General features: G+C 37.8%; 10 protein-coding genes and 1 pseudogene across 52 annotated transcripts; 10 read left to right on the forward strand and 1 right to left on the reverse strand.

The window, feature by feature from the left end:
- Nucleotides 1–1842: 1842 nt before the first annotated feature.
- On the forward strand, nucleotides 1843–6389 carry LOC132127621 (protocadherin-10). The gene is made up of 4 exons (XM_059539572.1): nucleotides 1843–4524; nucleotides 5467–5528; nucleotides 5635–5747; nucleotides 5848–6389. Exons 1-4 carry the CDS (start codon nucleotides 2056–2058, stop codon nucleotides 6105–6107), a joined length of 2904 nt encoding a protein of 967 aa, XP_059395555.1. The 5' UTR covers nucleotides 1843–2055; the 3' UTR covers nucleotides 6108–6389.
- Nucleotides 6390–6939: 550 nt separating this feature from the next.
- LOC132127666 (protocadherin alpha-C2) lies at nucleotides 6940–12684 on the forward strand. Its single transcript, XM_059539649.1, has 2 exons — nucleotides 6940–9574; nucleotides 11205–12684. Exons 1-2 carry the CDS (start codon nucleotides 7163–7165, stop codon nucleotides 11226–11228), a joined length of 2436 nt encoding a protein of 811 aa, XP_059395632.1. The 5' UTR covers nucleotides 6940–7162; the 3' UTR covers nucleotides 11229–12684.
- Nucleotides 12685–22428: 9744 nt separating this feature from the next.
- Nucleotides 22429–24910, forward strand: LOC132126979 (protocadherin alpha-8-like). Its single transcript, XM_059538599.1, has one exon. It carries the CDS (start codon nucleotides 22526–22528, stop codon nucleotides 24908–24910), a length of 2385 nt encoding a protein of 794 aa, XP_059394582.1. The 5' UTR covers nucleotides 22429–22525.
- A 1329-nt stretch (nucleotides 24911–26239) lies between these two features.
- On the forward strand, nucleotides 26240–28630 carry LOC132126981 (protocadherin alpha-3-like). Its single transcript, XM_059538600.1, has one exon. It carries the CDS (start codon nucleotides 26240–26242, stop codon nucleotides 28628–28630), a length of 2391 nt encoding a protein of 796 aa, XP_059394583.1.
- A 744-nt stretch (nucleotides 28631–29374) lies between these two features.
- Nucleotides 29375–179222, forward strand: LOC132127880 (protocadherin alpha-C2-like). Of its 42 annotated transcripts, none has more exons than XM_059540132.1 (5): nucleotides 29377–31725; nucleotides 49619–49745; nucleotides 64779–64837; nucleotides 69914–70002; nucleotides 76208–78175. In XM_059540132.1, the coding sequence occupies exons 1-5, from the start codon at nucleotides 29570–29572 to the stop codon at nucleotides 76516–76518; spliced, it is 2742 nt and encodes a 913-aa protein (XP_059396115.1). In that variant the 5' UTR covers nucleotides 29377–29569; the 3' UTR covers nucleotides 76519–78175. The 42 variants fall into 42 exon arrangements, with proteins under 42 accessions (XP_059396102.1, XP_059396115.1, XP_059396106.1 ...); XM_059540118.1 differs by lacking the exons at nucleotides 29377–31725; nucleotides 49619–49745; nucleotides 64779–64837; nucleotides 69914–70002; nucleotides 76208–78175 and adding exons at nucleotides 32680–35199; nucleotides 173191–173249; nucleotides 174116–174169; nucleotides 175747–175865; nucleotides 177351–179222; XM_059540113.1 differs by lacking the exons at nucleotides 29377–31725; nucleotides 49619–49745; nucleotides 64779–64837; nucleotides 69914–70002; nucleotides 76208–78175 and adding exons at nucleotides 36917–39382; nucleotides 173191–173249; nucleotides 174116–174169; nucleotides 175747–175865; nucleotides 177351–179222.
- Nucleotides 94953–97571, forward strand: LOC132126945 (protocadherin beta-7-like; annotated as a pseudogene).
- LOC132127693 (protocadherin gamma-A11-like) lies at nucleotides 126787–129559 on the forward strand. Its single transcript, XM_059539680.1, has one exon. The coding sequence runs from the start codon at nucleotides 126908–126910 to the stop codon at nucleotides 129296–129298; it is 2391 nt and encodes a 796-aa protein (XP_059395663.1). The 5' UTR covers nucleotides 126787–126907; the 3' UTR covers nucleotides 129299–129559.
- LOC132126946 (protocadherin gamma-C5-like) lies at nucleotides 149201–151849 on the forward strand. The gene has a single exon (XM_059538575.1). The coding sequence runs from the start codon at nucleotides 149315–149317 to the stop codon at nucleotides 151847–151849; it is 2535 nt and encodes an 844-aa protein (XP_059394558.1). The 5' UTR covers nucleotides 149201–149314.
- Nucleotides 179223–203382: 24160 nt separating the features above from the next.
- On the forward strand, nucleotides 203383–204797 carry cbln17 (cerebellin 17). Its single transcript, XM_059539421.1, has 5 exons — nucleotides 203383–203608; nucleotides 203732–203773; nucleotides 203994–204056; nucleotides 204217–204345; nucleotides 204451–204797. Exons 1-5 carry the CDS (start codon nucleotides 203419–203421, stop codon nucleotides 204735–204737), a joined length of 711 nt encoding a protein of 236 aa, XP_059395404.1. The 5' UTR covers nucleotides 203383–203418; the 3' UTR covers nucleotides 204738–204797.
- A 1286-nt stretch (nucleotides 204798–206083) lies between these two features.
- On the forward strand, nucleotides 206084–219875 carry LOC132127665 (uncharacterized). 2 transcript variants are annotated; one of them, XM_059539648.1, is made up of 4 exons: nucleotides 206084–206817; nucleotides 209504–212335; nucleotides 212606–212680; nucleotides 219731–219875. In XM_059539648.1, the coding sequence occupies exons 2-4, from the start codon at nucleotides 209568–209570 to the stop codon at nucleotides 219771–219773; spliced, it is 2886 nt and encodes a 961-aa protein (XP_059395631.1). In that variant the 5' UTR covers nucleotides 206084–206817; nucleotides 209504–209567; the 3' UTR covers nucleotides 219774–219875. The 2 variants fall into 2 exon arrangements, with proteins under 2 accessions (XP_059395631.1, XP_059395630.1); XM_059539647.1 differs by lacking the exon at nucleotides 219731–219875 and adding an exon at nucleotides 215127–216259 and having other exon boundaries at nucleotides 206087–206817.
- A 24428-nt stretch (nucleotides 219876–244303) lies between these two features.
- Nucleotides 244304–265914, reverse strand: LOC132127282 (protein mono-ADP-ribosyltransferase PARP14-like). Its single transcript, XM_059539080.1, has 10 exons — nucleotides 265858–265914; nucleotides 247166–247554; nucleotides 246908–247057; nucleotides 246714–246776; nucleotides 246429–246611; nucleotides 246080–246271; nucleotides 245416–245976; nucleotides 245195–245328; nucleotides 244887–245061; nucleotides 244304–244803 (listed from the first exon to the last, which is right to left on the reverse strand). Exons 1-10 carry the CDS (start codon nucleotides 265872–265874, stop codon nucleotides 244517–244519), a joined length of 2151 nt encoding a protein of 716 aa, XP_059395063.1. The 5' UTR covers nucleotides 265875–265914; the 3' UTR covers nucleotides 244304–244516.
- Between the last annotated feature and the right edge of the window lie 22444 nt (nucleotides 265915–288358).

The following is a 288358-nucleotide window of genomic DNA, read 5'->3' on the forward strand; positions in this document are numbered from 1 at the left end:
TATATATATATATATATATATATATATATATATATATATATATATATATATATATATATATATATATATTATTCAAATAAAATATAATCAAATAAACACAACCTTGATGAGCATAAGAAAACGTGTCTCAATTAAAGTTAAATATTTTATTATTATTATTCAAATTTTTTACCGGTAGTATAAGTTATTGACTATTTAATTTATAATATCTATAAATATCAATTTATTTTATTTTCAAACTCGATTCCGAAGCCTCGGACTATTTAGATTATAAACAGCAGCACGATTGTGTAGCCTAATGCTGTTGTAGGTCAATCCGCTTTTATGGAGTTCACCTTAGGCTAATGTAGGCTGCAGACTAATTCAAAATCATTAAACCACTCTGGTAAAATCAATTCAGAGATTGAAGGAAAATGAGCCTTTAATTAGCGCCAGTCTAATGTCTGGACCACATGACACCCTGAAGTTATTTGGGGTGTTTACATTTTAAAAATATACATTTCATCCATATACTCAGGTGTACTATCTCACAGTATAAATTTTAAATAAGCAAAAAGTCCCAGTATTCACAATTTGTGTTTTATATGTTCTCAGAGTCGTATTTAGTAACGTATTCTGCATCTGCAATCTCCTAAACAGGGTGCAGCGAAGGGGGGTTGGGGAGGGGTGTCCGAGATCCCTGTTTCAATTTTGATCACCCTCCTGATAAGTACATTGTATGCAGTTTATGTGAGTTTTTTTTTTTTTTTTTTTACTAATATTTTGTTTCAAAAAGTTTTAAATAATGTAGTTGAGCAGAAAACTAAAATGTAATGTAATAAATTCACACTCCTATAAACAATAAACTAGAAGAACAACAGTTTACACCACTCCACATTCGTGTCCTCTTTTTTGCCATTAATGAGAGTAAATGTGTTTGTTCGGTGGGTCAATATAAGTTGTTTTATTTCCGACTCGGCTCTATGCCATTTAGTATGCACTTAAGGTAATGGACAGCAGGAGAATATCCTGGGAACCCTGTAGTCTGCTGTTCAGTCAATCGCGAGAGGCTGGATTATGCCTCACAAAACCTTTTAATACCACTGTTCACTAATGATCCGGACCCGCGGCCCTTTAATCCCCACTACATTAATTAAAAAGAGCACGAGCCCTTGGAAGATCATGCCATCTGCTGCAGTTTCATTCCATAGACAGATTGTGTTTGTTGCTTATTTAAAACAGAATTTCTTTACTTGTCAAGGAAAGCCTCAGGAATGAGAAGGGGGAGGAAGGTTGCAGAAATTTCATAGGGAAGAAGCTAGAGATCTTTTAAAGATTAGTCTGAATATTAATGGGATAGAACTGAGTTGACATGGTTTGTTGGCCCATCTTTCCTCATTTGTACTCATTTGTTCATTTCATACATTTTTGACTGAGGTTTTTAGCATTTAAACGTGGAGAACTTTGAGTTTAACCGGATTAAGTAGTCAATGTTTAATTAATGGTAAATTACAGAATTAATCATAAAAACGAGATCTTTCAGAAACCATTAAATTATAATGTAACTGTTTAATAATGTAGTTATGGTTAACAAGAGAATGGGAATTCTTAGTAATTACTTTTTGTTTAATATAAGCAATTACTATATATAACAATAAATAATTTTACAATTGAAAATGTTATGCATTGAAAAGGAAGGCACAATAAAGTATATATATATATATATATATATATATATATATATATATATATATATATATATATATATATATATATACTGTTATGAGGCACCTTTCCTCTCAAACACGCAGGTCCCATTCCACCTCCACCCCTTCTGGCTCTCTCATCCAAACACACTCACACTCTCTCACTCTTGCTCAAGTGCCACTGGCCAAAAGCGCGCGCTCTTGTGCTGAAGTACGAGGTTCACTTCAATATCATTAGCGTGCTCATTCTCTCTCGAAATGTTGCTGTGCGTTTGGGTGGGCTTTTGTCCACCATTTTAAAACTTTAATTGTTAGTGTTTTGTTTGGTCGTTCATTTGAAGGCACACATTAAAAAGGAGCCTATATTTCAATGGAGCTGTGGATGCGGACATGGCAGGTATCCTGCCTGGCGCTCATGATGTTGGATGTAGTTCTAGCACAGATTCGTTACACGATCCCAGAGGAACTAGAGCACGGGGCTTTTGTTGGAAATATTGCGGAGGATCTGGGACTAGACACCGGCAAACTCTCAATCCGACGATTTAGAATAGTCTCAGGGGCGAAACGGCAATATTTGGAGGTGAATTTAGAAAATGGAGTTTTATTTGTCAATGAAAGAATTGATCGAGAAGAGTTGTGCGAACAAAATCCATATTGTTCATTCCATCTCCAAGTTGTAATCGAAAACCCATTAGAATTGTATAGAGTGGAAGCTGAAATACTAGATGTCAACGACAACTCTCCGGTTTTTCCATGGAGTGAATTTAACCTGGATATCTCCGAATCGGCCGCTCCTGGTTCGCGCTTCCCACTGGAAAGCGCGCAGGACCTGGACGTCGGTGACAACTCTCTGCGCTCGTATCTGCTGAGCGTAAACGAACACTTTGTCATGGATGTCCAGACGCGCAGCGATGGCAGTAAATTCGCAGAACTGATCCTCGAAAGTCCGCTGGACCGAGAGCAGCAGAAGACTCACCTGATGGTTCTTACAGCGGTGGACGGAGGCTCGCCAGAAAGATCGGGCACTGCGCAGATAAACATAACGGTGCTGGATGCCAACGACAACGCGCCTGTGTTCGATCAGAACTTTTATAAAGTGAGGCTGGCTGAAAACGCGCCGAGAGGCACAGTCGTTATAAAACTAAACGCAACTGATCTAGATGAAGGCCCAAATGGAGAAATCACGTACTCTTTTAGCGGTCACGCTCCAATGAGAGTGCGCGAGCTGTTCAGCGTGGATCCCCGCACTGGAGAAATCAAAGTAAAAGGACTTATAGACTATGAAAAGGCACGGATGCATGAAATTTACGTACAAGCCAAGGACAAGGGACCGTCAGCGGTAGCGGTGCACTGCAAAGGTATGGTTAACATCATAGACGTCAACGACAATCTTCCAGAAGTGATTCTTACATCAGTATCCACGCCGGTTCAAGAAGACGCGCCACCTGGCACAGTGATTGCAGTCATTAGCGTAATGGATAAAGATTCTGGAGAAAACGGAAATGTTGATTGTGAAATTCCTCATCACGTTCCCTTTCAGCTACATTCCTCTTTTAAAAACTATTACACGTTAGTTACGTGTGATTTTCTGGACAGAGAATCGATTTCAGAGTACAACATCACTCTCACGGCGCGTGATATGGGCTCACCGCCGCTTTTTACAAGGAAAACAATTTTAGTGCAAGTGTCTGACATCAACGATAACGCGCCGCGTTTTAAACAGCCCTCCTACACGGTCTACCTGACCGAAAACAACGCGCCTGGAGCCTCGATTTGCACCATCACCGCTCAAGACGCAGACGTGGATCAGAATTCCTACTTATCCTACTCTATTCTCGAAAACGACATCCATGGAATGCCGGTGTCCACCTACGTGTCCATCAACTCAGATAACGGCAACATTTACGCACTACGCTCTTTTGACCACGAGCAGCTCAGAAACTTTCAGATCGTGGTTCAAGCCGAAGATGTTGGTTTTCCGCCTCTCCGCGCGAACGTAACAGTCAATTTGTTTGTTTTGGACCAGAACGACAACCCTCCAGTCGTTGTATCCCCGTTGGCCGAGAATGACACCGCAGCGGTTGTAGTTGTCCCCAGATATGCTGATGCCGGGTACCTAGTGGCTAAAATCACCGCCATGGACGCGGACGCCGGGCAAAACTCGCGTCTCTTTTATGAAGTCCTCCAAGCTACAGATATCAGTTTGTTCAGTGTTGCTCTGTACACCGGAGAGATCAGGACAATTCGCCGCCTGATGGACAACGACCCCAGGAGGCAGAGGCTGGTGGTTTTGGTCAAGGACAACGGTCAGCCGCCGCTCTCGGCCACGGCCTCCATCATGTTGTCAGTTGTTGACAGCGTGCCAGAATCTTTGCCTGATTTTGGTGACCTCTCGCTCAGCCCCCAGTACCGGTCAAACCTCACGCTGTATTTAATCGTGTCTCTGGGCGCAGTTTCATTCACGTTTCTCGTGGCTATTATTGTCCTGGCTACAATAAAGGGATTGAAGGACAGGCACTCGTGCTGTGGATGTTATTCTAAGGACCCCGCCACTGACGTCGTTAAAAAGTCTAACTTGAACATTCACATATCACCAGGATCAAAGGGACCCACGCAATGCGTGGAAGTAAACGGAAACAACCCAATAGGTCAAAACTACTGCTATAAAATGTGTCTGACTCCAGAGTCATCTAGAAGTGACTTCATGTTCCTCAAGCCTTGTAGCCCCACGGGGACATCTTCCCGAAACAATATAAAAGAAATAGAAAACAAAACTTTGACCTGGAGTCCAGCCAGCCACAGTCTTGGTACCAGGAATGGAACGACTTCTCCAAATGAAGTAAGCGATCAACAAAAATGATCTCAAGTTTGTCCACTAGATGGAGACTTCAGACACTTGTTGTATTTTAATCACCCCAGGAATAATACAATGTAAATAATGGCATGTAAATTGTAATGTAATTGTAATGTTGGGTATACAACAGCATGTATACATAAGATACAGTACATAGCAATTATGTTTTAAATACATTTATCAATAATTATTGATGTAATTAAAATGATTTCTCTACCTTTGAGCTATACGCTGTATTCATTGTTATAGGCTATTTAAAATATATTAGACAAAATATCTTAATACCTATTATATCACATTTAATATAATAATGTCAAATTCTAATGACCAATAATAAGCTAATGATAATATAATTTATGTAATTAATAATAACAGTACTATTTTGATAGTATTATTCAGAACAGCAGTGACATTAATTATTAATCAAATATAATTGCTTGTTTCATTATGTTATTCTATATAATAATGTAATAATATAATATAATATAATATAATATAATATAATATAATATAATGGTCCAAAATAATAAATTAGTAATAATATAGAAATATAATAATAATAATAATAATAATAATACATTTAATAAAACTATATTTTTGTATTAATTTGCTAAACAGCAGTGCGTTTTCTACCTTTAAGCTATACTTTTTTTTATGTGAACTAGACCTTAAAATTCTTAAAGCATAGTTCATAAATAAATTATAAAATAAACAAAATGCATTTTTGTCATTGCTCCAGATTGTAGGTGTACTGCAACAAGGTGATGAATTAGTAAAGTCACTTAATGCTTGAGCGACTGTTTCTGATGTATTCTGAGTTTATTTTTCTCTTCTTGGCATTGTGTTTTAAGTACATTTTTTAACCTCTGAAGTGTAAGTGGAGTAAATATTTTAACTCTTGTTTTTTTTTTTTTTTTTCCTTTGCAGCTCAAACAGGGAAACAAAGACCAAACCCTGACCAAGAACCAGCTCAATTATACATATAAAAGGTGATTAAAGTTATAGCTGATTATATCGCTCTCTCTGTCCACCTTCCCCCTCACTCTCTCTCATATGAACAAAGCATCTGACGTGTCCATGTTTTTGTTTTTCTAGCCATACTCCAATAAACACAGGTAGGACACTGCAGCGCAGGCTGATTCAGGACTCAGACTACTATGCTTACACATCTGTCCCGCAGTACTGGACCTGGGGAAATCACATGCATGGTAAAGTCATTATATTTGTCTTGCCTAAGAAGACCAGCTTCATATTTGTTTTGCCTGAATTGTTTATCCAACCATTTTTTTTCTTTGTCATTTAAAACAGACTATAAGACCTCATCTAAGGGTGGAGGTTTTCCAAATCATTCATGGACACGTTACAATCAACAGGATTCAATTCAACCCCCACCAGACTATCAACATAATGTTTACATTCCCGGAACACCATCGACACTCTGTACGCTCAAACTGGCAAACAATGGAGACATTGAAGTCTGCAACTCATTCTCAACTTTTGGCAAGAAGAAAAAGCCAAACAATAACAATCAAGAAGATGCAGTAATAACCAATGATTTTTTCAAATGATTTTTCCAGTTTCACCTGTAGGTTACTCCATGTGTATAGTGGTGTATATTTTAGTTATGTACTATGTTATTTGGCAACAACAGTACTTAAAAGTACTCTGATAATCGTTTAATTTTATTTATTTTTATTAATTTTTTTTTTTTTTTGCATTTTTTTTTCAGTTATCTACAGTGTTTATGAAAGCAATAAGATGGTTGCTTTAATTGTAATCACCCATATAAGAATATAAGTTATATTTTCCTGTTTTATATCCCTCTCGTTACCAAAATGTACAGAATAAAGAATATTTAATGTAACTATTTGGTCTGTCTTCTTGTTTAAGAAAAGAAGAAGAAGGTTTTCCAATGCAGAGGTTCTTGCTGTACCAAAATGACATCTCTTGTGTCACTGCGTCTCGTTACACTTTTTGCAACATATACCAATGACAGAAAAAAGTAAAGTTACAAAAAACAAAAAACAAACAAACAAATAAACAAACAAACAAAAATTAGGAGAGCAAAAATGTGTGTGTGTGTATATGTGTGTGGATCTGTCCGTGGTGCTGAACTTTCATCTTGTTGAATGACGCCCAAAAATGTGTCGAGAAAAAATGTAATAAAAGTATTTTAAATGTCAATACATTTATTTGTTACTTTCAACATTTGCCAAACTATATATAAAAAAAATAAACTTTCAATAAGGACATTTATAAAGAGTCTCGGTATTTCGCAACAAAGTCAAAAGTCATTTAACATTTAGAGCAGAAATACAATTCTTTCACAAATAACCCATTTTTTTTCTAAAATATATTTTTATGCAAACATTTATTTTCATGGGCGCCGCACTACTGATATTCACTTTAAGGGGAGGATGCGAGAACAGCTATGCTTGGCTTTCTGTTGGACGGAGGCAGAGAGAGCAGCACTGAAGCTGAATCTGATCAGCGGGCGGAATCCACGGCACGGCGCTATGGCGATGCTCTGCTGGATGTTTTCAAGAATCCAAACACCTGCTAACCTAGATTCGTTTTGGAAAACACTGCTATATTTATTGTGAACGACAGTGAAATCATTGACATGCGCTCTGCAATGGATCCGTGGAGGAGAAGGCAGCTCGGTTTTGTCGTCCTCTCCGCGATTTGGAGTCTCGCCTCGGCTGTAACAAGATACTCCATCCCTGAAGAAATTCCAGTGGGCACAGTGATAGCAAATATCGCCACGGATTTGGGCCTTGACGCTCACAGTCTGTTGGAACGAAAGGTAAAGCTGGATTATATCCATAGCAAGAAATACCTCGAAATAAACGAAAACACAGGAGAACTGTTTATCGCTGAGAAAATTGACCGGGAGTATTTATGCCCGGCCAAAACATCATCGTTTTGCTTCCTCAAGATGGACGTGATAATCGAGAGTCCAATACGCATATTTAATATCGAATTAGAAATTATGGACATCAATGACAACGCGCCTCAGTTCAGAAGGGAGAGGATACCGCTCGATATTTCAGAATCGACAACACCCGGGGAGAGATTTTCTTTAACAAACGCGGTGGATGCAGATGTTGGAGAAAACTCAATCGAGACCTATTATCTGAGTGAAAGCGACAGGTTTACTATTGAAATCCAGTCTGGAAGTGACGGGACTAAATACGTCGACTTGGTGCTAAAAGCGAGTTTAGACAGAGAAAAACAAGCCGTTCATAGGCTAACCCTCACCGCCGTGGACGGAGGCGTACCTGCGCGCTCAGGTACGGCCAGCATTATCATCCAAGTGCTGGATACCAACGACAACGCCCCTCAGTTTGATCGACAAGTGTACTCGGTTGACCTCATTGAAAATGCACCAATCGGGACACTGATTATGCAGCTGAATGCAACCGATTTCGATGAGGGTGTCAACGCGGAGGTCATATACTCCTTTACTTTATACACATCCGAGAAAACACAAGAAAAGTTCTCCTTGGATCCCAACAGTGGAGAAATAAGAGTAAAAGCCATGATCGACTTTGAAGAAGTGAAGAGCTTTGAGATGTACGTTGAAGCCAAGGACAAGGGTGTGAATCCACTTTCTGGTCAGTGTAAAATTTTGGTGTTCATCACCGATCTAAATGATAACCATCCTGAGATTACAATAAATTCTTTTAAGAGTTCGATTAAAGAAAATGACCCTGTAGGAACAGTGATCGCTGTTATCAGTGTGAGTGACAGGGACTCTGGAGATAATGGCAAGGTTGTTCTTTCCATCCACAATGCTGAGATATTACCATTTGCTCTTAATAGGTCGTCTGAAGACTTTTTTGAGTTAATAGTCATAGAATCGCTTGACCGTGAGCTCAAAAACAGTTATGATATCACACTTTATGTAACCGACAGAGGAACCCCTCCTTTGACTGATAACGAAACAATCAGTCTTACAATTCAAGATGTCAATGATAATGCCCCAACATTCCCTCAATCCTTCTATACCATTCAATTCATGGAAAACAATGAGCCTGGGGCGTTGCTCGCCTCCTTAACGGCCCATGACCCAGACTTGCATGAAAACCAGTATATTGTTTACTTCATCATAGAAAAGGAGATCGCCAACACCTCAGTGTCCATGCTGTTTTCCATCAATCCCGAGAATGGCGACCTCTATGCGTTACGCATGTTTGACTATGAAAGAGAGAAGGAGTTTCTGTTTCACATTGAAGCTAGAGATTCAGGAGTTCCTCCACTTAGCAGTAACATGACCGTACACATCATCATCCTGGACCAAAACGACAACACACCGCTCATAGTTTCTCCATGGCGTCCACAAGGTGCTGCTATAGAAGAAGTAATCCTGAGGTCAAGTGATAAAGGATCCCTGGTCACCAAGGTCATTGCGTTGGATGCAGACTCCATGCAGAACTCTCGAATAACGTATCAGTTCCTCCAGATCACAGACACCACGCTATTCAGCCTTGACCAGTACAACGGCGAGATAAGAACCAATCGCATGTTCAGCTACAGAGACCCCAGACATCAGCGCCTGGTCATCATAGCCAGAGACAACGGAGATCCTCCTCGCTCCGCCACAGTGACCATCAAGATATCCACAGTGGAGCAAGTGTTCACACAGTTTACCGAAACCACAGAGGTGCCTATTGAATACGACCTGTTCACCGATCTCAACCTGTATTTACTGATCGGTTTGGGGTCGGTGTTATTTCTTCTGCTCATAACAATCCTAGTGATCATCGTGCTGAAATGTCAAGAACCCAAACCCTCACAAGCGGCTCCTCAGGGTAGGAACAGCATCATCAGCCAGAGGAACTCTTCCACCATTGCTGACTCTACTCTCATCTCTAGTGATGCCTACTGGTACAGTCTGTTTCTGGCAGAGACTAGAAAAGGGAAGGTGGTGGTGCGGCAGCCCCTTCCAGACGGGGGAGGGTTCATTGTGTCAAGCATCCCAGGAAGTGCTGCACTGACTGAGACCAGTGCTTCAAGGTCTTCCACTTTACAGGTACTGTAAATTCACTTAGACTTGTATGTACTCGTATGCATATACATTGACTGCAAAAAATGCTCCAAAATGTATTGTGTGTAATTGCATTACATAACCAAACATAAATAAACAGCTCAAGAACACCTTTTAAGCAGAACATTTAACAAAAATAGGTTTATTTGGTTTTAAATAAACAAGGTTTTGCAGCATTGATGTGATATGAGTGATAGGATGATTCTTTTTCTGATATGAAATAATTAAAGTAAAATAATGGTAATGTAAAGTAAAAGTGGTCTCAAATCAGTCTTAGAGTGCTTCCTGTGCTGTCTCGAAATAAATTAACTTATTAATATATATATATATATATATATATATATATATATATATATATATATATATATATATATATATATAGAGTACAGACCAAAAGTTTGGACACACCTTCTCATTCAAAGAGTTTTCTTTATTTTCATGACTATGAAAATTGTAGATTCACACTGAAGGCATCAAAACTATGAATTAACACATGTGGAATTATATATGGAATTATATACATAACAAAAAAGTGTGAAACAACTGAAAATATGTCATATTCTAGGTTCTTCAAAGTAGCCACCTTTTGCTTTGATTACTGCTTTGCACACTCTTGGCATTCTCTTGATGAGCTTCAAGAGGTAGTCACCTGAAATGGTCTTCCAACAGTCTTGAAGGAGTTCCCCGAGAGATGCTTAGCACTTGTTGGCCCTTTTGCCTTCTGTCTGCGGTCCAGCTCACCCCTAAACCATCTCGATTGGGTTCAGGTCCGATGACTGTGGAGGCCAGGTCATCTGGCGCAGCACCCCATCACTCTCCTTCTTGGTCAAATAGCCCTTGATGCCTTCAGTGTGACTCTACAATTTTCATAGTCATGAAAATAAAGAAAACTCTTTGAATGAGAAGGTGTGTCCAAACTTTTGGTCTGTTATATATATATTTGGTCTATATATATATAAATAAGTTAATTTATTTAGAGACATAATAAGACATAATAAGAAATAAAATACTGCTGCAAAGTTCTTCACTAAATAAAATACTCTGTCTCAAACCAATATCATATAATAAAATATAATGAAAAATATAAATAAATAACTATGATTACAGTGCAGCATTACCAATCCCAGCTTGTAGGCCTGCTTCACCAGAACCGTGCCGTGCCTGCTGCTGTAGGTGACAGGGAGACCGCTGACAGACCAGGCTCTTGTCTTCATGATAACAATATCTATACTACATGTTGAGCATAAATATAAAGCCTACCGCACCTGAGATGCGCTTCTCACGCAGGCAGTCTGCAAGCTCTAACCTGTTAACATGGGAGCCGAATTCAAAACGGACACGCCACGCAGCTGAATGTATAAGAATGTATAAGAATACCCAGTAATGCTATTATTTTTTCAATCTATTTTTTTAACTGATAAATTGATATTCCATTTTTTGATGGATAAGTAGGATAGCAAACTATTTAAACATTAATCTATTTAAAAGCCATAGAGCTCTAACTGTGTAGAGCATGGCACTAGCAATGGCAAAGTCATAGGTCATAAACTGATAAAATGCAAAATGTCAACATTTATGTGCTTGTTTGATAAATGATGTTTCCGTCTATCAACAGGAGTCAAGCAGTGATTTACCGTGATCTGGACATTCTGACTGATGGATTACAACCTTCCACACCAGGCTCACTCTCCGTGAGAGACAGATTGATCTTCTGTTTTAAGTTTTTTTTTTTTCAGGGTTTCATTCGATTTAAGACTGTGAAGAATCAAAGTTTTCAAACACCTCTGTGTGTAGCTTCAAGAGAGCATTTTAATATTCTTTTACATTTTGTATTAATTTATAATATTAATAATTTTACTTATAGTTTACTTATTTCCATGCTCATGCAATTCTTGTGTCAGACTAGGCATAAAGAAACACAACTCAGATTATTCAGTCACTTTTATTGAGTTATTTTGACCATCACTTGTTCTCCAGCTTCCTGTTCTTTGTATTGCCTTTTTGGCTAATAGAAGAATTAACTTTTAATTGTCTTTCAAGACCAATATTGGGTCAGAGAGAGACATTCAGTGCGGCTTTGTGGCGATTTAAGGCAGGGTCTAACAACTGTATATCAGCCACTTGTAACCACATTGAGCATGACTTTGCATGGCTAATACAAAGAAGATTGACTTTTTGTATCTAAAAGACTTTTAAATAGACTCTACTACAGAGCAAAGACAGAAGTGAAACTTCAGGACTCCAAGAACAACTGGACTTTCACCTGTCTGGTTCCAGTAAGATACGAACTACAAAACAGCTGGTAAAGAGATGAAAAGAGGGTCAAGACTGTTAAATGGTTCTGGTATTAATGATGCTCTGTTTTTACATTGTTAAAACATGCTGATGAGAAAGCTGTGATCAGATGAGCACAATCTAATGAGCCAGACATTGTCTATACCTCAAAACACTTGGTTTGCCAGCTATGTGGTGCACATGACCCATGTTTATTTTTATCCTGTCTACCAAATACCATAAACGGCCTAAAACATTAAAAAGCATTAAAAAAGTACATTATTTGAAATCCTAGACAAATGCTACAAAGAGTAATAATCACATGAATGACACTTTACAAAAACAAGTTTTACATGTTTACATATTTAGTTAACTACATTAGTTAACATAAACTAACATTTCTAAAACATTTATTAATCTTAGTTAATGTTATTTGCAACATATACTAATTCAATATTATAATAATAAGGAGCACCTAAAGAGACATGGTGATGGAATAAAATTGGGTGTGAGTACATTTTATTTTATTTTATTACATTTTTGCCTTCTCTCACAAAACTTTTGCATTCACTCAAGAAACGTTGCATTCCCTCACAAAACTTTTGCAATCTGAGAACGCAAACATCTTTGCGGGACGGGAGCTAAAGTTTTGTGAGGGAATGCAAATATATTTTTAAAGAATGATTACAAATGTTTTTGCGAGGGAACACAGTAAAAAATAAAATAAAATCAATAAATAATAATATATATATATATTTTTTTTTCACTCCAAATTTTTTTTCCACCACCAAGTTTCTTTAGGGGCTCCGTAAAATCTAAAGTTGTATCTGTTTTAACATATATTATATTGTAATATTATATTAATATTACTGTAGTATAGTAATATTATAGACTTGAGCTAGCATGAACTAGCAATGAACAGTTGAATTTTTATGAACATGTTAAAGGGATACTCAACCCCATAATTAAAAGTTTGTCAGTAATCACTTACCCCCATGCCATTCCATACCCGTAAAAGCTTAATTCGGAAGCTTTGAGACTGTCCCATAGACTGCCAAGTTACATTGTCAAGGTCCAGAAAAATAGTAAATCTGCCATCAGTGGTTCAGCTGTAACATTACGAAGTGATGAGAATACTGTTTGTAAGTGAAGAAAACAAAAATAACGACTTTATTCAACAATTCCTTTGTCAGCAGTCTCCTCTGTGTCTCTCCACATCACCATATGCTGCCTATGCTCTTTTGTATCAGCCGCACCACAAGGATGCGCTGTTTCTACGTGTATTTATCTTTGATTTTAAAGAAAATCCTTGTGCATCCTTGTGGCACGGCTGATACAGAAGAGCAAAAGTATGTCTTGCATACTTTTCTGGACCTTGACAGTGTAACTTACTTGGCGGTTTATTGACAGTCAGAAGCCTCCCGGTTTTCCTCCAAAACATCTTAAATCATGTTCCGAAGATGAACAAAGCTTTTACGGGTTTGGAAAGAGATGGGGGTAAGGGATTAAGGACAAAATTTTCAATTTGGGGTGGAGTATCCCTTTAACATGTTTTATGTTAACAATGAATAAATACAAAAGAAAATGTCTTTGCTCATTCTTAGTTAATGTTAGCCATGGCATTAATTAATTTTAATTAATGTGACCTTACAGTAAAGTGTTACCATCACATCAGTGTGGCATCTGCCATAAGGTGCAAAAACAACAAAAAGGTTTTAAATATTTATTAATCTACCTTTTTGCAGATATATGTGCTAGAATAATAATCTTGCCACATTGACAACAAAATAAACCTATAGACCTTTTTTGTACAAGAATCAACAATGTACTATCAAATTGTTATTCAGTGTCATTTCTGGCCTTGTTTACATAAGTTTTTAAGGTTTATATCGTTTCATATTATGAAATTGTGATAAAAACGCTTGTTAATGAATTTAATGCTGCTTCTATGACAGTGCAATGTTTTAAGCATTTATTATTTGTAGTGATATATTCAACAATTTCATTATATAATTTTTTAGATCTGCTTGTGTCATGACAGAAATCAAAACTATATTCCTTTCCTTGTATTAAAACAATGTTTCAGCTTCTGCAGTGAGTGGGAAGGTGGAAAGGAATGGCGATAGAGCAGGAAGAAGTGGTGTAGGAGGAACAAGGAGAAAGAGAGAGATAAAACTCACTTGAAACATGTGATTTGTATTTAGATTGACACATCCAGTTACCAGGACACAGAATGATACTACAAGTTGCCATTAGGATTGACAGCCATGTAATGGTGACAGCTCAAATTGGAGTACCTGGCAGCAGATTTGAAAAATTTAGAGATAAATGATACAAGTATAAAAATGCTGTGCCTTTAGCGGTTTGCTTTAGGACAGAGAAAAGTGTGCCTGAAAAGCAAAAACAAAAAACAAAATTGACGTTCAGTATGTTAATGCTATAAGTATATAGGTCACAATTGAATCTCATTTCAGTATTTGTATTTCTGTTGCCTTACTTGCGAAATGTCCTTATGCAAACAGTACACAATGCCTTTGTATCCTTGCTGGATTTTATGATTTGCTTTTTGCTTGTAAATTCTGCAATGTGAATAAAGGCTTTTACAGTATATTTCTGGGGTGTTCGTATTGTGAGAGTGTGTTAGAATATATGATCATATAATGACAAAACACACCGCTTCATTGGTGTTGACCTAGGCAGCACTGTCTCCATAGAAACAGTTGCCATGACAACACCTCCATCTCTTCAGATTTTGAGAAGCACATCTTTTTTAACCTCCCCATCACATACTGTCCAACTGCCTATTTATTCTATCTTACTTTATCTTTTTCTTTTAGAAACACACATGTATATTAACACACAAATGAGAACTGTAATAATCCAATAGATATTGCATCAAATTTCTAATTGAAGGGATAGTGATAAAATATACAAAATGTTCTTAAAATATATTAAAATGATTAAAATACCCAGTAAGCCATCTATTTATAATATGTTTTTAGGTGTGCTTCTACAATTTGCCTGTGTGTATTTATTACAGTTACAGTTCAAGTATATATACACATTATGAATTCTGATATGGTGTTAAATGAACAGGAGGGAATTCTGTTGATGCTGTGTAATGCATGCATTTGTGCTATACTTATTTCTGCCACTAGTAGGGGATCTTTAGCACGCATAGCCTGACAGTGCTGTTTGCAGTTCTGTATCACATCTGACCACAAGCACGCTAGCTGGTCTGTGGCTTCTGTAACACGTAAATTCACTTCCTAAAAGTAACAGACATTAAATTCAGTATTCTTTGCTATTGTTTTTCTTTGTGAATAATATAATACCACATTAATCTCCAAAACATCATAAAAATGCCATTTAGAGTTAAACCAAAATACATTAGAAATTTTCTTTCAGAGTGGACTGTCCAAAAACAGCAGAACCACATCCAACATTTGTTAAATATTATTTCCATCTCATGATTATCAGTTCAATGTTATATTGTCTTAATCTCTTGTCTTTTATACAATATGTACCAGTGCTGGACTGACTGTAAAACTTTCTAAACTATTTATTTTTCACAGAATGATATTTTACAAATTAGTTTGAAGCATGTAACAGCTAATACCAAGTGTCTGTCCTCCTGCACACAAAATACATGTTTTGCTGATATTACTTAAACAAATGTATTATGTATTTTACTTGAAATCTCTTATTTAACTTATTTTTCTTTTTCTGCTTGGGTGAGTTCATCACTTCAAATATTTAATGTGAAAAATGTGCATTACAAAGTACTTAAACTTAATTTTGCATTACAAAGTACTTAAACTTTTAAACATACAAAAGCAAAGCATTAAAAGACACATTACATATACAATATGTCATGGTGTTTCAGAGACAATTTCCTGTTTAAAAAAAATAAAATAAATAAAAACCTTTGCTAAATGCATGTACATTCCATGCAATGAGTTTAAAAATTGTAAAAAAAGGTTTTTGAAATCATCAGACCACTTTAACCTGAACAGCAGATCAGATTTACATTTTCATTGTTGCTCTCTGTGTGATTTTGTGATATCATACTGATTGTGAGAATTTTATTGGATGATAATAAACAATATATGGCTTCTTATAAGTCAATGAGGTACTACTGATTATATTGGATTGAACCTATTTATGTAGCTACTGAGTTTTTTTATTCTCAGATAGTAACTGTTTTATCTCTTCCATGAGGGTGGCAATCTTAATTTCTTATTGGGTTCCATTATTTTTGTTATATATAATTTAGGGCTGGTAAGCAAGTTTTTGATCTAAATAATTACATGATGTGGTGTTTAATTAATCAAATTAATCACACATCAAATTTGGTTAAATTACTCCCAAAAGATAATTTAAAGTTTTTGTGTAAAACATCAAACAGGCATTACAAGAAGTAGGTTCAGAAAGAAATATTTTGTTTGATAAAATGTATTACATATAGCTTTCTCTTTTGGACTATGTGAGTAAATCATTACAGAATTGTCATTTTTGGTTGGGTGAACTATAACTTTAGTAATTTATTTTCTTAATTTTATTATTATTACTATTAAAATATATATAAAAAAATGAATGAAATGATACTCTAAATAATAAACTGAAACTGCCAGTAGGTGATGGTAAATGTCTAAATGATTTTAGACTAAGTCATCGAATCATTTATTCATTAATTTGATTCTCCAAATGGCTAAATCATTCAGGAGTGGAGTAAATGATTCTTTATGAATGGTTCATTGAATCATTAGGCTTGTTCAACTTGAAGCGTTCATCACCATAAGACCAACCGGTGTGTGACAACAAAGTGCCGCAAAAGCTTAGAGAGCAGATTCCTTGTGCTTTGAATTGCTCTCGCATTATTTTGATGTCATACACCATTCAGTCTGTGCAGCTCCACTTTAAAGCCAATGCATATTCCAATGGTTCAACGCTGCAAATGGTTCATCAAATTCGTTCAAAACGTGGATTAATAATACAATGCCGCTATGGGTTGCTCGGAGATGATCAGTTCTGCTTTGTCTTTATCTTCTGGTTGGCAAAATTTTGCAAATCATATAATTAGAATATCATCAAAAAAAATTTGATAAAAAAGTTTATTTCACTAATTCCATTCAAAAAGTGAAACTTGTATATTATATTAATTAATTACACACAGACTGTTATATTTCAAATGTTTATTTCTTTTAATTTTGATAATTATAACTGACAACTAAGGAAAATCCCAAATTCAGTATCTCAGAAAATTAGAATATTGTGAAAAGGTTCAATATTGAAGACACCTGGTGACACACTCTAATCAGCTAATTAACTCAGAACACCTGCAAAGGCCTTTAAATGGTCTCACAGTCTAGTTCTGTAGGCTACACTATCATGGGGAAGACTGCTCACTTGACAGTTGTCCAAAATACAACCATAGACACCTTGCATAAGGAGGGCAAGACACAAAAGGTCATTGCAAAAGAGGCTGGCTGTTCACAGAACTCTGTCTCCAAGCACATTAATAGAGAGGTGAAGGGAAGGAAAATATGTGGTAGAAAAAAAAGTGTACAAGCAATAGGGATAAACAAACCCTGGAGAGGATTTTGAAACAAAACCCATTCAAAAATGTGGGGGAGATTCACAAAGAGTGGACTGCAGCTGGAGTCAGTGTTTCAAGAACCACTACGCACAGACATATGCAAGACATGGATTTCAGCTGTCGCATTCATGTTGGTCCACTGTGTTTTCTGAGGTCCAAGGTCAACGCAGCCGTATACCAGGAAGTTTTAGAGCACTTCATGCTTCCTGCTGCTAACCAACTTTATGGAGATGCTGATTTCATTTTCCAATAGGCTTAGTTGTCATCAAAATTAAAAGAAATAAACATTTGAAATATATCAGTCTGTGTGTAATGAATGAATATAATATACAAGTTTCACTTTTTAAATGGAATTAGTGAAATAAATCAACTTTTTGATGATATTCTAATTATATGACCAGCACCTGTAAAATAACACAATATTAACTTCTTAATGAACTGTTATATAAGATGAGTATCACATTTGCACTCTGATATTGCACTTAGCCTACTTCTTGTGTGATATTTCTTAACTATGTGGGCGTTTTGCCCCATATCTTGCATTTTAGGGACATTTTCTAGGCCCCATTACGCAGTAAGCTGTTGCCCTGCCTCATATTAGTCATCAATCGACTGTATGAAATGGCAGATGATCCACATAGGTCTGGGGCAGGGCAAGTGTGTCAAATGCATTAATAATTTTAACGCATTATTTTCCATAATTAATTATTAGAAATTACGCGTTAAATTACCAGCCCTAATTTATTTATTTATATATTATCAGTTAGTACCTAGTCTCTTTTTGTAACTGGTTTATCTCTTTCATGATGTATACTTTTTTTGGCACTCATCTCTTAAGTTTTTGATCACAATTTGACATTGGTGATTCTCTTTGCTGAGCTGGACGCTTAGCACTATGATGACAGTCAACAGAACACACAACAGCACTGAACACACTGCAGCTGCTCCGAACATTCTGCTCCTCACACTTCCTAAAAATGACAGACATGAGCAAAATTTTTCAAAATCTTTGTTTACAACTCTGAAAATGTCTCTCGGTGTTCGTATTTCTTAACATAATGAGATGAGTCTGTACCTGCGTTTTGATGTATTCGCAGTCTTTTTGTATCTGAGTCCTCACCAATTGTTCTGCGATCATCATTAATTATAACGTCTACATTAGCATAGATCGCCACCTCCTCTTCATCTTCTCTGTCCATCTCTTGTGCTTCAGTGGAGATCATGTTGTACTCTCAGATCTATCTGATGCATACAAATGATAAATGTTGTTTCACTGTGGGTGTCGTCATGTGAAATGCAGAACTTTGTGCTATTCTACTTTTTCATGTTCTGGAAGAAGTAGTTGAGGTCAAAGTGTCAACTAAAAGCACATGCAACATCAAGTCTGCTATCACTGCATGTTTTTACATCTATTTTTTTCATTGTTGTAGTCAAATTTAAATTCTAAAAAAGTGTCAAAGTGTTGTGACCAAGTAAAATGCACTATCCTTTTTTTTTTATCTGTAACTGTCAAAAAATCCTTTCAAAGCCACCACATTATTTATTTTCTTGAGCTTTATTAATTAATTAAACTTATGATTCACATTTGATTTGACTTGGGAGAGCCAGAGCCCTGGCCCCCATTATGTACACCTTCTACAGAAGCACCATCGAGAGCATTCTGACGAGCTGCATCACTGTGTGGTATGGCGCCTGCAACACGTCCTGCCGAAAGACTCTGCAACGCATAGTGAGAGCAGCTGAGAAGATCATTGGTGTCTCTCTCCCCTCCCTCCAGGATATTTATGGAACCCGTCTCACCCGCAAAGCCCTCTGCATCACAGGTGATCCCACTCACCCATCATACAGCTTCTTCAGTCTGCTACCATCAGGGAGGAGACTGCGGAGTCTCCAGGCCAGGACCAGCAGACTGAAGGAGAGCTTCATCCACCAGGCTGTCAGGAAGCTGAACTCCCTCCCAAACTTGCCCCCCCCTCCCCTCTTCTGCCCCAGGCACCGCTGAACTATGACCCCCCCCCCCCCCCCCACACACACACTATCTATATGATGGCATGCACTAGTCACTTTGTGCTGCATTGGTCTGCTCACTACCTCATTCAGCATGAAACCGACGTCATTCCACTACCTCATCAGTCAGTTAAATAAAATAACTGCTCTTGAGCCCTTTGTCACTTGTCACTTTAATCAGACTTAATAAGGTAATTTTAATAAGGGATTTTTTTTGCACTAAAAATCTTTTATCTGCACTGTTGTTCACTTCATTGATTTGCACTATATCTGTCATTTGCCTTCCGCTGCTTTATTTAACTTTATTTTTAATTTTATTATATGAGAGTAACGCAATTTCGATTCTCTGTATGTATGTACTGTACATGTGGAAATTGACAATTGAACTTGAACTTGACTTTTCAGTTATTGTTAACATACTGTCCATTACCACAAGTATGTTTTATTAAATGTAATGAATTTAACACCGTAAATAGTAATAAGCTGTAAGTTGTCTTAAGTTCCCTGCATGCATGTTTGCTTATTTTACTTATGCTGTTGTTTTTGCTAGATTTTATTACCAGTTGTTTTTCATTTTAATAAGATTACTTTCTTTTTCTGAGAGTGCATATTTCACTTAATACATATTATAGAATGTCTACTACAAGTAATTTCTGTGTAAATATGAAATTGATTAAAATATTAATTGATGGCATATCATTTGTTTAGGTCAGACACTATTATTAATAGACTTTTATAAAATAACATTACAAAGCAAGAACAAAAAGTTCTGTTTAAGTGTTTTTTTTTTACATTTTAGCCATGTAATGAAACCATATGAATGTGTGAAGTCCAAGATCATGCAACATCCACATGTTAAGTAGAAGAAAGATTTAGAGAAGTTTTGCAACACTAAAAACATCAATAATGCAAGTAATACAATGTTTTGAACAACAGCTGAACAAATAAAATGTATGGAAATACATGAATAAGGATGCCCTCAATGTCAAGCATATGATTTAGCATTGTTTTAAAGGGTTAGTTCGCCCAATTAGCAAAACTATGCCATTAATAACTTACCCTCATGCCGTTCCAAACCCTTAAGACCTCCGTTTATCTTTGGAACACAGTTTAAGATATTTTAGATTTAGTCCGAGAGCTCTCAGTCCCTCCATTGAAACGGTGTGTACGGTATACTGTCCATGTCCAGAAAGGTAAGAAAAACATCATCAAAGTAGTCCATGTGACATCAGAGGGTCAGTTAGAATATTTTGAAGCATCGAAAATACATTTTGGTCCAAAAATAGCAAAAACGACGACTTTATTCAGCATTGTCTTCTCTTCCGTGTCTGTTGTGAGAGATAGTTCAAAATAAAGCTGTTTGTCATATCCGGTTCGCGGAAGAATCATTCGATGTAACCGGATCTTTTTCAACCAGTTGGCTCGGCTCGGTGTTCATCTTAGTTCTCTCTTCACATCAGTTCAGTCAGTGTACTGTTTGAGTACATGAATTACTCCGGGATATTGGTTTGTTTTAACTCAGAGGGAGTGTCAGCCACATTAAAAAAGTTAACAGCTTAAGTCATTTGTGGATGAATGCGTATTGGAGACTCGAACCGTTTAAAACGATTCAGTTAGATTTGGTGAACTGGTTCAAAAAGATCTGGTTACATTGAATGATTCGTTCGCGAACCGGATATGACAAACTGCTTTGTTTTGAACTCTCTCTCACAACAGACATGGAAGAGAAGACAATGTTGAATAAAGTCGTAGTTTTTGCTATTTTTTGACCAAAATGTATTTTCGATGCTTTAAAAAAATATTCTAACTGACTCCCTGATGTCACATGGACTACTTTGATGATGTTTTTCTTACCTTTCTGGACATGGACAGTATACCGTTCACACTCTGTTTCAATGGAGGGACTGAGAGCTCTCGGACTAAATCAAAAATATCTTAAACTGTGTTCCGAAGATAAATGGAGGTCTTACTGGTTTGGATCGACATGAGGGTGGATTATTAATGATATAATTTTGCATACGAAAAATGCATACGATTAATGCATACGAAAAATTCTGCAGGTCTTTTAAACGTGTAATGCCAGTATCTTTTTGGCAGTGTCATACATCTCAATGGCACTAGTGGGGGATATTTAGCAAACTTAAAAGGATAAACTGAGTTGACTCAAAGCTGCAAATTCAGTCATGTCGTTCCTCCTATATGACATTGTTTCTTCTGTTGTACAGAAAAATATATTTTGGAGAATGCTTTTATTATTATTTTATTTTGTATAAAATATTTGTAAGTGGGGTGCAATGTTGTTTAGATTTTTTTTTTTTTTTACTTTGCATTATAGTGATGATAGTCAGATGTATACTGTTTTCCCCTTCTGGAAAAAAACTATATTATTAACGAAATACAGTTTATTTTAAACCTTAAATTTCAAATTATATAAAAATTGTACTAATGTTGAAATAGCCTAAACAATCAGTCCACCACTTTGATGTTTGGGGTAGTAATCGAGAAAGAAAAAAATAATTATAATGTATTATTAGAACAGTCAAAGCCTTATGATAGATGAACTATTTAGAAAAATGCATATACAAATATATATATTTATTTAAATACATTTTAGAATACATATTGTTCATGTTCATACATTTTGAACACATTTTGTAATGTTATTTTTATGACTTATTATAAAATATACAAAAGGGCCCAACTATATATGTCAGGGAAAAGAAAATGATTCAGAGCTGTTCAAAATATATTTATATAAATATATATGTTGTGGATTTTTTTTTTTTTTTTGTGCCATTAATACACATGTTCCGAGACAGAATGCAAACTCTTGTTTCCCTGTACAGTATGACCATACGGTGGCACTATCCACTAACAAATTAAATAAAGTCGTGTTTTGGTGGAGCTCCACCTTACACACAAGCACTGAAGACCTTCATGTTGGGAATAAATTTTGTCTGCTGGAGAAGGAGACTGAAGACCGCAAGGATTTTCTTCTCTTTGGATAAACCTTCACCAAATCGCTGTTTGTGAACAACTACTTAATCACTGAAACGATGGCATCGTTCAAACAAGCTACGTTTGTATGGATTCTCCTTATATTCTTGCTTTCCTATCTAGCAGGGACTGTGATGTCGCGGCAGATTGTTTATACATTGTCCGAGGAGGTGAGTCCGGGAACATTTGTTGGAAATCTAGCCAAGGATTTAAATCTAAAAGTGGATGATTTAGAAGCGCGCGGGCTGAGGATTGTTTCAATTTCAACAAAAAATAATTTTGCCGTGAATTTAAAATCTGGCGTTCTCTATGTGAAGGAAACAATGGACAGAGAACAGCTGTGCCCCAATACTCACACTTGCACAGTAAGCCTTGAGGCCATTGTTAATAATCCATTGAATGTTTACAGAATAGAAGTAAAAATATCGGATATCAACGACAACTCCCCTTATTTTGCTGAAAAAGCTCAATATATCCAAATTTCTGAGCTAACATTACCGGGAACCAAATTTCCATTACTGAGCGCAGAAGATCCAGATGTGGGAAGCAACTCAGTTACCATCTATAAAGTGTCAAACAATCCGTTTTTTGGCCTAGAAGTGAATACAGATGCAGAAAGTGGTCCTTCTCCAGAGCTGGTGCTGCAAAAAGCGTTGGATAGAGAGAGACAGTCTACGATCCAACTGGTTTTAACTGCTGTAGATGGAGGAAAACCTTCAAAATCTGGCACTACAAATGTTATTGTTACTGTTTTAGATATAAATGACAACGCACCGGTATTTTCCAAGACTATGTACAAAGCTCAAGTCTTAGAAAACGCGCCTATTGGTACTACAATACTAAAACTTAATGCCACTGATCCTGATGACGGTCTCAACGGTGAAGTTGTGTATAAATTTAAACAAGGCCAAAAAGGAATATCAGATAAGTTCGCGATCAACAACACCACGGGTGAAATAACAGTTACTGGCACTTTGGATTATGAGGACATCAATGCGTACGAGATCCGCGTGGAGGCGTGGGACCGAGGCCAGAGTCCGCTTGCATCTCATTGCAAAGTCATCGTGGAGATACTTGACATCAACGATAACGCACCTGACATTACACTCTCTTCGCTGCTGGATAATGTAAGTGAAGATGCAAAACAAGACACTGTAATAGCCTTTATCACGGTCCAAGATAAAGATGGGGGTAAAAATGGAAAAGTCCATTGTTCCATTCCCCTGAACTCTCCTTTTATATTACAGACTACACAGGGGAAATACTTCTCGCTTGTTTTAAGCGGGACTCTTGACAGAGAAGAAACTGCAAAGTATAATATTTCAGTTACGGCTACAGACGAAGGAACCCCACCTCTTTCAAAAACCACAGTTATAGCAATTCATATTTCTGATGTGAATGACAACGCACCTCGATTTCAAGATTCTGTTATTGATGTTTACGTGAAAGAAAATAGTCCAGCTGGTGGTCAGATAGCGATTGTTTCTGCCCAAGATTATGACTATGGAGAGAACGCTCAGGTAACTTATTCCTTACTTGATAGTCCCAGTGTCCCGTTATCGACAGCAATCAGCATAAACTCTGTGACTGGTGAGATATACAGTATGCAGACTTTCAACTATGAGCAGGTAAAAACCTTACACTTTCAAGTCATGGCAACAGACTCTGGTGTTCCTCCTCTGAGCAGTAATGCGACTGTAAATCTGTTTATTCTGGATGAGAACGACAACAGTCCAGTTATTTTACCGCCTTATTCTGAACCTGGATCAGTTAATAGTGAGAACATTCCCTACTCTGCTGAAGCGGGATACTTTGTAGCAAAGATCAGAGCTGTTGATGCTGACTCTGGATATAACGCACTTCTGTCTTATCATCTAACTGAACCCAAAGGAACGAATCTCTTCCGCATTGGAAGCAGCACTGGAGAAATAAAGACTAAGAGACGAATGAGTGACAATGACTTAAAAACTCACCCACTTCTCATCACAGTGTCTGATAATGGAGAGCCATCACTCTCAGCGACTATGTCCATGGATGTTGTAGTTGTTGAGAGTCTGGATGACATAAAGACATTATTCAGAGAAGTTCCCGTTAAAGAGGAGAGTTTTTCAGATCTGAATCTGTATCTGCTCATCGCTATTGTCTCAGTATCAGTCATCTTTTTACTGAGTCTGATGGGTTTGATAGCAGCTAAATGCTACAGGACAGACAGCAGTTTCAGCAGATACAGCGCTCCAGTGATCAGCACACATCCAGACGGAAGCTGGTCCTTCTCTAAATCCACTCAACAGTACGATGTGTGTTTTAGTTCAGACACAATAAAGAGTGATGTAGTCGTTTTCCCCTCGCCGTTTCCGCCAGCAGACGCAGAACTGATCAGCATTAATGGAGAAGATACTTTTACGCGCACACAGACTCTTCCTACCTCAGAAAAGGTAAGATAATGGTGATTTCTCTTTATGTAATATTATTTATTTGAAACAAATTTGCAAGCTTTAAGAAGTGGTTGTTTAGCTGTCGGTACATTTAATTTTCGTTATTTGTTCATAACTTTGTGTCTTTCATGTTATTACAAAACGGCAACTACTCCTTTCATTAGGGGACAATAAAAAGATAGATATAGCTACGTAGGCTCTGTCTCATTATTTGTTTGTGGTGTTTTTGTTATACTTTTAAGATATTTTTACATTCGAAACCAATCCGGTTGCATTTTTTTCAAATGGAATATCATGATGTGCTGAGAAGTTGCCACTAATGATGGAGGATCGTTTTATTATTTTTCAATAGTGTACAAAAAAAAAAAATATATATATCTCTGCTTTATAGTATTTTCATTTTCTATTTATTTTGCAACTCATATTTCATATTAATTGTAAGTATAAATAGAGTTTAAAACCATGATTTGTGGGCGCACAAATTTCATAACTGAGAGGCTGAAAATCTTTGAGAAACGCAATCACCAATATATATATATACATATATATATATATATATATATATATATATGTGTGTGTGTGTGTGTGTGTGTGTGTGTGTGTGCACTAAATGGAATGATATTTATTTCACTCATTGATTTAAACGATTGCAAATAATGTTACGTTCTCGGTGTCACGTTTATTTTATATTAGGCTATGTTTTAAAGTTTTATTTGCTTTTATTTCAACGTAAAATTGTAGCAGGATGGAGCACAAAATGTGGGCCGACCTTTGCGTTATTTATTTACTCTATTTATTATTGTTGTTTATTAAGCCTGCTCCCAACCTTATCACTTATTGTTGTTGCAATTCAAATATTTTTTCTAAAGCAGAGTTCCTGTTTGAATTTCAGAACTTCTCCCTGGACAGCGACAGTTGTTTTAATTGTGTATGTCTTCTCTACAACTATATTTTTTATCATTGCATTTTGATTTGTTAACGATTTAGACATGAACTAACTGAGTTAAGGTTTACTGCTTTACGGATTTGCAGATTGTGCGTTTAAAAAATACACTTTATAGAGTTTCTATGTCTTTTTACTTGAAGCTTTTACTGGCGCAACTTTAATAGTGCACTGTTATGCCCTTAGAAACCACCTGGAGCCGCTGTTAACCGTGACAATTTTGCAAGACCAAAATTACTGGCTTATTTGAATGCCTCCTCCTTTCCAAAGCACCGATCTTAACCTTCTCAAATCAGCGATGTCTTCTGCGGTCGTGTAGTGAACCTTGTTCGAGCTGGTTTAGTTTGTTTCGGTTCAGTGTTAAATCTTGAATTGTTGATTTTTTATTAGCAACGATGAATCAATATGTTGGATCTATGTGGACTGCGATTCTGCTGTCTTATTGTTGGACATTATCTTCCGGTCAGATTGCATATTCTGTCTCAGAGGAAGTGAATGTGGGAACCGTTGTCGGGAATATAGCAAAAGATCTTCACATCAGTGTGCAGGAACTGGAACCTCGCATGTTTCAGATTGTATATGGAACCAACAAAAGGTATTTTGGGGTGAATTTAAAGACTGGGGCCCTGTTTGTGAATAATCAAATTGATCGAGAATCGCTCTGTCCTACTGATCAGAAATGCACGATGCTTTTAGAAGCAATTGCCCATAATCCATTGAGCCTGTATAGAATAGAAATACATATAATTGACATCAATGATTACGCTCCATCGTTTCCAATAAGCAGTCAGATACTGAATATAACGGAAGTCTCGTCTCCTGGAGAGAAATTTTCTCTTCCTTTGGCTGAAGATCCAGACTCGGGCAACAATGCGATTAAAACCTACAAGCTTAGTCCCAACGAGCACTTTTCTCTGGATGTGCAGAACATCGAACAGAGTATCACTGTCGAACTGGTTCTGGTTACAGCTTTAGATCGAGAAAAACAGCCTGTCATTCATTTAACACTGACTGCTGTTGATGGAGGGAAACCTGCAATGTCTGGAACATTAGAAATAAGCGTTAATGTTTTGGATTTTAACGACAACTCCCCAGTTTTTAGCAGATCTCTTTACAAAGTGAAAGTGAACGAAAATATTGCTCTGGGATCCCAAATCATCTCCCTTTCCGCTTCGGATTTAGATGAGGGAATAAACAGTGATATAGCATTTTCTATTGTTAAGCAAGTAACTAGCAAAGCATCTGATTTATTTTCAATTTACCCCGATAGCGGACTTATAACAGTTAAAGGTAATATAGATTATGAAGAAAATGCTGCTGTGGAATTGAGGGTGGAGGCCAAAGATAAAGGCCACCCTCCTAAGAGTTCACAATGTAAGGTGTTAGTTGAAGTAGTTGATATGAATGACAATCCACCCGAGCTGATGGTGACTTATTTGGCAAGTACTATTAAAGAGGATTCAAAAGTCGGAACAGCTGTGGCTCTTATTACAATCTCTGATAAAGACGGAGGTAAAAATGGTATAGTGGATTGCAGTATTATAGGTCAGGTGCCGTTTAAGATCGAGTCCTCGTATAAAAACTACTATTCTTTAGTTGTAGATGGGCCACTGGACAGAGAAGAAATTGCTAATTATAATATCACAATAATAGCTTCAGACGAAGGGATTCCTTCACTCTCAAGTACCAGTGTTATCACCGTTCATATATCTGATGTGAATGACAACGCGCCACTCTTTCCAGAAGATATAAAAAATGTATATTTAAAGGAAAACAGTCCAGCAGGTGCCATTATAGCGACAGTGACTGCTCAGGATCCAGATATCAACGAGAATGCTGATATTTTGTATATTATAATTAGCAGAGACAAAACTGTCATTCCATTGGTCTCTATTATTGGCATACATAGTGAGAGCGGAGACTTGTACAGCAAACAACCATTTAACTATGAAGACATTAAGTCATTTCAGTTTGTCGTTCAGGCCACAGACTCAGGTGTTCCATCACTAAGCAGTAACTTAACAGTAATTGTGTTTATTCTGGATGAGAATGACAACAGTCCAGTTATTTTACCCCCTTATTCTGAACCTGGATCAGTTAATAGTGAGAACATTCCCTACTCTGCTGAAGCGGGATACTTTGTAGCCAAGATCAGAGCTGTTGATGCTGACTCTGGATATAACGCACTTCTGTCTTATCATCTAACTGAACCCAAAGGAACGAATCTCTTCCGCATTGGAAGCAGCACTGGAGAAATAAAGACTAAGAGACGAATGAGTGACAATGACTTAAAAACTCACCCACTTCTCATCACAGTGTCTGATAATGGAGAGCCATCACTCTCAGCGACTATGTCCATGGATGTTGTGGTTGTTGAGAGTCTGGATGACATAAAGACATCATTCAGAGACGTTCCCGTTAAAGAGGAGAGTTTTTCAGACCTGAATCTGTATCTGCTCATCGCTATTGTCTCAGTATCAGTCATCTTTTTACTGAGTCTGATGGGTTTGATAGCAGCTAAATGCTACAGGACAGACAGCAGTTTCAGCAGATACAGCGCTCCAGTGATCAGCACACATCCAGACGGAAGCTGGTCCTTCTCTAAATCCACACAACAGTACGATGTGTGTTTCAGTTCAGACACAATAAAGAGTGATGCAGTCGTTTTCCCCTCGCCGTTTCCTCCAGCAGACGCAGAACTGATCAGCATTAATGGAGAAGATACTTTTACGAGCACGCAAACCCTTCCGAGCACTGAGAAGGTAAGAAATTACTTGCTTCTGTAGTGCCCTCTGCTTCTACTGCACCTGACTTGTAAAATTAAAATTTGAGAGACGATTAATCAGATTTTAAGTCCTTTCAACTGTATTTATTTTTTTTTTAGCTCAGATGTTTATAAAATAAATTAAATATTATGAACTAGGCTAATAAATTACATTTTATTTTAAGTATTAAAAAAGTACGCTTACCCAAATAAAAATAATAATACGGGCAGTATTAACAAAGTCGAAATATTGCTTTGATTTTTCACTACATGTTTAAATTAAACCTTTCAGTCTTTCAAGTTATTTCGACATCTCGTGGCTCTGGGGTATTTTTATCACAGCTTTGTTTTCATCTTGAAGTTTGATTTGCCTATACTGCGTTTCTAATTTCTCTTTGACTCGGCTTCTGTATACTCAGTGTATTTTTTCTTTTTATGTAGTAACAATTATCTTTCGAAATCATACTGCTATTTTTTTTCGTTGCTTAAGTGTAGTATTTTGTATTTAAAGAACGAAATCACGTCAGTACCACGGACAGCGATTGTAACGCATTTTCCTTCTCAATTAACATATTTCTGTAAATAGCACATTTTGTTTTGTTCATTTATTTATTATTATTTAATGTTGCTGACTGGTAATGATTGAGTCGACACGAGTGTTATTTACTGTGTGAGGATGGTGATACCTTTAGTTTACTCTTTGAGAAAAAAATATATGAAGTAACATCATTGTCTCTTCACTTTTACAACACGTGGTGGCACTGCAGACCGTGACTTTGAGAGTTATCTGAGCTCCTCCTTTACAGCATGAGAACAAGAGGAAATGCGTTGAAGGCGTGTAAATAACCAAGGTTTACAGCAGCTAATGCGTCGTGATGTCGGGTCGTGTCTAGAGAGGTCTGTTTGGTTGTTTTAATTCGCTTTTACGGTAAATAATCGCAGGACATTCTGCTGCACAATCATGGATGTTACAGAACCTTACTACTTCTGCATCGTTTTATTTCTGTCTTTATGGAAATCGTCGCTTGGTCAGATTGTCTATTCCGTCTCCGAGGAGGTAAATAAGGGAACTGTGATCGGGAATATAGCAAAAGACCTGAAGATCAGTGCTCAGGAACTAGAATCACGCACGTTTCAGATTATGCCTGGATCAAATGCAAAGTATTTTGATGTAAATGTGAAAACGGGCTCGCTGTTTGTCATAGACCGGATTGATCGTGAGGAGCTGTGTGGCAACAATCAGAAATGTGCGTTGAATTTAGAGGCTCTTGCTCAAAATCCTCACAGACTTTACCGGCTTGAAATTATAGTCGTGGATGTGAATGACAATACTCCCTTTTTTCCAGAAGGCACGTATGTTGTCAATGTTACAGAGAATGCAAACGAAGGAGACAGATTTCCTCTTCCAATTGCAAAAGATTCAGATATCGGCAGTAATTCTCTGAAAGAATACAAACTCGGCTCAAATGGATATTTTTCCTTAGATGTTAATACCGGGCAACAGAGTATATCCGCTGAATTAGTGCTACAGAAAGCTTTAGACAGAGAAAAACAAGCTGTTATTCACATAATACTCACCGCTATTGACGGAGGAAAACCTCCTAAATCTGGAACAGTGAGTATTGTTGTTAATATCATGGATGTAAATGATAATAAACCTATTTTCAGCAAACCTTTGTACAAAGTTAAGGTGAAAGAAAACACACAAATTGGAACCAAAATAATTTCTGTTTTTGCCAGTGATTTGGATGAGGGCATCAGCAGTGAAATTCAATATTCATTTATTGGTCATGGAAATACCGATGAACTGAACAGATTTACAATAAATTCTAACTCAGGCGAGATTGTTGTTCAAGGTCATATTGATTACGAGGAACATCCTGCAATTGAACTGCGCGTTCAGGCGAGAGACAAAGGCGTTCCTCCTAAAAGTACACACTGTAAAGTTTTAATAGAAGTTGTAGATGAGAATGACAACATGCCAGAGATAGTGACGACTCCTCTGTTGGAAAGTGTGAAAGAAGATGCAAAATCAGGAACTGCAGTTGCTTTAGTCACAGTGTCTGATAAAGATGGAGGTAAAAATGGCATTGTACATTGTGCTCTGAAAGGCTCTTTTCCTTTCAAACTGGAGACGTCATATAACAATCATTATTCTCTAGTGGTAGATGGACCTCTGGACAGAGAGAGTGTTTCTCTGTATAAAATCACAATTACAGCTGCAGATGAAGGAACTCCGTCTCTTTCCAGCAGTGCTGTTATAACTGTACATATCTCTGATGTTAATGACAATGCTCCACATTTCCCCGCGCCCTTTATTAACGCTTTTCTAAGTGAGAATGGTCAAGCTGGAGGTCTTGTGACAAAAGTGTCAGCTGATGATTCAGACACTGGTGAAAACGCAGAAATTTCATATTCACTGTTAGACAGTTCCAGCTCCAGTGTTCCTATAACAACACTGATAAATATAAACTCTTTAAGTGGAGAAATATTCAGTTTACATTCATTTAATCACGAAGAAACAAAAAGATTCCAGTTTCAAGTTATGGCAACAGACTCTGGTGTTCCTCCTCTGAGCAGTAACGCGACTGTAAATGTGTTTATTCTGGATGAGAATGACAACAGTCCAGTTATTTTGCCGCCTTATTCTGAACCTGGATCAGTTAATGGTGAGAACATTCCCTACTCTGCTGAAGCGGGATACTTTGTAGCCAAGATCAGAGCTGTTGATGCTGACTCTGGATATAACGCACTTCTGTCTTATCATCTAACTGAACCCAAAGGAACGAATCTCTTCCGCATTGGAAGCAGCACTGGAGAAATAAAGACTAAGAGACGAATGAGTGACAATGACTTAAAAACTCACCCACTTCTCATCACAGTGTCTGATAATGGAGAGCCATCTCTCTCAGTGACTATGTCCATGGATGTTGTAGTTGTTGAGAGTCTGGATGACATAAAGACATCATTCAGAGAAGTTCCTGTTAAAGAGGAGAGTTTTTCAGATCTGAATCTGTATCTGCTTATCGCTATTGTCTCAGTATCAGTCATCTTTTTACTGAGTCTGTTGGGATTGATAGCAGCTAAATGCTACAGGACAGACGGCAGTTTCAGCAGGTACAGCGCTCCAGTGATCAGCACACATCCAGACGGAAGCTGGTCCTTCTCTAAATCCACTCAACAGTACGATGTGTGTTTTAGTTCAGACACAATAAAGAGTGATGTAGTGGTTTTCCCCTCGCCGTTTCCTCCAGCAGACGCAGAACTGATCAGCATTAATGGAGAAGATACTTTTACGCGCATGCAAACTCTTCCGACCACTGGGAAGGTAAGAAATTGTATATTAGCTCACTTATACTGACTTACAAAAGTAATTTTTTTTAACAACGTTTATTTTAGGTGTTTAAAAATAAGACTTTATGCACACCCAAACTGATGTTAAAAAGTAAAATACGGGATGCTGTTGATAAAGTTGAAATAGTAATATTTCCACGGATTTTTTACATTCTGTGAGTTATTCCAGCATCTCGTTACTCTTGGGGCATTTATATTCGTATCATTGTGCAGCTTTGAGATTTAATGACATAATTATTTGCTTGTACTGCGTTTCTATTTTAACGGTGACTTTGGTTTTGTACACTACAAGACAGAGTATATTTTTTATTTATTTTGAATTTAAATTTAGTTTTGTATTTTATGTATTCATTTTTGCATGTTGAAACAATTACCTTTTGATAACATATTGCTGTTTGTTGATTTTTGTTTGATTCTTAGCTTAACAAGCCTGTTTTGTATTTAAAGAACAAAATAACTTTAGCACCACGGACAGTGTCATTGATGTCGTATATTCCTTCTCAACATATTCTATTCTATCCTGTATACAATTTTTATTTTTTGTGTCGTTATGATTTGTAGATATGAAGGCTTAGATTTGACTTAATATAGAACGTGATAAGTTTAGTTCACTCTTTGAGAAAAAAATATATGAAGTAACATCATTGTCTCTTCACTTTTACAACACGTGGTGGCACTGCAGACCGTGACTTTGAGAGTTATCTGAGCTCCTCCTTTACAGCATGAGAACAAGAGGAAATGCGTTGAAGGCGTGTAAATAACCAAGGTTTACAGCAGCTAATGCGTCGTGATGTCGGGTCGTGTCTAGAGAGGTCTGTTTGGTTGTTTTAATTCGCTTTTACGGTAAATAATCGCAGGACATTCTGCTGCACAATCATGGATGTTACAGAACCTTACTACTTCTGCATCGTTTTATTTCTGTCTTTATGGAAATCGTCGCTTGGTCAGATTGTCTATTCCGTCTCCGAAGAGGTAAATAAGGGAACTGTGATCGGGAATATAGCAAAAGACCTGAAGATCAGTGCTCAGGAACTAGAATCACGCACGTTTCAGATTATGCCTGGATCAAATGCAAAGTATTTTGATGTAAATGTGAAAACGGGCTCGCTGTTTGTCAAAGACCGGATTGATCGTGAGGAGCTGTGTGGCAACAATCAGAAATGTGCGTTGAATTTAGAGGCTCTTGCTCAAAATCCTCACAGACTTTATCAGCTTGAAATTACAATTCTGGATGTAAATGACAATGCTCCATTTTTCCCGGAAAGCAGCTATATTCTCAATGTTACAGAGAATGCAAATGAAGGAGACAGATTTCCTCTTCCGACTGCAAAAGACTTCGATGTTGGCAGTAATTCTCTGAAAGAATACAAACTTAGTTCAAATGCATACTTTTCTGTAGATATTCATAGCGGACAACAGAGTATATCTGCTGAATTAGTGCTACAAAAAGCTTTAGACAGAGAGAAACAAGCTGTTACTCACTTAATACTCACCGCTATTGACGGAGGAAAACCTCCTAAATCTGGAACACTGAATGTTGTTGTTGACGTCTTGGATGTAAACGATAATAAACCTATTTTCAGCAAACCTTTGTATAAAGTTAAAGTGAAGGAAAACACAGCTAGTGGAACCAAACTAGTGTCTGTTTCAGCCAGTGATTTGGATGAGGGTATTAACAGTGAAATTCAGTATTCGTTTCATGAAAATACGTATGAAAGTAACCTGTTTAGTATAAATTTTAATTCTGGGGAAATTGTTGTTCAAGGTCAAATTGATTACGACAAACACCCTGCATTTGAACTGCGTGTTCAGGCTAGAGATAAAGGCAGTCCTCCTAAAAGTACACACTGTAAAGTTTTAATAGAAGTTGTAGATGAGAATGACAACGTGCCAGAGATAGTGACGACTCCTCTGTTGGAAAGTGTGAAAGAAGATGCAAAATCAGGAACTGCAGTTGCTGTAATTAAAGTCTCTGATAAAGATGGAGGTAAAAACGGCTTTGTGCATTGCGCACTGAAAGGCTCATTTCCTTTCAAACTGGAGACGTCATATAACAATCATTATTCTCTAGTGGTAGATGGACCTCTGGACAGAGAGAGTGTTTCTCTGTATAACATCACAATTACAGCTGCAGATGAAGGAACTCCGTCTCTTTCCAGCAACTCTGTTATAACTGTACATATCTCTGATGTTAATGACAATGCTCCACATTTCCCCGCGCCCGTTATTAACGCTTTTCTAAGTGAGAATGGTCAAGCTGGAGGTCTTGTGACAAAAATGTCAGCTGATGATTCAGACACTGGTGAAAACGCAGAACTTTCATATTCACTGTTAGACAGTTCCAGCGCCAATGTTCCTATAACAACACTGATAAATATAAACTCTTTAAGTGGAGAAATATTCAGTTTACATTCATTTAATCACGAAGAAACAAAAAGATTTAAGTTTCAAGTTATGGCAACCGACTCTGGTGTTCCTCCTCTGAGCAGTAACGCGACTGTAAATGTGTTTATTCTGGATGAGAATGACAACAGTCCAGTTATTTTGCCGCCTTATTCTGAACCTGGATCAGTTAATGGTGAGAACATTCCCTACTCTGCTGAAGCGGGATACTTTGTAGCCAAGATCAGAGCTGTTGATGCTGACTCTGGATATAACGCACTTCTGTCTTATCATCTAACTGAACCCAAAGGAACGAATCTCTTCCGCATTGGAAGCAGCACTGGAGAAATAAAGACTAAGAGACGAATGAGTGACAATGACTTAAAAACTCACCCACTTCTCATCACAGTGTCTGATAATGGAGAGCCATCACTCTCAGCGACTATGTCCATGGATGTTGTGGTTGTTGAGAGTCTGGATGACATAAAGACATCATTAAGAGAAGTTCCTGTTAAAGAGGAGAGTTTTTCAGATCTGAATCTGTATCTGCTCATCGCTATTGTCTCAGTATCAGTCATCTTTTTACTGAGTCTGATGGGTTTGATAGCAGCTAAATGCTACAGGAAAGACAGCAGTTTCAGCAGGTACAGCGCTCCAGTGATCAGCACACATCCAGACGGAAGCTGGTCCTTCTCTAAATCCACTCAACAGTACGATGTGTGTTTTAGTTCAGACACAATAAAGAGTGATGTAGTCGTTTTCCCCTCGCCGTTTCCTCCAGCAGACGCAGAACTGATCAGCATTAATGGAGAAGATACTTTTACGCGCACGCAAACCCTTCCGAGCACCGAGAAGGTAAGAAATTGTCACTTGCTTCTGTAGTGCATTTCACTTTTACTTTTACCCAAGATTTGTAAAATTAACAATTGAGAAACAATTAATTAGATTAGAAGCCCATTTAACTACATTTTCTGTAATTTTTTTAGTTTTTCAAAATATAAACAAAATTACTTGCAGGCTACAAGTAACAAGCACAAGATAAGTAAAATACTGGACGCTATTGACAAAGCCGAAATTTTTCGCTAGTTGTTAAGATAATACTTTTTAGTTGTGCAGGTTATTTCAGCCTCTCGTGTCTCTGGCGTATTTTTATTCGTATCACTGTGCAGTTTTGACTTGGCTTTTGTACACTAAGTGTATATATTTCTTTCTTTCTTTCTTTCTATGTTGTAACATTACCTTGTGATATCATGCTGTTGTTTATTTCATTTTTATTTTTTCTTAACTATAGTATTTTGTAAATCACTTCAGTACCACGGACAGCGAAAGTGACGTATTTCCCCTCTCATATAATATATTTTCTTAAATAAAATTTTTTTATTATTATTTTTTTTTAGTTAATTCGTTTATTTATTATTATTATTTGTTGTTGACTTTTACTTTTTGAGTAACTATTAACTCTTCCTACTGGGAAGGTAAGATCGTTGGAAATTAATTGTTGAATAATTTTCGAGGTGAATTATTGTTCTCGACTGTTCGAAATTATTTCTAACAGTTGCCATGATAGGGGGTTTGGTATTTACCACGTGGTTGTCTTGCTTTCAATTATCCTATTTTAAATTTGTTCTGATTCATTTTAATTTTAATTGAGGCTATTTTATGGTTTTTGAATAACGTAATTTGATCAATTCAACCCGGTATCACGAGAAATCTTATAGGCCCATAAAGTATGTTGCAAATAAGTTGTAGTTTTTTAGAATTTGCAAAATGTGATTCTAAGGAAAACGTGTAATTTGTAATAAAAAGTAAGCTTCACGCCTAACCACATCCCTCAGTGTGGCTTAAGTATGCTGCAAATGTCGCCAATTTGCCAAAAAAACCTGCAATAGTTGCATATTTTTACCCTGATCTCACGGCAATTGTTACACATTTTAAGAGGTGGCTAAATCGTATGAATTTATAAGAGTGACCTACACCTAAACCCGCCCCTAAACCTACCTGTCACTGGGGTCTAGACAAATAGTGAGATAGCGTTGGAATGTTCATGAGCCTGCGTTAAATTAATCGGGTCCTGTCTGGGGGATGTTTTGAAATGCTTTTCACATTTAAATGCATTATATTAAACACTGTGTTTAGAATGAATGTAGCCTAAATATAATAATAATAATAATAATAATAATAATAATAATAATAATAATAATAATAATAATAATAATAATACAACATTACGAAACAGTACCTCTGTAGGATGTGTCAAGTCTTAGTCGGTTTGCTTCCCGTCTTATTGCATTATTCATGTCTTGATGCTGCTATAAGCCTAAATAAAAATACTCGGTTGTGTATTTTTGCTTTGCTTTTCTGCACTGGATTACTTTTAATATTAATATGGTTGTTGTGTCACTGCTGTTTCTCACTTTAACGTTTTTGTAAATATATTTTTTTCAAGTAGGTTATGGCATAGCTTCAGCACATGGTGTCACTACAGACCGTACGATAAAGGTTCAGTCTTTACTCTGAAGTCTCTCTCTCTCTCTCTTAGAATCTTGGTATTAGTGTATCTGCAGTTGAGACATGATGGTCTCTATTTCGTCTCGTATTTTCTGAATGCAAAAAGAACTATTAGATTATCTCGCGTTTACATTTTTGCCTGTCCACAAGCCGGAAGCAAATGACCATCATGGGCTTTTTGGAATATTTCAAGTGTGGATTGATATTTTTCCTTTTTATGTTGGATTCTGCGTTTGCTCAGATCGTCTATTCCGTACCGGAAGAGGTAAATAAGGGGACAGTTGTTGGGAATATAGCGAGAGACTTGAACTTAAATGTTCATGAACTGGAATCTCGTATGTTTGAGATTGTGACTGGATCAAATAAGAAGTATTTTGATGTTAATCTGAAAACTGGCGCTCTGTTTGTTAATGAAAGAATTGACCGCGAAGAGTTATGTTTGTCTAATCAGAAATGCTCTTTGAATATAGAGGCCCTTGCTAAAAATCCTCATCATCTTTACAGAGTGGAGATTAAGATCTTGGATATAAACGACAATGCGCCACATTTTCCTGTTAACGAATTTACTGTGAATATTAGTGAAAACGCAAGCCCTGGAGAGAGATTTCCTCTCCCTGTAGCCGAGGACTCTGATGTTGGCAGTAATTCGCTGAAAGAGTACAGATTGAGTCCGAATGAACACTTCACTCTAGATACACAGAGTGAAGACCAGAGTGTGTCTGCTGAGTTAGTGCTGAACAAAGCTTTAGATCGAGAGAAGCAAGCGACAATTAAGTTAGTTCTCACTGGAATAGATGGAGGAAAGCCACCTAAATCGGGGACGGTAAATATTTGTATAACCATAATGGATAATAATGATAATAATCCAGTGTTTAGTCAACCTCTTTACAAAGTCAAACTAAAGGAAAATGTTGCTGGTGGAACAAAAGTTTTATCTGTATTTGCCTCTGATTTAGATGAAGGCATAAACAGTGAAATTCTGTATTCATTTGTTGGTCATGGCAAGAGAAAAGACCTATTTACCATTATCCCTGAGACTGGAGATATTGTTGTAAAAGGGCAAATTGATTACGAAGAGAATCCTGCCATTGAGTTACGAGTTCAAGCGAAAGATAAAGGCAGCCCACCAAAGAGCACTCATTGTAAAGTTTTAATAGAAATTATGGATGAAAACGATAATGCACCAGAGATAAATGTTACTCCACTGCTGGAAATTGTTAAAGAAGACACAAAGTCAGGAACTGCAGTTGCTTTAGTCATGGTGTCTGATAAAGATGGAGGTAAAAATGGCATTGTACACTGTGCTCTGAAAGGCTCGTTTCCTTTCAAACTGGAGACGTCATATAACAATCATTATTCTCTAGTGGTAGATGGACCTCTGGACAGAGAGAGTGTTTCTCTGTATAACATCACAATTACAGCTGCAGATGAAGGAACTCCGTCTCTTTCCAGCAGTGCTGTTATAACTGTACATATCTCTGATGCTAATGACAATGCTCCACATTTCCCCGCGCCCGTTATTAACGCTTTTCTAAGTGAGAATGGTCAAGCTGGAGGTCTTGTGACAAAAGTGTCGGCTGATGATTCAGACACTGGTGAAAACGCAGAACTTTCATATTCACTGTTAGACAGTTCCAGCTCCAGTGTTCCTATAACAACACTGATAAATATAAACTCTTTAAGTGGAGAAATATTCAGTTTACAGTCATTTAATCACGAAGAAACAAAAAGATTCCAGTTTCATGTCATGGCAACAGACTCTGGTGTTCCTCCTTTGAGCAGTAACGCGACTGTAAATGTTTTTATTCTGGATGAGAATGACAACAGTCCAGTTATTTTGCCGCCTTATTCTGAACCTGGATCAGTTAATAGTGAGAACATTCCCTACTCTGCTGAAGCGGGATACTTTGTAGCCAAGATCAGAGCTGTTGATGCTGACTCTGGATACAACGCACTTCTGTCTTATCATCTAACTGAACCCAAAGGAACGAATCTCTTCCGCATTGGAAGCAGCACTGGAGAAATAAAGACTAAGAGACGAATGAGTGACAATGACTTAAAAACTCACCCACTTCTCATCACAGTGTCTGATAATGGAGAGCCATCACTCTCAGCGACTATGTCCATGGATGTTGTGGTTGTTGAGAGTCTGGATGACATAAAGACATCATTCAGAGACGTTCCCGTTAAAGAGGAGAGTTTTTCAGATCTGAATCTGTATCTGCTCATCGCTATTGTCTCAGTATCAGTCATCTTTTTACTGAGTCTGATGGGTTTGATAGCAGCTAAATGCTACAGGACAGACAGCAGTTTCAGCAGGTACAGCGCTCCAGTGATCAGCACACATCCAGACGGAAGCTGGTCCTTCTCTAAATCCACACAACAGTACGATGTGTGTTTCAGTTCAGACACAGTAAAGAGTGATGTAGTCGTTTTCCCCTCGCCTTTTCCGCCAGCAGAAGCGGAGTTGATCAGCATTAATGGAGAAGATACTTTTACGCGCACGCAAACTATTCCGAGCACTGGGAAGGTAAGACATGTTAAACAATTTTGCTGAATGATAAATTTTTCGAGCTGAATTATTGTTCTGAATTTTACTTTTCGCAGTTATTTCCAATAGTTGCTAAGTAATCGCTTTGCTATTAACAAATTTGCTTTTTTATTTTCACTTCACGTATTTTTATTTATTTATTGTTTTAATTTTGGTTTTGATAAAACTTGTTTTTTTCTTCTTCTTTGTTCTTGTGTCTTGTGACATTCGAATTACGGACAATCATTAATCTAACCTGTTATCATGAGAAAATATAGGCCTAATGATATCGCAAACAAGTTGCAATTTATTGTGATTCGAATGAAAACGTGTAAATTGTTATATAAAGTAAACATGAAGCTGCACCCTAAACACAACCGTCATTGGGGTGTAAGTAGGTTGTACAAATGTGGGCAATTTTTAAAACCTAAAACAGTCATGAATTTTCAAGAGACTGTGTTGGATTAATTTGGTTCTTTCTGGTGGATGTCTTAATCGTGTTTTTATGTTTTAGTGCTTCAAAATTAACACTTTGTATTTAAAATAAATGCAATCGAAATAATATGCAAAACAGAAAATCCTCTACTCTGTGTCAAGAAGAAGCACAGGTAATTAAAATGCAAAATGAAAGGCCGAAAACTAATATCAATCTCTATTATTATTATTATTATTATTATTATTATTATTATTATTATTATTATTATTATTATTATTAAAATTTACAGTCCTGAATGATCGGTCCAAATACCGTTCCAGTCTTCCGTACGCGTCCACCCCCCCTCCCACCTCCCTTAGGCCTATTCAATTTTAAAACCTTTGACCTATTCACAGTTTTACTGTGCAGCTTTTAAGCGGATAATTATTTTGTAATAACAAGTTTATGTTATGAACTGATAATCGACCACTGATTTCTACAGAGTTTGCATTTATCTTACTATGCGTAATGTCCTTCTTTTGGACGACTTTGCCGTTTTACTGGATTATCCATGTGTTGATGTTGCTAAGTAATATTATATTGTGGTGTATTTTTGCTTCGCTTTTGTACTGGATTACTTTGAATATTACTGTTGCTGTCGTGTCATCCGAATACATTGTTATTTCTTACTTTAAATCTATTGCAAGCTGAGTTTTTTCTAGTAGGTTATGGCATAGTTTTAGCACATGGTGTCACTACAGACCGTCAGATAATGGTTTAGCCTTTACTCTGTAGCCTCTCTCTCTCCCTCTCTCTCAGAATCTTGGTGTTAGTGTGTCTGCATTTCAGACATGATGGTTTCTATTTCGTCTCGTGCTTCCTGAATGCAAAAGAGAAATACTCGTGTTCACCTTTTTTTCTGTCTTCATGCCACTTGTGAATGACCATCATGGATTTTAAGGGATATTTCAAATGTGGATTTATATTTTTCCTTTTTTTGTTGGACTCTGCGTTTGCTCAGATCGTCTATTCCGTACCGGAAGAGGTAAATAAGGGGACAGTTGTTGGGAATATAGCGAGAGACTTTAACTTAAATGTTCATGAACTGGAATCTCGTATGTTTGAGATTGTGACTGGATCAAATAAGAAGTATTTTGATGTTAATCTGAAAACTGGCGCTCTGTTTGTTAATGAAAGAATTGACCGCGAAGAGTTATGTTTGTCTAATCAGAAATGCTCTTTGAATATAGAGGCCCTTGCTAAAAATCCTCATCATCTTTACAGAGTGGAGATTAAGATCTTGGATATAAACGACAATGCGCCACATTTTCCTGTTAACGAATTTACTGTGAATATTACCGAAAACGCAAGCTCTGGAGAGAGATTTCCTCTCCCTGTAGCCGAGGACTCTGATGTTGGCAGTAATTCGCTGAAAGAGTACAGACTGAGTCCGAATGAACACTTCAGTCTAGATACACAGAGTGAAGACCAGAGTGTGTCTGCTGAGTTAGTGCTGAACAAAGCTTTAGATCGAGAGAAGCAAGCGACAATTAAGTTAGTTCTCACTGGAATAGATGGAGGAAAGCCACCTAAATCGGGAACATTAAATATTTTTATAAACGTCATGGATGTCAATGACAATAATCCAGTGTTTAGTCAACCTCTTTACAAAGTCAAATTGAGGGAAAATGTTGCTACTGGTACTACAATTTTATCCGTGTTTGCTTCTGATTTGGATGAAGGATTAAACCGCGAAATTCAGTACTCGATTGTTGATCATATGAAAAAGCAAGACCTATTTACCATTATCCCTGAGACTGGAGATATTGTAGTAAAAGGAAAAATAGATTACGGGGAAAATCCAGCGATTGAGTTACGAGTGCAAGCGAAAGATAAAGGCAGCCCCCCGAGAAGCACACAATGTAAAATTTTAATAGAAGTTGTCGATGAAAATGACAATGCGCCAGAAATAACTGTGACGTCACTTCTGGAGAGTGTGAAAGAAGGCACAAAATCAGGAACTGCAGTTGCTTTAGTCACAGTGTCTGATAAAGATGGAGGTAAAAATGGCATTGTACACTGTGCTCTGAAAGGGTTGTTTCCTTTCAAACTAGAGACGTCATATAACAATCATTATTCTCTAGTGGTAGATGGACCTCTGGACAGAGAGAGTGTTTCTCTGTATAACATCACAATTACAGCTGCAGATGAAGGAACTCCGTCTCTTTCCAGCAGTGCTGTTATAACTGTACATATCTCTGATGTTAATGACAATGCTCCACATTTCCCCGCGCCCGTTATTAACGCTTTTCTAAGTGAGAATGGTCAAGCTGGAGGTCTTGTGACAAAAGTGTCAGCTGATGATTCAGACACTGGTGAAAACGCAGAACTTTCATATTTACTGTTAGACAGTTCCAGTTCCAGTGTTCCTATAACAACACTGATAAATATAAACTCTTTAAGTGGAGAAATATTCAGTTTACAGTCATTTAATCACGAAGAAACAAAAAGATTCCAGTTTCAAGTCATGGCAACAGACTCTGGTATTCCTCCTCTGAGCAGTAACGCGACTGTAAATGTGTTTATTCTGGATGAGAATGACAACAGTCCAGTTATTTTACAGCCTTATTCTGAACCTGGATCAGTTAATGGTGAGAACATTCCCTACTCTGCAGAAGCGGGATACTTTGTAGCCAAGATCAGAGCTGTTGATGCTGACTCTGGATATAACGCACTTCTGTCTTATCATCTAACTGAACCCAAAGGAACGAATCTCTTCCGCATTGGAAGCAGCACTGGAGAAATAAAGACTAAGAGACGAATGAGTGACAATGACTTAAAAACTCACCCACTTCTCATCACAGTGTCTGATAATGGAGAGCCATCACTCTCAGCGACTATGTCCATGGATGTTGTAGTTGTTGAGAGTCTGGATGACATAAAGACATCATTCAGAGAAGTTCCTGTTAAAGAGGAGAGTTTTTCAGATCTGAATCTGTATCTGCTCATCGCTATTGCCTCAGTATCAGTCATCTTTTTACTGAGTCTGATGGGTTTGATAGCAGCTAAATGCTACAGGACAGACAGCAGTTTCAGCAGGTACAGCGCTCCAGTGATCAGCACACATCCAGACGGAAGCTGGTCCTTCTCTAAATCCACACAACAGTACGATGTGTGTTTCAGTTCAGACACAATAAAGAGTGATGTAGTCGTTTTCCCTTCATCGTTTCCGCCAGCAGAAGCGGAGTTGATCAGCATTAATGGAGAAGATACTTTTACACGAACTCAAACTCTTCCGAGCACTGAGAAGGTAAGAAGATTTTGGAACCCTAGTTTTGTTAAAAAAAACAAAAAAGTTCGATTTAAATTCTTTGGAAATTTATGTAAATATTTTTAGTTATTTATTTACAAATTTATTGTTAGAGTAGTTGATGCATTGGATTTTCGCTTATTTTAATTAATTTCGCTGAACGACATTCCATTGCCTTTGTCGTCGTTGCTTTTATTAAGTGACAGAAGAAAAAGACAAGTATAAATAAATGGTAGTAGACAAATGCAATAAAATGCGCTTTATGAATAACAAAGACAATATAGAAGTCTTATAGTGTTTTCCTATAACAGTTTTCAGCACCATGGACAATGAACATTTCATCCTCGCTTTTCTTTCCGTACATTTTGGTCATCTCGGTTAGATGTTGATACATTTATTTTGTACCAATTCTACAACCAACAGAATGTATTCCCTCTTTAACAAGTGCTGAGGATATTTACAGACGTAAGTGTGTTGATTGCATTTATAAATTGCAATTAACAAATTCCATTCTTTTAAAGCATATATTTATAGGGTGGAAAATTGCTATTTAAATAAAATATCTTCAGTAATTATGCAGTTAAAACGCCCAGTGTCGCTGCAGACCACGAATCCGAAGCACTACTTTTATTAAAATGAGGCCCCTCCCTTACATTGGAAGAGCAACTACATATGCAGGCTATACTGTCATGTGGAAACGATAAGGCATTATACAGGCTTCAGAGACTAATGTTCTGTCAGCAACAAGACAATAAATAAAATAAAATAAAACTACCTTTTTTAAACAGATTAATATTTGAGGCTTCGAGGAAACAGTTATGGATATCTTAAGATATTTGTGCGTCATAACAGCTCTGCATTTTTGTTTATGGCGATCTTCATGCGGCAAGATTATCTATTCGGTCTCGGAGGAAGTAAATAAGGGAACTGTTGTTGGAAATATAGCAAAGGATCTCAAGATCAGTGTTCAGGAGCTGGAATCTCGTATCTTGCAGCTTGTGTCTGGATCCAACAGGAAATATTTTGATGTGAATTTAAAAACGGGAGCGTTGTTTGTGAATGAAAGAATTGACCGGGAGGAGTTATGCTTCGCTCTTCAGCAGTGTGCTCTTAATGTGGAGGCTGTTGTTCAAAATCCTCATAGTCTTTATCGAATTGAAATTAATGTTCTGGATGTTAATGATATTGCTCCATATTTTGTGGACAGCGTTATAACGATAAACATTACAGAGGATGTTTTTCCGGGGGAGAGATTTCATCTTCCTGTAGCTGAAGATAACGACATTGGCATTAATGCACTGAAAGACTACAAACTGAGCAAGAATGAACACTTTTCTATTGACGTGCAAACTGAAGAGCAGAGTGTTTCTGCTGAATTGGTGCTCCAAAAACCTTTAGATCGTGAAAAACAATCGGTAATTCCTCTTGTAGTGACAGCGGTTGATGGAGGAAAACCTGCAAAGTCTGGCACATTAAGTGTAATAGTTAATGTAATTGATATAAACGACAACAAGCCTGTCTTCAGCAAACCATTGTACAAGATAAAGGTGAGAGAAAATGTTTCTGTTGGTACAAGAATCATCTCTTTGACTGCTACTGATTTGGATGAGGGCACCAACAGTGACATTATTTACTCAATAGCTGAACATGGAAACATAAAAAAGCAAAGTCTATTCACTGTGGTTCCTGAAACTGGGGACATTGTTGTGAATGGTCAAATAGACCATGAGATAAATGCTGCAATTGAATTGCGAGTTCAGGCGAGAGATGAAGGCAGCCCACCAAAGAGCACACAATGTAAAGTTTTAATTGAAATTATGGATGAAAATGATAATGCACCAGAGATAATTGTGACGACTCTTTTGGGAAGTCTGAAAGAAGACACAAAGTCAGGAACCGCAGTTGCTTTAGTCACGGTGTCCGATAAAGATGGAGGTAAAAATGGCATTGTACACTGTGCACTGAAAGGCTCCTTTCCTTTCAAACTGCAGATGTCATATAACAATCATTATTCTCTAGTGGTAGATGGACCTCTGGACAGAGAGAGTGTTTCTCTGTATAACATCACAATTACAGCTGCAGATGAAGGAACTCCGTCTCTTTCCAGCAGTGCTGTTATAACTGTACATATCTCTGATGTTAATGACAATGCTCCACATTTCCCCACGCCCGTTATTAACGCTTTTCTTAGTGAGAATGGTCAAGCTGGAGGTCTTGTGACAAAAGTGTCAGCTGATGATTCAGACACTGGTGAAAACGCAGAACTTTCATATTCACTGTTAGACAGTTCCAGCTCCAGTGTTCCTATAACAACACTGATAAATATAAACTGTTTAAGTGGAGAAATATTCAGTTTGCAATCATTTAATTACGAAGAAACAAACAGATTTCAGTTTCAAGTTATGGCAACAGACTCTGGTGTTCCTCCTCTGAGCAGTAACGCGACTGTAAATGTGTTTATTCTGGATGAGAATGACAACAGTCCAGTTATTTTACAGCCTTATTCTGAACCTGGATCAGTTAATAGTGAGAACATTCCCTACTCTGCAGAAGCGGGATACTTTGTAGCCAAGATCAGAGCTGTTGATGCTGACTCTGGATATAACGCACTTCTGTCTTATCATCTAACTGAACCCAAAGGAACGAATCTCTTCCGCATTGGAAGCAGCACTGGAGAAATAAAGACTAAGAGACGAATGAGTGACAATGACTTAAAAACTCACCCACTTGTCATCACAGTGTCTGATAATGGAGAGCCATCACTCTCAGCGACTATGTCCATGGATGTTGTAGTTGTTGAGAGTCTGGATGACATAAAGACATCATTCAGAGAAGTTCCTGTTAAAGAGGAGAGTTTTTCAGATCTGAATCTGTATCTGCTCATCGCTATTGTCTCAGTATCAGTCATCTTTTTACTGAGTCTTGTGGGTTTAATAGCAGCTAAATGCTACAGGACAGACATCAGTTTCAGCAGGTACAGCGCTCCAGTGATCAGCACACATCCAGACGGAAGCTGGTCCTTCTCTAAATCCACACAACAGTACGATGTGTGTTTCAGTTCAGACACAATAAAGAGTGATGTAGTCGTGTTTCCTTCGACCTTTCCACTGCCAGATGCAGAACTATTCAGCATTAATGAAGGAGACACTTTTGATAGGACTCAAACACTTCCAAGCACTACCAAGGTAAGATAAAACTTAAATTTCACAGTTCAAAAACATCAAGTGAACTTTTTGTAGCTTAGTAAAGTTTTACTACCTTATCAAGCAAATATGTGATTTTAGTACATGAAGCAATTCAGCTTCACATTTAATTCCAAATGCCATAATTTGTGTAGGGCTTTGTGGCCTCTTATTTTTCAGTTGAATAGGCAAATGTGCTTTTTCACATGAATGTGTACAGTACACACAGTCTGTTGGTTTTCTGCTTGCATATCTGTCTCTGCTGAATCTTGTGGTCTTTTAGCAGAACTTTAACATCTGTATATTAATTATGGGAATTTCTATAATTTTTCACGACACAGGAGGCTTGTCTCACTTATTACTTATACAGTTTTATAAAGAGTATGGCTTGTAATTTCTTTCTTTATTTATTTGATTAAAATCAAGCAAATATACTTTTTCAATAAAAAAATGTTTTCAACGTTTAGCAAAATAATTTCAAAGGATTCTGGGTACACGTTAAGTGTGTTGCAAATGTATTCAGAGGATCCAGTTTCATAATACGAGAAAAAAAAAAAAAAAAAAAAAAAAAACGGTTTCTCATGTTTTCTATAACATGAACAGTTCGCCCGAATGTTTTAATAACTAATACAGTACTCACACAAAATAATTAACTGTATGCTGTTCTGACTTACTATATTCTGAACTCCTTCGCGTTTGTTGTGCTTCTGTGTAGATATAGGTATAGATTATTCAGACTACTGCAGACTAGCAAAGCTCCTTTGGTGTTATCCTAATTTACAATACGTGTTTTTTTTTCTTTAGTTATGTTTTATGTTTATGTGGTTTCGCCACACAGAACCGCACGTTCTCCGCGTGGTGTCATTGTAGACCGCTTGACTTTAACAATTTCCATATACCGTCTAAACTCCACCTACGATTTCGCTGAGTGACGTGCAATAACCGAGCGTCACGGTCTGGATGCTTTTCGTGGCGTGTTTCCGTGAGTCTCATTCTTCATTGTGTCTACAGAGTTTGATGTTCTTTTGATCACCTTTGTATTGTTTTAAACACGTTGGCATCTCAAACGGAAGCATGGCAAACAGGAAGGACATAAGGTTCCCACATATTACTCTCCTCTGGCTCGTGATGTGTGTTTCAGTGCCAGTGGATGCTCAGATTGTCTACTCCGTGTCCGAGGAAGTAAATATCGGAACTGTCTTCGGAAATTTGGTGAAGGACATGAATTTAAACGTCCAGGATTTGGAATCGCGCGCATTTCAGCTTGTATTCGGCACGAGGACGAGGTATTTTGATGTGAATCTGAAATCTGGCGTCTTGTACGTTGCTGAAAGAATTGACCGCGAGCAACTGTGTCCTAATACTCCATCCTGTTCCTTAAATTTTGAGGCGATAGTAAACCATCCTCTCAGTCTGAGTAGAGTGATAGTTAATGTTAATGATGTGAATGACAATTCTCCTGCATTCCCTGTTGAAACTCAAATTTTGAATATCTCTGAATCAGTGCAGCCAGGAGCTACATTTTCCTTGATCAGTGCAGTGGATGAAGACGTAGGGACTTTCTCTATTAAAAGCTACAAACTGAGTCCTAATGAACATTTCTCATTAGAAGTAAACCAGGGTGGTGAACATGGGATGGCTGCAGAGCTAATCCTCCGAAAAGCTTTAGATAGAGAGAAAGAACCCGTAATTAGACTAATATTGACTTCTTTTGATGGAGGGAAGCCATCCAGGTCGGGCACATTGCAAATAATTGTCAATGTTTTAGATATTAATGATAATGCTCCAGTGTTTAGCAGTTCTCTTTATAAAGTCCATGTGACAGAAAACACACCAAAAGGAACTAAGATTATCAAACTCAATGCCACTGACATGGATGAAGGTCCAAATGGGGAGGTAACATATTTATTTAGCAGTCATGGTCAGGAAAAAAATCTTGATGTATTTGCAATCAGCCCTGATTCAGGGGAGCTCAAGGTAAAAGGAAATATAGATTTTGAGGACAAAGCTTTTTATGAACTTAGAATAGAGGCCCATGATAAGGGGCTTTCCCCGATGACGGTTAATTGTAAAGTACTAATTGAAGTCATAGATGTTAATGACAATGCACCAGAAATAGTAATGACGTCCCTGCTGTCTTCTTTAAGGGAAGATGCAAAAACTGGCACTGCTGTGGCTCTGGTCACAGTTTCCGATAAGGATGGTGGACTGAATGGGAAAGTGAGTTGTAAGCTACTGGGAAATGTACCTTTCAAACTTGAGTCTTCCTACAATAATTATTACTCTGTCGTTTTGGAAGGCCAGCTTGACAGAGAAAACATCTCAAAGTATAATGTAACCCTTGTAGCTGTCGATGAAGGAACCCCACCACTTTCCAGCAGCACTGTTATAACTGTACATATCTCTGATGTTAATGACAATGCTCCACATTTCCCCGCGCCCGTTATTAACGCTTTTCTAAGTGAGAATGGTCAAGCTGGAGGTCTTGTGACAAAAGTGTCAGCTGATGATTCAGACACTGGTGAAAACGCAGAACTTTCATATTCACTGTTAGACAGTTCCAGCTCCAGTGTTCCTATAACAACACTGATAAATATAAACTCTTTAAGTGGAGAAATATTCAGTTTACAGTCATTTAATCATGAAGAAACAAAAAGATTTCAGTTTCATGTCATGGCAACAGACTCTGGTGTTCCTCCTCTGAGCAGTAATATGACTGTAAATGTGTTTATTCTGGATGAGAATGACAACAGTCCAGTCATTTTACAGCCTTATTCTGAACCTGGATCAGTTAATAGTGAGAACATTCCCTACTCTGCTGAAGCGGGATACTTTGTAGCCAAGATCAGAGCTGTTGATGCTGACTCTGGATATAACGCACTTCTGTCTTATCATCTAACTGAACCCAAAGGAACGAATCTCTTCCGCATTGGAAGCAGCACTGGAGAAATAAAGACTAAGAGACGAATGAGTGACAATGACTTAAAAACTCACCCACTTCTCATCACAGTGTCTGATAATGGAGAGCCATCACTCTCAGCGACTATGTCCATAGATGTTGTGGTTGTTGAGAGTCTGGATGACATAAATACATCATTCAGAGAAGTTCCTGTTAAAGAGGAGAGTTTTTCAGATCTGAATCTGTATCTGCTCATCGCTATTATCTCAGTAACAATTATTTTTTTACTAAGTCTTGTCGGTTTGATAGCAGTTAAATGCTACAGGACAGACAGCAGTTTTAGCAGGTACAGTGCTCCAGTGATCAGCACACATCCAGACGGAAGCTGGTCCTACTCCAAATCGACACAACAATATGACGTTTGTTTTAGTTCAGACACAATGAAGAGTGACATGGTGGTTTTCCCTTCGCCATTTTCACCTGCAGAGGCTGAACTGATCAGCATTCATGGAGAAGATACTTTTACACGAACCCAAACTCTTCCTACCACTGGGAAGGTGAGCATTATTTAAGACCTTAGTTTATAAAGTCACTGAAATGACACTAATATGGACTATTTGCATATTCACTGTATGCATGCTTTTTTAATAGTGGAATATTAGCACATATTTAGTTTATAGAAAAATGTAGAAGTGAAGCAAAACATCATTCACTTTTCTAGCTTGATATTATGCTGAAAATGTGGTACATTCACATGTGATGCAACTTGCAGCACAAAGCCTGTGTTTACACTGGGTTTACCCAAAAATAAATGATTTCAATTTCCTTAATTTAAAATAAAAAAGCAGTCAACTTTAAAAAAAAATAACATTCTTTCTATCACATTTATGATTGGAGTTTTTCTGTGTCAATCACTACCACAATTGGGATGCCTCAAGCTTGTACATTGTGCAGTTTCAGAACCAGCAGTGCTGGACAGCGCCACCTCACTGCAATACAAGCTCATCAAGAGCTTAGTAGCACTGCTCTCATATTGCGCTCAATATTTAATGATTTGATTATTAATTAATCAAAGAAATCTGTTTTAATTATAACTCTTTAATGAAGTTAAATTGCAGTTGCAGATTGAAGCAGGTTGCAACAGCTATTCCCCAGTCTTCAAAGAGAATTTAAATGATGTTTAATAAGCTTCATTATTCTACTGCTTAGAATACTGATTTGAGTTGAGGTTTTATTTAAAGGTTTTTGAATAACTTTATTTTTGTTACTGAGTTCTGCATGTGAGAAAAGTTACTAAATGCTCTAGTTTTACACTTCTCACACTTTTTTTCTGCATGTTCAGTGATGCTGCTAATGTATGGATAAAAGCGTAAATGCATAAATGTAAATATGTATGTTTATTGTGAGTCTTGAAATGATCTCAGACTTATACTCCATGTTCCTAGTAGCTTTGTCTAATAGTCATGCCTCTTGAGTCTTTTTCCCCGAGTCCTTGACAGAGGACAGGGATCAGGGCCTGTGTAAATTTCTGTGCAATTGGGTCAGTACTGGGTTCCGCTTTGCCTTTCTGGTTGAGGGAGATAGATGGATTAGAAGTCTGCGGGTCTCTGGACTGCTGGAGTGCTGCAGTCCCACCTGAATTATATTGAAGTCTCTCAATGCATTAATGAGAGGGACATGCTGCTGACTTTGTGAGAAAACCACACAGCAGATTTCATGCTGTGTAAAGAAACTGATCCTCATTTCCCTGTACTGTGCAACCCAGTTCATGTTATTGTGCGTTTTTTATTTGCTGTTTAATTAATATGTTTATCATCACTTATGATGAAATTAGATATGATTGGTCTATACAGCTTTGAACAATATCTTATGGTTCTTGTTCTTTCAAGGTCTCATTCTCTCTCTTTATCCCTCTTCTGAACTTGAAAGATGGAATGATTCCACTAGTGGCACAATGGCATTTTACTTCCCACCCTTGCGAATCTTCACATGAGTGAGACTGCACTACTGACGTTTCTGTTTATTTTGACAGACATTATTCTTTGTAGAGTTATAAACTTGACATTTAGGCTTTTGGTTTCTTGTAACAGAAATGTATAGTTTTACAGACTTCTTTAATAATTAGTAATTGCTGTTTATTAAGTGTGTCCATAACATATTTCAGCATGTGCAGGATGCATTTGCAAATGTAGGGGTAAAAGCAAAATGTAAAATTATTAGTACTTATTACTACTAACTAGAATGGCCCACTATCTGGGGTAAGAAGCCCTTTTACAGAATATATAAATTACTTTTCATGTCATTCTTATTAATACTTAAATGTTTCAATATTGTAAAATACAAAATCAACTATTCCATTTCAAATTCTATTTTGTCAGTTCAGTTGAACAATTCAGTAACCAAGGACAGCTAAATCAGATTAGAAGAGATTAATCTGAAAGGTAAATTTATTCTTGATTTAAATACAGGCATATACATATTTACATCTATTTCATTATTGCAAAACTGTGAATGCATATTGAATGATTTCACTTAATTAGCCTATAGGTTTAAATGAAAATAGAAAGTATCTGAAATGTATATATAATTTAAGGAAATACTGAATAATAAATTACAATATGTATTTCATTTAATAATAATAATAATAATAATAATGAAATAGCAACAACATGCACATCATGTGCCCACTAACCACTCATTAACAAATAGACAAAAAAATAAAAAAAATCAACATAACACAATGTCATATATTATTTGCATTTATTCATTTAGCTGACGCTTTTATCCAAAGCGACTTACAATTGCTATATATGTCAGAGGTCACACACCTCTGGAGCAACTAGAGGTTAAGTGTCTTGCTCAGGGACACATTGGTGTCACACAGTGGATTTGAACCCAGGTCACTCACACCAAAGGCATGCGTCTTATCCACTGCGCCAAGACCACCCCCATTATAATACATAAAAAATAACCACAATTAACCTCAAAACTCAAAAATGTTTATATTTAGATGAAATATAAAAAACATTTTAGTAGTTATATGCATCATAAGTGTTAAGATTAGATTTTGTATCATATGCATTTTTTATGTTGTGTGTACATTTTTGGTAAAAATATGCTGTGCTCATTTATAGATATACATCTACATGCAAATCAAGATTTAACAGTATCACCTCTTATTTCTCAGTCTGTGTGCATGAATGTCACCTGCTTTTTTCTTCTGCATATCACGTGTATTATTCATCTCGAGTCACATGGATTATGCTTCAGTTATTCACAGCTGGCTGAAGCAGTAATGTCATATGTTGTTTATGGGCAAACCTCAAGTATATTTGCAGAATGTAAAGTTACGAGGTTAACACAGGAAAGTAAATGAGCCTTTTTCTGCTCTTGTATGCTATTCATTAGAATATATGCTTGGCAGAATCATGGATTTGAGTCAGTGCTTCAGCATTGTGAGAGACAGTGAGTCATAGTACAGACTGTGGGTAAATACAGACACTATCATCGCTTCAGTGTTATTTATTGTGAGCTAAACGGCTAAGCCTGTTGTCAGCACGCTGCAAGGCATGAAATGCATGTCAGCTGGCTTCTGTTTCATCAGACAGAATGACCTGAACATTTTGTTAAGGTCACTGTTGGATTTCTGCAGAGGTGCAGAGCACAACAAACAGATTGCATGAATGACGAATGTTTCACAACATCCCCATTTATCTCCGCAGGTTCTCTAAATTCCCGAAAGCTCAAATTTGAGATAATGTGCATCTGCATAATTTTTTGTTTACAAGGTTATCAACACAGATTATGCAGAATCTCTTTTCCTAAAAATATCAGAGCATACAAATAATGAGTTTTGTAGCTTTATAGCGATTATTATTATTCAATAATTATATATATATATATATATATATATATATATATATATATATATATATATATATATATATATATTATATATTCAATAATCAAATATTCAATTTCATTGTCATTATTGTACAGAAGCAAATGCATTTAGAAAGCAATTTAAAAGCAAGTTGATGGTGCTATAACATATATCATTGGTTTAAATCATCATTTATTTGCTCTTTTGCATGTGCATGCTGGTTAACATATCCATTCTGTTCAGATATCTCTCTCTGGGTGTTGGGTCTGGCAACAGAAAGAACAGTTGATGGTTCCCTGCAGTGTATTAGTGAGAGGAAGGGTGGGTCATCTCTGCAGAGGGCTGCAGGTGGCAGAATGAGTCAAGCTGAACAGAATGCAGAGAGAGAGAGAGAGAGAGAGAGAGAGAGAGAGAGGCTGTGGATGGTTTGCTAGTGCCCTCTGTTGGCTGCAGTGCTGGCAATGGCTTTCAGGGATGTGTGAGATCCCTACTATGAAGTGTTTATTTCATACCTCAGCCAGTAGGGGACTTACACCATCATTCTGAACCATGCTCTGCCCACAATCATTTCAGCAAACCCTCTTTCTCTATTTTTTACTGTCACTTTGTGTTACACACAACACGCCTTCTGCTCCCATGATGTTTTGCCTCTCATTTCTTTGAGGGCATGCAGTCCTATTATATTTCTATTTCTCTCTGTCTCCTCACATACACTTTCTAGCACTGTGTTTTAAAATGATTTTAGGAACCAAATTCTAGGAACTACACAAGTGTCTTGTGCTATACTGATTAAAGCAAATTAAAGGCAATACATATTCTTATAAATAGAGTCCTAAACAGAATACGCACCCTGATTTTGACATGTTTTATCATATTAAATGTTCCTATATCTAATATCTAAAGAGTTATATAAAATCAGATCCCTAAAACAAGAAACATTTACTTTAGAAACAACATTAAAGATATTAAGATTCGCTTTCATAGATTGTAACTTAAGTGTATTTTGATTTTGTATCTGTCTACTGGCATATAGTTTTATTTTTAACTTGTTTGTACTTAATCCGAATGTGACCAGTAGGTAAAACATACTTTTTGGGGTGAGTTTAATTTTTTTTAACAAATTAATTGGCCTACTTTTATTCTAGAAGGATACATCGAAGTGATCAGAAGTGATAGTAAAGACATTTATAATTGTTCTGTTTCAGATTAAGGCTGTTCTTCTGAACTTTCTAATCTTGAAAAAAGTAGCATTGTTAAAAACAATCAACACAGCTGCTTTCAACATTGATAAATCAACATATAATGATTTCTGAAAGATCATGTGACACTGAAGACTGAAGATATAATAATGACTGCTGAAAATTCAGCATTGCCATTGCAGGAATAAATTACTTTATAAAATATATTTAAACAGAAAATAGTTATTTTAAATGGTAATTAATTATACAATCACAATGTTACTGTTTTTACTTTTTAAATAAGTGCAGCCTTGGTGAGCATAAGACACTTACATTAAACATTAAAATATATTCCAAACCTCAAATTTTGAACAGTAGTGGATTTTATCTGAGAAATATATCTATATTTTATAATATACAATATATAATCTGTACATCTATTCAATATAGATTATTACTTGTCAGGTAATTAATCTTGTTTGAGGATTTTTAGAAATTTGTATTAAAAACAAGCCATAGAGACAAATGAAATCCCATTACAATATTTTATTATTATATCATGACCTACATCACCAACACCAAATATAGGCCACAACTTGCAGAGCAGAGAGAAAGAATGAGAGGAGAAGACATGCATGTAAAGGAGTGGGAAAAGAGAGAGAACGTGAATGACAGAGGATGAGAGGTTTTTAGTGCACACTGCGGTGGGTGATGTGACTCTGGATGCCCTTGCTGAGGGCACTGTTAGTGCAGGCTGTCTGTGCAGTGTCTCTCAGATGGGTGCATCTCTTTTAAAATCTGGCACACTTATGTAAGTAGGGTCAGGGGAGGAGGAGAACCACTTGTAACGGGTTTCTGTCCTGCCAAAGGTCAACATTCACAAGTCAAAGCTCAAGATACTAATATCTTTTAACAGTCTGATTTGCTAAATGTTGTCATTTAAGGATACAGGGAGAAGGTCTAGATCTATATTTAGCGTTTTTAAAAAGTTTTTTCTAAGGAGAGCCATTTAATCTGTCTTAATCTTAATCTGTCTCCCTAGTGCAGTTTGATAGTAAATAAATTATAGAAATATGTGAGAATGTTAATTTTAGGCTGTTATATTCAATTTTGAGGTTGTCAATTGGCTGTCTTATACATAGTGCTTTCTCTGTTATTCACAACTCACCACACTCAGTTCCCCAAAGCTACATCTCACTTATGTAAATGTCAAGACAGTCTTGTTATTACAGACTGACTGTGAAAGTACATGCACATGAAGAATGATAGGCCTGGTTAAGCTTTTAAATTTCAGAAGTACAGACCTAATAGAACAAGGACTTATAAGACCAAGCCTGTAAAACCTTTGTTAAAAGACTTGATTATGAGACGTTGTTAATTTGTCTCTGCAGTAAAGTTTCATACTGACATACATGTTTGTGTATTATTCAAGTTATTATTATTAGTTGCACAGTAAAAATCAGTTTGTATTTTGCAAATATGTCTTGATAATGTATCAGCAAATCGGTGTCAAAAACTAATGTGCATTGTGTGTGGGTTCAGGAATGACTGCAGGTGGGATCAGAAACTAAATCTGGATTGTAGATGTCTGAAAGTCAAAAAAGTATTTGGGTATCTGACCCACTTGCTTACAGTGTTTTGTGTGGTAAGATATCTGTTATCACTCACAGTGGTTTCCAAAAAGATCCAAACAAAGACACTATGAAAACAATGCACAAGCTTACTGTTTCACCCATACTGCATTTTCTGCCCAGGGAAAAAAGGGTAAACATTAACTGAAAATATGTATATATTTAGAAAATAAGTCAGTTATTTCTATCTTTTGTTGTAGTGTGTCAGAAGGAAATAACAGTTTAAATGTCCAAACATTAATTTTTTTTGCCATTAATTGTAATAATCCAGTAAGATTTTTGTTTGCACAAGGAGTCTGACAGCAGCCAGTGCTCCACACAGAGATCTGATTTCCTTATCATCCAGTTTGTCTGGAATGACATGAAGAAACTGAGATAGGCTAAATGCAGAAGAACTGTGGCAACGTCTCCAAGATGCTTCAAGAAATCTACCTGCAAAGCTACAGTACTGTTAAAAGTTATAGGCACTTGTGTAAAAATGCTGTAAAATGAGGATGCTGTAAAAAATAATGTCATAGATTTTCTTTATCTGTAAACTTCTATTAACTGAATTAAATCAACATTTGATGCAACCATCCTTTTCATTTAAATCGGCTCTTGCCCTAGGTGAACTTGCAAATAGGAAAGTTTCTTGAAGCATGTTGCCACAGTTATTCTGCATTTAGTCTGTCTCAGTTGCTTCTGTTTCTTCATGTCATTCAAGACAGACTGGATGATGAGATCGGATCTCTGTGTGGAGCACTGGCTGTTGACTCCTTTTAAAAAACAAAAATCTCACTGGATCATTACAATTAATAGCAAAATTAATGTTTGGAAATGTAAACTGATATTTCCTACTGACACCCTACAGAAAAAATAAATAAATAAATAAAATAACTGACTTAAAATGGTGGAAATATAGTGTTAATAAGTGCTAATAATTTTGGCCACCACTGTGTGTGTGTGTGTGTATTAGTGATCCCATATCAATACAAATTCAGCCTACAATGTCTGGCATAGAACAAAGATATTTAATTGCCACCTGCTGTTCTGTGTTCTAGCGACCCCACAGGCTACTGCAAAAAAAGTTACAGTTCCTATTGTAATGAACTTTGACCTATGAATGGCCCATTTTATTCTTAAATATGTTTCACAAAATATCTAGTTAACATTAAAACATCAAAATCTAATACGATTTTTCTACAGTAATAAAAAAAAAAAAAAAAAAAAGGCTGAATTCTGATCTGATTTAAGAGTTAACCTACCGCTTTATATGGTGATGACATGAGGCGACTCTAATGCGACGGGTTTACGCTGACAGTCTGCCCTGGCTTTGTTTATGTCATCGGTTTCAGAGTGATACGCTCCCTCATGTGGTGCATTTTGACGGATGCACAGAGATCACGCCCCAGGCGCGCACGCCCTGATGACCTGGTCTGTCTGAAGTCAAAGCCACAGATGGAGAGAGAGGCGGAGAGAGAATTGCGCATTCTGGAGCAATGATAATTATAGATTATACTGAATATAGCCATTCTGTGACCAATAAAAATAAACATATTCTGTATTTCAGAACATTAGCAAAATTTTATTACATTTTTCTTTCAGAAACATTAAAACGCTTGGTAATTTAGTAATAATTTTGATTGCCATTATTTGGGCTGAAAACGATAATCATGTTTGAGAAGTCGCAGCTCTGTAAAAAATTGTGCTGTTAAATAACAACAATTTACTGGCAGCAGGTTTGCCAGTAAGGTACTGTTTATTTACAGCTGTCAACCATTAATTTACAACTCTTAATTTTTACAGTGATTTTACCATAATTATACCATGTTAATTAACTCTGCTTCGATTGTTTCAAACAGCTTGAGTTTAAAAGCTAGCATTCATACGATGTTAGTACTGTGAACGTATTTCATCTGAATCCACTGAGAAGGAGCAAACACTTAATGTGTAATAGTAAAGTAACTAAAAACATGACTCAAACAGTTGCAGTTCATTGTTCGCTAAAGCACACATGCATGTGCAGAAGTACTTAACACAGAGATCATCACTGTATCAGCAACGCCACATTTACTCTTTTTAAATAAAGCAGCAGAATATCAGCGGTTGTGGCTCATCATTGACTGAAGCACAGGCTCTATACTCTCCAGTACAATGGTGAACCACAAAACTACATTAAACTAACAGATCTCTCTTGTGCAAAAGCTCATTAATATAGTTGAGTTCAGTATTTACACTCCTTATCAGTGTATGACTTTGCATAGCTTTTTTTCTATTTCAGTTAAATTAACTTTTTTCATTTAGTAAATCTGGTTCTTATCTGGTATATTGCTGTTTTTCCTTGACTAAACAACCATGCTGCCAGTAAGTAACTGCTTTTCTACAGATTGTTACAGTAAATTAATTACAGTTTATTACTGTTAAATTATGTTTCTTGCTGTTGTTTTTCTTCATCTTACATCTTTAACCCTTTAAATCCCACAACAAAATCATCGGTTTTAAATGAACTTTAAATTATCTTAAATAATCTAACATAATACTAAAACTGGAAATAAAAAAATAAATAAAAAAGCTGAACATGTGCATGTGCATAACTGAATGAAACAGTGCTACAGCCTGGGACATTACTATATATATATATATATATATATATATATATATATATATATATATATATATATATAGAACAGGTAACAATATTAATTGACAAGGCATGATATTTGAGGTAGATTTTATGCAAATGTAGGGACGTGCAAAGTATGCTGTTGGGTTTCAAGTGTTTGTAATTCAGTTATTTATAGGGGTGTGTATGTGTAAATATAGTTGTTAGTTCAGTTCAGTTCACATGGAGCTGAGAAGTCTGATGACTTGAGGGAAGAAAGTCAAGTGTCAGGAGGCCAACTAAAGCAAACACTGATCTCCACAATGGTAATGTCAAACAAAACAATAAAACATCATCATCTAAATCGCTGTAACTCTCAATAAGTTCTTCTGTAGATGTCTGACAGAAGTAAAGTCTGTAATGCGTGGTAAGTACAGAAGGTAAGTAATGCGTGAAGCTGGTAAAGCTGTTTGTTGAGTTGTTTAAATCTTCAGTTTATTTCTTCTAAGGCTGTGGCTGGAGTCAGTTGAAGTTCTTGTGTGTGTCTTGTTTCTCTTTGTGTCAATGATTCTGCTGGTTAAAAGCAGCAGTTCATCAGTATCTGAATTCACTCATCAGTTTGGCCATTTTTTTTTTTTTACATTGATTTTTGACAGTGTGTCAAAACAGTGAGATTCTACAGATCGTCAGGTGTAGATTTACTTGACAGCAAACTAAGTATTGTTTAACCAAAACAAAATACAATGAATTAATTAATAATTAAATAATAATAATAATAACTAACTAAATAAAAGATGATTTTTACTTTTGCTTTAGCATTTTTACAATATTAGACAGTACAAATACGTTTTGCTTTTAAATAAAATTGTGTTTGCTACATGGCAAGGTATCCAATTAACAGCTTTTTACTTAAGACTTTTACTATAGATTTTTTAGCATTTTTGTTTCTAATGGGTCCACAGCCAGGTATACAGCAGAATCCAATCTCTTACAGAAAATCACTTGGAATGCATTTAATTTTGAGTGTTTTTCCTCATCCGTGACTCTCCAAAAGTGATGAACCAAAGCTTAAAACGCACTGGCCTAGTTCATGGAAAGATAATGCATCCCAAATGCTCGCTTTCTAATTAACGTGTAGCTTTTTTTCCTCTCCAAATTTAATGACATTAACAAATATAGCTGTTGCTTTTTAGCTGCTTCCATCAAGCTGTTATATTTTCTTACAAGGTTTCGAATATCAGAATGCATTATATTTGAGAAGGCATCCCCTCCCCCGGTGTGCCGCACCAACACCATCGAACTGAGCTATGAAGAAGTGGAGGAAAAGGAATACGAATGGGAGGGGTGGCTTGAAACTGAGAGAGAAAGAGAGAGAGAGAGTGCGCGCAGCACCAGTGGCAAGGAAACACACCCGTCAGCTGCGCGCAGAGAGAGAGAGAGAGAGAGAGAGAGAGAAAGGATAAGCGCGGACAAAGGAAACATGGACGCATCAGAGAAGTATCCGTGCGCGTTTAGAATGGAACTAACAATTAGGCCATTGTGCAAATAAATGTAAAACCTTTAATGCTGAAGTGGGAGGCAAGATATTGCAAGCTGACAAGGCGGAGTGCTGTTTTTAATCCGTCTGCGGATCATATGATCTTGCGATGGCTGTTGCAGGGATATGTGATTGCCTAGACAAAAAAGTGCCTCTTTCTGTTTTACTATTATTATTATTTTGTGGCCTTGCTCTCGGACAAATACGATATTCCGTGCCAGAGGAATCGGAGAGTGGAACGATTGTAGGTGATATTGCACAGGATTTGGGTTTGGATGCTCGAAAGCTCTCCACCCGAAAGATTAAGGTAAACTCTGACAGCGGCAAAAGGTACGTGGACCATAAGAATGGAAAATTATTGGTAAACGAGAGAATTGACAGAGAGACATTGTGTGATACAAGCGCAGCGTGTGTTTTGAATCTAGAGGTTCTTCTTGAGGACCCAGATGAAGACCATAATGTCGAGGTGGAGATAACAGACGTGAATGATAATACGCCGCAGTTTCCCAGAGACGAGTATCAATTGGAGATCACAGAGTCGGCTTTGCCGGGCTCTCGTTTTCCGATCGAACACGCGCAAGATCCGGACATCGGTACCAATTCGGTTCGATTTTACCGGCTCAGCCCAAACGAGCATTTTGCTCTCGATTCCAACAAGCCTTCGTTGAATACTAAGCACATCGAGCTCGTTCTCAAAAAGCCCTTGGATCGCGAGCTCGCCCCTTACCATCAGTTAATCCTGACAGCGACAGACGGTGGCACACCAGCAAGAACAGGTACCGCGAAAATTAACGTTCGCGTCCTGGATTCGAATGACAACAACCCCATTTTTGACAGCTCGGTATATAAAGTCAAACTGTTTGAAAATTCGCAAAAAGACACTTTGGTTATCAAACTGAATGCCACAGACCAAGATGAAGGAACAAACGGGGAGGTGCTTTATTCATTCAGCAGTTACACCCCAGACAGGGTCAGGCAGATGTTCAGCATGGACACCAACACTGGAGAAATTAGAGTCAAGAGCAATGTGGACTACGAGGACACTAATTCATACGAAATGTACATCCAGGCCATGGACAAAGGCCCAGCTCCAGTAGCAGCCCATTGCAAAGTGGTGGTGGAGGTCGTGGATGTCAATGACAACATTCCAGAGATAGTGCTCTCTTCATTGTCCAGTCCAGTGCGTGAAGATGCTCGTGCAGATACCATAGTGGCCCTGATCAGTGTGACTGACCGGGACTCTGGTCCTAACAAACAGGTTACCCTTGAAATTCAACCCGGTCTTCCTTTCAAAATCAAGTCGTTAAGAAATTACTACACCTTGGTAACCTCTGCCTTTCTTGACCGTGAGACCACAGCAGCCTATAATGTCACCTTCAGCGCTACCGATGCTGGCAACCCTGCCCTTTCATCTCAGAAGACCATTCAGGTGGATGTTGCAGATGTGAATGACAACCCTCCACGCTTTGAGCAGACCTCCTACACTGTGTATGTCATGGAGAACAATGCACCTGGAGCCTCGCTCTGCACTGTCAAAGCTCAGGATGCCGATGTCAATGAAAATGCTCGCATCACCTACACAGTCCTAAATGACAACAATCACGGGATCCCAGTCACCTCATATGTGTCGATTAAAGCGGACACAGGTGTTGCATATGCCCTTCGCTCCTTTGACTATGAGTTATTACGGGAGTTTCACTTCCAGGTTAAAGCTCAGGATGGCGGTATCCCACCACTCAGCCGTGTAGCCACTGTCTACATCTACGTAATGGATCAAAACGACCATGCACCCGAGATTCTGAGTCCTCCAGCCAATGGCACACGCTTAACAGAGACGGTTCAGAAAAATGCAGATCCAGGAAGTTTGATCACAAAGGTAGTGGCCTATGATGCAGATGCAGGACAGAACGCATGGGTCGTCTATCTGCTGGACCAGGCCAGCGATCTGGATCTCTTTAAAGTTCATGAACACACAGGAGAAATTCGTACAACGCGGCACGTCCTTGAAGACAACTCCACCTCTTTCAGTCTTACTGTACTAGTAAGGGACCATGGCGAACCACCTCTGTCATCCACCGCTACAATCAACATTGCTGTTATGGAGGTGCCACTAAAAGTCACGCCTGACCCCAAGCGAATTATCCGCCCTCACAGCTCTCTCTTGTTTTCCAATGTGACTTTGTACCTCATTGTAGCCTTGAGCGCCACCACCTTTGTGTTCTTGGTGACAGTGGTTGTGCTAGCTATTGTGCGCTGCCATGCCTACTGCACCCAGCCCGGGTCCTGTTCGCCCTGCTGCGTGTCCCAGAAGGCCCAAGCGGAAGGTGGCTCAGGAGGGGGCGGTGGAGGTGGTGGCGGCTCTCAACCCAATAACAATGTGGTGCTTAGACGAGACCTCAAGGTTGAACCTCATTATATTGAGGTCCGGGGTAATGGCTCTCTGACCAAAACCTATTGCTACAAGACCTGTCTGACTGCTACATCGGGCAGCGACACGTTCATGTTCTACAACACGGGCCGACCCATTAGTGGCACCTGGGGCTCTGAGCGCTTTTTTACAGGAGGGAGTGGATTTGTTCGCAGGCTTAGTATGCCAGATGCAGCACTACAGGTGTGTCTCATTAGAAAGTATGTATCCGTAAAAATAAAAAAACTGGGGGGAGAAAACTATCACATTTATAGTAAAATAAATAAATAAAACATGATGCCAGTGTTTGGGGTTTTACATAAATTCTAAATAACAGTAAATGTTAAATAAATAAATAAATAAATGCTAAAAATAATTATTATTTAAATAAAATATAATGTGATGCATCACACAGGAATTTCTAAGAATGTTTATTTATTGATTTTACCATACATTTAGTCATTCTTTTTGAGTTATTTTGTAGATTTAAACCACAAATTATATGGTAAATAACTTCTTTTTTTCTTACAAAAATGATTCATTTTACAATATTAAACCAGGAAATTATGTATGTTAAAGCAAATTTCACCATTTATATGCAGCACAAGTTCTGTCTAAATTGAAATAAAACTAGATATACCGGAAACCATAATTGATCTTTGGCTCAGTGCTACTCTGGTTTCCAGTATGTTTTAGTGTAAAAGGTAATTTGGTCAGACCAAGAGTTGCAATAAAGCTCTGTGCCCAATGTGTCAGTAGCTTCTGACCTTTTCATCTCCTGTTGTACTGTGTGGTTATCTAGTGCAGCTTTAAAGTGCTTTGCTTCAACCTGCATTAGTGTCAAACATCAAGACTTTCTAGAGTGGCACATTGCATTTATGATGATTTAGGCATTTGCTCCCATATCTGTAGCTGTCATCACATTTTTAGGATTATTTCCTTCCTCCCACTCCCATGTCACTGTCTATACTCTACAATTGTATTTGAATTTGAACATTATTTACTGTACACTAAATTACACTGATGTATACACATATGTTTTGGGTGCCACATCGATCATTTTGGGATAAAATGCCTCAAAGTGCGTTTGTGCAGATAGGATACACTTTAGTATATCGCATGTGCAGTGCACTGCTGTCATGGATGCTCAATTGATGTATTTTTGTTAGTGTAATTGGCGTGAATTCATGTTCACTCTGTCAGCCAAGGATTCGTGAAATGTTTTTTAATTAGCCAGAACATGATCCAAAGGCTGTGCAGCCTTGATCTCTGGCTCACGGTAGAAGATGTTGCAGATGGTTTAAAAAAGACAAAAATTGTCTAAAAATGTCTGTAGTACGAGAATAACTTAAGTTTGCAGAGATGCTCTTGACAGCCTCAGATGTGTTGTGAGAGGCACTGCAGCACATTCGACACTGCAGAGGATTTAGGAGCAGAGGCCGTCTGTCCAAGATAAGAGAGCAGGCAATGAAATTAACCTCCAGCCTTTGATTCTCAAGCCCTGCAAATTGCATTGTGTGAGCGAAGCGAAGTCTCTTTGCACGCACCCCCCCCCACCCCCCGAAATCACCTGATTAAAGAATGTTATTTGCTCAAATTATCTGGGCCATTCACTAGTGCCTCATTCCATCACATATCACACAAGTTTTTTTCCAACCTATATAATTATTCACTGAGAATTGCTGGAGGAACAGACGACCATCTTATGTTTAAGGTGAATGGTCATCTTGTGACCACTGCTCAGATTGAGTTGCTTTGGTTGAGAGCAGAAAATGCTCAAGTATCATATTACATGAGGTCAGCTGGTATCCCAGGATGCTATCATTCCCGTACCATGGGGACTGAGGAGATGGATGCTGGGAGAAGAGAAAGATGTTTAGGGACTTGATGTTGAGCAGAAAGGGCGAAGTCATTTAAAAATGTGTGATAATGGCTAAAGTGATGCACAGATATAAACATTTTTATGGTTTAAATACTGAAAAAATACTGACAAAAATACTGAAAAAATACTGATAGATTAAAATCTCTAATATCAATCATTAATCATATGGTACCATATATCGTGCATCCCTTGTAATGTTGTGTATGTTATTAGGTGAATGTCAAGTGTCCTTCATGTGCTTTATTATGAAGAACACTCTCTGCACACATACAAGTTTTATACCAGAGAGTCATGGGCCATGGCATAGTGCCAATAATCGTCCCTGTAGTTCTGGTCTCCTTTAGCTGTGGTTCATATTAAAATGCAAGACAGAAACACACACACAGAACAGCATGATTTATTGATGAGAATGTATCTAACCCTTTTCTGTCCTTCCACCCTATCTTTCCCTCTATCTCTCCTCATCTTTCTCTCTTTCTCTCCTTCTCCAGCCCAAAGGACCAAATGCTGACTGGCGTTACTCTGCATCGTTGAGGGCAGGAGTGCAGAGGTAAGCACTTTTGCTGTTAATAATGTCCTGAAAGCGTTACAGTCCTCTCTGAAGGAATATGGAAAACATCTATTCTCTGTTTGCTGTAGCTAAATAAGAATTAAATATTAAGTGTTTGTTCTGATCTTGAGTTTGGTAGCTGAGTGTAAAAGCTCTTTAAATCATGTCCATCTCTAATTTCCTCATTTCCTGACGGGTAATAATCAAATCTTGACCCTCAATGTCATTATGCAGGAAACCAAGGAAATCTTGTTTGAACTTAATCAAATAGAAGGGAGAGCAGAAGCTAAAAAGCATCCTCAAAATATGATACAGTACATAAAATGTTTCAAAAATTTTTCATTAAACAAAGAATCACTATTTCACTCATAATAAATAAATAGTACACTTTTACAGTAAGGTTCAGTTTGTAAAATTAGATATTGCTTCTGGTACCATAAATTAGCAATGAAAACAATTTTAGAATTTAATAATTTCATAATTTAGGTTAATGATTGTTTTTCTTTATGTATAAAGATACTAATGTTAATTATTTTTAATAAATAAATATTTAGTTTTATTTTTATAGTTATTTTTATTTTAGTATTATTAATGTACTACCATGGTAGTTATTCATATTTTGAATTGCCTTTTATTTTTATATTTTCAGTTTTCATTTCATTTCATTTCATTTTTTAATTAATTAATATAATATAATTAATATGGTTTTAATAATTAGATTAGTTTAAAATATTAATGTTTCTATTTAGCTTTATTATTATTATTATTATTATTATTATTATTATTTTACTTAGGGCGGCAGTGGCTCAGTGGTTCATGTAGGTTGTCTACAAACCGGAAGGTTTGTGGTTCGATCCCCGGCTCCACCTGACCAAGTGTCGAGGTGTCCTTGAGCAAGACACCTAACCCCAGCTGCTCCCGACGAGCTGGATGGCGCCTTGAATGGCAGACACCGCAGTCGGTGTGTGAATGTGTGTGTGAATGGGTGAATGTGAGGCAAATTGTAAAGCGCTTTGGATGGCCATGTGGTCTGTTGAAAGCGCTATATAAATGCAGTCCATTTACCATTTTAAATATTTACAAATAATATAAATTATTTACAAGTACTTACATTTTTTTTTAGTAGCCAAAGCATCATTTATAATTATTGTTTATGTTTTACAGTTTATGTTTTATTTAATATTTAACCTGTATTTTATTTCAGCTTTATTTTAATTAATGAAAACAATTTTAATAGTTAGAATTTTAGTTAACTGTAACAACACTGGTTTATACAACTAACTGTACAAACAGTATTGTTAATATTGTTCAGTTCATAAAGTCTGATGCACTATAAATGTATTTTTATGGTATTAACCGATTTTAACCTTACTCTGTCATCCAATATATTTCCCCCTACATATTTATTGAATGCAAAGTTAATTTAGGAAGCAGTGCAAATCAGAAACATATCAGATTTAATTCCTCAACCACATGAAATCATAGTATAATGGGTATACTAATTTGTCTCTGTATATATTTTCTGTTGAACAATTTTAACAAAAGAGGATGAAATAAGAAGTTACAAGGAGCCAGTTAGCAAAACTGTAGCAGTAATAGAGTCCCATCCAAACACCAGAACCATGACCAACAGGAGCTCTCTGACTTCTTCCTGACCTCTTGTCTCTTTCTCTGTGGACCAGCAGTGCTCTTTTTGTCTTCATCACACACAAACACAAGCTTTGAAGCGTTTGCTAAGGGCCTTTCCCTGGCATAGTGTCTCTGCAGTCTGATCTTGAATATGTAGGTCATCAGCATTCTCTACAGCAGATGCCCAGTCCTTCACAACCAAGCATAAAGGACAAGCTAGAAGATGAGCTGATTGTGTGAGCTTACCCACAGCCGATAAGCAGAAAAAATTCAAATCTCAAGGGGGGGTATTTCGATGCACAAATACTGACAAAATGAGTCATCTCTGAAATGCAAAATATTTATTTTGCAAATAAACTCTTAACTCCTAACTCTTTACACACATACACAGACTTACATCTGGAGAAAACAAGGCCCCCTCCTCTAACCACCACAAACATACAGTTTCCAAAGGGTGAATGGCTGTCTGTGTTATGTTATAATGTTGTGCTACCCTGTGGGCTCATCTCCGGGGATGGTTTTTATGTGGTTTTCTGTGTCTGAAGGCTGGTGCAAAAATGGGCACAGGGGACATTATACACAGGGGACAAATTAGATGGAATTTCACTGAGCCACTTAGAGCACCATATTAACATAATACAAATTTGCATGCAAAAAAAAAAAATACATTTAGATATGCACCAGTATTAAAATCAATGTCAATTCTGTCTGATAAGATGATTTCATGGCCGATAACCGATAAATTGCATATATTAAAATTCTATTTGGTTTTGTGTAAATAAATAAAAAATAAAACACTAAAATTAAAATCTAATGATTTTAAATGTTAATTTGGTGAAAGGTTAATTTAGATCTTACAACATTATAGTGTACAGAATATTCATTTTGATATTTTGAGACATTTTGAGATTTGCTACATTGTTATTAAATTATTTGTGTTTTTAAATTGAGCATAAGTTGAAGGTAAAAGTGATATTATGGTGATATTGATATATATTTAAATAGAAAAAAGTGAGCATCGGAGTATCGGCTGATACCAATAAATCAAAGAGTTTTAATATTCTGCATTATATTGGAAGAATTAAATTAATCAAACGTAACAGTAAACACATTAATCATTTTACAAAATATTTATATTTTCAAATAAATACATTCTGTTGTTAAGAAGAAATGTTTCTTAGGCATCAAATTTGTATATCAGAATGATTTATAAAAGATCATGTGACAATGAAAGACTGGAGTAATGGCTTATAAATAACCAGCTTTGCTATCACAAAAATAATTACATTTATAATAATATTATATAATAATACAAATAGAAAACAGTTATTTTAAATTCTAATAATACTTTTTACAATATTACATTTTATCTTTCTGTTTTTCTGATAAAATAAACAAAACCTTGGGGGTGAGCATTTATTATGTTTTTATTATTATTATTATTATTATTATTATTATTAAATCTTAGATTTATATGATGTATTCATAACTTTTTACTGACCATCAATGAACCACAAATTAAGATGAATAATTCCTGAATTGCTCAACTCTCTGTCATACTTTCTTTTCATTTTAACCTTCTCCAAACACCTCCAGTACCCAAACCTCCCCTCCAGTGGTTTTAAATCCACACCCCTCAATTGACAAGCCTCTCCTTAGGCAGGAAAGTTACTGATTCACTGTGCCACAAGGCATGGGTGCATTTCAGCTTTAAGGGAATTAGAAAGGACCGTCATGTTAACACACACACACTGGTTGAGAGTTATGGGCACACCCTGTGCTGCATTGCAGATGCCCTGCTATACCCACTTCCATTCTGCTCCTCATGTCTGTACATTGATAATGGATGTAAAGGAGTGCTGTGGCAAAATTCATAGTCCAGCTCTTTATGTGGGTGCTTGTCTGATGGTGGTTTCCATGGTGATAAACACACCAATCCATGCTGAGAGCCAAAGTCTGTCGCTGGAAAGTATATGTAGGAAATGAAATGTCCCTTTAATGTAATGCATTTTAATGCATACTCGCAGCTCTAGGGTGCAGCGTGGTATTTGTTGAAATTTTAAGTACATACTACATCTTCAACTGTCTACCACAAATTCCCAGGCTTATGTTATGCATGGCCTGCTGACAGTCTGAGAGAGAGAAATGGAGAGAGGAATGGAGGGAAGATTAAGATGGTAAAGAAACTGAACAATGTATTAGTGGAAATCAGATTATGAAATTGCCCTTTGCAAGAGTAGAGAGGCGCTGAAATGGTAATATATTTCCATACAATCCACATATTTTTCTTCTTTCATGAACACTTTCACTTTTATATCATCTTTCTTTTCACATTTCTTTTGTGTTTCTTCATCATTCCTACACTGTAGAAAATCCAATTCATAGGGCCCTATTTTAACGATGTAAACGCAAAGTATAAAGTGCACAGCGCAGGTGCACTTAGGGCGTGTCCAAATCCACTTTTGTTATTTTGACGACGGAAAAATGGTTGGCGCGCTATATATATATATAAATCTTATGCATTGCAATCCTTTAATTTTTGGCATTTTTGTGTGCTGCGGTGCATCCCTGTGTTTAATAAGCAATGTAAACGTATACTCTTTAAATAACAAAGAAAAAACATTGCGCCAGACTTTAGACCAGGTTTTAGTTGGTCTATGGCACAGTCTATTTTCAGCTCCTTATAATAGCAATGCGCCAGCAATGTGCCTGAACACACATCTTTTTTAGACCAGCACGCCCATGGGCACAAAAATGAGTGCAAATGCATTTGCTAATTAAACGACGTGGCGCTGGACGGGAAAATGCGAACAGCGCCGGACTGAAACTAGCAAACACACTTGCGCTGCACCTTGCGTCGCATTGCGCCAGGTATATTATAGAGCTCATTATATTTATTTTTATTTATATATTTATTTAATATATATATATATATATATATATATATATATATATATATATATATATATATATATATATATATATATATATATATATATATTTTAATATACTTAAAAAGAGGTCATTTTTGTATCCTCTTGTGCATCTTCCTGCCTTCTTTCCTGTATATATTTAAAAACTCTATCAATGTGCTTTCCAGTCAACATGTCTGAAGGAGTTAAAATATCATGACACCATTATGACAACTCACAGGCCGCACACACATCACCTCACGCACAGCACATTAGATCACAGATAGTCTAGCACACGCTGTAACATGTACCTTCACTATCACGCTCACCTTCAGACCAAAGCTTAAATAAATGCATGCAAACACAGCAGCTCTTGACACATTTTGACATTTTTACAAATCATTTTTACTGAGCATTTTCTCAGTGTATTTTTAATACCACTCAAAAAAATTATAATAAAAATAAATAAATAATAATAATACTGGATGTGATTTTTTTTCAAGAATAATGATATGCTAATTGTTTTATTTTTTAGCTCTGTGCATATGGAGGAGGCATCAGCTGTGATGCAGGGAGCGCAAGGCATGCTGGTCCAGAACTGGCCCACAGTCTCCAGTGCAGCAGGTGAGGTCACATCTTAAAGACATCCGCAGTGTAATTACATTTTAATCATCCGAAACCAACAACTCAATCATCTTCTCGTAAAACTTCATGATCTTGCTAATCTAGTAATTTTCTCTTGCAAATTATCATGTCCATCAACCTATTACATCTGTTTTAATTAATATGCATACGGTGATTCTAATACATATGGTGATTCTGGATTTCTTGTAATGAATCTTAGGAAGAAATCAAGACCGACTGAAACTTTTTGACCCAGATTGAAGCTGATTCAAAGTGACATGGATTCATGCATGTTTAAAACAACCTGTTTAAAGCAGGTTATGTTTATTCATCCAAAAATATCAGCTCTTCCTCTCTCTCTGTCCTCTTCTTGTTCTTTTACAGTCTTGCGTGCCCTGAAAGATCCTCAATCCAAGTACAAGATGTACTTTGCGTTGTCTCTTTGTGTTGCAAAACTGTTCTCTAGATCCAAAATGACAGGGAACAAGTCTGCAAATCTGGCTTGAGCTTTCCCATTAATTTTTTCAGACTTTCTGCAACTAGCAATCCAGGCAATGATTTTCTGTGGTCAATGGTGTGTCATTTTTATAGAGTTACTGGCATATTTTCCTTCTCTTCTTCCGTAAGTCCATTCTTTATTAACATGTACTGATGTATCAAGGCCAGTCCTTTCTTGAAATAATTCAATTTGTAATTTAGTGGTGTCCCTCTAAAGCCTCATTTCAGCACATAATTAGGCAACATAACCATTAGTTGACACAATAAACCAAATATGCTTATTTTGGGTAAGCGCACAATGGCCAAGCACACAGTTTCTCGAGTAACAACCATATTTAAATATAGGAGTGAAACTGCATTTAAATAATGGGAGTGAAGTATGCAGTGATTGAGACCAATATTCTGGCATCTGGCATTTGGTATCTGTTATTTTTGACCAAAGTTATATTACAGCGACTAAAGACTCATTACATTAAGTGATTTTTAACTAAACAACTGTCAGCAGAGCCATCACAAATTTTTTATATTAATTTTTTGTGATGTCTATGGGCTTGTCTTGGCCCATAAAGAAATCCAGTTTATGAAGGTAATAAAGTAGGCAAGTGCAGGTAGAGATATTTTGGTATGTGGCAATTTGGTATATTTCCAAGATGGAGCATTTGGATTTTTTTATGGGTTGTTTCTTATTTGCTTACCTAGTTCCGTGTGATTTATTGTGCCATGCATACAGATGAGCAGCACAACTGATTTGCATTTAAATATCTCATTAACAACTAGTTAATAATATATTCCCCTACAACAATGGTGTAAAATGTTGGCAGTGTACACGCTGCTTAACAAGCATAGTATAATGCATTGCTGTAGAAACAAACTGTTTCCTGAACATGGTCGCATTTCTGTGGTTTGAACAATGTTGGTTAAACAATATAGGACAGTTGTTAAAGGGATAGTTCACCTAAAAATGTATATTCTGTAATTAATTTCTCACCTTCATGTCATTCTAAACCCGTAAGACCATCGTTCATCTTTGGAACACAAATTAAGATATTTTTATGAAATCTGAGAGCTGACCCTGTAGAGACAGCAATGTAATTGAAACGTTTATGTCGCTGTTTTATGTACAGCTTGCATCTTCTTTTGCTTGTAAACAAAGTGCAGCACATCCGGGTTCTACATCAGCAGCACCACACGCATGCATGGTATTACTATTGTGAATGTATTCTTGTAGATTCAAAAAGTATTCTTGTAGCTTCATGACATTATGGTTGAACCTCTGATGTCACATAGACTATTTTAACAGTGTCCTTAATATATAGATAACATATATAGATTGTACTGCATGTTAGCTTGCTTATTGTGCATAATTTGTTTAAGACCACATGACATACTAAGAAGAATCTATGCTTTTAACCACAGTTCCAACCACACAGGTGTGCAATACTGTATGTGAATGTTTGTTTCAAATATGGTTTTGGGAAACACTGAATCATTGATCTATGATGGTAATGGCAGAACTTAAGACAATAGCTGTGTAACAATTCTTTTGGGAAATACACTCCAGTATAATTTATGTAAATGCTTTTGTCACTACCTGATTTTTTTTAGGAGTTAATTCAGTTGTAGGAGGCAGTAAAGTAACTGTGTGTGTATAGAACAGGATTAAGCATTAAAAGGTAAATTGACAACCCAATTTACCTCTTGTGTGTACATGCCCATTGTGCTCAAATTGCATCTTTCATTTACTCTGCTGAAGTTCAGAACCGAAGTATCTAAATATTGTGATGCACGAGGCCTGTTTGGGGTTATTGAATTTGCATTACTGAGATATGCTTCTCCCCAAAGATCAGCCAGATAGACAGAGGACGATCAATCTAATGTGCCATTAGAGGAATGAAGCAAGAGTGGTGGGTCTCCTGGGTGGTGGATGGTGGAGATATTGACAAGCTGATAGAGCAGAGCTGAACTGGAATGACGGCAGACAGTGGATAGAATTAGTGGGACAGATCAAGAGAGGCACTGAGCAAAAAAAAGAGGAGAGGAGAAAGATAAATCCATTGATTCTTTATTAGCAACCTGCAGAGAGGTGAAGCAGAAGGACGAACTACACACCGCAAATCTGATAGACTTTTGAAACCCAGTCTAGTTGTCCAACTAAATAGTGTTTATTAGCAGGCTAATGTTGTGTTCACTAATGTTGAGTTATTGAGGCAACATAGGTGTTTTGTGTAAGCGCTGGTTTAGTGCTTGCAAATTACAACGCGATCGAGGTAATGGGAACTGGAGGAACGGAAAAGAGACCATGCAGGAAAGTGAGACACAGATGAATATGAGAGATATATGAGGATACTAAACTGAGAGTCATTTAAAAGATAAAGCATGTGGCATGCAGAGAGATGGCGAGCAATAGGGGAGGAAAGGGATGATAGAATGAGAGTGATGCTGGAAGAGACGAGGTGGGATGCGGGGGCTGGAGATGCACAGAGGTTCGGGATTGGCAGACCCCTCCGGTGGTCTTGTTGCTAGGAAACACTGTGTGACTGGTTGCCAAGCAACAACAACGAATCTTAGATACTGCAGCAGGAGCAGCTGGGAGTGGGCGAGTGGGGGTGGGGAGGAGGTTTCCATGGCAACCAGCCGTACTCAAAATGGAAGAATGAGCAAGGTGTGGAAGGGGAGAGGAATGGAGAGGTAGAAACATCACAGAAAACAAAAAAAAGGACTGGAGGCCTGAAAGGACCAGAAATAGCACAAAAAGTAGCACATATGCATCTAATACATGAATGAATATTAGATCAAGTATTTGTCTTTAAATGCACACATTTATCTGGCTGCACTGATATAGCAATACAATATGTAATGCTGCTCTGTATTGTTGCTGTTATTATTATTATTATTAACATTTTACTAAAAATATGAGAACAGATCAGGATTTTCAGACAGTTTGAGGATCGAGTTATGGGGGTTTAGTCATAAGCTCTTTTTATTACTTTTCACAGGTTAAATTTATTGTAAAGCCTACCAACAAACTCTAAAACAAAACAAAAAATATGCTTATTGTGCATAATTTGTTTGATTCTGGCAAAGTAAAATCATCAACTAAAATATATCACAATCTTGACTGAATATCAAGACAGCATATATGTGTAAGGGTCAGTGACATGACAATCAATCACCCCCCACCCCCTGAAATCAATTAAAAAGTACATAAAAATCTAATTTGTATATACAATGACTTGGAAACATCTCCTCTATGATAAGAATTATTTTATCATAAATTAAAAAAATAATTTTAATTTCTGGAATAAAATTAATTTGGCATAAGATTGATATAACTATCCTGAGAAACAAAGAAAAGAAAAGTTAATAGTTGAAAAATGTTAGCAGAATTGAAGTCATCTGAAGAAATCAACAATTAGAATGATTCAGGAACTAAAAAAGTATTATTATTTACTTTTATTTTTAGAGACATTAAATCGAAAGTTCTTAAAAATGGTATGACTTTTTTGAACCATGTGAGAAAAATTCATACAAAAGTATAATAATTTATTAAAAAATACATTTAAAAATGCACTTCAAACTCATAGATACGTTCTGTGATAAACATGTTTTAAATTTTTAGAATAAAATACATTTTGAATAAAGTCAGTGTCAATGTGACAAATATCCTGGTATCATACTAAAAAGAGCTTTATTAAATGAATACAATTCTTAAAAAGAAAACCAAAACTTTTTTGGCATAATCTTTTATTTTATTTCTTTGCGGATTTTTATTTTATTTTATTATGTTTATTTTATTATTTTAAGAAAACTGCTTCGCTGCTCAATAACAGTTGAAAAACACTTGCAGAATCAAAATGTTGATGCATCAATCAAAGGTGCAACCAACAAATGAAATTATGAAGAAGAAAAAATATGTTAGTACTTATTTATTTGTATTTATAAATTCATAAAATTAAAAGTTATTCAAATAATTGTAGGCTACTATTTCTAAACGTATATGAAATCAACATTGATACATAAAGTACATTTTTCAAGCACATTTAAAAACTTTTTTTTTCTTTTTAAATGTGGACACTTTTGTCACTGACCTGTACAACAAAGAGAGAAATGCTATGAAAGTCAGTTTTAGACTGTTGCTTCCATCCCCACTCTGCTGATCTTCTCTTTAGTCTCATGAGGACAAAAACTAGTCTGCTCAGTTGACCTGCTCTGACATGAAACTTAACACACAGACACACACATGCACTGATATTGCTGCCATAATGAAAGCCACAGGGAGATGGAGTGAGGTGTGACTAACACAGGAACACATGAGTTACTCTCTCAGTAGAGATCTGACCACTCTGAAAGTAAATGCTACCATTCTAAACCACAATTTCTGACCTTCTGAGACAAATGTGATCTGTCAAGCCCAAGGGGCGGCACACAGTGAGTGCTTCTGTGTATGTGTGCATGTAAAAACTCCCTCATTGACTCTTTTCTGTACCATCTGTGTACCATTACTGTTCTGTATGGATGGAGAGGTATATTTTTAGGATGTTAAAGATTATACATAATAGATCAGTAGACACATTAAAAAAGAGCAGATTGCACATTAATGGCAGGATTTGACGTGTCTAAATTTAGACATGTGACGGAAACTGAGCAGGAGAAGGATTCCTAATTTAGTCTAGTTGCTCCGCATACACAGAGACGCACAATTCACCCGTGCAGATTCATTTAAGCCGAGGAAAGAATAACATAATGGATAATCCCTGCTAGGTTTTGCATTTATTGAAATAAGTCATAGTAAACGTACAGATCAAAAACAGAATTGCATTTCAGGGGCATGGTGAGATCTAAATAAAACACAGAAATGAAAGTAGGTCATAGAGTTAACTGGTGTGGCAAAGAGCCCTGTTTCTGTAGGGAAAGTAGTACATAAGTCTCTCATTCCAGACTCAGCTCTCTTTCCCTGTTGGGGTAGTACACTTTCAAACATGAACATTGTATGAAAGTGCACTCCAGAGTGATCCAGTGTCCCTCTTTGTTTGTATTACTTGTAGGTTTAGATCAGCGTTAAATAAAGAAAACCAACGTGCTTATATTATATTATATTATATTATATTATATTATATTATATTATATTATATTATATTATATTATATTATATTATATTATATTATATTATATTATATTATATTATATTATATTATATTATATTATATTATATTATATTATATTATATTATAAAACACATGTGCAAAGTAATCAAGTGTTTTTTTTTTTTTACTTTTAAATGCAGAGACTCTTGTTATGTTGTGTAACCGTCAAGTTAAAAGGAGTAACATTCAATAATTCATTCATTCATGCATTTATTTATTTATGTAATAAATTATTAATAATAAATATATTATTCATAAACAGTTTTTGGAGAGTCACACCATATTTCATTTTACAACCGCAATTAACCCTGCCAAACTTTTTCATTTCAAGACTTTCATTCTTTAATAAGATTATTTTTTTGTTATAATATCAGGACAAGTTGCATCACTCTGACATTTCTGTCTCTCCAAACATATCAAAAATTAATTCTACTACTAGAAATTTAGGGCTTTTATTTTTGGTTTTAAACCTGATTTTTGATCCATTAGGCAACGCAATATCTTGTTTTGTATGAGGAAAGTAATGATGACACATTCTAATCGTTGTAATTTTTCTCACTCAGATGGGGAGGGAGAGGGACAGCTGTCCCCTCCTGTTGGAGCTGGAGTCAACAGTAACAGCTGGAGCTTCCGCTACGGTGCAGGCCCTGGCTACGGTCCTCCACAAGTCCTGAAGCCGGGAGAGATCCCCCCTGAAGCCTTCATTATTCCCGGCTCTCCTGCCATCATCTCCATTCGGCAGGACCCAGGTGCCGTTGATGATAAGGGCGAGTTCATCACCTTCGGAAAGAAAGAGGAGTCTAAGAAGAAGAAAAAGAAGAAGAAGGAAAAGAAGGACAAGAAGGATAAAGGAAAAGATGATGGCGAGGAGTAACAAAGAACGTCCCACTACAGTATTACAGCTATCAGCTTATGTTTGTGGCAAATGCTGACAGAAAGAGAAAACCAAAAATACTGAAAATGTAAAGAGAGAAGTTCCTTCTACATACATTATTTAGCAACTCCAGTTAAATAAAGAAGATAAATTACAAATTAACCCTGTGAACCAGTGACTCTGATTGGCTATTTTTCTAGTTCTAGCTGAAATGAATCAGCGATGTCCAAGAAAGAACTCTAGTCTGCAAAATGCAAACCAAGCCCAGTCGCACCTTGTAAATTACATTTTCAACCATAATGAGGGAAGTCCCTCTCCTCTTTTAAAAGGATCAAATGAATCCAGTTAAACTGTATATGAACTCATGCCATAACAAGAGTTTTCTCTAACTCCATCCCTGCCTTCCTCCCTCAACGTCACAAGGGGAAGAAACAACCACCCCTGGCTCTGTCTCACTCCTTGATCTGCTGGAAACAAAACTTTGTAAAAGAAAAAAAGACCACTTTATCAGAAAGACCAGTATCTGATTTCTAGAGCAGATAAAAAATGCCCACAGAGCTGGGAATGTAGCAGCGAAATCACTTGCTTTACACTCACAAAAACGTCCTAGAACAGGCCACAGAGATCTCTAATGCTTCTGTCCTGCTCCCAAAGTATTGCTGAAATCTCAAATGATGCTTTACTTAGTATATTTTCTAAGAGCAAGTCAATCTAATCTTATGCACACACATGATTTGTATAAATACAAATCACAAATTGATGTGCATTTGTGCTCTCTAATGCATAACACACTATCAACAGGCTGTCCACATGCTGTACACCTAAAATCACCACAGGACTGAAGCACTGCAGCCTCTCAATAGTCTGTAAAATAGTAGAATGGATGCTTGTGGCTTCATTTCAAAACACACCCACTTCCTTTGCTGCTGTTTTGAATGTTTGATAGATGTCATCCCACTTCCTGACAGCTTTATGTCTTAGTCTAGCTACATGCCCTTAGCTATTGCTTGTAACTTTTGCATTTCCAATGTTGCCATCCCTCCTTTATCTGATGTGCATTGCTGGCCTCATGTCAGTACTGCCCCCTGGTGGCTCGTATTGTACAATGTGACAAGAAAGAGCAGAAGATCAAGTTAATATTATTGTCACTTCTTCTGCTGGAAACATAAGCACAGGTACTGGCCCCTACATGCATACACACACACTCAAGACACACCAGTGATATGCTCTCACAGCAGTTGAACCACCATGGACTATGCAGCAATGATTATGGGCATGTTTAACTAACTACAGCATATGGTGCTTTCTAGGGCAAAAATAGAAGTTGAGTGGAGATTAGACTGAGAAGACCACAGTGGTGGGCAGTACAGAGTTTTTCTACTGTATATATCAATAATGAGATATAGCTTCATGACAGTTCCATAGTTGTTGATTAAAATTGTGTATATAATGGGAATGTTTTCTTAACATTCAGACATCATGCTTAAATTTTCTGTTTTTAAGAGGGAGCACATCTCTCCTTTCTTTCCCTTCTAAGTCTGTAGAGATACTGTTCAGTAAAGGAGAGATGTTCGTGCTGCTATGAGACACACACAAAACATAATCACAAAAAGATAATCACAAAACACACACACACACACACACACACACACACACACACACACACACACACACACACACACACACACACACACACACACACACACACACACACTCTCTCACTTTCAGTCTCTTTCAGGTGTGGTTCAGTGCTGTCAGATCACCAAGTGACTGTATTGCATGTTAAACGCAATTAAAACAGAAATTATATATAGATATAAAAGAACAGATATGTTTTTCATAATTATAATTTGTTTTTCTCATTTATGATCAAACTGGAGATGTGTTTCATCTCTGCTGAAGTATGTAGACATTAATCAAATTATTCATACACAAAAATATACTGATTACATACATGCATAGAGCATAAAAAGAAGACACCGAAAAGATGTCGGCTCTGTGGCGATCAACGTTAACATTAACATTTTAGCTATATGTAATGCTGTAGTGTTTTGATCTAAATTGCTTTTCTTTTTTTTTTCTTTTTTTACAACCTTATGATTTTTGCAACTTGAAAGGATCAATCCTTCGTTTTGTGCTAGGCTTTGAAATCAATGACACTGTAATGTGAGCCAGTTCATACTTCCCTATGATATAAACCTCTCCCTTCAAAAAAAAAGAAAAAAAAAAGAAAAAAAAAAACTCAAAAATGATAAAACAGGAAATAAAAAGGTCTATGTATTCTGCTTGTGTGTAGTAATTATATATCAATTCATACAGTGCCTAAGTGGCACTATGCTTTTGACTTTGACAGTGCAAATCTGTTGGATGAATTTTTTTTTTTTTTTTTTTTGTACGCCTGCTCATCAGTGTAATGGTGTTTATTATTTTATATTACTTTATGAAATCTGGTAATGTGTTTTGTTTATAAATCACAAATAAAGTTTTCTTTCATAAGTATTGGAGATTTATATGTGGTTTATATTTTGCCTGTCTATATTGTTAGCAAACAGCATTGGTTTAAATAATAGTCTATATTAAATATTTGTTCATCTTTTGCACTAAAAATAACATTACACCACATGCATTTATCGGATGTGCTAACCTAACACTTTTTACCAGCTGGATATTTGTCATTAAACTAGTTCACAGCTTACAGTGGCAGGCTATGTGGTAACTTGAATAAGCTTTCTATTGCAAGATTTTTTAGTGACTATTCAAAGAAGGTGGACCTGAAAGTTTCACCTTCACAAATAATAAATATTCTGAAACAAACCGACGCTATTGTTCTCCAAGGAATGAAATACAAGGATTAAATTAAGTTCCCGTGCTTGGGGTAATTATTTGAAGTAACGCAAGTTTGAACGGCTGAACTTTGAATGTATAATAATGTATGCATTGAAACTGCCTCTTTCGGATCTTTTCTCCAACATTCTGACGTATTATTTACGTTTGGTGAACACATACACAAAGGCGAGACACCGAACTTGGAAAATTTCTATTTAAATGTACATTAGATGTTATGCAGGATACCAGATATGTGCAGTTCAAAATCAGGACAACAATGGAAGCAGTCAAAATCAACAAAAGAGCAATGATATACAAGTGCGAAAACAAGTCTCAGTTAGCTTAATGCAATACACGTAGCAAGGTCTTTTAAATCATATAATATATCAAAAGTAAACGAAAAAAATATAAAAATAAAATTAAAAGGTAGAATAGGAAAAGCTAGTATTAGAGGCCTTTTTTTTAATTAATTTTGTTAATTGTTTACTAAATAAAAAAAGAAAACACATAGAATACAAAAATATAAGATAGTGTTAGTTTATATTTCTGTTTCTATTTTAGGCTTAGCCAGTCTAGCATTGGCTAAACTGTCACTTTCTCTCTCTTGACTATGTATACTCTATTTAAAGAAAAAAAAAAAATCATATATATATATATATATATAATATTATATATATATATATATATATATATAAAGAATATAAAATATAAAATTCATTTTTTTTCTCAGTATGCTGAATACCTTTCCAACTCGAATTTCATTCAACGGACATTTTAGCCTGTATCTGAAGTATCTATTTCAGCTGCTTTGTTCCGCGACTGTACGGAGTGCGCTGTCCATGGTGCTGAAAACATGCGCCAGTTTGTGGCGTGTGTAGCTGACATGATCTACACCTATGCACTAAAAAATAAATAAATAATAATAATAATAATTAACAAATTACTCTTTTTCCATATAAATACTTACAAACGTTTGGAATTAAAACAAAGACCATAATGTCATATTAGTATGCCTACTGTTGGTTTATGTGGTTTATCCGCAGTGTGAACAAAAGCCCAAGTTAATATTTAGTGTTTTAGGGTTTTGTATTAATCAGGTCTTCTTTTTAGGAAAGAATACTATTTCAGAGTTATATGTGACATACCAGGTAAGAAAACAATTGTGGATTTAAACCTCCATTACTAAATAAATAAATAAATAAATAAATAAATAAATAAATAAATAAATAAATAAATAAATAAATAAATAGTGGCATCTGCTCACCATGACATAAACCTCACAGACTAAACCTAAACTCAATTCAACCACACAGCGTCGCTGTTGACTAGCACTGCTGTTTTAGGGCATAAGCACACACCCATTGGTGCGGGTATCTTTCTGTTAACATTTGTGCGCACGACGACGACATAAGTCGGTTGTTTGTGAAGAGCTTTTCAAAACAACGTTTTACTTTATTACACCATAATATGGCGAAAATGTCTAAACTGCGTTTTGCCAAATGGCGATTATGGATAACATCGCTTCTCTTTTGCATTGCCGCTGCTGATGTTCGTTATTCTGTACCGGAGGAAACAAAGACAAAATATGTTATTGGAAGTCTAAGTAAGGACCTCAATTTGGATTCCGATCGCTTGACGTTTCGCAAAGCCCGTTTGGATTACCAAGGGGATAAAAGATATTGTGAAGTAGACGTAGGTTCTGGAAATCTTTTTGTTTCAGAAAGGATCGACCGAGAGATGCTGTGCGGAACGACCTCCCCCTGCCTCATGCACTTTGAATTTATTCTTGAGAATCCTTTAGAGATTCATAACGTTGTTTTGGAGGTTCAGGATATCAATGACAACCCCCCTGTTTTCCCCAAAGATTCAATTAAGCTAGAGATAAGCGAAGCAGCACCTATCGGACGTAAATTACAAATAGCTTGTGCACGCGATTTGGATGTTGGAATAAATTCAGTCCAGACCTATATTCTTAGTCAAAACAAATATTTTGTTCTTGATTCAAAATCAAATAAAGACAGGTATGTGGACATAGTTTTGAAAAACAGTCTGGATAGAGAGACAAAAGGAGAGCATTCCTTAATATTGTCTGCGGTGGATGGGGGAAATCCTCCTAAATCTGGAACTGTTGTTATCGAAGTGTTCGTGATAGATGTAAATGACAATGCACCAGTATTTTCGCAGCCTTTGTACGAAACTCGTTTATCCGAAAATGCAGCACTCGGAACGTCTGTCATTACAATTGCTGCGATCGATGTGGACCAGGGCGCAAATGGACAAATAACATATTATATCAATCACCTATCTGACAACACAAAAGAATTGTTTAAAATTGACGAAAATTATGGAGAAATATCCGTAATTGGACAGATGGACCACGAAAAGTCCTCATTGTACGAGATGGAAGTGCAGGCGGAGGACGGTGGAGGTCAGACAGGCCACTGTAAAGTTGTAATTGAAATAGATGACATAAATGACAACGCGCCTGTTATATCAGTAAAGTCTCTGAAAAGCCAAATCCCAGAAAATATCCCACCCGGTTCAGAGGTCGCTGTAATAAATGTAAAGGACCAAGATTCCGGTGAAAACAGCCGGGTTAGTTGTTCCATTTCTTCAAGTCTGCCATTTCAACTTCAGCCGTACATCAAGTCTTATTTTATTATCACTACATCTCGTTCACTTGATCGGGAGCAAATCGAAAATTATAATGTAACAATAACAGCAACGGATGGAGGTACACCCCCCTTATTCTCGAATCTAACTCTGAACATACAAGTTTCAGACATCAACGACAACTCCCCTATATTTGAGTTACAGACATATGCTGTTTATATAAGTGAAAATAACAAACCAGGTACTTCTGTTTGCTCTGTCAGTGCAAATGACCCAGACTGGAGACAGAACGGGACTGTACTGTACTCTCTGGTTCCCAGTGAAGTCAGTGGGGTCCCAGTGTCCTCATTTCTATCTATTAATGGAGATACAGGGGTGATTCATGCTGTAAGATCATTTGACTATGAGCAGTTTTGAAACTTCACTGTCAAAGTTGTTGCCAGAGACAATGGATCTCCATCGCTCAGCAGTAACGTGACTGTGACAATCTTCTTAACAGATGAGAATGATAACTCTCCACAGATATTATACCCTGTTCCTGATGGAAAGTCTTTAATGACTGAAATGATCCCTAAAGTGACTCTCTCAGGCTCTTTGGTGTCCAAGGTGATCGCTGTAGACGCTGACTCTGGACAGAATGCATGGCTGTCCTATCAGATTGTCAAATCTACTGATCCTGGACTTTTCTCCATTGGTCTCCACAGTGGAGAGATCAAAACACAACGAGACATTTCTAAATCTGACAATATGAAGCAGAACCTTGTTATTTCAGTGAAGGATAACGGACAGATCTCTCTGTCTACCACCTGTGCTGTAAATTTACTAATTTCTGACAACCTTTCTGAAGTTCCTGAACTTAAAGATATGACTTATGAGGACAACAGCGCTAAATTAACATCTTACTTGATCATTGCATTAGTTTCTGTGTCCACCTTCTTCCTGACGTTCATCATATACTGATCGTGGCAGTGAAGTTTTGTCACAGGAGAAAGCCCAGACTGTTGTTTGATGGAGCAGTTGCTATTCCCAGTGCCTATCTCCCTCCCAACTATGCAGAGGTGAATGAAGCAGGAACTCTCCGCAGCTCTTACAATTATGATACGTATCTAACCACAGGCTCGCGCACCAGTGACTTTAAGTTTGTGAGTTCGTATAATGAAAACACGCTTCCTGCTGGTGGGACTCTGAAAAAGCAACACAATATTCAATTTGGCTCTAGCATGATAACACTTGACATTAAAGGAAATGAAGATGAGGTAAGAGAAGTTAACTTCTTCTGGACTCTCTTTAATTACTTGATTTCCTGGTGTTTCATTGATGATAATGATGATGATTATGATGATTATATCAGGCACTTCTTTTTAAAGTGGTTCTTGTTTAAATCCTATGGGTGAATCTCACAGTTCATTACAAATATCTGTGTTATATCCAGTCGTGTAAATGGCCAAAATTTACTGGGGGGACTCTAGCTTGGAAGGTGGGTGGGGGTTGGAATTGTAATTTTAGATGACCTTTTGGATGTATTTAATTATAAAACACTTTATAATCTATAATAACATTAAACTTATTTCATATTTTCTCCAAACCTTCTTGGATATTAAGACAGGCACCTGCAGTTCTGGCCAAATTAAAGATACATTGTGTGTGACTGCACTTTTTAATGTAAGCATCAATGATAACTGATTGTGTTTAATTAAAAAAAAAAAAAAAAAAAAAAAAAAAAATTAGTTAAATGATAGAATGATTTGATAAAAATCTGAATGATTAGTGATGATCCCATTTAGCTAAGCCCTCAAAACACTTCTTATTTACTGGTACAGTATTGCCTGATCTGTAGATTACATTTAACAGTTTACACTTTGCATAAACATTTGCAATTAGTTTTTAAAAGGAAACATTATCTTAAGGACTCCATGCTTGCATACATTTTCAAGAGCACTTGTTTTCCTACTCGACATCTTAAAGTTTTCTACTTTATTATTTTATTTTTTTGTTACCTTTGTAATGCCTTTAACTTTATTAAATGTATGCTATATTTTGTGCCAAAAAAGATGTATAAACTTTTATTTTTTTAAATTTTAACTTTTTAAAATTTTAATGAAACAATAAATTCAATTAAAATAATAAGATACAATCAGGAGGAATAAATTACTAATCAAATTAAATCAGCATCAACAAGTCATCTTTGCATGGCACAGAAGAGCACAAATGTGGCATAACAGACTTTCTCATTGCACTAATGAATTTTGAACCAGATACATAAGCTTATTTTCATGGTAGTTCTTTCTTTCTTTCTTTCTTTCTTTCTTTCTTTCTTTCTTTCTTTCTTTCTTTCTTTTTTAATTAGTTGTTATAGTCTTTCACAGAGTTATAGTCTTTTTTTTATCATATTATCCACTATTTTGTCTAAAGCCTCATAAGAGTTTTGCATTTATTTAATCTTTTTTTTTATGACAGTTCCTTTGTCTTTTTATATATTGTATTGTTGTTTATTTATTTAGTTGCACATCATTTAGGTTAAAACATGGAGTAGGTATGGTTGAAGTACCTAAAGACATTCATCTTATGTTAAAAACTAATTTTCTGATTTATTTAAGGTAAATTCAGAATTACTTATGTGTTTTTTCGCCGAGTCTGTCTATGAGGTCATTCGTTTACAGAACCGCAGGTCAGGACAGCACCAGTACTGACTGTTGTAATGTGGCTCTGAAAACGTGTCCTTTTTCACTTACTTTCCAGTTTAACTTCTTCTGAAGTAAATAGTTATTTTCACAATAATAAGATTTGAAATACTTCATACTTGAACGTCAATATGTGATGTGTTTTCATTAAATGGACCAGATTATGTAGGACGTGAGTTTTTCATTTTATAAATTTGAGTACTTCCTACACACTATTAAAGGGACTTCAATATTGCGTTCATCAATTCTGGTTAAAAAAAAAAAAAAAAAAAAAACACTAAAGTCTATTTTTTCACTATTTTTATTTTTTATTTGTTTGTTATACATTTATTGTTTATTTGTGAATAATTGCGGTCTTCAAACGGGTTTAGTTATGTGGCATTGGTTAAACTGTGCGTTTGAGATCTGTCAGATTGAACGGTTTCTTGTGATTTTCTGTTGTAGTTTTATCCTGAAAACAAAATTTGCTCTTTTGGAAGTTCTATCGCAGATTTTCTGAAAGTTCTAGATTAATTATTACTTTGAGGCCGAAATTAGCTACACTGTGAATACGCTAAAACGTAAAAAAAAAAAAAGAAAAAAAAAAAACACTTTGTTGAATCTTAAATTAGGATGATGAGGATTCCATTTAAAGTTGCGTTAGTATTTTCTCGTTTAATGTCTTCTCGCTGAAGTTATCCCATTTCAGAACCACAACCAAGGACACCACCAGAACTCTATGTTATTGTTTTGCTGGAAAAGTGTAACCTTTTATAATTTCTTTCCTGTATTATTTTTATGTAAATTGTCATTTTACAATAATAGGCGTTGGCAAACATCAAACTCTACTTGGTTAACTTTATATTTTCGATAAATACATAACTGATGCAATGACCCCAAAATACTGACAGTGTCGCTATTCACCAAGACTGATAAATCTCTCCTTCCACACTTAATGTATGCAGTTTGAGCTCTGTCTGTTAGAATAAACGTCGCAAAAAATGGAATCACCGTCCGTCGATGCTGATAGAATTATTGGATTATAATCCGTTTAAGAGTCATTTACTGTTGAGCATTTACATCATCAACGATTCAAAATGGAACACAGTTTAGTTTCAGTTTATTCCTTTGCGTTTTTCGTGGTTATTTTCTTTCATTTTAGAACCGTCTGTGCTGATCTGAGCTACAGTATTCCGGAAGAAACGAAGCGCCAGTATATAATTGGAAATATAACCAAGGATCTGAGGATGGATGTTAAACAATTGTCTGCTCGTAAGACTCGGGTAGAAACGGAGGACAGCAGCAAACGGTACTGTGATGTCAATCTGAATACTGGTGATTTAATCGTGACAGAGACAATAGACCGAGAGGAGCTTTGTGGATCTCGAATGTCTTGCATTCTCAGTTATGAGCTTGTCCTGGAAAACCCTCTTGAGGTTCACCGTATAATTCTACAAATTGAAGATATAAATGACAACACACCACGATTTGCAAGAAAACGTATTGACTTAGAAATCAGAGAGTCCGTAGACAAAGGCCAGCGATTCCGTTTGGACGAGGCGCATGACACGGATATTGGACAAAATGCTATTAACAGCTATTCACTGGAGATAAATAAACATTTTGTTTTGAATGTTCATGATACTGCAGATGGAGGAAAATACGCTGAACTCGTGCTGGAAAAGGAGTTGGATCGTGAGCAGCAGAAGGAGATAGATATGATACTCACAGCCACTGATGGTGGTTCACCGCAGAGGTCTGGCACAGCTGTCATACACATCACTGTTCTCGATGCTAATGATAATGTGCCAGTGTTTAGTGAGTCTGTTTATAAAGTCACTGTGGCTGAAAATACACCTTCAGGAACAGAGATAATCAAAGTGAGCGCCACTGATGCTGATGAAGGTCCAAACGGGGAAGTGACCTATGAATTTAGCAGAATATCAGACAAAACTTATAAATTATTTTCTATTGATAAGACAACGGGACAAATTGTGGTGACTGGAGAAATTGATTATGAAAAAGACAAAATGTATGAAATGGGAATTCAAGCTAAAGATGCACTGGGATTGGCATCAACTGCTAAAATTATAATAGATATAACTGATGTTAATGATAATTCACCAAGGATCATCCTCAAATCTTTAAATAATCCAGTACCTGAAAACTGTGAGCCAGGCACTGAGTTGGGAATTATTAATGTTCAAGACAAAGACTCCGAAGAAAATCGGCAGATTCGTTGCTCTGTTCAGCAAAATGTTCCTTTCAAACTGAAACCATCTGTTAAAAACTATTTCTCTCTAGTAACTACAAAAGCTCTAGACCGAGAGAGAGAATCTGATTATAACATTACCATCACAGCCACAGATGGGGGATCTCCACCACTATCCACCTCCATGATAATTAATTTATTTGTATCAGATGTGAATGACAATCCTCCTGTGTTTGAACAGCAGTCCTACAGCACTTATATAAGTGAAAATAACAAAGCAGGTACTTCTGTTTGTTCTGTTAGTGCAAATGACCCAGACTGGAGACAGAACGGGACTGTACTGTACTCTCTGGCTCCCAGTGAAGTCAATGGGGTCCCAGTGTCCTCCTTTCTATCTATTAATGGAGATACAGGGGTGATTCATGCTGTAAAATCATTTGACTATGAGCAGTTCAGAAACTTCACTGTCAAAGTTGTTGCCAGAGACAATGGATCTCCATCGCTCAGCAGTAACGTGACTGTGAAAGTCTTCATAACAGATGAGAATGATAACTCTCCACAGATATTATACCCTGTTCCTGATGGAAAGTCTTTAATGACTGAAATGATCCCTAAAGTGACTCTCTCAGGCTCTCTGGTGTCCAAGGTGATCGCTGTAGATGCTGACTCTGGACAGAATGCATGGCTGTCCTATCAGATTGTCAAATCTACTGATCCTGGACTTTTCTCCATTGGTCTCCATAGTGGAGAGATCAAAACACAACGAGACATTTCTGAATCTGACAATATGAAGCAGAACCTTGTTATTTCAGTGAAGGATAACGGACAGATCTCTCTGTCTACAACCTGTGCTGTAAATTTACTAATTTCTGACAACCTTTCTGAAGTTCCTGAACTTAAAGATATGACTTATGAGGACAACAGTGCTAAATTAACAACTTATTTGATCATTGCATTAGTTTCTGTGTCCACCTTCTTCCTGACGTTCATCATACTGATCGTGGCAGTGAAGTTTTGTCACAGGAGAAAGCCCAGACTGTTGTTTGATGGAGCAGTTGCTGTTCCCAGTGCCTATCTCCCTCCCAACTATGCAGAGGTGGATGGAGCAGGAACTCTCCGCAGCTCTTACAATTATGACGCATATCTAACCACAGGCTCGCGCACCAGTGACTTTAAGTTTTTGAGCTCATATAATGAAAACACGCTTCCTGCTGGTGGGACTCTGAAAAAGGAGCACAATTTTCAATTTGGCTCGAGCATGATAACAATTGACTTTACAGGAAATGAAGACGAGGTAAGAGAAGTTTAACTCCTCTTGCCTATTGAACTATTGTATTTCTAGATACTAGTGTCTCCGTTGATACACATAATAATAATAATAATAATATCAACCACTTCTTTCAAGAGCGATTTTTTTTAATGCTGAGCTGCGCTTTACAAGAACTTCACAGTTCATTACAAATTTCTGTATTTTATTGCTATCAGCTCTCTTAATTTCCTGCATTTCATTCAAGATATCTATAAATTACTATCGCCAAATCTATACAGAAAACTATTTAAATAGACCAGCATGAGTCTTTGGCTAGCTTTAATCCCATGATTACGTAAATTTAATGCCACAACGCTATTAGTATCAGGTATGACGGCATATTACATTGCAGTGATGAATTTTGGAAAAGATACATATTATTATTATTATTATTTTTTTAGGTTGATAGTAGCCAACGGTGCAAACCATATTATTAAAACCTAGGAGTAGTTAATACAAAGACATTTTTTTTTATTTTTAAAACCTGTTTGTCTCACTTATTTTGAGTAAATTCTGAATTTCTCAAGTGTTTTTCGGCTAATGTGTCCGTGAAGTCATTCGGTTTCAGAACCACAGGTCTAGACAGCACCAGCACTGACTGCTGCTGTAGCTCTGAAAACGGGACCTATGTCACTTACTTCCCAATGTAATTTCTTCTAAAGTAAATAATCGTTACAAAATAGCAAAAAAAAAAAAAAAAAAAAAAGTTTGAACTACCTCACACTTGAAGGCAATCAATGTCTTTAGTGTTTTCATTAAATGTAATTTTATTAATAAGATTCGGGAGGAGCGCGTCAGATACTTAGCCTAATCAACACAGGTGGACCATAATCAAGTAATCAATCCCATAGTATAAATATCGCTGACTTACCTCTATCCATTGACGGTTTATCAGCATCCCTCCTCCACCCCATCTCCTCACTTCAAGTTCACTTTATAAATAGACGGGGAAGGGGGGGGGGGGGGGTACTCTAGGTACTCTAGGTACTCTAGGTACTCTAGGTTCGGGCCATTCCCGAGCTCGGAGCCCTTCCCCGGACAGCACGCCAAATACGCATTCCATACCTCAGCTAATTATATGTAAGCGTGAACTATTGAAATGGACAATATTATGTAGTACGCGTTTTTTTTATCTCATAAATGTGCGTTCTCCCTGCCTTCCTGTACAACGTTAACAGTATTTAACTTTGCCTTCGTCAATTGTGATTAAACATACGAAAGTCTATTTTTGATTAATTTCTCTGCTGTTTTTTTTTTTTTTTTGGCATGTTTATAAAGGAAATTGTGGTCTTTAAAAATGTTTAGAAAAGATAATGTGGCCCCGGCTATGTTGTGTATTTGAGCTCTGTTAGTTTTAGCATTTTCTTGCAATTTTCTGTTACTGTTTTATCCTAAAGACAAACTTAGCTTTTTTTTTTTTTTTGTAAGTTTTAACATAGATGGCCTTAAAGTGTTAGAACAATTATCACTTTGAGGTCGATAGTACAGTATACAACGTTAAAACTTGTTTTAAGCGCTGAATAGGATGATAAGCATTCATTTCTTATAGAGCGGATTTACTGTTTTATTCAACATGCATTTAAAGTAACGTTATTTTCTCGTTGAATGTCTCTGAGGTCATCCAAGTTTCAGAACCACAAGCATGGACAGCACCAGGACTGTCTGTTCTTCTTAACCTCTGAATGTATGACAATTTTCAATTCCTTTCCCATATTTATGTTTATTAAATTTATATTTTACAATAATACACCCTGACAAACATCAAATTTCACTTGGTTAATCCCTGCTGTATTTTCAACAAATAAATGACAGATGCAATGACCCCAAAATACTCAGAGTGTCGCTATTCACCAAAACTATGCTGCGTCTCTCCTCCCACACGTAATATATTTGTGAGATCTGTCTGTTAGAATAAACGAAGCATAAAATGGAGTAAACGTCCGTCGATCCTGAGAGAATTATTGGAATATCATCCGTCAAAGGATCGTTTGTTAGTCAATTGCAACGTCCGGTCTTCAGAAATGGAACACAAATTGTTTGCAGTTCATTTCTTTGCGTTTTTCGTGGCTTTTCTTCTGTTTCCCTTGAAAGCCGTCTGTTCAGATCTGAGCTACAGCATTCCGGAAGAAACGAAGCGCCAGTATGTGATTGGAAATATAGCCAAGGATCTCGGGATGGACGCGAAACAATTGTCTGCTCGTAAGTCTCGGATAGACACGGAGGACAGCAGCAAACGGTACTGTGATGTTAATCTGAATACTGGTGACTTAATCGTTGCAGAGACAATAGACCGAGAGGAGCTTTGTGGATCTCGAATGTCCTGCATTCTCAGTTATGAGCTCGTCCTGGAAAACCCTCTTGAAGTTCACCGTATAATTCTGCAAATTCAGGATATAAATGACAACGCACCACGATTTCCAAATGACCGTTTTAATTTCGAAATCGGAGAATCAGCATATAAAGGTCAGCGACTCCGTTTGCATGAGGCACATGATTCAGATATTGGGTTTAATGCAGTCAATAGCTATTTACTGGAGAGAAACGACCATTTTGTTTTGAATGTTCATGATACTGTAGATGGAGGAAAATACGCTGAACTCGTGCTGGAAAAGGAGTTGGATCGTGAACAGCAGAAGGAGATAGATATGATACTCACAGCCACTGATGGTGGTTCACCGCAGAGGTCTGGCACTGCTGTCATACACATCACTGTTCTCGATGCTAATGATAATGTGCCAGTGTTTAGTGAGTCTGTTTATAAAGTCACTGTGGCTGAAAATACACCTTCAGGAACAGAGATAATCAAAGTGAGCGCCACTGATGCTGATGAAGGTCCAAACGGGGAAGTGACCTATGAATTTAGCAGAATGTCAGATAAAACTGCTAAATTATTTTTTATTAACAAGGCAACAGGACAAATTGTGGTGATCGGAGAAATTGATTATGAAAGTGAAAGAAACTATGAAATAGGAATTCATGCTCAAGATGCCTCTGGATTAGCATCAACAGCAAAAGTTATCATAGATATAACTGATGTTAATGATAATCCACCTAGAATCATCCTTAAATCTTTTAATAATCCAGTACCTGAAAACTCTGAGCCAGGCACTGAGTTGGGAATTATTAATGTTCAAGACAAAGATTCAGGAGAAAATCGGCAGATTCGTTGCTCTGTTCAGCAAAATGTTCCTTTCAAACTGAACCCATCTGTTAAAAACTATTTCTCTTTGGTTACTACAAAAGCTCTAGACCGAGAGAAAAAATCTGATTATAACATTACCATCACAGCCACAGATGGGGGATCTCCACCACTATCCACCTCCATGATAATTAATTTATTTGTCTCAGATGTGAATGACAATCCTCCTGTGTTTGAACAGCAGTCCTACAGCACTTATATAAGTGAAAATAACAAAGCAGGCACTTCTGTTTGTTCTGTCAGTGCAAATGACCCAGACTGGAGACAGAACGGGACTGTACTGTACTCTCTTGCTCCCAGTGAAGTCAATGGGGTCCCAGTGTCCTCCTTTCTATCTATTAATGGAGATACAGGGGTGATTCATGCTGTAAGATCATTTGACTATGAGCAGTTCAGAAACTTCACTGTCAAAGTTGTTGCCAGAGACAATGGATCTCCATCGCTCAGCAGTAACGTGACTGTGAAAGTCTTTATAACAGATGAGAATGATAACTCTCCACAGATATTATACCCTGTTCCTGATGGAAAGTCTTTAATGACTGAAATGATCCCTAAAGTGACTCTCTCAGGCTCTCTGGTGTCCAAGGTGATCGCTGTAGATGCTGACTCTGGACAGAATGCATGGCTGTCCTATCAGATTGTCAAATCTACTGATCCTGGACTTTTCTCCATTGGTCTCCATAGTGGAGAGATCAAAACACAACGAGACATTTCTGAATCTGACAATATGAAGCAGAACCTTGTTATTTCAGTGAAGGATAACGGACTGATCTCTCTGTCTACAACCTGTGCTGTAAATTTACTAAATTCTGACAACCTTTCTGAAGTTCCTGAACAAAAAGATATTACTTATCAGAACAACAACTCTAAACTGACGTCATATTTGATCATTGCATTAGTTTCTGTGTCCACCTTCTTCCTGACGTTCATCATACTGGTCGTGGCAGTGAAGTTTTGTCACAGGAGAAAGCCCAGACTGTTGTTTGATGGAGCAGTTGCTGTTCCTAGTGCCTATCTCCCTCCCAACTATGCAGAGGTGGATGGAGCAGGAACTCTCTGCAGCTCTTACAATTATGACGCGTATCTAACCACAGGCTCGCGCACCAGTGACTTTAAGTTTGTGAGCTCATATAATGAAAACACGCTTCCTGCTGGTGGGACTCTAAAAAAGGAGCGCAGTTTTCATTTTGGCTCGAGCATGATAACACTTGACGTTACAGGAAATGAAGATGAGGTGAGAAAGCTTTGACTCTGCACTCTCTTAAGTTACCATTTCCGTATAGAATGTTTTATTTAATTTATAGCCATTATTATTAATAATGTCAGCTACTTGCTTCAGTGGTACTTGTTTAAAGTGTCTGGGTGGTTGTTCATACGAACCTTACACTTCATCATCATCATCATCATCATCATCATCATCATTTTATTATTTTATTTTATTTTATTTTTATATTTATTTTTATACTTCCTGACTTTCATGTGAAGTGAGTAATGGGAGTTAATGTTGGAGCAACTTCCATTACACTGTAAACAATTAGCGACAATTTCGATCTATGAACGCAATAATAAGCATTTTCAAAAACTGGGTACAATGAGGTGACATGTGCATTAACAAATTGATTTCGATATACCATGAATGACCCCCAAAGTTCTATAATTTTTGCCACAATATCAGGCTCGTGTTACATATCGCTGTAGTAATATATGTACAGTATAATAAAATGTACTTTCCCTTAAAGGGTCATATGATGCGATTTTAATTTTTCCTTACTCTCTGGAGTGTTAAACTCTTGGTTCATAAAGAAGGTCTGTAAAGTTGCAAAGACTAAAGTCTCAAATCCAAAGAGATATTCTTTATAAAAGTTAAGAGTCAACCACGCCCTCATAAAACTAAAGTCACTATGTGGGATGATTTGCATAACCTCGCCCAAATGTTCATGCAAAGAAAGAAGGTGACTTTTATTCTTATATTCTTATTTTGTGGAGACGCTGTGTGTTTTGTTGCAAAGGTGAAACTACTTTGTTTGGCCATTCAAAAGAGAACACAACTAGAAATCAGTGGTTAATTTGTATCTAAAACACTGTTACAGAACAGTTCAACCGAAATATTCAGATACGTGCAGCTACGGAGGACGAGGAATGTTTTCTGGAAGAGTAGCCTATAATGCCACTGTTTGTTTCTATAAAGTGGGGCAATTCCAACTTTGTAATGAGAGTCTGGGCTTCTGGCTCACAGCCTGTAAGTACCTTTACATGTTTAAAGAATTTGCCACTGACGATACAAACTCCAGTTTTAAGCAATGTAGAGTAGCACATGATGTTTGTCGTTTCTCAGATCACAAATGCAGACATGGGTTTTATGTTAACACAGTGCGATATGCAACGCGTAAAAAGACAGTATAAGTCATCATTATTATTAATTATGTACACACTGAATGCAACAAATGCCTGTTTGTGAGGGGTTTCTTTGGTTTTGTCTCGTTGCTCCGGGACACACAGCATCACAGTATGTGAGGGGCATAACATTTCCGTTACACGTTTGAGGAATTGGGCCAATAAAGGCACTAGATAGCTGGCCAATTAGCTTTCCAGAACGATGAGCTTTGTAAAAACCGACGCATTTCAGAAAGACGGGGCATAAAGGATCAGCAATAATGTACAGTACGTACAAAATGTTTTTTGTTGTTGTCTTTTTTTTTTACCTTAAACCGCATTAACACATTGCAAATACAAAAAATTATGTTCCAGCAACGTCATATGACCCCTTTAAATAGAATATGGACGAAAAAACCACAGCTGGTGCAGTTCAACTGACAGATAATAAATATTTGTATTGCAGCCTTATGATTTAAAATGGTTTGTTTCAGTCTTTTTGAGTGTAACGTGCCCAAACCTGAAGTATCTCTCATAATTTTAAACGCAATATGTTCACTATTAGAAAAAGTTGAATAGTGAAAAGGTATTTAAATGGCCCAGAATAGGACTTTGGCTAGTTTTTAGTCTCGTAAATTTCCATGATTTTGGCACACTATTATTTATTTCTAGTATGATGGAATGAAAATTTGCGTTGATAAATTTGGCACATAATATATAGGTTTATTGTTGAGGTAATACTCTGTCATTTGTCCCCCTTTTCTTTATTATTGTTACATGTTAAATGTTTATTATTGTTAAATGTCACTAAAGTCTTTAGTTGCTATAGTTATAATATCCACTACTTTTCTAAACCATTGCAGAGTTGTTATTTTAATCTATTTTATCATCACTAACAGTTCGGGAGATATAATTTTCTTCTTCATTTTTTTTTTATTTATTTATTGGTTGAAGTTGAGAGTTTTTTCCATTTTAAGTTTGATTTATATATATAATCAGATTTACTTCAGCATTTTCTTACCTTCTCTGTCTGTAAGGTTTGTTCAGTTTCAGCACCACAGGCATGGACAGCGCAAGTTCTGACTGTTGTACTGAGGCTCTAAGAATGTTACCCTTTTCAGTTAATCTCTAATATAATTTCTTCTGAAATACACAATTATTTTTCAATGCAAATCTCTTAAATGCTTCACATTTTAACTTATGCCCGAAGTATTTAAAAAAAATACTCAAATAATGCAATGACCCAAAAATACTCGGAGTGTCACTATTCACCAAGACTGCTGTATATCTCCACCCACACCTAATATATGTAATATGAGTTCTGTCTTCAAGAATACACGCCGAACAAAATAGAGTAACCGTCCGTCGACGCTGATATAATTATTAAATTATCATCTAGTCATTAACTGATGAGAAATTGCCACATTAGCTCTTCAAAAATGGAATACAGATTCTTTTCAGTTTCTTTTTTGTCGATTTTCGTGGCTTTCCTTCTTTATCCTTGGAAAACCATCTGTTCAGACCTGAGCTACAATATTCCGGAAGAAACGAAGCGCCATTATGTGATTGGAAATATAGCCAAGGATCTCAGAATGAATGTGAAAAAATTGTCTGCTCGTAAATCTCGGATAGACACGGAGGACAGCAGCAAACGGTACTGTGATGTTAATCTGAATACTGGTGACTTAATCGTGACAGAGAAAATAGACCGAGAGGAGCTTTGTGGATCACAAAGTCCCTGCATTCTCAGTTAAGAGCTCGTCCTGGAAAACCCACCCTCTTGAAGTTCACCGTATAATTCTGCAAATTGATGATATAAATGACAACGCACCACGATTTTCCAATGAACGCATTGTCTTTGAAATTACAGAATCAGCAATTAATAGCCAGCGATTCCGTTTGCACGAGGCTCATGATTCAGATATTGGTCGCAACGCTGTTAATGGCTATTCAATAGAGAAAGATCAACATTTTATATTGTCTGTACATGGTACTGCAGATGGAGGAAAATACGCTGAACTCGTGTTGGATCGTGAGCAGCAGAAGGAGATAGATATGATACTCACAGCCACTGATGGTGGTTCGCCGCAGAGGTCTGGCACTGCTGTCATACACATCACTGTTCTCGATGCTAATGATAATGTGCCAGTGTTTATTGAGTCTGTTTATAAAGTCACTGTAGCTGAAAATACACCTTCAGGAACAGAACTAATCAAAGTGAGCACCACTGATGCTGATGAAGGTCCAAACGGGGAAGTGACCTATGATTTTAGCAGAATATTAGATAAAGCAGTACAATTATTTTCAATTGATAAGACAACGGGACAAATTGTGTTGACTGGAGTAATCGATTATGAAAAAGTCAAAAAGTACGAAATAGGAATTTATGCTCAAGATGCCTTGGGCTGTCATCAACTGCTAAAATTATAATAGATATAACAGATGTTAATGATAATCCACCTAGAATCATCCTTAAATCTTTTAATAATCCAGTACCTGAAAACTCTGAGCCAGGCACTGAGTTGGGAATTATTAATGTTCAAGACAAAGATTCAGGAGAAAATCGGCAGATCCGTTGCTCTATTCAGCAAAATGTTCCTTTCAAACTGAACCCATCTGTTAAAAACTATTTCTCTTTGGTTACTACAAAAGCTCTAGACCGAGAGAAAGAATCTGATTATAACATTACCATCACAGCCACAGATGGGGGATCTCCACCACTATCCACCTCCATGATAATTAATTTATTTGTCTCAGATGTGAATGACAATCCTCCTGTGTTTGAACAGCAGTCCTACAGCACTTATATAAGTGAAAATAACAAAGCAGGCACTTCTGTTTGTTCTGTCAGTGCAAATGACCCAGATTTGTAGACCGAATGGGACTGTACTGTACTCTCTGGCTCCAAGTGAAGTCAATGGGGTCCCAGTGTCCTCCTTTCTATCTATTAATGGAGATACAGGGGTGATTCATGCTGTAAGATCATTTGACTATGAGCAGTTCAGAAACTTCACTGTCAAAGTTGTTGCCAGAGACAATGGATCTCCATCGCTCAGCAGTAACGTGACTGTGAAAGTCTTCATAACAGATGATAATGATAACTCTACACAGATATTATACCCTGTTCCTGATGGAAAGTCTTTAATGACTGAAATGATCCCTAAAGTGACTCTCTCAGGCTCTCTGGTGTCCAAGGTGATCGCTGTAGACGCTGACTCTGGACAGAATGCATGGCTGTCCTATCAGATTGTCAAATCTACTGATCCTGGACTTTTCTCCATTGGTCTCCATAGTGGAGAGATCAAAACACAACGAGACATTTCTGAATCTGACAATATGAAGCAGTACCTCATTATTTCAGTGAAGGATAACGGACAGATCTCTCTGTCTACCACCTGTGCTGTAAATTTACTAATTTCTGACAACCTTTCTGAAGTTCCTGAACTTAAAGATATGACTTATAAGGACAACAGTGCTAAATTAACATCCTACTTGATCATTGCATTAGTTTCTGTGTCCACCTTTTTCCTGATGTTCATCATACTGATCGTGGCAGTGAAGTTTTGTCACAGGAGAAAGCCCAGACTGTTGTTTGATGGAGCAGTTGCTGTTCCTAGTGCCTATCTCCCTCCCAACTATGCAGAGGTGGATGGAGCAGGAACTCTCCGCAGCTCTTACAATTATGACGCATATCTAACCACAGGCTCGCGCACCAGTGACTTTAAGTTTATCAAGTCTTACAATGAAAACACAATTCCTTTTTCTCAGACTTTGTGTTGTGATGAAAAAACAACAAACACATGTAGCTACACCAGTGGCGAAGGACTCAGCTACCCCACTCTGGGTAATTTGGAAATTTGATTAGTGTTGGCATTTTTTTTTATTCCACTACTTTTTAATTGTCAGAAAGTATTTCCAAAAACATTTGTAAATATTTCCAAAAATTGTTTTAAGTATTTGTTCCATGTTATTTAGTAGCAATTAATGTGCTATTTTACTGTGGGTTTTTGATATTTCTAACTTTTCTTCTAAAAACTAAGCTTTCAAAAACAAACTGTCACACAAGCAAGTACTTGCCCATTAAAAAACAACAACATGAACAATTGGGGTGAAAAAAGCTTGACAAAAAATGACAAACTGACACAGGCAAATAAATACATAAATACATATAAATACACATATATTATTATTTATTTGCCTTTTTTAGTCTTTTTAATGCCTTAAAGATTTGTTTGTTCTCATTTTTGTGTTTCATGTTCTCCTCTGTGAATTGGACATTCTTCTAAAGGTAAGAAAAAATATCGTATTTGCTCTAAATTAACTGGTATGCTTGCTTGTGATGTACATCTAAATCATTAATTTTCTAATAGAGACTGAAAATGCTTTATAATTGTTTAACCAGGCACAAAGCACAACTTCTTGATGTTATTCAAACAAGAATTGAACGAGACATGTTTGATAATATAGCTACTTTAACATGGTAAAACTGTAAAGGTGTTGGCTGGTTTATTCGATGATGATGCTAGCTGAACAAAACAAAGACTTAACATTTATTTATTTAGCAAATGATTTCATCCAAATCATCTTATATGAAATGAAATGAAGATATTCCTCATTCCTCATAATAAGACAATAACATAAAGAAATATGCAAATAATTACTAGGCTTGAGTGAGGAGGGAAAAATAAGTGAAAGCAAAGTTTTTATTAATTAAAAAATAATAAAAATAATAATTTAAAAAATGATAATTTAAAAATGATTACAGTTAGTATGTCAAGAGGACATGTCAAGTGCTAAAGACTAGTTTTTAGACTTTTCTTGAAAATAGTTCTTAAAGCTTTACTTTTTTCTGTCGTTGGAGCTATTTTTGTGAGAGCGTGAGAATCGAACATTGTTTTCTGGATTAAATTCGTTGGATGGTGTTGAAGACCCCCCCCCCCCCCTTTTTTTTCATGTTGCCTGCTAACGTTACTAATTAGTCAACTTGTGATTCATGTGTATATAAACAACGGAGGTCTATATGTTTACTGATATTACTATTAGTTGAACTGAACTGATTTGCACTTTGGCTGGTAACAGCAGCATTAAGTCTGTTAGTCTTGTATTTGTGACTTTGAAGCTCTAGGGCATTGCTGTTTATTAACATCTGAGTAGAGCATAGTCCACCCCTTACTGATGCCTTTGTATGCTGGACATGTGCAGTATTCTTTGATTAAAATAACACAAATAGCATACGTTATTTTATATTTAGGATTATAATGTTCATTCATACTTGCTCACAACTTTGCTACCTCAATATGAAAGTGAAAGTGACGTGACATACAGCCAAGTATGGTGACCCATACTCGGAATTCGTGCTCTCTACTTTTAACCCATCCAAAGTGCGCACACACACACACACACACACACTGTGAACACACACCCGGAGAGCAGTTGGGGGTTCAGTGCCTTGCTCAAGGGCACCTAAGTCGTGGTATTGAAGGTGGAGAGAGAACTGTACATGCACTCCCCCCACCTACAATTCCTGCAGGCCTTTCGATTTCGAGTCCTACTCTGTAACCATTAGGCCACACATATTCCCAAATATGCTTCCTCATATTTGGTGGTGAACTTTCGAGACATTTACCTGATGAAAGTCATAATTGAAGTAGAAATGTGTGTGTGTTTGATGCATGAAAACAATGATCATTAGTTCTCACGTCAGGCACACACGTTTGAGCTTCTGTTTACCATATTTAATGTGCATAAGATAAAATAAAAATATAATGTACTTTTCAAGGTGAAATACAGTTGTAAGTAGTAAAAAGTATTGTTTTTTTCTTCAGAAATGTAAAAGTTGTCAGTTTAAATTGTACTTGAGTAAAGTACAAATCCCCCAAAATAATACTTTAGTACAGTAATCAAGTAAAATTACTCAAGTATTTTACATCTCTGCTGATTGTTAATGAACCTGATGCTGACTGGGGTCCCAATGCCCAATTGTCCTACTTCCTGAAGGATGAAGACATGCGTGGTGCACCATTAAGTTCTCTCGTATCTGTAGATTCACTTATAGGCAGTATTCATGCAGTTAAATCATTTGATTTTGAACAGTTAAAATTGTTTGCTTTTAACATGACAGCTCGAGATGGAGGATCCCCACCAATGAGCTCTGAAGTGACAATAACTATCAATATTCAAGATCAGAATGATAACGCTCCTCAGGTTCTGTATCCAGTACAGACTGGTGCTTCTGTGGTGGCTGAGATTATGCCTTGTGCTGCAGATGTTGGATATCTGGTCACTAAAGTGGTGACTGTTGATGTGGACTCTGGACAGAATACCTGGCTCTCCTATAAACTACAGAAAGCTACAGACAGAGCACTGTTTGAAGTGGGTTTACAGAATGGAGAAATTAGACCTTTTATTTAGTTCTCACACTGGCTGCTGTTTCTTTCTTCTCACATGCGTGGTTGTCATAATATCAGTCAAGATCTACAGATGGAGAATCTCGCTTCTTATATCAGTCCAATCTGAGGACAGACACAGGAGTCACTGGAACTCTGCAGCACGGGTATAATTATGAAGTGTGCATGATGACTGACTCGAGGAAGAGTGACTAAGTTTTCTACACTGGGTGGGCAGAATGTTTTAGTGGTTGACCCGAGTTTCACTGAGATGATGCAGCTCACAATGAAGGAAAATAACATGCATGAAATACAAGCTACAAGAAATGGTAATATCCCAGCATGAATGGATTAATAGACACATTAAAAATAATAGTAATATTAATAATTGCCTCAATGTCTTTATCACCATAAATCTTCGCTTGTTCCACTTACCTGTTGATGTTATTCAAACTTGAAGTACAGAAGACTTATTCGATAGTGTCGTTTTTTTAATTATAAATATATGATTAACCATGGTAAAATATACAGAACTGACTGGCTGATTTAGTTGCTGTGATATTATTGTGAATACTGCTGACCAAAATAAATAAATACATAAACACAGCAAATTTGAAAGTGTTAAAGTAACACTCACAGTGAGAAAATTAACACTTTTTCGGGGTTTATATAGGTCCACACTAAATAGAGTTAAACTAACACTTTAAACAGTGTTACTTTTTTTTACACTTGCATAGAGTAAAAACAACACTGTAAGTGTTCAACATTAACACCATTAGTGTTTTCCCTCCCCCTCATTTACACCAAGTTAGTGTTGAAACTACACTATTGGTGTCAATAATCTTAACACCAAGAGACTTATTTCCACACTAATGCAGTGTTCATACAAACCCTGATTAAGGAAATTAAAAGCAATCTGTAATCGACTAAAAATCACTGTGCATTTAAGAAAAAAACAGTCAACACGCTGTATCAATTTGAAATTTTATTTTTAACGCAGATGTAACAAATACACCAACACAAAAGAAGCTGCAATATATTCACCATCATCTGGCCATATAGACACTGCAGATCAAAAGGAGTGTAGAACTTCAAGCTGTTGACACTTTTGAGACCAGGGCTTCCACGTAGGACAGGTTGAAGACTAGTTCAAAGGCACTCATGGAGCTGGTTCCAACGCAAAGGAATGAGGCGCTTGTCCACAACGACGCAAGTGGTCTCCTCCCCTCAATCCTTGACTGGTGGCCCTCCCTCCCACTTGGATGGCCTTCAATGCTCGTGCAGGACTGATAAAGAAATTAATTAAATAAAACCAGAAAAAACAAAACAAATGTGAAACGATAAATGCTCAATAAAACACCTATATAACACACCTTAACCCAATACGTGCAAAAAAAACCAGTTGATATCACGCTTTGTATTACAGCGAAATACGTCATTAATTTCCTCACCACCCCCCACAATTTTTTTTTTAATTACATTTGCTGATACACCCTCAGCCAAACCAAGCTATGTGACTGACTGACTTCATTTGAACAGTCGTACAAGCACATCCGAGAGCTGTAGGTCAATATAATGAAAGTGAACATATAGAATCAGTTAGTCCAAAAGGAACATTTAGACAGATTATACCAGTGTCTAGAAAATACGTGCAGAGGGGTGAATCCCAAGGACCATATGATTAAAAAAAAAAAACACTGCATTTAAACATTTACAATGACTTTGCACCAGTATTGTTAGTTTTAACTTATGGAAATGAAGTCTGTCTACAGCCTGTTGGACTGATCTTGGTCTTCCTCCCTGGAGCAGGAGATGCACCTGCAGCTGGACAGATGACATGTCACTGTTGGATGTTTCAGCAAAGTCCTGATTTATCTAATGACAAACCATATTACAAGATTTCTAAGGTGACTTCATCTTTTACCACCAAAATGGATAGTCAAACTTAGTAATTATGCCACAAGAAAGGAGCACAAAACTTCATGTCCAACTAGATTGTGTTACAAGTACATCAACAAAAGATTCTTGCATAGCCCTTTGTTGAAAACGGGTCTCTCAGGCTAGGACAGAGAGAAATAATGGCAGGTGGGGATCCTCCTTCAATATAAAAAGAAAAAAAAAATACAGTTAATGCTAAACTTAATATTGTTTTCTACACCAAGTGCCACAGCTGTGTGTATTTCTTGCATCTGTACATTTTAGTCTTACCCATGAATTTCTGTCATGTGACTGACTACATTAACAAGCTGACATCTGGTGCTTTACAATAGGGTTTCATTAGTTAGCATGGACTAAGAATGCACAATGCTTCTACAGCATTTAATAATCATATTTAATGTTCATCTCAACATTTCCTTCTACATTATAAAAATCAAAAGTTGTATCTGTTAACATGAATGCACTATGAATTAAAATGAACAAAGTTACTTTTATTAATGAATACTAAATTTAGTAATTGTTAGTTTGCACATTAATGTTAATGAATTAAACCTCATTGTAACGAATTTACATATACAATCCCTATATCTCAAGCATAGTTCCTATATGACTAAATACAATTCTAGGCAGTAGCACAAGATTCTTCGCTTACCTTCAGTGAGAAAGTCTTGGAAAGTGCCATCGCTGTGCAGTTTTAATAATTTCTTCACTCCTTGATGAACATGACGAAAACTGTTGGTCAAGAAAAATGCAAATTATGACGTTGTTAATGTTAAAGAAAATTCACCGAGCCGCTCGCCAGAAGCCCCATTTGTCACCCCACAAATCTAACATTAAAGTGAAATTGCAGCAAATTAATTGTAAACTAATGCATCTACTATTACAGATGAAGCGCGCGCACGTCAAACACGTGTTTCATTTAATTAGATAATTCTTATTAGTTCATAGTCATATGCTGGCAGTTCAGCAAAACGCGACTTGCTTTATTATCTGATGATTTATCTCTGCTGCCTTTTACCTTGCAGACGAGAGTAACCGCAATATATTTAAATTCCTCGGACTATCCGAAGCTGTGCGTTCAAGGTCCACGTAAAAAAATAAAAAAAAAAATAAACCCGCGCTGCTCACTTAAACAGCCAGAGATTATTTGTGGAACAATGCACAGTTATAATAAGATATTGGAGACAAAAATTCATTGCAATGACTTTTGGCAACACAAACGTGAGCCCTAAGGAGAATATGGATGCTGCATTAATTTAACTCATTAAATGGTTACACAAATGACAGAAAATACGTAAATAATAATCTTCCCCAGATTCTAAAATAAGAACACTTACGTTTAAAACTGCTAACTAACAAACATTGCCATTCTTACCTCAGTTTGCTAGCTAAGTGGTGCAGCTAAATGGCCTCGAAATTCCGTCAGTAGTCTGTCGCGTTATCTGAAAGTAAATAATGTTAGCACTCTGGCAATGTTGAGAAACGTACTAATATTATTCGGAATGGTGAGAAACATACACAAAACACGAAAATTGGTCAGTTTAAATGGTTATAAAATATTATTCCTGTTTGAACACTGTTTTCTCCTCGTGATCGTTCGCCATTAAATCAAAAAGGAAATAGTGTGCAAGGACCGGAAATTGGATCAACTCATCACCAGTGTCAGTTATGTCAACTCGCTGTAATTACACTGACTCCGACCACTGATTTACACTGCAAGTGTTAATGCCATTCAAATCAACACCAGAATCAACACTTTTTAACTCTGAAAAATTAACATCATGTTATGTGTTAGATGTGTCTAACCAAGTCAAGTCCAAGTCCAAAAGTTTCGAGTCCAAGTCAAGACCGAGTCCAAATGAGCGAAAAAAGGATCCTCTTCAAGACCACATACTTAATTACTGATAATGTATGTGATGCGAGAGACAGCATATCTCCTATTCTAAGAAAATAATTTTACATTATTATTTGTAATGATCAAAAAGCATGTGCAAAGTAACAACTCTCTAGGACAGGGGTCTCCAAACTAAATCCTGGAGGGCCAATGTCCTGAAAAGTTTAGCTCCAACTGGCCTTAACACACCTATCTGGAAGTTTCTAGTGTGTCTAGTTAGAGCTTGATTAGTTGGTTCAAGTGTGTTGGTTGGAGCTAAACTCTAAAGGACACTGGCCCTCGAGTTTGGAGCTGTAGGGTCAAATTATTTTTATGTACTTTATTTACATTTTATTTACTTTATAATGCTGCCGTTGCTGACATTATGTCTGTGGTCGAAAATTAAAATGACTGATGCCTTGGCGCAGCGCGCGCACACACACACACACACAAAGCTCGCATGCGCGTGGTTAAGGCTAGAAAGGATACGTTTGGCTCTACTGGGCATGCACACATACAGCGACATTTTGGTCATAGGCCTTCTGTAGGGCTTGCAAAGACTAGTGGCGTTGTCGGAAACAATCGACTACTACAGCATGCATTAACCATATTGCATACAAAGTGTTTGCAAGTACGACGTGAATTTTAGGATTACAATATCGCGTGGAGCTGTTACTTTCTATGACCTTATCTATTTTGCATGTAAAAATAAAATATGTAATGTAATAGTAATTAGGGTTGTGCCTGAAGCCGAATACCTTATTCAGAATGGCACGGATAATGGCTTCAAAAACGAATAACGGACTAGGAATAATTCTGCCTGAATACTCGGCTGAAGCTGGCACAGTCTGGTGTTTGCTAGATAGCAGTTGAGTCATGGGATCAACGCAATATTATACAGACCTCTAAAGTCACAAGTGTGAAGTGAATGAATGTAAATTTTATTAATGAAAAAAGCGCAAATCAAACACCGCATTGCTGTTGCCTCTCCGTGCATCTATCAGAAATCAGAGCTTTGCAAGAGTAATTTCACCTATAATAAAACATCATACATGTTTTATTATTTTATATATTTAAAAGGCAATGATTTAAAGCTTAGGCTACGATATGATACGAATGAATGGAATAAGCTCAGCGCGCTCACCAATCAAACAGCTGCGCTGCAAACCAAAGTTCTCTCTTAAGAATAGGCTAATAATCAGCTTAGATACAGATAAATTTTGTACTTGTCCTACATGTTTGCATCTTTATCTTTTGCTGGTTTGCGTGGCATGTACGCATTTGTTTAGTGAAGTTCACTAAACATTATACTAGCTTAAAGAGTTCTGCGTAATGAAAATGTGCACATTGAACTAATTCAGTCGCGTTCAAATGATCACTAAACGTTTGTCATGACATATCTTTGCTTGCATGATAAATATTATTTTAGAAATTATCAATTATTTTAATTTAACACGACATACTTGTTCAGTGATAACTACGAAAAAAAAGGATAAAAAGTCATAACGGTCTTATAAAGTAACTGTACGACGTTGTATCCGAATCCAGATACTAAAAATGTTGTGATTGTGACAGATGCAAATACTGGCTGTTACATGGAAATATAAGTATGTAATGTCATAATTATAAAGTTTTTTACGTAATTGTTGCATAAGGCTATACATTAATAAGCGTTTATATATATATATATATATATATATATATATATATATATATATATATATATATATATATATATTAAAACTATTTAATGTGTTTTCATTTACAATAGCATGAACCACGAGTAGTCGAGTAACTCAAGTATTTTCAGAATCGGGTGGTATTTTTTTATATAAAAAAAATCGACTAGTAGAAATTGCAACCTCTATATTTTAGAACATTAATTAGTATTTCTTTATTGTAAATGTTAGTTTAATATCTAGGTGTATACGTACATAAAACACAGTCTAACAAGTTTTATTAAGAAAATTAAATTAGACACTTCTAAACTTTTCAGAACGCTGCAAGTGCACCGCTGCTCATGCATATCCTTTCTCGTAACAAAATTGAAAGCTAAGCCAAGATGGAGAAACAGCTGATCATAGCTGTACAAGGATAGCCATTTTTAAAATGATTTATCAGCAGAGCTACTGCAAGGGATTTTTATTGCTGGAAATCCATTTATCCTTCCTGAAACTTTCGCGTCTTCATGGAGAGCAAGTCATGGTTGCCTAGCAGAAGCAGACGCCACTGAAGGGCAAGCGTAGGGTTCAGGCTACAGAGTGTTTTGGAAAAAAAAAGAGAAAGCAGCAAGCCTAGCGTTTTCCACACGTTTTCAGTTGCCACAGTTTTGCTGGATTCGGTCGAGACCAACGAGAACATTTGTAAAGTCCAATGGCCAAGTCCGAGACAAGTCCGAGTACAAACACAACGAGTCCGAGACAAGTCCTAGACGATAGAAACATGTCTCGAGTCCGAACTCGAGTTCAAGACCGGACTCGAGTACTACAGCCCTACTGAGAAAAAGGCAAATTTTCCGGGTGCTGTTCATGGTGCTGAAATGGTTCACGGTATCCTCTTTTTGTCTGTTACCGATTAAAACAGCCTGTCTCACATAAGGCAGTTTCTTCTACTTTTCTCCTTCTTCTTCTTGTGGTATTGATGTCATAATTTTGGCTTGTAATAGTCGTGTTTAAGGCTGTTGGCCTTGTATTTGCGTCTTTAAAGCTCTGAGTGCCGCTGTTGATTAACATCTGAGAAGAGCGCTACTTTCTTCAGTAGTCTGTATTACCAGTCACTTACTGATGTGTCTGTACGTTGGACAAATGCAGCGGGTTTTTTTTCGATGGAAAGGAAATGGATGCTTTTTTGCGGATTTAGGATTTTAATGGCTTTTCTTACTTGTTCCCACTTCATTTGATGAAACAGCTTCTCAGGATGATTTTCTTAAGGTTATTGAGAAATTTACACAATCAATGGATGGTTTCCGCACATTCAAAATGGCAGTTTGTGTTGTTCATTCTCTGCGTTTACGGAGTGGATGTCGTATATTGCAATGCGAGATATTCCATCCCGGAGGAAATGCCAGAGGGATCATTCGTTGGAAACATCGCCAAGGATCTGGGGATAGAGATAAGTAGACTCATATCTGGAAAAGCTCGCGTTGTAACAAAGGGCGGACGACAGTATGTCGATCTGAGCAGAGACAAAGGGACTCTAGTAGTTAAAGAAAGGATAGATCGGGAGGAGCTCTGTAAACAGATGACGCCTTGCAGCTTCAGCTTTGATCTTATTGTTGAAAACCCTATCCAGCTCCATCGAGTCACAGTTGAGGTGCATGATATAAACGATAATGCTCCGTTATTTCCGAAAGAAAATGTTAATTTGAACATTACCGAAAATGCGGTTTTAGGAGCTCGCTTTCCTTTAGACAGCGCTATAGATACAGATGTAGGTCTAAATGGTATACAGAGCTATAAACTACATCCAACTGATAATTTTAAACTGGAGGTGCATAGTCAGACCGATGGCAACAAATACATTGAGATGGTTTTACAACGAGAACTAGACCGAGAGGAGCGCGATGAGATTCAATTGGTTCTTGTGGCAACTGATGGTGGATCACCTCAGAAATCAGGCACTGTAAAAATCTACGTTACTGTTCTGGATGCCAATGATAATGCCCCAGTGTGTAAACAGTCAGTATTTAAAACTGAAGTTAGAGAAAATGCACCTACTGGTACTATCATAGGGACCATTAGTGCTGCTGATGCTGACGAAGGTTTAAATGGCCATGTTTCCTATTCCTTTGCTGTTGCAAACAAAGAAGCAAGTGAGCTTTTTGGGATAAACTCAGATACAGGTGAGATTAGACTTCTTAATAATGTAGATTATGAATCTCAAAATAGATTTCAATTAAATATTAATGCGAGGGATAAAGGAGGCCTGTCGGATACTTGTAAAATTGTTATAGATGTAATTGATGAAAATGACAACTCTCCAACCATACAGCTGATGTCGTTCTCAAACACTCTTCCTGAAAATTCCCCAGTGAGAACAACCGTAGCCGTCATTAACCTAGAGGATGCAGATTCTGGAAAAAATGGCCTTGTTCAATGCTCAATAAATAAAAATATACCTTTTAAAATTGAGTCATCCCTAGCGGAATATTACACTTTGGTTACTGATGATATGCTGGATCGAGAAAGTCTTGCTGAATATAATGTGACAATTTTGGTATCAGACCAAGGAAGTCCTCCGCGACACGCAAACAAAACACTTAATGTAAAAATATCAGATGTCAATGACAATCCTCCAAAATTCGAGTTTGAGGAATATAAAACATTTGTCAGTGAAAATAATTTTCCTGGTCTCACTATACTGACTGTTAAAGCAAATGATGCTGACTGGGGTCCAAATGCGCAATTGACCTACTTCCTGAAAGATGAAGACATGCGTGGTGCACCAATAAGTTCTCTCGTATCCGTAGATTCGCTTACAGGCAGTATTCATGCAGTTAAATCATTTGATTTTGAACAGTTAAAATCGTTTGCTTTTAACGTGACAGCTCGAGATGGAGGATCCCCGCCAATGAGCTCTGAAGTGACAATAACTATCAATATTCAAGATCAGAATGACAACGCTCCTCAGGTTCTGTATCCAGTACAGACTGGTGCTTCTGTGGTGGCTGAGATTGTGCCTCGTGCAGCAGATGTTGGATATCTGGTCACTAAAGTGGTGGCTGTTGATGTGGACTCTGGACAGAATGCCTGGCTCTCCTATAAACTGCAGAAAGCTACAGACAGAGCGCTTTTTGAAGTGGGTTTACAGAATGGAGAAATAAGAACTGTGCGACAAGTGACTGATAAAGATGCTGTCAAACAAAAACTGACTGTTGTTGTGGAGGATAACGGACAGCCTTCTCGCTCAGCTGTGGTTTCCATTAACGTGGCTGTGGCTGACAGCTTTCCTGAAGCGCTGTCAGAGTTCACAGACTTTACACATGAAAAACACTATGACGAGAATCTGACCTTTTATTTAGTTCTCGCACTGGCTGCTGTTTCTTTCTTATTTATCACATGCGTGATTGTCATAATATCAGTAAAGGTCTACAGATGGAGACAATCTCGCTTCTTATATCAGTCCAATCTGCCTGTTATTCCTTACTATCCACCGCATTACGCAGACACAGGAGTCACCGGAACTCTGCCGCACGGTTATAATTATGAAGTGTGCATGACGACTGACTCGAGGAAGAGTGACTGTAAGTTTTCTACACTGGGTGGACAGAATGTTTTAATGGTGGACCAGAGTTTTGCTGAGACGATGCAGCGCGCAATAAAGGAAAATCATTTTTTAGAAGATTCCGCCGAGTGTCCTGAAATGGTAAGATCACCTGTTATTTAAAAATAAAATTTAAATTTAAAATTGAATATATTCATTGTGATATGGAAATTACATTCGGTAAATTTTGTGTAGTAATATCGGATAACCTTTTGCATTATGCCTGTATAAAATTAGTATACAATAAGATATTTTTTTCAGTATCTGAAGTTAATAGTTTTTATCATTTATTAAATGTGAATATTATTAAATCACTTTTGTTCATAACGCGTTATTCATAAATTTTAGAAACAATATTACATCTGAAAAACATAAAACTGTTATAATAAACGCTATAAAATAGTAATCATTCTGAGTTCATGATTCCTAAAAAACCATTAACTAATGTTAAGGAATTTGGCCTTACCGTAAAATGTTACCTTAAGTCGTGATTCGTTTTAATGTCTGTTATGTCCATAAAACGTGTGATCTGTCGCACTGCATTAATTCACTCTTGCACAATACCTTGATTTAAAGTGATTTAGAATTTATTTTAACTAACAAAGAAATAATGTTTTTTTTTTCTTATATTTCTGTAGTAAAATATACAGTTAAATTAAAAATATACGAGACACGTGGAATGTTGTTTGATATATAGTTGTTCAGTATTGTTCATTTTTGTTATTGTCGAGGTCTATTGACTGAATTTAATTCTACTTCTTAGACATTTCAAAGCTTCTGTTAGTGTCGTTTCTCGTTCTAAACTCTAAGGGCCGCTGTTGATTTGTAGAAACGCATGTAGGCGATCGCCTGTGGTTGGTGGAGCTGTGCTGATGCTGGTAGGAGATTGTGGAGGAGACTAAAGAGAGTCGATGAAGGGAGACAGTCACTGGCTGATAACAAACAAACTAGATGTATTTGTGGATATTTTGAATGTGGAACATCATCTACAGTTTGTAATTTGAATACGTCACTTATAAAACATGTTTGTGATTAGATCATGTAGAATGATTAATTGTTACAAATCGCAAGGACAGTCACTGGATCGTGTTTTCTTATGGAGGGTGTTTTTCATCATGGCTGCTTGTTCGATCTCAAATATAAATGCACAGATTCGTTACTCCGTTCCAGAGGAAATGAAGAAAGGGTCGCTGATTGGGAATATAGCTCATGATCTTGGTCTGGATGTTCAAAGACTGCCCCAGCCGCCACATGACCGACCTTCAACGTTGAAATATGGTTGAAATAAGGTCAGTTGTTGTTTTAACGCTGAAACAACGTTGATACAACGTTTAAAGCTGAACGGTTGAAAAACAGTCTGCCCATGACCAACTTTCAACGTTGAAATATGTTTGAAATAAGGTCAGTTGTTGTTTTAACGCTGAAACAACGTTGATACATTAGTGAATCAACGTTACGATATCAACGTTGATCCAATTTGCAAAATCGAAAGGTAATTCAACGTTGATTCAACCATGGTACCAACGTTGTTTCAACCTTCAATCAACGTTGAAATGCCGGCTGGGGCGCTCGGGTCGAGCTCGTATCGTGTCTGGCGACAGCACGGAGTACATAGAGCTGAAATCAGACAATGGGATTTTGGTTGTAAAGGAGAGAATTGACCGAGAGCTGCTTTGCGCTGAAACCACTCCGTGCAGCTTCACGTTTGAAATAATACTTGATTTTCCAATGGAACTGCATCAGGTTACGGTGGAAATACTGGATGTAAACGATCATTCGCCAAGATTTACTAAAGATGAAATTAACCTTGAAATAAGTGAATCAGCCACGCCTGGAGCTATTTTTTTACTGGGAGGCGCAGATGATCCTGATGTGGGTATAAACGCACTACAAAAGTATATTATGTCACCTAATGATTATTTTATCCTGAAACAACACTCACGTCCCGATGGAATCAAATATGCTGAAATGGTGCTTCAGAAGCCTCTAGACAGAGAGCAACATCCACGAATATCTCTCATTCTCACAGCAATCGACGGAGGAAACGCTCAGAGATCTGGTAATATGAAAATAGATGTGAATGTACTAGATGCTAATGACAACGCACCAGTATTTAACCAATCAGTTTACAGGGCAACCGTTGAAGAGAATTCACCTAAAGGAACTTATATTATAACTGTTAATGCTAGTGATGCAGACAGTGGCACAAATAGTTTGGTTTCATACAGTTTTGCTAATTTTAAAGGGAACATAAACGGCGTTTTTAAAATCAACGAAAAAACTGGTGCTATAACACTAAGTGGGGTACTTGATTATGAAAAAGCAAAGAAATACGAAATTGATATCGAAGCAAAAGACCAAGGCGGTTTGGGAAACTCTGCAAAAGTCATAGTCGATTTAATTGATGTAAATGATAATGCACCAGTTATCAGTGTTATGTCATTTTCGAGACCTGTCTCCGAAGACGCAATTGTTGGAACAACTATTGCCATTGTCAGTGTGAAAGATGTAGATGCGGGAGACAATGGTCACGTTGTCTGTACAACTGATATAAATACTCAATTTAAACTACAGTCTTCACTACGGAATTATTACACTTTAGTCACTGATGCTGCTTTAGATCGTGAACGTGTGGCAGAATATAATATCACTATCACAGCTGCAGATTCGGGGTCACCTGCGCTTTCTAGTCAGAAAACTTTAAATCTGAAAGTATTAGATGTATTAGAGTGTTTACACTACATATGTTGCTGAAAACAATCAACCTGGTTTGTCCATATTTACTCTGAGTGCTCAAGATGATGACTGGAACCAGAACGCTGGTATTTCTTATCTTCTAGATGAGACTACAGTGGGAGGATCCCCTGTTTCCTCTTTTATATCACTAAATGCTGACAGTGGAGTGGTTCACGCGCTGCGCGGTTTTGACTACGAGCAAATGAAAAATGTTCGTGTTTGTGTGAAAGCGCAAGACGGAGGCTCTCCGCCCCTCAGCACTAATGTGACTTTGGACATTATAATCCAAGATCAGAATGACAACGCTCCTCAAGTTCTGTATCCAGTACAGATTGGTGCTTCTGTGGTGGCTGAGATTGTGCCTCTTGCTGCAGATGTTGGATATCTGGTCACTAAAGTGGTGGCTGTTGATGTGGATTTTGGACAGAATGCCTGGCTCTCCTATAAACTACAGAAAGCTACAGATAAAGCGCTTTTTGAAGTGGGTTTACAGAATGGAGAAATAAGAACTGTGCGACAAGTGACTGATAAAGATGCTGTCAAACAAAAACTAACTGTTATTGTGGAGGATAACGGACAGTCCTCTCGCTCAGCTGTGGTCTCCATTAACGTGGCTGTAGCTGACAGCTTTCCTGAAGCGCTGTCAGAGTTCACAGACATTACGCATGGAAAACAGTATGACGACTTGACCTTTTATTTAGTTCTCGCACTGGCTGCTGTTTCTTTTTTATTTATCACATGTGTGGTTGTCATAATATCAGTAAAGGTCTACAGATGGAGACAATCTCGCTTCTTATATCAGTCCAATCTGCCTGTTATTCCGTACTATCCACCGCATTACGCAGACACAGGAGTCACTGGAACTCTGCCGCACGGTTATAATTATGAAGTGTGCATGACGACTGACTCGAGGAAGAGTGACTGTAAGTTTTCTACACTGGGTGGGCAGAATTTTTTAATGGTGGATCCGCGTTTCACTGAGACGATGCAGCGCGCAATGAAGGAAAAAAACCTCTTAGAAGATGCAGAATGGTCTGAAATGGTAAGACCATCTAAAATATTGTTAATATAATATAATATAATATAATATAATATAATATAATATAATATAATATAATATAATATAATATAATATAATATAATATAATATAATACATTTGATTTCAAATTAAATAGTTAGGTTATGGTAAGCTTATAAGACCTTAATTGTAATTTTTGACGGAAAAACAAGAAACAAGTCTTAAAAATAGGGATTTTATATATATATATATATATATATATATGATTCGCATTCTTATCAGTTTGGTATGATTATTTGTGCATGATTTAATGATTTGGTCTGGGGTGTTTTTTTTTTTTTACAACTTTGAATTGTTATTGTGTCAACGCACAGAACTGCACTTCAGGGCTGAACTATTTTTAAGTATTTGCAAATGTTATTCATCTTCATCAACTCTATGGGCCGCTGTTGGTTAGCACAAATGTAGTCTACATGAACACTTACTCTTGATTCGTCACTGGCTGCGGTTGGTGAAGCTCTGATGATGCAGACTATTGCGACGGAGATCAAAGTGCGTCGATGAAGAAGAGAGTTACTGACAAATAGCAGATGAACAAAATTAATTTATTTTTTGCTATTGAACAACATCCGCTGTGTAATTGGAATGCTTAAAATGCAAATAATTACATTAAGTGCAATGCTTGTATACCAAAGGCAAATGCACACATTGGATCGTGTTTTCTTATGGAGGGTGTTTTTCATCATGGCTGCTTGTTCGATCTCAAATATAAACGCACAGATTCGTTACTCCGTTCCAGAGGAAAGGAAGAGAGGGTCGCTGATTGGGAATATAGCTCATGATTTTGGCCTGGATGTTCAAAGACTGCGCTCGGGTCGAGCTCGTATCGTGTCTGGCGACAGCACTGAGTACGTAGAGCTGAAATCAGACAAAGGGATTTTGGTTGTAAAGGAGAGAATTGACCGAGAGCTGCTTTGCGCTGAAACCACTCCGTGCAGCTTCACATTTGAAATAATACTTGATTTTCCAGTGGAACTGCATCATGTTACGGTGGAAATACTGGATGTAAACGATCATTCGCCAAGATTTCCTAAAGATGAAATTAATCTTGAAATAAGTGAATCGGCCGCTCCCGGAGCTCTTTTTTTACTGGGCAGCGCAGATGATCCTGATGTAGGTGTGAATGCTCTTCAAAATTATATTATGTCAGGTAATGATTATTTTATTTTGAAACAACACTCGAGCCCCGATGGAGTTAAATATGCTGAAATGGTGCTTCAGAAGCCTCTAGACAGAGAGCAACATCCACGAATATCTCTCATTCTAACGGCGGTAGACGGAGGAAACCCTCAGAGATCTGGTAACATGAAAATAGATGTGAATGTACTAGATGCTAATGACAACGCACCAGTATTTAACCAGTCTGTTTATAGAGCAACAATAGCAGAAAATTCAGCTAAAGGAACTCACATTACTACAGTTAATGCTAGTGATGCAGACAGTGGGACAAACAGTTTGATTGCATTTAGTTTCGCTAATTTTAAGGGGAATGTAAACGATGTTTTTAAAATTGATGAAAAAACTGGTGTTATTACGTTAAATGGTGTACTTGATTATGAAAAAGCAAAGAAATACGAATTTGGCGTCGAGGCCAAAGATCGGGGCGGTTTAGGAAATTCTGCCAAAGTCATAGTTGATTTAACTGATGTAAATGACAATGCGCCAACAATCAGTGTTATGACATTTTTTTCCCCAGTCAGTGAGGATGCACCTACGGGCACCACTATTGCTATTTTCAGCGTGAAAGATGTAGATGCGGGAGACAATGGTCACGTTGTCTGTACAACTGATATAAATACTCCATTTAAACTACAGTCTTCACTGCGGAATTATTACACTTTAGTCACTGATGCTGCTTTAGATCGTGAACGTGTGGCAGAATATAATATCACTATCACAGCTGCAGATTCGGGGTCACCTGCACTTTCTAGTCAGAAAACTTTAAATCTGAAAGTATCAGATGTTAATGACAATCCTCCCATGTTTCAAAAGAGTGTTTACACTACATATGTTACTGAAAACAATCAACCTGGTTTGTCCATATTTACTCTAAGTGCTCAAGATGATGACTGGAACCAGAACGCTCGTATTTCGTATCTTCTAAATGAGACAACAGTGGGAGGATCCCCTGTTTCCTCTTTTATATCAGTAAATGCTGACAGTGGAGTGGTTCACGCGCTGCGCGGTTTTGACTACGAGCAAATGAAAAATGTTCGTGTTTGTGTGAAAGCGCAAGACGGAGGCTCTCCGCCCCTCAGCACTAATGTGACTTTGGACATTATAATCCAAGATCAGAATGACAACGCTCCTCAGGTTCTGTATCCAGTACAGACTGGTGCTTCTGTGGTGGCTGAGATTGTGCCTCTTGCTGCAGATGTTGGATATCTGGTCACTAAAGTGGTGGCTGTTGATGTGGACTCTGGACAGAATGCCTGGCTCTCCTATAAACTGCAGAAAGCTAAAGATAAAGCGCTGTTTGAAGTGGGTTTACAGAATGGAGAAATAAGAACTGTGCGACAAGTGACTGATAAAGATGCTGTCAAACAAAAACTGACTGTTGTTGTGGAGGATAACGGACAGCCCTCTCGCTCAACTGTGGTCTCCATTAACGTGGCTGTGGCTGACAGCTTTCCTGAAGTGCTGTCAGAGTTCACAGACTTTACACATGAAAAACAATTGGACGACTATCTGACTTTTTATTTAGTTCTTGCATTGGCTGCTGTTTCTTTCTTATTTATAACATGCGTGGTTGTGATAATATCAGTAAAGATCTACAGATGGAGACAATCGCGCTTCTTATATCAGTCCAATCTGCCTGTTATTCCGTACTATCCACCGCATTACACAGACACAGGAGTCACCGGAACTCTGCCGCACGGTTATAATTATGAAGTGTGCATGACGACTGACTCGAGGAAGAGTGACTCTAAGTTTTCTACACTCGGTGGACAGAAAGTTTTAGTGGTGGATTCGCGTTTCACTGAGACGATGCAGCGCGCAATGACGGAAGAAAACGGTCTTTCAGAATTGGTAAGCCGACACATTATATATTTTTCTTCAAAATTGCTTGTAGTCTCTGGGTTCTGTGATTATGTATTTCGTGGCATACTTTAATACGAATAATAATACTAATTATTATTATTATTATTATTATTATTATTATTATTATTATTATTATTATTATTTCTACTTTTGTGGTAATGCTGTGATACTGCAACAACATTTCAGCACCACTCACCGGACAGCGCCAAATAGTTTTTTTTTTACCTACTTTGTAGTTCAGTAAAATCCCAACTTCACTTTTCAATGCTTTATTTATTTATTTGTTTTTGTTTGTTGATATTTTAAAACATTTATACACACACACACACACACACACACACATACACACTTTTGTAGCATTTTCAAATTGACTTACAATTTATTTCACTAATAATATACTAGTAATTCATTGCGAATTAAAAGATGTTGATGGTTTTATTTTATTTCTATTTTTTTTTAATGAACGAGGCACCTGGTTAAGATTTTTTGCAAGGTTTACCGAACTTTTAGTTTGACAGATAATTTGCGTCCTGCTCTGATAAGTTCGAAACAAGCTATTGCAATTCTTAGTTAAGGCTCGTAGGGCCGCTGTTGATCAACACAACACAACGCAGTCCATATGTCAGACCTACCCACAAAATCCAGTGATGTCAGAGAACAGCATAATAAAGCCTGATGTCTCGAAACAATTACTTTGTTGGATGTACTGCAGATATATATCCTGATCTTATTGTAGTTTTCTTGTCGGGGCCGGGGTTTCACGTGTAACATCCTTATTTTGTAATAAATCCGTCTGATCTTAAGGATCTAAAGAAGGACGGGAAATGGCCAGCTTTGTAATGTGGCACGCTGCAGCGGTTTTAATGATCCTGTTTCGATACTCGGTGAGAGGGCAGATCAGCTATTCCATTCCAGAAGAAATGCCAAAAGGGTCGATCATTGGAAATATTTCCCAAGGCTTGGGTTTGGATTTAAAAAGACTGACGTCAGGGAAGGCGCGCATATTTGCTGGAGACAACAACGAATTCGTCGGATTGAATAAAGAGAAGGGGCTACTTCTCACTGAGGAGAAAATAGACCGCGAGGCTCTTTGTGCTAAAACGACTCCATGTGCTTTACACCTTCAGCTGATTTTGGAAGATCCAATGGAATGGTATGATGTCACAGTGGAAATCATCGACATAAATGATAATGATCCGAGTTTTTCTAAAAGTGAGATTACATTTGAAATAAGCGAGTCTGCTGTAATCGGAGCCAGATTCATGTTGGAAAATGCGATCGATCTGGATGTCGGATCTAACAGTCAATTGAGTTATTCACTGAAACCGACAGATAATTTTGTATTAAGTTTGCAAAGTCAAACGGATGGCGACAGAAACATGGAGATGGTGCTGCAAAAGGCTCTAGACCGTGAAAACAAAGAGCAGTTGTCCTTGTTGTTAACGGCAGTAGATGGAGGTGAGCCTCAGCTGACCAGCACTGTGCGGATACACGTAACTGTGCTAGATATTAATGACAATCCTCCTGTGTTCAATCAAAGAGTGTACAAAGCCACTATTCCTGAAAATACACCTAAAAACACTGTTATCACGTCCGTCAGCGCTTCTGATGCTGATGAAGGTTCGAATGCAATTATAACTTACTACATGTCAAGCACTGGAGATGTAAATGATTTATTCATGGTTGATGCACGAAGCGGGAAAATAATCTTAAAAGGCTCAGCTGACTTTGAAAAGGCAAGTCTTTATCAACTTAACATGCAAGCACGTGACCAAGGAGGACTGTCTGATTCATGTAAAGTTATAATTGATCTCACTGATATAAACGATAACAAACCAGCAATAAGTATTGTTTCTATGTCAAACTCAATATCAGAGGAGTCTAGACCTAGCACTGTTGTTGCAATGCTAAATGTAAATGATCTTGACTCTGGGTTGAATGGCCAGGTTCACTGCTACATTAATGATAATATTCCATTTGCTATTGCGTCTTCCAGCAGTTTCTTTAGCTTGCAAACAGAGCAGGAACTGGATAGAGAGAGAGAAGCTCAGTACAATATCAGTGTAATATGTACTGATGAGGGAGTACCAGCGCTCTCCAGCAGTGTCTCTCTCCGTGTACAAATATCAGATGTGAATGACAATGCTCCTGTCTTTGAGAAAAGTCACTATGAGGCATGTGTGCTGGAGAATAACACACCTGGTCTCTCTACATTTAGAGTTAAAGCCAGTGATGCTGACTGGAACCAGAATGCCCGTGTTTCTTATATTCTAGAAGACAGCACTGTTAACGGAGTCTCTGTCTCATCGTATGTGTCAGTTCATCCTGACAGCGGACTGATTACAGCTGTGCGCTCTTTCGACTATGAACAACTCAAAGATTTCCACTTTCAGGTAAAAGCACAAGATGGAGGCTCTCCTCCGCTCAGCAGTAACGTGACAGTGAAAATAATTATTCAAGATCAGAATGACAACGCTCCTCAGGTTCTGTATCCAGTACAGACTGGTGCTTCTGTGGTGGCTGAGATTGTGCCTCGTGCTGCAGATGTTGGATATCTGGTCACTAAAGTGGTGGCTGTTGATGTGGACTCTGGACAGAATGCCTGGCTCTCCTATAAACTACAGAAAGCTACAGACAGAGCGCTGTTTGAAGTGGGTTTACAGAATGGAGAAATAAGAACTGTGCGACAAGTGACTGATAAAGATGCTGTCAAACAAAAACTGACTGTTGTTGTGGAGGATAACGGACAGCCCTCTCGCTCAGCTATGGTCTCCATTAACGTGGCTGTGGCTGACAGATTTCCTGAAGTGTTGTCAGAGTTCACAGACTTTACACATGAAAAACACTATGACGAGAATCTGACCTTTTATTTAGTTCTTGCATTGGCTGCTGTTTCTTTCTTATTTATCACATGCGTGATTGTCATAATATCAGTAAAGGTCTACAGATGGAGACAATCTCGCTTCTTATATCAGTCTAATCTGCCTGTTATTCCGTACTATCCACCGCATTACGCAGACACAGGAGTCACCGGAACTCTGCCACACGGTTATAATTATGAAGTGTGCATGACGACTGACTCGAGGAAGAGGGACTGCAAGTTTTCTACACTGGGTGGGAAGAATTTCTTAATGGTGGAGCCGAGTTTCGCTGAAACTATGAGTCACACAATCAAGAAAAATAGTTCATTTGACGATCTCCGGTCTACAGAACCGGTAAGAAAGTTTCGGAACAATTATTCTTTATTTACTTTTAACTGAATAAGGTATCGTAGCACCTATCAAGTTGACTATAAACACACAAATGTATAAAAACACTTGAACACTGAAATTATCTGGAAGTCTAAATGTTAATATTATTCAGCTTTATATACAATATTAACTAATACTTGTTATATTTATAACATACTCAGCATAGATGCACAGACTTGTTTTTTCCCCTGTGGTGTATATTAAAACAACAGCAACTATAACAAACAAACAAACAAACAAATAAATAAATGAAAGCTGCATTCCTAAACTTTATACAAATGGGATATTAGCAGAAGTTAAAACGTGAAAAAAAGCTATAGTTTAAATTCATATGGATTTGCTACAAATTAGCTAAATAAATAAATAAATAAATGAATAAGCAAGCTACAGATTCACTCAAGACTGTGGTGGAGTCCCTCATTCTAATATTTCACCAAAAGTTTCCATATGTTGGAAGCACATTTCTTTGTGTTTATTACTTGATGTGTTGCACACACTGCTCCGGCTGTGTGTTCACGGTGTGTTCACTTCTCACTGCTGTGTGAGTGCACTTGGATGGGCAACCATACTTGGCAAATTTCACGACTTTGACTTTTGCTTACTGCTGGATTCAGTAATCTGGGACTGTATTGAACAGTAGACTAGAAGGTTGCACAGTTGCCATGGGTGCTGTTATAGCTATATGTTCATTTGAAAAGGGACTGGAAAACTCGTGTATAATTGTTTTGGTGTGCATGGCAACTGACTCGAGTATGAATGACTGTACTTATCATATAAAGCCTTAACTTTCTGAAACGGCTGACAAACAAAAACCGTAAAATATCGTAATTGAAACAAGGAAAAATCTGTAAAATATATATTTTTTGAACATTATTTCAATTAAGGTGTTTAACTTTAATGTTACGGTTTTTTTTTTGCTACCAGTCATTTACCATTTTTTTTACGATTTCTTATTTATTTATTATTATTGTTATTTTGTTTTTATTTTTTTTTTACTGTGTATGACCACACATTTTATTCATGTAAAATGATGGAATTGTGTTCTGATTCCTACCTAAATGTATGCCAGGATAGAGTGTGTCTTTTTCTATGTACTCATTCTTTGGAATGACTTGGTTGTGAACAAATACCTAAATATTATGCATTGCCTTAAACGTAGGGGGAAAAATGATAAACAACATTGTGATATTTTTGATGCAGGTCTACATGTAGACAACATGTTAACAGTTGTTAAAAAGAATCATTCGAAAGAATTACAATTATCATTAAATAATCATAAAAACGCAATGGCACATTGAAACCGTTCAGCACCACTTGTGCTGAACAGCGCCTAGCTGGATGAACGTCTACTACTAAGGAGGGTTATGGGCTTATAAATCTAATTGTCACCTACAAAATTACTTATTCCATGAGTGATTATTTTCACATTAAACCTGATTATTAGTCTTTTTTTTCAATCACGAAATTGTCCTGGAAAACAGATATGACAATTAACATATAATAATAACTGGTTGTCTGTATGTATAACACTGACATGCATTTCCTTACTTACACTCAGAGGGCATCTGTTCATCGACACACAGCGGCGATTCCGTTTATTTCACAGACCCTTTCCTAGTTTCACACAGTTTCATGGAGTAAAAGACAATACAACAGTCACATTACATTATTTTCATACACTACACTTCTATTCATCGCTCGTCGTCGTGTATGGACTTAATGTCTACATTTGAAATACCATGTATTTAGAGGATACGGACTGATTTTTGTATTTTTGAAGCGTCTGTGCAGTTGAGACAATGCCTGGCACTGATGCAATGGCACGGCATTCGGTGATGTTTTTGACTCTTCTGATTCAAACTGCACGAGGACAGGTCAGTTACTCCATCCCAGAAGAAATGTCAAAAGGATCGACGGTAGGAAATATTGCTCAGGATTTGGGCTTGGATTTACAACGATTAAAGTCAGGAAAAGCGCAAATATTTACCAGAGACAGCACGGAATACATCGAGCTGAACAGAAACAGTGGATTGCTGCTTATCAGAGAGAAAATGGATCGCAAATCTCTTTGTGCAAAAACAACTCCGTGCGCGGTGCATCTTCAAACGATTTTAGAAAACCCGATGGAATTATACACGATTACAATAGAAATCACGGATATTAATGACAACGCTCCCACTTTCCAGAAAAAGGATTTCAGATTTGAGATCAGCGAATCGGCGGCTGCGGGTGCTGGTTTTATGGCAGAGCTTTCGATCCAGATGTAGGAACAAATGTTCTATGAACTTAATATTCAGGCAAAAGATCAAGGAGGACTATCTAACACATGCAAAGTCATTATCGATGTTCTTGACATTAATGATAATTCGCATAGTATTCAAATTCTGTCTAATTCCCATTCCATACCTGAAGGCTGTAAGACTGGTACTATTGTTGCAATGCAAAATGTTGATGATCTTGATTCAGGTGTAAATGGTCAGGTTCAGTGCATCATAATAGAGAATATTCCCTTTGCCATAACTTCTCAGTCTAGTAGCTTCTTCAGCTTGCAAACAGAGCAGGAACTAGACAGAGAGAGAGAAGCTGATTACAATATCATTGTAATATGTACTGATGAGGGAGTGCCAGCGCTCTCCAGCAGTGTCTCTCTCCATGTGCAAATGTCAGATGTGAATGACAATGCCCCTGTCTTTGAGAAAAGTAACTATGAGGCGTGTGTGCTGAAAAATAACACACCTGGTCTATCTATTGTCACGGGGTAAAGAATCACTCGACAAGGTTTTGTGAATGTAAAGCCCCGGAGGGTGGATTTATTCAAGGTGCAAAGTGCCTGGTGAAGTGAGGTGAGCCGCTTCATGATGGCTGGTGCTTCCCATGCGTTCCTGTGCTTTTCGGTGCAAACCCAAAGCGAAAGTGGGTGTCCAGACGTGCTCCAAGGTGAGTGGGCTGTCGGTCACTCGCTGCTTTCTGAGGAGAAACGAGAGAAGGATTAGACCAGCGTTTCATTCGGCTCAAGACCGTCTTGTGAGTGCAGCGTGTGCTGCTTAAAAGTCCTGGAGCGCTAGGAACCAGCGAGTCACCCTGGTGTTGGTGTCCTTGGCGCGGGCCATCCACTGTAGGGGTGCGTGGTCGGTTACCAGGTTGAACTTGCAGCCTAGGAGGTAGTATCGGAGCTCCAGGACTGCCCATTTGATGGCCAGGGCTTCCCTCTCCACGGCAGCATACTTCCTCTCGGCCGGGGACAGCTTCCTGCTGATGTAGATGATCGGATGCTCCTCACCTTCCTGAACTTGGGAGAGGACTGCTCCCATACCCGTGTTGGAGGCATCCGTCTGCAGCAGGAAGGGGCAGCTAAAGTCCAGGGTGCGGAGCACAGGCGAGGACGTGAGTGCCGCTTTGACCTGGGCGAAGGCCTCTTCCGCCGACGGAGTCCAGCATACTTTTTCCGGCTGCCCCTTCCTGGTCAGGTCTGTCAGAGGGGCGGCTAAAGAGGAGAAGTTGGTGATAAAACATCAGTAGTAACCTGCCAACCCCAAGAAGGCACGTACCTGGGTTTTCGTCCGGGGCCTCGGGGCGGAGTGAACAGCCTCTACCTTCTTCTCCTGCGGCCGGATGAGGCCTCGGCCAACTTGGAAGCCCAGGTACTTGGCCTCAGAGAGGGCTAGGTGGCATTTTCGGGGGTTGGCGGTGAGCCCAGCCCGCTGGAGCTCCGAGAGCACCCTCCGCAGACGTTCCAGATGTTCCTCCCATGCCTCGGAGTGGACCACCACGTCGTCCAGGTAAGCGGCTGCGTAGGCCTGATGGGGCCGCAGGATGATGTCCATCATCCTTTGGAACGTCGCGGGGGCCCCGTGCAAGCCGAAGGGAAGGGTCCGGTACTGCCAGTGGGGGATGAGAAAACCGTCTTCGGTTTCGCAGCTTCCGAGAGTGGCACCTGCCAGTAACCCTTAGTGAGGTCCAGGGTGCTCATGTACTGGGCCCTTCCCTGGCGGTCCAGTGGCTCGTCGACCCGAGGCATGGGGTACCCGTTGTAGTGGCGCTGTTGGGCCTGCTGAGCCTTGCAGAGGTGTTCCCGGACTAATGCATCACTCGGTCGATCCGCTCCCTCATCTGTCGGACGTGCTCGATGACGGGGGGCTGCGATGAGGGGCAGGCTGCTGCTTCCACGCTTCCCTGGCCACGTCAAGGAGCCCCCGTGGTTGACGCCCGAACAGGAGCTCGAAGGGGGTGAAACCAGTTGAGGCCTGAGGGACTTCGCGGATCCCGAAGAGGACGTAGGGAATCATGAGGTCCCAATCCCGCTTGTCCTCCGCCGCCACACGTCTGAGCATTTGTTTGAGGGTCTGGTTGAATCTCTTTACGAGTCCGTCCGTCTGCGGGTGGTAGATTGTGGTCCTCAACTGTTTCACCCGCAGCAGCCTGCAGAGATCCGCCATCAGCCGGGACATGAACGGAGTTCCCTGGTCAGTCAGGATCTCGGTGGGGAGGCCGACTCGGCTGGCCAGCAGAAACAGCGCCTGGGCGATGGACTTCGCCATGGCCTTCCGCAGGGGGACTGCTTCTGGGTAGTGGGTGGCGTAGTCGACGATCACCAGGATATGCTCATGTCTGCGGGTAGACTTTGTGGGGCAACGGCCCCACTATGTCCATTCCAATCCGCTCGAAGGGCACCTCGATGATAGGCAGAGGGATGAGGGGGGGAGGGGTCTGAGGCAACATGGCCTGGAAGGTTGGGCAGGCTTGGCAGAAGCCCTTCACTTCGGCCTCCAGGCCCGGCCAGTGGAAGCGGTCGCGGATGCGTTGGGTGGTATTGGCTGCCCCGAGGTGACCTGCCATAGGATGGGAATGGGCCAGTTCCAGGACAGTTTCGGTCTTGGACCGGGGTACCACCACCAACTTCTTCTCCTCCTCCCTCCGTTGGGCGACACAGTACAACAGGCCGTTCGATGACAAAATGTGGGAGAGGGTGGGGCAGTGGGAGGACGTCCTTCCCGTCGACGACTCGCACCTGAGTCCAACAGTGCTTGAGTCGGTCGTCCTCCCGCTGTTCCTTGGCGAAAGAGCCCCCTCCAGCGGCCTGTTGGAACACATCATAGAACAGATTAGCGGTTTGGGAGGGGGACTCACCTTGTCTCCCACTCTTCCTCGTCACACTATATTTACAGTTAAAGCCGGTGATGCTGATTGCAACCAGAATGCCCGTGTTTCTTATATTCTAGAAGACAGCACTGTTAATGGAGTCTCTGTCTCATCGTATGTGTCAGTTCATCCTGACAGCGGACTGATTACAGCTGTGCGCTCTTTCGACTATGAACAACTCAAAGATTTCCACTTCTAGGTAAAAGCAGAAGATGGAGGCTCTCCTCCGCTCAGCAGTAACGTGACAGTGAAAATAACTATTCAAGATCAGAATGACAATGCTCCTCAGGTTCTGTGGTGGCTGAGATTGTGCCTCGTGCTGCAGATGTTGGATATCTGGTCACTAAAGTGGTGGCTGTTGATGTGGACTCTGGACAGAATTCCTGGCTCTCCTATAAACTACAGAAAACTAAAGACAGAGTGCTGTTTGAAGTGGGTTTACAGAATGGAGAGAGTGACTGATAAAGATGCGGTCAAACAAAAACTGACTGTTGTTGTGGAGGATAACGGACAGCTCTCTCGCTCAGCTGTGGTCTCCATTAACGTGGCTGTGGCTGACAGCTTTCCTGAAGTGCTGTCAGAGTTCACAGACTTTACGCATGAAAAACAGTATGACGACAACCTGACCTTTTATTTAATTCTCGCACTGGCTGCTGTTTCTTTCTTATTTATCACATGTGTGGTTGTGATAATATCAGTAAAGGTCTACAGATGGAGACAATCGCGCTTCTTATATCAGTCCAATCTGCCTGTTATTCCGTACTATCCACCGCATTACGCAGACACAGGAGTCACTGGAACTTTGTCGCATGGGTATAATTATGAAGTGTGCATGACGACTGACTCGAGGAAGAGTGACTGTAAGTTTTCTTTACTGGGTGGGAAGAATGTCTTAGTAGTGGACCCGAGTTTTGCTGAGACGATGCAGCGCACGAATCGGTAAGAAAGGTCACGTTAGACATATTATAATTATTATTATTAATTTGCGGAAAAGACAAATAGTATGGCTGCTCAAGTAGACCATAAATAAATGGGCTTGAAGAACTGAACTATTACGTGTTCACGTCTTGTTTTAGGTCGTGAATAAACAAATACCTATAGGCTATAACTTTTTTTCTTAATTTTAATATGTGCATCTCGAACTTTTGCAGAAGTCACACTGTTTTCCTTATGTTGCTTATAAGTGTTGGTTCGAGTTATTAAGGATCGTATCATACAATTTACCAGAGAACTGTAAAGTTCGGCATTGGTGCCTGTAAAGATTATATGTTTGTTCGAAAAGGATATTAAACTCTTAAGTGTACATGACGGTCACACAGTTTGTTCTTGCAAATTGTTTCATGTGTTGTAAGACTCAGATGATTCACTTCTTTTTTCCTCTTCCCTCAGGCAATCCATCTTATGAACAGCTGATAATAACTGTGGAACACGCCACACTATTTATATTTATTTACACTACACTTATTTATCTAACATACATACTTAGCGTACACTTAAATTTTTTGCACATAATATACATGTACATACATAAATGCTCATTGTAATATACCTGCCATACATTGTCAATTTGTATATTGTCATTCCTTACCCACCTATTTGTATTTTTTTTGTATTTTTTATTCCTATTGTGTTTTTTGTTCTGTCGCTGTTATGTTGCACTGCGGAGCTTCTGTCACGAAAACAAATTCCTCGTATGTGTGAACATACCTGGCAATAAAGCTCATTCTGATTCTGATTCTCTTCTATGTAGTCGAAATGGCGTTATTAGTAGACCAGTGAGTCACAGTAAGATTGCATTGAGTTAAGCGCAATATTTTGTTGTAGGCTGCTTGAAATAAACAAATAAATAAGTAGCTAAATAAAAAGAAGATGTGAATTATTGGGAAATACGGAATTATTTTGGTACAATGTAGAGGCATTTTGACACCTTTCAGCACCACTTTTGTTGAACAGCGCCTCATGTGAAGTTTTCTCCCACTATTAAACAGAGGACTGTGATCTTCATTTTGTTCTTTGATTAGAAGTATTATACTTTTGCTAAAATGCCTTCAGGTTTATTCTTCACTCTTGCCGTTCTAGTTCCAATATATTCATTTATTTTTATCATCGCGGAATTCAGATGACTTGTTTTAAATTAGAGATAAAAGAAACAGTACATGCCGTTGCTAAAATTCTCTTTAGGCATAAATATATAATCCTGCTTTGTAATTCATGATTTACACTCAGAGGGCCGCTGTTCGTTGACAAATGGAGGATAAACTGTGTATTTTACAGATCCACCCCAGCATCACATAATATGAGAGAGAAAGAAAAGCTACCGTCTCAGATATTATTTTCTTGCACGGATTCACATCTGATATTTAGAAAAATCGTTGTCGAGTACATCCATAATTTAAGTCAATACAATTTTTTTTTTCATTTTATAGGCTTAAAGGATATAGCCTACTGATAAATTGTTGTTTCTTATTCGATCTTCGGTGAGATTAAGACAATGCCTGATGCAATGATAATACGCTGGGTGCTGTTTTTGACTCTTCTGGTTCAAATAGCGCGAGGACAAGTCAGTTACTCGATTCCTGAAGAAATGGAAAAAGGATCGATGGTGGGAAACATTGCGCAGGATTTGGGCTTGGATTTGCAACGATTAAAGTCAGGAAAAGCGAGAATTTATTCAAGAGACAGTACGGAATACATCGAACTGAACAGAAACACTGGATCCCTGCTTATAAGAGAGAAAATGGACCGCGAGTCTCTTTGTGCAAAAACGACTCCATGTGCAGTGCATCTTCAAATGATTTTGGACAACCCGATGGAATTCTACACGATTACAATAGAAATCACGGATATCAATGATAACGCTCCAAGTTTCCAGAGAAATGAATTTAGGTTTGAGATCAGCGAATCGGCGGCTGCGGGTGCTGGTTTTATGCTCGGCAGAGCTTTCGATCCAGATGTAGGAACAAATGCTCTACAGAGCTACTCGCTGAAACCGACTGATAAATTTCGGCTTGAACTGCACAATCAGGCAGATGGTAGTAAAAATGTCGAGATGATTTTACAAAACCCACTTGACAGAGAAACGCAAAGCTCATTTACTTTGTTGTTAGAAGCGTTTGATGGAGGCAATCCTGTGCTCTCTGGAACCGTTCAGATACACATCACTGTGTTAGATATTAATGATAATGCTCCTGTTTTTATGCAAAAGGTATATAAAACCACAATATCAGAAAACGCACCGAAAGGTACTATATTAACAGTGGTGAGCGCGTCTGATGCAGACGAAGGATCCAACAGTGTAGTGACGTACTACATATCTGACACAGTGGAGAAAAATGTGGCTGAAATATTCTTAATCAATGAAAAAAGTGGTGAACTAATTTTAAATGGTCAGATTGACTATGAAAAGGTGAGTCATTATGAAATTAATACCCAGGCAAAAGATCAAGGAGGACTATCTAATGCATGCAAAGTCATTGTCGATGTTCTGGACATTAATGACAATTCGCCTAGTATTAATATTGTGTCTAGTTCCCATTCAATATCTGAGGGATCAAAGTCTGGTACTGTTGTTTCAGTCCTAAATGTTGATGATCTTGATTCAGGTGTAAATGGCCAGGTTCAGTGCGTCTTAAATGAAGACATTCCCTTTTCTATTACTTCTCCATCTAGCAATTTCTTCAGCTTGCAAACAGAGCAAGAACTGGACAGAGAGAGAGAAGCTGATTACAATATCATTGTAATATGTACTGATGAGGGAGTGCCAGCGCTCTCCAGCAGTGTCTCTCTCCGTGTGCAAATATCAGATGTGAATGACAATGCTCCTATTTTTGAGAAAAGTAACTATGAGGCGTGCGTGCTGGAGAATAACACACCTGGTCTCTCTACATTTAGAGTTAAAGCCAGTGATGCTGATTGGAAGCAGAATGCCCGTGTTTCTTATATTCTAGAAGACAGCACTGTTAATGGAGTCTCTGTCTCATCGTATGTGTCAGTTCATCCTGACAGCGGACTGATTACAGCTGTGCGCTCTTTCGACTATGAACAACTCAAAGATTTCCACTTCTGGGTAAAAGCAGAAGATGGAGGCTCTCCTCCACTCAGCAGTAACGTGACAGTGAAAATAATTATTCAAGATCAGAATGACAACGCTCCTCAGGTTCTGTATCCAGTACAGACCGGTGCTTCTGTGGTGGCTGAGATTGTGCCTCGTGCTGCAGATGTTGGATATCTGGTCACTAAAGTGGTGGCTGTTGATGTGGACTCTGGACAGAATGCCTGGCTCTCCTATAAACTACAGAAAGCTACAGACAGATTGCTGTTTGAAGTGGATTTACAGAATGGAGAAATAAGAACTGTGCGACAAGTGACTGATAAAGATGCTGTCAAACAAAAACTGACTGTTGTTGTGGAGGATAACGGACAGCCCTCTCGCTCAGCTGTGGTCTCCATTAACATGGCTGTAGCTGACAGCTTTCCTGAAGTGCTGTCAGAGTTCACAGATTATACGCATGAAAAACAGTATGACGACACTTTGACTTTTTATTTAATCTTGGCTCTCGCAGTGGTCTCCCTGCTCTTTATGGTCTCAGTTATATCAATCATTTCAGTGAAAATCTACAGATGGAGGCAGAACAAGCTATTTTATAAATCTGGGGCAAATCTACCTGTAATTCCATATTATCCTCCAGTCTACACAGACGGCACATTACAGCATGTGTATAATTATGAAATGTGTGGAACCACTGATTCAAGGATGAGTGACATGAAGTTTGTCAGGCCCTACAGTCAGAACACACTGGTGAGCCAGAGTCGTATGGGAACAGTTCAGAGAGAAAAGAAGGAGCAGGAGGTTGATAATCTGACTTTAGAGGTGATACCTTAACTGATGTTTTAATATCATCTCATCAGGCTTCATTTAATAAGAGCCAAGGAAGTATTGTAATACTTTTTGCTTTAATGTTTATAACTCAAACTTTTATGTAATTTCCCCAGCTTTTTTGACTACTGCTTAAAACCGTTTTGAAATCTTTGTCTTCTCCCTAAAAAACTGGCCATAATTGGAAAAACAAAATTGAACAAATGCATACTACAGAATAAAAATAAATAACAGACACAGTGCGTTGCTCACTCTCACAGTTGTTTAATGAAGGGCTACACTGTGTCGTTTTGTGCAGTCTTTGTAAGTCTAGTAGAAGTCCACTGGAAATGTATTTCTTTTTATTAATTTAAATTTTAGTTGAATATTTTGATGAGATATTATATATAAAATTAGAAAATCTGTTGAATTAGTTATGTTCTGTTAATTCTTCAGATTTTTAACCCAATGTTACAGATGCGGCTCTAACCTCAGGAAGATGAAGGTCTTGTATGATAGTGAAATCACCCCTGTATATAATTTAAGGGATAGTTCACTTAGAAATGGAAATTATGTCATTATTTAGGCTACTTACCCCAATGTAGTTTCCGAATTTATATGACTTACTTTTGTGGAATTTAAAAGAAAATATTTTGAGACATGACTCTTTTTTTTTTTCTTTTAATGCTTTTTTCCCCCATATATATATATATATATATATATATATATATATAGTTAAACTAACAGTGTTACAACCCTGTACTACAACAGTACCCTGTTTGAGGTTTTGAGGTTCTCAGATTTATGAAGCATGTGTCACAATTCTCTTTGCCTTCTCACACTTTGATCTTTGGGCGAAGCTGTTGCGTAATGGTTAGAGATTCAGATTCCTAATCCAAAAGGTTGCAAGTTTGAGTCTTGCGCCAGCAGGAATCGTAGGTGGAGGGGAATGAATGTGTAGTGCTCTCTCTCCCACCTTCAGTACTATTTACTGAGGTGTCCTTGAGCAAGGCACCGAACCCCCAACTGCTCCCCAGGTGCCGCAGCATAAATGTCTGCCCACTGCTCCGGGTGTGTGTTCACGGTGTGTGTGCATTTTGGATGGGTTAAATGCAGAGCATGAACAAGTATGGGTCACCATAATTGGCTGTATGTCATGTCACTTTCACTTTAAGATGTGGCATGTTATCAGAATGCATAACCTCATATATGGTTTTCTTTAACTCTTTTTAAATTTTAAGTTCTTGATAGTTTTTTTCTTTCTTTCTTTTTCTTTCTTTTCTTTTTTCTTTTCTTTTCATAAAGTGACCATTCCGTAGTACTCTGTTTGGACTCTAAGTGCCGCTGTTCAACATATTAAGCAAGTGTATTTTTATCCCTGCCCTTAACAAAACCCAAAGCAATGGCATAATCTCACACATCATAAACTGCAAACCTTGGGGTGCTACATAACAGATATCCAAATAACGTTCACCTTCTTTGGTTTCTTTAATCCACACGAAGACGCAATTTGTTGGAACCATATAATTCATTGCACATTTTGCTTTGAATTCTTCCGCGCAGTCTTTGTTTTTCAAAAATGGAGTCGGGAGGAAAAGGCTGGCATTATGGGTCGTTATTTTTCTATACAGCGTGTGCGTTGGCTTTATTTCCCCCTCGCGTGACCGGTCAGATTCGTTATTCTATACCTGAGGAAATGCCAGTGGGCTCGTTTGTTGGAAATATTGCCTCAGATCTCGGGCTTGAGCCGAAGAGACTGATTTCAGGAAAAGCGCGTGTTTTCACTACGGACAGCAGTGTGTACATTGGTCTCGACAAGGAGAATGGGCATCTGGTTGTTAAAAACAAAATAGACAGAGAAGATCTATGCGGAGACATATCTGCCTGTAGTGTGAGTTTTGATGTCATTTTAGAAAATCCAATGGAGCTTTATCGAGTTACTGTTGATATACTGGACATAAATGACAACAGTCCAGTTTTTCCGAAAACTACAATTGACCAAGAAATCAGCGAATTGGCGGTTTTAGGTGCGCGATTTCCATTAGAGAGCGCAATAGATCCAGACGTGGGAGTGAACACGCTACAGAAATATACTCTTCAACCCACCGATCATTTTAAGCTTAATGTTCAGAATGGTGATGACGGTAGTAAAAACGTCAAGATGGTTCTTCATTCTCCTCTTGATAGAGAAATGAAGCAGCGCCATAATCTGATTCTTACGGCTTTTGATGGTGGAAAACCACAAAGGTCCTCAACTGTGCAGATTAATATCATTGTTCTAGATGTCAATGACAACGCTCCCGTGTTGACTCAGTCGTCTTATAAAACATCAATTGTTGAAAATGCTCCTAAAGGCACAATCGTAACGAAAGTCAGTGCTACGGATGCTGACGAGTCTAGTCACGGCATTCAGTACTATTTTGAGCACGCGTCATCTACGGTGAAAGCTTTGTTCTCCATCGATGCGGATTCTGGGGAGGTTAAAGTCATGGGTGATATAGATTTTGAAAAACACAAGCAGTTTAAAATCAATGTCAAAACTAAAGATCACGGAGGTTTGACTGACTCGAGTGAGATAATAATTGACGTTATTGACGTAAACGATAACACGCCTAAAATTACAATAATGTCTTTATCCAGTGCAGTATCTGAAGGCGCAGCACCTGGAACTGTTATAGCAATGATAAATGTTCAGGATCTGGATTCAGGTGACAACAGTAAGATTACATGTTCAATTGATTTAAATTCTCCATTTAAAATCGTATCCTCGTTAACTAATTATTACAACCTGATGACAGACTCAGAACTAGACAGGGAACAAACAGGGGAGTATAATATCACTATAACTGCTATAGATGGGGGAAACCCACCTCTTTCAAGTAAAGACATTTTGCACCTAAAGATATCTGATGTGAATGATCACGCACCTCAGTTTGAGCAGGAATCATATAATGCCTTTATAGCTGAAAATAACCCTCCATCTACAACTATTCTGACTGTTAAAGCAATCGACATGGACTGGGGGCAAAATGCAAAGATTTCATATATTCTTATTGATAGAGATTTGAATGGAGCACCTCTGGGATCATACATCTCTATAAATTCAGAGAGTGGAGTGATATATTCAGAGAAATCATTTGATTACGAACAACTTAAATCATTCAAAATGCAAGTCAAAGCGCAAGATGGGGGCTCACCCCCTTTATCAAACAACGTGACTGTAAACATAATTATTCAAGATCAGAATGACAACGCTCCTCAGGTTCTGTATCCAGTACAGACCGGTGCTTCTGTGGTGGCTGAGATTGTGCCTCGTGCTGCAGATGTTGGATATCTGGTCACTAAAGTGGTGGCTGTTGATGTGGACTCTGGACAGAATGCCTGGCTCTCCTATAAACTACAGAAAGCTACAGACAGAGCGCTGTTTGAAGTGGATTTACAGAATGGAGAAATAAGAACTGTGCGACAAGTGACTGATAAAGATGCTGTCAAACAAAAACTGACTGTTGTTGTGAAGGATAACGGACAGCCCTCTCGCTCAGCTGTGGTTTCCATTAACGTGGCTGTAGCTGACAGCTTTCCTGAAGTGCTGTCAGAGTTCACAGACTTTACGCATGAAAAACAATATAATGACAATTTGACTTTTTATTTAATCTTGGCTCTCACAGTGGTCTCCCTGCTCTTCATAGTCTCAATTATTTCAATCATTTCAGTAAAAATCCACAGATGGAGGCAGAATAAGCTATTTTATAAGTCAGGGGCAAATCTACCTGCAATTCCATATTATCCTCCAGTCTACACAGATGGCACATTGCAGCATGTGTATAATTATGAAATGTGTGGAACCACTGATTCAAGGATGAGTGACATGAAGTTTGTCAGGCCCTACAGTCAGAACACACTGGTGAGCCAGAGTCGTATGGGAACAGTTCAGAGAGAAAAGAAGGAGCAGGAGGTTGATAATCTGACTTTAGAGGTGAGAGTTTCATAAGTGAAGCTTGAAGTGCATGCTGTACTCTACTTTTTTTTTTTTTAAGACAAACAGCAAGTAATTTACTGACATTTACTTTTCAAGTCATGAGGCTGATATTGTTGTGTTTTGTTTTGTGAAACTAGACTGTTAGTTCAGTTTCTCAAATGCGTCACAATATTAGTGCACAATCAACTCTATTCCACCCACAAACACCCACACACACTCTGCTACTCATTGTTGACACATTTTATCTTTCCCAGGCTTTCATGGAGAGATTATGTGACATTTATTTAAATATACAGCAAAACATGCAATACAATTTTATTGCAATGCAAAACATAAAAAACAACAACAACAAAAAAAAGGTTTTGTGTGGCCCCTTTAATACAAAATTGAATACTACATTAAAAAGGAGTTACACTACTGTGAGATTTTGACAGGTAATTCCGTTATGTAGTTGTCCAGGCTTTAGCTGGATTTGCCATAATGATAGCTTCATTGATTGCTGTTTTTATACTTTTCCCTGTTCAAGGGATTCCATGGAGCTGCAGTTTTGGATCAGTATGCCAGGGCTCTGTAATACTGCAAATATTCCTCTGCTGTTGAAGCTATTTTTGTGTTGTGATTTCTGCATGTTTAAAACATTGAGGTGCTAAAAGGCATTGATTTATTTTATTTTTTGCCACATTTATCAGTTTTGAACATGTGTTACATTATCTGAAACACAATCAGAATTACTCATTAGGCCATAGTACTGTCCATAGTCTGTATCAGAGACAGGCATATTTCTGCCATCAACTGTTTTTCATACTTATGATAGCCTGATATTAAATTACGAAAACCCAGTTTTGGTGGACTTTTTAATGCAAACCTTGTTATTAGAAGAGTGTGAAGCTGAATGAAGTGTATAAAATGAGGATATCAAATACTCAATGTACTGCTTGGATTTTCTTTCCGTCTCTGTCAATCAAGTCTCTCTGTCCCTGAATGCTGAATAGAAATCTTGCACAGTGAGCTCATGTGTTATACTTAGAAATACTTGTCGCATACTGCCACAAACTGTCTTTATATGGGGGGAGAAAAAAGAGAAATAACATACCCTTGCTCCTATCCAAGCCTAAACAGCTACTTATCTCCTATGGAAAGTAAAGAACTGAATGGGCTATTCCTCTGAAGATTTCTGCTTTGTTGACAGAACCATAACAATAAAAAATTTAAATCATCCCCCCCTTAATCCTCATAAAGATTCATGATAAGCATCATAGGGTGATTTTACTGATATTACTGCTGCTTAAGGTGTGGGCTCTGGATCTTACAGAAGCTGGGAGTGGCTTATCTGCAGTGAGTGTGCAGCCAGATATATGAAACACCATCCAACATCAAATTTATGTCTCAGCTGAAGCATTAATCCGGTCTATAAGGTCCACTGCCCAGTTTTCATAAATATTAAATTTATATTGAAAAAAGAAAAACAATCCCTTGTTGTGTCGTTTACTATATATACTATATTTTTTACTATATAGTATATTTTTTTTACTATAAAACAAATGTTTCCAGTTTAGTTGCAGAAAAATGTAAACTGTAAAACACATTCATATAGTACAATGCATCATTTTGTTTACATTCAATCAATTTAAATTTTAGCTTGAATGATTTCAAAATGGGGGGATATCAAGTTAGAAGTGCAAGATCAATGTGAGTAAATCTCAAGACAGCACTTGAGATCTGTGTTGGTGTTTGTGAGAATTCTGATTCGCAGCCAATGGAAAGGAGGGGCCTTTTCTCTCTGCAGTGAGATTCTTTGTCCTGCTTTTGCCTCCTCAAAGCTGCTTGTGCCTGTATGTGCCTACACACGAGCTGCACACAGTGATACTGTCAATAAGTCAAAAATGTAATATTTTTATTTTTAAATTTAAGTACACACATATTTGCAAGTCCTTACATATATTATATAAAGGTTTATATGCAATGCTTATCCCTCTTATTTTCTTTTCTTTTACATGCTTGCATCTGTTTATTCGGACGGCTTGAACACAACCCACACTTTCTCCTCTAACACACATATTACTCCCTTCACAACATGCGTTTCTATGACAACAGACTGAGCCAGACCATTCATTTTTTTCTTTGGGGAGTGAGGGCTTGTTGTTTGTGTGTAAGGGTGTACTCTTGAAGCCAAAGAGTCAGTACACAACCCTTTCTGGCTCTCCCATACTCCCTCTTGTGCTCAGTAGAAGTGTTTACCATTGTAAGTGTCATCATTATCAAAATAGTTTTTTTATTTTATTTATTTATTTTTATTTACTTACTTACTTACTTAATACATATTGCACAATTACCATTGGTGAAAGGATTGATTTTAGCATTTGTTGTGATTGCATACTGCTTATCCTCTTCTCCTTTAGAAGCAGAGATGATAAAACATCTATCCCACCCACAAATAATTATGATAAAACATACAAACAATTTGTACGCTAAAAGTGCTAACCATTTTTTTGTCTCTTTTTTTTCTCTTTTGTCTGCTACATTCCACCTCTTCACCTGGCTTTCACCAACAAAGGTAAGAACAAATTCCCTTTTCTGTTAAAAATGTGTTAATGCCTCTGAAATGCAATGATTAGTACATATGAACAGAGTCAGTGTTTTCTTATAAGATTTTAATTGGAGGAAGCAAATGTGTTGTTTGTGCAGCTAATGAAAATCCCTGAAATTGTGATAAAATATTTAAGACAAAAAGGATGTATTATGATTTTTAGTTGTTAAAAATTAAATAAATATTGTGACATATTTTCATTTATTACTACTGCCCCATTATCAATAGAGTCTGTCATGGGGCCTTATGCACAGGATGGGGGGGGGGGGGGTATCTATGATAGGTGAAAGACTTCTGCCTTTATATTTACTGTATTTTGAATTACACTGTCAGTTAAAAGTAAATCAAGAGTAATAATATGACTATCACATTCATTGAAAGGGGGCTTTTAGCCTTGTCATACCCAAATGTGTTTGCCTAATATGTTTGCCAGATGTGTATTGCCATTTTGATTCCAAATCCAACACATGAACAACACTCATAGTACAAAGTCTAATGTCACACAGTGGCATACTGTCATTGCAAAAAACGCAATAATAGAGGAAAAATATTTTTGTAAGTTTACTTTATAACAAAAAAAAAACAAAAAAAAAAAACAAAAAAACGGGTAAGTAAACCCGTTTCAGTAAATTTCACTATTTCACTATTTCACTATTTCAGTAAATCAGTTTCTTCTGATGTTCCCAACCAACGTAAAATATTTTTCAGTGGACCTCATGCTTACATGTAAGTATTTTGCGAAGAAAGAAAGACAAACAGCATGGAAATAGTGGTTACTTTGTCTAAGCTTGCAAGTGCAGCTGCAGGAATAGCCCGCCTGTGTGGCGCTGTCCACTCAAGTGGTGCTGAAACGCTCGCTTCACTCTAGGCTGCTTGCGGTCTCCCCCTGCTCATGGTTGAGTCCTTTTTTGCAAGAGGATCATGCAGTCTTGTACGGATAAAGAGCATTTTAACCACTAATATGAATGATAATGTAATGCTTTTACTTTTAAAGACGATAGATATAACAAAACGTTAATATTTCTAAAAATTGCAGTTGATCTTTGCGCTTTCATCAATAACTTCCACACACAGCAATGCCTGCTCAAACGTCGGTTCTGCTGCACTTCTCTGTGACGCCACATGACGGCACACGCTCATATTCTTTTTAAAGCAGCTCTGTTTTAGATAATAGAAGAGCACACACAATAGACACACGCGATAGAGGATAGTAGAAGGTAATAATCATCATCATAGATAAAAACTATATATGTATTAATAAAAATACTTCTACTACTACTACTACTATTAATACTACTACTACTACTACTACTACTACTACTACTAATAATAATAATACTAATAATAATAATAATAATAATTATTATTATTATTATTATTATTATTGTTGTTATTAATATTTTAATATCTTATTTTTAGATAAGGAGTGGCTATGAATCACTCTAAATCACTTTTGATTTGCCCTACTCGTACTAGCCCTTTAAGATATTTTAAGAATTGGATTGGTTGAAGATAAATGTACAGTCGACCAATGAGGTACATACTTAGACAAAGAGATCCACTCCCTCCCACTGCTGTGGCATCTTTCGGAGCTCTGCAGTGAACGCATGAAATACTCATTTTATCTAAAGGAGCTCATACACTAAATAGGAATATGCAATCAATGTACTTTCTGGGATTATGTCATTTTGAATATTTTGAAATCTTGAGAAAACTTGGATAAAAAAAAAAAAACTTGGAGCCGGAGATGATGGAATGTCTATTCGTTTTGAGGAGAATTTGGTGGTGCTGTGTCTTTATTCTTCCTTGGAGTACAATAGAGGCGCAGATTCGATACACAATTCCAGAAGAGCTAAGAGAAGGATCTGTGGTCGGAAATATCGCCAAAGACCTCGGTTTGGATGTATCTAAGATTATAGATCGTAAACTGCAAATAGCAACTGAGACTGGTAAGCAGTATTTCGCCGTGGATGTGGAAAAGGGTGATCTTATTGTGAATGAGAGAATTGATAGAGAGGGTTTATGTGGATACAATGTCCCGTGTGTTTTGCCTCTTCAAGCCGTTTTAGAGAATCCTCTGCAGATGCATCGGATTGTGATTGAAGTACAAGATATTAATGACAACACGCCCAATTTTAAATCTAATGAGCGTATACTAAATATCCCCGAATCCGTTAATTCAGGAGCAAAATTTCTCTTAGAGAGCGCTATTGACTCAGATGTACAGTCCAATTCTTTAAAATCATACAGTCTGAGCGTTAATGATAATTTTGGTTTAAACGTTAAAACTCAAGATGGGGTCAAAATTCCAGAATTAGTACTGAAGCAACCTCTTGACCGAGAAAAACAGGCTGTCCATAAACTAATATTGACAGCAGCTGACGGAGGAAATCCAGTGCTCACGGGCACATGTGAGATCACTGTTGTGGTGTTGGATAATAATGATAACGGTCCTGAATTTGAAAAAGCTTTTTATGAGACTTGTGTTGATGAAAACGAATCGATTCATAAAGAAATTCTGAGAGTCAAGGCTATAGATTTGGATGAAGGGTTAAATGGAGAGATAGAATATTTCTTTGCAGACCAGACATCAGATACAGCGTTATTTAATATTAATCAACAAACTGGTATCATCACAGTTAAAGGACTGTTGGATCATGAAAAAGCAAGCCTACATAAATTTGATATAATTGCAAAGGACAAAGGAAATCCTCGAATGGAGGGCCACTGCAGTGTAAAGATAAAGGTTAATGATGTAAATGATAACGCACCTGACATAATTATTACTTCCCTCTCAAGTCCGATTCCTGAGAACTCCTCAAATGGTACTGTCGTTTCTTTGATTAGTACAAAAGATGCAGATTTAGGAGAGAACGGTAAAGTTAAACTTACATTGACCCCCGGAACACCCTTTAGATTAAACCCTACAGTTTCCAATCACTACGCACTGCTTACCAACGGTCCTTTAGACAGAGAGACTTATTCTGAATATAAAATTGAACTGAAAGCAGTTGATACCGGTTCACCACCGCTATCTAATGGAAAAACCGTCAAAATCGGGATCTCAGACGTAAATGACAATCCTCCAATGTTCGCTGAGAAATCTTACACGGTTTACGCTAAAGAAAACAGTGCTCATGGTTCAATATTGTGCTCAGTCTCCGCCCATGACCCAGACTTAGGCGAAAATGCCAAAATCTCCTACTCCATTTTGGACTCGAAGGTTAAGGACGTTCCTGTATCTTCTTATATCTATATAAACTCAGAAAACGGAAGTATATTTAGTATGCAGTCATTTGACTACGAGAAAATCAAACTGTTTCAGATCGTCATTCAAGCTAAAGATCATGGCTTTCCATCTCTGAGCAGCAACGCAACTGTTCATGTGTTTATTTCGGACCAGAACGATAACGCACCTGCTGTCATTTACCCGTCTACATCCATGGGGTCTGTCTCTCATCAGAGGATGCCCCGTTCTGCTAAAGCAGGACATCTCGTTACTAAGGTAACAGCAGTGGACGCGGACTCCGGTCATAACGCCTGGCTATTCTACAGGCTCGCGGAGGCCACGGACGCGTTTCTGTTCAGTGTCAATTTACATACGGGAGAGGTGAGGACTAAACGCGCTGTTTCAGAGCACGACGACTCCTCTCAGAGACTGCTGATAGAAATAAAGGATAATGGAGAACCGATCCAGTCAACCACAGTCACAGTGGATATACTGATAGAGGACGGCTTTCATGAGCCCATCTCAGACTATCGTTTGAAAACTACAGAAGACAACAAGAAAACTGGTAAAATCACTTTGTATTTGATCATATCTTTGGGCACGGTGTCGGTTTTGTGTCTATTGACATTTTTCACGTTGATTGTAAAATGCGTTAAAAACAATATTGGCAGTTCAAGTTGCTGCGTCAGCCGAACTGATTCTGGATACAAGAACCCCAACAGAAACCTGCAGATCCAGCTCAACACTGACGGGCCCATTAAGTATGTGGAGGTTCTGGGAGGAGACATGATGTCTCAGAGTCAGTCCTTTGGCTCCTATCTCTCTCCAATGTCAGAATTCAGTGATCTCACCCTCGTTAAACCCAGCAGCACCACAAACTTTACAGACACATTAAACGTGCTTGACGCGTCATTACCAGACAGCGCGTGGACGTTCGAGAGCCAACAGGTGAGTGTGTGAGATTTTAGTATTTTTTTTATATATTATATTGCATAATCATCTTATTTTGAATATTACAGTTGGCACTACTATTGTCATACGTAGATGACATAATTTACTCTATCCACATTACAACTTTCATAATCAATAAAAGTAACACTAAATTTACATTAAAATTGCTAGAGCGTTGCAGTGTCAATTTCATTGATGAAAATGCAATGTTTTCACGCACGTGCACACATAGACATGAAAGGGGGCTTGAGCACCTGCCCTTTTTATTCCTGGAGAGAAAGTGCCCCTTTTTTCTGGGATGCTTTTTTTTTATTTTTGAAAAATAATATATATTTCTGTTTGCACACATGCAGCTTCCCTGTCAAACAAATATATTTATTGAAATATAGTATCTAAATATCAGGTCAGGAGTTCTGAAGCGCTCCCTCTCCCTCTCCCCCGATTGTTAAACCCGATTGTATTGCTTCCGCTAAAGAAAATAGTCCGCTCCGTCTCTACCTAGAATCCTGTGAGTCCATAGCAACGCTCTGTTTTTCATGGCAACGGTCTGTTATACTCCGCACAGCGGTCTGTTGGTTATAACAGACCGCATTCTACATTGGAATTCAACCAAGCCATGTAATAAAATAAGTAAATAAAATAAGCATATATCACCACCAGGTGATATGCTTTAGTTATTTTGTTTATCCTATTTACCTGCATTCCCCTGTCAATTAGATGCAAATGTGCGCATTTTAACTAGTTGACGCCTAATTTGCATACAGAACGTCCCCAGTTATTGACTTACATCAAGAGTCTTTCCCCCTGAAATTTAGAAATCTAAATTGGTGAATTTAGAAGAAATCTATAGATGCAAACAGATGGAGGATACACTCTAAAAATGTAGTAAATCTGAGTAACTGCATCTGGTACATTAATAAATAAAACTGAGTAGAAATAAGTTAACATTAAACTTTAAAAATAACAATATTTATAAATTAACTTTTTAAGTAATTTAACTTTTTTTATTTCCTCGAAACCTTTATAAAATAGTATTCCATACCACCACAAATACATACATGACATTGGCTTTTATTGAATTTTTACTCAATTATTTTGGTAAGTTTAATTTGAAAGTGTTATGTATTCTGATAACACCAAAATAATTAAAACGATGTAGTGCCTTGTGCAAAAATAAACAAATTATTAGTAAAACACGCCCCTCTGTTTGATGCAGTTATTTAGGTTATTCTAAATATGAAGAGTTCAGATGAAAAATCCTCTAAGTGCCATCTGAAATTTCCTTCAATAATGATAATTTTTTATCAAGCTTGTATGTTTATGTTCACTTATTTCACATTACTGGCAATGAAAATTACCTATTAATTGTCATTTAAGTTAAATTACTGAACTTACATACGAGCTTGAAAAAAAAGCTCATAAGAAAATTTCAGATGGCACTTAGAGGCTTTTGCATCTGTTTGAGGAAGATAAAATTAATTAACTTTTTAAATTATTTTTTTTTTAAAGGAAGTCAGAGTTGCGTTAATATATATATATATATATATACTTTTTTGTTTAAAAAAAAAAAAAAAAACTAATTATGAGAAGTGCCCTTTATTTCACTTGAGCCCCTGCCGCTCAAAATGTCTGTGCACGTCCCTGAATGTTTTGATAATGGAAGCTGGTAATAAAACATTCGTACCGATCTCTACACTGATAATTGATACTTTAATGAATGGATACACTCTTCATTTTGTCATTTGATCTGAATATATTCGTATAGAATAGTTGTGAGATTTAGTCAGTCGAAACAGAATAATTGATCTAAATTGTCTCAGGAAAATAGTGATTAGTGTTGTGTTGAATATCGTATTTTGTGTACATTTGTTAATGTAAGGTTTGTGGGCACATTAATGTTTTTAGAATTTGTGGAGTAAAAATATCGTTTTTATTCATAAGTAGAAATAAATAAACATGTATCTTGATTGTTGAAAAACAATGATTGTTTCATTGTACAGTGAGCTATGAAACAACTGTATATATTCTGCATAGGTGTTGAGCTTGGCTGTGCTCTGCCTCTTTAAGACTGATTCATGTTGTGACTGGAGAGGGCTCGTCCAATAACAGGACCGCACTGCACAAAGGGATCCACTCCCTCCACCCCGCCATAATGATGAGAACCATTACGCACAGACCTAAGACAAAATGCACTGCACTCGCTGCAATGTATTAAACAACGGAATATAATACGCACTTCTATACATTTTAAAATGTTAAGTTATTTCCATGAAGGCTCTTAGTCGTAAAATGAATCTCGGGATATTGAAATTAGCAATCATTTGTCGTGTTTGGAAATGAGGACTCAAATACAAAGGAGATTTTTGCTCTGGCGGGCGCTGTGGCCGTTGTGTTTCGCTGTTTTGTGGAGAGATACAGAGGCGCAGCTTCGTCTTACAATACCGGAGGAGCTGAAGGAGGGATCTGTTGTTGGAAATGTAGCTAAAGATCTCGGTTTGGATGTATCTGAGATATCTAATCGTAAATTACGGATAACGTCTGAGTCTGGTAAGCAATATTTCAGCTTGAATTTGCGGAACGGCGAGTTGCTTGTGAATGAAGTAATAGACAGAGAAACCCTGTGCGGACAAAGCGCGAGTTGTGTGTTGCCAGTACAAGTCATAATCGAGGATCCACTCCAGTTTTATCGTGTCGAGGTGGCCATACAAGATATTAACGACAACTCTCCAATATTCTTATCGGAAATAAACACAATTGAGGTGCCAGAGTTAACATTAATTGGAGCAAGATTTCGTTTGGAACCTGCTCAGGATCCTGACGCTGGAACGAACTCCTTGCGCTCATATGCGCTTAATAAAAATGAACATTTCGCTATGAACATTAAAACCGATAGTGATGGAACAAAAGTACCAGAAATAGTTTTAGAGAAAGCTGTCGACAGAGAAAAACAGTCTGTACACCATCTCATTTTGACAGGTATTGATGGGGGCGATCCAGCGAGGTCAGGAACCACACAGATTTCTGTCAACATTATTGATGCGAATGATAATGCTCCCGTATTTGAACACGAGATATATGAGGTTAAAGTGATGGAGAGCACAGCCCCGGGTACAATGATACTTACTGTAAAAGCTGTTGACTTGGATGATGGTATGAACGGTGAGGTTGAGTATTCATTTGCGGCACATACACCTGAAATTTTTCAAAATTTGTTTGCTATTAATCCTGTGACAGGTGAGTTAGTCGTTTTCAAGCAACTTGATTATGAAACCAGCACCTCATATAAAATTGACATTCGTGCTAGAGACAAAGGCTCATTTGCAATGGAGGGACATTGTAGAATCCAAGTGACTGTTTTAGACGTGAATGATAATGCACCTGAGATCATCATCACCTCCTCACCAAAACCTGTGCGAGAAGATGCGACCGCTGGGACTATGGTAGCCTTAATAAATGTTAAAGATTTGGATTCAGGCGTAAATGGAAACGTATCACTTAGCATGTCACCGGGCACTCCTTTTAAATTGAAGCCAACGTTTTCAAACCATTACACGCTGGTGACAGATTCACAATTAGACCGAGAAGAGTTTCCTAGATATGACATTAAGCTCATAGCATCAGACGCTGGATCACCTCCACTGATATCTAGCAAACTCATTACAGTTAGTATACTAGATGTCAATGATAACCCTCCTGTGTTTTCTGAACGTGCATACTCGGTTTATATAAAAGAAAACACCGCTCCGGGATCAATTTTATCATCTGTAACAGCGTCAGATCGAGATACGGGAGAAAATGCCAAAATTGTCTATTCAGTTCTCGATACTAATACTCAAGGCGTACCGGTCTCTTCATATGTTTATATAAACTCTGAAAATGGTAGCATATTTAGCATGCACTCATTCGATTATGAGAAAATGAAGGTGTTTCACATCATCGTGATTGCTAAAGATCATGGCTCTCCATCTCTGAGCAGCAATGCAACTGTTCACGTGTTTATTTCGGACCAGAACGATAATGCACCTGTTGTCATTTACCCGTCTACATCCATGGGGTCTGTCTCTCATCAGAGGATGTCCAGTTCTGCTAAAGCAGGACATCTCGTTACTAAGGTAACAGCAGTGGACGCGGACTCGGGTCATAACGCCTGGCTGTTCTACAGGCTCGCGGAGGCCACAGACGCGTCTCTGTTCAGTGTCAATTTACATACGGGAGAGGTGAGGACTAAACGCGTTGTTTCAGAGCACGACGACTCCTCTCAGAGACTGCTAATAGAAATAAAGGATAATGGAGAACCGATCCAGTCCACCACAGTCACCGTGGATTTACTAATAGAGGAAGGCGTTCATGAGCCCATCTCGGATCATAGTATGAAAACTACAGAAAACAACAACAAGAAAAGCGGCAAAATCACTTTGTACTTGATAATATCTTTGGGCACCGTGTCACTTTTGTCTGTGTTGACATTATTTACGTTGATTGTGAAATGCGTACGAAGCAGCATCGGAAGATCTGGTTGCTGTATCAGGAGGACAAACTCTGATTACAAAAACCCAAACAGAAACCTGCAGATCCAGCTCAACACTGACGGGCCCATTAAGTATGTGGAGGTTCTGGGAGGAGACATGATGTCTCAGAGTCAGTCCTTTGGCTCCTATCTCTCTCCAATGTCAGAATTCAGTGATCTCACCCTCGTTAAACCCAGCAGCACCACAAACTTTACAGACACACTAAACGTGCTTGATGCGTCATTACCAGACAGCGCGTGGACGTTCGAGAGCCAACAGGTGAGCGCGTGATATATATACTGTCTACTGTCATATATATTTTTATTAATGTGACATGATGTGCAAACACGAATTATTCTAACCACTTTACCACTTACAAATTCACAAACATATTTTCACCATACACTGAAAAAAATCTGTGACATTTACTGTAAAATACCGGCAGCTGTGGTTGCCAGAACTTCACCGTTGAAAATATAGCAATATTTTAGGTTTTACAGACTTAACTTAAATAAACAATAAAAAAGTATTTGATTAACTGATGCAATGTTAATAAACCAGCATATTAAAATACTAATATCTGTTTTGAACCATTGTAATACTAATAACCACCAAAAACAGGTGGTGAAGAGAAATCAAAGCTCATCACAAACGGCTCTCCCACAATCTGAGAAGGGATATATATATATATATATATATATATATATATATATATATATATATATATATATATAAGTGTAAAAAAAACTAATAAGAAACCTGTTATTTCAGCGAAAAAAACTAAATATGAAGTGTCATGCAGGTAATTCTGGGAGTGTCAATTTACATTTTTTCACTGTAAATTATCCAATCACTTTTTATTTTTTCACTTCCAAAAACTGTGATTTTAACAGTATTTTACTGTAAAATTACATTATATGCAATCACAGTTATTCACCGTTTATAGTATGGAAACTTACTGATAACCAATTAGCAGGTTTTTACTGTAGCATTTTTAAAGTCTTTTACTGTTAAAATCACAATCATTTTTTACAGTGTAGTTCTTTTTAAATGGATCTTAATATTTGGAATTAATACTTTAACACTTACTTAATAATATAATAAAACTTAAAAGCGATATTAATGTATTACATATTTGAGCGTCCATATGCTTCTATGCAGCATCTCCATACTGTTTTTTTTTTTTTTTTAAGAATACTGATTTTAGTTTTGCAGTATAGTCTTCATTTGAGTAATTGTGGAGGAAAATAGTTGTTTCAGTGCAGTATGACCCATAAAATAACTGTATTTATTCTGCATGGATTTTGAGTTTGGCTGTGCTCTGCCTCTTTAAGACCGATTCATGTTGTGACTGGAGAGAGCTCGTCCAATAATGGGACCATATTGCACAAAGGGATCCACTCCCTCCCCCAACATAATACTGAATACCATTACGCACAGACCTGAGACAAAAAGCACTGCACTCGCTGCAATGCATTTAGGCACGGAAATTAATCTAGGATTCTATACATTTTAAAAAATTACGCTATATTTGTAAAGGCTTAAAGTCGTAAAATGAATGTCAGAATACTGGAATCAACTATTATTGATCGTGTGTGGAAATGAGGACTCAACTACAAAGAAGGATTTTGCCCTGGACGGCGCTGTGGCTGTTGTGTTTCGCTGTTTTGTGGAGAGATACAGAGGCGCAGCTTCGTTATACAATTCCGGAGGAGCTTAAGGAGGGATCTGTTGTTGGAAATGTAGCGAAAGATCTCGGTTTGGATTTATCTGAAATATCTAATCGTAAATTACGGATAGCATCTGAGTCTGGTAAGCAACATTTTAGTCTAAATTTGCGTAACGGCGAGCTGCTTGTGAGTGATATTATAGACAGAGAAACCCTGTGCGGACAAAGCGCGAGTTGTGTGTTGCCAGTGCAAGTCATAATCGAGGATCCACTCCAGTTTTATCGTGTCGAGGTGGAAATACAAGATATTAACGACAACTCTCCGAGTTTCCTTTCAGACACAAATAATATTGATATATCAGAGACCACGTTAAGCGGAGCTAGATTTCATTTAGAGCCTGCGCACGACGCAGATGTAGGGTCAAACTCTTTGCGCACGTATGCTTTAAATAAAAATGAATATTTTGTCTTACATGTTAAAAATGACAATGACGGAACGAAAGTCCCAGAAATAGTTTTGCAGAAAGCACTTGATAGGGAAAAACAGTCTATACACCATCTGATTTTGACAGGTATCGATGGAGGTAATCCAGCAAGATCTGGCACTACTCAGATTACTGTTAAAGTGTTAGATGCAAATGACAATGCTCCGACATTTGAACAAGATTTATATGGTCTTAAAGTGACGGAGAACTCTGCTCCAGGTACAGTCATTCAGAGACTAAATGCAATTGACTTAGACGATGGAGTAAATAGCGAAATAGAGTATTCGTTAGGATCTCTTACACCAGAAGCAATAAAGCAGTTATTTTCCATTGACTCAGATACTGGCGAATTAACCATATCAAAGAGTCTTGACTATGAAATGAGCTCCATGTATAAATTCGACATACGCGCCAGGGACAAAGGAGCGCCTGTAATGGAGGGACATTGTAGAGTTCAGGTGAATGTTTTAGATGTGAATGATAATGCACCTGAGATAACTATTACATCTTCACCCAAACCTGTGCCAGAAAATGCGCCCGCTGGGACTATGGTAGCGTTAATAAATGTTAAAGATTTAGATTCGGGGGTGAACGGAAATGTAACGCTTGATATTACACCTGTTACCCCATTTAAATTAAAGCCATCATTTTCAAATCATTATGCACTAGTAACAGATTCACAATTAGATAGAGAAAAGTTTCCTAAATATGACATTGAGCTAAAAGCTTCAGACGCTGGATCACCTCCACTGATATCTAGCAAACTCATTACAGTTAATATACTAGACGTCAATGATAACCCTCCTGTTTTTTCTGAACATGTTTACTCAGTTTATATTAAAGAAAAAACCGCTCCGGGAACAATTTTAGCATCAGTAACAGCATCAGATCTAGACACAGGAGAAAATGCCAAAATTGTCTATTCAGTTCTCGATACTAATACTCAAGGCGTACCGGTCTCTTCATATGTTTATATAAACTCTGAAAATGGTAGCATATTTAGCATGCACTCATTCGATTATGAGAAAATGAAGGTCTTTCACATCATCGTGATTGCAAAAGATCATGGCTTTCCATCTCTGAGCAGCAACGCAACTGTTCATGTGTTTATTTCGGACCAGAACGATAACGCACCTGTTGTCATTTACCCGTCCACATCCATGGGGTCTGTCTCTCATCAGAGGATGCCCCGTTCTGCTAAAGCAGGACATCTCGTTACTAAGGTAACAGCAGTGGACGCAGACTCGGGTCATAACGCCTGGCTATTCTACAGGCTCGCGGAGGCCACGGACGCGTCTCTGTTCAGTGTCAATTTACATACGGGAGAGGTGAGGACTAAACGCGCTGTTTCAGAGCACGACGACTCCTCTCAGAGACTGCTGATAGAAATAAAGGATAATGGAGAACCGATCCAGTCCACCACAGTCACAGTGGATTTACTAATAGAGGAAGGCGTTCATGAGCCCATCTCGGATTATAGTATGAAAACTACAGAAAACAACATCAAGAAAAGCGGGAAAATAACATTATATTTGATCATTTCGTTGGGAACAGTGTCACTTTTATCTATTTTGACATTGTTCACGTTGATTGTGAAATGCGTAAGAAGCAGCATCGGAAGTTCAAGCTGCTGTGTCAGGCGAACCGATTCTGAATACAAGAACCCCAACAGAAACCTGCAGATTCAGCTCAACACTGACGGGCCCATTAAGTATGTGGAGGTTCTGGGAGGAGACATGATGTCTCAGAGTCAGTCCTTTGGCTCCTATCTCTCTCCAATGTCAGAATTCAGTGATCTCACCCTCGTTAAACCCAGCAGCACCACAAACTTTACAGACACACTAAACGTGCTTGACGCGTCGTTACCAGACAGCGCGTGGACGTTCGAGAGCCAACAGGTGAGACTTTTATATTCAGAGCTGTCATTTATATCTAAATACAAATATTTAAATCGCACGATGTTTTGCGACTTCACATGCATATTTATACATTTATCATTCTACAGATATAAGGAAAGGCAGCTTTGTGTTTTTGAGCGTGCGTGTCTTTATTTGGGCTAAAGGGTAATGAAAACAGATCATTGAGCAAGGTTCAGCACCACAACTGTGGACAGCGACACGATGGAAACGTTAATTGTTTGCTCAAATAGAATGCAATTTACTTACTAAAGAGTTGTTGAGATTTGAGATTTTTATTGGTCGATAGTGACCGCAGCTAGTACATTTTAAGATAATGATTTATTTTGCCCTTTTTTCAGATTTTAAAGTACCATTTTGTGGATACATGACTATATTTTCTACTGAAAAGGAGTAACATATGCTTTTTTATGTTAAAAAGACATGTATGCACGCCCACATACTGTGTGTGTGTCATACATACAGAACTAACATCTTACAACATTTTCAACAAAAAGGTGCATGTTCGCCTTTAAAAGAGACTCATTCCTCTATTGGGCAGCAGCGCACTGAGCTCAGCGCCAATGAGGTGCGAGACTATGCAAAGGGATCTACTCCCTCCCTCGTCAGGAAAGGGCTACAATGAGTGATAGTAGCTGTAGAGAAGGAGAATAGACTCGCGGTTATGATGCTGATCACCACAAAACCAACCCCTCGATCCAAACGGATTTGCGATTTTAATGAAAAAAGAAAAAACAGGTTTTTGTCTGGATATATGCGAAGCACTCATTGATGGAAACGTTCAAATTACTGTGGAAATGAGACCCATTCGAGTGTGGAAACAGGCAGCGCTTTGGCTGTTTGTTTTCTCTCTATTACGGAATACAGTTGGAGCTCAAATTCGATACACTATACCAGAGGAACTAAAAGAAGGTTCTGTTGTTGGAAACATAGCAAGGGACATTGGTCTAGACATTTCTGACATCGCCAATCGTAAGTTACGGATAGCCTCTGATTCTAGTACGCAGTATTTCAGTGTGGATACAAGGAACGGTGAGCTGATAGTCAATTGTAGAATAGATAGAGAGGTGCTCTGTGGACAAAGCGCCAGTTGTCTGATGCCATTACAACTGGTTATAGAGAATCCACTGCAGTTATATCGTGTTAATATAGAAATACAAGATATAAATGACAATGCACCGAATTTTCACACAAAAGACAGCATTTTGAAAATAGCTGAATCAGTAGCGTTGGGCGCTAAGTTCCCATTTGAAAGTGCCGAGGATTTAGATGTCGGTAGCAACAGTCTGAAATCCTACGCTTTGAGTAATAACGCCTTTTTCCGTTTAAATGTGAAAACTCTTGAAGATGGTAAGAAAGTACCAGAACTGATAGTTGATAGACCACTCGATCGAGAGAAACAATTTGTACATAAGCTCATTTTAACAGCATTAGACGGTGGCGATCCTGTAAAATCAGGAACTATTATGATACAAGTAATTGTTCAAGATACTAATGACAATGAGCCGAAATTTGAACAATCGCAATATAAAGCATATGTGCAGGAGGGTACGACATTTGGTTCAAGTGTCTTAACCGTGAAAGCCACTGATTTAGATGAAGGTCTAAACGGCGAAATACAGTATTTTTTCGGTGCACGTACACCAGATAACGTGAGGAAATCTTTTAATATCAATTCTGAAACCGGAGAAATCACAGTGATTGGAAAACTTGATTACGAATTAACAAAATTATACACGTTTGATGTCTGCGCTAAAGACAAAGGAAGCCCAGAGCAGGAGGGCCATTCTTCAGTGATGCTGCACGTCATTGATGAGAATGACAATATTCCTGAAATTATTTTGACATCTTTACCAAGCCCTGTGTCAGAGAATGCAACAGTCGGTACAGTCGTAGCTTTAATCAACGTTAAAGATTTGGACTCGGGTGATAATGGCAAAGTAAATCTTACCATCTCCACTCGTTTTCCTTTTAAACTAAAACCAGCATTTGACAATCACTATTCTTTGGTGACTAGCTCACTTTTGGACCGTGAAGCTAATTCAGAATATGACATAAAATTAGTAGCTTCAGATTCTGGTGGACCATCTTTAAAATCTACGAAAACTGTAAATGTAAAAATACTTGATGTGAATGACAACCCTCCAGTATTCTCACAGCCCTCGTATACAGTGTACATAAAGGAAAATAGCCCGCCAGGTGCTTCATTGTTTTCTGTATCTGCATCTGATATTGACCAAGACAAAAACGCAATACTGAGTTATTCAATCCTCGATTTAACTTCAAATCAATTTCCAGCATCATCTTATTTTTATATAAACTCTGAAAACGGAACTATTTACACCATGAGCTCTTTTGATTATGAAAAAACGAAACTGTTCAGCATTGCAGTGCAGGCTAAAGATCATGGCTCTCCGCCCCTGAGTAGCAATGCAACTGTTCATGTGTTTATTTTGGACCATAACGATAATGCACCTGCTGTCGTTTACCCGTCCACATCCATGGGGTCTGTCTCTCATCAGAGGATGCCCCGTTCTGCTAAAGCAGGACATCTCGTTACTAAGGTAACAGCAGTGGACGCGGACTCGGGTCATAACGCCTGGCTGTTCTACAGGCTCGCGGAGGCCACGGACGCGTCTCTGTTCAGTGTCAATTTACATACGGGAGAGGTGAGGACTAAACGCGCTGTTTCAGAGCACGACGACTCCTCTCAGAGACTGCTGATAGAAATAAAGGATAATGGAGAACCGATCCAGTCCACCACAGTCACAGTGGATATACTGATAGAGGACGGCTTTCATGAGCCAATCTCAGACTATAGAGAGAAAACGATCGAGCCCAATAAGAAAACTGGAAAAATTACATTATATCTGATCATCTCTTTAGCTTCAGTGTCATTGTTGTGTCTATTGACGTTTTTCATCTTACTGGTGAAATGTGCCCGAGGCAGTAGAAGCTGCTGTATCAGGAGGACAAACTCTGAATACAAGAACCCCAACAGAAACCTGCAGATCCAGCTCAACACTGACGGGCCCATTAAGTATGTGGAGGTTCTGGGAGGAGACATGATGTCTCAGAGTCAGTCCTTTGGCTCCTATCTCTCTCCAATGTCAGAATTCAGTGATCTCACCCTCGTTAAACCCAGCAGCACCACAAACTTTACAGACACATTAAACGTGCTTGACGCGTCGTTACCAGACAGCGCGTGGACGTTTGAGAGCCAACAGGTGAGAAACAGAATAATGCTTCATTAACACAGCATAAATAAACATTTTTGTGTGTTTTTCGTTTCTTTTAGAAACAAAAACATAATTTAAGATACACGCGTTATGGTGGGCATGCTTGGAAATGTGTGTGTGTGTGTGTGCGCGCGCGCGCGCGCGCGTTTTTTTATTTAATTTTTTGTCTGCTTTTTCCCCACACCATATTTATAATTTCGAAACGAACTCCCTTTGGACTGGACAGCTCCCGTAACGATGTGACGTTATCATGGGCGCCGTATAGGGGGGAAAAGTTAGGACAATTCCAGGGGGCCCAACAAATAGGTAAAAACTAATTTAAAATTTTGATTATATTATACACTATATAAACCATCATCTTTGAGTATATTTCAAATAATAATAAAATGAATGATTTTGGTAATAAAACTTAAATATCACCATTGGCCAAATAATAAAACATTCATATTGACCGACCACCCCCCTGTATCTGCATGAAATGGTTTGGTCCTGCCTTAGCGCACTCATCAGTGACGGTGTTTAGTTAGTTGCAGACAGTCAATAATGCACGGCGCGCTAGCAGTGATGATTTCGTTAACGAAGACAGCGACGAAATATATTCGTTGACGAACATATTTTATGTGACTAAGATTAGACGTTGATGAGCAAAAAATAAGTGGGGGGGCCGTTTGTATATCTAGTCAGTACAACAGCCGCAGTGGATGGATAGACTAATAAAACGCGAACTAGCGACCTGAAACAATGGCCTCAGCACCCGAAGTGGCAGGGATTAGGTGACCAGACGTCCCGTTTTTCCCGGGAGTCAAAATTCGTTGTCGATTAACTTAAAGTTAGTGAAGGCGGGATAGGCGGAATCACGCTGATAAAAGTGCTCTCTGTCGCGCGCGCGCTCCACTCCCTCAGTTCTCAGAGCTCAAATACACACACAGCAGTCCAAATGTTTATCGTGTAGACTAGAGTATCTCACGTAAATACAGTAGGTTATGGATTAAGTGAACGTGAACAGGTGTGTGAAAACTGAACGTGTGTCAGTATTTAATGCATGCCTTCCGTCTTAAAAGGACAGCATTCCAAATCAAATACCTATGTCATTAATTTTAACCAACAAAATATGTTAAATAAATGTATACATATTAAATAAAACCTACAGCATCTGAAAAATGAGTTTAATTTGTATCTCTATTGTATTTGTCTTATTGTGCTTCTTTAATATATATATATATATATATATATATATATATATATATATATATATATATATATATATATATTCGCTATTGTACAAGTTGCTCCTTTTTCACTTCTGTTAAATGGATAGTTCACCCAAAAATGAAAATTGTCATAATTTATTCAAGATTTTTTCAAATGTATTCCTTGATTCAAATTTCTCATAAATTTAATTGATTTGGTCTAAAGAGAGAACAATTAATGATTAGTTTAATTTGAAAACTACATATAAATTAGCTACCACTGTGTTAATGACTTAGCATCATTCCAGGGACTCCATGTAGGCATAAGTGCCTTTCATCCTGTTACAACTTGATGAACCACTGAAACGATTTTGGAAACATTATTTTAAGGTAAAAAAATGTTACATAGTGTTTATTTTAAGGACATTTTTATGGTGGCTTTTAATCTTGCATCAAATAGTGAACTGCATCTGTATGCAGACTTGCATTAACAAATCACCAGCAGTAAATATTACTAGTACTAGTACTGAACTACAAGCAGCAAGACAGTTGCAAGCCTTTGATTAGAGTTTTGTAAAATTTTGATGGGACAGTTAGATCCTAGAGATGTGGTGACAACAGCTGCGCAGAGGGGGCCCAATTATATTTTTTGGTCATGGGGCCCAAAATTCCTGACAGCGCCCCTGGACGTTATACAGTTTAGGGTGCGATTTTGGTTTTCTTAGGCATTGTTTGGCTGGTAAACAAACAAACAAATAAATAAATAACATCAATAATAATAATAATAATAATACGAATAAAAACGTTTTTAATTGGAAACTGTATTTCCTCGTCACAGAAATGTAGATCAAAACGGTTAATGCCAAAAGTTTACATAACGTGTGTATACATACATACACACACACATACATACATATATATATATATATATATATATATATATATATATATATATATATATATATATATATATATATATATATATATATATATATATATATATATATATGTGTGTGTGTGTTCTAATAATTCCCTTACTGAGAAAATAAATTACACTTGCTCATATACCTGTAATGCTCAAATCCTACCTTGTTACTTTAAGGTTGTTTTGCATGCAGAAGCTTTTTTCCCGTCTAAGCTGACGGGAAATAAATCTCAGACTAACATAGTTTAGAGCAAATTTGTCCATTGGATGCTGTAACACAGGCAACAGAGGGCTGGTTATGCCTTCAAGAACAGCAACACATCTATTGGATGAGTGAGCGTTGAGCTCTGTACCAATCCTGCTTCAGACGTACAAAGGGATCTACTCCCTCCCCCAGCCAGAGAAGGAGTACAATGATGAGAGCTGTAGAGCGAGAGGAAACGTAAACGCTTTATGAGGCTGATCACCACAACGAGAATGGGCTGGGTACACGTTTATTTGATATTGGAAAATAACATTCGGTTTTTATGAGGATGTAAAAAGAAGATTTGTAAATGGGAATAACAAACGCAGCAGAGAAATGAGGCACAGGAAGATCGGAGGGTGGAAATGGGCAGCGCTTTTGCTGTTCGCTTTCTCTCTATTGTGGAATACAACTGGAGCTCAGATTCGCTACACAATTCCTGAAGAGTTAAAGGAAGGATCTATCGTTGGGAATATCGCGAAGGATCTTGGTTTTGACATTTCAGATATTGCCGAGCGTAAGTTACGAATAGCATCTGAGTCGAATAGACAGTATTTTAGTGTAGATTCAGAGAAGGGTGATCTGGTAGTTAATGGCAGAATAGACAGAGAGACGCTCTGTGGACAAAGCGCCAGTTGTCTAATGCCAGTGCAGATCGTTATTGAGAATCCGTTACAGTTACATAAAGTTGAGATAGATATACAAGATATAAATGACAATGCGCCAGGCTTCCACAGTAAAGAGGGAATATTAAATATTTCTGAATTAACTGCTCCAGGCGCACGTTTTACCCTTGAAAGTGCCGAGGACCTCGATGTTGGAACTAACAGCCTGAAGTCATATTCATTAAGCAATAACATTTTTTTCCGTCTAAATATAAAAACTAGCAAAAATGGTGTCCAAATACCAGAACTAGTTCTCGATAAACCTCTAGACAGGGAGAAACAGGCAATGCACCACCTAATACTGACAGCTCTAGATGGCGGTAATCCAGCAAAATCTGGAACGTCTGTATTGCAAATATCTGTTCAGGATTTTAATGACAACGAACCAAAATTTGAAGTAGCTGCATATAAATCATCTGTTCTAGAAAGCGCCGTTGTTGGTTCAAGTGTTCTCAAAATAAAGGCAACAGATTTGGATGACGGTCTTAATGGTAAAATACAGTATTTATTTGGTGCACACACCCCCGAACTTGTAAGGAACGTTTTTAGGGTGAACGCTGAAACCGGTGAAATAACAGTATACGGAAAGCTAGATTATGAGGCTAAAAAGTCATATACGTTTGATGTGTGTGCTAAAGACAAAGGGAATCCAGAGCTCGAGGGACAGTCGTCGGTTCAAATAGATATCATAGATGAGAATGACAATCCTCCAGAGATTATACTGACATCGTTACCTAGCCCTGTGCCTGAAAATGCAACGGTGGGAACTGTGGTGGCTTTGATTAACGTCAAAGATTTGGACTCCGGTAATAATGGCAAAATCGAGTTAACTGTCTCTCCAGATGTTCCCTTTAAACTGAAGCCATCTTTTGATAACCACTATTCGTTGATAACTGGCTCATTATTAAACTGTGAGGTTCATTCTGAATATAATGTAGAAATACTGGCCATGGACTCCGGTGTCCCACCCTTAAAAACTATGAAGACGGTAAATGTTAAAATACTTGACGTGAATGACAACCCTCCAGTGTTCTCACAATCCTCATATAGCGTTTACATAAACGAGAATAATCTGGCAGGTGTTTCGTTGTTTTCTGTATCTGCGACTGATATTGACAGAGACAAAAATGCCATACTCACTTATTCAGTTCTGGATTTAAGTTCGAATCAATTTCCAGCATCATCTTATTTTTATATCAACTCTGAGAATGGTACCATTTACAGCATGAGCACATTTGATTATGAGAAAACTAAACTATTCAGTATTGTAGTGCAGGCTAAAGATCATGGCTCTCCATCTCTGATCAGCAACGCCACAGTTCATGTGTTTATTTCGGACCAGAACGATAATGCACCTGCTGTCATTTACCCGTCCACATCCATGGGGTCTGTCTCTCATCAGAGGATGCCCCGTTCTGCTAAAGCAGGACATCTCGTTACTAAGGTAACAGCAGTGGACGCGGACTCGGGTCATAACGCCTGGCTGTTCTACAGGCTCGCGGAGGCCACGGACGCATCTCTGTTCAGTGTCAATTTACATACGGGAGAGGTGAGGACTAAACGCGCTGTTTCAGAGCACGACGACTCCTCTCAGAGACTGCTGATAGAAATAAAGGATAATGGAGAACCGATCCAGTCAACCACAGTCACAGTCGATATACTGATAGAGGACGGCTTTCATGAGCCCATCTCAGACTATAGTGAGAAAACTATCGAGCCCAACAAGAAAACTGGCAAAATTACATTATATCTGATCATCTCTTTAGCTTCAGTGTCATTGTTGTGTCTATTGACGTTTTTCATCTTACTGGTGAAATGTGCACGAGGCAGTAGAAGCTGCTGTATCAGGAGGACAAACTCTGAATACAAGAACCCCAACAGAAACCTGCAGATCCAGCTCAACACTGACGGGCCCATTAAGTATGTGGAGGTTCTGGGAGGAGACATGATGTCTCAGAGTCAGTCCTTTGGCTCCTATCTCTCTCCAATGTCAGAATTCAGTGATCTCACCCTCGTTAAACCCAGCAGCACCACAAACTTTACAGACACACTAAATGTGCTTGACGCGTCATTACCAGACAGCGCGTGGACATTCGAGAGCCAACAGGTGAGAAACAGAATCATAATTTAGTATCACTGTTCGCATCAGTATTGAGATTAGGGTTGATATATTGTTGAAACTTGGTATTGCGTCTTAAAGCCACGCTAATACAGCACTCGTTTCTAAGTGTGTCTGTATGTATGTATGTATGTGTGTATGTGTGTGTGTGTGTTTGTGTGTGTGTGTTTGTGTATGGAAATATGTGTTTGTGTATGAAATATTTTTGTAATAATTCATTGGCCCAGAGTCAATTATTCCGCTTATACTACGGTTACTACACCTCAAGACATCTATCAGATGATATATTTAAAGGAATTCTTCCGGTTTTTGTACTGAAATCGCTATGGGCTAGCATATCTACTACTGTGAGTAGGATAATTTCTTCCGCATTCCATCCAATGTCATTTTAAGACTGGAAATGGAGGCTTGAGGCGTTGATGTCATTCTAATGCAGTTATTAATGAAGTTATTAGCAAGAGAGCGAGAGTGACAGAGACAAAAAGAAAGAGAAAGAAAGATTTGATTTTTAAACAAAGCTTTATTTACCATTAACCAAATCACACATTATTCTATGAATTCACATCATAATTTGTTAGAGAAAAAAAAAATTCATTTAAAAACAAAAACATAACTCATCATCATCAATTTTACACAGACCTTTCCGACTACACCATTTCATTTTAAAAGTACAAAGATCACACATAGCTTTGTAAAATCTGAAATCAATCAAAATTCTTACTTTAAGTAACGATTTAAAAACAAAAACAACAACAACAACATTCTCTATTTTGTTTTTCCTACTCATGTATATTGCCAACTTTGCTTGTCCCAAAATAAAATTCAACAATTGAAAAACAACTCGCTTTTTTTGATCATATTTAAAACCAAAAATAAAAGTTTCAGGATAAAAACACTCTTTAAACTTATTACACATTCTTTCTACCATCTCAAACAAAGGTCCAAGTCTGATACATTGCATGAAAGCATGAAACACAGTCTCTTTTTTTAAACAAAAAGGACAACCAGAGTTATTCTTTGGATCTAAAACTGAAATAAAATTAATTATAATTATTTATATATATAATTATTAATTAAAATTTCCTCCAACATCAATTTTTCTTCGTCCGTAAACACTTCTTTCAATTTATTCAGATAACGAGAAACTGAACGAACAGATCGAATTCCAAGCTTTTCAGTAAATGTTTCTACATTCTGAAAAACAGGCCCAGTTAAACACAATAAATGTTTTAAAACATAAACTCCTGAGTCTTGTAAACTCCTACTAAATCCTGGTAGGAAATTAGGTGCAGAAAAATTTATCTTGCCTTAAGTATAAGGGGTTCATTCAGTAACCAAAAAATTGAGAGAAAATTTTCAGTCCTTTGAATGTGAAAAAGACTCCAGATCGTAAAAAGATGTTGATAAAAAAACGGCATTTTCGAGAGATCCAAACACTGAGGGTTCATTAGGAAAAGAGATAAGTCCATTCCGATGTTTCCAACAGTCTTAAGTAGGGCACAACTGATTGCCCTCCAACTCACATTCATCGGTCCATCAAGAAGTCTTTGTAAAATATGCAGCCAGAAAGCTGCAATCCTGCTCTGTAAGTGAATCAAACCCTGGCCTCCTTCTTCCTTAGGTAGAAATAAAATACTCTGTGGAATCCAGTGAAGTTTGTCCCGAATTTCAGCTATTAGCTTCACAGGAGGATCAATACAAACCAATCTGTGGCATAAAAGAGAGGCAACCAAATTATTTACAATAAGATCCCCCTTTTTCGGAAGGAGAGTAACTACTGCCCTTCGGCAACTCAACGGCAGCCCACCCTTCAGCAAACTGTTGTTGAATACCTCTAGCAGGTCAGCTCCTAAATCCGACCAGAAAACCTTCAGAAAGTCCACTGGAAGCCCATCTATACCTGGAGCTTTCCCAGACTCCATCTCATGGAGTGACTTATACAGCTCTCCCAGGGTTAGGCTACATTCCAGTTCTTCACTGGACTCCTCTGAGATATTTGGTAAATCCTCTAGAAAAGGAGATTTTCCTTTATTTTCCGGCTTAAGTTCACTTTTGTACTGGGATTGATAAAAACTCGTTGCTACATCACGAATCTGTCTGGGATTATATAACAAGTTTTCATCCTCAGAAAGTAGGGCATGAATTAAACGTTTCTGCCCATTTTTCTTCTCATGACCAAAGAAATACTTGGAAGGTGCATCCATCTGATCAATGTTTAAAAAATTTGCACGAATTAAAGCACCTTGTGCCTTAAACTCTAATAGTTCTTTAAGTTCATTTTTTTTCCTAAAACAAGTTTCCAAAATATTACTATCACCCGAGGACTGATACAACTTTTGTAAATCTATTAATTGTTTTTCACGAAACTCTACAGAACTATTAAATTCTTTTGTAACATTTCGAGTATATTGTTGTGTCAATTGCTTTATCTGTACCTTTCCATAATCCCACCATTGCTCTAAGGATTTACAAGACATTTTCGTTTCTTTAAAATATTTCCCAAAAAATTTTAAAGATTCTATAAATAATTTATCATTTAAAAGACTTGTGTTAAAATGCCAATAAGCACTTTTAGATTTTACTGAATTTAAAATAAACTTACAACTTACCATACTATGATCAGTAAAAGACAAAGGTGTGATAAAGCATTTAAATAAATTCATGTTTAAATACATAAAATCTATCTAATCTTGCCAGTGATATATAATTATCACGCATGTGGGCCCATTTGTATTGTTTTTCATTACCATTTTTCATTCTCCAAATGTCACATAAATCATATTTCTCAATCAGATGAATTAACCTCTTACATGAGGCCATATGTGGTTCAACATGATTTCTGTCCATATCCAACTCAGTACAATTAAAACCACCGCCCAAAAAGAGAAAATCTTCAGAACTGCAATCTTTTAGTGTTCCACAAAGAGTATCCAAAAAAAGCAATCTTTCTATTGGTGCCGTTGGAATATAAACACAAATAAAAACACAATTTTCATAAGAAGCTCTAACTTTTAACAGTCTGCCTTTTACAACTTCAACTACATCATACGAAGTTGGTTTACAATTTTTATTAAATAAAACTCTAGCCACTCTACCACTTATATTTGAATTATGACTTAGAACAGATAATCCACTAAATTCTTTCATCCAGTCAACCTCATTCTCCACACTACTATGAGTTTCCTGTAAAAAAGTTGTCAATATTTTTCTGTTCAATTTCCTCAAAAATGTGTGCTCTTTTTTCACATTTTTTGCCCCATTAACATTCATAGATGCAATATGAATTTCATTCATAATGAAGGCAAAGAAAGAGAAAAAAAAGCAATGAGCCTGTGCTCCAACAAAAAACGACCATATAGGTCGTTTGTGCAAGCATTTATTACGACCTATATTTACGTTTTAAAGTTAAGCGCCCTCTAGCGGGCGTAAAAAATAATGACAGTATCGCTTTGTGTCTGTCGTCATCGATTGACGTATAACGTCATTACCAATCAAAATGCACGTTTATTTAAATGCAATGTGTGGGTGTTTTACACCGATCTCACAGTATTTCCTACATATTTTACTAGGTGGCTTATTCGTTCGAATGACCACACCTAACCCCACCCCTAAACCTAACCCTAAATTATGATTTATTGAGCATATACATTTTCGTGCACATCCGTTCCCTGCGATCGAACCCATGATAGCATGATTACATATCAAGGTATAACGCAACAATCTACTAACCGAGCTACACGAAACGCAAACCAGAGGGCAAATAAAAGAATACAAAACATTAATATGAAAACGACTTTTGCCGATAGGGGTGCAATTGTAGTATACGCTCTGATGGGTCGTATTTCAGGGATTTGGACAAACGACCTATACAAGCGTATTGGTTAGAGGACAGGTAGTTCTTTATTGGTAAATGAATCACTAGCCATCCACATCTTTGCCCGGTCCACAAATTGTTTTAAATCAGGAAAATATTCTTGCACTTTTACACCTCTTTTATTTTTTGTTGACCTGAGAAACAATTTAATGTCCTCAAGATCATAACTCCGTATATTAAATTCACCCTGAGAAAAAACCTCACTGCATTAAGACGAATCACTGTCACTTTCCGTATCTTGAATATCCTCATCACGTAGTTCAGTTGTCTTACTGATTTTTACATCTAGCACTTTATTTTTCATTTTTCTTTTTTCCGGTGTCTTAAAGGAAAACTGCTCTTGTTCTGGTGTCAACTGTGCTTCTTCAGCCATTACACTGATTTGAAAACCTTCACTATTTGCTTTTTTGCTTTCTGAAGGATAAACCACCCTATCAGAAACACTTAAAACACTACTTGTGGGTAAATTCTTAGGAATTGGATCCGCTTGCTCAATCTGAGATGGAGCTATTTCAGCCTAAATTTTATGGAATAAAATCACTGTCAAAAGTAATCGTACGTAATTCAAAACATTTGTGTGTAACAAAAGGTGGTACATTAGAAATAATTAACTTTTTCGCTGGCATAGAAAGTGGTAGAACTGAAATAAATTCCCCATCAATGACAATTCCCTGCTCAACCAACTCATTTGCCTTGTCTACACTATCTAGGAAAACTACCGTCGCATTGTTCATTCTATACGCGGACAAAACGCTAGAATGTCCAACTAACTCTCCAATGGCCAAACAACATGCCTCAATGCTCACAGCTCTCGCAACCTTAATTCCGTGGCGTCTCGTGAGTGTATTCAACACCTGTGTTTGTTGGGCCGCCATGCCTCCGACTGACGGACAGCACACGACCCTCCAAATAACTAAAACAAATAACAAATAACAAAACAGACAACAAAAATAAGAAATAAGCAGAAAAAGAGAGAAAACGATTTCCACTCACACCACCTGCTCTGCACCACGCGCCCACACCCTCGCTCAAACAGTCACACCGGAAGTGTGTGTGTGTGTGTGTGTGTGTGTGTGAGAGAGAGAGAGAGAGAGAGAGAGAGAGAGAGAGAGAGATTGTGTGAATTAGGCTACCTCTGTGTGACCCTCAAAAGTGTTCTTCGTCTCTAAACAGCGCTGTCTCCTCGCTAGTGGGAAATGTCATGTGTAGCCTTTAAGTTGCTAAATTGTATGGGCTAACTGATAAAATTGCCAAGGCAGTGCTGACAACACCTTTTTGTGCAAACTGCGTGACAGTTATTACAGTTAACTATGCTAAGTGATATGGAACTGTAATACACAAAAGAGAGCAGCCTGGAACGTTCGCCGTGCGTTTACTTGAAAATAATTGCACGCCTCAGAACGTTCGTCAGCCAATCAGATTAAACGGCCCCGTAGTGTGTGTGTGTGTGTATATATATATATATATATATATATATATATATATATATATATATAAAAACTAAAATAAATAAATAAATAATGCTGGACTAAATGGCTACAGGGCAAAAGTATAAATAGGCTACTACATGCCGATTGGCCCCGTTTTAAGTTAAACTTACTTAAAACTTAAGTTTTTAAATATGCATTTTTATTATTATATAAAAAACAGACTTATTATATGCTTTTGTGTTATTGTTATTAATAATAATAATTCCTATTCTGGATATTCGTGATAATATAATTCCTTTTTTCTTTTCTTTTTTTTTTCTATTTATGCGGTTGGGTCAAATGAGAACACAGAAAAATAATATTCGCGATGGTCGCCCATGTATGGCTATCTGCTATATTTATTTATTTATTTTCTGTAAACACAAAAATGTAACAAATGTCCATTAGTTACTTTTTTTCAATTAGGTTATTAAAACAACCAGATAAATTAAACTTGCCCATTCTTTATGCTCACAAAAATGTTCAAACCTTGTTAGGCTACTTTAAAGACATTTTGCTTACAAAAATATTTGCCCGTGTAATAATCTATAAGCATGGGTTTGAAATATTTCGGAACAAATAATTCTCCACTAGATGCCGTAACAATCACAACAGAGTGCTGGTTATACCTTTAAGAAACAGCAAAGCATCGATTGGATGAGAGAGCCTTGATCTTAGAACCAATCCTGCTTCAGACGTACAAAGGGATCTACTCCCTCCCCCAGCCAGAGGAGGAGTACTACAATGATGAGAGCTGTAGAGCGAGAGGAAACATGAACGCTTTATGAGGCTGATCACCACAACGAGAATGGGCTGGGTAGTTCATTTTAAAATGAAGAATATCATTCTGTTTTCTCTGGATATGCATTGACGATTTGTTGATGGGAATGTCAAGTGCAACAGAGAAATGAGACACAGGAAGATCGGAGGGTGGAAATGGGCAGCGCTTTTGCTGTTCGCTTTCTCTCTATTGTGGAATACAACTGGAGCTCAGATTCGCTACACAATTCCTGAAGAGTTAAAGGAAGGATCTATCGTTGGGAATATCGCAAAGGATCTTGGTTTTGACATCTCAGATATCGCCGAGCGTAAGCTACGAATAGCATCTGACTCGAATAGACAGTATTTTAGTGTAGATTCAGAGAAGGGTGATCTGGTAGTTAATGGCAGTATAGACAGAGAGACGCTCTGTGGACAAAGCGCCAGTTGTCTAATGCCAGTGCAGATCGTTATTGAGAATCCGTTACAGTTACATAGCATAGAGATAGAAATACAAGACATTAATGATAATGCACCAAATTTCCATAATAAAGATGCCACATTAAAAATACCTGAACTTATTGCTCCAGGGACACGATTTACCCTTGAAAGTGCTGAGGACCTTGATGTTGGTAGCAATAGCTTAAAGACTTACTCACTTAGCAGTAATACCTTTTTCCGCCTTAATGTAAAAACTCTAAAAGATGGCAGAGTTGTACCTGAACTTGTGACTGAAAAAAATTTAGACAGGGAGAAACACTCTATACATACGCTTATTTTAACAGCCCTGGATGGCGGTAATCCAGTCAAGTCTGGCACGTCTGTATTGCAAATAATTGTTCAAGACATTAACGACAACGAACCAAAATTTGAAGTTTCTGCTTACAAAGCATCTGTTCTGGAAAGCGCCGTTTCTGGTTTAAGTGTGATCAAAGTAAAAGCGTCCGATTTAGATGAAGGTCCAAACGGTGAAATACAATATTTATTTAGTGCGCATACGCCTGAACTTGTAAGAAATATTTTTAGTGTGAACGCTGGAACCGGTGAAATCACAGTTATTGGAAAACTAGATTACGAGACGAAACAAACGTATACGTTTGATGTGTGTGCTAAAGACAAAGGGAATCCAGAGCTCGAGGGACAGTCATCGGTTCAAATAGATATCATAGATGAGAATGACAATCCTCCAAAGATTATACTGACATCTTTACCTAACCCTGTGCCTGAAAATGCAACGGTGGGAACTGTAGTTGCTCTGATTACCGTCAAAGACTTGGACTCCGGTAATAATGGCAAAGTCGAGCTAACTGTCTCTCCGGATGTTCCCTTTAAATTAAAACCGTTTCATAATCATTATTCACTAATAACTGACTCATTATTAGACCGCGAAGTTCATTCTGAATATAATGTAGCAATAATGGCCATGGACTCCGGTGTTCCACCCTTAAAAACTATGAAGACGGTACATGTTGAAGTACGTGACGTAAATGACAACCCTCCACTATTCTCACAGTCATCTTATAATGTTTACATAAACGAAAATAATCCAGCAGGGGTATCACTGTTTTCAGTAAAAGCTTCTGATACTGACCAGGCTAAAAACGCTCTACTTACTTATTTAATTCTGGACTCAAACTATAATCACGTGCCAGCATCATCTTATTTTTATATTAATTCTGAAAATGGTTCTATTTACTGCATGAGCTCCTTTGATTATGAAAACGTAAAACTATTCAGTATTGTAGTGCAGGCTAAAGATCATGGCTCTCCATCTCTGAGCAGCAACGCCACAGTTCATGTGTTTATTTCGGACCAGAACGATAATGCACCTGCTGTCATTTACCCGTCCACATCCATGGGGTCTGTCTCTCATCAGAGGATGCCCCGTTCTGCTAAAGCAGGACATCTCGTTACTAAGGTAACAGCAGTGGACGTGGACTCGGGTCATAACGCCTGGCTGTTCTACAGGCTCGCGGAGGCCACAGACGCGTCTCTGTTCAGTGTCAATTTACATACGGGAGAGGTGAGGACTAAACGCGCTGTTTCAGAGCACGACGACTCCTCTCAGAGACTGCTGATAGAAATAAAAGATAATGGAGAACCGATCCAGTCCACCACAGTCACAGTGGATATACTGATAGAGGACAGCTTTCATGAGCCAATCTCAGACTATAGAGAGGAAACGATCGAGCCCAACAAGAAAACTGGCAAAATTACTTTATATCTTATCATCTCAGTGGCTTCCGTGTCCTTGTTGTGTCTTTTGACATTTTTCATCTTACTGGTGAAATGTGCACGAGGCAGTAGAAGCTGCTGTATCAGGAGGACAAACTCTGAATACAAGAACCCCAACAGAAACCTGCAGATCCAGCTCAACACTGACGGGCCCATTAAGTATGTGGAGGTTCTGGGAGGAGACATGATGTCTCAGAGTCAGTCCTTTGGCTCCTATCTCTCTCCAATGTCAGAATTCAGTGATCTCACCCTCGTTAAACCCAGCAGCACCACAAACTTTACAGACACACTAAACGTGCTTGATGCGTCATTTCCAGACAGTGCCTGGACGTTTGAGAGCCAACAGGTGAGACAAACTCAGATTTAAACTTTAATATTTATATATACACTGTATACCAGGGGTAGGCAACGTCGGTCCTGGAGTGCCGATGTCCTGCAGAGTTTAGCTCCAATCCAAGCCTTGAAGAACTTAGTTAGCTTGTTCAGGTGTGTTTGATTAGGTTTAGAGCTAAAATTCTGCAGGACAGCGGTACTCGACGATGCCTATCCCTGCTATATATTATTTAAACGTATAACGGTAATAAGAGTGACGGTATTTCCAGTACCTTGGACAGCACCACACGTGCGCTTTCGTCTTACTAAAGTAACGTTCTTCAAATAGAAAGGTGAGAGCTATGTTAGTGTGTGTATATATATATATATATATATATATATATATATATATATATATATATATATATATATATATACAAAGCATCACGTTATATACCAAATGATTCAGAATTATTTAATTAATATTAAAATAAATTAAACAACAATATTATGCAAAAAGCACAAATAAAATATGACCCATGATATATCATACTCTTCTATTGCAAGGTTATTTGGTGTGAGTTTGACAGCAGGTGCTGATACTGCGCCTTTAAGAGGCAGTTATTTTGCTACTGGTTCTTGCGATTATTCTCTGCACCAATCACATGCAGAATTGTACAAAGAGATCTACTCCCTCCCCCACTGAAATTACTACGTTCAGTGCAAGCGGAGAAGAGGGATGCTATCTCTCCGATAAAATGGATTCTAACATATTTTTGAGACAAAATGGACAAGCGAAATTGTGTTCGCGGTGGGATTCCTAGTTTCTATTAGAACGGTGATAGTCTGGATATAAAATCAAAATGAAAAAGAGGGTGGCATTCAGATGGTGGAGGCATTATTTGCTCTTCTTTTTTCTCTTTCTTCTTTTGTGGAATACGACAGAAGGACAGACTCGCTACTCAATTCCCGAGGAATTAAATGTTGGCGCTGTTGTTGGAAATATTGCAAAAGATTTAGGTCTGAAAATATCTGAGCTGTATGACCGTAAGTTGCGAATAGCTTCTGAATCAGGTAAGCAGTATTTCAGCGTGGATTTACGAAGAGGAGAGATTGTGGTTAATGAGAGAATCGACAGAGAGATCCTTTGTGGAGAAAACGGACATTGTCTGTTGCCTCTGCAAATCGTTATTGAGGATCCTTTACAACTTTACAGAGTGGAAGTCGACATACAGGATATTAATGACAATTTTCCGCATTTTCAGTCGATGGACCATGTTTTAAAAATAGCAGAAGCCACTGTCCCTGGCATGCGCTTTCCTTTAGAGAGCGCAGTAGACCCAGATGTAGGCAGTAACGCATTGAAATCGTACACTTTGAGTAAAGACGAATGTTTCAGTTTAAAAATAAAAGATCTTGGAGATGGGCGAAAGGTACCTGAATTAGTACTGGAGAAACCTCTAGATCGCGAAAAGAAACCGATGCATCAGCTAATGTTAATTGCCTTAGACGGAGGGAACCCGGTTAGATCGGGAACGTCCCAAATTAATGTCACTGTGCTGGATAACAATGACAACAACCCCGTATTTGATAAAAATGTTTACAAAGCGGCTATTTCTGAAAACACAGAAAAGGGCACGACGATTCTTAAAGTTGAAGCAAAAGACTTGGACGAAGGTCCTAATGGAGAGATAAAATATTCCTTAGGAGAGCATACTTCTGATGCTTTGCGCTCGTTATTTCACATCGATGAGGATACCGGGGAAATTATACTAAACGGAGAGTTGGACTATGAAACCACTCCCTTGTACAATATTGAGATAAGAGCTAGAGACAGAGGTGTCCCCGAAATGGAGGGCCATTGCACAGTTAAAATTGAAGTATCGGATATTAACGACAATCCACCTCAGATACTGCTTACGTCTAAACCGAGCCCTGTGCGCGAGGACGCGCCTAGCGGTACAGTTGTAGCGTTAATAAGCGCACGGGACATCGACTCTGGTGACAATGGAAAAGTCAGTCTGCAGACACAGTCTGACCTTCCATTTATTTTAAAACCGTCTTTTTCAAACGAATATTCGTTGGTAACAAACGGTGTTTTAGACCGCGAAACGTTCCCTGAGTATAACGTGGAAATCACTGCATTTGACTCAGGCTCGCCCCCTTTAAGTAGCAAAACAATAATTCCAGTTAAAATTATTGATGTTAATGACAATGCACCAAAGTTCTCTGAAAATGTGTATTATGTGTACGTAAAAGAAAATAACCCTCCAGGCTCCATTATCTGTTCGGTATCTGCCCAAGACGTTGATGTCGGCGTAAATGGTAAAATATCATACTCTATTGAGAACCCTAAAAATTGGGATACTCCAATATCCTCATATATGTACATAAACTCTGACAATGGAAGCATATTTAGCATGCATTCGTTTGACTTCGAAAAAATAAAAGTGTTTGAGGTCATCGTTCAGGCTAAAGATCATGGTTCTCCATCTTTAAGCAGTAACGCGACCGTTCATGTGTTTATTTCGGACCAGAACGATAATGCGCCTGCTGTCATTTACCCGTCCACATCCATGGGGTCTGTCTCTCATCAGAGGATGCCCCGTTCTGCTAAAGCAGGACATCTCGTTACTAAGGTAACAGCAGTGGACGCGGACTCGGGTCATAACGCCTGGCTGTTCTACAGGCTCGCGGAGGCCACGGACGCGTCTCTGTTCAGTGTCAATTTACATACGGGAGAGGTGAGGACTAAACGCGCTGTTTCAGAGCACGACGACTCCTCTCAGAGACTGCTGATAGAAATAAAAGATAATGGAGAACCGATCCAGTCCACCACAGTCACAGTCGATATACTGATAGAGGACAGCTTTCATGAGCCCATCTCAGACTATAGAGAGAAAACGATCGAGCCCAACAAGAAAACTGGCAAAATTACTTTATATCTTATCATTTCAGTGGCTTCAGTGTCCTTGTTGTGTCTTTTGACATTTTTCATCTTACTGGTGAAATGTGCACGAGGCAGTAGAAGCTGCTGTATCAGGAGGACAAACTCTGAATACAAGAACCCCAACAGAAACCTGCAGATCCAGCTCAACACTGACGGGCCCATTAAGTATGTGGAGGTTCTGGGAGGAGACATGATGTCTCAGAGTCAGTCCTTTGGCTCCTATCTCTCTCCAATGTCAGAATTCAGTGATCTCACCCTCGTTAAACCCAGCAGCACCACAAACTTTACAGACACATTAAACGTGCTTGATGCGTCATTTCCAGACAGCGCGTGGACGTTTGAGAGCCAACAGGTGAGACAAACTCAGATTTAAACAAGTTACATTTATACATTTTACATTATTTATGAGTAACTTAGAGAGTGACCCTACTATCAGCACCTTGGACAGCTCCGTGCGCGCTTTGGTCCAAGCAAAGTAACTTTCCTCCAATAGAAACGCATGTTTTTATCTCCACCCCTTTAACTCTTCTCATAGAGCCGCACAGGCTTGTTGCTCTTAAGAGCTGTATTGTGAGTTTAGAAACTTAGAACAAATGGTGGAGATCATGGATATAAAACAAAACGTTTTTCTCATATACTAAACAACGTCTCGTCGGGTGTAGGATATGCATGAATTAAAACCCCGAAGGATTCTCTAGCTACTAGTGAAAATGGAGCTTAATGAGCTTTTTCAGAGACATTTGGACTGGGCTGCAGTTTGGATTGTTCTTAACTGTTTGTATTTTGCGACGCACTCTTCGGAACTTTTATATTCTACGGCTGAGGATTCTAAACCAGGAACAATTGTTGGCCACTTGAATAAAGATTTAGGAATGGACGTTCATATGATGCTTAAAAGAGAGATGCGAGTCATATCGGAATCTAATGCTAATTATTTGGATGTAGACCTGACATCTGGAGCTTTGGTGGTCAAGCAAACAGTGGACAGAGAGAGTATGTGTGGAGGAAGTTTACACTGTCACACTCGGATTCAGATTTCTCTTCAAACTCCTTTGGAAATGCACAGCGTTACGGTAGAAATTGTGGATGTTAACGACAACGCGCCACACTTCCAAAGTCGAAACACTTCTTTGGAAATTTCAGAAGCGGCTGCGCCAGGCACGATATTGCGCTTAGAAAGTGCGCACGACCCTGACGTGGGTGTGAATTCACTGCGCGCTTATTTTCTTAGTCAAAACGATTGTTTTATGTTAAAAGTAGACACTAAAAGCGACGGAAGCAAAATCCCAATTTTAGTCTTAAACAAGCCCCTAGACAGAGAAAAGACGAGCGAATTTAGATTGATCTTAACTGCAGTGGATGGCGGCAGTCCAGAAAAGTCCGACAACAGTGCCATTTTTATAAATATTTTAGATGTCAATGACAACGCGCCACATTTTCATAATCCTACAAAAAGAATCACTCTTTTAGAAAATTCACCTCATAGAACGTTAGTTGCTACTCTTAATGCCTCTGATGACGATCATGGTCAAAATGGTGAAATAACTTATATGTTTGATAAATACACCCCTGGAAATGTGTTAAAACTTTTTAGCGTGGATTCTATGACTGGTGAAATTAGAGTTACAGGATTAGTCGATCACGAGCTCGCTAATATATATGACGTCACTGTTCTTGCTAGAGACAAAGGAATACCTCCCATGGAGGGCTCGTGCAACATCAAAATCGAGATTATTGATGTGAATGACAACACTCCTGCTATCAGCATTAATGTGGTTTCTCCAGTAATCTCTGAAAATGTGAGTTCAGGGACTGTCATTGCCCTAATCAAAGTCAAAGATGAAGACACAGGGGAAAATGGCGATGTGAGTGTGCACATTCCTTATGGGTTGCCTTTCAAAATGAGTTTGCCATATAAAGGGCTTTTCACTTTAATGACCGATGGCCTGCTGGACAGAGAGGCTGTGGCTGAATACACTATTACTGTGACTGCCACAGACTCTGGTTCCCCACCCTGTTCCTCCCAGGAATCTTTTGTGTTACGTCTTTCAGATGTTAATGATAACCCCCCAGTCTTTTCACAGCCTTCCTACTCTGTGGACATAGCTGAAAACAATGCCCCAAATGCTCTCCTTCTGTCCGTGTCAGCCTCAGACCCAGATTTGGGTGAGAATTCCACCGTTTATTTCTCAATTTTAGAGAGCGAAGCTCTTGGAAGGTCTGTGTCCTCATATGTATATATAAACCCAGATAGTGGGCAGATATATGCCATGAGAAAGTTTGATTATGAGCAATTGAATGCTTTTCAATTCATAGTGCAGGTTCTTGATAGAGGAACTCCAGCTCAAAGCTCCAACACTACGGTGCATGTATTTATTATAGATCAAAATGATCATCCTCCTGTCCTTATATACCCTGCACCCCCATCTGATGGGACACTGCAGTTTTTGGTACCTAGCACAGCTGGCATCGGACACCTACTCAATCGCATCACATTCGTGGATGGCGATAGTGGCCACAATGCTTGGTTATTTTACAGTCTCTCGGGGCATGATGCTGAAATGTTTCACATAGGTGCACATACTGGAGAGCTGTGTACAGCCCGTAGACTTACAGAAGAAGACAGCAAGTCTGTTTTTAGCTTCATTGTGATTGTAAAAGATAACGGCAGGCCTTCTCTTTCCACTAGCATGGTAGTTAACATCACCCTGGCTGAGAAAGCTTCAGATGTCTCTTCTGAACGTATTAGCTCTATCTCAACAAGTCCAAAAGTGTCTAACCTCACTCTGTACCTTATAATCATATTATCCTTCGTTATTACAGTTTCATTCCTGGTTATCATTTTTATAGTGGTGCGCTGGCTAAGTCACCATGGTTATGTTATGTGCCTCATGCAAAAACTCGGTTTCAAGCACACACCTCGTGAGCACCAACACAATGACCTCCACCTGCAGCTAAATACTGATGGTCCTATTAGATACATGGAGGTCGTGGGGGCCTCTCGGAATTTCAACAAACACAAATACACGCATGGTTTCTCCACTATCTCCAGCAGGAGCGACTTTGTGTTTGTTAAGGCCCCACAGAGCACTCTAGGCATGCGACTGTCAAAAAGACTCTTCACTCACTCACTCATGAAGGTGAGATTTTCATAAAATATTACCTTACATACCTTTTAAAAGTTTGGTGTCAGTAAGATTTATTTAATGTTTGGTGAGACAGAAGTCTTCTATGCCCACCAAGTCTTATTTTATTTGTATTTGTTTTATCTTAAACACATTCAAATGGCAATACAGTGAAATATTATTATAATTTTAAGTAACTGTTTTGTATTTTACATATTTTACAATGTAATTTATTCATGTGATAGCAGCCATTACTCCAGTCTTCAGTGTCATATGATCCTTTTTTGTGGGAACCGTGATACATTCTTTTCTTTCTTCAGGATCATATGCTGAATAAAAGGTTCAAATGAACAACATATATGTGAAATAGAAATATTTTGTACAATTATAAGTGTCTTTACTGTCACTTTTGACCAATTAATGCATCTCTGCTGAACAGAAGTATTAATTTATTTTAAAAATTCTTACTGACGCCAAACTTTTAATGGGTAGTGTAAGCAGTTACTGTCCGTGAGTAAAAAATGTTTGCATCTGTAAGTGAAACAAATGATACATGATTCATATATTTGTTGTATGAATTTTATTGTCACCATTTCTCAAAATCATTTTTAGTTATATGGAAATCATGCCGTGTATGTCATTAATGGCTCTAGTTACTATGACTCACTTTTTGGACTAAGCACTCTATAATGCCAAGTGTATTAAGAAACAGGCCACAATCTGAGCTTTCTCTAGACTCAATGACTCAGCAGAGAATTTAACTGTATAAATCTGAAAAGAATTATGACTGAAAATATTGTGTTCCAATGCTCAAGTCAGGTGAGGCAGATTGTTATGGTCAATATGATTTACAAAGCAGAAGCAGTTGGATGCAGTTGTGTGCATACAGTTCCGAATAGCAGACAGTCTCTGTGGAATCTATAATAGAGTTTGTAGGACCAAAGTGGGATATTGCACATGCTTTGAATGCTATCTTGCAACACAATGACTCAACTCAGTGTAGGGAGATGCAATAGAATTGTATGGGAAACTAAGGAAAATATGACAAAGTGATGAAAAAATCCAAAGCGGGTTGATATTTTAGCCATAATCCCCCTACAAGTGAGCTCATATTTTGTTTGATACAGACCTGTGTATACTCCTCATGTACATGCACTCATGCGTGACAGCAACATAATCGAAGTTTCAATTATTCACACACACTCTCCCATAACCCCTTTTCTACTTTATGTTCTTCTTTGTTGCTGTTTCTAACTACTGCCCTCAACTTATTTTTTTTTTCTGTATCAGCAAATGTGAAGTTTCAGAGGAAAAGCAGAGGAAGTGCACCAAAATGTACTTTGCTGTCAATAATTCAAATTTGTGTTTCAGATCTGCAACCTTCTATGACAGGATGGAAGGACCTGTGATCCAGGATGGACCAATACTGGATATGAATCTCTATGACAAACAAATTATTGACAAATCTCTTTTTTTTCTTATTTTCAAGCAAAATCCACCTAATGCTGACTGGCGATTTCCTCCAAACCAGAGGCCTGGACCCAGCGGGTGAGTGTTGGATTCAGTTTATGTGTCTAGCAAAACCTATAAATACATTTGAGATCATCCACATGGTAATACGTACACTGTTTTGTAATAATTTTCATTTAATCTCTATTATTGGAATGAGATAATAAAAGAACAAAGTCTGGGATTACCTGTCAACAGTTGAGTGCCTACATTTCTGGTGGCCACTATATTAATTTAGTCAGCAGGAGTTGAGTAATACCAAATACCTTCTAAAATGAACAAATAATAATAATATACTTTAAAAAACTAAAGTATTAATAATTTTTTCAGCAATCAGTAATCTCAGATTGTTTTCAAAATCTGAGATTACCTGAAAATATTTGAGTGACTAAATGTTTGATGGTCACTGTCTTCTGCATTTAGTCAGCAAAAAGAGTTAAGAAAACAATATTTATATATAAAATCTATATTAGAGTCTTACATAATTGACAAATTTTCCTTCCATATAGACATATAGGGTGTTTTCATATGTATATTTAGCCTTTTATATTAGCATTTTATAAATATTAAAAATGCCAAAGACAATTTACTATAATCGTGCAAAAATAAACACTGTAAAGAAATTCTGCAAAAGAAATAAAGTCCTGCAAAAGGAAAATCCTACAAATCAAATCATGTGAAGAATATCCTGCAAAAGAAATCACATGGGGGGAAAAACCTGCAAATACACCAAATATATTATGACAGCAATCAGTGTGAACCAACTTCCTGTGAGACACAACGTCTTAAGAATATGTAAGGTTTAAAGGTGAAGGAAACCCAAAGACGTTCTCACCCATCCATGTGCTCTGGTCAGACGCAGGGTGATTAAGTGACAGCTGCATGCTCCTGTGCTTATGTTTCAGCCAACACAGGTTCCACACCCTGCAGCAGAGATGGACTCCATACGAGAAGTCCAGGTAGAGTGAAGGCGAAGAGAAGGCTAGTGTGTGGTAGCGTTTGACTTCACCTGGTGTAGCCTTCTAGTGGAATGCTGTGTTTAGGTCTTACAGATTATGTGTCCTGCAGCTTCCAGCGACATGCTGTCCAGTCTACACATATAAATGTGAACACAAATTACATGCAGTTGGTTCATTTGAGGATAAGGCTTTTGGATGTGTGTGTATCGCTGAGAGCTGTTTGTTGCATCTTGCTCTGCGGGTTGTCATTGCAGTGTGTTTACCTGTGCTTAGTAAACTTGTTTGTTCCAATTTGATTTGTTTTGGCTTTGTAGAGCCAAGTCTGTGAAGTCTGTCCCTAAAGAGTAGAGAAATATTTCTGTCCTTATGTTTGGACTTTGCTATCAATCTGTTTGTGTGGGCAGAGAAAGAGAGTAAAGATCTGCTTTTTAGTTATGCCATTTTAAAACTGAGCAGCCTGTAATAACCAAAATATACTTAGTGATAGTTCACCCAAAAAAAAAAGAATGACCTTGTGTCATTCCAAATCTGTATGACTTTTTTCTTCTTAGAAACACAAAATATTCAACACACTACTCAAACTTGCATCTTAAAAAAAAAGAATAAAAATGTACGCATTTATGAAACAAAATCTGTGAAATGACAAAAATGTCTACCCAAATTAAAAACACATTGAAAGACTTTAATATAAGGGCATCGTGCACATTTTCCTAATAAATGTATGTCCCTTTGTCCATTAACATGCTTATCTGAAGCTTATCAGAAGATATTTTTTTATTATTACTTTTAATTTATTTTTGACAGCTTTAATTTGAATCGACAGTACTCAAAATAACAGAGTAGACAATAGCTTGAGGGACAAACTATAAACCTTTATTACAATTGTTCAATTAAACAATAATAATAAAAAAATCTACACTTTAAATACTCAAATTTACATCTGCTGATATGTCTGCATGTTTTATTAGCCTGAGAACATCAATTGATCGAAACGTTGCTAAGCTAATAACATTTTCCAAGGATGCAATTTTGAGTGCTGTGCAGGTGTTTTTTATTTATTTATTTATTTATTTATTTATTTATTTATTTTTATCTGGTCTATACTAGACTGCATATGAATTGGATATGCGAGGCGCTATATTTTCTATTTAGCATTTTACAGATGAAAAGAAAGTTTATAAAGGTTTGAAATAACATGAGGGTGAGTAATTGAAAAAAAATAGGGCGGACTAACCCTTTAAATAATGCTAATTGTGACTTGATTGAAGGGCAAAGTGTATTTGTTGTCAAGCCACATGGTATAAACAGACACAACTGTATTCTGATCAATGTATCTGTCTGTTTACTTCATGTCTACCACTGCTTCTTCGACTTTAGCTTCCATTTTCAGACTACACTGCACTGTCCTGCCCTGTCACACAAAATGGCTGTCTCAGCTAATGAACCGGGTACATTTATGCTAGCAAACATGGTGGCTGCTGTTCTCGTATATGTGTGAGAGGAGAAATGCGAGTAAAAAGCACCATGAATGTGTTTGAGTGTGTGTTGAGTCACTAACCCTGTTCTCTGTCATATAGGGCTGGAGCTCGTCCTGATGAGGCAGGTGCCAGCGCTGGTGTGATCGCAGGAACAGGACCGTGGCCCAACCCCCCTACCGAAGCTGAACAGCTCCAGGCTCTGATGGCAGCAGCGAACGGTGAATCTCAATCTCACTTATTATTCCATCTTTTTTAAAAGGAGAGCAAATAAGAGAATGAGGAGAAAGCATTAGCACAGACTTGAACCAGAAATAAAAGCATAGCCAACAAGACATTTTGCTTATAAAGTGAAGAAAAAAGTCTGCAAGAGATATCCTTCAGGCTGATCAGCTTTACAAGCTAAATTTTCAAGATAATCTTGCTGGTTAAGCTAATTAAGGAACCTGTTGGGGGCAAATCAGCCCAGGAGCATCCAAAACACATCATATGCTGGTCTTAACAGCAGTATGTCCACATATATTGTATTGGATGTATCAGTACTCAACGTCAGATTCTGAAGACCGGTAATAACTGAATGATGTAACGAATGAGGGAGATAAGTAGTGAGTGAGAGTAGAAAGAGGAGAGAGAGTGTGTCTTCCAGAGTAAAATGGATCCCACCATTTATTGACTGTTAGAGAGTCAAATTAGTTGAGTGTAAAGAGACAAAGGAGCCTTTTTCCTCTCCACAGCTGCAGTCAGAATGACTGTGCTGATGTTGTTCTCTAGCCTAGATGACAGTCTGTGCTCTTTTTTAATGTATCTGAAGTGTTTTAAGAAACAGTCATGAAATCTACTCTTTTTTTGTTTTTGTTTTTGTAAGTAAACTTAAAATGATAGAAAGTTCATAGGTCATCATTTACTCACCCTCAAGTTGTTCCAAACCTGTAAGAGATTCTTCAGCTGTTGAACAAGAATGCTGTTATTCAAACAGTTGCCGGTAGCCATTGACTTTCATAGTATGAAAAAAAAATACTATGGAAGTCAATGGCTACCATCATCTGTTTGGTTACCAACATTCTTCAAAATGTGTTCAGTAGAAGAAACTTAAGGGTGAGTAAATTATGTCATAATTGTGTTTATTTTTTGTGTGAGCTATCCCTTTAAGTGGCCTTTTACTTAATTAATATCATATAAATCTGCTCTTTAGAAAATATGCTTGTACGTACACTACAAGTGTAGTACTGTTAAGCGCACTTCTTTTTAACATGTGGGTTTGGTTAGGTTAACAATTTCATGACTACAATTTCATCATGAATTTGTGAAAAAAGGAACAGATTTATGATGTGGTAACAAAGGCAGAACTGCCTCACTGCTGTTAGATGACGATGCCACTTCCATTTGCAATGCATTTCACAAGAACTGTGAAAATCTTGTTTTTTTTTTACTGTGTTATTCTTGTATATACCCGCTTCAGTTCTCTAAGCACGTTGCTGAGTATGTGATGTGTGTCGATGTTACGGCATACATAATGCATGGGGGGATGGGCAGGCAGAAGCAGGTCACTGAGGGAGCTGCAATGCGGTTTCTGAGTGACTGAATTATGAGCTCTGTGCCGAACCAACCCATCTATAACCTTTCCCATCTCTCTGTCTCCTGTTCTTTTCCTGTCTCTATACCTCCTTCTATTTCCTCTTTCTTTCTCATCCTAACATTCCTCTCAGAAGCAAGTGAAGCCGCTGCAACTCTCGGCCCTCGCTACAATCCACAGTATGGCCCAGACTACCGCCAGAACGTCTACATCCCAGGCAGCACCGCCACCCTCACGGCCAACCCTCAGCAGCAGGTACCCCAGCAGGCCCTTCCCCCTCCCCAAGCCCTTCCTCCTGTCGAAGCCCCCAAGGCAGCTCAGACGCCCGCCAGCAAGAAGAAGCCTACTAAGAAAGACAAGAAGTAAGACAGAAGCGTGGAAGCACTATCAGAGCTGCAGAAATATGTCGCAAGGATCTGAGCATCTCCCCTCAAAAAAAAAAAAAAAAAATTAGTAAACAGTTTAAAGTTTGGTTAAAGAATCAACCATCTTTAGATTTAAGGTTCTTTTTAAGTGAGGTTTTTATTTGTTTGTCTTAGATTTCCTCAATTTTTTATTGTATTTTGACTTGTATTACAATATCTTACTCAATAACTCCAAAAGTATTTACTGTTTTGCTGTCGCTGAAACAGAAAGAATGACTAAACAAGAGGAGGTGTGTTCAGATCCCTGAAGCTCTTCAGATAACTGTCCTGTAAATAGCATTACTAAAACAAGAAGAAAATATACATTTCTTCTTTTATTTTTTCGAAATGTCATGTTTCAGCCTTCTTTTTGTGATTTTTTTTTTTCTCTCGATGCAAAGTAGATGCTTCTTGTGGTTACAAAATGTAACGCTTGTAGGCTTTTTAACAATGTGCCACAACTCTCAGCTTGACTTAATGAAGGTTTTGAGCTGAACTATGCAGTGAAATGGGGATATTAAGAAAAAAGAGGACACAAGAAAGTTAATTTAATTAGTTCTCGGGGTAAGAGGATACATTTATGTTCGGTGAGACACTGTTGGCATGGTATTTAAAAATAGATTCAGTCTTCATTAACTTCTTAATAGCTAGTTAAGCAGAGCTGAATGTTAGGTTAACAACATTAACTATTCTTTGCATTTATTTCCTGTTAGCTTGGTAAAAGAATCCTAGAAATGCAAGTAATGTTAAGGCTCAGAAAAGATTATCTAAATTTTTTGTCAAAGTAAATGCACTAGGAGTTAATGGAAAACTTGAAGTAAATTAAAAAGAAAGAAACAAATAATGAACATGTGGAAAGACTAATGACTAACTTAAGTGCAACACTGTACTTGAATGGATCTTAGAAGGATTCTGTCCATTGTTCTACACAACCACCACCTTCACAGTGTATATAAAATGTGTAACCTGTCTGTACAAACATTAGAGCCACAAGGGCTGGCTGTTACAGGAATGTTTCAGTATTTTTAATAAAAAGCAACAACAACAACAAAAAAATGATAGAAAAAAGATCAAGTGTAGTGTTGTAGGAAGAAAACCTTCAAAATCATTAACTAACCAAACTGTACATATACAACTTCTGAAAACACGCAATCGTAGCTTAAGGCTTGTGGAGTATGTGCATATTTTTGTGGTTTTCCCCCTTGATTACACTTTGAACTTTTCTTTTCTCCAGTCACCTAAAACTTTGAAAGATAACAGATTATACTTACTGTCTTTAGAGTACCACCCCTCCCCACATCTTGCTGTACTTTTCTGTGCTTGTAATTCCAATCAGTCGGTAATTGTACTGGAATGCCACTCCTGTCTGTTTGACTATGATTATCTATCTATCTTTATATATATATATATATATATATATAAATGTCTGTCTGCTGCTTGGCTACTTTCCTGTATTTGGCTGTGATTCCTTTTAAAGAAATGCTTAGCACCTCATGTTACCCTTTTTATTTTGTTAGCTAACATTTATATTGCTGTTGATTTATGTTTTACTTTATTATTGGAACACTTGCATTTGAAATAAAATTTTGTCAGAACTCACAGTCACGGTTGAGCTGTATTTTTGGAATTGCTTTGTCTGTGAACACAGTTGTTGACATCTGACTCATATCCAACTTTATTCGAAAAGTTGGGGTCAGTAAGATATTTGAAAGAAACTGCTACTTTCATTCTGCAAATATTAAACAAACTGACCAAAAGTGACATTAAAAGGCAATAAAATAAATTAATAAATAAAATAAAATAAATACAGTTCCTAGACATTTACTCTTAGAAAAAAGTAGTGAATAGTTATTTTCAATTGTAATCATATTTCACAATAATTCTATTTTTTCAGTTTTGTATTATTATTATTATTATTTTTTTTATTATTAAATAAATGCACCGTTTACAAGCTTAAGAGACTTGGTTTTGAATGGTTGTTTATGAACAAGTTTAATGACTCATAATCACATTTATATTTTAAGGTCATTGTCAGGAAACTAATGAATTACTATGTAATTAACAGTTGCATGTTTTTTTGAAATTCAGTAAAACAATAAATTAAAATAAATTAAAAAGAATATAATCATATATATATATATATATATATATATATATATATATATATATATATATATATATATGTATATATATATATATATATATATTTTTTTTTATATTTATATATATATATATATATATATATATATATATATATATATATATATATATATATATATATATATATATATTGTTTTCATTTATTATTATATATTTTATATACTTTGTTTTATGAATGCAGTGCAAAGAAATACAATGTGCATTGACTTTTTCAGGATGTGTCTGTGACCCATTTTAAGAATCATTATTGATTCAGGTCAGAAAGAAGAATAAGAATGCTGGCGTCAGAAGGAGGGAGCTCTGCCGAGATTTCCGAAGTAGGGCATCAGCTCTTGTTCTATATCCATATATAGCAGAGACACAGCCTACGTGTACAGAGGCAGTCCAAATGATAGAGAAACACGACTCTTCACATTACTACTAACTGAAGATTGTCCAGAAAACCGTACAATCAAAAGATGAATAAAACTGCCTGATGTATTCTAAAGCCCATGCAAGATCCTAAACACCTGCTCATATTAAAGCATTTGAAATATTTAATTACTTTCAAAACCATTAACCCAATCTGCTATTTGTACGTTCAGGGACATTTAGAGTAATTGCTGCTTTGTCTAAATGAATTGTGGGGGAAATTATTGCTCTCATTTTCAGCTTAAAAAACAAACAAACATAAAACATGTATTTACTTGACTCACCAGCTATTACAAACCAACATATATTGAAATGTTATGAACAAAGTGTCAGCCACACACAATAATGTTGGTTTCTATGTTAAAGTGACTACTGATGTAGCTAGTAATGCTACCTCCAGTCCAGAGAGTGGTTTGAAGTGAAGGTCACGTGATCTTGGATTCACTTACACAATCACATTATAGATTGTATCGAGTAAAGCCGAGAACATGGTCAAATTAGATGAGTTTCTTTAAAGGTTTAACCCTCCATTTTATTAAAGCAGACCTGCTCTCAGCCAAGCCATTTCCTCTCCCCCACAAAATGGCCGTCATCTCACACAACTGCAGCCGTTGCCTTGGTGATGAGAGAAGGACTCCAATATTCTGAGAAACAGCAGAATGCGATCAGAATCAGTCGTGTGAGATGCACATAATACAGCCTCCACACGCACGGCAAACAACACAAATCACTTACCTCATTGGGGTGAACAGAAATATCCAATATACAAAATAATTTCTTAAAATTCCATTAGCTCAGTTTTTTGATAGGATGCATTAAAAGGGCACAGTCTTGGCCTTAAATAAACCAAAGCAAAAGCAGATTAGAGGTTAGATATCTTATATATCGGATATATTATTTACCAGAATTATAAGGACTATCTATCTGCCATAATTGTATGCACTATCCAATTGAAGGTGTTACAGCTATATAAAGCTGTCCCTACATAATCTGTCTAAGATGTTGTATCAGGACATGATAGCATTAACACACTGCTTCAGACGGGCAAAACTCCAAGACAGCAGCTGCTCCAGCACTAAACTCTCCATTTCCTCTCTGCCACAGAGATTCTGCAGCAAATCAGCAACTCAACAAAATCACACTCAGGGTGGCATGAAAGACCAACCACTGCTGCTGACAGAGAACAAATAATATTCTAAACACTCACAATCAATCAATCAATCAATCAATCAATCAACCAATCAATCTATCTATCTATACAAACACAGTAGCTAGCTAGATAGATAGATAGTTTTGATTAAAACAGTAAAATCGGTGATATTGTGAAACTCACATGCATTTAAATCTGCAGTTTTCCATTTTAAAGTATTTTATTCCTGTGATGCAAAGCTGAATTTTTAGCATCACTCCAGTCTTCAGTGTCACACGATCCTTCAGAAATAATTTTGAGATGCTGATTTGCTGTTCAAGAATAATTTCTTCTTATTATTAATGTTGAGTTCAGTTATGCTGCTCATTTATTTATTTATTTATTTATTTTAAAGTCTCTCTTTTAAGGATTTGTTAATTAATATAAGGTTCAAAACAACAGTATTTGTTTGAAATATAAATATTTTGTAACATTTTAAATGCCTTTTGATATCTACTATGAAACAACATGAACAAAAAAAACTTATATTAATAAACATTTAATGAATCTAAGGCATCTGTTGTTTCTTATAAATATATAGAAACATTTACATATAATAATTATAATTATTATTATGATTATTATTATTTTTATTATTGCTCCAAATAATAATATAAATACTTTGCTATACATAAATACATACATACATAAATCGAAGGCTTCACTATCTGACAACATTCAATGGCACCGTTTAGGCGGTTCAATCAGAGCTGCCTGCATAAACAAAGTCATTGATCAGAGCCTGCAAATCATATAGCCTTGCCAGTAAATGTTCCACACTAACAGAAGCATCGTAACACATGAGCAGGGCAGATGGTCTTTTCAGCTGCCATTGCACAGAGCCATCGGTCATTCCATCAGGGAAAGGTCGGTTCCTCTTATAACACTGCAGATAATTATTCGTAGTAGATCAGCTGACCAATAATGTCCTTCACACTCAGCAGATAGTTTCTTTCAAATCATTCCAACTTTAAAAATAACTTGTTCAGGTGGCTCTAATGTACTTCTCAAAAGAGCTACATTAATTTGCTCACAAAACTGCATGACGGATGGTTTGGTGTTTTTTTTTTTTTTCTTTTTTGGATGCAGATTAGATTTGTTGCATCTCTTTGCTTTGTAAGACAGCACTGAAGTCATTCAGTGGGAAAACAAGAGCCGGAATAAAAGGACTCCATCTGCCAGGCGAACGAGCGCCCGGACCCCACCCCTCCATTCCGTTCCTCCCCCCACCTTGCTCACACACAGGGAATATGGAGTCAACAGCCTCAAAAAAACCTGCAGCTGCCGTTGCCATGGAAACAAGGCTGTTAGCCGAGCCCGCCCACCAACACAGGGATTTTGAGCATCCAAAAAGACATTTTGAGACCCTAAGAGAATGGGAGGGGGGTGGAGTGACTGTCTTTCTCTTCATCTTGTCATGAGGATTGGTAGAGAAAGATGAAATGCAAAAGGAAATGAATCATATATAAATCAACAAGGAAACAATGAGTCAACTGAGCCTTCACAAAAACCCGCCCTCTTTAGTTACTGTTTATATGTCCGATATATCCGACTCTCTCGCTACACATGATTTTCTCACACAGTATAAAAGATACTTGGCAAAGCGAAGAGGAGACAGACAAGACAGTGCAGGTTACTTCTGGTATGAAACCAGGTCTCAGGTTTCAAACTGTCATTTTGTAAGAAATTCAAACAATAAATATAGTTTTGTGGCTCTTTAATGAGTCATGACAGATCGCTGTAGCACCTCAATTCAAGCCGTGCGTGAACCGATCATATTTTCATATTTACAAAATAAACTTAAATGAACATCAGGAGGTATTATTGCAACCGTGGAAAGACGTCAGAACTCATAATTTTTTCATGTTAAAGTCCACCAAAGATAATCTACTTTTCTGTCTAATTTGTTTTTTGTCGGACAAAATGGTGGAATCTATGTTATGATTGGTCAGATCGCCTGTCAATCATACTCTTTGTGAAGGGACAATTCAGGGCTGAAATAACAGAATCAAATACAGATGTCTAGAAAATCACCACCAGAGACTGTAGCTGAAACATGAAATTTAGAAAATTGTCCTTTCTTCCCTTTAGGCATTTCGCTCCAAGCAGATTGCAAGGAGTGTGAAAGATTCATGAAGTCGTCTAAGGAAAGCAATGCTTCGTTGCCCCATTAGCGCAACATGACGTCAGCTTTTCCCGTATACCACCACCAGCAGTTTACTCTTTCTCTCTCTCCTTTCTCCCAAATACCTTCCTTTTTTTCGGCTATACAGTTTCTTTCAAAGGCTGTCTATATTTATAGATTCTTGTCAGTGGAGTGGGTCCTTGTCCTATATAATATTCATAGACCGCAGAGGCTCTGCAGAGCATGGGTTCATAAAACTGCTCTGTCCCCCACTTCCATCCACCGTGGCCGTTTCCATAGCAACCTCGTATCCTTAAAGCTATGTGCCAGTATGCATTTCACTACCACAGGCTTCTAGCCTGAGCTTAACCCACCTGTGCAGCAGCTGTGAGCATTTTGCAGGTCAGTGGAGTAGGAAATGTACTGAAAATAATCATATGCAGCCCACTAAGTCTATTGTCTTTCTTTTAGCTCTGTGCCAAAAACGATCATGTTTAAAGCTGCATACAGTGTGGCATCAGTGTAAGAAGATTATTGTCGGTCTGCACCATCCCCCTTTACTCCTTCTGATCATATTTCTTCTGAATATCTCCTTCATGTTTCCTTGCAGGCTTTTATTTTTTTATTATTCGTTTGTTCTTTTTTTTCTAGCAGGTATCAAAATATGTATGGCACGCATGGAGAGATGCCTGCAGCAAGTACACACAAGCACACACACACACACACACACACACACATACGGGGAGAGGAACCTCACCATGAACAAGGAGCAAGGTAACTATGGCAACAGACAAAGAAGGGATGACGACATTTCGTAGGGTGAACAGTGGAATGAAAATAGCTTGCAATAAAAGAATAATCTTATTTTTATACTGTGTCAATTAAACTGAGGATGCAAATGTCCACTGATTCTTTTCAATTAAATCTCTAATAGTTTATTTAATTTGTAACACTTTACAATAAGATTCTATAAGGTAACATTATAGATATAGATATAACGTATATAATATTTAATTACACAATACAATACAAAGTTAATTACACAATACATGTAGTTTAATATATTTGTATATAATATTTATAGTATAATAGAAATAATAATAATACCCTTTGTATAAAAACAACAACAATAATATTAAATGTATTTGTTAACTTTTACTAATTTGTTATATTAGAGATATAAATTGATGTGTGTGCAATATATAAATGTATAATAATAATATAAATTAATTATATGAAATTTACTTTGGGAACATTTACTGTTTTTTTCTAATTCTTACATATTTTTTTCAACATGTATAAATTAGATTGACATAATTTCTTATGAATTCATATGAATTAACAATGAACAAAAATACCTATTTTATCAATAATTTTTATATAATAAATAATGTTAGATTACATTAATAACGTAATTATATATTTATAAATGTATATAGAAACAAGTGGAAATAATAATAATAAAACAGTTTATTGATCTGCAATTAATTGTTTTTAGCATTGTGTTATTTTACTAATGTCTACATATAATCTTTATCAAAATGCATAAATTAGATTTACATCATCTCTTATGAACTTATAGCAGTGGTGGACAGTAACGAAGTAGCTTTACTTCGTTACTGTACTTAAGTAAATTTTTCAAGTATCTGTACTTTACTGGAGTAGTTTTATTTTGAATAACTTTTACTTTTACTTCACTACATTCCAAAGCATAAAATCGTACTTTTAACTTCACTACATTTCATAAAACATATCGTTACTCCCTATAATATATCACGTGCTCCGACACGCAGAAGCGGTGTTTGATTCATCATGAACGAACTGAGTATTTTCAAAATAAACTTAAATCGGATCGCAAATCGCACCAAACGATTCGTTTACGAATTAGAATGATCCGATTGCAGCCTACTGTCTATGGATTGCAGCTGTTCTGGAGTCGACCACTCACTGATTCAAATGAACCGTTTGTGCGAGTCTACAGAAGTAAGAACTGGGAGATCTTGTGAGCGCGCGTGCGTCTGCTGTTGCTAAAAGTAAGTTACTAATGTCGAAATTTTGGATTAATTATTGTAACTGAAAATCATATTTAGGTCAAAATTGTCAGTTGTTTGGGAACTAAATCCGTTGTAAAGAGTGATCTGTTTAAGCCCACTGAAATACTCGAGTGCAGACGATGCAGACACATCAATTTTAGGTAAAAAAAAAAAAAAATTAATTAAAAAAAACACACATTAAAAATACACAGATTAAATACAATATCTCATGCACGTTCAAAGTCCCCGCTGCCGTAATGTTAACAGTTTTATTAAAATGCTACCATCCCTATGTGACGTCTGTTTTTATATTGTTTATCAACAGTAACGTTTGGATTAACTAGACGAGTAGACAGACATGAATGTTTATTCATAACCGTACTGAAAATAAGTAAATATTGTTAGCTGATGTTAACTGTCTAGCTAACAAGCTTGCTGGTGCTAAGTTGAGGTAATTTTTATAAATAATGTCCAAATATTTTTATTCAACCACCTATATATATATCTATATATATATATATATATATATAGATAGATATAGATATAGATATATAGATTACATCTGGGGAGAAAAGAAAGGATGTGATGTTCAGAACATGGTAACTACAGTAATTATCAAAGTGGGAAGAGATGCACCCTGTTTGGCCAGGGGTGTTTTTACACCACAGACAAGGTTTGAGAAGGAAAAAATCCAGGGGCGTAGCCATCTTTTCAGAAGTGAGGGGGACAGAAATTATATATGTATATATATATATATATATATATATATATATATATATATATATATATATATATATATATATATATATATATATATATATATATATGTAGGCTATATAACATTTCTTTAATCTATATAGCTTACCAATCAACAGTTTTTGAACAGTAATATTTTTTATGTTTTTAAAGAAGTATCTTCTGCTCACCAAGCCTGCATTTATTTGATCCAAAGTACAGCAAAAAACAGTAATATTGTGAAATATTTTTATATTTAAAATAACTTTTTTCCCTATTTGAATGTATTTTAAATTGTAATTTATTCCTGTGATCAAAGCTCTATTTTCAGCATCATTACTCCAGTCTTTAGTGTCACATCCTTCAGAAATCATTCTAATATGCTGATTTGCTGATTATCAATATTTAAAACATGAGTATTTTTTTTCAGTATTCTTTGATGAATATAAGGATCCAAAAACTAGCATTTATGTGAAATAAAAAGCTTTTGCAACATTGTACACTATATATCATTCAAAAGCTTACAGTCAATATAATTTTTGTTTTTTGGAAAATAAATTATAGAAATGAACACTTCTACTTAGCAAGGACTCTTTTGTGGTTTCGAGTCTCAGGCCGGCAACACCATGACTAAGGTTCTCTTGAGCAAGACACCGAACCCCCAACTGCTCCCCAGGCGCCGCAGCATAAATGATGCCCACTGCTCCGGGTGTGTGTTCTCGGTGTGTGTGTGTTCACTGCTGTGTGTGTGCACTTTGGATGGGTTAAATACAGTGCACGAGTTCTGAGTATGGGTCACCATACTTGGCTGTATGTCACGTCACTTCACTTTAAATTGATCAAAAGTGATGATAAAGACATAATTTTCTATTTCAGATTATTCCAGATTTCTATTTCAAAATAAATGCTGTTCTTCTGAACTTTCTATTCATCAAAGAAACCTTATTATTATTATTTTTTTTCTGAAGGATTGTCTGACTGGAGTATTGATGCTTAAAATTCAGCTTTGAAATTTCAACAAATTACATTTTGAAATATATCCAAATAAAAAACAGTTAATATAAATAGGTTAGTAAAAATATTTCACAATTTTTCTGTTTTGCTGTACTTTGGATCAAATAAATGCAGACTTGGTGAACAGAAGAGACTTCTTTAAAAAATATTAACAAGCTTACTGTTCAAAAACTGTTGACTGGTAGTGGATACAATAGGCAACTTAAATTTTTCTCAAATTTCTAACTTTTAATTGGCTTAGAAATCTATAACTGCTGGACAATAACAAATAATAATGATTTGTTTATATACTACAAAATGTTTTTGTCAATTAGCACTGCATTGTTCATACTTTATTTATCACCTGCCGAAGATGACTTGAAAAACCATATATTATTGCAATCGTATGTTTAATGTTTTCGTGTTTCCAAAAGTTTCTGGCCTTTTTTTTTCTGTGTAAAAACTGCTTTCATACAGCGATTTTGCCCATATTAGGAATTTCCTGATATGACTTTCTGCGCGAGAGCGCCCTCCGGCTTCGAGTATGAATGAAACACACACTGCAGGAGAGTTCAGCACTCTGTGATGTTCATCTCGCTGTATTCTGGGTCCGAATAAAATATCAAATCATGTGCAGACTATCCCGTCTCTTTGAGCTTAAATCTATATTTATTCACACCAGCTCTTGAAAACCTCTATGCGAACACACGTGACCGAAAAAGTGTGGGGGACGAATTTCCGTGATATAAAAAGTGTGTGTGTGTGTGGGGGGGGGGGTTATATTTTCCTTTAAAATGTTCTTCCTAACTTCAGGCCTTATTATCATGTCATATATATAGTCCTAACTGTGATGTTCTGTAAAACAACAAACTTTAAAATACTTTGTCCTTACTGGTGAAAATCAGATGGTCATCTCTGTTTTCTCTCATGTACATCACAGTGTAAGCTTTCACAGTTAACATCACTCTCATCAGCGTAGTCCATATCAACAACAAAAATATATCTTGACTCCAAATCCCAGGTATTTTGAGTAGTAGGATTATTAAAAATATGTGCGAATATAAAATTTAATTAAGTAGCCTATATAAAATTTCAGTACTTTTTTACTTAAGTACATAAAAACTCGAGTACTTTTGTACTTTCACTTGAGTAAAATTGAAAAAGGAGTACTTTTACTCTTACTGGAGTAATATTTTATTATTTGTATCTGTACTTTTACTCAAGTACTTGATTTGTGTACTTCGTCCACCACTGACTTATAGGAATTAACCAACAAACAATAATACCTGATTTATTAATAATTTTATATAATTAAAATGTTATATTACATTAATAATGTAATTATATATTTATACATGTATATTGAAATACATAAGTATATAATAATAATAATAATAATATATTGATAACTTATTTAAACCCAATGCAGACTAAACATTTTTGTTCATTGCTAGTTCATGATATCTAACATGAATGAGCTAATTTGATAGTTCATTTAATCTTTAATGCCATTAATAATCAGATAAAACTCAAAAAGGTACAAGTGAAAAATTTTTTGTACAACACTTTAATTTTTTCCCAAATCTGACCAAATCTGTCAAAATACAGGCATAGATGTTCATTTTACTCACAGCAAAGTCACAGCAAAGATGAAACTATAGAAAAATATATAATAAACCATGCTGGTCAATTGTATATAGTGCTTATATAAACAAATTTGTATATAGTGTGTTATTCTCTGATGTGTGTGCTATAAAAAAAAAAAATCCCTGTTTTTTTTTTTCCATTTTTAATAATAATTGTGGCTAAACAGCTGTGAGTGGGTGAGGGGGCGAGCGTGGGTAGGGCTTAACCGTTCAGTCGGTCACTAGAGAAATGTGTTGTTGTCTGTGCAGGGCCTGCCCTCCCCTATTCCTTTATGTAGCCTGATTACGTCTCCCTGCCGTCTGATTGTGGGTCGAGCAACTGACTGGACTGATGTCACAGTCGATACAAGCCGGCAAAGAAAAAGGGAGAGACAATATACTGTAATCTAGTTCTGTCAGTCAGCGTGTCGCTCTGATGCACACACCTTGATCAGACAAACCTAAAGTAACAGATACTCATACAGTTGATCAAACAGATACACGCAGCCTGAAGCCTTCAAGAGGATGTGACCTCACACAATGACCCACCCTGTCATCATATCAATCACATCAGCCCTGACTATGACCATGAAAACTGCCCTAAATTCACATACTAAACCACACACCCCCTCTCATTCGTGTAGCAGAATGTGGGTGTTTTTTCCTGGAGTGATTCATGCATGAATTATGTGTAGGCGGTAATGTAGTGAATCCTTACACAACATACATCAAACAGAAACTGTACAATATCACCTACCACTGGAAATACTTTGCTCACATAACCAGTGATTCATTTTCAGACATAATTCAAGTGCCCCGGATGTATTTGGACACATATGCATTAAATATGAATCTAATAGCATCACAGTAATAGCCATTTCTGCAATAACCTGCATTTTAGAGGCTATATTAAGTCAAAGCAGAGTAACCAACAAGTGGAGCTTACCACATTCAACTGTGAACGTGTTCCACTAACATTTGACATCCAGGAAGTGTCTAAAAGAAGTGCAAACTTTCTTTGAAATACATGCCACAAGGTTTGATATCTAATGCAAAAACATGTATTTATTTAGTTTATTTGCAGTCACTCCATTCGTAAACCACCACTGTTATCACATCCACTGGCTTCTCTATATTTGAATGTGAACATGAGGTGATGATGAGGTGACGGACGCCATTTTGTGGGGTTAGCCTGAAGCTAATTGAGTTGTGACAGACTGACAGATGAAGGGCAGAGTGATGAGATAAGATGCCTCTCTCTTTGGTTCTGCTCTAAACAGCCATGGAAGTGTGATTCCACACTGTACACGCTTTACACACAGCCATGTAATCTGAAGCGTGTGTTTGCGATTGGTCTCATAAAGGCTAATGAGGGTGACTGTAATTTAACAGGGAAGAAGATGTCTCTTCAGATGAACAGACTTCCTTTGCTTTTCAAAAAAGAATAAATAATATCTATCTATCTATCTATCTATCTATCTATCTATCTATCTATCTATCTATCTATCTATCTATCTAATGTTGCTGACTTCAACAAAAGGGGAGACAACAGTAGGGACTTTGTTTCTCTCACAAGGGTGAGTTGTTTTACCTGGAGACTCCCACACACTTCCTCCAATCAGCTAACAGCTACATCCAGTTCTCATAGCTGATTGGCTATCTGTGCCCTCAAGCTGAATAATGTGTTTAAGTGATGACTGAAGCAATCGGCTGGCAGTTTAGAGGAGACAGACTGATCTGGCTGTGACCCCAGGCATTTTATCAACCTTGAAGAGAAAAAAAACTATTACAATTAAACATTTAACACACAAAAATATGAATATGTCTGAAAATGGTCATTAAAAACCACTGATATACAATTATACTATTTGTAATCACAGGATTACCTTAGTTAACATGTGAGCCTGAAGAGCAAGTTATCTGACTGACCTGTTTTTTATCTTCAACAACTTAAACAATGATCACATCAATCTGACATCTGATACATACACTGTTCAGTTCTGCTGATGTAGAGTTTGCATCATAACTTCATATATTCCTGCCACTAACAAAGACATTATATGAAATATAGCTAATTATTATTTATTTTTTTAGATGCTCACAGTTATAAATGCATTGTTATATTATGTTACAAAATGCATGTATTAAGATTTATCAAAGCATATTTCAGCCATAAATAACCATTTCCCAGATGTCACTACTGTAAAACTGTGCTAGAATCAGGGTGAATTTGAGATGATCTTAATCCCTCCTCAAAAAATTTCCGTCCAGGCAGAAATTAAATGCTTTCTAGATGTTAGACAGAGATTGGTAGAAGTTTCATGAGGAATAAAATCCAAATTGTCCAACAACTTTCTTTCAAACACAAGACAAATGTAACTAACCCAGATAGCACAAGTACTGTAAGATGACTGTTAAAGATCATTTGATCTGGAAAGCATCTGCTGTGTACAAAACTCAAATAGATCTGTAAGATGTCAGTTTTAAATACATTCTAAATCATCAACATCTTAAAGGCATCTAATAAACATCTATTTAACATCTGATAGGAAATGTCCTATAGACGTATTGCAGATGAGCAAACACTGCAAACAATGGAGTAAACAGGGTTATTTTTTTATATATGTTGCCCAAAACTCCTTGACACACATTTTGCTATTCTGAGGTCGAACGTCCAAATGCACGTGCTGAAAAAAAAAAAAAAAAAAAAACCCAACTGGTTGATCTCATCAGTGTTAAGCTCAGAGACAGAGGATTAACAGAGCTCATCCCTGCAGAGAAACACACTGTGAGACACACTGATCACACACCAGACCCGCACACCCACACACAGCGAATGTGCCTGCTATTAACACCATGCTACTGACAGAGACCACAGCACTTGAAATCTGCTGACAACATCCTCATATATCTCTCTGTATGAAAACACACATCCAGCAATGAAAATTAGCTTTTGATCACTCAAAAATGGTAAATTTTCACATGTAAAGCACATCTAAATGATTTCAAGACATGTCCATGCAGTAATGAAGGAACTCAGACACAGAATAAGAACAGAGAGAGAGAGAGATAGAGGGAAATGGATGGAAAACCAGAAACGGAGGGGTGAGATACATTTTCATATATGAAGCTGCACAGCAGCCATTTTTGATTATTTAGGTCACAGTAAGATTCTGAAAGGGTGGGGTTGGTGTTTTTAACCCTTGATATGCCATGCTGATTGAGTATGTGTGAACTGGATGGTTGGGTGGGAAACATGGAGAGTAAAAGAGGCAGTGACTGACGGCATTATACCCAGCTAATACAATATTCGGTGGGAAGATCAGAGAGGAAAACTGCAGTGACTGTTTTGTGCGTATGTCATTGCCTGAGTGCCAAGGTGAACAGTTTGCTGGTAGTGTCACGAGAATCTGTCAAGTGGCCACAGCTGATAGAGCAGATGTCGGATTTAGGTCAGAAATGTGTGAAAAACTGTGTGAAATCACATGTGAAATCATAATAAACATATTACAGAATAATACCAGTAACAGAGAGAATACAGTCACATCAGTTAAGAAGACAAAGCATTAGAAACGGAAAAAAAGACTACAGATTAAAAACAACAAACAAAAACAGGTCAGATGAAGAAAGGAGAGAATGGAAGGACAAAAGGAAAAACAACGAGGAGGGGTGTAGAATAAAGAGATAATTGCTAGTGCTGCAGACTAGCGGCGCTTAGGAGCATTGCAGTTTCAATATGCTGTAAACAATATTTATCTGCATAATTCTTCTGCATGTGTTTATGGTGATGTGGTCTCATGCACTCTTTTACTGTTCATCCTGGTCATATAAGACATCGGTGATGTCACCTTCAATCCACTGGCTATTATATTCCAGACTCGAAGTGTGCAGATGTAAAGCTTGAGTGCACTAATGGTCCATCTGTTCACAAACACAGCCTGAGTGAACCAGGACAAAGACCTTGTGAACATTAACTCTCTCTTTACCTCTATCTGCGGTGTTCTTGAGTAAAACAGGCTTCTTATAGCACTACACGTACTGAAGAAGAAGAATATAAAATGCAATGTCTCTAAACTTCAGAGTTGCTTCTAGAGTTTCTATTCTGGGATTTGACAGCATTCAAGTTCCATTTACACCCCATTCCTGTGAGGAACAATGTGTTATGATGCAGGCATGAAAAAAAAAAAAAAACACTAATTGAATTCTGCACAAATGGCCTGATATAATGGGAGTGAAGCCTTGATACACAGGGGAATAAAACTTTATACCACTTTGCCCTGAAGACAGACATATAAAAGTAGGTCACTCAGTTAAAGAGATATTTTAAATATATAAGAAAGGCAAAAGCATTACCAAAACTGTTAATTCACAATCACGAACTAGATTAAGTAGAAATAAATTTCTATACTATCTTAATTTGAAGCAAATATGGGAAAATTGTAGAGAAGTTTGAGGGTGTATTCGGGTTTACTAGAGTAGGTTGCTCATCAATACTGGAGTAAAGTAAATTGCTTCACACTGGCTCTACAGAAAGTGCTGAATTATTTAGTACTTGTGTATGAGTGTGAACACACTGCCATTATGATGGTAATTGTTATTTAGTTTGGTGGCTGTGCAGATGTCTCTTTCACTGAGAGACTGATGGCATTTTGGTATATGACCTATAGACATTATTCACACACGCAAACACACACACGCGGCTCCATTCCAACACAGAGCGCAGCAGACCAGGCTGTCTGAAGTGGCACATGCTCAGCCTTTGTTCTCCAACACAAAGCTGTTGGGGAGACAGAAAGGGATCCGGATTTTGTGAGAGAAGGGAAGTGTGTCCGGGAGGAGGAAGCAGTGTGGAATACATTCGTTTAAGACTGTACTTTTAAATGTGACCATTCTAGCAGCAAAAAACACTTGCACACATATAAAAGAGGTAAAGATTCAGACTCTACCAAAGACAACATCGATTTTCACCAATAGCACTTTGCTCATTTGCAAAACAAGCCTGTGGCCACACATACTGACTGATTTAGAGAGAGCACAGGAGTACTAACAAATATTTTAAATGAATATTTATAATAAAGTAATATAATATCAATATCATCTATTCTATTAGGACAAAATTAACCAGAACTGGCAGATTTGTATTTTGTACTCAAGTTAATTCTTACTAACTTAAAATATCTTAGTAAGCTTATAGCCCTATACAAAGCTATCTATTATTTTGATTATTAGGGTTTACAGTGCTGTTAAAGACTAAGAGTGTTTATGAACTTAAATCAACAACAACAACAACAATAATAATAATAAAATGCATCCTTTAAAATGTTTATATTATTATTATTATTATTATTATTATGTAAAAAAATGTCAGTTCAAATTTGAAGAAATCTCAGATACGCTGACCTCTGATAAGGTTGAGATACAATCACATCCGATGCTGCCGTGAGATGACACTCATCCGACAGTGCTGCTGTGCAGATCGTTTAATACAGTCTGTAATCTGATAAAGACTCCAGTCTGGCTCATCAGGCTGTTCACCCCATCATGTCTGCCATCCAGATATCTTAGAAAGACCACAAACAAAAACATGGTGATTAGTGATCATGTGACCGAAAGAAGGCAAGATAAGGATGAAAACACTAATACTGTAATGAAAACAGATGGCACATCCCTAACCTCCTTTACCGGATGACCTTTTATTTATTTATTTATTTATTTATTTATTTATTTATTTATTTATAATTTTACTTCATATCAGCAAAGGCTATATTCATGGCAAACTCAAAATTAACAAAATGAGAAATAGTCTTAATAACATTAATAATTGAAGGAATTGTATGCAAACATTTAACTATATATATATATATATATATATATATATATATATATATATATATATATATATATATATATATATATATATATATATATATAAAAAACAAAGAAAATATAAATTATATTAATATAAATTGAAAAATACATTAATATATAATATTTATATTTGATAGAAATTTAATAACATTTTAAATTAAGAAACACATATTCACTATTAACTAAGTGTTTCCTCTCAACGAAGTAATATTTTGGTGTTTATTTATTGATAGTAAGGTAGCTACAGTATGTGCAGTAGTTTAGGTATGGGTCAGATTCAAGACTCAAGGGGGCATGTAGAATAATGCATTAATATGTGCTCTATAAGTACAATATATATATATATATATATTATATTATATTTAATATATCTTCATTGTATATATTTTTCCTGATTACCTTAATCTGTGCTATTCTACATACGGTACATAGAACCTCAATATATATGGAGGCTCAGTTTGATCAGCTAAAAAAAAAAAAAAAAAAAAAAAAAACAACACAATCCCTAGAAGCACAGTCACACGATTATTAAAGTTTTAGAACAACAAAACGCTGTTAATCCCACAATGAGGCTTTCATCTTGTTTTTTGATCATAAATACAAATACTTCTCCAGCATATCAGCCATCAAAACATTATCTTCCTCTAAACGAATTAGAAAAGGCAGCCTCACTAAAATAATCACTATTACAAAAGTTTTATGGAGACAGACATAAAATTATTATGGACCTTCCATTCGTATCTCTGGTATATGAGCATAAAGCATAAAGTCAATGCTTAAACAGCAATAGATGTCCTTATGACCTGGAAAAAGGTCAAACAAACAACATGTTGCCCTGCTTTGCAAATCGCAATCAAACTGAATTAAGTGCTCCCTCTTTCTCGCTCAAAGCTTGCTTTCTAGGGCAGTCAGTCCTACACTGACATTATTCCCCTACTGACACAGTTTCATTCGAATCTCCCCACTGCATCTTTCTGATGGTCTCTTCCACATGACATCAGCACTTTCCTACAGCAGTATAGGACCTATACCCCATCTAGTGGGCATTCTACTCTTAAAATTTAAGAATCAGGCTCCTTATGAAGCACAAATAATACCCAAACAATACTGCACTGATATGCTTCCATGCATTTCACAATTTTTTTTTTTTTTTTGTCATTGATGTTTTGTGAAATTCACATGACAAAACATTTAAAAACAAACATATATAGTTCAATAATAAAAGACTATAAGCATATATATATATATATAGAAAATACATTTAAGTAATTATATTTACTATTGCCATTTTGAAATATAATTACTCTACTTAGAATAATTGATTTAGTCACTTTTCTTAAAGCAACGAAACCAGCACCATCTGGCTAAAATCGTGAAAATCTTTTACAGTCACACAGCTCCGAATGCATCTATCCCAGCAACACTGACTACTACAGGACACAACGCAATGTTGCAGCTGACCTACTAACACACAAATGCGCACACACATACACAATCAAACTGAAACAAGCTCTTATTTCTGCTCTTTACAAAACAACACTAACCTCTACTGGTAAGAATAGAAAACTACACCTAAATTGTCTATAACTTTAAAGGTATATAAAAAAACACCACAGCACAAATTAGTCACTAGCATTTAATTCTCATTTCTGTTTTCTCCACTGGCCAGCAAACCAGAAAATAATGGAAATGAATGAGGACTCATCAACCAGGAAAAAGTCCACCCCAGGATTTCCTTCTGTTAGCATGTGTTACAAAACACCCTGCACAAATGGAAAATGTTAAAGGAAACATTTTTCAGGTTTAATTATATGTAACATGAATTCATCATACAAAGTAAGGTTGCCTTCATTTTTGGTTTATGAAAGTGTGGGAGACTAGAAGGCATAACTCTCACACAGGAATGTGAGGTATGACAGCTTGAGTAGAAACAGATGTGCTCAGGCACACAGAAAAGACACTCATGGGGCATTTCGAATGCAAAGCTGGGGGAAAATGAGGACCGGAGTGGCAGCAGGGCTACTATCACAGTGTCAGTGTACTGTAAGCCATAAAGTCATGTACTGATTAGCCAAATGCTGTTTATATATAAAACTGTATAAAGAAAGAAAGAAAGAAAGAAAGAAAGAAAGAAAGAAAGAAAGAAAGAAAGAAAGAAAGAAAAAAAGATATTTTTTTTGTCATCTTAGTTGCCAAGGCAAAATTGCTCATTTAGTTTAACTTGTTGTACTAAAATAAATAAAACTGAAATTAAAATAAATAAATAAATAGCAAAACCACACAGCTTCATTACTAAAGCAATGTAAAACTAAAATAAAAAAAATAATAATAAAAAATAATAATAAAAAAAAAATAAAGAAAAACAGTTGCCACGAAAAATATTTAGCGACTTAAAAAGTATAAATGTCATTGCATTAGACAGGAAGTAGCATTTTTATTTTTTTTAAAGAATGATTAAAGGCAGGCTTTCTTGTCAAGGAAAAGAAAAACATTCACAAAAATGTTCAGTTTAAAGTATTGTTACTGATGTTATTATTAACATTATTTTAATGTGATGAACTTGACCTGAAATTGAGGATACCTTTTTAAATAAATAAATGCATTCATACATGTATACCACTTGGTTTAAAATAATAATAATAATAATAATGTCTAGCATTATATTGTTTACTTCTCTAGGTTTGTAACTCTGTTGAATGCCATTTTTACATTAAATGGTTTGTGTGTACAAACACATTTTTTGTGCAGGAAACGAAGATGGATAAATGCAGAGAGAGAGAGAGAGAGAGAGAGAGAGAAAGGACATGCGGTATACAGTATAAAGGACACTGCATTGTCTCTGCACTGCTGTTCTACGCATAGAAACCGGAGACCATCTGTTCTTCACACATTCAGACAAAGCTCTTACAGAGTCCCAGATTAGTGTAGTCCCACAACTCCAGCAGAATAAGTGAATTAGATGCTTTCATGCTTCCCCCCCCCCCCCTTCCTGCTCTCTCCTCTCATACACAATCAGCCTTTACCATTTTGAATTGTTTAAGAAGCTTTGAGAGATACGAGTTCTCTCTTTTGGGCCTAAGCAGATAAACTGAACAAGAAGCCTTCACCTCGTTCCCAAACACATTTTCAATCCATCCAGTATGCCTGTATAATCTTGCTCCCACACCCCACAAATGGATCACAGCAGTGGCCTACACTGATAAGAGGGTTTACAGACTCCAGAAAACAGCAGGGCTCTTTTTCAAGGTCTTTAATAACAAACAGAGACAAACAGGAGACACACAACTACACAAACACACACCTGTAAAAACACAAATAAATGTACTGTGATACTGGAGTGCCCCCAACTGTCCTCACAATAAAACTGCAAAGGAATGAAAGAGGAGGACATTCGAAACCCCTTTTTAAAACGACTCATTTCAAGCTATAATGATATTAATTATATAAAAGGGTACAATGTAGAAGAGTAAAATGTTTTGCACATTTAAGTATATGAACAAAAATCACATATAAACCTAACAGAGCTAACACAGCTGGGCATACACACATTGTGGATGCAAATATTGTCTTTTATTTGCAAATTTGCAAAATATGTGACCCAGAATGCAAACACTTATATGGCAGTGATGGATGACGTTTAGAAGATGATTTACATGAGGCCGGGAAAGGTAATAAGAGAGCATTCAGGTTTCGTTTAGTCCAACTCCAGACAATTGTTTTTCGAAGTTATAAATAAAGGATTAGAGAATTACATTTGACAAAAAAACAGTATTAAGGTCTTTTTACTTAAAAATGTTATGTTATATTGTAATCATTTATGACATTTGCTAGAAATTTCTGAATGAAAATTGATTCAAAATAAAACCCACACCATTTTTTTCAGTGTGTATTAGCCACATATATATTGTGTAAATTGTTTAAACGTTTAGTTTACACAAAAATTAAAATGCACAAAATATGATTTTATAAAATATGTTGGAAACCAAACATTTTATGGGGAACAAAAACACAGAGTCGTTTCTCAAAATACATTCTTTGTATTCAATAGAAGAAACAAGTAATACAGGAGTAGCATGGGAGTAAATGTTTATTTATTTATTTTAAACCTACTTAAAAGCCTAAGAGCACAAAAGACCAGCATGTCTAATTCTGTTCCAGTCATTTCCATTTACCCACATTCTTCCAGAAACAATCTGACAGCTGTTCCAGGAATAACCTAACACTATAGGGGTCAAGCTAGCAGCTGCATTCAGTGGTATTCTTACTGAGGGAACCCCTACATCTCTCTCACAAACACAGAGAATATATATATATATATATATATAATTTTTTTTTTTTTTATAAAATTTAAGCCTTAAGAAATGTTGACTAAGATTACCTGTACTCTGTAATCTCTCTTTTTAAGGTCTTTAGATAGAATGAGGTCATAGTCAGTATTTTATTTATTTAAAAAAAAATCCTCATTTACCCATGTTTATATATGCACACATTTCTTATTTATTTTTTAATTATTAATTTCTATATCAAAGAGGACGTAATTTTCCATGCTTTGGAAATAAATGTTTTTAAAGATGACTCTTCACAGTGGACTTTTCTTTGTTTCTTACACAAAAACACTTGGAAGAGAAACAGATGAATTAATTAAACCACAACTGGTTTACAAATTGTTTTGGTAGTCAGTGTGTGTCTGTCCTTTTTAGAGTCCCCTTAAAACTCTGTGTCAGTGGGCCTGTAAGGCAGTGACTAAGCATGATACAGAGGGGGAGGGGAGAGAAGGCATAGTAAGTAAAAGTTTGGTTTTGATTTAGAATAAAATCTCTTGATACAAGTACTGTGGTATTTTGTTAACATGGAAGATGCGTGTTAAAGTTACAAAACATCTGCGAAATGGCTAAAACTTTCCTGGGGAGACACACACAGCCCTCATCCATAGTTCAATGGCGCCCCCTACGGATCACTAAAAGAAGTGAAGCGCAAGACAGACATAATAATTAAAATCTATTTTTATTTCCAGAGACTCCAGGGCACAAACTACAGCCACATGATCATTCCAGACATCAGCAGACTCTATAGTAATCATCACATGCATGCTCAAAGCATAAAAACTGTGTAAAGCAGTGTAATATGCGTACTAAAGCTGTGCTAGCTGAACAGTTTTTCACTTCTGTCTTTCTCAAGGACACGTTCAGCTGATAACATGGATGTCATCATGCAAGTGGAATGTCCATTTAACCACTCTTCCCCCACACGGAGTTAAAGAGTAACAATGTTAGTTCCGTCTGTTCTCATCTTTCTTTCTGCTGTCTTACTCTTTTCATTCCTTAAAAGGTCTTGAGCAGTGGATTTACTCGGATGCCAAAAGTGAAGGGGGTGGGACTGACCTAGAATTTCAACATAATGTGAAGAAAACCTGATCCATCCAGTATTAACCACGCTTTCTCTAGTATTTATTGAATATAAATAAATACAACAAAAGATAGATAGATAGATAGATAGATAGATAGATAGATAGATAGATAGATAGATAGATAGATTTTTCATTTGTCATGTTGTTCTGTGATGTAAATGTGTGGTTTTGGAAAAAAAAATATTTTCCATGGGTTTTTGCATTGTGTCTCTTTAAACTTTAAAACTCAAACAATACCTTTCCCGCGTGTGGACGCTTGGCGCGAGAACAGCATGCGTGTTTATGCGGCATTCTCTTTTGCCTCAAACTTACTTGTTTCCCGGGAGATTAAATAAAGTAAAGAGGGAGGGAGGGGGGAGATGGATGAATGGGATCCTTTCATCCTGTTAGCCCCAGAAAAGCAGGAAGAGAATAAACTCCGGGCTGGCAGCTGGAGTGCAGGAAATGTCGGCCTTGTGGCAGATGGTCGGGTGGGGCCTGGAGAAGGGGGAGAAAATGGGAGGAAATCTGAGAGGAAGCGGGAGGGTCTAACTACAGCAGATCCGCCCAGAAGGAGGGGTTTCAGAGCAGCTCACTTGCGCACATCTGGTGTTTGATTTGTGTAACTACAAGCGTATATGTTTTATTTAAAATAAATAAAGTTGTTGTGTAAAAGAAGCAACACGGAAATTTAATTTAATTTAATTTAATTTAATTTAATTTAATTTAATTTAATTTAATTTAATTTAATTTAATTTAATTTAATTTAATTTAATTTAATTTAATTTAATTTAATTTAATTTAATTTAATTTAATTAATTTAAAATTGGCAAAAAATTCAGCTCAGTCTGACACATTGGAGTACACATGTATGTACTTCAATAGGCTATGTTTCTAGATTGTAAAAAAGCTGTAAATAAAACAAAGAAAATTACAGTAAGTTTAACAAGTGTTGCTTGCCATTTGGTCGTAATTATTTGTAAAAAAAAAAAAAATGCCATGCTAGTAATTTCTGAGAGAAAATTATTTCCACACTATTTTATTTTATTTTATTTTTTGCAGTGCATTTATTCCTTTCCTATGTCAAATTAAATTTTTATTTGCTTTAGGATAAAGTACTGCAAAATTGTATTTGTATTATTATTATTATTATTACCAACAACAACAACAACAACAACAACAACAATGATAATAATAAATTTTTCTTTTTCACTCACCCAGCACTATAAAGATTTTTTTTTAATTCAATAATATCATTGCAAATGTATACATAACAATAAATTAACACATTTAAGATTATAACATCTACCAATAGACTTGTACCATTATCATTACCAATGAACCTTTTGAAATATCAATTAAACGTAATACAACAACAACAACAAAATGTATTTGATCATTATTGTGACTGGCTGATGCTTATAACCTAAAGCCATGTAGTGCTGGAAACAAACTTGTGTACTATTAGATGCCATTGACTATCTAACTGGCCTTTGTTTCAGCTATTCTTTACATTTACAAATAATCACACACACACACACACACACACACACACACACACACACACACACACACACACACACACACACACACACACACACACACACACACACACACACACACACACACACACATCCATGAAATCTCTGGCAAGTCTGTATCTGTCTTAAAATGTTTTCACTTTTAGTTTGGTTTTGATTAGGTTAAAGGAACACATCAAAATAATTTCAGTGGAAAATCAAGGTTATATCTAATATTATGAATATAATTCTTTGCCTCAGGCCGGGCCTGTTTGTGGTTAAAATCACCTGTTATTTCTCTCTTCATTGTCTGGATAATGCAAGACATTTTTATTTAGCGTCTAAGTAGAAACAATCTGAAGATGTATTTTAATTTAAAAAGGTAAACAAACCCAAATTTCTAGTGAAACAAACCTGAGTTCTCGGGGCCCAGAAGAACAGGCTTTTCCACATTAATGTGTAATTGGCTGTTAAAAGAGGACACATAATGAAGAAACATAGAGAGTTTTCAAGTATTTTGCTGCAGCCCAGTCTTGGCAACACTCAGTGCATTTTAAAGAGCTGCTTTTGAGTCTCAAGGGCATCAGGCAGGGACACACAAAGGCAAGAGAGTGCACTTGACGGCAGCACTAAGATGACGCTGACACAGCAGTAGGCAGGTTCATTTTATTTACATTTAACAGAAACTGATAATAGCCATACAGGCAAGGCAGGCAGAGCTATTCCTAATTTCATAGCCACAGCTAAAACATTGTTGCAGGTTTAATGTTTGTAAATGACTTTAGAGCTCAATCTTAGTTATTTTAACCCTGGCATACAAACATTTATGTGTGTGTGTGTGTGTGTGTGTGTGTGTGTGTGTGTGTGCGTGCGTATTTGTTCGTTTATTTGTTTGGTAATATTAAAATGATTAATTATTACATAGTAAAATTACACATTTTAAAATATTAATATTAAAGTAGTACTCAAATTAATATACACATATTAAATATTTGTATATATTATTTACATCAAAATAAACCGCTGTAGGGTTCTACTGAAGGCTAAGTAAAAATAAATCAACCAATCAATCCATAAGTAAATACAACATAAATATAAATCATCAAATACATAACCTGCCTAAACCCAGCACTCAAGAGTGACAGCCCGATTGTCATTTGTAGTAAAAGGGCGACATCTAGTGTTATTAAGCCAGATTTTATTTTATTTTATTTTATTTTATTTTATTTTATTTTATTTTATTTTATTTTATTTTATTTTATTTTATTTTATTTTATTTTATTTTATTTTATTTTATTTTATTTTATTTTATTTTATTTTATTTTATTTTATTTTATTTTATTTTATATAAAAAAAAACTCAAACTCACATGACTTTTCAGAAACAAACAGACCTTTACCCCTGGAGTTTGGCTTCACTTTAATATTTGACTCTGTATTTGTATTGATACAGGTGAGAAACATCTGTGTCAATATTGAGTAGAAATGATTAACTATCACAAAATATAAAAGCTGATACCTCAAGTGTTATTTCCATAAACATTCCAATATATACATAGCCTGTATAAATACATACATTCATTGGTTTAGAGAACTGGACTTTACTCTTGAGCTTGACTTTATTTAATGACATACCACATCATTCCTTTTAATTGGATGGATACTATCTGTATCATTAAATGCTAGTAATGATTAACTATGTCATGCCAGATTCTGTTATTTTCATAAACCCAAGTGTTTTGCCTGTATCAGGATGAAGTTGAGTGTTGTTCTCCTGCAGCTGCTGTCCTGTCTTCTGCTCACTGATGGACAAACCGAGATGCAAGATTTTGTGTCTAATGGAAAAAACAACCAGCCCAACATTTGGAATGAGGTGAGAGATATAAGAGACATGGTGGTGAAGCTGAAAGTCAAGTTGGACATGACGATGAAAGAGAATGCAAGTTAGTACTAGCAGTTGCTTCTTTTGTCAACTTTTAAATAGTTAAGTAGTTTAAAATATTCTTTAAAATAATGGATACAAGTCATTTAAATAAACACTCATTAGTATCATTCTTGTTTTATAGAAATGGCAGAACAAATGCAGGAGCTGAAGAAAGAGAATGCAGGTATTTAAAAGTGTATGCAGCCATTCTTTTTAAATTACAATTTACCAAAAGATGTATAAAACATAATAAAAAAAATAGAAATAAAATATAAAGCATGAATACATTGATAAGAAGAATAATTTTTTGGGGGGAAGACACTGTTATATTGGAAGAAAAAAAAAACTTTATTTCACATAAAAAATGGATCCTATGCATCTATTAATGATTTTACTAATTTTAGGGATTATTGGTCAAATAAAGATAATTGAAAACCAGCTGGAAGGAATTAAGAGAGAAAATGAAGGTAAATGATTCTTCTTCTTTTTTAATAGAAATATTTAAGAGATTATGTACAGGCAGCCTTTATCACACAATAAATATTGCTGTATAACTCTGAAATAATTATTTTTGTTTCTGCTTGTGTTATGTAGTATGTAAAAACTGCTTAAAATTTCCATCCACAGAACAACCAAAAGTGGCATTTTCAGCGGACTTGGGCATCCGTGGTGATTTAGGTCCTCAGAGCACTGAGATCACACTGGCATTTAACAACATCTTCACAAACATTGGTAACAACTACAATCCAGCAACAGGTACTTTGAGCAAACATAGCCAATGTCATGCTTAAAGGATACCATCCAGTTCTAATTTTCATAAGGCTCGTTCTACATTTGATCTGACTGTTTTGTCGATGGCAGGTCTCTTCATTGCATCAGTTAAAGGAGTCTACTACTTCAGTTTCACTGCATGTGGTCAGACAATCAGACAATCACTGGGTGCAAGTTTACATAAAAATGGCCAGAAGATTGTGTCAGTAGGTCAGTGGCGTGATCACAATCAGCATAGATATGCATCAAATGGAGCAGTCCTGCAGCTGGAAGTGGGTGATGTAGTTTGTGTGAAACTCCTCCCAGGTTACACCATCTATGACAGTCCTGATAACCTCAGCACCTTCAGTGGATTCCTCATTTACTCATTAAAGTGATCCACCATTGCACAATGTATTAAGTGTGTTGATTTCCAAATAAAAGACAAATTTACTCATCTGTGCGTTTTGAGCTCTCATTTATATAACTGGTTGTTCAGAGAAAATTGCATGAATCACACTTCTGTTGTATTAATTATATACTTTATCATGGAAAAATCTAACTGTAATAATGATTTCACATGCTATAGTTTGTATTAAACACATTTATATAAACATATGTTTTATCTCATAACAGTCTTACCTATAATAATAATAATAATTATTGTTATTACTAATATTATTATTATATAATACATTTTATTAATAGTATATTAAATGTATTGATTTAAATATTCTAGATTTTAGCATTCTGAAACATATCTTTGGGAGGAAAAAAAGAAAAGGTACGTTCCTGGGATTTTAATGAGTTACATTGTATTGCATGATTGCAGAATCTGATCATAATGTTGTTAAAGGCTGACATCTAGCGGTGAGCTTTGGACATATGAACGTAGTGAAACATTACTAAGCATATTCAATTCCAGCTATTTAATTGTTTACAATAAAACTATGAATTAAAAAAGACCTGTACACACACACACACACACACACACTCACCGGCCATTTTCTTGGCACACTTTGGGCCCCTTAGTAGCAACTGGGTAAAAGTATCAGTTAGTACCAAAAGGGTACTAGAACCCGGTTCTAGCAAGGCATACCTAATATATATATATATATATATATATATATATATATATATATATATATATATATATATATATATATACAGTACAGACCAAAACTATGAAAATTGTAGACTCACACTGAAGGCATCAAGGGCTATTTGACCAAGAAGGAGAGTGATGGGGTGCTGCACCAGATGACCACAGTCACCGGACCTGAACCCAATCGAGATGGTTTAGGGGTGAGCTGGTGAGCAAACTTTTGGTCTGTACTGTATATATATATAGGTATATATATATATATATATATATATATATATATATATATATATATATATATATATATATATATATATATATTATAGCAAAATGTTATAAAAAAAAACATTTTTGTAGTTAGACAAGTGAAATGGGAATTTTGTGACATTTTAAAACTTATTTTACTTATATGCTAATGTATATAAGATTCATATAAGATACATAAATAAAATATGTGTATATTACATTTGTAGAAATCTCACAATAAAATACCTTATAAATGTTATTTGTAATTTCCCCCCATTCCCTTTCTTAAATCAGTTATACAGGAAATAATATACAGTAAATCACATGTTATTACACAGTGGACAGGTTTTAAATCTGAACAGCCCCCTAATGAAATCAGTTGTAACATTTATTTTTGTAATTTTCTTTGAGTTTACCTACCTTCAGCAGTTTTAAAATAATGGTAAATCACATTTAACAAATAACATTTTATTTCACAATGGACACGCTTTATGTGCAAAGCTAAAAATTCCTTTACTACATCCATCAATCTGTTTTTCTATAATGTTGGTAATTTTCACACAACCCCTTGGCATGCAGAACCTCTCTCTCTCTATCTCTCCCTTTCTATCTCTCTTTCTCTCCCCACTCTGCCTAAATTCAGCTGAATTTAGGATGCCTTTGACCTAGCACTGGATATGCATATGTGAAACAGGGTGAGACAGAGAGATAGGTTGAGTGACAGACAGGAAGAGTGACTCAGAGAGAGAGAGAGAGAAAGAGAGAGAGAAATAGAGAGTGCGCAAGGCTGGGGACACTGATCAATGCATCTATGTGCTTGCTACCTCAGCAAGTGAAGGTGAGAGCAAATCAAAACAAATGAAAAGCAGATGCCTCTGGAGAGAAGCAAACAGCCTCCAATCAGCCTCTGAGGGAGGATGATTACTGTCTGCGGAGAGCTAGAGGAGTGACTGTCAAGGCAGGTGCTGTTTGAACACAAGCTCATGTGCGGATTTGAGTCATCTTAGAGTCTCCTCACTGCACCCACTCACTGGACAACAAGACCTTTTGTGGATACTGAAACCTATAGAAAAATACCTGCAACATGGCAGGAAGATTTGGGGGGTTTGAGTCTCAGGATGTAACTGCAGGTAGGTCCTTGTTTATGTACAAAATAAAAGTCTATTGTTCTGTGTTGTGGTCTGTATAACATTTCTGTGCGATGTAACTGATTCCAAGCGGTTAGCCGCTGTGCCAGAGCCGTGGCCTAGCGGTTAGCGCATGAGCTGAGGCACTCATGTAAACGATGCAACTTTGAATACTGCTCGCAACATTTCTTGATCCCATTCCTCTGCTTTTATCGCCGTCTTTTTGTGATAATCTGCAATAAAAGGCTGCATGATTGGTGTGATATCTAAAGGAAAGACTGTGAGTCTTGTGCTTCATAGACTACAATCTTTCCTAGACTGACTTCAGGCTGTTGTCATGTGTGGTGCCCCAGCCTGGTGCCACCCAGAGGGGTCAGCTTGACATCAACAACAGAACATCAAGAAAGAAAGATGCTAGGGGTATGAACAACAAGATGATCTGAAATGTTTGCACATTCAAGGCTGGGGGCTGAGAGAATGTGTGTGTGTTCATTGGAAATGTGTTACAGTAAGTGCTGATTGGAAAATGATTCACATTCACAACATAGTTGCAATGTTTATTGTGAAGCTCAAAATACCATAATTCTTTCTATTTTTTCACGCCATGATGAAATGTTTCAAAAGCATACATAAATGTTTTTTTGTTGTTGTTGTTGTTGTTGTTGTTGTTGTTTTTTGTCATGGAGTGGGACATCTCCTTTTATCCCAAAAACCTCTCACAAACCTTTCTGATTTTCATTCATTTTTAAACTACTGTCCAAACACTGAATAAAGTTAGTATAATGAAAAACGAGTGACTGCAAATGTAAATAAATATATAAAATTATATAAATAACAAAAAAGTAATTTCCAGCAGTTCTCCAGTAATAATAATAATAATAATAATGAGAGCTGTTTGCTTGGAGGATAGTTTAGAGAATATATATATATATATATATATATATATATATATATATATATATATATATATATATATATATATATATATAAATTCTCTTAAATCTTTATTAAGTGTACAGACAGGCTGTTTTTCTTTCAAATATATGAAGCAATACATGTGCAATTGAGTGCAATATTTTCTGTACCTTTCTATTAATACATTATTTAATATTTTATTTAGCATATTTATGCATGAACAGGTTCCCACAATATAGATAATATTAGTTTGTACTATCATTTTAAGGACAATTGTTCTTGAAATGTAGGCAAAATGCCATGCACTAACGCATTTTCGAAACATTCACTTATTAAGTCACTTAATAAGTCACTGATAAGCACCCTCTTTGTCAGGCATATTATTAAGGTGGCCAAGGTGGGCTGAATGAGAGAAAGCGCAGTCGAGCCTAGCTGGCAGGGGGCCAGGTGTAGCAGCGGAAAAGAGAGAAAGTCAGGTCAGAGCGGAATAAAACGTTTGTCAGTGTGTGAAATATTTAATTACTCACACACACACACACACACACACACACACACACACACACACACACACACACACACACACACACACACACACACACACACACACACACACACACACACACACACACACACACACACACACACTAATGTTGACACTTTAACTCAGAGCAAACAGACCACAGTTTCTCTATATTCCTGGAAACTGTACATATTGATGTTTTGCATAGATAGATCAGAAGTAATGCAGTCTGTTACAGCACACTTGTACCCTCTCTCTCACACACTGTTCTTTTGATTTCACTTTGTTCTCTCTCATCTTTTTGCTTATTCTTTCCAAATTGGATTCATCTACTTTAGGCAGGAAGGTCTTTTGTACAGTCTGTTATCAGGTCTTGTGCTCTGGAACAGAAATGTCATTTCAGAAGTACTGCATGAGTTTTTTTTTTTCTTTTCTTCTTCTTCTTCTTCTTCTTCTTTTTTTCACACGTCTCATAATAGATTGCAACCACCAAAATTGTGCATTTTCATCCAATGCCTTGATGTAATGTATTCATTTCAAATGTAACTGCAGGCGGTAGCAGATGGTTAATACTTTGCAGTTTTTATTATGTGGGTCATTGTCAGAAAACAGTGTAATTTGTGCTACATGAATGTGTGTTCCCATGACTGACTAATGATATCATTTACAGAATGCTGAACTTAGTCGCATTAGATGATGGATTTTACTAATAAGTGTGCAATGCAAATGAAAAAACGTATATATATTAAATATAAATAAAAAATATTTCTGACTACACTAAGTTAATTCAAATTAAAACATATTGCTTGTACTATGTAGTTTCTGCCCTAAAATACTTTATCTTATGACTTAATAATCTTTATTGTTTCACTACTTTTTACTATTGTTTTTTATCTATCTATCTATCTATCTATCTATCTATCTATCTATCTATCTATCTATCTATCTATCTATCTATCTATCTATCTATCTATCTATCTATCTATCTATCTATCTATCTATCTATCTATCTATCTAACCCTATCCTTAGCCTAATTCTAACTCCATATCTATCTAGTGACATAAAGCCCCAAAACATTTTTAATGAAACTGTGCTTAAAAAAAATGACGTGACAAAAAAATAAAATAAAATAATAATGATAATGTCTCATGTATCAGGGTATTTGTAGCCAAACAACATTCATTGCTATTCACCTTTTTCTGCCCTTTTCAGTCTATTTACTTCCAAGAGTTCTCCTTCTCTTTCCACCTCAGGTGCTCCATAGTGGTCAAATGCATTAATTTCCACTCAAGTCTGCCTGGACCAGTTATACTTGAGATGGGTAGACGGGCAGCTGATCACACCACTCCAGTGCCAGTTCTAGGAGAGCCTGCACTTGTTGGGACACGCATTTGGAGGTCCGTGGCAAATGGGTCCAGTAGTATGGCTGCCCTTACACTGTCTCATCACTGTAATGTCGGTGTGCAAACATCACCTGCAATAAGAAACAACCAACTACAGCTAAACAGCAAGAATGTGGATGCTTGTAGAAGTCGAACAGAAATTAAAGTGATCATCCCACCTAATGGCCACATCCCAAACAAAGCTGGTAAAAAGGAGGATAATGGGAAAGAAAAAACTAAAAGTATAATTTCTAAACGAAAAAGTCTGGAGAGTAAAATGAAAAAGGGTGTGACTTTTGAGGGACTGGAGAGGGATATTTGTAAAAACATTAGGGAAGGAATTCAGTGCCATAATTTTCCAACCAGAACCAGTCCTCCATTGGGTGTGGATAACAGCAAGTTAAAACCGAGAAGGAATTGTCACTTCACCAATGGGAGCGTGGTTGACTCAGAGGTAATAGGTGGGATCAGCAGTGACATCAGTAAAGGGGAGGAGTCTACCACAGGAAAGAAAAAAATGTTACCTACTCACTCACCTCCTCACAGACCTCCTGTGACCATCTGCAGCACTTGTGGAAGAAGACAGAATCCAGCACCTCCTGGACTCTACAGCCAAATAAGGATGATTACACAGCCAACTTCTGCAGGTTCTCTGGGACTCCAGTCGAGACATTCATCCCCTCTTTACCCTAGGAATGACGTGCAGGAATGCACGCAGATAGGAAGGCACACCAGCTGCAGTGCTACACAGTCAGACCAGCACCTCATGAGTCCTAACCTTCATTCTTATCTCAACATGAATATAAACAAGGAATGGCCATTATCTCTGCTGCCTGCTCAGCAGAGTGAGGCATCAAACCTCACTAATCATCACGCAGTCAAGGGGGAATCTAGTGCTGACATACACATTAATCATACCAGTCGCTCATCGGCTCTAAATACACACATTCTTACTGTTACCGTGAAAGAGGATAGAGCCTCAACAAAGGTCTTAAACACACACTTGAACGCTCACAAACCTCACAACTCTTGTCCCCGCAGACCTCCCGCGACCGTCATGCCTCCACAAATACTCAAAAACAGCCTGACAGAGAAACTAGAAGCCACACAGGTGACAAATGCCAGAACACCACACACAAACACTCACTTTGCATCATCTCACCAGCCACACCCTGATGAGAAACGACCAACTCAAGGAAACCAAGTTGCACCTACACACTCAGAGTCCCCCCAGCCACAAAATAAAACACACATCAGACCTTTGCAGCCTACTTTGAAACAACAAATGTTCCCCCAAACTAGCACACCGCAGAACTCCAATGCGCTTTCGAAATGCTCACGGTTAAATCAGACAAGCACACTTTCAAAATCCCCTGCCTGTTTTTATTTACATTCAAACGTTAAACGCCAAAGTTGTGTGAATGAAGGTGTCGTATCCTCCACTGCTTCAAACATTCACAGACTGCTTCAATTCCCAAATGGATTAGAGTCCAAGTTTGACACGAACACTAAACCATCAATGTGCTCACACACAAATTTTGGCATTAAACCTCAAAGCGGGACGCAAATCTGTGCTGACACAGAGTCAGAATCCTCACCCTGTGATTCACGTTCGCATTCTGCACTGGTGACACACACACATAAACTCTCAGGGCCTCACGATGAACCACGTCACGCATCGATACACACAGGCACTTCTTCGCCTACTGACACGCACATGGAGGCTTCCCACACATCCACAAAGCGAACAAACACCAGTGGAACATCACTGCAGGATATATCTCTGCATAAAGACACACTGTCATATCCTTATCGTGAGTCAAAAAGCCAAAATGACACTCGTTTGTTTTCACATGCCCCAAATATGTCAACCCATCACAAAGCAACACTTACGACACAAACAATCAACCATCAGAACCTCTCAAATTCATTTACCGCCACTCAAACGGAGGTGGAGGTGCATTCGTACACCAAAGAACATTCTCAAACAAGCCCCGGGGTCAAAGCAGCCTCACACGCTTTGTGTGTTCACTCGAAAACGCCACGTAGGCAGACAGAGCCTACGGTTTTCAGACACTGTGTCCTGAATCAGCTTAATAATGAAACTCTTGAGTCCTCATTACTAGCCATCTCTTCCGCTAGGGCTTTTCCTCAAGCTACAACACACAACAGGACTGAACTGAAATCTTGGAGTGACTCAGAGTCAAAGAAACAAACTGATATTAAGGTAGCGGAATCAGAAGGTCAAATGACCAATGGCTCAAAACACTCGCTTCAACCTCCAAACAAACCTCCTCCTTGTCGACCTCCTAAACCTTCCTCTGCACCTCCACAAGCACCAGCTTTTAAATTCGTAAATGGGAATCTGAATGTGGCCTCCAATCAAAACCCACGTTTAGATACCTCAGACACTTTGCCTGCAGAGCACGCACAGAAAGATGGGAGTCACCAGAACTCAAAGACGCAGATGGAATCTCGTTCTGAAGAGGCTGGGTCCATCCCAAGTGAACAATGTTCCATAATGCACGACCATCCGGATTCTGCAGTACGGTTGCTGCCTGCATCCCCTAAATGTGGCAGTCTGCGGGACCCTAAGTGTAGATTAGAGATGGTAGAGGCGAGTCTGCAGTCAAACAAGGAAAGAGTCACAACTCTGCTCAACATCATCCAGGACCTGGAGATGAGCCATGCAATCAGCAAAGGGTGAGAGATTGAGTTATTCCAAGATTAGCAGATAATAGACAAGTGTGACTGGCAAGCTGGATGTGTTAAAGGTAATTGTGAGATTTTTTTTTGAGCTGAGGTGCAGGGGAAAAGGTAGTTGTAGTTTAATTTGATGTACATTTGATTTTATCTCCAAGCGTAGGTCACTAAGGGCTATAAATGAGCTCTAACTGCATTTATGGATGTCAATGTGAGGCATACTAAAATAATGCCTTTTAAAATCTTTTTCCTTGCCTGCTATTTATGTAGTCTGCGATGTTGTCAGACTGGCCAAGACCTCAGTGACTGTTCCACCTGTCAGAAAACTGCATGTGCTGTCTACAGGTGAGAGCACCCAGTGAGACTACTAAACATTTTAAAGGGGTAGTTCTCCCAAAATTTACAATTCTGTCATCATTTACACAGCCTAATATTGATCACAAACTGCAAGGCTTATTTCTTCTGTAGAGAGCAAATGGAGATATTTTAAAAATGTCTCCGTATTTCAGAAAGACTGCATCTCAAATTATCTTCTTTTTTTGTTCGTCAGATTACAGGTTTAGAATGACATGTGGGTGATTAAAAAATTACTGAATTTTCAGTTTTGGGTGAACTACCTCTTTAGGCATGAACTTTAGTACTTTATTGTGTTACCCAATTCAGTACAATTAGATTCACATTTCTACATTTCCAAAGACAATTTTTTTTCTTCTGTGTTTTATTACTTTCTCCCACTGCCCATAGGTTAATAATAATAATAATAAAAAAACTACATTTCTTAACATTTTTAGAAAAATCATATTATATCATTATTTGTGCATTGTAAAGTTTAATAATGTCAAAATAATAGTAGAAAAAGCTCAGATTTTACTTAATTTTATTACACACACAAACATATATTTGTTGATAATATATATAATATGTGTGTGCACTACCATTGAGAAATGAATACTTTAATACTTAAATAATCTTTGGCAAGGAAGCATTCAAGTTATTGAAAAGTGAAGCAAAGGCATTTATAATCCTATTCATTTGGATTTACTTTTTTTTTTTTTTAAATCCTAAAAAAAATCTCAACAGTGATAATAAGAAATGCACCAAATCAGCATATTAAAATGATTTCTGAAGGTGACGCTGAAGACTGGAGTAATGAATGGTTGTGCAAATGCATGTAATTCCAAGGGGGAAAAAAAGAACTACAGGTGCTTCTCAATAAATTCGAATGTCGTGGAAAAGTTTCTTTTTTTATTTTAGTGCTTCAACTCAAATTGTGAAACTTGTGGATTTTCAATGGAATTCAATGCACACAGACTGAAGTAGTTTAAGTCTTTGGTTTTTTAATTGTGATGATTTTGGCTCACATTTAACAAAAACCCACCAATTCACAACAAATTAGAATAGTTCATAAAACCAGTAATAATAATAATGATAATAATAAATAATAATAATTTTTTTAGTGAACTGTTGGCCTTCTGAGAAGTATGTTCATTTACTGTACATGTACTCAATACTTGTCAGGGGCTCCTTTTGCTTTAAATACTGTCTCAATTTGGCGTGGGATGGAGATGATCAGTTTGTGGCACTGCTGAGGTGGTATAGAAGCCCAGGTTTCTTTGACAGTGGCTTTCAGCTCATGTGCATTGTTTGGTCTCTTTTTCCCATTTTCCTCTTTACAATACCCCATAGATTCTTTCCGGGGTTCAGGTCTGATGAGTTTGCCGGCCAGTCAAGCACACCAACACCATGGTCATTTAACCAACTTTTGGTGCTTTTGGCAGTGTGGGCAGGTGCCAAATCCTGCTGGAAAATGAAATCAGCCTCTTCAAAAAGCTGCTTAGCAGAAGGAAGCATAAGTGTTCCAAAATGTCTTGGTAAATGGGTGCAACCAACTCCAGCAGATTACATTGCTCCCCAAATCATCACAGACTGTGGAAACTTAACACTGGATCTCAAGCAACTTGTGCTATGAGCTTCTCCACCCTTCCTCCAGACTCTAGGACCTTGGTTTCCATATGAAAAACAAAACATGCTCTCATTAGAAAAGAGGACTTTGGACCATTGGGCAACAGTCCAGTTCTTCTTCTCCTTAGCCCAGGTAAGACGCCTCAGGAGTGGCTTAACAAGAGGAATGTGTCAACTGTAGTCAAATTCCTTGACACGTCTGTGTGTGGTGGCTCTTGATGCCTTGACCCCAGCGTCAGTTCACTCGGTTGGTTGTGCATCTTTTTCTTCCACACTTTTTCCTTCCACTCAACTTTCTGTTAACATGCTTGGATACAGCACTCTGTGAACAGCCAGCTTCTTTGGCAATTAATGTTTGTGACTCATCCTCCTTGTGAAGAGTGTCAATGATTGTCTTCTGGACAACTGTCAGTTCAGCAGTCTTCCCCATGATTATGTAGCCTAGTGAACCAAACTGAGAGACCATTTTGAAGGCTCAGGAAACCTTTGCAGGTGTTTTTAGTTGATTAGCTGATTGGCATGTCACCATATTCTAATATGTTGACAGTGAATTGGTGGGTCTTTGTTAAATGTGACCCAAAATCATCACAATTAAAAGAACCAAAGACTTAAACTACTTCAGTCTGTGTGAACTGAATTTATTTAATACACGAGTTTCACATTTTGAATTGGATTTCTGACATAAATTAACTTTTCCACGACATTCTAATTTATTGAGAAGCACTTGTATGAAGCATGAACAATCATAAATAGAATGCTCTCTTTTCTGTCTCCCCTATACCTTTTCCCTTATCTCTTTCCCACTTTTCTTATTCACTCTTTGGACTAGTGTGGAGTATGACTTCCGTCAACAAGAGAGAAGATTTAAGGAACTCCTCCAGAGTATGCGCCCATCATCCCCAGAGAGGAGAGAAGGATATGAAGGATCTCTTTCTTTACTCACCTTACTTATTCAGAACCACAAATTACACCAGCTAAATGCAAATATTATGACCCAAAGTCAATCTGGAAGTCAAACCCACAGTCAGCCTCAAATTATTTCTCAGATTAAGTGTCAGATTCGGGCTCAGTCTCAAACTCAGCCACAGCCACAGATTCAGTCTCAGCATCAGGCTCAGCCACAGATTGTGTCTCGGATTCAGCCTCAGATTCAATCTCAGTCACAGATTCCGTTTCAGCCACAAATTCAGTCTCAGTCACAGATTCCGTTTCAGCCACAGATTCAATCTCAGTCACAGATTCCGTTTCAGCCACAAATTCAGTCTCAGTCACAGATTCCGTTTCAGCCACAGATTCAATCTCAAAACCAGATTATATCTCAGATTCAATCCCAGACTGAGATTCTGCCTCAGTTTCTGCCTCCAATTCAGATTATGTCTCAGATTCAGTCTCAGGCTCAACCCCAGAATCAGTGCCTTTTCAAGGCTAAAATAAAAAGGAAGAAATTATGCAGGAAGCTGTTTAGCTGGCTGCCACACAAAGTCTAAATGAAATGACTACATAATGCCAAGTATCTGATTTTCATGCATGACTCTCAACCCTCTGGCATGTGGAGCCACAACTCCTTTTTCTCCTAATGCAGTTGGAAGTCTGACATATTTTGTGGAATGGAGCAATATTACATGGCATTCTGTGACTAACCTACCCAGGAGGATTTAAATTATGAAACTAGTTTTCCTTGGAAAATGAACTTGAACAACATTTACTTTAAAAAGTAATTATACTATTTCTCTACAGTTACAATGAACATGATGCTTGCCTTGACTTATGAAGGGTTTTGCACTTAAGATGCTTTTTTTAGGACATGTCATTATGAGTATATAGTTCATCACTTCCTTTTTGATCTACCAAACGGACAACTATCATCTGTTAAAGCCAGAGGACTGTGATGGGACTGACATATGGAGCTTCAGTGGCTACATTTTAGTGAAATAAACCACAGATTCAAGGTTATGCAACAAAGATGGGTGTTTTGCCTCTTTTATTTCAAATCCAGCCTATATTCCTCTGCACACATAAATAGGCAAGTTTCACATGAAATAACACAGCAATGTTAATTTACTGTTTTTGATTTAGCAAGTTTTTAGAAATATTTAAATATTACACTTTATTCACAGTTATTAAATCTTAATAAATACATAACTTATGGCTCTGTTTGACATTTAGCAGAACAATATGCAAAAACTTAATTTTAAAAACTTAACCTCCTAAAATCATAACGTTTATATTTTATATTATATAATATTTACATATTATATCTTATAATTATTTTTATTCGGGTTGTTGCTGTTATTATTATTTTATTTTATTATTATTGTCTCTTGTTTTTTTTTATATTTTTTAACTGCAATTTTTCTTTTTTTTCTTTTTTTTTATTTATTATCTGCATAGCATACAGTATATCAATCCAAATATACTGTATATTCAATCATCTGTCCTTGTGCACAATAAGGACAGACAGGCAGTTGGTCTGAAAGCAATGAGCTCCACTCCTCACATTCCCAAAGGAAAGTGGACGCATACTTCAGGTCTCCAAAGCCCTAAATAATATGGTCTAACAGGCTTTCTTAAAAGGCTTTGAGAGTTAAACAATGACATGTTGCAAGAGCCTGGCGAAGCATGAAGAATCTATGATGAATTAAAAGTTTGGCTGCCCGACAAACTCATAGCTTTATATGTAGACGCACCCTCTTAAACACAAATCCACTCCAGAGCTATTCATGCCCTGGTAGCTTCCTTTAATTAATAAGCTGTTGCCAGGGGCAATGCACTATTTTGGAAATAGATTCGGCTTCAACTTGGTATCCCCACAAAACTGAATCTCTGCAGTGAGTGTAATATGACAGGAGCCCAAAATGTCAGCATCTCTCCACAGCTGCACTCGAGGGGTTTGGTTCTCTCTCCATGCCAAAGAGCAAGTGGACCTAACAGCCAGCCCTGATCCGAGAGAGAGCAGGCAAATTCAATACCTTTAGCTGTTGTAATACACTCCTACAGGCCGGTGGCTCTGGAACAAAACAAACCAGAAAGGGCAGCATTACTAAGCAAGTCTGCATGCATTTGTCAGGAAGATGAGGTCACTTTTATGATGTTGTATGCTAGTTTAATCTTCAGTTTGCATGTATAATGTATGGTTTAGATTAAAAAAATGAATAATTTATTGTTTACAGTCTACATTCAGGCTATGTTGTGTTTAAAGGCCATGTACCTGAGTGCTAATGTTTGCTAATGTTCATTATACAAACCCTGAAATATTTAAGACTAAAAACAGTTTAAGACAGTAATCAGCATCAGAAACACAAAGTACAAATATGACTTCCAGATTACAGATCATTTTAAAGGAAGAATACTACAGAATTATGGGCTCTCCATCACCATCTGTGGTTGAAACATAAAATTGCAAGTTACTAGTGGAGGAGCAAGCCTTGTTCTTGCAATATACAGTACATGTGATGATATAGAAACAGATCTGACCGCACATGCACACACACACACACACACACACACACACACACACATACATACAACGCGCAAAACTCCACATCTGAACATTCAATAGCAAATAGTTAAAGTACTAACATAACATACAGTAGCTGATTCAGGAGCGCCAGATTGTCGTAGCAACGTCAGAATGACCTCCTCTCCCAGGTTCACGAAACGGTCATCCATAAAATGCATTGCTGTTCTGTTGTAAGTAATCCTAAAGATTCTTAAATGCATCTACTATCGGAAGGCCAAATAAAGTACTTTTGCTTTCGTCTAGATACACACAGGATCTCCCTGACATCAGCTTCAACACTAGCTGCTGTTACTGAAACCACGCCTTCTTTCTTTGCTTGAACATTTGGGTGGCGCTATGCAAATATTTCCACATAGTGACGAAGACATGTGGGGGCATGTTTGAATGAGCCAATTTAGGGGTGTGTGGCAGAGTCTTAACTTTGATAAAGAATATCTCTTTGGATTTGAGACTTTAGTCTTTGCAGCTTTACAGATCTTCTCCATGCACCAAGAGCTTGTAACACTTCAGAGAGAAAGGAAAAATGTAAATTGCATCATATGATCCCTTTAAAAGAAATCTACATCATGAACCCAGTTTGTCACTGAGCCTGTACCCTCAAAGGGACATCTTTGTTCCTTCTTTACCCCTAAAAGGTTCATAATAGTACCATAAGACAACATATCACTACTCACAGGTATTAATATGCAGCATTTTGGTGTAAAGAGTGTGGGTACAGCTCCAGTGACAATATTTTTTTCCTCTATAGGTGCAATTTTTTTTTCAATAAATTGCAATCTAAAATTAAGCTCCATTATTATAAAAATCCTACTACAAAAAATTCCAACAGTATCCTGCACAAATTTCTTTGCAATTGTTTAAAAATGTAGGTCAAAATTACCCAAGGCTGTAGTGAACTGAACTCTACATCTCCACATTTTCCAAATGGGTCAGATGATGTGTTCCTGTTTATTGGTCTGTTAGTCAGAAGATGTGCAGTGAAGAGTAGACACAGGTAAACATGGATCCTTTCTCTCTCACTCACTCACTCACTCACTCACTCACTCACTCACTCACTCACTCACTCACTCACTCACTCACTCTCTTAACTGTATCTCAGAAGTCAACAAAGCATTTTTATTGGCATGACTGTGAGCATTTACCACAATTATACTGTACATGCTGAATTACAAAGGTTTAGGGTTGTTTCTGTATGAAGCCTCTTATTCTCACAAAGGCTGCATTTACTTGATCAGAAATATGATAAAATAGTAATATTGTGTAATGTTATTTCATTTGAAATTAACTGTTTTCAATTTTAAGTTTTAATATTTTAGAATTTATTTCTGTGATGCAAATATTTTTCAGAATCATTACTTCAGTCTTCAAAGTCACATGATCTTTAAGAAGTCATTCTAATATACCATTCAGATATTAAATGTATCTGCTTAATATTTATTTATTTATGGAAAGTATCTTTCACATAAAAAAAAAAAATATTACTGGCATTAAACTTTTGAAAGGTATGTGTATGTAGTATATACTGGAAATATGCCGGGTAAATAATTAAATAAATATTGTACAGTGTGGGGAAATGTGAAGTCTCCCCTTTTCTCTTTTCAGTCCTATTGTCGTTTTCTGTTCTTTCTCTTCACCATCTTCTTTGCTTCATCTCTCTCTCTCTCTCTCTCTCTCTCTCTCTCTCTCTCTCTCTCTTCTCTCTGCTGATCTGAAAAGTAGAACAGCCCTGTCCTATCACTTCTCCTAAAAAAGGAAGCAGACATGCTTCTGTAACTCAGATGGATGAGGCTTGGAGACAATGTATGACAGGCCACGTTCTCTCTGACCCTTCCCAGGGGAGCTTGTGTTTTAGTGGGGGTGGGACACAAGGGTGTACTAACTCTCTCCTTTCTTCTCCCGGTGGGGTTCTCCAGAGGGGGGTGCAGTTCAGAACAGCATGTTCCTCTGGAGATATAAGGTCAGTATTTCGTAGGATGAGAATATGATATGACAGACTGCAAGAAAGGGCCACAGCTTACACACTTCTACACGCACAGATACTGACACGCTAAAAAACTAAATAAATATTGGACAGAAAAGGATAAACACAATCGCAAACTAATAGCCATTTCAGTGTAGGGGCTGATCTGAAATCAGTCAATAATTTTGCTGCCCTAAATATCTTGAAATATTCAAGGAAAGGTCTTGACAGGCAGAGGGCATGATGATAGCTTTGTGCTCACGGCTCCAAGCTGTTTGCGGAGAGGTTGTACTTTTGGTGTCAATGTGGCTAAGATGTTCGGATGAACCAACCGTTGAAGAGCCAATGAAATTGCAGTCCTGCTGTATCACCGTTTTGCCCCTGCACCAGACATTTAACCTCATGCTGCTTCAGGCGAACGTGACAGACCGGCTTAGGTTGCTTTGGATAAAACCATCGGTTTGCAGTTTTTTTTTAAGTGGTTTTTTTTTTTTTTTTGGTTACTAGGTATGGTAACAAAATGAGCTTTCCTGGTTTCTATTCTTAGTCTGAGTTTGAGTATAATTTAGAGAGAATAAAATCAGTAATACCATGGATAATTATAGGGCATGCTGAACTGGCTTTTGAATGTCTGTTACAAAAGATTTCAAATAAATGCAGTTCAAATAATTTTGAATAAAAATGATTCTACAAAAATATCAAGCTTATGCTGTTTTTAATACTGATAATAATAATCAAAGAAGTTTCTTGAGCACCAAATCAAAGGATCATGTGGCACTGAAGACTGAATAAGCTGCTAAAAATTTGCTTTGCCAATCACGGAAATGCATTACATTATAAAAAGAGATTCAAATAGAAAACAGTTGTAACAATATTTCACATTATTTTTGCTTTACTGTATTTTTGATCAAATGAAAGCAGCCTTGGACTTTCAAAAAACATGTAAAAATCTTACAGGACTCAAACTTAAAGTTAAAGTTTGTGTGTGCGTGTGTGTGTGTGTGTGTGTGTGTGTGCAGGTGTGTGTAATATATAATATATATTTGCTCAGTTTTGCCAATAAAAATGTTACCAAAGACTTCCACTGCATGAAAAAATATATATAAATAAATAAATAAATGAATTATATATAAAAATACATTTATGTTCCATAGTTTATAATTAGGCTGTTGTAGCCTAAACATTTATGTGTAATACATTTTATGTTGAATCAAATAAAATATTCCTTTCTAAAGCTACTATTTGTAATGTCTACTTCTCATTTAACACAAAAATAGCTTTAATTAATCTTTTGGGGGTATATTCATATATATTCACATATATATATATATATTTGATTTATAATGTTTTTTAAAGAAGTAATTTAATAATGAATGTTCCCTGAGCAGCAAATCTGAATATTAGAATGATTTCTGAACAATTTAAATATCTATAAAATAAAAAATATATATATTTATAACAATTTTTTTACTATATTTTTACATGCATATTTACCAAATGTAATAATATTACTATTTCATTCTGCTTTAAAGGCTAAAGATGAACTGTTTAAGCTAAAAATAAATAAATAAATAAATAAATAAGAAGAAGAAAAAAAGAAAAGAAACACATACCCTTTATCCAAGGTGCCTTACAAAACAGCAGTTTTCTTTTTTACTTTGTAAAATTGGGTTATGTGAAAGATAAAAGAAGCCTTAAGTTTTGTTTTTCACCAAACTGAATTGAAAAAGGAGGTTCCGCACACACTTTCCCTGTCTTTCAAGCGTCATTTGGATGGCATTGGTTGAGCAATGTTGCTGTGTCGGCCTGCACAAACAGATGCAGCAAAGCAGAAAGAGCCACAGAACCGCAGTGTTTACACTTTTGTTGGAAATCAATTTTCAAACAGCTTACGTAAATTTGTCTCTGCACATTGAGCTGGAATGGGAGAATGTACAACATTTTAACTTAAAAAAAAAATTACCCACATCATCTCCAATGAAGAATTTCTTTGACAGAAGACTTGCTTAGTTCTCTATAACAAGGCATCGGAAACAGAAGAATGTGACTCAATTACAGCTTTATTCGTGTTAAACAAGCACAGAAGGAATCTCCTCTCTCACCTAAGTTAAATCCCTTTAATTTATTTACTCAGAATATAGAATAATAAACAGCTAGAGACTTGCTATTGAGTCGACAACCTCATTTTGCTGTTTGTTTTACGTCTTAATATCATCTCGATTCAGCTGTTAATCTTTGCAGTCCATTCTTTAAGCAGTACAAGAGGTCATGGAGGTCTGGAGTTGCTAGGTGACTCTGGACAGGAAGATCAGAGAACAGACGTGACTGGAGACCCTTGACATCGAGCTTAGTGCAGAGACGTCACTGCTCGTGTTTGGGCTGGTTAATGACAAGCAAAGAGCTGAGGCTCCTTCTGGCCTGTTTGCACACACACGCATGCTCAGATGAGAATGATATACATAGACAGGATCTAAGCACCAGAAGATATTTTGAATCCCTGTTAATTGGCCCAGAAGAGGCACAGAGCGAAAATAATCCCGCTGACAGGAAACGTCCTTCAAACAAACACAAACCCCTGCAACGTAGATGCCGAAATGTGAATCATTAGAAGCAAACACTGTCATTTGCAGAGTACCATAGGTGTTCAAATGCTGTATGAAGCTGTTTTTCGCTCTTTCACAGCATTGCCAGGTATTTCTCTGCAAACTGATTGAAGGTCTTCTGCAACTTGATGAAAGCTTGTATGTTTTATGTAAATATAGAAATACAAGCCTGACTGACACAAGTAACAAAAAGACACCTAAATATTACACAAATAAAAAATTAAGCTCTGTAGATTAAAACATTTCAAACTTAATGTGTAATAAAACTTTCTGTTTTTTTTTCTTTTCTTTTTTTCTGTTTTTTTTTTTTTACAAAATTTGTTTATATACTAATGCATTTTACTATTTCAAGTTGCATAAATCAATATTAGTTAATGTATTATGAACTAACATGATTTATAGTTAAATATAATTTAAAATCACATTAACCTAGATTTCAGAGTCATTAAAGACTTTGCTAGTTTATATGGTAACACTTTAAAATAAGGTTCATGCATTAACATTAACTAACATTAGTTACAATATTTATTAATCTTTAAAAAAATATATTTCTTTTTTTAAAAACATGTTATTTAAAATGTTATCTCGGATCTATTAAATAATTAACAGGTAAAATGTTTGATTTTATAAAGTTTTAAATATTGCAATTAACAAGCATTTTTCATTGTTAGTTGAAAGGTAACTAACATAGTTAACTAACAAATTATCTACTACAGTAATAACTAATACATTAAAATAATCTTTCTTGGAATCCTTATCACTTTGATTTAAAACACACAATGTGCATAAGCAGTGCATAAGTGTAAACAGTGTAAATGCAAAAGCAGGCTATGTTTCTCCTGCAAAAAAAAGCTGCGGATCCATACAGAATTTCAGTATTTCCTTTATAAACAGACACACATGATAAAATAGTTATTGGAAAGCAGCCACATCACATGACAATTATTACAAACATGATCACCATAAAATCAAATATATCGAGCATCGCGTTAGTTCAGTCAGGCCACGTTAGTCACGCTTGCATCAGCTGACAGTCAGCTGTTTCTGACGTGTACCAATCTAGTCTTGACACCTATCACCTGCAGTCTATTTAAATTCCCATTCTTCAGTGTCTCTTCTATGGGGTTAGAATTGTTGCTTTATTCCAAATAAATAGATTATGATCCACAAATAAATGTAACAAGATTCACAAAAATATATCAAATTCACAAATAAATGTACAGAGTTTCACAAAAAAATATAAAACTCACAAATAAATAAAATGAGATTTGCAAATAAAAATATATATATTTACAAATGTGTTTAATGTCACAAACACAACTCTACCTGGTATTTATTTGTGAACCGCTGTCTGTGCATTTATAAATCACTGCACGCATTTGTGGATCGGTTCCTGTGCATTTGTGGATTTGAAACACTTCTAGCGTCGACGTACAGATAAATCCACAAATAAGTGGACTCCACCCACCGTTTACTCAAGCCAATCAAATAACGGCCACATTGAGCTGACCAATCGTAGCACGTTATCGCTTCAACCAATCACGTTTTGGCTTAAATCCAGGGGGGGGGGGCGTCTTGCCTGATCGGCCATGTTGTGCGTACTTGTCTGTAACGTTACTTGTGGACTTGTGAAATGTCATCAGTCGCTGCCCAAGTACTGTTTCCCTTTTCAAAGTTCACATCTAGCCAAGTCCAGTTCAAATCCCCGGATGTGTTCTTGCTCCGCTCCTTTTACCGAGGATGCATGGAGAGGTGACTTGTGCGGACTTGATACGGGCCATAACCCAGAATTCAGCTCGAACCAGGTTAGCATCAATGGCGGAGGAGAAAACTCACAACTGTAAGTTATACATTTCGAAATACTATTGTTGTTTTATCACAAAATGTAACGTAGTTCTAAGAGTTTTGATGCCAGAATGTTGTTTAAACTTCAAAGCTACCGTCGAATTTTGAAAATTTGCTCAGACTATTTCGTTACGAGTTGAAAAGTAGCCTAACCCTCGGCAAGTCCTCCTAAAAAGTAGCTAGGCCCTGTAACATTTTGTAAAATATGGGGCTGCCTGTGTTGATTCTGTAGTGGATAAACATTTGATATATTTTGCTTTGGGTATATCTAATGGGCAATTGTTTTGCCTGAGGGAAAAGTTTCCTAACTAACGTTTGCCTAACGATACTTATATCAAATGCAAACCTTATTTTAGAGTGCTCTTGTCATTTTAACCAAATAGTTTGCTTGTCTTTATTTAAATTTTTTTTACAATTTCTTTTATAATTGTATTATTTTTCATCAACTTAAATTAAGCATTATTTTTTATCAAGGGACTGCTGAGGAAACTCGGGCCTTGATAGAGTGGCGGGCGGCCAACGAAAGGCTTTTCACCGGGAGGTGCAATTCCTCCAAAAGTTGATGGGAGTGAGTATTCATTTTGAGTGCTTGTATAATTCCCTGCATGTCTGAAGGTTTGGAGCTAGATTTGGACAGTCTTCATCCATAAAAATGAATACGTTATTGAAGTGGAATCATGTAAATCTTTATGGTTTTGTTTTGCCTATAGGCATTTTGTTCCACTTCTGGTTTGGCCATAACTGCCAAACAGGCAAAGAAAAAATTGAATAACCTAAAAGATAAATACAAGGTAATCTGCCTGTTTCTCTACTTTCTGTTACTGAAAGAGGCTTACCAAGATGTGTGTAAAGACTTTCCGGTCATATTTGAAACCTAACATAGATGCATTGGCCCTTACATTTTATTTTGTAAAATGTAGTTTACTCCGTTTACATTGTTTACTCTGAGACTGTAAAAAGAATAGTTCACCCCAAAATGAACATTCTGCCATTCACCTACAATTTTAAGTTGTTTCACACCTGTATACACTATTTATTTATTCTTTTTTTTTTGTTTTTGCTTTACACAAAGGAAGAATATTTGTAACCTAAGAGTTCTGGGGCACCACTGACATGTGTAATTTTTTGGTGCCTCAAACTGTTAGGTTACAAAAATTCTTAAGAATATCTTCCTCTGTGTAGAGCAAAAATAAAAAATGTCTAAAAGTGTGGAACAACGTGAGGTGAGAACATGACAGCATTTTGCTTTATTTCAGGAGCTTAGGGACCCACCCACAGGAAAAGGGGTAGAGGCCGGTAGTGTGACTGCTGCCACCTGGCAGTGGTACACTGCAATGGATGCTGCACTCCAGGGGCAGCACTCAGTTACTATGCCCGTAGTTGTTGCATCAAACCCACTGCCACTACAGGTGGCTCAGTCAGCACACCAGGTTCAGCCCCTTCTGTGGAAGCCAGGAGTAGCCAGCAGTCAAGAAAGAGGCGACGGGACAGCCAGGCTCTTCTTTAGTTTCTAAAAGAACAGGCAGAGAGGGAAGAGGAGAGGGAGAGAGAAGCATTGGCGAGAGAAGAGGAGAGAGAGAGGGCAGCAACAGCCAGAGCAGAGACATATGTCTCTTTTTGAAAAACTTAATAAATTCTAAATTAATGTTGTTTTTAATGATAAATGATTTTATATAGATTATTTGAATAAAAAAAAAATAAAAATGAATGTTTCAATTTCAACCCTGGCAAATCATTGTTATAGCAACAGTGTATTCTTTATATTTACAACAAAAACACAAATAATATAAAATAATGTAATATCCAATGTCTATAGTGGTATACAATTATTTACAATCATGCAGTTAAATCTCAAGAAGAACATACCAACATTAAGAAAACGTATAAATGTATCTATACCCATCTACTTGCACATTTATTCATACCTATCTTTCTAATTAATGTCATAGCTATTTCAACTGTTTATGTTGCTCTTTTAATGAACATGACAACATCTGGAAAGGTTTACTGTCTAGATGTAGTACTGTTCAGTTAGACACCCAGGCAGTTCCACGGGAGAAGAAAGCTGAGCAGCCAGACGTCCTCGGAGATGGTTCCCTGATAGGTCCCTCTCACCCACTGCTGCATTATCACCATCCTCGCTGTCTTCTTGTCCTTGGCTTTCCTCCTCCTCCTCCAAGAGATCACCTCCCATCACACAGATGTTGTGGAGGATACAACAGGCACCAATCACCTTTGGGGCGAACAGTGGCCTGATCTCTAGGGCCCGCAAGAAAATTGCACGCCAGTGAGTTTTTAACATCCCAAAAGTGCGCTCGATGATGTTCCGTGCTTGTGCATAATGCCTGTTGTATCGGGCTTCAACTTGGCCTGTTAATCAAAAATCGTGTAGAAAATGTGTAGTGTATTGCAAATTCATAACAGTAAAAATTTGGTTTATCGTGTGTGTGTGTCTGTCTGTCTGACATAAAAAAAGTGTTCTTACTTGCGACAGGCTGGCGGTATGGGGTCATAATTGCAATAGGATGCTGCAAGCAAGGGTATCCCCCATCTCCCAAAAGATAGTATCCAGCTGGTGAATACAGAGCCTCCTGGTACATTGGTGATCTGCGCAGCACAAGGGCATCCTGTACAGAGCCTGGATTGCCAATATACACATCTATAAATATGCCTTTAGCATCACAGGTGCCCTGTAGAATGATGGAAGGGAAGATCTTTCTATTTATGTAGCATCTTTTTTGTGGCATTGCAGGAGGAACAATCCTGATGTGGCACCAGCAGCACAGCGGAATGCCTCATGGCCAGCAAGGTGAGCAAAGCCACCCCCCACCTCATCCATTTCCTCTGCTTTTGGAAAATGAATAATTTTGTGGAGGATGGTCATCATCTCCTCCACAACATTGTGAACAGTCCTACAAACTGTTGAAAGTGGCATGCTGAAGTCATCTGATGTGACCCTGTAGGATGCTCAACAGGCAAGCCAATAAACCGTAACAAGTACTTCAATTTCACGGCTCCATCCATGGGCTTTTTGACGGGGCAGCATCTGTACCAGCATGTTGATGCTGTTCCTGGAGAGCCTGAAAGCTGGCTTTAAATCCTCTCCAGAAAAAAACTTGACCAGGATTGGTACCTGGTCATTGATCTGTGAATACCTGCGAGTGGGACTTTGTTCCTGTTAAAATATATAGATAATATATTAAGAATGTTTTTACTTTTGTTGTATTATGTATTTGTTATATGTATTGCTTTTAAAAAGTTGTTACTATATGTACTGTCGTTGCATTGTATTTATTATATTTTTGGATTTAATATAAGCTATATACTCAGTTGTTTTAAGGATTTTGTCTAAAATTTACTAAAATCTGCCATAATTAAATCTCCCTCTAACATTTGCTCTTTTCGTGAAGTATTTCTTTATACTCTATTTCGGTTTCATTCATTTATTGATAAGCTCTAGCACAACATTCATCCCAGAGTCTAAAAGTTGTAGCCTATATGATTATTATAGATATTAAATTGTCCTGTTTGTGTTAATGCAGTAATATGATGTGCACCTAGCTATATAAAGATGATAAACTATCAACTTATTTGAGCACCACAAAGACAAATAAAAGGTGTGTGAAGTGTAAGCTAGTTAATTTAAATGTTATCAACTGTCAAACCTATTGTACTTGTCAGTTTATTTGGTATACTGAAAAATCTAATGTTGTCTCATTACATCCCTGCAATAGTTTACATAACTTTTTGTGAGATAGTACTTTGTAGTCTGTTGATAGGGTGCCTATATGATACATTATAATAAATTTTTATTATGACTTTTCATTTGGATATACCTAACTAAGTCCACATAAGTATATGGGCAGTTTATGAAGAAAGAATAATTAGAAAAACGTACAATGCTAGAGAGACATGCTAATATGGCACGTCTCTTCGCCATCCTCCGCTGCATCCTGGCTTTTCTTTGAAGGATTCGTCTCCTCCGTTCGGCAGCCTCCTCTTCAGCATCTTGATAAATAGCAATTGCAATGGCAATCCTAAGCTGTTCCATTTTGATTTACACTTATTTACAATTGATTTACACTTTTCAACCGTATTATTTAAATTGTAGCTGAGTGGGTTTATTGCTAGATTGTTCTTAATGAAAAGAGGCAGTTGTTTCCACAGATTTTATTTATTTTGAACGACGTAAATATAATCACAGTATTAATGTTACCTGAACCACATATTAATGTTTAATAGTTTTTAAAATAAAAAAGAGACAGTCGTTTAATATTATATTCAATTTCATTATAAATATAAAGTGAAAATAATCAGAGTAGGTAAATATTAGTTTTTTAATACTAATATATTTAATATATTGAAAATAAAAAAGAAGTTAATTCAAGTAAAACATGCATGCTGAGTGAAGCTATCAAGTACGCTGCCGTTCCATTTGTAGAATGACTGGACTCGCGTCCTCCCGTCCTCGAGAGTTCGTTCTTCTGAGTCCAACTTGGCATGTCCAAACTCGGAAGGACGGAAGTCCAGACTCTGCGAACTTGGTATTGAGAAATGCCCTGACTGTCTGTTGTTGGTCTCAAGTTCGGTGTCTATTCCCGCAGTTCCCCTGGCTGTAAGCCAAAACGTGATTGGTTGAAGCGATAACGTGCTACGATTGGTCAGCTCAATGTGGCCGTTATTTGATTGGCTTGAGTAAACGGTGGGTGGAGTCCACTTATTTGTGGATTTATCTGCACGTCGACGCTAGAAGTGTTTCAAATCCACAAATGCACAGGAACCGATCCACAAATGCGTGCAGTGATTTACAAATGCACAGACAGCGGTTCACAAATAAATACCAGGTAGAGTTGTGTTTGTGACATTAAACACATTTGTAAATATATTTTTTTTATTTGCAAATCTCATTTTATTTATTTGTGAGTTTTAAATTTTTTTGTGAAACTCTTTATATTCATTTGTGAATTTGATATATTTTTGTGAATCTCGTTACATTTATTTGTGGATCATAATCTATTTATTTGGAATAATGCAACAATTCTAACCCCATACTCTTCCATCGCATCGCTGCTTGCAATTAACTCCCTCCTCAAATCCCAACTCCACCAACTGAACCTGTAATCCGATCTAACTTGTTCTTTCCGTACAGTCTCTCATTGGAAGCAGTCTCTCACATTTTGTTTACAACTCACGTAATTGTGAATTGTAATTATATATGCTTATAATGGTTCTGTTCTGTACCCCAGGGGGGGTTTGTCTTGCTGCACTCCCTGCTCTGTCCAAGCATGGCTGCATGGACAGGCATGTGGAGTGTTGCCCAGAACATAACCATACCGCCAACACTAACTGTATGCAATTATAATTGTCATAAATATACTTGACGGAAGTGGTCCTGATTGAAATATGAGTTATGGCTCAACAGCACAAGAAACAGAAGTGGACCACAAACTTTATCTGCAAACTGTTCTAATCTTTCTGTCGGTCTTACTGAATATAAAGTGTTTAAATACCTGTCACATATTTGGAATTTGAATCAATCCTGTTGGGGGACTTTTGTCATGCAATGGCTGAGTAGCAGTTCTTTCATTACCCTATTATTTCATAAAATATAACTAAATAATGCAACTAAAATCTTGCTTACTGTGTTTATTTATTTATTTATTGCTACTGTACTTGCACCTAAATATGAAGGCCAATTCCCACCGTGAGATAATAAATAAATAAATAAATAAGGTAGTTATGACTTTTTTAACAAATCTGACTTTTTTTCTGTGATTTCTGAGAAACTCAGAATTGCAAGAATTTGTATCTCGCAAATCTGAGTTTATATCTTGCAATTTTGTCTCTTTTTTTCCATCAGAATTCTGAGTTTACATCTCACTTTTTTTTTTCTCAGCCAAGGCATGCATTTTTTCCCCTTGTAAACTTTTCATTTAATCTGAGTTTATATCTTACAATTCTGACTTTTTTCCCCCTAAGAACTGTGATTTTGTTCTGAAAATTAGAATTGTGAGATATAAACTTGCAAACTCACAAATATTAAACATTTGCTGAGAAATTTCTGTATAAATGCTGCAACCTGTTAACACACACCCATTTTATGGTATTCTGGAGTTACAAATCAAGCGTCCTGTACATATCTCTATCAAGCTCTTTTGTTGTTTCTGGATTGGGTAGCACATGATTTCTATGAGAAGGTCAAATATTATATACCGAATCAAAGACTTCAGCTTCTCTGTTAGACATCAAATGGCCAATGTTTCCTATAAATCAGTTTGAAGATCAGCGGATCAATGATAACAGGATCAAGAAAAGGAGATTACATATTAACACATTTTGCTAATGTCTAAAACAGTAGCATGTGGTCCCGTGAGAAAAAGAGAACTAGTGTAAATGAGTGTGTATAGTGATTAGATAATTTTAATTTCATAACATATTGTAAATACTAAGAGTGACAGAGGGAGTGGGAGACACTGGGAGGGAATTCAGAGGTGTGAAAAAAAGGAGGCAAAAGTAAACAGACGGCAGAAGCACTGAAAGACACACTAACGCAAACAGAAACGCATTTTCTCGCTGTTTCAGTGCTGTGAATACCAGCCCATGCAGGAATCAGGAGTTTCTACTTTGTAATCATTATTCACCTGCAGAATGTGAATTAAATTATTTCACTGCTCTTTGAGAATGTTAATGTTGTTTTGAGTACATTTTTATTTTTATTTATTTATTTATTTTATGTATTTTTTTACAAATAGAAATAGGAATAGAAAGTTTTTTTCTTCTATAGTTATGAATAAAAAGTTAAATTAACACCATTTTATTTAGTAAAAGGTAAAGTAAACGACTATATCTGTCCCAAATGACACCCTAAACCCCCACGGTCTTCTGTCTTGTTCAAATACCCACATTTGCAGTCTTGGCCACTTGAGAGCACGTGTGTATGACAGGAAACAAGTGTGCAAGACTGTACCAGATCTTAAAAACGGTAAAGTGCAGTGCACACACTAAATCCACAATATCTTGAATACCACCCAAAGCACTATTCAAAGCTAAGTGTATCCCATCATGCAATATGTTCTGGAAATAAATTGTGATACTTTTTGGCGAGTTTTGCATGAGCTCACAGAAACCTTTCCAATGTAAGTTAAATATTAATATAATAATAAAATATTACTTTTAATTTGGTAGAAAAACAGTGTTTTTACGTTTTATTGGTACAAGAGATGAGAAGTGACTGCTGGGTAGAAGTCGGCTGCGTACAGGTAGCTCGCAGGCTTGCTGGCTCAGCAGAAGTGTGCATCGAGGGTGCATAGCGGCCACAAAGGGTTGATCGTGATGTGAGCACTCTTCTGAAAGCTAAAATGACAAATGGGAAACCCTACGGTCTCGTGGACTTAACGGACACATGCACGCAGCAGCCAATGTAAGTCCTCAAGATCAAAAGCGCACATGAAATGTGTCCTTTGGGGCAGGGCCAACGAATGGACCTTTAAGAATTGGTTCACACGATTCGTTCAAATGTGGATCCATTCATAAGCTTAATAAGTCTTTATAGGTAATATTTTCTGCAATATTGAGAAAAACATGCAATATTGTGTTTAAAATAACACAATATAAGCTTCATGTTTACTGAACTGCTGTATAAAATCACATTTGCACCTTATAGCCAACAGTCTATGAATTGCACTTGTGTTCTTCATGACAAAAACAGCACTCATGTGATATTTCTCTCGCTGCTTGTGTGCTATCGCTTATCATATGACATAAATAATATACAAAATCTCATAAAGGGGCATTTTCACCCCAATATCTTGAATTTAAGGGCATAACTTTGTTAATGGAGTAGTTGTCCTGCATCATATTTGTATGTATGAAATAACATAAGATGATGTGTGGTCTGGGGGCAGGGCCAGTGTTTTAACTGCATTAAAATATTTTAATCACATAATTTTTCATAACTAATTGATTAAGTTAACATGTTAAACTGACAGCCCTAATATATATATATATATATATATATATATATATATATATATATATATATATATATATATATATATATATATAAAGCTTTAATGTACTTTAGATCAATTTAATGCATCCTAGCTGAGTAAAATTATTAATATCTTTAAAAAAACAAATTACTCCATCAAAACTCTAAATTGTGGAGCGGTACTGTATACTAATTGTTTGAATTATAAAGCATTGGCTGACCTGATAACGTGCAAAGATTTGTCATTGTGAAAAGCACAGTGAATCACATAAGCAAACCCAAGCAGATCTGTTTAAAGCAAGTGATAAAATATAGATGTTAGTGTTTGTCCTACATTTTGGAAAATCTGCAGACTGCCACCTGGTCATTTATTTAGGATTCCAAGCAAAGAAGCTAAACACTGACAGTGTGCAGAAAGAATTATTAGTTCTCATCATTGTTTAAGATAGATAAGTTATCATTATCATCTGTTCAGGCTTCATGTCAGCCAACTTAGACTGCACACCTTTAGAAAATGTCCAGCGGTATCATGGCTATAATTTTTGATCATGCTTCCGGCAATGAATATCCTGTGTGTTTATATTTTTAGTTAAGCTTTTTTGTTTAATAGACAGTTTGTCAGTTATTTTGGTGGCTGACAAGATTGACAGCCTAGAGAGTGCAGACTCTCTGCTGCTAATTGCAGCTCCAAGAGTTTGATTCACTGTTAATTTAGGGGAGAATATTATCATCAACCTCATACTTGCACTCAATTATTTGAGCATGATTCACCACGTGAATATGCAGTGCATGAGCACAGATTTCTGTGCGTGTGATCCTCTCTCAGTAGAGGTTGAAAGAAGGACTTGTATAATGTAATAGATCCAGCTGACCAGTTAATGTTCATGATGTTTAAGGAAGTAAAAGGTCTTTCAACAGGTCTAATAGGACAAGAGACAAGTGTATAACTTGCTTGGAATTTTGTCATGGAAACATATTTCAGCTCGTGTTTCTACACTGCAGAGAATGCTGAATGAAAGTGCCTTAATTGTGCCGTTGCTATCAGCCGTCTCTCACCTGCATTTATGTTTATGTGCATTCCTTGCAATCTGCCATTTTTCAGACCTCTGCCATAAAGGTGTGAAATGAAAATGCTTGTTCTTGTGTGAATATGTTCCTGTGGTAACAAACACGTGGTTAAAAGAGGGAGAAAGATTACAGTCTTAACTACAGGGAGATGCCAAATCAAATATACACAGAAGAAATTATACAGAGCAAATTGATATTGCCTTATCTTTAGTCACACTTTTATTCAATTTATCTACCTTTGACTAAACTTTATCTACCTTTCTCCTTCACCTACAACCATATTTTATGTTTGCATGATCATGCATGCATGTTTGATACATTTCTCACATCCTGTTCAACCGCGTTGTGCTGTTAACTTCCTGTTTTAAGGGGTCATATGATGTGATTTCAATTTTTCCTTTCTCTTTGGAGTGTAACAAACTCTTGGTGCATAAATACATCTGTAAAGTTGCAAAGACTAAAGTATCAAATCCAAAAATATATTCTTTATAAAAGTTAAGAGTCAACCACTCCCCCCTAAAATGGCTTGTTCTAACACGCCACCACATCTCTATGTCACTATGTGGGAAGATTTGCATAACGCCACTCAGATGTTCAAGCAAAGAAAAAAGGCGTAATTAATTCTCTCTGTTGCCGCCGCTGCCATGCTGTGGAGTCACTGCATGTTTCATTGTGAAAGCAAAACTGTGTTTGACCTTCCAAAAGAGGACACTACTAGAAATCAGGGGTTAAGTTGTATTTCAACACTGTTCCAGAACAGTCCAACCCAAATATTGAGATGTGTGCTGCGCATTTTAAGAAAGGATAAGGTTTCCTGAACAAGTAGCCTGCAATGCATCTGTGGCACAATGGTTGTTTCTATAAAGTTAGGCAGTTCAAACGTTGCAAGGACAGTCTGGTGCTTCTGACTCACAGCTTGTAAGTACGTAATTTATACAGTATTTAAATAATTTGCCAATGATGATTAAAACGCGAGTTTTGAGCAGTGTTGAGTAGGCTTGTTTCTTATCGGGTGCCGTTTGTAAAGCTGCTCACGCTGAAAATAACAGCAACATTTTGTCACATTTAGCTTCAAACAATGTTTAAAAAACTGGTATGAATTTTTGACGGTCACTTTTTAGCACATTTACAACAATATTTGTCAAATTAGAGATATTTTAAATAGTTAAATATAAATATTAAATGTTACACCTAAATGTTAAATGTTAAATCTAAATGCTAAATCTAAATCTAAATGTTAAATCTAAATCTAAATCTAAATCTAAATGTTAAATCTAAATCTAAATGTAAATATGTTTATCAGGCGGCAAGGAAGTCGACAGGAAGTTGAAGTCGGCAGCGTGCTGCCATCTTGTAGCATAACTTCACTTGCGTTAGCATTCCCATTGACTCCCATTCATTTTGGCGTCACTTTGACAGCGAATAACTTTACATCTGAGGCGTTTAAAGACTCCGACAATGTATAAAGGGTACCATTACCTTCTATGTTACATTATGGCCCCGTAGAAACAGTTTTTGTAAAAATAGGCTAACGATTGCATCATAACCACTCGACTCTCTGTCGTATTACCGTACAGACAGGAGGAGAAGCTCGCAGGCAATTAACTTAATATGGCGTACTGGCGTTACATTTTAAAATACTATACAAAATAATTAATCAGAATACTTACTCCTGCTCACTCACACCAAAGAACTCCCCACACAAGCTCGCCGTCTCTGCAAGATTAACGATGGCAGTTTTCACGCACAGCTACTAGAAGATTTACATCTGTCAGACAGGTTGCTGACGTCATCAAGCTTAGTTTGAGTCTGCGCGTCAGAAACTGAAGTGCTAAAAAACGCTAAAAATGGGCTTCACTTGTCTCAATTGAGTTCCAATGGGGTCGCTGTGTCCATTTCTTTTACTGTCTATGGTGTTTATAGCATCGTGTTAAATAAGGAACGAATAAAAATCATCTCATCCGAGGAAATTGACTCTTGGACATGGATTATCTTGATAATGACTACCTAAAATAATAAACACGTTTAGAGAAACTGTATTTTAAGAGTACGCTAGTGTATGTAGATATTAATGTTAGAGAACAATGTGAGTGATGTGTACGTTTAGTAGGAAAACATATTATCTGATCCACACTCCGGAACAGAAGAGGGCGGTATTGCGTCAATAAGCTGGATGCCAACCGCCGTTAAACTGGAAAGAAGATGAATATGACAGCTTGCTGTGAGTTAACAATGGTGAGAATATATTTTTTTCACGAAATAATTATTTAAATTTAAGAGTACAAGTTATTTTCATACAGTGGTATTGATTTTGGAGTTAATAATCTAGTAAATCTAAGGTGTAAAGTCAGTAACATATAAGCAAAAGGTGTTAAAGACGCTATCCTCCGGTTTCACAGGCAAGACTAATTGAGCCATGGCCTGATCCTGGCTTAATCTAAACCCTGTTTGTTACTTACATAATATAGCATATTTGTGATTGTGCTGTAAAAACACGTTTTATAATGAATAACTAACAGGGGAGCTCCATTAAGTACACGACTCAAAAGTGGATTTACATAAACCATATATATACATCTTGAAGACTATTACTAAATGTCTATCATCTGACAGGATAGTCTTTGATAAGTATTGCAGGTGAGCACATTTAACAGACATGAAACAGGCATCTGAGTTCACTCATTGTTGTCAACACTGCTTTAGATGAGTGTAAGTCATGTAATCAAACAAATCTACATACAGTAACTAAACACAGGTTATCTATTTTATTTGTCCATTTGCAATATTGATAATTTTAGGAACATTTGTTTTGGATAAAAAGCGAGTTACATCATTTACTAACTCAACATGCAGATGCAGTATATCACAGATAAATCACAGAGGAGACTGACTCTTGTCTGGATGTTACAGGAACAGATTATGTTTATCTGCTGTAGAGTGACTGATGAAGGAATGCTGCCATCAAAGGATTTGTGTAAGTACACTACAAAAATAAATGAAACATTTTAATTAGTGTAATTTCAAAGAGTTATAACAGCACTTTTCTTATTGTTGATTTCTGTGCATTTGCTGCAGATCTTTTGTGGTGGAGCAGGACCTGCAAGGAAAGGGGAAAAAAGGAAATACCTGAAACAAAAGAATAAAGTAATGAGTTTTTGTATTGTGTGTGTGTGTGTGTGTGTGTGTGTATTTGTGTAGGTTATGAAAATGTCTGCAGACTGGTGTGTGCACTGAGGATGGAGAAGTCCACTGCAGCATCCGGAAATGGTCCAGAGATATGGATGAGATGCTCCATCACTCCAGCTCTCACTGTCTCATCAGGACCAGATGCTGCTGTGGTCTCTTCCTCATCGGTGGCCCCAGAGCAGCGAGAGCATATAGAGAAAGACCAAAAGACACCGAGGATTTGATTTTGGTAAAGTTTGTTTTGCTGGTTTCTGTTTATACAATGAAGGCTGACTTTCAGAAGCTTCAAAAGCATCATCAAAAAATGTGTTGGAGCTTTTATCTGAAGTCATTGACAGTGCTCTTATTACAGGGGCCTACAATCCTCTGATCCACCTGGAGAAAAGAGCCGTGCTCACAGACATACTGGTGGTTTTGAACCAGTTCAGTGGTTTAGCCCACTACAAAAATAATAAATTAATGCAAGTACTTGTAAACTATGTGTAAATGTTTTAAAGGTAGTGGTGCTCGTGAAGAGCAGGCACACGATTGTTTGGAGCAGACACAGCAGCAGTCAGATTGTCCTGCAGGTGTTCTTCTGCTCTCGCTTCAAGGTTGAGAGAGCCGACATCATGGTCTTCCTCATCCTGTTGCTCAACGACATCCCCGTTGAGAAGAGTGAGACCGTGAAGCACAGCGCAGCAGCAGAATTGGCACAGCTGTGTTGAGATTATAGTAAGATGTGGGGTTCACCATCTGTAAATACATGATTGTTAGAACAGTAAGTTTGAATGAAGCTTTGATTCATGTGTTGTTGACTTGTACATGTATGCATTTATTGTAATGCTAACATTTATACATTCTTTTAATCATTTAAACATGTTTCTTGTTGTCAGTAAATAAAATATAAATATTTTATCTATTCGTGTATTAATTGCTTGACTGAAAACTGATGCATTCACATCAACTGCATTAGTGCATATTCATGTATAGCTATGTCATGACAGAAAATACATTTTGCTTCTTTTTACTAAAATGTAATTTTAAGGGAAAAAATGTATATAATTATTGGTTGGCATTTATCATTATTATTGCATGTAAGTGTTGGGGTGGGCAAAGGATGCAGTTCATTATGGGGTAATCTTCATTTTTGAGTAGTAATACTTACATTTTTAGAGTATAAAATCATCAGTCTTCTCCAAAGGTGAGATCTTCGAGCAGCTGTTCGACGCGTGCAGACATTGTAGAGTCGCTGAGAGAAAACACTGGACTGTGGAGTTAGTGATGCTGTGAAGTGGTAGTTCACCTGTACCTCTTTTATTTATTATTGCCAAACTTATAACATAAAAGATCAGGGTAAGACGGTTGTATTTAACAATAACAATCATAACGTCATAAAACAGTAAATAAAAATGTAACGTGTTCATCATATGAGATCCTATACAAGAAAAAAAAAATCCCATAAAATAATTGAAAAAATATTATAGAGATAACGATTTGGGGTTTTCTAATTCTATATAAAAAAAAAAATAATAACATTAGTGGAGTTAAAAATATAAAAACTACAGGAGCATTGAGCAGCATAGAGCGCCCTCTCGTGGCTCTAGACGGTCATGTTTTCTCTTGGTTCATGTCAAATTAATTTTGATAAGTTGCAGGACCAGCCAAACTATGAAAAAAGTGCGAGTCATTATCACGATAATACATGTCCAAGAGTCAATTTCCTCAGATGAGGTGATTTTTATGTTCCTTATTTAACACGATGCTATAAACACACACTGACCTCATCGAGCTTTTATTTTGGCACTTCCGGCATTTTGAATTTGCATATTAGCTAAATATTTAGTTTCACCCGAAACATTTAGATTCAACATTTAGATTTAGATTTAGATTTAACATTTAGATTTAACATTTAGATTTATATTTAACATTTATATTTAGATTTATATTTAACATTTAGATTTAACATTTAGATTTATATTTAACATTTAGATTTTATATTTAGATTTAGATTTAACATTTAGATTTAACATTTAGATTTAGATTTAACATTTAGATTTAGCATTTAGATTTAACATTTAACATTTAGGTTTAACATTAAATATTTATATTTAACTATTTAAAGTATCTCTAAGTTGACAAATATTGTTGTAAATGTGCTAAAAAGTGACCGTCAAAAAATTCATACCGTTTTTTCTTTACATTGTTTGAAGCTAAATGTGACAAAATGTTGCTGCTATTTTCAGCATGAGCAGCTTTACAAACGGCGCCCGATAGTTTCTCAGATCACAAATGCAGACATGGTTTTATGTTTACGCACCGCGATACACAATGCAACGCTTAAAAAGACAGTATAAGTCATTATAATCAGTAATTATGTCCCAACTGGATGCAACAAATGCCTTGTTTGTAATGGGTTTTATTGTTTTTTTCTCGTCTAGTGATGTCTGGATCGTGGACGAATCTTTTATTTAACGGGATCTTTTTAGTGAACCGGTCAAAACCAGTTAATCAAATCAAACTTAATCGTTTGAAATGGTTTGCATCTCCAGTATGCACTAATCCACAAATTACTTAAGTTATTAGGTTTATAAACATGCCTTACAACTCCCTCTGACGAATAAACTAATAAAATAAACCAATATCCCGAGTTATTCAGTTAACCCTAACAGTACATTGACTGAACTGCTAAAAGAGGACCGATGATGGGATGAAAATGACCCAAATGGAAAAGAGCTTGCACTCTTCCCAGGAAACTAGAAATCAGTATTCAGAACAAATATACATTTTTTTTCTAATCACACCATTACTAATAAACATATAAATTCAATTTGATGGTAGTACTAATGCACAAACATCTCAGAGTTTTTACATGAATATCAAAGGAATATGAAATTGTACGGTCTGTTTGTTGTTTCTTTCTTTCTTGTGCAAACATGTCAGTTGCTGTAAAATCTACATGAACACCAATGACACAGTGATAATGTGCTTTTCTCTCTTTGTAAGTATCTGTGTGACCCACTGTCATCTCTTACTGTGATTTTATCTCAACAGTGTTCATCAGTGGCAACTAATGCAGCTTTGAATGCAAAATAAAATAAAAATTAATCAACATCCAAGCACCACTTAAATTCAAAATTAATGTTAAAAACAAACAAGAGAGAAAAGGAAAAAAATAAGCTACAAATGAAAGAGATGACTTATTCTCTGATATCTTGAATAACTCAGTCCTTTTTGTCCTTGGAGTAAACAGGGGCCAAAGTTTTGCATTAAATTTGCATTCAATTTAGATTCAGATTTGCATTATATTTTTTTTTGTGACCTTCCAGAAGACATAATGCCACAGAAAATCAGACAAGTGCATTCATTAACTTTTCTTTGTGCCAACACATAAGTTTCAAATTATGTATGGCAAAGAATAACCCAACCCAGACTCATGGAAACACATGCCTGTGGCGACATTTCTTCAAAATGATAATACATTGCTTCTTGCAACACTTTCAAAGTAACATGTCTAGTGAGAGAAGTTAAAAGCGCATACATGATGAATCTGGCAATGTTCTATTACGTTTTATTGTTATAAATAACATGGCAGTTCGGAAATTAAATATCAGTTAATGCTCTATCATGACTTAAAATAATGTAAACATTACCCTAAACTAATGTCATTTACAAGAGTAAAAAAATATAAATAAAAAAATAAATTATTTTTAAGGAACCATGTAATTTTAGCTTGTGTCTACAAGTTTTGAGCTGTTTAATTCTGATTTATAACCAAGCACACCGCAAGTGCAATTTTCTACCAGGTGTGTGTGTGTGTGTATATATATATATATATATATATATATATATATATATATATATATAATTTTTTATTTTTTTCTGTAAAAGGGAATCAAAGTTGTTGGTTTTGTATTGTTCTAATGGCTATTCCAGCACTTTTTTTTTTTTTTTTCAAATCGACCTAGGTTGCTAAAACATCTGATTAATGGGTCTATCATCTAAATAGCCTAAAAATAATGATTTTTTTTCCAAAAATGGTTTCCAGACAATGTTACCATCTCCTATTGGTAAGTCAAATTTGAGGCTAATCTCAAGCAAATGAGTGCACTTTCCAGTTTATATTCAGTTGGATTTGCATGTTAAACATTTAGCATTTAGCATTTTAGTAAGTATTCTAACATTTTAAATATTATACATTTCACATTTCCTAAAGGTTCTAAATTATTTATCCAAATTACTGCTTATCAGATTATTATTATTTATGTTCTTTTCTTGTAGGAATGAACATGAGCTGATGGCTACAGATGCTAATATTATGGTAGTTTTATAGTACCCAATGTAATGTTTGAAAAAACAGATGACACTTGGAGTCCTGAATGAACTACTCTGGAAACTATTCTGACTACAAGAATAAAAATCTCTAAACTTTCCTGTTTCATAAGATAACAATGCTGTTCACGACCCTGTGCTGGGTGGTACTGACCATTTGTGGAAATGTGCTGGTTTGTTTGGCTGTGGCCACCAGTCGACATCTGCACCAGGTTAGAAGCTGTTTTATACTCTCAGTAGCTGTGACAGACTTGCTGCTGGGTTTGCTGGTACCTCCGCTCACTGCCATGCTGGAATTACGCAATGGGAGATGTGGCCTCTCTGGGGTTATTTTTGTAATATCTACATCTCTCTGGATGTGATGCTCTGCAATGCTTCAATCCTCACCCTACAGGCCATTAGTGTTGATCGCTGTCCCAGTCGGGTGGTAATCACTCTGACTGCGATCTGGACGTGCTCTCTGGCCATGCTCTCTGGCCGTGTCCTTTGTGTCTATTAATCTAGGCTGGAACACACCTGACTTTGGAGTACAGAACCTGGACTGGGACATGTGGGATGAAGGAGAGGAAGGCAGGGCTTGACCTTCCATATGAATGGATTAATAATAATAATGTGCTGAAAGCCTTTCTAATCTTCTACCTCCCTCTGCTGGTCATGTGTGGAATTGTATATTCTGTGTTGCACGTGAACAAGTATGTTTCTCCATTAAGTCAATGACATGACAATGATTGTGAGGTAGACAAATGAATAAATTAATTAATTAATTAAATTTAGAATGAGGTTTATTATTATCTCATCTGTACACCCACTACATCTTTTCCCTCAGAAAAAGAAAGATGCAATGTTCCCTTCATTTGTGAAGACTGCAAACACAGTTGCCACTGCACAGGAACACAAAGCCAATGCTGCAGTGCTTGCTGCCTTTGTCAGTTGCTGGTTTGCCTATTTCACCTACTTAACACCCAAACAACTGATCCACTCTATTGTTTTTTGGTTGGGATATTTCAACTGTGATTTCCATCTGGGATGTGGACAGCTGCTCTTAGACGTGGCAATCAGTTGGAACTGCCGTTTGTCCATCCCTTTTAAATGAACAGATTCAAATATTTTGCACCAATAATGAAAACTCACCTGGACTCACATAAAAAAACAACGATAAGAATGGCCTGCTGGAGAATGATCAGTTATAATGAATAGCAATATCAGACTCAACAATATACAAATGTAACTTAAAATTCCAAAATGTATCATGGGTCGAAAATACACAATACTTTTCTAATAATGTTCAGGACGTGACATTTCATTAACCTTTTGAATCTATGGCTATATCATTCTATGTGATGCTTAAAAAGTATGTACTGTAAGTAAGAATGTAAAACCATCAGTTTTCCGTTTGAGAATGTCCCTGTTATAATAATGCTATCTATAGAGTATAATTAAATGGTTGCAAATGGTTTGTAAACCACTTAAGGTTTATTAAATGTAACATTTCCTTGAAAAAGAAAGAAAGTTTGCGGGGAAGTCGTGGCCTAGTGGTTAGAGAGTTTGACTCCTAACCCTAGGATTGTGGGTTCGAGTCTTGGGCTGGCAATACCACTACTGAGGTGCCCTTGAGCAAGGCACCAAACCTCCCCGGGCGCTGCAGCATAAATGGCTGCCCACTGGTGTGTGTGTGTGTTCGTTCATTGCTGTGTGTGTGCACTTTGGATGGGTTAAATGAAGAGCACAAATTCTGAGTATGGGTCACCATACTTTGCTGTATGTCACTTAAGGTTATGTGGAGAAGCCATGTTAGGACTGTTTAAAATAGTACATTTTATATGTATATATATACATATTTTATATATTTATATATTATATATATTTAATAGGGTACGCCCCTTTAAGGTCATACCCTTTAGTGACATCAGAACAACAAGATTTTTTGTCTCTTTAGTGGTGGGAATTTCAATGGCTGAGGTGAGTAAGTTGGTGACTTTTCAACTGACAAATTGTAATTTACTGGGTTCACTTGCTTTGCCAAAGCTTAAAGAGATAGTTCACGCAAAAATGAAAGTATGATGTTTATCTGCTTACCCCCAGGGCATCTGAGATGTAGGTGACTTTGTTTCTTCAGTAGAACACAAACAGAGATGTTTAGCACAAACCGTTGAGGTCTGTCAGTCTTATAATGTAAGTGGATGGGAATCACGGCTAAAAAAAGTGTGCAGGAGCAAGGTTGCAACACGAATACAATGTGATTCACAATTACACTATCCTTTCTAAAGTGGCTTCTAATTGTTTCATTATGTAATTGGCATGATGCAATTTTATCTGACTAATAATACATTGTTATATTTGATTTATCCTAAACTTTCGTGAAATCATTATGACTATTAGACTGTGAGGAGGCTTTTGTTACTGCAGATTTATGGCTAGGATAGGTCAAACTGAAGGATCGAGAATGATAGGAGCAGTAGGCACATCATCAGAGACCTTCTGATTTCTGTCTATCGCTGATGTTAGCAAGTTGTACGGACAAAAAACGAAATAAACTACACTTTTTGTCATAAGCAAGCAGTAGGCGGCAGGCAGAACATGTATTAGTCTACCTACATCCGCTGACTAGCATCAGACTGGTGAGTTTGGGATCATAAGATCCACATGAAGCAAGCATGAGACTTAAAAGAGACATTAGGCACCAGTGAATGGATAATTGAAAGTATAGTGAGTCCAGAATAATCTAATATCTAAATTGATACATAATTAAACTTTTATGATCAATTTTTAAATAGAAACATTGTCTAAATTCAGTGATCACTTAAAACTGGAGTCAGATTGAACATGGAGCTAGACTAAAATTCAAACTAAATCCTGATAAATTCATAAGCACAAGTAAAAGACCAAATATGCATTAAACCTTCAACCAGGCTGCTGGATTCCGCTTTTTGGGCCGACAGGTGGACCCTTACATAAGCTAATATGCTAATTGAAGCTGAAAATGTCCACCCTGTCATTGTTCCAAAATGTCCACCCCGTCGGCTTCTTCGACTCATGACACATCTTTAAAAACACATGGTTTACATAAAATATTTTATGTATTTATAATTTAAAGCAAACAAGTAACCCAGTTTAGGAAAGGGACATCATACCTTTCAGAAAATATAATTTGTACATTAATTTTGCAATCATATCGTATTTAACAGTCATAAATATGTCCACCACATGGTTGACATATCTTATGATTTATGCTTCAAATAATTGCCCATAATTATCTAAAAGAAATGTGTAGGAGCTCATCTAATATGTTACTATAGTACCTTGAATGTCTATTTATGACATGACATAAAGCGAATGGGAAATTAAAACCAAACTTTTTAAGTTTTGTGAAGGTTGAAAGGCATTCTATGGTAATATTGACCCATTAACTTGATGCATACTGTCAAACCAAAATACATTGAACACAAATGTGTGCATTTTATGTGTTTTCTGTTACTACTAGGGGTTTTCCTGGTTAGAGGTTTTAGCTTAGAATTTATTAACAAAACTTTAAGGAGTCACACTCACATACATACATAGATATAATACAGTCAGACAGTAAGACAGAGATTTATAAATGTGAAAAAGCTGTGCATGTTTTCAAAAAAAGTGTTGCCCCTTTGTCCATAACTGAAAGTTGAATAAAAATAGATTGTAACTGCATGACAATAATGCACAGAAATTAATCTCAAATCTTGTTGAACTAAACTGTAAAATTTCATTTTTTCTTGAATGTGATTAAGTATTCTGGGTAAGCTTGTACATCATTGAAGATCACAAACATGGATGGGTTGTTAGATTTATCTGTCACACTGTCATAAAGATCAACACCTTTTGAATTCCTTTTTGGAGGAGTACGAAGGCCTTTTTTTCCTTGAGTGAAGTCACCAACAAGCACCCTGGCAAGGTATATGCGTTTATGACCTTTGGCATCAGGTGTAGAGTAGCCTTTTACTGAGTAACTCGGGTCCACAGCAAAATATGTACCATTCCCATACATGGCTCCTAAAGACAGGAATAAGTCTGTTAATCCTAAATACAAAAAACACTTTTTTTATTCTGAAAAGATTATGGAATGTTAGCTATACCATTTTTGCCAGCGAAGCTGCGATTGAACCCCTGATTGTTTATCTGATCGGTTGTATCAGGGCCAGTGCCATGGAAGAGAAGCTTTTCGTTGTTCTTATGCTTGTTTTTGTCTTCCAGTTCCTCCTTTTTGATCATATAGTTTCTCCAAAGTGCGCAGTTCTGGACTCTTTCAATCTGTGCAGAACACAAGAATAAACATTCTGCCTAAGCAATCATTACAACGTGGTACAAAATTATAAACTTTCTAAACTACTTGACACAGATTAGTTGTATAAGTTTGGGTCAAATATAAATGTAATAGATGTACTTTAATGATGTTGTTGGATAGTCCAGTTTTTCTGAACTCTTTTTCCACATCTGTAAATTCCTGTGAGTCTGCTTTGAGTTCTATAATAACTACTTGCTGTCCTTCCATGTCCTCCCAGTTTAAAGGCAAAGAAGCTGAAAAAATAAAACTAAATATATATTTTTGGTGATCTTTTAATCTATACATAACTATGATGTTTCATATGCATTTGTATTTCTCACCTTTCAGTTGTACTCTCTTTAGTTCAACTTGTTTTCCTCCTCTTGTTGCCTTTTTGCAAACTATGTCTACATTATACACTTCACTGTTAATCTTGATTTGCACAGAAGTCTTTTGGAGATTGAAGGCTTCTTCCAAGTCGCAGTTGGTGTAAGGATCAAATGGTTTAAATTTACGACCACTTCGATATTGCCACTCAACTGTACTGCTGGTCAATATTGCCACCCTTTTTCGGTTTTCAATCTTTTCCACTTTGCGGATAATATCCCGAATGCGACTTTCTGCAGTGTAAACGAATGATGTCAGGCCCTTAACAGTGATGAAGGGATCTTTTTCTTTCTTCTCAATTATGACATTTACTTTGAGCTCCTTTTTCATTTTCTTTAGCATTTTTAATTCCTTTTTGGTGAAATGAGCAATGGCTGGATCACGGATTGTTTTATTCATTTGCTTCTTGTTAATCATGCCGTTGATGATGGGACTGGCCTTACTTAAACACTCTGTTGTCTCACTACATAGCTGAAACACACCAGGCTGGATTTCTTTAAACACAATGCTTTCACCTTTTGTTCAAAATAAATAAATAAATATAAGGTTAAATATATAATATAGTCAGACACAAGTATAAAAAATGTTTTAAATTCATTTCATTTTTTATTTACTGACCTTTAATTCTGCTGCTTAAGCTTTTCTTTGACTTGGTACTTTTTAGCATGCTTTGATGAAAGTCAGCCAACATACTTGATTGGAATATAAGGAACTCCACATTTTTGACATGATCTGTTTTTTTGCTTGCAAATTCAACAACTGCGTTTATCATTGCATCTGCAACATCAGCTGGATTAAGACCACCTTGACCTTAAGGATCAATTAAAAAAATTAGTGATTTTTTATTAATTAAATAAAATAAAATTAAATGAAATATTAATTACAGCAAGATGTCCACAAGCACAACATTTTAGCTAGGTAAGTACGCACATGCACACTGCTGGTTTTATAATAAAAAAAGCATCACCTGTGCCTAGAGCAGGGAAGGCAACAGAGGAAAATTTCCGATTCTCACATAGCATCAGAACGGACAAAACTTTTAGCTGAATATCAGCTGAACTACTACATCCAACAATGTGTATGATTTCTTCACATGGGAGATTGCCAGACGAGGTCACAATCTCTCTTTGCTGATCATTTGCTTTTCCAGCTGTGGAAAAATACACATACTAATGATCACGTTTAATAGACCTCTCTTGAGCAATGTATTGAAACATTGAAAGTTTATAAATTAGGCAAAAGGTTGACGCACCCTTTTCTAATAATTCCTGTTCTACTTGTAATCCAGCACCATCTAAAATTGCCTTGGATACCCCTAGATAGCAAAAAAACATTGGCAGTTGCAGTAGTGTCCCAGTAAAAGCATGGTTATAAATAATTTGAATTAATAGTAAATTCTCAATTGAACTTAAATGAGCTGAAATTAATATATTAAGTTGGTTTAACCTGATTTTAAAGTAAATTTCTTATTCGAGGAGTTGACAATTGCATATGTGTTTTCTTTGGTTATGTCCCCCGATGAAACAGTCAGAGTCAGATGATGTATTTGCATAGTGTACACCTTGAAACAGGAACTGGAGACTCCACTCTCTGACTCTAAATATAAAGCAACAAAGATAGATCTCAGTTTTTTTTTTCTTTTGTCAATACTGCCAAAACATCTGGTTTTATAGATTTTTATTTTTGTGTAGTCAGCATGTGTACCTTGAGAAATAGCATCCTTCTCTTCTTCCAGCATGTCATCATCCTGGAGCACTGCCACAAATCCATTTTCCCTCGCAAACCTTGAGAGCATCGTTTTACCCTGCTCCATGAAGTACTTCTTTGCTCCTGCCTTTTTAATGATCAGTGTGTCCATATAGAGACCATCTGCCAAACTTTTAAAGAAAGTCACAGCTGGCTGGACTACTGCACGCTCTCCAGACAGTTTGATCAAGGGTTTCTTTGGGTCAAAACTCACTTTCACCTCATCAGATTTCATAAAATCCTGCCAGTCTTGGGATTTTCTGTCTTTTATGAATTGAGCCACTGCATGTGATTTGACATGAACATTTTCTTCAATTGTGGTTTGTGATTTGTTGCTTTTTTTCAATCTGTTTAAAATTTTACAAAATATTAATTAGTCAAAACACTAAACACGACCACTGACAGATATTTTAACAAAAAAAAAAAAAAAAATTGCAATCTGGCTTTCTCACTGATAAGATGTATAACTGTATGGGCACAACAATGCACCTCAAGCTATCAAATTCATCTGCACAGTATGGCAGAGCAAATGTCATGTTATTACCGAAACAATGTTCCCATACAAGCTTCTATGCTTCAATAACCAAAAGTTACATAGTTTAAAAGATTTGTGCAAATCACCTAATAAGTGAGCAGACCTGGAATGTGTTTCCCAGACAATGACATAACTCACTCCTCAGTATAACGCAATTATAAATGATTGTATGTGTGTGTGTGTGTGTGTGTGTGTGTGTGTGTGTGTATGTATATATATATATATATATATATATATATATATATATATATATTAGTGGTGTCCCCGACTAAGGATTTTCATAGTCGAATCGGAATTTTCGAATCTTGCTTATATTCAACTAATAGTCGAATCATATATTTGGGGGCGGGGCAAAATACATTGAGTCAAGTCAGATATCCTATACTCATAATTACTGATGTTAACACACTGGGAAAATGTGTAACAAATGCCTCGCAGATACAAACGGGTAAATAATGTTTTTATATTTTGATTAAAAGATAGTTAACACTAAACGTCAGCTTAACCCTAAAATTACACAATGTTTACAATAGTGCTCTCATTAGCCTATAACGTTAGTCTAAAACGTTAGCAGTTAATGTTCTGCATTTCTGTTTTGAGCTGCGCGTGCTGAAGATGAGCAGTACAGTGACGCATTTGATACCAAGCTTTTAATCAATGGGATTCAACTCATAATTTCATGTAGAATACGCTTAGTTATTTATACAACATAACGATAATATTAAGACTAATAGGCTATCTGCAAAAAGAGCCCGAATGCACATAAACATATCTGCGCGGCTCTGAATGAACGCATTTTGTGGACACGTTCTTCACGAAACAGTGTGCAGAAAAACAGCAGCTAAACTTTAGTATAATGGTGTTCTCATTATAATGGTATGGGTGTGACAGTCCAGTTATAGTTATTAAAGGCAGGGTAGGTAAAAAATGTATAAACAACTTTCTTCCAAATTTGTTTAAACTTTCTATATATATCAATGCATAATTAAAATGTAAGTACTCTGATAAAAAGAGTATAAAAATCGAGTGACTCTAGACCGTTTAATCTGTATTAAACACAGCTCATTATTTCCATTCGGGACGAAACATAGGATTGGCTTAGGCGACTGTCACTCTCTCGCAACCATGGCAACCACCCTTTTGCCACACATGACCTGCCCACTTGCACGCGCACGTTTGATTTGAGGAATTCAAGAGGCATGGATCCTAGGAATACCAAAACAATGGCAGAGAAACAGCAAGCAAAATTCACAGTACCGGCCTATGCAGTTAGTGAAGGCAAACCAGGAAAAACACGTAGCTGCATAATATAGCTAACATAACATTACTTAGTGACCCGTAGTAGAGACGATAAATAATCTATAGGAGCCCAGAAGGGAGGGGGTGGAGTGAATGGAAATAATGAGCTGTCTTTAAAACAGTCGTGAGAGGTCTACAGACACTCGATTTTTATACTTTCTTTTTCAGAGTACTTACATTTTAATTATGTATTGATATATAAATAAAGTTTAAACAAATTTGGAAAAAAAGTTTTTTATACATTTTTTACCTACCCTGCCTTTAATATTCTGCATTGTAGTTTGACCTGCTTGCACTGTGCGTTAGTCATGAAAAAAAAAGGTCGTTGACAAACATATTTCATCTCGTCTCGTCTGACGAAATTAACACTAATACACCATCTGAAATGTTTTGAAATCACTTGTACCCTAGCTGTTCGAAAACATCCAGTCTGTGCCTGTGTCAGTTTGAGTCTTTAAATCCCTGCCGCCAAGATGCTCCTCTGTCGGCCACAGATTATGGAAAGTGAACGATAAATCTTTAGGGGTGATTGGATTTATTCACGCACTTTAAAATATTAATTTGAAGCTTCTTTCTTTTCATATTCTTACAGCTTTATCATAATAGGCTGCATATTAACTTATTTGGAGAAAACTGCAAGTTCTATGTGAAATTAGACATTTGAGCTCCCCCATATAGTCAGAATGGCATAATCATAACAGCCCACGAATATTCGACTGTGAGATTGGTAGTCGAATCAGGCTCCTCGAGTCGAAGCATCGAATAGTCGACTATTTGGGGTCACCCCTAATATATATATATATATATATATATATATATATATATATATATATATATAAATGACCACTTCCAGTCTAAACCAATGAGTTCACAACAGACCAGTATATATTCTACCCATGGACATTCCTTCAGTCAGTAGAATGTTCGGTGTCAGAGTGGGAAAAGCTGCCGGATTATCAGAGTTTGATAAAAGTCAAATTGTGATGGCACACTGCCTCAGGACTTCAATCTTGGAAATGGTGTGCCTTGTGGGTTGTTTACATGCAGCTAGGGAGTACGTATCAAAAGTTGTGCCCATGCAAACTGCCTGCCATTGCCAGCAATGCATGAAATGAGCATGGACTATGGATAATTGGAAGAAAGTGGTCTGTTCTGACAAATAAAGATTCCTGGTGCATCACATTGACAAACAAGCATCAGAAGTGTAAAGTACTTGAGTAATTTTACTTGAATACTGTACTTAAGTATTATTTCGGGGGATTTGTACTTTACTCAACTACAATTTAAACTGACTACTTGTAATTTTACTTGATTACATTTCATAAGAACTTTTTACTCCTCATAATTTTATTTATTCTTGAAAAGTACATTATATTTTTTATTTTATCTCATGCACATTAAATATGGTAAACAGAAGCTCAAACGTGTGCCTGACACGAGAACTAATGATCATTGTTTTCATGCATCAAACACACACATTTCTACTTCAATTATGACTTGTATCAGGTAAATGTCTGGGTTCAAAAGTTCACCATCAAATCTGAGGAAGCATATTGAGGTAGCAAAGTTGCGTTTTCCCACCCAAAAAAGTTTGTTCATTATTTGTTCTGTTTTGATAGAGCCATTGGCTATGTAATATATCAGCTGAATGCACATAATTGAGTGCAAATAAAATCAGTGATGAGAATTTAAATACAATTAATATCTTTGTTGCATTTTTTATTATTTTACATGTTACAAATCTCCCAAAAAGTGTTTAAATAAACATTATATGCTAAATTAATTGTAATTAATGTTTAGTGATGTTCTTACCAGGTGGTGGATCAGTTGTATTATATTAATGTGTCATTATATGAATCATTAAGTCAGTGATTTTTTTTAATCTTAATAATTACATGCTTTCCTCATTAATTAATCTAATTAGTTACAAATAATTATCAATATTTGCTAAGAAAAAAACTCTAAATGCCCCAAATAAACATTTAAAAGATTAATTGTTCTTTTAGACAGTGACGTTAAATAGACAACACAAATAAAGTTGCCTTTAAAAACATTATCGTTTTATGTTTTAATTCCATGACTCTCCTCATCAATTCAACACATTCTTGTATTCGGTCTGGAATATATTCCTAGCCTCTCCATCATATCTTGCTCTTCAAAGGGATAGTTCACCCAAAAATGAAAATTCTCTCACCATTTACTGAACCTCTGTCTTCACAGATGTTTATGACTTTCTTTCTTCACATGAACACAAGCAAAGATTTTTAGTCCATACATATAATGCAAGGGGACAGGACCACTTCAGAAACCACACAAAGTGAACATGACTGTGTCAGGGTTCTGTCACTTCAGTCTAGTGTTATTCATGGTTTAGTGACAGAGCCCTGACACTCTCCTCATGTCATTGTTTTCATGTGAGCGTGTGGCTTCGAGACTGCTTGAGCCGTGCACTCTTGTCTGCGTGTCCTGTTTCATGTTGGAGCGTGGTGTTCGGATCCCGGTACTCATGTTTTGCTGAGTTTCAATTTCGTGTCGGGGACCGGACACTCGCGCTCCATGTTCTGTCTTGTTGTGGTAGCGTGCAGTCTCAAGTGTTGTCTTGTATTGTTGCACGCAGCTCGAGTTATCGGCTGCGTGCAACAGCACAAGACAAAATAGAACACAGCATAAGACAAAATAGAACAAGAAAGCACACAGCCAGAGATGTATAGTAACGAAGTAGAACTACTTCACTACTGTACTTAAGTACTAAAAGGCAGTATCTGTACTTTACTAGAGTATTATTTTTTTCTCCTACTTCCACTTTTTCTTCAGTACATATTTTCGATGAGTTTAATACTTTTACTCCGATATTTTTTTCATGTGCTGCATCGTTACTCGTTACAATTATAAAAATGTTACAAATCATTCCATTACAAACAGAACTGTAGATGGCAGGTTTGATGAAGCTGGCACATTATTGAGCGAATCAAGTGATTAAGAAGACTGCGCGTGCTGACTGAACTGCTGTGAAGAGAGAGATGAACACCGAGCCGAGCCAGATAATGACTCGTTCACGAGTCAAGAACCGGTTTCATTGATTTTCGAATCACCAGTAGTTGTTTCTGACAGTTCGATTCAATAAACGAGTTGAAGAAAACAGTTCACCGGTTCTTTTGCGCTCGACGTAATTGCGCCATTGGCGTTGACTGCAAGCCCTCGGTTTACCCGTGCTCAAAACATTAGCACAGAATCAGTTCAAAATCAATCACCAAAAGAATCAGTTCTGAATCACCCATGCGCAGTATCATCAGCTCCTCGGTTCTCGAATCGGACACGTCTGACAGAAACGGTTCTTGACCACTGATCTATAATATAAGTTATATATATAGATCAATGTTCTTGACTCGTGAGCGACTCAGTCTGTTGTTCGTTATCTGGCTCGGTGTTCATCTTCAGTTCTCTCTTCACATCAGTTCAGTCAGTGTACTGTTTGAGTAAATGAATTACCTCGGGATATTGGTTTGTTTTAACTCAGAGGGAGTGTCAGCGACATTAACAGCTTAAGTCATTTGTGGATTAATGCGTATTGGAGACGCGAACCGTTTAAAACGATTCAGTTCGATTTGGTGAACTGTTTCAAAAAGATCGAATGATTCGTTCGCGAACCGGATATCACAAACTGCTTTGTTTTGAACTGCAAAATTTTTTTTTAACTGACCCTCTGATGTCACATGCACTACTTTGATGATGTTTTTCTTACCTTTCTGGACATGGAGGGATGGAGGGACTGAGAGCTCTCGGACTAAATCTAAAATATCTTAAACTGTGTTCCAAAGATAAACGGAGGTTTTACGGGTTTGAAACAACATTAGGGTAAGATATTAATGACATAATTTTGCAAATTGGGCGAACTAACCCTTTAATCTGTTTTTTGTTTACAAAAAGTTACAGTCAAAGGAATTGTGATTGTCCTTTAGGTTAATCATTTGAAATAGTAAAAACAATATGTTCAAACTTTTGACTACTTTCTTTAATAACTACATAACACAATACTTGTACTTTTACTTTCAGTATTTGAGTAGTAAATTTTCAAATAGACTACTTGCAATACTTAAGTACAAAAAATGTTGAATACTTTAGTACTTCTACTTAAGTGTGGTGCTTAAAGAGCACTTCAACTTCTACTCAAGTCATTTTTTTGATAGAGCACTTGTACTTTTACTCAAGTCTGGGTCTCTAGTACTTTATACATCTCTGCACACAGCCGATAACTTAGTTTTCGCTGGCTGCGTGCTGTCTTGTGTGAACATGCTGGCTTATGAGTTTGCTCATTAGCTGCATGTTTGTCTAATTCAAGCACATGGTTTGTGATTGGTTTGCTGGCCATGTGCTTGTGTTTTTGTTTTGTGTGAGCACATGGCTTTTGTCTTAGTTCCGATGTGCCATGTGCTCTCGTCAATTATCTTGACCCCACCCATCTTGTTACCTGATTATTGATGTAATTTTCCCCACATGTGTTCCCTCGTTACCCTCCTCATTAGCTCCCTATTTATTGTCCTTGTATTTGCATTCTAGTTGCTAGTTCGTTGTCAAATATTTGTCTGTGCACATCGTGCCTCGCCAGTCAAGTTTTATCTGTTCCCCTTACGGGGTAGTTTTTGTTTGTTTATTTTATTATTACTTTTAAAGAGCCCTTCTCTCTTCATCATTGAGTCTACACCTCATCCCTCTACCCGAACCCTGACAGTACGAACTAGCCACTATGAGGACTCAGCAGAAGAAGGGTTTGCACCTTCCACCAGCCTCCACTCTCTCCAGCCCTCACTATCAGCACATGCTCCAGTTTAAGACCTTGATCTCTCTCCATCAACAAGGGACTGATCTGAGGGATTTTGCCCTGGAGTTCAGCGGTACTGCAGAGGGATTGGAGTTTAATGATGCGGCCCTCAATGATCTCTTCAATTATGCCCTTGATGAGCCTTTCAGCTGGTGGAGAATGAGGGGTCTAGACCACCTGTCGTTTGGGGAATATGTGGAGTTCTTGGTCCGTTCCCCAGCTAAGGAGCTGCAGCGCCCCCAGAGGCGACTTGTGACACGGCAGAACCCCTGGAGCTGGCCGAAGAGACTGCAGCACCTCACTCTCGTAGACGGAGGAGGGGAAGGAAGAGGAATGGCTCTGCCCCGCTGCTGCCAGAGGTGCGTGATGAGGCTGCAGCGCCCCCAGAGGTGCCTGATGAGGCTGCAGTGCCCCCAGTAGTGGCCGACGACATTAAAGTTCCCCAGTCTCGAAGATGGAGGAGAAGAAAGGCTTCCTCCATCCCACGAGGCCCGGATGCCATTCAGGAGCCCACTGCTGGCCTGGAGGCCATTCCAGTCATGCCCAAGCTCCTTGCCCTGATGCCGTTGCTGCCCAAGCTCCCTGCCTTGATGCCGGCTCTGTCTAAGCTCCTTGCCCTGATGCTGGCTCTGCCCTTGATGAGTGCCTTGCTGGTTTTGCCCCTTGCTATCTGTTCCTGTTAGGCTGGAGCCTCGCTGGTCTGTCCCTCCTCCACCGCCCTGGTGGTCTGTCAGGGTTTCTGTTAAGCAGGAGCCCTCTTGGTCTCTCCCACTGGTTCCACACTGCTGGTCTGCTGGGGTTCCTTTTAGGCCAGATCTTTGCTGGCTCGTCCCTCCGGCTCCACCTGGTGGTCTGCCTTGGTTCCTTTTAGGGCAGATCCTGGCTGGCTCATCTCTCCGGCTTCACCCTGGCCCACTGCTGGGACTCCTGGACTGCCTGAGCCTCCTTGGCTCAGCCCTCCCACCCCTCCATGGTCCCTTTTAATAACCGTTTAACCTTCCCTCCCTCCCTCCCTCCCCTATTTTGTCTGTGTTTTGCCTCCATGTCTTGTGTTCTGTTGTGTACCAGGCTTGTGTTGCCATGCCTGTGCTGTCATGTTCCTGTCTTGTTTTTGGATGTTCCTCGTTCGGGACGCCGGGAGGACAGGAAACTCGCACTCCACATTCTGTCTTGTTGTGGTAGCGTGCAGTCTCAAGTGTTGTATTTGTTGCATGTCGAAATTAATCAATTCTAAAACATGCATAATTTGATGGGTTCGTTTAATCTTGTTCACTGCATGGCATTTATTCACATTAGACAAAACTCTACATGCGTTCACAATACTACAAAAACCACTCTTCTTCTGCATCTTCTCCGCACCCGCCCCTGTCTTCCATGGGCGCCCTCTCCTGTAAGATCGCTATAACAACATGCCTACTTGAGCATCACTCACTATAATTTAATGCATTTGAACCAACCTTGATTTAAACATATTTCCTGCATTAACCCCATCATACATTTAGAGTACATATGAACTAAGTGAACAATAAAAAAAATAAAATAAAGACATTTGGGGGGGGGGGGGCGTACTCTTTCTCTAAACATTAACATTAACATTACAGGGAATATTATTCTAAGCCCCACACTCTCCCCTCCAAAAATACTTTACATAACAAATATGAAATCAAATGACTTTATGTATAATAGAGGGTGTGCCTAATGTATCATATGTCAGTGTTGTTGGTGGGTGCCTTCATCTGAAAGGATACATTCTTTGTGGCTGGTGAGTTGCTGCTGGGCTGATGTTGTCTGCCTCATCGGATGATGTCTCCTGTCCCCCATCTGCCTCCTCCAGTTCATTTGCAGCCTTCTCCGAATTTCTGTCCCCTTCATCACACATTTCCATGGGCAGTACATGTTCGCATTCTGGCTCTTGGTCCAATTCTCCTTCTGTTGCCCCTAATTGGCACTCATTCTCCTCAGCTCTTGGTCGGCTTTCTCTCTCTGCGCGTTGCTTTATTTATATGTCGTCCAGCCTCTCCAATCATCCTCGTTCTCGGAATCCTCTTCCAACTCAGTATCCACTTGGTATGTGTCCTTTTTCCCCTTTGCCACTGTCACTTCCCCCCTTGATTGAATTTTACTCCTGTTCTGCTGGACATAGTCAACAGGTAGGAAGTCGCAAGGCAGCAAAAGATTTTGGTGTAGGACCCTCGCTTCCCCTGGGCCATGTTCTGGCTTAACCTCATAAACTGGGCTGTCTGCATACTTCCTCTCTGTCACAACATGCACTCGATCCTCCCAGTATGACCAGAGTTTTCCCGGACCACCTCTTTCTCCCCGATTTCTCACCAAAACTCTGTTTCTCGGCTGGAGATCTGCTCCATATATCTTCTTGTCATAGCCTTGTTTTGCTCTCCTGTTCTTTCTGAACTGTCCTTGATGCCACTTCATATGCCTCTTTCATGCGTTTTCTCCACTTGGCAGCATAATCACTAGGTGACACTCCACTCTCCCTTGGCTTCAGGCAAAACATTACATCAATGGGCAGCCTCGGGCGTCTGCCATACAGAGGATAATACGGGGCATAACCTGTCACTTCACTGCGCGTACAATTATATGGGGTTTATTATGGGGTTGTGCGGTAGTGTTGGATATCACAGATTACCTCCATGCGCTCAAACAGCTTGTTTTCAAATTCCCTTCCCTGATCGCGGTGGAGTTTAGTGGGGAACCCATATCTGAGAACAAAGTCGCAGAAGATCTTTTCTGCTACTGTTTTTGCAGACTTATTTTTGCAAGCGTACACTTGGGCAAAGCGTGTAAAGTGGTCCATTAATACTAGGATGTATTCGTAGCCACCCTTGTAGCACTCCAGATGTAGAAAATCCACTGATTCCAGTTCAAAAGGGTAAGTCGTCACTATATTGACCAATGGGGCTCTCGTCACTCTATTTGAACGCTTGCGTTTCAGACAGCTACACTCCTTGGTGACATAATGGTCCACATTAGCTTGCATGTGAGGCCAATAGAACCTGTCCCGGATTAGACTGAGTGTGCGCTCGACTCCTTGGTGACCCATCTCCTCATGAAGCTCCTTAAACACCAACTGGCGGTATTTTCTGGGCAGCACTGTCTGGGTACGTCCTGCCAATTGTCGACACAATACTCCTTCCTCATCCACATACAACCTGTTTCTTTGCCTATATAGAACAGACAACTCATCGCGACCATGTCGTCCCACCAACCTCGGCCAACATTCTGCTAGCACGTACTCCCGCAACTTTCCAAGCACTGGATCTTTTCCTTGTGCTCCTATCAATTCCTCTGGGATCACTTTGGTCTCTTGTGTTGCTCCTTGCTCCTGCTCTGCCTTGGAGCAAATTGTTGTTAAGACAGTTGGACACATCCAGGGCCTCTCTTCCTCCGGCTTCAGGAGAAGTGCATCCGTGACAGCAGCTATGACTCTTGGGCTAGCCTCTCGCGAACAGGTCTGCATGTAACTTTCCATGTCCAGAGGCATCCTTGACAGCCCATCAGCATCCCGGTGTACACGGCCTGGTCTATATTTGATGGTAAAATTGTAGTCAGCCAACTCTGCAATCCATCTGTAGGTGGTGGCATTGAGCTTGGCCGTGGACAAAACATATGTCAGCGGATCGTTGTCCGTATAGACCACAAAGGAGGTTGTGTGATACAGGTATTCACGGAATCGTTGACAAATGGCCCATTTCATCGCCAAGAATTCCAGTTTCCCCGAGTGCAAATGGTAGATCTTCTCTGGAGCTGTTAGGGTCCGTGACCCAAAGCCAATGACCACCAGTCTCCCTTTCTGCCTCTGATATAGTACTGCACCCAGTCCGTCTTGTGATGCATCACAATGCAAGATGAAGGGCTGTTCAAAATCAGGGTAGCCTATGATCGGAGGATGAAGCAAGAATTCAAGTAGTCGGTTGATGACATCCTGGTGTTTTTCTGTCCACGTTATAGGCCGACTGGAATGAAGTTGGGCTGGTTTTCCCCCTTTACCCCGACCCTTCTTGCCGTTGTCCTTTTTACTGCTTGTCCCCTTTCCCGAAGGCTTCCCTGTTGACAATAGTTCATATAGGGGTCTGGCAATTTGGGAAAAACTGGGAATGTACATGCAATAGTATTACAGGAACCCCAGCAATTGTCTCAGATCTCCGACCGTCTTAGGCTTACGGTCTCTTAGTGCTTGCACAGGTGCATTTTCTATGGGGTCCACACTGCACCCCCCTCTAGAGACTATTTTCCCCAGGTACTTTACCTCAGCCCTGAACAATCCACACTTCTTGGCTGTAAGCTTCACTCCATGAGCTTGGTAGCGGCGTAGCACTTCCTTAACATCACGGAGATGGTCCTCAAATTTCTTGCTATGTATGAGGTTATCATCTAAGTATGGAAGGCAGGTGTCATCCCTAAGTCCCACCAAACACTCCTCCATACAGCGCTGGAACTCGGCAGGGGCAGAGGACAGCCCGAAGGGGATCCTGACACATTCATATAGACCCCACGGTGTTATGAAAGCTGTGTATGGTCGACTGCCCTCCTCCACAAACCCCTGATGATACACCTTCCCCTGATCCAGAACCGAGAACCATGTACTTCCACAAAAACTGTTTAGCATGTCCTGTACCCGTTGGATAGGGTGATGGTCTGTGATGGATGTGTGGTTGAGCTCCCGGTAACTATACAGAGGCGTAGACTACCATCTTTCTTTCGGACACAGACAATTGGAGATGCATAGGAGGAGCGAGACTTCTGAATCCATCCTTTATTCAAGTGGTCTTACACATATTCTTTCACCTTCTTGTGTAGAGGTTTTGATACGGAGACATACTTACGCTTTACTGGTGTCGTGTCACTCAATCTAATTCTCATTTGGAGTGACGGGATGCACCCCACATCATTTTCATCCTTTGAAAATGCTCCACACTTCTCCCTCAGCAGCTGTTTAACTTTTCTCTGTTGCTCAGGAGTGAGATGGTCAACTGACACTGGTGGGTCCCACAGTTTTCTAGTAGTATCCTGTCCAGTGTTGTCACTCTCGTTCAGATCCTTCACCTCACGGCTTATCATGTCCTTACCTTCAGCAACCACTACTCCCACCGCCACCACATCCTCCCCAATGTCATTCCAGTCTGACTTCACTGTAGCGGGTTTGGCGTCTGCTGGATAAATGGACCTGACTTGCTGAACTCGTCCTAGTACAGTGCGGGGAGCAAGCATAATGTCCACATTGCTGATGTTGGTAACTGGATTGTGAACTTTAGTCAAGTTTCCCTTCTGAAGACTGATTACCATCTTAGATAAATCAAGTCCCTCAGGGCACTGTGGAATAACTTCTGGTTCAAACAGGACTTCCTGTCTTGAAACAAGAGGACCAGCTCTCACTCTGCATTTCACTGCTTTCTTCTGTCCAGCTGCAACTACAGTAGCAATCCGTCCAATTTTCACAATTCCTTCTTTTACTACTTGGTCGTCATCCTGCATCATTTTAATCAATACAACAGCATTTTTGCAGTCACATGAGAAGGCTTCCTTTACCACTGCCCCACGCCTGGCTCACTGGAGAGAAGCACAGGTACCAGGAGTTCAGCCTGGGCCCCTCTTTTCGGCCCAAGTTGAAACTTCAACTCCACCCATCCCGAGAAGGGTATATCGGTTTGGATGGCTGCTCGGCCAATAAGGGTTTCACCTTCGTCCAGCAGCTCACTTAGTTTGCGTGTCGCAATGTGGGGAAAGCAAATATTCTTCCATTCCTCATTGATGATGGTCACCTGCGACCCTGTGTCCCAGAGCGCCTGCACGGGCACGCATTCAAAGAAACAGTCAACCATACATCTAGGACCAATGAGGTTCTCCAATCTTGGATGTCGTTGAAAAGGTATAGGGTTGGTGTAGGTGGTAGCTCTAGCATGCTCTGTTTTTCCTCTTTGTTCTAACTCCGCCTACAGCTATTTAATCCTTTGTCGCAGGTGCTCTTGAGTTTTCTCTTGTTGGTCGCAATAACTCAGAAGGGAGGTTGAGTTGTCTGGTCTCATGGAATGAACAGATATTTTTACATCGCTTCTGCCCTCTGCTGAATTCTTTGGCGCTCTTCAGCCCCGGGCAGCATGACCCATGACTCCACATCTGAAGCAGTGCTCGCATCGATCCTCTTCTCCTTTCTCCTGACAAGCTCTGCATCCCTTTCTGTAGCTGGACCTTCCCTTGACTATATGCTCAGGAGTGATGTTTTGTCCTTCATGGAGTTCCGCAACTTCCTCTCTCAAGAGTTTAACCATATCATATAATTCTGTGTCTCTCCTCCCCTCTGCTGCTGGTGTCTCTCTGCTTCCCCGTTTGACAATATCACTTGACTGTTCCTGAAGCAACACTTTAGCTGTCATTTCATCCTGCGTGCATGGATGAACCTGCATTTCTGGACACAATTTGTGTACTTTTGCCACTTTACTTCTTCACTTCTTACAAATCCCAGCGGTGCCTCCAAGTTTGTTGCATGTCGAAATGAATCAATTCCAAGACGTGCATAATTTGATGGGTTCGTTTAATCTTGTTCACTGCACGGCATTTATTCACATTAGACAAAACTCTGCGTGCGTTCACAATACTACAAAAACCACTCTTCTTCTGCATCTTCTCCGTGCCCGCCCCTGTCTTCCGTGGGCGCCCCCTCTCCTGTAAGATCGCTATAACAACATGCCCTGCTTGAGCATCACTCACTATAATTTAATGCATTTGCACCAACTTTGATTTAAACACATTTCCTGCATTAACCCCATCATAAATTTATAGTACATATGAACTACGTGAACAATAAAAAAAAAACAAAATAAATAAAGACATTTGGGGGGGGGGGGGCGTACTCTTTCTCTAAACATTAACATTAACATTGTTGCACGCAGCTCGAGTTATCGGCTGTGTGCTTTCTTGTTCCATTTTGTCTTGTGCTGTTGCACGCAGCTTAGTTTTCACTGGCTGCGTGCTGTCTTGTGTGAACACGCAGCATATGAGTTTGCTCACTAGCTGCATGTTTGTCTAATTCAAGCACGTGGCTTGTGATTGGTTTGCTGGCCATGTGCTTGTGTTTTTGTTTTGTGTGAGCACATGGCTTTTGTCTTAGTTCCGATGTGACTCTCCAATTGTCTTGACCCCACGCATCTTGTTACCTGATTATTGATGTAATTTTCCCCACGTGTTCCCTCGTTACCCTCCTCATTAGTATGGAAGCAGATTAGTCTCAAATATAATTCACGCAAAAAACACGATTCACACATGCGTAGACAATTTCTCATGCATGAAACCTAATTCACGTACACACAAAAAAAATTAATGTGCGTGAAAAAATATATATTCACAAAAAGGAATTCACAAGCGCAAAATAAAATTATATATTTATAAAATACATTTCACAAATGCAAAAAACTATTTGTAGATATACAACTGTGCACAAAAACCTTTGAATGTTTAAAATGTACGAGTGTCAATGTACGAATCGTCATTTACTACGAATCCACTAGGATTTGTGTGTGTGTGTGTTTTTGAGACTTTCCTGGCAGAGCTCTCTTCCCACGTGGGTCTGTCGTACTCTTTAGCCAATCAGATGCGAGCTTACCATTCAACCAATCATATCATAAGCCACTGAGTGCATTCAAGGAGCACGATTCTGCGCACCTTTAGCGCAATATGGATTAATTAGAACGGAAATTAAGCCTTTACATCAGTAATCCAGCATGGCGAATGAAGAACGGGAAGCACGGGAAGCACGGGTAAGAGTTTAGTTTATTTCATAAAAGTCTGAGTTTACACATTTTATCGTTTACACATTTAATCAAGACTGTTTTTCTAGTTAGAAAACTAGTTAGAAAAAAATACAGTTGTAACAGGACAGTTACAGTAATTATAAATTAAACTGCAATCAGGATAGTAAAAAGAAAGACCTGTAAAGACAAAAGTAACATTTTGAGAGCTGTGAAATTATAATTCTAAATAATCTTGTTTTATAAATTGATGTCTGTTAGGTCAGTGTGTACTTTCTTACAGTAATACATTTTAAAACATGTAGCCTAGTCATTGTTACGTTGAAGCAATGTAGTTCGATCAAGATAAACAACATCACATATTTAGAAACGTTGTTTAATTTGTAAATATATTGTCTGTACATTGTAATGCATCTTTCTCTTCTTATAATTTAGGAATATCTAAAGCAGTATATTCTTCAGCGACTTCACGATCGTTTAGTTCAGGGATTCCCAAAGTGTGGTGCGCGAGAGGAAAAATGTAATGGCGGTCTGTTTGTTTTTTAATGGGATTTTTCCATACAATAAAAAAAACATGAACAGTAAACATTTCCTTTGTAATCGCTTTTATTAAAAAAAAAACTATAATTTCTTAGTTTTCGATGGAAACGTAGAAGACAGATGCTGTCTTCAACGCACTGTTCTTCTTTTATGTACAGCAGGCTAATATGCGTGCCAACTCGTTTCATTTATTCCATAATATATATTATAAATATGCTTAGCTGGCTGAAATCAGAGAAACTGTCAGGACATCTTATGATAAAGTTGTTAGTCAGGAGGAGAGGGGCCAAGAGAGAGTGAGGATTTGGAGGCAACAGAGACGAAGAGAATAGAGAAAGAAAATGAGCAAATAAAAAATCTTTAGGAAATCTCTCTCTCGCTGCAGGCTGAGCGACTTTTGTGCTGCACTCGAAAAGTTCCAGATGCATCCTCTTTCATTTTATTTTATGTTTGAGCCTATGCTCTTTGCAACTTAATTATGTTGTGGATCGTGTGTAGTTTATTTATTGTCGCACTTGAAAAATTTCCGATTGATCCTCGTTTTTATTTATTTTATCTATTTCGGAGCTTATTCTCTTTGTGATGTGGATCGTTTGTAACTTCATTGCAATTTAATTCAATGTACTGTCGTTCTAATTTCCATAACCGTTATGTTATGCAGCGGTTCCCAAACTTTTTTTTCCTGTGCTCCCCCTTCTATGTCCCAACCGGGTTGGCGCACCCCCAATCCCCACTTAAAAAAAAACCGCAACAAAGCTGTCTTTTATCGCCATATTAAGAATCATGAACAAAGAACATCAACAAAGTTTCAATATAATGCAACAAAGCACAAGCTTCCACTTTTAAGAGGACGAGTGACAGACACAGGCTCAGTAACAGAAAGCACGGTTATTTTCAGCCGCGTAAAAGAAACAATATGCTAGTCCTATTAAATGACCATGGAGCTAGCAGCAGCATCATCTCAACCCGCGGCCTTATATTACTTAAGAAATATAAGCTATAGCCTATTGTTTTTTATGTTAAATTATTTTGTGTTTCATATATTATTTTCAGACATGAGCAGACCTACTCACATAACATTACTCATTTTACGAACACATACAAGCGCCCACTTTTGCAGAATTCAAACAGCCATTAGTTCGTTAAAATTGAGCATCAGAATGGACAAATTTATTTTTAAGGGAGAAAAAAAAAAAAGAAATGTGAAAAATGCCAGCGAATGAACACGTATAAGAAATAATAGTCACAGTTTCAGTAGTGAAGGAGAGTGCTGGATTTTCGGTTTGCCCCGCATTTTACTTGAAGAAGTTCAGGCAAATGGGAACACCATATTGTAATAACGTACAGTTGTTCTATTACCGTGAGCCAACTAGAGCTAAGATAGATTGTTTATTTTAATCTAACGGCTAGCAGGGTGCTAGCATCTATACGGCGCGACTTACTTTCGCTAGCGGGCAGAGCGAGCACTCGCGTCCCATACACCGCACGACCGTGAGTGTCTCTGTGTGTGGAGAGTTATCAACAAACCAACAGGAGGCAGAAGTGTCTGTTACTCTTTTAATTCGGAACTCAATATTCAAACTTACACAGACAAGGCCATATCACAAGTAACTCCCCTACACATCTCTCTCCATGACGGTGACAGTCACCCTTTTTTATAACATGGCAGTAAATGAACCCGAATCAACTCAAATTAACTTAGACATGAACATGTATAACATTACTAATACAAGAACTCAACCATCTTGCTTAAATAACCCATAGTTGAACGTTAAACAAATACCCATGATGCACCTGGCTGCCAGTGCTGACTTACGGGTCATTACAATATATTACATAGCAATCATCCTTAATTGAAGAAATGTGGCAAAACATCTCTGGAGAGAACCTTATATTATTAAATTCAAATGTGCTTTCCATAATTGATCAACATAGGCTACATTTGTGAATGCACATTTTCTGCAATGTCGCGTCAAGTCATGCTCCCGTGCGTCTTACAGACTGCATCTTAAGCCATATGTTAAACTTTCCGCGTCCGTGGGCAGACCGTTATGGACCGCTAGGTAGGCGTGACGTAATCATCGTAATGGGAGAGTGTGTGCAGAGGCTCTGAGAGGACTAACGCGTACCTAACATTTTTTTTATGACCACGCGGGCAGATGCGCGTGGTCAGTAGGCTTCAAAAGCACAATTGCACATGTGGAGGCAGTGTGAAGAAGCTCATTGCTACTCGAACCTGTGCAATCCGCATGCACTTGGACCATAGTGCGGCCCAGTGGAAAAAAAGGTTGAGAACGAGAATCACTATAACATATATAGTTACAAATTAAACAACGTTTCTAAATATGTGATGTTGTTTATCTTGATTGAACTACATTGCTTAAACGTAGTGGTTAACAATGACTAGGCTACATGTTTTAAAATGTATTACTGTAAGAAAGTACACACTGACCTAACAGACATCAATTTATAAAACAAGATTATTTAGAATTATAATTTCACAACTAATTACTTTCACAAGTAATTTCATCGAGTCCTCACCTCATCCCTCTACCCGAACCCTGACAGACGGTCAAGATTAAAATATTGGTATTTGTATTTCTCTTACATATGCCATACATATTTCACTTAAGACAGTGATTCATTAGTGTTATTTTTCGATGTCCCATACACTTGCATTATATAAAAGATTTTTTTTTTAACTAAATATACATGCTTTGAACTGTGCCACTGCATTTTTTTCGTTCTCTCCCATTAACCATTCTTCTGTATTGTCTGTCAAAAAAAGTACTTCTACTTTTTTTTTTATACTTGAGTACAATTTTTACTTTTACTCAAGTATGATTTTGACCAGATACTTGTACTTTTAATTGAGGAAAATTTTCACCGAGTACTTGCATTTACACTTGAGTAAAATTGTTGAGCACATTTTACGCCTCTGCCAAGCATGGAAAAAATGATTACAGTGATAATGTGCCATGCCACAATACCAGAATCATTGAGGAGTGGTTTGAGGAACATGATGGTGAATTTCTGTTAATACCTTGGCCTCAAATTCACCCAACATGAACTCTACATCAACACCCCGCAATGTATGGAACTATAAGACCTACTGTTGACATTATGATTACAGATACCCCGGGTGATGGATCAGCTTATGTATTAATTCATGATTTACATAAGTACACGTCATAACAAGAAACTATGCTTCGAACCACTGGTTTAGGGCTGTATTTCCAACCATGCAGGCTTGCAATGCTATTTACGGATGTTTGTTTGGAAAATATTTTGGGGAAAAGTCATTGATCAATGTTGGTACGACAGACTTATTTTGCAATCCCACAGGTCCTGGATTATCACTTGATATGAATTATAGTCAAGTAAAGTCACTTTTTTTATTTTACACTTTATATAAAATGGCTGTTTCAAAGCATCTTTGTGATAAACAGGAAAGCAATTCTGCTGTAAAGCAGCTCCAAAAAGACAAAAGTGAAAAATGTTTTCAGTTGAAATCAGTTGTTTATATGAAACCGTTTAAGTGATACTGTTATTATTTTTGAAAACCTTTCTCAATAATTCTGTGGAATGCATAATAATTACAATTATGTATTCATTATGATTTATTAAATTGATGAATAAAAGTATTAATATCTTTCTTTAAAAAGAAATATTGTATTTTAAAAATTGTACTCACCCCAAACACTGGAACATTGTGTATATAAAAACAACTCTCGTCTCTCTGAATAGTCTACTAAAGTTTATGAGGAAGTGTCACTGGTGCACCCTTACAAAAAGCTTTTGAACACCAAGACCTGTTGGACAGGATTTCTGTGAGTCATTTGGAATTCTTTCCTTAGAATTATTTTTGATAAAAAAAAAAAAAAACCGTTTGAGTTTCTATCCTATCACCATCCCCTTTAAGAGACAAACTTCAAGTTTCTCTATACAAATATATAGGAGTTTTAGTTGGTACTGCATAAAAACAGGTAATTTGTTTATAAAAAGATAAATTAATCTACCATATAAAAAAACTATATTATCTCATATTCTGTCTTTCATCCTTATGTTTTTATACTGCAGTGCAACAACCCACCATATATAGATGCTACCACTAAGTATCTTAATAAAATTTATTATGAAATAATATACTACATGTGATCTATAACATAGATCAGTGGTTGAGGTGACACACTCTAAAATAACCCGATTTAAAATTCCCAGTTGCAGGCCACACACACTCCCTTATGTCTGGGATATTTATCGATATTCATGTATGCCTCGCCCACAAAATCTAAAAATCTAAGAAACTGAAAGTGTCATAACACTGGAACCCCTGGAACTTTACCACAGTACTAGACTGATCTGAACATGACAATATGATAAAAAATAAAGTAATATTTACTTTGAAAGAGAAGACTATGTCCTGTAAGATTATGTTCAAATAATAAGTACAGTAATAATCAAGTACAGAAAATAGTTGTTTAAAGGTATAGGTCACCCAAAAATGAAAATTTGATGTTTATCTGCTTACCCCCAGGGCATCCAAGATGTTGGTGACTTTGTTTCTTCAGTAGAACACAAACTGAGATTTTTAATTCAAACTGTTGCAGTCTGTCAGTCTGGATATGAATGGGAATCACAGCTAAAAGTTTGTGTTCTACTGAAGAAACAAAGTCACCTACATTTTGGATGCCCTGGGGGTAAGCAGATAAACTTAAAATGTTCATTTTTGGGTGAACTATCCCTTTAACATGCATAATATGTACAGTATATGATTGAATTACAATGTTTTTAAATTTGTGTACTGTTAGGTTACAACAGAGCAACCTGAAATGTCTCGGTTACTTAGGGTAACCCTCGTTCCCTGAAGGAGGTAACGGAGACTTCACGTCGGTGACCGATGAATTGGGATATCGCTTCAGTAGACCAATCTACTATGAGTGTAAACTAAACAAGCCAATGCACATTGGCATGCAATTATTGCATCCAGTTGCCGCTGATCACAGCGTGAGTATAAGAAGGCAGCAGGTGCAATGCATACCAGGTTTTTGCTGAGGAGACGAGCCAGAGACCTGGCAGCTCAGTGGCGGTACAGCAACTCTGTCGACCGGACGTGACCTCTCTGTTCCCTCCTTCAGGGAATGAGGGTTACCATACGTAACTGATACATTCCCTTTCAATCAGTAACTCTCGACCTCACGTCAGTGAACAACGAATTGGGATTCCTACCAAAGCAGCATGGGTGCTGCCCCTTCCAGTGCCCTGTGTGAGCCGCCTGCACCCCTATTAGGAGTAGGCCGGGGCTAGGAATAAGTAGTTCAACTCACCAATGTCAAAGCACTACCTCACTGGATTTTACCGTGGACTATACACATATGAGTACCACTTAGGTCTCAATATGAAACCCAGCCTTCTACGGTTCTCACGGATTCATCATGAAGGCCTGGCAGCAGCTTCTGCCATATCCAGCCGATCAGAGTGATGGAGGATCTCAACAGGGTCTACAGTACGGACACTCTGGAGCAGTTTTTGCAAGTCGACACTAACCAGGGCCTCTCAGTGCCACTACCCATTTGAGGTGAGAACACAGGAGGATACCAGCTGTACACAAAAGCTATAGAACCTAGCGAACGTGTTGGGGGTCGCCCAGCCCACAGCTCTACAAATAAATGTCAGCAAGGTGCCACAAGTCAGCGCCCAGAAGGATGCAACACTTCTAGTTGAGTGAGCTCACAACCTAAATTGGCAGGGTACACTCTGTGCCTGAAAAGCCAGGGTTATGCAGGGCCATCCTCTACCTGGAGACAGCATTCCCCTTCTGCCAGCGTCCATAACAGACAAAGAGCTGGTCTGAGGTCCTGAAGTATTGTGTCCAGTCACGTAGCATCTAAATGCTCGATGGGACAGAGCAAAGCCAGGGCAGCGCTTACAGGTTCACCACTTGGTCTTTGAAGGGTGTAGTGGGAACCTTGGGCACATAGCCAGGCCTGGCCTCAGGATTATCTGGGAGATTTTAGCACTAGAGTCAGGTCCCAATAGGTTATAGAGGGGGGCCTGGAAGGATTTAACCTCCTGGCCCTCTCTAAGGAACCTGAAGACGAGGTCATGCTTACCTAAAGACTTCCCTTGACATGACACTTTAGGCCACACTATCCCAATAGCATAATCCTTGATCCGATTTCTGAACATCGTTGCTGACCAAGTGCACCTATTCATAGCAACTGTGTTCCTTGTCAGCAATGGCTATTACCAACAGGATAATTTGCCATGCCACACTACAAGAATCATAGAGGAGTGGTTCAAGGAGGGTGAATTTCTGTTAATGCCTTGGCCTCAAAATTCACTCAACATGAACTCAATCGAAAAGCACTTTTGCACTAAATCACTGCCACCCCACAATGTACAGAACTGTAGGACATACTGTTGACATTGCGGTTACAGATACCCCAGGAGATGTATCAAGTTATCATATAAGTGATCTACATGAGTACTGTGAATGTGATTTCACCAAGTACAACATCATTGCTGATCCTGGAACAACATTCCAATCAAACAATCAGAATTGAGGAAATATGTGTTTTAGGCTTACAATCATAGTTAGGTGCTTCTACACCCTTGTTAATCAGCTATCATTTCCCACTGATTTTAGGAATAAATAATGGGTAGTGTTATGTTTAGGGGTAGGGATTGGATTCTATATTTTTAGACAATAATGTTGATCCAGGATCATCAAAAAATGTTGATTCAGGAACATGTCTTACTTGGCAAAATCACAGTGACTACATAAGTACACAAGTCATAATAACAAGAAACTATGCTTCTAACCACAGGTTGAGAGCTGTAGTTCCAACCATGTAGGCTTGCTATACTGTGGTTTTGGGAAATACCAAATCATTGATCGAAGTTGGTATGATAGAATTTTGCAATCCCACAGGTACTGGATTATCACTTAAGATGAATAGTAGTCAAGTCATGTCCCTTTATTTATTTTTTTATTTTTATTTATTTTTACAAAATTATAAGTGTTTATTCATTATAATTTATTTAATTGATGAATAAAAGTATTAATTATTTTCTTTAAAAAATAGATTGTACTCCCTCCAAACATTGGAACATGGTGTATATAAAAACAACTCTTGACTTATGAATTAATCAAGTATAATCAAGGTGAATCTAGCCATCTATATATCCAAATGTTGTTCCAATTTAATCATACAGGCTTGTGTGTAAAAAGCAGAAATAGCCCGCCTGGCAGAAATGTACAGACCCTCAGATAAGAAGCATCTGGAGAAATACAAGTGGGCCTTGTTATTTACCATAAGTCTTGGGGGCCCCTTCTCTCTAGGAAGGAATGAAATTGTATGTACGTATAAGGAAAACTATATGATATATAGAACACGCCTTACCTTGTGTAAAAAGAAAAACTCTATAAAAAGAAAAGCCGAATAACAAACGAGGGATATTCTTTGCAAAGAACTCTCGGCTTTATTCTCCTTAAAATAAAGTCTTCTGGAAACAAAACCCCTATACTGTATGTGATTTTTCAGATCAGCAGCAGACGACACTACATAAAGTAGGCTACTAAGGTTTATGAGGAAGTGTCACTGGTGCACCATCACAGATAACTTTTGAACACCAAGACCCGTTGGACAGGATTTCAGTGAGTCATTTGGAATGTTTCTTTAGAGTGTTTTTGATTAAAAAAAAAAACCCTGTCAGTATCAAACTTCAAGTTTGTCTGTACAAATATAAAGGAGTTTTACTTGGTACTGCATAAAAAATGGGTAATTTGATTATAAAAAGATAAATGAATCATTAACATTAACACACACACTATTTCTCCACTATCAAATCACTAAACTTTCAACTCAAATAAAATTATATCATTTATATATAACAATAAGATGCTACCACTAAATATCTTAAATAACTATTTTCTGTACTTGATTATCACAGTACTTAATAGTGAATAATAGTATTCTCTTTAAAAACAAATATGAAGGATATTTTTAACCATATTCTCATTTTGATTCAGGTTAGTTTAGCCTGTGTCGCCTCAACCACGGATCTATGTTATAGATCGCATTAACTATATTATTTCATAGAAGTAACAGAAGAAAAACTTATGTCTGGGTACATTGTCATAATTTATAATGTTTTATTAACATGCATGTTATGTATAGTATATGATTGAATGACAGGTATTAAATCTGTCTACTGTTAGGTTACAACAGAGCAACCTGTAAACTGCATTCATTTCAGCTCGTTTTTGCAACCACTGTGAAACATTCACTTCATTTTGTTAATATCGGTTGCTACATGTGGAATCTGTGCTGATACATAAATAACTGTCTCATCTGCATATAACTGACATTTAGTTTTCTTACAACAATTAAATCACAACCTGGCTCAAGGGTCATGACAAAAGAGGGAACGAGGCAGCATAAATAATCAAAAGTGATTTAACAAAAGAGTCACCAAACATAACTATTTAAATGCAGATGGGAAGTCTCTATAACTCAAATAAACCCAAAACAAAATATAGTAGTCGGAGTGATCAGGCCATGGATGACGTCTGGATTGCAGAGAAGAGAATGCCCCAGTAGTTTGACCAAGTGGAGCTTTATCTCCACTGGTTCATAGGTTCCAGGTGCACCACTCACAGGTTCCAGGTGCACCGAATCAGCAATCACCTCAACAGAACAAAGATAATTAACAATCACACAAGGGCCGTGATTGGGACACTTCAGTGACTGTAAAAATGTCAACGGATTGTGATTTGTGTACACAAGTGGCCGCCCTCCTCCAATGTACACCTCAAAGTGCTGCAAAGCCCAAACAAGTGCCAGCGCTTCTTTCTCGATCACTGAATAATTGAACTGATAACGGTTGAATTTTTTGGAAAAGAAGCTAACTGGTCTCATCATTCCCTGATCATCCTCCTGTAACAAAACAGCACCTGCACCCACCTGACTTGCATCTACTTGGAGCATGAATGTTTTATCGAACTGTGGCGCTATCAACACAGGAGACGAACACAACAGGGATTTAATGTTCTCAAAGGCTTGCTGACACTCATTAGACCACACAAACTTTACCTTAGCTTTTAACAACTCAGTCATATGAAAAACAACTGTAGAGAAGTTCTTACAGAAACTCATGTAGTATCCAATGAGACCCAAAAATCGTTGTAACTCTATTTTAGTTGTAGGCCTAGGAAAATGTTCTACTGCCCTGACTTTGGCCTGGACCGGAGCTACATGGCCCTGCCCCACTACACGTCCCAAATATGTCGCCGTTGCCCTCGCAAACTCACACTTGGCCAAATTTACAGTCAAAGTGCCTCAGAAAACCTGTCAAACAAAGCTCGAATGAGTTTAAGATGAGCATGCCATGTGTCACTATAAATAACCAGATCATCTAGATAAACGGAACAACCTTCTAAACCTGACAACGCGATTCATCAAACATTGGAATGTCGCTGAAGAGTTCCTCAAACCAAATGGCATGACACTATAAGAACAGAGTCCAGATGGTGTAACAAATGCCGACACCTCCTGAGCATGCGCAGACAGCGGAATCTGCCAATATCCTTTAAGCAAGTCAAACTTGCTAACATATTTGGAAGAAACCAACCTGATCTATACAGTCGTCCATATGTGGCAACGGAAAGGAATCTGGTTTAGTGACAGAGTTTACCTTTCTGAAGTCTGTGCAAAATCTAGGCAATTTATCAGCCTTTGGAACCAAAATACACGGTGAAGACCAACTAGAAGGTGACGGGATTGCAATATTTTCCAACATGTAAGCAACTTCAGAGTCTAGATATTTAAGTTTCTCTGGAGACATGCGGTAAAAACGCTGTTTAATTGGTTGTGCGTTTCCAACATCAACATCATGTTCGATCCAATTTGTGCATGTAGGAACATCAAACTGACATGGATATTTCTGTAACAGATCAGACAACTCGCCACACTTAGATTCAGTCAAATGCAACAACAGACTATCAAGGTTACGAAGTGTCTCAGAATTTATTAGATGACCATATAACAAACGGTCATCTGGTTCTGGCACTCCATCTACCTCCTGTGATTCTGACACCGAACTCACAAGCAGAACCGGATGCAACTTGTCTCTTACTGTCTGGCTTACCTCAGCCTCACGTTTATAATATGGTTTGAGAAGGTTGACATAACTGTGTTGACTTTTTCCGTCCTGGTGTTGCTATTATATAATTCAGGTCAGACCTTCTCTCAACAACTGTATAAAGTGCAAGCACTTGATCTCCCGGACTAAACTCTTGATGCTCTGCATGGCGATCATAGATTTTTCATCTTACTCTGTGACACTTGCAATTTCTCCCTCGCCATTTCACCTGCTACAAACAGACGATGTTTAAAGCCATTGACAAAATCAACAAAATTTCTGGGCGGTTCTGCCTTCACCAGACCATCCTTTAAAACAGCCAAGGGTCCACGCACTTTGTGTCCAAAAACCAAGTCATTAGGACTAAAACCTATACTTTCCTGCACAGCCTCTCTTGCAGCCAACATAAGCCAGGAAAGACCCTCCTCCCAGTCTCTATCCAGATCTGTGCAATATGCACGCAGGAGAGACTTCAAAGTCTGATGGAATCTTTCCAAGGCCCCCTGACTCTGTGCATGATAGGCTGATGACTGGTTATGACGGACACGCAACAACTTCAAAATTTGACCAAACATGTGCAAAGAAAAATTGGACCCCTGATCGCTCTGAATGACCTTTGGAATGCCAAAGACCGAAATGAACGGACTTAGAGCTTTTGTAACCGGCAGAGTAGTTGCTGTCTGGTTGATGTTTGTCCCTCTGCAGCTACGGTAGCCCCCTGACGTCACCCAGCTAGCAGTGAGTGGCTAAACGGCTCATTTGCGTCTAGGCCAGTTTCTATAAAACAGTCTGCACTGTTGGGCTTGAAAGTGTCCAGATACATTCTCACTCTTGTTACTGCTTGGGTATGTGGTTTCCCTGTGCAACGAAGGTATGGTAAATGTTTATATGACGTAGCAAGCTAAGCATTTATATTGTATCTAATACTGGGCTATTGGAAAATAGGTGTTTGACTGATTGCCAGACGCTTCCGGGTAATCGCGCTGTGTATTACTGAAGGTATTATTTGTGCATTTTACTGTTAATCATAATGTGGGTGTCATTGTTGGGACATATGCACTTTTAATGAGCACATTTGTGCACAGGTCTTGGGCGAAACACCCGCCGGGTAGCTATACCGCAATCAAGCAGCAACATCAAGAAGGTAAATGTTTATTGTTTGTGCTACGAGTTGATCCAGTGTGTTAGGACTAAAAGCTTTGAACACATGTAAAATGAGTCCGATTGTGTTGCCCTGACGTAATGCATGGCTGTGTTTTGTCAACTCTTAATATAAAGGTATTTAATGAATATGCTGTGTGTAACAATTATGTAGGATTGTGAAGACTGGCGCAAAGGGCTGTTTTTCCACTGTGTCAGTTCATATGTCGACATTGAGGTAAAAGAAAATAATGTTTTTATGAAATGTTTGCGATTGCTATGTGACTATTTGTGCATGTGTATATCAAGCACTAATTTTAATGATTTTGTGTCTGCAGTCAGATTGCTCCTGCTGCTTTGCCTTGCCTAAATTAAGTTTTATACACATCTTTTCTTTTTTTATTGTGGTTATTTTGCCGTAGCCTCTGTCTAACTGATGTGGTATTGGCTGTTCTAGTAGTGTATAAGTTTTACATTCTCTATCCACTCTGCTAGTGATAACCTTCTTGTCCTTTTCTTCCTTTTTTAGAGTACTAGAGTAACCTCTCACAAGAGAGGTTCCTGGTTCCATCCTCTCGCACTACGTATTGTAGTGGTAAACTGCACTTCACAATTTTGATTGAATCATTGGCTTGTAGTGGTTGTGTGTGTGTGTGTGTGTGTGTGTGTGAATGCATGTGTTCGTGGGCACCAGATTCCAGAGCACGGGCAGTGAGCGTCATGCATATCCCGGACAGGTAACCTGCCTTGACAGTGAACCAGCATTTTCTAGTAAAATTGTTAATTGTATTGTCCCTTGTAACAGCCAATACCAGGTCTGGTCTCCCGCTTTAGTACTGTGCCTTTAAGTACGACGGTGTGGCTATTTTGATTATATGATTGGACAATAAAGTTTTGTTACGGTTTTTCTACTGAAAGCACGTCTCTGTCTAGTCCATCTTTGGTGTATTTCCACGAACCTGCTTGCCTTAGATTAGGTATTTAGCAGTTGAGGTGCAAAGTATATCCTGGTGTGAGAGGCACCAGGTGGCATAGTCAAGAACCTTTGAAACCTAGATCTGGTCAAAGTTCCATACGGTCACACTTTCACTACCGCCTTAGTGGTAATTGCTCTCAATGGATACGCAGCAGGATACAGAGTATTCTGACACATAACAGACAGCAGGTATTTACAGCCAGACTTAGAGCATGGTAACGTACCCACACAGTCAACAATCAGGTGCTCAAATGGCTCATTCCGAACCAAAATGGGTTGTAATAGAGCAGGTTTAACATACTGATTGGGCTTACCAGTTAACTGACACACGTGACATGTCTTAATGTATGCTGCAACATCTTTTTTCAACCACGGCCAAAAGAAATGCTTCAAGACACTAAGATAAGTCTTTTTCACACCAAAGTGCCCACTCTCATCATGAGTGACTTTTAAGACAAGGGAACGAAATCTAGTCGGTACCACCAACTGAACTATAGCATCCCCAAAAAAAGTCATTACCCAGAATCAACCATTTCCTAAGCAACAAGCCTTTTTGTACAAAATACCCACTTGCTACACTGTTGATCTCCTTAGCAGATACAACACAATTAAACATTTCTTTAAGGGGAGAGTCACTTTGCTGTTCCTGGATCAACTCAATATTTGACACAGATAGTGGAAAGTCTGACATCGATGGAGTCACGAACTCTACTTCACTCTCATCAGATTCCCTCTCAGACTCAGCTTTACTCATAGCTCGTGTACTTACACAGGCTGAGAAAACTTGAGGTAAATCAGTGGCAATATGGTCAACAACAGACTTAACTGGGCAAGATGCAACGACTGGCAAGGGAGTAGTGTCTGCCCAAACATGACTACCGGCCAGCCCATTACCCAGAATGAAATGAATCCCCTCAATGGGCAATGCTGGACGCACTCCTACATCTACCTCTCCTTTTACCAGTTCACAGTCCAAGATCAACTTATGTAATGGTATGGGCAAAACGGTTAAACCCATGCCACGACTTAGTATGCAGTCACCCGTATCAGTTTCTTCTGACAACGACAACACAGATCCCACAATATAAGAGTCATAGGCACCCGTGTCCCTCAGAATTTTTACTGGAACCCTAATCTCACTTCCTACCAGTGACACAAACCCATCTCTAATAAAAGGGGCATAAGCTGCCAAGACACCCGGTTCAAGCTCCGCTGTAAGTAACTCAGACACACAGTCCGTAACAACCGGTGCAGCTGCTGCCACAGGATTAACCTTAGAAAGTACTTTTTTATTCCCAAAATGCAGCAGCGGACAATCAGCCTTCCAGTGACCCTCTTCATGACAGTAGTTACAGTTAGTGTCAACATTACCTCGCGATACTGCTTCTAACTTCGGTGCACCAGCTCTCCAAGAACGCTCACGTGTTATAGCACGCTCTCTAAAACGCTTTATGGAGTAACAAATACTCATCTGCTAATGCAGCCGCACCTGCCACCATGATGCACTTTCTCTCACTAACATATGTTGCAATGTAGCCAGGAAGCATGTTTTTGAACTGCTCCAAAACAACAAGGTCACACAGATGCCCAAAAGTAGTGACCTCCAGCGCATCCAACCAATGTTTAAAATGACCAGTCCTACTGCAAACACACCCTTCTCCCTCAACTCAGACTTCAAAACTACCTTAATGTTCTCTTTAAGGCGTTTGCCTCCTACCACTATAGAGAAGTGCTCTGCAATCTTCAGTAGGTGCTCTCTAGTACAACGCTCCAACGCCTCTTCAGACGGAGCTGCAATAAATGCATCACAATCTGCCATTACACCTAATTACAATTGGCACATCAAAACCACAGCAACAGACCCAGCAAGACAGTGTAGCTTCCTCGTGCGTACTAAAAGGACTAAACCTCACGTGGTATGGAGTTTTCCCGCTATCTTGATCAACCCAGCTAACTAACTCATCCCTAGTCTTCATGCAGCTACTTGTGGTGGGTATTTATGCACTAATGACCACTGGCTTGGAAGAGCAACTAGCACACTAGCGACCCTCCCAAAACCACGGACATGCTCCCAAGCTAAAAGCTTCACCCACGTTCGCCACAACACTACCAAGGACCCACACAACAAGCCCAAAAGTGGACCATCGCTACAGCCTACAAGAGAAAACTCCAACCGCTTTTGACAACAATATGCACACAAGGACCCACAACAGTCACCTGGATTATCTGTTGACTGTAGCAACAACAAATAATTTGTAAAAAAAAAAAATATATAAAATCAGATTTATCAAATTGACCAATGGCATCAAAAATTTATCACTATACTGTATATACACACACATACAAACCTGATTCCAAAAAAAGTTGGGACACTGTACAAATTGTGAATAAAAACAGAATGCAATGTATTTTTTTAAATAATTTTAAGGGAAGTGGATTTTAAATTTCATGGCATCAACACATCTCAAAAAAGTTGGGACAAGGCCATGTTTACCACTGTGTGGCATCTCCCCTTCTTTTTATAACAGTCTGCAAACGTCTGGGGACTAAGGAGACAAGTTGCTCAAGTTTAGGAATTGGAATGTTGTCCCATTCTTGTCTAATACAGGCTTCTAGTTGCTCAACTGTCTTACAGTAGGTCTACTTTGTCACATCTTCCTTTATGATGCACCAAATGTTTTCTATGGATGAAAGATCTGGACTGCAGGCTGGCCATTTCAGTACCCAGATCCTTCTTCTACGCAGTCATGACGTTGTAATTGATGCAGTATGTGGTCTGGCATTGTCATGTTGGAAAATGCAAGGTCTTCCCTGAAAGAGATGATGTCTGGATGGGACCGTTGTTCTAGAACTTGGATATACCTTTCAGCATTGATGGTGCCTTTCCAGATGTGTAAGCTGCCCATGCCACATTCACTCATGCAACCCCATGCCATCAGAGATGCAGGCTTCTGAACTGAGCGCTGATAACAACTTGGGTTGTCCTTGTCCTCTTTAGTCCGGATGACATGGCGTCCCAGTTTTCCAAAAAGAACTTGATTCGTCTGACCACAGAACAGTTTTCCACTTTGCCACAGTCCATTTTAAATGAGCCTTGGCCCAAGAGAAAACGCCTGCGCTTCTGGATCACATTTAGTTATGGCTTCTTTTTTGACCTATAAAGTTTTAGCTGGCAACAGCAAATGGCACGGTGGATTGTGTTCACTGACAAGGTTTTCTGGAAGTATTCCAGAGCCCATGTTGTGATTTCCATTACAGCAGCATTCCTGTATGTGATGCAGTGCTGTCCAAGGGCCCGAAGATCGCGGGCACCCAGTATGGTTTTCCGGTCTTGACCCTTACGCATAGAGATTGTTCCAGATTCTCGGAATCTTTGGATGATATTATGCACTGTAGATGATGATAACTTCAAACTCTTTGCAATTTTATCTGAGAAACTCCTTTCTGATATCGCTCCATTATTATTAATATTTTTTTTTTGCTGCAGCATTAGGGGAATTGGTGATCCTCTGCCCATCTTGACTTCTGAGAGACACTGCCACTCTGAGAGGCTCTTTTTATACCCAATCATGTTGCCAATTGACCTAATAAGTTGCAAATTGGTCCTCCAGCTGTTCCTTATATGTACATTTAACTTTTTAACCTCTTATTGCTACCTGTCCCAACTTTTTTGGAATGTGTAGCTCTCATGAAATCCGAAATTAGCCAATATTTGACAAGATATTTCAAAATGTCTCACTTTCTACATTTGATATGTACGGAGCCCCGCAAACACAGAACCAGAATTGCTTATGAGACATGGTTGACATTAGAAAATAAATTGGAGGACACCGTACAACCAAACACAACTCACTGAGGGTGTAAACTACGGTATTGACAGTGAGCGTCCATGGGTGGAGCCTAAGCAATGTGATGTCATCTTGCTTAGAGAATCAATGCCAAAATGGCATGCCTATTGACTTCAAAGCATCGCGGTAAGTTACGTGAGTGGACTCTCTTCTCATTCTGTTCCCGCTTTAGTCTACATGCTAAATAAACAAAATGGACATTTGACGTTTTATTTTAATAAACCCACTAGTAAAAGTGTGGAGTTTTCTAACTCTGACACTTCAACCATCAATTCCACTGCTTCTACTGACACAGCAACCGAGGCCGCATCTGAGAACAACAAAGCCGGCCTGCGATCCAGCAGCACCGGCGCCACCGTGTCAGCGGAGTTACCCGATCAACCTGCCGCATCTGGATCTGGATACGCTGACCTCGGGGAGAAAGCTATTGGACCGAAACAGCCCATACTTTTTTCTTTCCCTAAGCGCCTACTTGGAAATGTAAATAGTGCCTTCTCTACATTTTACTATCACAAGTTCGCATGGATGGAGTACTCAATATCACTGGATTCGGTTTTTTGTTTTTGCTGTCGCCACTTTTCTTCAAATATTGCAAGATCAGACGCAGACGAACTATTTACAAAAGTGGGAGCTCGGAACTGGAAAAAACTGTCAGAGAAGCTGACAAAACACACTTCGTCACAGGTACATTCAAACAGCATGAAGATGTGGGAGAGTTATAAACAGGCTGGTGCATTGGGATCTGTGGCAGCACAGCTGTCACACAACCATCAAAGCACAGTAGAAAAAAACAGAGAGTACCTGTACAAATCCGTTAACATTATAAAACTGCTTGCTAATTTAGGTCTCCCTTTCCGCGGACATCGTGAAGATACTGATGCAGAAGCAAGGGGGAATTATTTAAGCATACGTAATTTGTTTTCAAAATACGACCCTGATTTCGAATCCATGCAGTCCAAATATTTTAACTGCACAAGCCGAGACTTTCAGAATGAAATAATTGCATTGTGTGCAGAGCTTGTTCGTGAAGAAATTTCTAAGAAAGTACACGAGAATGAATGCACTGATGAAGCAAAGTCCTCAAAGACTGAGCAACTTTCTGTTTGCATTAGATACACGGAGGGACTTCAGATCAAGGAGCGATTTATTTGCTTTGTTGACTGTTCAAATTCTCGCGATGCTGCAGGGATTGTTTCTGGCATTAAAGAAGGATTGCAGTCGTGTGGGCTGAAGGACATTCCCATAATTGCTCAGGCATACGACGGAGCCTCTGTAATGTCAGGGCATTTGAGTGGAGTTCAGCAACGGATCAGAGAGGAATTCCTCTTTGCTGTGTATGTGCATTGTATGTGTAGCGGGGCCTCCCTCGCCTATACGAGGAGCGATTACCATGGCACTACCTCTAGCTTAAACATGACTACGCCACCCTGATTACCAGGGAAAACATTAACACTCTGTATCTAAGATTTTACACCAGGCACACAGGAACGAAACTTTCAGGAAAGGCTAGAGACGTGGATGCCAATAATCAGGAATATTTATTTAAGCACAATGATTTTTTAAAACAGGTATCAAAATTTGGGTTATCAACATTCACAATAAAAAAAAAGGAGAGACCACAAGGTAAAAGGACACCGAGGCTTAATGGCAGACACACGACCTTAATAAGCACAAAGCTCCTATATCACTCTCAACCCGTGTACGAATATCAGCACACACACCGCAATAACATCAAGAAATCACCACGCAGCACTCGGTGACACGCCCTCCACCGCATACGGGCCCACTAGTGGCCTGCCTTCAAGCCTCGGCTCCTGTAACGAGAACAACACGTTACTACAGGTCTCAATATACCACAATCACACTCACACCAGCCATACACAATAACATTTAAATTAATAAACCAAAAAAACTATAATGAAGATATGAAGGCTCCGGGCCAACGCTATTACCCTCCCTGGCCTTCTACCAACAGTTTAAAAACAAAACACAAATGAAACGAAATTACTAAATACGATAATGTCAAACACTCAAAGTAAACCAATCAAATCCATCAGCACAAACAGTGAAAAAATAAGTATAAATAAAAAAGAAATACTGAAAACAAATAATGGTACAATAAACAAAAACCCATAAAAGTGTCAGGTTGAAGATACCCAGCGATCACAATGACACACACTAGAGGACGAGCGAGCGTCACACGCCCACCCAACACATAAACTGTATACACGTGTGTGGAGAACAGTTTTGGGATCGCGGAACTCTTAATATCAACAAGCAACAGCGTCAGATCGCGTTGCTCCCCAGACGTCACCCAACATTAATTCCTCCTAAAAAAAATACAAACATAAACATCCTTGCAACATATAAAAACATGAGTGCCGTACGAAGTGGGGAGGTTTCACATACCTTTAACTCATAAACCCGTCGCCCATCCACACCACGCCTACACAGGACACGGGAATGCAAGAGGGGCACGAAAAGCTCACGCCGTAAACTATAAATCACACAGTCATTACGACACATCCTATGTCTGTGCACTAATTAATCAGCCAACGCACACGCATAAAGTTACCTCAAAGCATCGTGAGACACGGGACTGCAAGAGAGACATGAGATGTGCTCTGGAGCCGCCAACAGCCGCAAACTATCCCGAAACTCGGGGCGGAAGAGCTACCGGAACAAGGGGCGGTCCCACGGCAATGACGCGACACTCAACTGGTAAGCACACGCAAGGAGTTGTTTTCATGCCATTTTTATATCGTCCCCTCCTGTTCGTGATTGGACTCACACTACCCCAAGCACATTTGGACTTAATTACGAGCCACAATACATCCCACTACATATGGCACATAGACTAAATTTCGTACTCGTTGAATCGTGTACAGTAGACAGTAAAACGTGTCTAAATGTCATTGACAAATTATACTCCTTGTTTGCAGAGCCAAGCAACCATTGCAGATTTCTCATGATGCAGAAAACACTAGCTCTTAAACCAAAAGAGCTAGTTCAGCAAAGTGAAACACGATGGGCTTGCAAATATAGGTGTGTTTCTGCTGTCAAATCACAATATGCTGCCATTACTCGCTGTTTGAAAGAGATGGAAGAAGAGGGAGAAAAGTGGTCTGTGGATGCAAGTGGTTTGTATAACCACATGACAAGTCTTAGCTTCATTACGTCCTTAATTGTTCTCGAGGAAGTTCTCAGAGTTGTACATGTAACACACAAACGTCTGCAAAGTGCAAGTACAACCATGGCTGATGCGGCCTCAGCGCTCAATAGTCTGATAATACATCTCCAGCGCTGCAGAGAGGAGAGTTCATGGGAGGCAATGTGGATGCAGGTGAAAACGTTTTGTGAGGATGTTGCTGGTTTTTGTGCAGAGAGTGCCCCCCAAACTGCAGGAAAACGAAAAAGTACTTCACGACAACCTCCCGGACTTTCACAGTAGATAGTACCAACCACACTTGGACAGCGTGATGAAAATGAGACGCAATGGGGATCGGAATCACAGACATTTAAATGTCATTTGTATCTCCCTGTTTTAGACACTATGCTGGCTGAATTGGACAGGCAATTTTCAACTGAAGCTACGGCCCTGAGTGTGGCATGTGATGCTGTATTCAATTGTGACAAGAAAGGCATCGGTCCTTTTCTAAGCATGTATGCGAGCTTTAAGATTCACCCTCAGCTTGTGACAGCTGAAATGGATCTTGTGAAATGTGCAATCGCATCGCCGATCACCCTTAAAAAACTTCAAGATGAAGTAGGGAAAGGATAGATATCCAAACTTTTACTGTCTGCTGCAGCTTGCACTCACACTGACAGTTGGCTTTGCTACGTCAGAAAGAAGTTTCTCAGTTATGAGAAGAATCAGAAACTGGCTCCGATCTGCAATGGCTCAGGACAGATTCTCAAATCTTTCCCTACTGCATATAGAATGCAAATTTATCAGAAGAGAAGATAGTGGACATCTATGCAACTCGGAAAAAGAGGCGGCTTCTTCTGCATTAGGTAAGATATGTTTTTAATGCTTTTCTTTGTATTAGCAGTCCTAGTTCATTGTTAACGTATTTTAAATGTAGATGGTATGATATATGAAATATGGTAGCCCATAAAAAAATCTGAGCTCGTGGTCTGCTGGTAGGTGCCCCCCCACGCACAAAAGTGAAAGTCCGCCTATGGTTTCAATGTGTTTTTCAAACAGAAGGAAATAAATGAGTGGTTTTACAATTATGATCGACCAAAAGACAATAGAAACAGTTAGTTATTTTACATTTTAGGTGTTATTTCGGATTCTCAATTAAAATTTGATGTGGATGTAAAGAGGCTTTAGTCAAAACGACTTAAATATAATTATGTAAAATATAAGGCCATAAAAAGTCTTAAATCGTACAAGAGTGTCTTGTACGATTTCAGGAGATCTTAAATTTTTGAGGTAAAGACAAGAATTGTGATACGGCTTAATGTGACAATTAAACTGTAAAAGTCTATGATTCATTGAATATGAGCACTACCGGCGCTACGGATTCTAGAGAGCATTTGACAGAAGATTTGATGAGAAGATGAAGTACGATGTGACATCAAAAAAATTGTTGAGCCGTTTTGGCGTAAGTGATGAACTGCAAGCTTTGAATGCTTATATCTTCTAAATGCAAATTTTGTCACTTTGTTGGAGCGCACTGCCTTAAGACTAAAAATAACCTTAAGACTAACATATTGATAATAACTTACAATAAACTTTAATTTTTTATTTCATGGGGACTTTAAGGCTGGTGCTCCTGTGATGCAGCTGTTTTATAAAATTACTTCCAATACATTTTTTCACAGTATATAGTAGGGGAATTTGCCATAAACCATTTAACAGGTTTTTACTGTAGCATTTTTACAGTGTTTTACAGTTAAATTCACAGACATTGTTAACAGTGTGCGTTCTGATTAAACGTTAAGACAGCGTCTTTTGTCTGTCATTCTTCAAACATTACAGTAGACATATTTTGGTTTACAAACTGTATTGTTTCATCAGTTAGTCACATTAGCACTAAGCTAACGTACCCACCATTATTGTTTTAAGTGTTCACAGTTTAGCAGCTAAACTTTAGCTGCGGGCACATTTTGCTTGCTTCAGTGTTTTAGTATTTTATGTCTTTATAACAATGGATTGGTGCACTATATTATTGTTTTATGTAAAGTAACTTTGTCAATGGTAGCACTGGCTAACAGGCTCAAGGACTCCTCTCTGTGCTAGTCACAACAAGCTTGGCCAGCTGACCAATCAGAACAGAGTAGGCTTATGGAAGGGGTTTGTTCCGAACTTACTTGGATAATCATTTACTAATCATTGGCAAATGACTCTAAAATTAAATGTATATTCTGAGAAAAGTACAATGTTTTCTGACCTTAGATGCATTTAAACCTGTTGTAGGTGACTCCAACACAATATTAGGACACTTTAAAATTGCAGATTCCAAATGCTTTTGGAAATGCATCAGTTGCTTTCATATAACTCTCTGCTGTTTTATAACATTATAATTTGCTTATGTCATGTCAGTCAAAATTAACTAAGAGTCATTACATACATAAATGTTGAACTACTTGTCAAAATCTGTCATGCAATCACTTTTTTAAATCACTATTCCTAAATCCTGCTAGGGGCCATGGATGCAGCATGTTATGACATCACAGCAGAGTCCTGCAGAGGGTGGATTCGCCACTCGAGGAGATACTTTCCTCGCTTCATTGCAAGAGATGATATTCGCTGTGATGTAGATGAAATTATGTGGCCAGACAGAGAGGAATGTCTGGATGTGCATGAATGATTACAGTATTATGTATGTTGTACTGTATGTTCAGTTCCAATATGAACTGCAATATTGTTTACAGTTGTGCACAGCTCTACCCAAAGGGAGTTTATGTTTGTTGTAAAGGGTGAATTTTTTCTTTTGCACAATGCTGTGAACAAATTAGAATTGCAAAGAGCATATGCAGTAAAAAAAAACATACATATTCAGTGTCTTGTACTCAGTTACCTCACTAAATACAGTAATGTGTAACTTTACTGTATTTTTCAAATGGCTGTGCAAATAGTATATAGTGCTGTCTTGAGCATTTTCAGGTATCACCAAGATCTGACTTTTTTGCATTGGAAAACATTGACAGAGTAAACTGTCATAATGAAAACATGACAAAACCATTTGACTATCTTGTTCATAAACAATGGTGTCAGGACTTTTCATCTTGATGACACTGACACTTTCATTGACATGAATACTTGCTTTTGAGGAATGACTTATCCATTTTGAGCAAGTGACACACTTTTGCAGCTTATCAACTAGGTTTTGCCGTTTGTTCTAATTGTTTTGAGCACTGCATTAACTGTTGTGCCAATGTAAATAGTGATGTGAGAAATGCACCAAAGCGACTGAGAAAAACGTACTCGGTTACTAACGTAACCTCGGTTCTCTCTAGAAGAGCGAATGAGTACTGCGTCTTAGCTAAGACGCTACCGGAAAAGTCTCTTTTCACGAAATACTGAAGCAAAAAATTATCCTTAATTTTGTATTTTTGTAAAGCGCATTTGCAGCAGTACACAGCCATAGGCGAGACGGCTCGTTCGCTCATTGGCTTGTTCTGCGGCAACTGCACAGCCTATCGAGCGCAGGCTTCGCGCCCTTCTTGCCACTTCCCGCCGAAACGGGTGTGGCACAACCTATAAAAGGAGCTCGAAAAGGCTGACTCACCTGATTTATTTCATCGCCGAAGCGAACCAGAGTGAATCGTACGCACGGCAGAGAACGCAGTACTAGAGAGAACCGAGGTTACAATTAGTAACCGAGTACGTTCTCTTACGAGAGCTCTCTCGTACTGCGTCCTAGCTAAGACGCTACGGGAACCCAATGTAAAAAGGCCGTGCACGCAGGGATCACACACCAATAAACCTGAAGCAACGCCCAGGATTTACAGTGCACAGTCACCTGAGGGACTCACAGAGAGTCCAGGACAGAAAAGGGAAAAAGCCCTCCGTCCCATATCTAGCAGCATCCGTAGATGCGGCAATATGACATCACACAGCCGAGGCAGAGGCCTGACCAATGTGGCAATGCGGGTCTTACGCAATACTGCCCATATAACAGTCGGTAGCGCATAGCGCTCGTGACCTCAGAATTCCCCTCAGGGCCCTGATTCGACTATAACGACAACAGCCTTGCTTGCAAGGCGGGAGCCTCCAGGTTATAGAACCTGATAAATGTAGACGGCGAGGCCCAACCTGCCGCCATACATGTATCCTGCAAGGAGATCCCAGTAGACCACGCCCACGACGAGGCGATGCCTCTTGTGGAGTGTGCTCTGACGCCCAACGGGCACTTAAGGCCCCTGGAAGCGTAAGCTAACGCTATGGCGTCAACTATCCATCTGGATAGAGTCTGTCTCGAAACAGCCATTCCCTTGGAACGTCCACCGAACGAGACAAACAGCTGCTCCGTCTGCCGAAAGGCAGCAGAGCGAGACACATAAGCTCTCAAAACCCTGACAGGGCAAAGAAGACTCGAGTCTCCATCCTCCCCTGACACCGGCAGGGCAGACAGGGCAATAACCTGAGCCCGAAACAGTGTGTTGAGGGATTTCGGCACATAACCGTGCCTAGGTTTGAGTATGACTCTTGAGTCATTGGGCCCAAACTCCAAGCACGACTGGCTCACCGAGAGCGCGTGCAAATCACCCACACGCTTCACAGAAGCGAGAGCCAACAAGAATACTGTCTTGAACGACAGATGCTGAAGGCTAACCGATTGGATAGGCTCAAAAGGGGGACCCTTCAAGGCCTCCAAAACCGCCGCGAGGTCGGTAACCACACTGAGGGGTGGGCACGTTTACTATGCAGTGTGCGCGACCGACTTGAGTCGACATTATGGGTGCAGGCCCTTTGTGCAGGGCTGTGCTTACATGAGGAGATGGGCACTGAGGAGTGGGCATCGTCACAACATTTATAGCACCATCGGCCGTGGCCGGAACACCAGAAAAAACACTCTTTTTGTGAAACATCTGGGTAGCCGTGATAACGGCTTTTGTGTGCAGGCAAGCGGGCACTCGTGCAGGCTTGCGCATTGCAGAAGACACTGAGGCAGTCACAACTCTTGGAACTGCAACAGCGGCGCGCTTGGGTGAGAGCTCGGCCGCAGCGGAACTCGAACACCGGCACTTTCCCAGCAGTGCTAGGATGCTTTCGGGGCTTCTGGCTTCACCGCAATCCTTTGCCGCGGCTCCCGCAGCGCGGGGCAACGGCTTGAAGAGCGAGAACGGGGTCCCGAGCTGCGTTGCTGACACTGTCGCGATGACGCAGCAGGAGGCGTGGGCGTGACTGAGAGCTCTGTGGGGCCGGTCTAGAGCGGCTAGCTGCAGAACTGGAGCGCTTCGGCAAGAAGTGCTTGAACGCCTGCGAAGCTTTCTGGTCCTCGGCGAATCTCTCCACAAACTCGTTGACGGAAGATCCGAAGAGGCCGGCAGGAGTTAGCGGCACTTCAAGGAACGCAGCGCGCTCAGACTCCTTGATGTCAGAAAGCATCAGCCACAAATGCCTCTCAGCCACCGTAGCGGAACCATAACCCGTCCCATGGCCTGTGCAGCGGACTTAGCGCGGAGGGAGAGACCCGAAGCACTCCTCAGATCCGCGAGACAGAACGCTTCAGGTCCCATCTCATCCAGCTTGCAAAGAAGATCGCCCTGGAAAATCTGTAGCGTAGCCATGGTGTGTAACGCAGACGTAGCCTGCCCAGCAGCAGAGAATATCCGTGCGAGCAGCGATGACGTCATGCGGCAGGCTTTGGATGGTAACGCCGCCTTAGTCCGCCGTCCAGCAGAGGGCGGGCAAAGGTGCGCTGCTATAGCCTTTTCCACCGGTGGAAGTGACAGGTAGCCTCTGTTCTTAGCACCGTCCAGTGTGGAGAATGCTGGCGAAACAGATGAGCGGATTCTCGCCGAGAATGGAGCGTCCCAAGCTTTCGCCACTTCTTCGTGAAGCTCAGGAAGAAAAGGGGTGTGCTTTGAGCTTGAGGAAGAGCGCTCATCCAGAAGATAGCTACCATCCAGCCGGGAACGTGAAGGGGGCGCTGGTGCAGACCACTCGAGGCCGAGGCTCGCCGCGGCCAGCGAGAGTACACGCATCAGCTCCTTATCTATAGCCCCCCGTCTGCTGGGCCTCTGAGCAGCGGGCGCGAGATCCACGGAGCTCGCCCAACCCTCACTGCCCGAAGCAAGCAGAGAGCACGTGTCTTCTTCCTCCGACGCGGGCCTGAGATCCACTTCCTCAGATGACGCGTCGGCAAGCAGCGGACGCTGAGCATCGGGAAGCGATGCAGGGGAGGCCGGCGAAGCGGAGGGAACCGGCGAGCTCGGCCGAGCTGGAGGCGGTTCTGGTAGGCGCTGCAAGCGGCGCTTCTTACGGCGCTGCGGTGCAGCAGATGATGCAGGCTTCGAGAAGGATGCCAGGCGAGTCCTCAGAGTCACCATAGGCATTAACTCGCAATGAGGGCATCCGCCGTCAGCGAGCGCGAGCGCTGCATGGTCCTCACCCAGACAGGAGACGCAGATGACGTGACGATCTCCTTCGCTGAGCGGGGCTCTGCACGAGCCGCACGAGGGCATCTTTAAAAAGACGCAGCTCTTTTGTGAATGTGCGTCGCAGGGCGAACACACACACAGGATATAACAGAATAAGGATGTAAAAGATATGGGCGCCGGATAGCGCAGCAGGAACGGCAGTGGAAGGCGGCAATGCCAGCGGCTTCAGGATGGCTCGTCCTGCTGATATGTTCTTCCAGACGGCGCTTGCTTCCTCGTGATCCAGCGATGCGTGAGCTTCTCTGAAGAGATGAAAAATCAGGTGAGTCAGCCTTTTCGAGCTCCTTTTATAGGTTGGGCCACACCCGTTTCGGCGGGAAGTGGCAAGAAGGGCGCGAAGCGAACGAGCCGTCTCGCCTATGGCTGTGTACTGCTGCAAATGCACTTTACAAAAATACAAAATTAAGGATAATTTTTTGCTTCAGTATTTCGTGAAAAGAGACTTCTCCCGTAGCGTCTTAGCTAAG

The sequence above is a fragment of the Carassius carassius genome, chromosome 45 (genome assembly GCF_963082965.1).
Source record: "Carassius carassius chromosome 45, fCarCar2.1, whole genome shotgun sequence".
Classification (NCBI taxonomy): Eukaryota; Metazoa; Chordata; class Actinopteri; order Cypriniformes; family Cyprinidae; genus Carassius; species Carassius carassius.

Bases quoted from the DNA above. Each gene is read 5' to 3' on its own strand.
- LOC132127621 (XM_059539572.1), top strand. From the start codon at position 2,056: ATGGAGCTGTGGATGCGGACATGGCAGGTATCCTGCCTGGCGCTCATG. The intron at 5,529-5,634 runs GTGATTAAAGTT...TTGTTTTTCTAG, and splicing joins CTCAATTATACATATAAAAG to CCATACTCCAATAAACACAG. The intron at 5,748-5,847 runs GTAAAGTCATTA...CATTTAAAACAG, and splicing joins CTGGGGAAATCACATGCATG to ACTATAAGACCTCATCTAAG.
- LOC132127666 (XM_059539649.1), top strand. From the start codon at position 7,163: ATGCGCTCTGCAATGGATCCGTGGAGGAGAAGGCAGCTCGGTTTTGTC. The intron at 9,575-11,204 runs GTACTGTAAATT...GTCTATCAACAG, and splicing joins CAAGGTCTTCCACTTTACAG to GAGTCAAGCAGTGATTTACC.
- LOC132126979 (XM_059538599.1), top strand. From the start codon at position 22,526: ATGGCATCGTTCAAACAAGCTACGTTTGTATGGATTCTCCTTATATTC.
- LOC132126981 (XM_059538600.1), top strand. From the start codon at position 26,240: ATGAATCAATATGTTGGATCTATGTGGACTGCGATTCTGCTGTCTTAT.
- LOC132127880 (XM_059540089.1), top strand. From the start codon at position 60,108: ATGGCTGTTGCAGGGATATGTGATTGCCTAGACAAAAAAGTGCCTCTT. The intron at 64,838-69,913 runs GTAAGCACTTTT...TTTATTTTTTAG, and splicing joins TTGAGGGCAGGAGTGCAGAG to CTCTGTGCATATGGAGGAGG. The intron at 70,003-76,207 runs GTGAGGTCACAT...TTTCTCACTCAG, and splicing joins CACAGTCTCCAGTGCAGCAG to ATGGGGAGGGAGAGGGACAG.
- LOC132127693 (XM_059539680.1), top strand. From the start codon at position 126,908: ATGCCTGATGCAATGATAATACGCTGGGTGCTGTTTTTGACTCTTCTG.
- LOC132126946 (XM_059538575.1), top strand. From the start codon at position 149,315: ATGAAAAAAGAAAAAACAGGTTTTTGTCTGGATATATGCGAAGCACTC.
- cbln17 (XM_059539421.1), top strand. From the start codon at position 203,419: ATGAAGTTGAGTGTTGTTCTCCTGCAGCTGCTGTCCTGTCTTCTGCTC. The intron at 203,609-203,731 runs GTTAGTACTAGC...CTTGTTTTATAG, and splicing joins GACGATGAAAGAGAATGCAA to AAATGGCAGAACAAATGCAG. The intron at 204,057-204,216 runs GTAAATGATTCT...TTCCATCCACAG, and splicing joins AATTAAGAGAGAAAATGAAG to AACAACCAAAAGTGGCATTT.
- LOC132127665 (XM_059539647.1), top strand. From the start codon at position 209,568: ATGGGTAGACGGGCAGCTGATCACACCACTCCAGTGCCAGTTCTAGGA. The intron at 212,336-212,605 runs GTGAGAGATTGA...CTATTTATGTAG, and splicing joins AGCCATGCAATCAGCAAAGG to TCTGCGATGTTGTCAGACTG. The intron at 212,681-215,126 runs GTGAGAGCACCC...TCTTTGGACTAG, and splicing joins ACTGCATGTGCTGTCTACAG to TGTGGAGTATGACTTCCGTC.
- LOC132127282 (XM_059539080.1), bottom strand. The intron at 247,058-247,165 runs GTACACATGCTG...CTTTATATTTAG, and splicing joins GAAGGATGCTATTTCTCAAG to AGTCAGAGAGTGGAGTCTCC. The intron at 246,272-246,428 runs GTGATGCTTTTT...TTGATCCTTAAG, and splicing joins CTTCCCTGCTCTAGGCACAG to GTCAAGGTGGTCTTAATCCA.